This window comes from Seriola dumerili, unplaced genomic scaffold, assembly GCF_002260705.1.
Source record: "Seriola dumerili isolate Sdu_G_001 unplaced genomic scaffold, Sdu_1.0 BDQW01000110.1, whole genome shotgun sequence".
Classification (NCBI taxonomy): Eukaryota; Metazoa; Chordata; class Actinopteri; order Carangiformes; family Carangidae; genus Seriola; species Seriola dumerili.
In genome coordinates, this window is record NW_019174365.1 from 1701369 (window position 1) to 1929170 (window position 227802).

The 227802-nt window shown below is 41.1% G+C and overlaps 1 protein-coding gene across 1 annotated transcript; it reads right to left on the reverse strand.

The window, feature by feature from the left end:
* Positions 1–15130: 15130 nt before the first annotated feature.
* adgrb2 (adhesion G protein-coupled receptor B2) lies at positions 15131–224291 on the reverse strand. Its single transcript, XM_022746950.1, has 33 exons — positions 224239–224291; positions 159347–160250; positions 120376–120456; positions 118436–118624; positions 102966–103130; positions 102385–102549; positions 100797–100898; positions 98963–99069; positions 97657–97851; positions 97126–97194; positions 96572–96680; positions 96024–96170; positions 91246–91333; positions 90239–90341; positions 85451–85494; positions 70207–70333; positions 59653–59756; positions 59195–59297; positions 58528–58678; positions 55640–55709; positions 54031–54097; positions 50386–50471; positions 45393–45492; positions 43842–43913; positions 41395–41487; positions 39761–40039; positions 37553–37592; positions 37067–37081; positions 35646–35818; positions 34781–35494; positions 31805–31840; positions 29635–29748; positions 15131–16127 (listed from the first exon to the last, which is right to left on the reverse strand). The coding sequence occupies exons 2-33, from the start codon at positions 160233–160235 to the stop codon at positions 15951–15953; spliced, it is 4974 nt and encodes a 1657-aa protein (XP_022602671.1). The 5' UTR covers positions 160236–160250; positions 224239–224291; the 3' UTR covers positions 15131–15950.
* Between the last annotated feature and the right edge of the window lie 3511 nt (positions 224292–227802).

Below are 227802 nucleotides of genomic sequence, written 5' to 3' on the forward strand. Positions count from 1 at the left end.
ACTATGTCGTTTTTTTGACTTTTTATGCCTTACTATACTATGTCGTTTTTTAAAACTTTTTATGCCTTAGTATACTATGTCGTATTTTTTTGACTTTTTATGCCTTAGTATACTATTTCATTTTTTAAAACTTTTTATGCCTTACTATACTATGTTGTTTTTTAGAACTTTTTACACTTTATTACACTATGTCGTTTTTTTGACTTTTTATGCCTTACTATACTATGTCGTTTTTTAAAACTTTTTATGCCTTAGTATACTATGTCGTATTTTTTTGACTTTTTATGCCTTAGTATACTATTTCATTTTTTAAAACTTTTTATGCCTTACTATACTATGTCGTTTTTATGACTTTAATGCCTTACTATACTATGTTATCTTTTTGACTTTTTATGCCTTACTGTACTATGTTGTTTTTTAGAACTTATTACGCTTTCTTATACTATGTCATTTTTTTTACTTTTTATGCCTTACTATACTATGTTGTTTTTTTGACTTTTTATGCCTTACTATACAATGTCGTTTTTATGCCTTACTATACTATGTTGTTTTTTAAAACTTTTTATGCCTTACTATACTATGTCTTTTTTTTTACTTTTTATGCCTTTCTATACTATGTCGTTTTTATGTCTTACAATACTATGTCGTTTTTATGACTTTTCATGCCTTACTGTAAGATGTCTTTTTTTTTACTTTTCATGCCTTACTATACTATGGCGTTTTTATTCTTTAGTATACTATGTCGTTTTTATACCTTACTATCCTGTGTCGTATTTATGTGTTTTATGCCTTACGATACTAGGACGTTTTCATGACTTTTTATGCCTTACTATACTATGTCATTTTTTTTTTTTTTGACTTTTTATGCCTTACTATATATTATGTCGTTTTTTTTACTTTTTTTTCCTTACTATACTATGTAATTTTTTTTACTTTTTATGCCTTACTATATTATGTCGTTTTTTTTACTTTTTATACCTTACTATACTATGTCGTTTTTATGACTTTTTACGTCTTACTTTACTATGGCGTTTTTATGCCTTATTATACTATGTTGTTTTTTTGAATTTTTATGCCATACTATACTATGTTGTTTTTTAAAACTTTTTATACCTTACTATACTATGTCGTTTTTATTACTTTTTATGCCTTACTATACTATGTTGTTTTTTAAAACTTTTTATGTCTTACTATACTATGTCGTTTTTTTGACTTTTTATGCCTTACTATACTATGTCGTTTTTATGTCTTACAATACTATGTCGTTTTTATGACTTTTCATGCCTTACTGTACTATGTCTTTTTTTTTTACTTTTTATGCCTTACTATACTATGGCGTTTTTATGCTTTAGTATAATATGTCGTTTTTATGCCTGACTATCCTGTGTCGTCTTTATGTGTTTTATGCTTTACGATACTAGGATGTTTTCATGACTTTTTATGCCTTACTATACTATGTCGTTTTTATGCCTTACCATACTATGTCGCTTTTATGCTTCACTATACTATGTTTTTTTTATGACTTTTTATGCCTTACTATACTATGTCTTTTTTAAAAACTTTTTATGCTTTACTATACTACGATGTCTATATGCCTTACTATACAATGTCGGTTTCACGACATTTTACGCCTTACTATCCTACGATGTTCTTAAGAATTTTTATGCCTTACTTTACTCTGATGTTTTTATGCGTCATTTGTTCTGGTGTCCCTATTACCAAACAGGCTCAAATTGGAAACTGGAATGTATAAAAAGATGCCAGACAGGGATGCCAAATCAACAATAAGTTTATTTCAAACATAGCCAAAAATCTACTGTATTCAACAAAACTAAACTGAACTACTGGTGATCTCCGACCCTACAACTTAAATAAAAATTAAAACAACGAAAACCAGCACTCTAGCACATGCTGAACAACAAGGATCAGATTAGGAGAAGATTCCACTCCCAAGGACTTGACGGGTATGAGGCAACTGTGACCAAAGGGACCCCCTCTGCTCAACAGGTCCCTTTGTGATACGTTGTAATTGTATAAACAGGGGGGTGGACTCCTATTTGAGAGACAGGTAAAGAGAGAGAGAAAGAGAGAGCAAGAGCGCAAGTGAGAGAAATAAACAAAGAAAAAAAACTCAGCAAACAGTGTTCAACAGCGATCCGGAGCCATGCATAACATTATTATACTTACGTTACTATACTGTGACATTTTATGACATTTTCATGCCTACTTTCAGCTTCCTTATTGTTCCAGTAACCCTCTTAGATAACCATCTTTACATGAACAACTTGAGTAAGATGTAAAAGCTGATTCCAGTTTTGCTAGCATCTGCAGGTCAGAGAAAAAAAATCTTGTCTCTGGCAAACTATTTTAGGCAACTAATTGAAAGGGAGTTTAAATGCATATCAGCTAATTGCTTTATGAGATGCCTGGTATGTGAAATGCTGACATTTAGCCAATATAACAACTGACAATTGCAGACACTGACTGGTAACTTATCAACTTCTCCATAATACCATTAAAAGGCAAGTGTCCTTGTTTTGGAGTTATTTTTGCCCCCTTGTGACCAGTAAATTAATTAGCACAGCTTTAAGATTTTACAAGTTTGATGACAGCTATACTGAATATATAGTATATAGCATAGTATATCAGAAAATGAACAAATCTGGAGGGCCAGAATTCTGTTTCCCAGTCCTCTCTCTGCTTGAGGATAACAGTTTGAAGCTACATTGGCTGCTACCATAGACCAGTGTTCTTCAAACTTTGCATCCCCAAAACCAATGGGGATTACAAGGGGGGGCATTTTAATGCCTTTTTGCAATGGACAATAAAAAGGGACAGGAAACGTGGTGATGGTAGAGTAGGGGAATGGTGTGCAGCAAAGAGTCCGGCCGGCTGGGAATCATTTTTCAACCCCGGAGGTTGCTGCTCAGTTGCTACAGGCATAGAGCCATTGAGCCTTGCTGCCAATTTGCCCCGGTGGCCACTTGTGGCATTGCAACAAAAAAAAAAAAGACCACCATTATGCGAGAGACATTCATAAAACTGTCGATGGGACACCTCCAACTGTAAACAAAGTCAATTATTACTCTTTATAATATGATCTTTAATCCATGGAGGTTTATCTTTACAAAACCTTCCCTGTGTCTAAAAAAAGTGAATTTTATTTTCATCACTAATGTGCCTGTGCAGTGGGCCACACAACACAGAAGTAAACCTGGAAGCTAGACAACTTTTTTGGCTTATATGCCAGTAATTTTCAATGTAGTGTCATCTTTGAGTCCGTTATCTAGTTGCTATAATATATGAATATGCATAACACATCCAAATCTCAGATCCAAGTGTTGATGGTGGAGTTGCATTGTGGGTAATGTAGGCACAAGGTTTTGACAAGGAAGAGGAATGCATGGAATAAAAACATCTGGTTCTGCTGCATCATGAGTCGAACAATGTTATAGAAGTGCAATGCTATATTGACGGAGTGCTCCTGTAATACACTGTAGCTCCACTGTCATAGCTGAAAGGAAGACTACTCACATTCTGCTTTCATTATATTATATTGTAGTGGATGGATCACTCAATTATGCTCTTACCTCAGTACCTAAAGAATGTCCCTAGATTTATAGAGAAAAGATGTTTTGAAAAGGGTGCATTAGATTACTTAACTCAAGACATTACAGGACATTCAAACCTGTAACATGATCAGTGACAAATCATATGAAATGTGTCCTAAGTAATTCAACTGTGATGTGCAGTAATCTTCAGCACACAGTACTGAGAGTGACTGTGCAAGGGAAATCTTCCTTTTGTCTCCTTTCAGCACAGTTATTTGGACTTAAACCGTGTGCCTTCTTAACTCTTTAAAGATTAATGAGGTTGTTGGAATAAGTTTCCTTTGGCGAGGGAGCAGAATCTAATAAGAATAGATCCTGTGCATTAATCACAACATTAATCACTTCTGTACAAATGAATGTCAGCACAGGTGCTTTATTTCACATTTTACAGAGTCACCACATCTCCACGAAGTGCAGCAGTTAGATGAGTATGTGGGAAAAGATTTTTTTTTCTTACGTCTTTTTCATTTTAATAACATTTCATGCAATTACTAAGGAAGACAGCCTGCATGTTACTTTAGAGTTTTAAGACAATGTTCAGGGTCACTTTTAAAAGTAGAGACTTTGTTCAGATGGTGCTAATGCATGTTTTTCTTTGACAACTTGCGGTGATTCATCTGTAATACACAAGGGGTGAGGAAAGAGACACATAATTTAGGTGTTAATGGCGCCATGGAAATATTCTCTAGTGAGGCAAATGTGAAGACTGTCTATCCATCAAATCTGATACTTACTTTGAGTTGAATTTTATGGCACAGCATAGCATAGCAACTGTAAATGCCTTGTAGCTAATATATAGTATATTTTAACGTAAACGTAATGCCGAAAAATAGTAGTAGTCCTGAATAAGTCAAAACATAGATTTCAATCAAAAAAAAATGAGTAAGGTGTTTCGTCATACATCATATTTCCCACGCACGCATACAAAAATTTTACAGATAAGGCAATACAAATGTTCATGTTTGTGATGTAATGACTGTGATGCGCGTCTTAAAGGCACCGCGCAAAGACGTGTGCGCACTGCAAATCAAAACCAATTTTCCCAGCCGGGAATGGTTCTCGGAGAGGGCTGGCAGATAAGGAGACAGGGAAGGAAATGGAGGAATCTATTCATGTATTGCCGTGGGTTGGCTTGACTTGGCACATAGAGGCTTTCGAGTGGGATCAAATAATATTTCCACTCCCTCGGGGGTGAGACAGGGTCCCTCAACACATCCTGCTTTTATCTGAGGCCACTCTTCAAGGCTTCAAGCCCTATCTAGGAGAATAGAGGGATGAAAAGGAGGTGAAGTGAGATTGAGGCATCCAGCATATGTTGGCTGTATGTTGGTGATACTATTTATGTGGTATATTTGCTACCCAATAGCTTTGTTTGAAGGCTAGGAAGAAGGCTGTGTGTTCAGATATGTATGTGCATTAATGCAAAGAGAGAGGGAAGCACAGGTAGGTATCCTGAGCATGCATGATTGCAGCATGAAATTACACACACACTCACACTCACACTCACACACACACACACACACACACACACACACATACACACTGTAATATAAAAGGAAACCATTCACATACCTGAATACAGTGTTCAAAAATATCTGCTCCAAGTTCCAGGACAGAAGCAAATACAGGATGTCAAAGAAAATTGTATCTTTTTTCATTTTCTTTCACCTGAAAGCCTCAGAAAACACTTATTGCTGAACTTCTACATCATCAACTCAATCATCAAGAAACTATTGCTTCACTAACTCAAAAAAACTTGCTGTTGCTGCTGAACTTAAAGGTACCCTGTGGAGTTTAAGCCATTAGCAGCAGTATGGAGCTTTTCAGAAGTTGGTCCCTCTTTTGTCTGTCTGTTGTGACAGATACGAATGTGTGCGATTATATGGTAATTATTCGTATTATAGTATAATTTACACTATGAATTATATATGAAAATTCTGTGCATCTGTCTGAGGTTTTCAGTTACAGCAGAGAAAACACAGGACACAAATAGTTTTCGTGTGTGTGCGAAAAAACAAACGAAAAACAAAAAGAAATTCAAATAAAAAAATGTTTTTCTGCCATACAGCCATACAGTAAGACATCTGAGGCTCCATTAATAGGGAAAACACAAGTACAGAGCTCAGGACATTTGTTAGAAAATAGCTCTGAATCTTATAGCGAGACTAATAATTTTTCTGAAAAGTGTCAGCAGCGGCCTCTGCTGCCACAAGTGGTAATCACGGGACGCCCGGTGCGTTTAATTCTGTTTTTATCTGAGCGATGAAGGTTACTGTCCGAGTATAACGGGAGGGAAAGAACCATTTAACCAGACGTTGACATAATACTGGAGGATAAAGAAAACATGTCTTTGAGTGAGGTGAGAAAACCTTTTGTTTTACTGTTGTGACATGACTTGTCTGATCTGATTACTGTGACCAAAAACATCTGAACCTAAAAAATACTGATGGCTTGTACATATCTAGAGAGTGGCTGTGGGCAACAGGGATGCAGCTGGCAAGAATGTGCAGTTACTGTTAGAGGTGATACTAGACTGAGACATGGTTTGTGTAACAGTCACCCTCCTTACATTGCAGCAGTGAATCACAGACAAACATTATGAACAGAGAAATATAACCCCCACCCAAAACTGCCATTTCAACATTGTAACCAATGCATAGCAAACTCAATGATGAGCTGCCAAGGTTGAGTCTCTGCATCTTCTTTCCATTGTGTTATTGTTGGACCAAGATTTATTCTTGTCTTACACCTCCATTTCCTTTTTTCGGCGTGTTGACCCTCTGCTGATCTTACTCTTTTCTTATACGTAAAGCTCAGCGCTCTGGTGGATGTTGCATTTCCTTCAACATAATCGTTATTGTCACCTTCCCTCTTGTTCTTTTCACATGCTTCAGTCACAACACTCACATATAGTACACTGTTTACACACTACACTCATAGGCGTAGCGCTTGAATTCCGACAGGGTAGTAGTGTAGTAGTGTAGTGAAATGTCCAGCGTTACCACAATCAATTTTTGACTTTTGAATGCACTGTTCAGGTACTTATAGTGCACTGCATGTCGCAGTACTTGTCAGTGTGAATGCACTTACTGTATGCAAGTGTGAATATGGAAGTACACAAATTCAGACAAAAAGAATTAAATGCATGATTACCAAACACAGCCATACTGAACCACATTAGAAAACAGTGAATATAGCAGCTTGAACAAAAGTTACGGTAGGTTTTTCTTTATGAGAAAGAAGGTACTTTTTCTACATTTAAATGTAACATAATCTTGCTTTAACTCTGAAATCAGCAATTGCCTCTGTTTATGTATAGGTAAACAACAAGGTACACCATCAAAGTAAGACAGCATTTCAAGTTTTTATGCTAAGCTAGGCTAAATATACGGCACATAACTGCAGATATGTACAATCTGTCAACCTCACTCTCAGAATGAAAGCAAGTGTTTTGCAATGTATTTCCCAAATGCTATGCTTCTCCTTTAAGAACCACTCCTTGGCTCTCAGTCAAATGAATGTCAGGACACCTAGGCCCAGCAGAGCAACCAACTCCAACACACACACCAGCACACACAACTGAAAAAGATGACTAAAGTGCATGTGGGAGGCATGGAGGTGTGTGCCCTCATTTGGACTCCTCACTAGTGACCGCTATTGGACAGTCGGAGTTCGAGAGGCCGGCTTGGCTGTCTCATTACCCCTGCAAGCAGACGTGTGTGGGGGCACATCACGACTCCTCACCTCCCTGTCCCTGTCAGCGTATCTCCCACACCCTGTCCTCTGACAAACAGCCTGGAGGAATCCGCCTGCACAGTGTCCTTCTCTGTTCTTTTCTTGGTTTTTCTTGCCTTCCGGTAAGATTTGAGAGGGCTAAGTCGTTGTTAAACATCTACTTCTCATTGTATCTGCGGGTCTCTCTGCATGTGAGAGAGGCTGTGGTGGATTGCATTAGCCTAAGCCTACCAGTAAATTATGCCAGTGTTTCGAGAAGCCCTTGGCAGTGTGGAGAGGCAATTCATTCTGGCTAAATGTAGGCTGCCATGATATGTGAAGAGTGCTTTGTGGAGAGAGCTTGGTGGAGCCAAAAGAAGCTTCAATGAGTCTTTTACCTCAGCTCTGAATAAATCACCCTCAAAGTGTCAAAGACCACTTGTGTTTTATCCTGGCCTGTATGATGAGGACTGAGACACTCAATGGATTAGCAAGGCCAGAATTTGGATGAGGGACAGCAAGGGCATTTCACATGGACAGCCATCTAACACCTTTGTGGAAAGGCAGTCTCAAAGGAGCAGTCTGGCTGTGCCATCAGCGCCAAAGAACGGAGCCAAAACTGAAATATTGGCATCGCGAAGCATTCAGGGATCTGATCCATAACAGCACAGATGAGAGTAAGCTGTTCCGTCAAACATCAGAAAAAGAGATGTCTCATGGCGTTGTCCAAGAGGGTTGTGAATGGCTTTAACTTGGTTTAGAAGTTTAAAAGGACTCTGTTTAGATTGTGATCTTCTACTTTGCATTGTGTCCTCAAGAAAAACTTTCTTCAGCGCTCCAATCCACGACGGCCTTGTCCACTCCATCCTCCCTTCTCATCTGTCAGTCTGCTCTTCTCTCAGTGTCCACCCTGAGCAGCATGGCACCTGAGCCTGTGGGACAAAACCATCTGTCAGCCAGCGAGGAGGGACAGTGAGACATGCTACAACCGTTAGAGCAATGGATTTCTCCTCTGTCCTCGCACGCCCAGCGCACTTTCACCTCTCTGCGGCGTCAAAGTGAGACATGTAATTCCACTCACAGGTTGCTGCAATGCCGAATTCCCAAGCTAGCACACATTCCTCTATGTTCCAAGGGTGTTTTTCTTTTCTTCTCTCTACAATTTGTTTTGTTTGTTTTTTTGATTTTGCTTGTCAATCTCATTCGTTCTCACTCTCCCTCTCCCATTGGTCTCGCTTGACACATCTAACTTACTGCATACTTCAAATAGCCGGGGGCCTTGTCCATCAGTCACTATTTTTTTTTGCTGTTGTTTGTTTGTTTTCCACTGCTTTTGTTTCTAAATTGTATTAAAATAACAATAGGTGATCAAATTTTTCTTCTGACAGCAGAAACAATGTAATAGTAAAGCTATGCCTTGCTTAAGAAAGCTTTTTGGTGTTTCTCACCAAAATGCATCGGGTGATTCTTTGAGGCTTAACAAACAAAGCTTTTGAATACATTTCTGTCTCCGTAAAGCATTTGCAACGCTGAGGGTTTTGAATATTTAAAACCCTGCATTGTTTACTGTAAACTCTCATATAAAAGCTGGTATTCAACTAAAATCCGGGGGAGTGGCCCAGCTTGAATAAATACAGGCCAGTCACTAATAAAGGCTGGGTAAAAAAACAAAAACAATGAAGGAATTACTCGCAGCCTGCTACAATAGCTCACATGGTAAATTAAGTGTGATGTACTTTTCCACAGCACTAATTCCATCAGTACAACAACAGACTTGTGTTATACTCATTGCTCTGATGTTCTTATGTTTCATACTCTAATTAGTTACAGTTGTTTCTCCTTTGGCGTACACCTGATCGATGTTAAAATGGCGTCATTCAAATTCAACACTTCCTGATGTTCTTTGACATTAAAAGCCAGTAATTAGAGTGCTTCCTGTAGTGATGGAATTAGTGCTGTGGAAATTTTTACTGAAGTTATCAAGACAACAGGTAAACACAGAGGACATTTTGAGTTTGCATCAACTGGAGAACAGAAATAAAAAAGAAGAAATAAAGTCCTGTCCTTGTCTTTGTAATATAAATCTGACCCAAATAAAGGTCTGGTTTTCTACTGATGGTGGTAAATAAAGGCCCTGTCATTATTCGAGAATTTGCAGTACTTCCCTTTTTTGTGAACTAGCATGAAACAAGCTGCAGGAATGTGTGTGGCTTCACCTGGGGGGGTTCGCGTGTGAGGCAAAAAAAAAAAGTACTCTTGGACCCCACCAATACCTGCATGAATGTGTCCCTTTAAGTACACTGCACACAGCACTCTACATAATGCAGTTCTCTTTGTGTGCCTTATCTACCAGAATACACAATACAAACAACAATAAAGGTCTAAACAAATCATTAGGTAATGATGCAGGACATACCTGAGTTGTGCTTCACGGGAAGTTGAATTACCAAAAACAATTGACACAGTTAAACTGGAATTTTCCCACAGTTAGTAATCCATTATACAATCTGATACATTAATATCATATACATAATCCTGCTGTTTTGCAGGGCTCAGTAGTACAGCCCATGCTTGTTTGTTTAGGGGCGGATGTCACAGTACTGGTGATCCTTCTGTGCAGTGATCCCTGGGAATAACAAAACAAAACAACACAGCAATAACTGCTTGTTCCAGAAGCTGCAGCCAAAACACACACACACAAAAAAAATTGTTGAGTTGTGGATTATCAGTTTGACTATGCATGAAAAGCCTAATGCTTTTTGTTCCTGCTGCGTCACTATTCAAACCACACACTGGAACACTATTGCTCTATTGTGTAACTCATCTATATTAAACTCTCAGGACTTGCTGTTCTGAGCACTAAAACACGCTAATCTCCCAGGGCTGTCAGCAGCACACAGTAGCGTGTCCTGTCTATATTGTAAATATCAAGCGAAAGGCAGTGCTGACAAAAGGTTCCTGGTGGACACAGCCTCAGTCAAGTTGAAATTTGTTATATCTTCTTTCAGCTCATGTCTGTCCACTCTTTACTTTGTCTCCCTGTGTTATTTGTCAGCAGGGTCTCTCCTAGGGTCACTTGTGACACACCAGTACCGCAACTTAATTACCCGCAAACCTGAGGGAAAAATAACCAAGAGGCACTCTAATCACTGTGATGCTACTGCCAGAAGTAATGTGGAAGTCCCTTCCTTGCTTTTACTCTGTCACCATGCATTTCATCCTTGGGGCTGGCTTTTCTATTTTCTTCCTCCTCTGACCTCTCTCTCATCCCTCTCACTCCCTTGAGAAAGTTCCAGTTGGTGGCCTTTCTCCAGGGTGACTGATGGCAGCTCCATGGGCAGACTCATCCACACTTAATTACCCACAAGCCCCTTGGAGGGCAAATGTAGAATAACTGAGGCATGCGCACTGTGCAGCCCCCTTTTGTTCCTTCATCGCAGCACCACTGACTGGACTATTAAAACCCATCCACACCCATCCTATTTTCACCATATTACATAACAAAACCATTTTTGGGAAATTCCACTCTGGAAGAGGATTGTTATTAGCATAAATATCGCTCAAAGTTTATACATTTTTAATGAAATAATCACTTTGAGTTGACATTTCCCCCTTTGGTTATTCCAATGCAACATAACTTCAAACCCACAGAACTGTTCCTCTTACATTTTCAGACAGACCAGCGGGGCCTCTGATTGGTCACAGTTAAGCTTCAATGCCTCTGGGTAACAGAGTTTGTCATGCCCAATACCCAGAGTGATATTATGAAAACATGGGATTGTGAGTACACTGCAAATCAAGAGCCCAGTCGTTCTCATCCACAGATGCCCTTGAAGCTGCGCATATGCACATATGAGACACTGAGATCAATTTGAAAATTTATTTTCATATAAAAAGACACTATGAAAACATTAGAGGACTACTTTGTACAATCTTATGTATAAAAAGAACAAAAATGAGGGAGAAAAGGAAAGGGAGGGTTTGTCAGAAATAAATCAACTGGAATGTTGGATGGTTGTAGCAGTCGGTTAACACCTAAGCATCAAAGGCTGAAGGGGTGGAGGTGAAAGTTAACATAGAAGTTGGCTTCCACATGGAATAAACTTGCAGGTTTGCTTATCAGTGTTTCATATATTTTTTTCTGAGCTTGGCAGGCATCTAACAGAAGAAGAAAACATAGCTGAAATACCCTGACCAGCTGACCAGCATCATCTCATGTTAGTCACATCAGCGTTTCTCGTAGCAAACAAGATGCAAGATGATCCTTAGTAGTGGTGGCACCTTTGAATAATCAGTCAAACATCTCTATCTCAGTCAGTTGAGCAGCATCTCACTTACCGTTCTTGAGGATGAAAAGAAAAAATCCAGTCTCTTGTTGAGCCTGAAAACTCAATGAGGACTGAGAGAAAAATGACAAAATATGGAAAATCTCACTGATAAGACGTAACAAAATCTTAGAGTGGATTCTTTCTTTCTTACTTACTTTCTTTCTTTCTTTCTGCAAGTTACCATGGGAACAAGGCTTTATGGAGATTCATCTAGACATTTCTCTCTAAAATGTTCAGTTTTACAAATAAAAAAAATCTAATTTGTCTGTGTCAAGGTCAAATCTGTTTCATTTGTTTTTTTTCTGTGATAGAGTAACACCCATTTATTGAGATTGTGTAGCTGACGGAGTGCTGCTTTTTTTCTGTTTGGACACACTGTATGGTAGATTTGGATCCTGAGCTTCACAGAAGGTCAGGTGAATGTGACCTTAACTGGGCAACTTGAGGCCGAACCTGTCTCGCTCCCCTGGGGGGAGGCGAGCTGTACGTTTGCCTATCAGCTGATTAGCTTGAAAGGTTAGAAGGGCCCCACTCTTGTCTCGCCATCTGCGCTGCGCTGCACTACTACCACATTAGGGATCTTTAAACAGATGGTTTGAGGGCTGCATTGGAAAATGTCAGGACAAATCGCCATCCCTGGATAATTACTGTTTTGAGCACTCCCCCTTCTTAATCTGCACCTCTAGCTTTCTCTATATATATTTTTGGATCTTTTTCCTTGGAGACCATTTTCTCTCACACATGCTAAATTGTCTCTCATCTCTTTCTACAGAGAGCTGCTTTGACCATGGAAAGAAAAGTAATAGAACCATAAAAGTTACAATGTACATATGTTCTTACATACTTTTCAAAGGAAGTATTGGACACTGTTGGACCTTCAATTTCTCTAATCATAGATAACAGTCTTGCAAATCAAACTGTCCTGTCCTGTTTTAAAGAATGCAATCTTGTATTAAAAAGTCTAACCTTGACAAAGCAGAACTAAATCATTTCTGTCCAATCTCCAAACTCCAATTCCTATCCAAAGTTCTAGAGAAAGTTGTCTACACACAGCTTCTGTCTCATTTAGACTCCAATCAGGCCTCGGTTTCAGATGACCACTGCTGTCTTTAGATCAGATTAGATCTGGTCAATGTACTAAATGTGCTGTTTTAATTCTGTCACACTGCAGCACATGTGGACACGGTTGATCATTGTCTTAATTTTTTTTATTTTTTCGGGCTTTTTGTGCCTTTTTATTGATAGTGCAGTAGATACAGGAAATGGGGAAGGAGAGAGAGGGGGAATGACATGCAGCTAAGGGCTGTCCGATGCGGGACTCGAACCGGGGCCAACTGCAGCGAGGACTGTAGCCTCTACACATGGGGTGGATGCTCATCCAACTGAGCTACTCGACGCCCCTCTTTTAAACTGTCCTAAGGATCAGGTTGGCATCCAACTCAAGTTGTTGGCCTCCTACTTAACATACAGGTCCTCTGTTAAGATTTGAACCTTCTCGTTCACTACTGCCACAATCACATGTGGAGTACCTCAAGGTTCCATTTTAGGGCCCATTTTATTTGCTTGGTCTATGCTCTCTTTAGGCTCTATATTCCCTAAACACGTTTCCTTTCACTGGTATGCTGATGAAACAAAAATATACTTTCCATTGAATCTAGGGGATTCTGACTCTATCACATCCATCCTTATTTGCCACCAGGATGTGAACTTCTTCAGTTGAATGACAACCAGACAGAAGTGACAAGTGTTTTTGGTCCCCCCAACACCACAAGAAGTATAGCTATCCACTCAGGGCCAATGACATCAAACTTTCATGCCCATGCCAGGAATCTTGGTGTCATCTCTGACTTTGCATGGACATTTGACAAACAGATCAACTCTGTGGTAAAAGGCTACTATCTTCAGCACTGCTAAACTGAAGTCCATCCCCTCTCTCAACAATATGAGGACTGTTACCATTGCATTGATCTACTCAAGGCTGATTATTGCAACTCATTGTACCTGGGTATTTGTCAGTCCTCTTTGTCTTGCCTGCAGCTGAAGCAGAATGCTGCAGCGAGACTCCTAACTGGTACCAGATAAAGAGACTGCATTACACCAGTACTAGCATCCCTCCATTGGCTCTACCTGTCAAAAACAGGATTGGATTCAAGGTTATTTTATTTGTTTTTAAAGCCAAGGGGTGGCACCCCTGAGCATTTCAGTACTCCTCTGGCCATACTACAATTCTAGATCCTAAGGAGAATTGTTTTTAATTGTTCCCTGATTGGGGCTAGTGGGTGAGGGAGATCACACCTTTGCAGTGGCAGCTCCAGAGCTTTGGAATAGCCTTTTGTCTTCTTCAATCAAATGTTATGTGATCTTTTATTCTGTTTTCTATTTTACATTTTTGCACATATTTTGATATTGACTTGTATTTCATCATTGGCATTCATTGTTGTTATTCGTGCCTTTTCTATTACTTGTGCCTTTTTACTTTTGATGCCTAAAATTTGTACAGCACCTTGGTCAACTGGTTGTTTTAAACCTGCGATATAAATAAATTTGATTTGATTTGTATTTGTGGTGTGTGGAGGGCTGATTTGCTAATGTAGCAACAGCAGGAAACTGGTAGTCCTCTTGTAGTGACTGAAGTACGGATGTAGAATGTCAAGTAGAAAGCATCACTATTGGCTTTTTTTTTTTTTCCTCTTCAGTGTGTCAAGTCACCTTGTTGCCTTATGTGTGACTTTCTTTCTTTCTGTTTCGCTCTCTCTTTCTAACAGCTGCTGCGCTCACAAGTGCAGGATACAATCATACAGAGAGGGATCCATGTGAACGAGGAATTATACAACTGGCTTCACTGCTAAAATCAAGATTTCATGCCTCCTGGGAGGGTGGGCAGAACGAGCAGAACAGAGGAGGAGAGAAGTGAAGGAGGTGGTAGAAGAAAGCAGAGGAAGTCATGTGTGATTTTAAATTGTTGGTAAAAGAAGAAAAAGAGTTAGCCCGTTGAACTGATCAATAGTTCACTGTAAGCCATACATTTTTGACGCTGAGAGATGCTAAACAGAGCTAACGCGGATTCCATTTGGGCTGAAAATGACTGAGATATTATCTTTTTCTGGCATCACTATGATTGGTGATGGCTGAAATGGATTCAGATGCAGCAATCTTTAAAGGCCTTTTATCTCCAAGCAGTAGGGGAAAAAAAGAATCTGCATGACAATAACTATCCTTCTTTTCCCTCATGGGTAAATGACACGCAGAGCATATTACCTCAGAAAGCAAGCTCACATTTATGTGCTGTGTGTGTCCTAAATCATTTTTTTTTAAGTTCCACATGGGTTAATCCTGACAGGAAATGAAAAAAAGAGAAAAAACAATGAAGAAAAAAAACCAAACAAACCAGTCTGAAAATAAATCATTTCTTCTTCAACAGTTAAACCATAGAACACAACTCAGTTGGAAGTTATTTGTTTCAGTCGTATTATTTTTTCATTAAAAGTTTCAAACCATAGGGGAGGACATTCTTTAAACTAAAGCATAGAAAATACACACAAAAAAGGGGGGAATACGATGTTGACACAGAGGATGTGAGAGGAATGGATGGATGGGATTGTTGAACTGGAACCTGAAAAAAGCAGAGAGGATGGCACATATCAATGAGCAGCTCTTTCCCATCCCCTATCCATCCAAAATGATGAAAAGAAAAAGAAAAAGAAAAAGAAAAAAAAGGAAAGACTGAGAGATTGAATGCTGTCGTCATCCATTAGAAGGGAAAAGGAAATAAATGAAAGCAGGGTGCCTAGGGGGGAGCTACCAGTGTGAGAAACCTCAGTGAGATTTTTTTCCCCTTGCTATAAAAAGAACTGAACGGTGCAGAAATATTCTTCTTTTTCTTTTTTACCCCCCAAATCATCAAACAATTGACAGAGATTTTCTTTTTTCTCCAGAATAAAATCAAGACATTTTTCTCAGAAATAAGTTTTCATAGGTTTTTTTTTAAGTTCATTTAAAAATTTCTCTCAATCACAGACGTGTCAAGCCCCTGTTCTTTCTTTTCAATAGTCTTTGTGAAAATATAGAGTAGAACAGTCTTCTTTCCATGTCTGTCCACTGCAGAAGTAAACAAATACAGTATGGGATCCGACAGAGCACATTGCAGGAGACGGGGAGCAGTGTGTGTGAGATCTTTGCCAAAAATCATGTACTTATGTATAGCTTTTCAGAAGTTCAGTATCTCTGTGTGCATCTGTACTGTATCTCAGCATGAGAGTGTGTGTATTCAAGTGAGTGTGTGTACATCTGCGTGTCTTCACACTTCAGTCTGGAAGTCTCCCTCAGATGAGTCGGGTGTGTTAGCAGAGGAGGAGTCCCAGTTCTTATTGTGCAGCTCCATTCGATCCTTCTGCTCCCCAGGCACGATGGACAGCTCGGGAGTCATGGTCTTGAAGCTGTCCCAGGAGCTCTGGTCCTCCGGGGTTGACTTGTCCTGATGGAGAAGAAGGACAAGGAAAAGGGGCCATGTAAGGAAAGGTTAGCTGCAACCTGAGGCGCCACATGGAATTGGAAATCAGGGTCCAAAGTGCCTTTAGGGCGTGTCCATATCCACTTTAGCTAATTTAATGGTGGAAAAAACGATTGCTGTGCCAGGCGCATGGTTCAAAAGGGTTGTACTACCTTGATAATGCATTTTAAGCAACATGAGCTCTGGACTGGAAAATGACAATTGTGACTGTCTGAAAGACACTTGCGTAATGCTTGGTGCCGAATTGCGAAGTTTTGTGTAAGATAAAGCCCGAAGTCTCAGTTAAAGTTAAATTCTTGTTTCAAATAAGATGGGTGGTATTTTCATGGTTTTGGACATCATTTTAATCTGAATTGATGAGTGTAGCAACATTACACAACAGGTACACAAACAGTTATATTAGACAATCACACTGTGTTTAAATAAATCACCAGGTTAGCTAAATTTATTTGGAGGACAAAAGGAAGATTAGTTGCAGTATTACCTGAATTATCTGTTCTCAACATTCCTCCTATTTTACATACCAACTCCCAGATTAACAATTGGGCAAATCCGGACACTAACCAAGGGCAACAAAGGTCCTAGATTACCTGTGCAGCAAGTACTGTGGTAATTCAACTGACTGTAAACTTGTGTTTGAATATGCATTAAAGCACAAAACTAAACTAAAACTAAATTGGTAAGGGCATTTTTCCTTTACTTATTCCATCATTATTACCTTTATCATACAATTTTGCATGTTTTTGATGCAGATTTCAGTATCTTCAAGGAATAGCTCATGCTTGAGAAACACGCTTATTTGCTGTCTGGTGGAGTTACATGAAGAGATTCATAACTCTCTGTCCATTAAATATAAAGCTGGTTAGAAAACAACTAAAATTACCCTCCAGCACCTCTAAAACTCGATAATTACCACATTATATCTCTTATCTGAAGTGTAAAAATGACAATTTGCCATTTTATGAGCAGCTATATGTTGGACTCCTTCTTGGAAGGCAGGTAGTTCAGTTTTTCTATAGATTAAAGAAACAGCGGACTGACTCTCAAGAAAGCATGTTTGTTGTTATACTAAAATGCACAGGTGATATTCTTAAATAACTTTGCTTCCAATCAAAATTTTAACCAAACAAAATTGGGGAAGTGCGATGATGGGGAACCAGGGGCCCACAGTTAACACTTGCCCTGGGTCCCCGTGGTGGGTCAATACAACCCTGATTTCATGTTTCCAATTTGACCTATCATACTCACAGCAGTTATGTGCACACACACCCTTCCCGTGCGATGGATTATTACAAACATTTTGGCCTTGAAATAAATGGGTTGAGATAATCAGACTAAACTGTTGGCTTGTTTGCAACCTGTGTGATTATCTGGCTGCTCATGATTGTTGCCATGTCAGGCAAGATTGTTTCAGCAATCGAATTTGGAGAGCACAGTTTTATCATAATAGGTAGAAATCAATTCCAGCACTATGAAATAAGACTCAAGTTGTAATAATTAAAAAAAAAAAAAGCAGCACCTGGAAACCACAGTTTTGACCTGTGTGCAGATTTGGAGATGGATTCATCAAATATACACTCACAGAAGCTGAATTTGATCTTATGTCTCTAACCTTTGCAAATGTCAACATACACACAGAGAGGCTCACCACTCAGTGCCATTTCTTACAAGTTATTTAACCTCACAAATACTAAACAGCAACACCATACCTACCTGCCCTTCAAGACACCTCTCCATTTTTCTATCTTCTAAAAAATCTGTGCTATTATTTAGAGAAATGATACCTGCCCTCTTTCATCTCCCACCTCTCCCAATCAGTAACTTTTCAATTAAAAGCATGAACCCTGCTAGACCTGGGTCTGTGATTGCTGCATGTGGTCCGCAGTTGTGCCCACCATGCATGTAAAATACATGTTGGGGGATTAGCTTCAAAACAGAATCAGAGGTAGCATTATGCATCAGATAAGGGCCATTATTCAAATCAGACTCGTTATCTCGTGGAGATAATGATTTCACAGATACGAGCTGGGAAAAGACATGAGGGATTGCCAGCCCAGATGAGTCTTGGTGGAGCAAAACATAGAAAGACAAAAAAAAAAAAAGAAAAAGAAAAAAAGAAAAGACAGACTACTCGTGATGATTTCCACAGACATGATGGACCCAGCTGCAGCAGAGCTTTTGGACTTCGTGAAGCTTGAATATTCATGCTCCAAATGAACATTCAGAAGATGAATATTCGCAGAATTTTCAGCACCGTATCCTAAGATAAATGCTTTGTAAAGTGGATTTGAGAGCAAATTCTGTGATGTCCTTCACCCACATTCATCAATGTTCCTGTTTGTACATACTGCATGTAATCCATTAGAGGAGAGAGCGCTACTGTATATGCTCCTAAGATCTACCTCAGAACAACTCAGCTCTTTCATTCAGCTTCTGTCATTTTGTTTTCTCTACACTTTTGCCCCACAATCCCGCCTTCCTGTCTTTTTTTACCTCCTTGTCAATAGTACTCACGTGTAATTCACTTTGAGCCTTTCACACCCTCAAACCCTGTCTATCTGAGACGAACGCGCGCGCACACACACACACACACACACGGTTCATTCATTGATCTGCAGTAGCACAGCACTGCCTTCCCCTCTTGCAGTGTGATGGTCGTCGCCCAAGCGCTAGGGGGCAATATCTGCCTGATTATCATTCTCCCTGCGTCACAGCCTGACAGTTGGTAAAATGAATACAAAAGGCATAATCTGGGAGCCAATTTGCATGCTAAATGCTGGCGAAGGAACATTTTGTAATGCAGGAGTGTGGGTAATGCTGCAGTTAAGCCCAACTTTATCCCTGGGAGACTAGGCTAACGCGATTGTGCTGCTACTGCGTGTCTATCCATTCCCTTTCGCCATCTCTTGCCTGCCTCTATTCCCTCCTTGCCCCAAAGCCCCATCTCATCCCTCTCTCTCTCTCTCTTTGCCAGAAACCCCTCTACTTACACTCGACGAGTTCTTTTCACCTCCGGCAGACGAAATGCTCCATCGCTTTTCCCTCTGTGGTGATGAAATGGGAGGGAGAAGACAAGGAGGAGGGAGGGTAACGAGAGACAGAGAGAGAGATAGAGAGAGGGAAAGAAAGAAAGAGAAGAAGGGGGGGGGGTCACAGTCACTGACAACTCTGCCCTGAAACAACAGCATTGTTCCCACACCTTCAGCAGGTGAACAGGCAGTCGTTGCTTTGTGCTCACACTTTACCCTTTCTCTCTCTCTCTCTCTCTTTGTCTCCATCTCTCAATCCCCTCTCACCAGCTCTCTCATGAGAGAACATAACACGTGTACACACTGACAACACGCATACACGAACAGAAACAGTGCGGCATGGTTATACACACATTATCGAGCTATGTTGAAACAGGTGTTTTTTTTGTTTTGTTTTTAACATCCTGACCTGTGAAAGCTGAAGAGGAAAACTGAGGAAGCAAAGGCAAGGGCGGAGGAAAAAGATTTCTACATGCTAGGCACGACTAATAGCAACTACGTCTAATAAAAGGATAAAAGAAAAGGACAGCATGTGGGCGTAAAGTAAGCTGATTCTAAAAGCCGTAACAGTGACTCTACTGTGCAGTGCTGGAGGCTTTACAGCTCATGTTTTGTAAATAATGTTGAAAGAGGATAACTAATCTGGTTATAAGTGCATGGAGACGCTATCTACACTATCTCCATTATTGATTTTATACTGTTTTGTGTTAACACGTTAAATAGTGAACGCTAGGTAATAAAGTGGACATTGCTGACGCTGTACGTTCTGCCTCCGATTTAAACACATAATCCTAACTTCCCCTGCTGTACTTCTGCAGTGTTATCAGTCGTTCTTTTTATGTCCCTGTCTTCCTCACGATGGGTGGTCCGGAGTTTGTTTTTGTTCACAACATGCACTGCTGTTCAGAAGTAACAAGTATTTTCCTACTGGGCTGGTCAGCGTGGGAGCTGGTGATGAATCCAGCAACAGCAGTGCAAAAAAAAAAAGAAGAAAAGAAGTAAATACAAATCTCACAGTGTTTGGTATTGCAGTTCCTTTGGTAGTTATGTTGACTGGCCAGCAGCTCAATACATTTGTGTGTGTGTGTGTGCGCGCGCGCTCGTGGGTGTCATTAGGGGATTGGTGTGAGTGCTCATGTCATTTGTACTTTCTGAATCCCAGTCTACCTAAAGTCTGGGCCCAGCTTGATTCCCTACAGTGGCCCTTACAAGTCGGGTAATATTGACCAGTCAGTATGGCTTTTTTTTTTTATCTTGGCTTGAAGTTGTTGTTGTAAAGAAGTTCCTGCAACACACGAGTTTTATGCTCTTATTTCACTTCTTTCTCTCTGTTAAAAGAAGCAGACGAGACTGCACATCATTCTGTCTTGGAGAGCTGTTTATGAAAGTGTTTGGGAGTGTGTCTTTATATGTGTGCTCAGAGAGAGACAGAAAAACAAATCCTTCACTGTTGATATATAAGATTTAAGATTCAGATTCACCCACTCGGAGATTAAAACCATTTCTATGTCTTAGCAGATTGCCTCAGGGTGTCTTGATTTACTGTCATGTGTGATGTGCTCATTACTTAGCTTAGACTACATTTATTGACGATTTAAATACATTTGGCAGCTGCGTCAGTGGTGGGATGTAACTAGGTACATTTACTCAGTTACTATACTTAAACACACATTATTCAGAACTTTTTACTCCGCCACATTAATCTGTCAGGTTTAGTTTCTACTTTACATGTTAACATTCCCATTCTAAACATAAGATCAGTTTATGCACTATGATGCATACCTTATCGTACCGTATAAAGTAGTACCTCCATCTCCACCAGCTACAACAGTAAAATGTTACTAAAACATCAGTGCATCCATAATTACAATCCAATAACATTAGATATACAGTAATAACATAACAGTATTTAAAGTATTTAAGTGACATTTTCAAAGCAGGACTTGTAGTATTCTTATATTGCAATATTACTGCTTTTACTTAAATAAAAGATTTAATTATAGTTTCTCCAAAAGCTGCATAAACAAAACAAATAGATATCTGGAAATAAGGACTAATCTACTTTATTTATTAATAGTTTCTTTTGCTCTACTTTACTCGTTTCCTGATGGCAAATTATGTCTTCTATTTTTTCCTCTATCATATTTGCTCTTGACTGACTTTTATACCACATAAAAAAGTCAAATATATCAAGGTTGGGCGACAGGATGAGCGTTATCAACTACCTGCAATAGGCTGAACTTATGGCAATTTATGACACAGTTTTTTTTCTGGCCAGTTTAAATCACCATAATGAGTACCTTTATATTTCTGCCTCATCAACCTTCAAAGTGTCAAATGTGGTTAAATAATTCATCTCTAAAAGCACAGCTTGTACACCAACACTGGTTGTGTTGGAACCTGCAGTATGGATTATAATTGACTGATATCATACCTGATCAGTGTCAACCAGTTTAACAAGTTACCTACAGTACTCCACTGTGGCTTTTTAGGAGGCATCATAGGAGTACTATATTATATATATTATAATACCTTTGTAGGCATTGCAGGAGTAAATAGAGGAACAGTCGCCAATTGGAAATTTTTGCCTATAACTGCCCAGCAATACAAGTTGCAGGCAAGCTACTCTAGGTTCTGAGAGACGATGCTGCAAGCATGACAAAGCTAAATAAAGAAAAACAGTTTGTAGGGATTCAGTGGGAAGGTACACACTAGAAAAAAAAAGATGCTACTGCACAAACATCTAAAGCCTTCTCAGGATGCCTCTGCAACAGTGTTGGTGGATGTGGCCCACTCTCTGCCACTCAGAGCCCCACTCATTTGGACCGTGGAATGGAAATTGTGTCTGGATGTGGGTAAGTAATGTGGCAGGCTGTCTGTGAGAGATGATGGGGAGGACAGGTGGTTGCGGGTAAGTGGGTTAACTTTACCTTTGTTGACTTGGATGCCCATGGTTCTGTTGACTGTCTGGCTACATTCAAACTGGGACATGACAACAAGCATGCAACACAAGGCCCAGTCAGCCAACAAAGGACATAAAACAGGAAACACACAAACAAAACAACAACAACAACAAAAAAACAAATCAATAAAAAATGTAGCAGTAAGGCAAAGAAAAGACATACAGTGAGTGTGAGTGTGAGGCCCACATGAAACTTAAATCACATTTATACATGAAGAAAATGAAAGTAACATCAAACAATGCAGGAGTAGACTGAGTGGATACCAGAACATTTCTGTGACTTTACAGCTGTCAGTGAACCAGAACTGGAGTATTTCAAGGTTTCTGTGCGTTTGTTTATTTGTATGATTATATCATCAAGATAATGATAGAATCCAGATTGCCAAATCAACACCAGTGTCATTTATTAGGCGGCACAAAAATAGACTAACTGGCCATGGCAGTCTTTAGCACCATTTACCCTTTAGCTGGGAAGGAAACTGTGTCACAAGTAATAAGGCCCTTCAAAGGAGCCAAATCTGGAGAATGTAGGGCAAATAAATTCCATTAGTGCAACACATTGCAAACAAACGAGCAATCAGACACACAGGCTTGGTTCGCCGCTGTCTGGGCCGGCGCAGTGCAGCGCAATGCAATCCAAGGCCAGTGTTCCTATAGTGAAAACTGTTCCAGCTAGCGGATTCGGCCCTTTTCACCTCCCTTTAATTGGCCCAAGGACACTAAATGAGCTAAATTAGTATTGTGCCTGTTGGTGCACGAAGCCAGTGTTGGGCTTGTTCCGCCTGGGCTAACCGTCCCCTCATTAGGAGCCACTGATAGAGCCAGTGTGCTAAAGCTACACTTCGCCAGCCCTCAGTTTTCATGGGCAATTTATGTGGAAGGATGAAAACAGTTGATGAGTTTATACTTGGCTCGGAGATGGGGGCAAGGAAATAATTAAAAACAAGCTAATGAGAGGAATTAATTATTCAATTAATGCCTCAAACGTGCCACCGAGGGCTCAGTTTAGAGGGAGAAATGGGAAAAGGAGGGAGACAGCAAGAGAGAAAATGTCAAGCCGGGAGGATGAATAGAGGGGAGAATGAGATATGAAGAGGAAGAAGAGAGGAGGACTTGCTTTATTGCTGGAATGTGAAATTGAAGCCCCTTAGCTTAATGCCAGCAAATTGACTATCAAGACCTATGGGGTTTGCAAGTGCAGGCAAATTGCCCTCACTGAATCAACAAAAATTGGGTCTTTGTCATTTAAAATTATACATCTTCATTTTACATGAAACATCCTCAAAGCATACACATTACCTTTCCTAAACTTCCTGGCCTGAAAACATTGTGAGAATGTCAATAACAGACACTAATGTTAACTGAGGATGCATAAAGAGAGCACCCTAGGTCGCACCTCTCTTTTATGGGGCAGGCTAATGGAAGAATCCTCTTAGACTATGCCACAATATATTTCCATATGTGGCCTAGTAGACTAGGATTCCATTGTAGAACTTACACACATGCCTACAGCCATTTAGATTGAATTGCAAATACATCTTTCATAATCGGAAATTTGTTCGCTGTCCCCGCTCTGATCTAGCATGAGTGAAATCACAACAAAGTAGGGTACTTGTTTCCTTTGTCTTTTTCTCCATCCCACTGCGTTCAGCATAACTCCTCACTGTCTATCTGGAGAGGGAAGTCAAGCACGCTTCATTTAATCAAGAACACAGCAGACGATGGGATGGAAATATATCCCATTTGAGAGCTAAAAAATGCATCAGCCAGGCCATTATGCAGTGCAAACTCTCTCTCTCAAACATACACACACACACACACCGTCCATCCCACACACAGAGAGGCAAGACACTGCATCATTGGGCACCGCATGCAAATTTGTGTTATGACCTTCTGAACCCTGTGGAGAGGATAGAAAACGATGGGCTAGTTCCACTATGACAGAGGCCGAGAAGCTCAACATTAGTGCAGACACTAATGCTAAAACATACTGCATTGCATACACACTGCATCCACTCTGTCTTTCAGTAACCCCACTGACTCCATTTGTATCATGTCTCCATTATGGGAGACACAATGAAAATGGATTCCATTCCTCTGCTAGCCATATGGTCCCTGTCAGCGCATGCACTATACTTAAAACAGAAAAGGATTTGAATTGGTTTTTGTCATTAAAATTAATGTGAAGCCCACTTTCTATCCACTTATGTATATTGAGTAAAGTATATTATATATAATATAACACTACAAATATTATCCTCAACTATATGTGTGTATGTATATATATTAAAAGCATTTGATTCAAGGTCAGCCACTCTCAACAAAGCAAAACATTAGCTAAGAAGTTAACATTATTGCACCGTGACCTCTGTAGCTCTGGTATCTGGTTGCTATACATCTTTCTGCATTAAAAATACGAACAGAAGCAGGAGAGATATATGTTGTGTCACAGCCTGGAAGTGACCTTTCTTAGTCATAGTTTAGCAGTGTGGAGTAGAATTTAAAGGTCATACATATGTTAACAAAAACACAAAAATAACAACAGAGTATGTAACAGGGCAACATGTACATTTATTTATTTTCAGTCTGCATCCCCCTTCGTTTCCATCTATTCAGTGTAATATTGAGTTATTACTTAACAGCCACTAGCTATCAGTGTGGGAAATATTACCAGTTACCGGGCAACATAGAGTTAACAAGTGTGAGGGGCTGGTATGGAGAGGAGGAGGAAAGACAAGAAAAGCATGAAATTGAGAGATTGAGGTATGTGGATTCTATCTGTGTGGCACATGTAATGCCCAAGACCACTTTAAGCCTATTGCACTTACACAGAAAATTGGATAAGATGAACAGTTAAAAAAAAAGGTGTGGGACATTTTCTGATATCCACTCATCTCCTCAACATGGCCAACACAGAGATCCTACCTTTCCACAGAAGTAAAAGGGATCAGGTCTCTTCTGACCCCATAAGCCTTTGTCATATTTCTGAGAGTCTCTCATCAGCACCCATACAAAGTGGATAGTGTCTGGTCATTTTCAGTGCCAATGAGCTAGTTTATGAACAGAATATCATGGTTTATGAGGTGATTAGAAATCGGTTTGGATGGGTCATTGTCTTTATGAATTGATTTATCACTCGGTTAGGATGTTTACATCATAAGGTTTAACTCAGGCACTGAAATGGACATAGAGATTATGTGGATTGTCACAGCACACTGAGTGTGCGACAGTAATGAAAACACAAACCAAAACAGCAAAACAACAGCAAAAAAGTCCCCATGTTTTATCATTGAAGATAAATCGTTTCCTGCATCTGACCTCCTTACAAATCCACCTCTCTGGTTATAGTGAGTCCAGATTGTATATTTCAATATGAATTTGTACAGGAGTTGATGGAGGAGGCGGTGGCTAGCATTCATTATATGAATGCTGAAGAACATGGGGTATAAACTGTGATGCACCAAACTTTTACACCACTAGGGGATCATCTACCATTAAGGCTCATCAAATACAGTCACTTTACTACTACTTTACAGTGCTGACAGGAAGTAGATAAATAGCTACATGGAGTAAACGGATAGTTTGACACTGTTTGTGTATACTCTTAAAACAGTTGGCTTTTTGAGGTTGCATGTGTAGATAATGCTAAACTGAAGCACCATGCTCTGAACTGACTGTTCGCTAAGCTCCACCCCCGAGTTACCTTTCAAGCTTTTCACACTAATTCACACAGCACATACACAGTTCACAATAACAGCAGCAGATTTACCACCTAAATTCTTTTTTTTTTTTTTTTTTTTTGAAACAATGGCTCCTTGATTTCAAATAGAGGTAGACAAAAGCAGGTTTTTCATTTTCAGTTGGTAAACGTCAACTCAGCTAGCTAGGTAGCATTAAGGTTAGATAGATTTAAATCGCTTGGGCTAAATTTTTTATGTTTTTGCTAACTTGTTTTTAAAATGGTAATCTACAAAGAAGGGTCTTAAACTATGCACTTGATGTCTACATACATACATGATATGATGAAAGATTAAAGCTAAAAACTGCATGTCCCAGGCAAATTGTCAGGATCCTCAGCATCTGGTATGTACTGCTATTGTTAGCCTAAACCCTGATAGCATTCTGGACCAGGTTTCAGTACAAAGTAACACACAGTGAAAGTGGTAGTCATGAACAAGGCTCTTTTTTTAATCTAACTTCTACTCCGCAAACTAATGATATGCTCCTTGGCACAGTTATGCTCTGTTACTGTACACACTAAGCTAGCTAACTCTACATAACTAACGATAGCACCTTAAGTTTCACTCTTTTGTTTTTGGTTTTGGAAAAAACTTTACATACTGTAAACACAGAGCATAACTTACAACAGCCGCACACACCCTGCTTCAGTTTGTGGAGAAATCCAAAGCTTGACAGGCCTGCCATGGCTAGTTACACATGTTAAACTATGACTGCACAATCACTGTTTGCGGGAGGGGTTTAACCAACAGTCAATTACATATAAAGTGTACATTATTGCTGCATGAAAACACAGCTGAAGAACAAACAGTGGCAAACTATGGGATACACATACAGTGACATGTAGCACATCAACTCATCGGCCTGCGTTAGAGTGAGTTAGAGGGGCTCTACTGCACAAGGTTTATGTGGGGTTTAGTATGTCTTACGTTGACTTTCTTTGTAAACGAGGGACGTTCTGCGCACTAGCGACGGCTCAGTGTTGTGCCTCGGTGGAGGGGGAGGGGGAACCTGTGGTGGATGAACACCCGCCACGGTGGTTAGAAAGGTTTTCAGGGTGTTTAGGGTGTGGGTTAAAATACTGTTTAGGCATTTTAAAGGAGAGAGAGAGAGGCCTGAAAAAGTCAGGGGGGTAAATGAGGTTTTGCGGCATCATTGCTTGAGGTAGATGACTCATCATTAGGCAGGTAAGCGGGAGTGAAGGTTTTCCTTCTACTAGTATTGCTCGGACCAGGCCAACCTCTGTCATCATTTAAAGGTGAGGTGCTCAATAGTGCCTGTCCTTAAGTGACTAAGTCAATTGGCCATGTGAAGTTAAGGGTTATCAGCTTCCACAGTACTTTGGGTGTCCATCCATGAGAAGATATCCTTGTGAAATGCAATTAGGTTTGCTATTAAATCACAGCACTCATGTAATATATGTGAAAATCCGTGTCAGTGTCTGTCATATGGCATAGAAAGGAGGTTATTAAAGTTATTATGAAACGATTATATCATTACTCATGCAGTAATTGTCTCCTACACACGGTTTATGTGCTTCAAACACAGGCATTACAACACACTGATCTCAAACATAAAAATAAACACACAAACAAAAAGGAAAAAGTGGACACACACGCACAATCATATGCCTACACACAGGCCTTCAGCCACATGTAGGCACTCTAATATGTGAGTGTATGGAAGCGCACACCCACCCACACACACACGCACACACACACGTGCATGCACACACACACACACACACACACACACACACACACACACACACACACACACACACACACACACACACACACCCTTCTCATCTCCATAATTACTGTATAGTCAGCATGTCTGTGTCTGGGGGTGACTCTCAAAGTGAGATGTTGACAACAGCCGAGCTGAACTCAAGCTGGGTCCTGTCAAAGGCCCGACACTGATAGCATTATCCGTGTAATTATTCACAGTTAAGTGAACTGCCTACTTACTTTTAACATAATAGATTTGGATGAGTAAGCCATATCTATGCTGCCTTTTCATTTCATAACTTATGTGACGTCACTAGCCCAGAGGATATATGCATTCCAATTTGTCTTAATTGGTTTAAATACAGCCTATCCATTATTTGTGGCTGGCCTTTCATTTCTTTTACATTTGGGCATAATCTCAAAACACACCTGAGCTCCCTCTGAGGCACATTAGCATGCTGCAGCGCAACTGTTAAGAACCACAGACTTCTAATATATGGCTCATGCCTTTGCAAGCAGCCTGCCATTTTTCTTCTCTGCCATAAAATATTTGCTTGGCATTAATGAATGGGGAGTCAGCCAATGCTTCTGAAAATCTTGATCAAGACGTTGAGCAAATAAGGAGTGAAGGAAAAGGCCAGTCTGGCATTGGGAAATGGCAGAATGTTTGTGTGTGTGTGTGTGTGTGTGTGTCTGTCTGTGTGTCTGTGTGTGTGTGTGTGGCTACATGGCAAGGGGAATATGAGAGATGTCAGGCTGGCTTCTGTTCCTCTACTGGCGGTGTAAATTAGATGTGAACCAGCGTGCCGCCGATGCCAGGGGAAAGTACACCTATCAAGGCTGACTAACTCATCATGGCTCTTCGCACTGAAGCTCTGCAGATGAGGATGAGTGCGAGTGTGAGAGAGTGTGTGTGTGTGTGCGTTTAAAGTTTAATGAAACTGGCCCTCTGAAGGTCAGTGCAGAGCAAGCAGGGACTCTTTCGTCTGCTGCTAATGGTGTATTAATGATTCAAAGATGTGTCTGCGTCTCGTGTGCACAGGTGCCCACCCAAGCACCCCACTGACACACACACACACACACACACACACACACACACACACACACACACAGACCTACTATAACCACCAACACAGTCACACATACACATGAAAAACAGTCACATACAGTACATAAACAATGAATCCATTAAACAGACATATTAAGCAGTGTGACAGGCAAAGACAAAACACTTGTGGGTATAGACGTGGTGGGGTTTTTTTTCTTTTCAACAGCGCATTGAGGTGAGGTGAGAAATAGTTTCACAGGTATTAAATTGCTGAATTTGGATTTCATTAACAGGCTGAGATTGATTATCCTTCAGCTAACAGCTCATGTGATCAACTTTTTTGACAGGTATTTAATAAGGCACCAAACTGCGAGTAAGAATGAATTAAGCTTACGCCAATTACATCACACATAAAAAGGGGATTTACAGTAAATAAGCAGAAATAGAATGCGCCTCCAAAGCTGTATTTATGAGGTAGTTATTGTTCAGTTCTCCATGGACGAGATAATAAGTACAACAGTGAATTAATCAAATGGTAAAGAAAATATATAAAGTATTCGCATTACATTCAAGTTCCCTTGTTAGAGCAAACAATGTTTTCACATTTTGAAGGCAGCGCTTTGGCTGGAAAAAAAATACACCATAATGAATACAACCACTTTCAAAAGTACCTCATGTTTGTAAATGACTGGGAGCTATGCTCAGAATTTTTATGACTATAATTGTCTGAAAGCTGCATGTAAATATAAATGCAGTGTCGCTGATAATATTTACCCAGTGCTGACCACATTCTGTGAAGCATATTACTTTAGTTTTGGATCTGCGCAGAAGTCAATGTTTGCATTCTTTAGTCAATCCTTTTGTGTTAACGGGGTGGGGTTTTCAGGTTGTGACAAAGTGTGAAGGGGAGTGGAGGTGCACAGGTACAGTGGGTGCCCATCCCGCTTTTGGGCAATGGTCTTACCTTGAATGTGGACATGGCTGCGTCCCTGCTATACCTGTCTATGGTGTGGAACTTGGACGAGTGGTTGAGCTCATGGTACAGCTCAGAATGTCTTTTGCGAGTGTGCATCACTTTCTGGAAGGGAAGAAAGGAAGGGACAGCAAAAATGAACCAAATAGAAACAAAAAAAAAAAAAGCAAAAGGAAGGTGGGGCCAATATATGGGCAGGCAGGGGAATGGTAATGGGTAAAAGGCTGAGGGACTGCAGTGATGCCAGCCATGAAAGAGGTTAGAAAGGGACGCCGACAGATCAATAGATTGCTGGCTCATGCTAATACATCATCCACTTCTTCAGTCTTTGAGAATTTGGCAACTGGGAGTACTACAGAGGAGTCCTTTAAAGTGAAAATTTGGTGAAAATGACACAAATGCCATTGTTACAGACTGGTGCCTGCTAGCTGGTGGTCCTGTTAACTCAGGATTTTGTCTAACTCATTAAATGTCTAACAGATGGACTAGAATTTAACTCTGGCCCTAGTGAAAGGAAATTTGACAAAAATGCCTTCCCTGTGTTCTGAATATGTCTGTCTAGATGGCAGCTGTATTCCAGATCTTTAATTCTCTGACAGCAAACTGCATTTGTCAGTGCCACTGCTGTTGTCTCTCTGTGCTAATGGGCAGTGCTGGAGCTGTTCGACAGTAGCTAATCGTCAAAGCAGCTTGCAAAGCTGAAAGTGACACAGGGGCAAGATGCCAGCACTCACACCCACACACTTACCGGCCAGGACTGGCGCTTAGCACTGGCTCCTATGACTTCAGAGTGGGCACTCTCATCTCTGCTCAACTAGGCAGGTGCTACTTGTTCCTTGCTATGTGTCTTTTTGCTGCTGTGTGTTTTGCTTCCCCTTTTGTCTTTGGCATATCCTTGTTTGATACATACAATAATGTCAAATGTAACCCAAATAAACTATGACCTTCGGTAGTAAACTCGAAACGCTCAGTTAAAGGGGCACTCCACCAATTTTACACACTGAAAAACCCTGATGATGTCATCAGGGTTGTCTGGGCTTGGGCTGTAGAGTTCTAATGGACCAAATCTAAGGACTCAAACTCAGGATATCTGAACTTGTGCTGCACAGAGTTTGACTATTGTTTTTGAAATGTGTCTCTTGCAAGTCCCCTAACTTTAAGTGCAATACTAAATCACTGGAGCACCCCTTTAAATATTCAGAAAAGTTTTATTTCCTCTAAAAGACTATGTTCTTAATTAAGTTGTGAACTATTCAGAAACTTTAAAGTTAATTTCTGACGGTGGGCAGAAAAAACATGGTTGAAAATTGGTTTACCTTCCATTATCTCATGGAAGTATACCCTTCCCTATATTACTGTCAACATCTTTCTCAAAAGTCAATAGTCAATTCATGAGAAATGAGTTGATCTCCAGGAGAGCCAATCTCCTTGTTCATGCAGCAGCTACTATTGACTCTCCGTATGAGTTGCTAGATAAGTAAAAGGATCAGCCACAGTCACTGTTAGTAGCTTGTCATCACTCATACCCTCTATATGCAGTATACAGATATATCTCCATGGTGGAAGGTGAATGTCCAGTCTCTTACAACAGTCGAGATGACACTGAAATCGCACAAAAAGCAGCAGCAGTACAAAGGGAGGTACAGTAATTTGACTCATACTCGATAGAGACTGGAAATTCACAGGACACCCAGGTCATAACACAGACATACTACTCACACACTGCCGACCCACGTCGATCCAACAGATATAACCAGCCAATCAACTACGACCACAAACGTGTCGACCCAGAACTGAATTACTTGTATTCATTCAGACACAGAAAGCGCTCTACTTTGCTGTTTCTTCAGCCAGGACCCAGACCAGAGAATGACATGACAACACTGTACGTGTCAGCGTGTGGTGGTTTTGTTTCTATGATTAATTGACACAAAAATGACTTCAGTAAGACAGATAATAGTCAAGGCCAGGCTGCTGGAGAAACAGCATTCTTTGTAAGGTAGATCTGAAACAGTTCATTGTTCTAAATGCAAGGGAGACAGAGGTGCGAAGGGAGGGGTTTAGCAATGCTTTTTGCTCCTCTATGCATTACTCAAGTCCTGGCAGAAGCACAAGAAAGCAGAGACAGGCTAATGACAGGGAGTGAGGTCAGAGATCTTACCTCGAAGTCCAGCTCAGAGTACCGTACTCTTTTCCTCTGAAAGAGGAGGGGGGGCAGGGGGAGAGAAGAAAGCATCAATGACCACCCCTGGATCACTATTGAACTTTAGACCCTCTCTATCTCAGTCTCTTTGTGGATCTCTCAAAGCCATTGTTCAGTAACAAGGAGAGGGCTAATGTGCACTGGCTGCCCAACATGATACAGATATTCTTGCAAATGTCAAAGCAAAAAGCAAATTATTCAGTCTATTTCAATGTAATGAGATTAGTGAAGCGGAATAACCCAGAATTAGAATGAAATAATAATTTCTCGGCTCACATAGTCTCAAATACAATCACTACAACTCCAACATAAATCATCCTCTTTGCTATTTTTGGGTAATTTGTTGGAGACATTCCGATTAAAAGAGCTGCAACAAACATATGAGAAATGGTTTTCATCCTCTAATCTTGTTTGGACCCTACCGCTCTCCTCTTAAGTGCCTCCGTAGCTACAGAGAGTGGCACACAAGCCACCAATTTAACAGCTGCAGACATTTCCAGCTCATCTGGCCCTGACATTGCATTGCATTACATTCCATCTCTGACTTCCTCTCTGGCTCTCGCTGTCTGCCAGATTTGCATTTGGCAGGGAGAGGAGCTGCTCTCCACAGTTAGTTAAAAGCTGTATTCATTCTTTGTGAGGGCAGAGTTGCTGATCTGATGCTACGGCAGCCAAGGTTTTAAAAAAGTAAAAGGGATGCAAACAGATAGAGAGTTAAGTTTCTCTCTTAGATGTCCTCTGCACCTTGTGAATTCACCCATCACTGCTTATAAAATACAATTCAATTACCGTCCTCCCGCAGAGAAATCCTTACCTTAAACAGAGAAATTCCGTGATTGAGTTTGCTTTGTAATATGGACGATGTGCAACATGCATATACTGTACGTGTGCAGTATATTGCATGTTTTGATGGGGACACACATAAAGCAGTCATTAACTCACTCATTCAATATTCATAAGGAATCCCTTGCTGCTGTGAGTTGATGGCATGATGATCCTAAAGAAATACCCAACCACATACACACTAGTTTTCCATTAGTTTGCATACATTTATCAAATAGAGGAAATTGTATGATAATCTGATCTCTATATCCAACAGTTCGTTGTAATTCATATTTCAAAACTCCCTCCACTGGTTTCTACAGCACGATGATTGGATAATATGCCCTGTGAATGTATTTTTCACGCTTTGACTAGATCATTTAGAGTTAAAATTTACAAGGCTTTAACTAAAAACCAACAGTGAAATGAAACACTGAGTACATTTGCGTGATCCCTCCATTATGCGTCACCATGTTTGAATTGGGGAGTAAAACTCTGCTGTGATTTAATCTTGAGAGGCACGCTCTGATATCCATCTCCAAATCAAGCATATTCAAACAGGGTAAAATTATAGCAGTAAATTACATCCCGCAGGTTTCTCTGCAGATTTTTTTTTTTTTTTTGGTATTCATGAGTGCACTCGTAGCTCTTATGACAGTGATTTTTTATGAGTTTTAATGACTTGTCCTTAACGTCCTCAGCCCTAAATGAAGCATCTGCACTTTTCAGTGAAAGTGTTGTTTCCATCTCTTTAATCAACCTTGTGAGTCAGCAAGATGCCAAAGTGTGTGTGTGTGTTTGTATGTGTGTGTTTGTGTCCATGTTTTTGTAGCCTTGTTTTTGTGTGTATGTCAATGTGTGTGTCTGTGTGTGTGTGTGTGTGTGTGTGTGTGTGTGGGTGTGTGTGTGTGTGTGTGTGTGTGTGTGTGGGTGTGTGTGTGTGTGTGTGTGTGTGTGTGTGGGTGTGTGTGTGTGTGTGTGTGTGTGTGTGTGGGTGTGTGTGTGTGTGTGTGTGTGTGTGTGTGGGTGTGTGTGTGTGTGTGTGTGTGTGTGTGTGGGTGTGTGTGTGTGTGTGTGTGTGTGTGTGTGGGTGTGTGTGTGTGTGTGTGTGTGTGTGTGTGGGTGTGTGTGTGTGTGTGTGTGTGTGTGTGTGGGTGTGTGTGTGTGTGTGTGTGTGTGTGTGTGGGTGTGTGTGTGTGTGTGTGTGTGTGTGTGTGCGTGTGCAAAATTAAGGTGGGCTGAAAGACATTCACCAGGGGTATTTCCTCTGATCCTGTCTGTCTCAGTCCATCTGCTATGCCACCTTGTACTGTTAGGAGGGGGTATCACACACACATTACACACACACACACACACACACACACACACACACACACACACCTACACACACACACACAGTAAACTGAGAAGACGCTGTCTGTCATTATGAGAATAACTCATTTTAACACTCATTGTTTCAGTGAGCGGCCATAAATACTACTCAGCTGTAAATAATTGCCGTTCTTATATCAGACTTCTATGGGACACAACTGAGTTATTATCGTAGCATATCTCCTAGACATATTGTTAATGTGTATAAATGCTGGACTTGCTTGAAAGCCACACTCATGTCACTGTATGAATATAATCCATACAATACAAATTGACTTCTTCCCACATCTTTTTGTAGCCATAGATACATGACACAAGTTCATTTGTCTAGATGAGAATATTACAGCTAATTTTTCCCAGATTAAAAAGAAATGTTACTTGGATAAAGTAGTCTTACTGTTACAGAATGCAAATCAGCTTGTTTTAATAGCATTCTTTAACTAAGTGACATTAAATGCAAATGGTATTATTTCTGTTTTAAGTACTGGAAAGTGTTTAAAATCCCAGTCACATAGACAGAATGCCACAATAAGAACTGGACCTTTTTTGTCGAGCATTTCCTCCCTCTCGCTCACTTTCTCTCGTCTTCATCAATCCACCACTGTAACTTCACATATATAGCCACACCACCACCACATCCATAACTTCAACCAATGAGCTTAGGTGAAAGGTGGACATAGTGAGGAAGCTCCACCACCACAGGGAACCTTTCCTTCCCTCATCCTTCAACCCCTGACCCACCTCCAGGGATCCTGCTGAGAGGCTGGTGTTGGCGTTGGTGCTGCCCAGGTTGCGTGGCAGGGTCCTGGTTCTCTCCACTGTAGTTCCCCCCGTCAGAATCTGTCGGACCGATGGCCTCTGCCCGGGCTTCAGCTGGAGGGAATGCCCGTGGGTGTGCATGTGTCCTCCGTGGGAGTGTACAAGACTACCCTGAGCCATCATGTGGCCGTGCCCGTGGGGCATGGTTTTGATCGTCCCATAGGAGCGGTTGAGGTTCATGGTGATGTTCATGTCGCCCACACTGGACGGCACAAAATCTGCCGGGTAGGCTTCGCTCTCAGCTGGGTGGAGGGTCAGGGGAGAGGGAGGCGGAGGGAAGGGAGGATCCTCCACCGCAATGTTGAGAGGCTTGTCCTCGCCCCCCAGTCCCAGGCCTCCTTGGGAGGAGGGCGCTGGAGGTTTGAGACTGACCGTCCTACGAGGTAAGACCATGTAGTCTCCCTCCCCTCCTCCACCACTTCCTCCCCCTCCTCCTCCACTTCCTCCGCTTCCGGCACTTCCATCCTGGGAATTGTTGGAGGAAGCGGGCGGCCGCGCCCAGCCCAGGCCGCTCTCGGTGCACAGGTAGATTGGAGCGCCGCTACGCTGCTGCCCCTGCTGTCTCTGCTGGTCCACATTCACCTCCTTCTTTAGGGGCGTCTCACTCAGCTCATTGAGGCCTCCAAGGGGCGGAACCTTTGGGAGAAACAAGACATCAAATACATCAGCGTGACAGTGGAGGAAACATAACCTCTAATCTTATCTACATTTTTTTTGAAAGACAAATTGAGCGGAGCATGACTCGGATCACCCAGTTTGTCAGTCAGTGTAAACCTCAGTCTCGTACCTGTACAATGAGGTTGGGAGGAGGAATGTTCCCAGGGAGGGAGCTGAAGTTGACTCCGACTCCCCCCTCCTGATGGGCTGCCAGCTTGGGATCATCCTCGTCATCCAAGGAGATGCGGGAAAGGGTCCCAGTGATGGTGGCCGGGTTACACGTGTTGACCTCCTTGAAAATGACTGGAGGGAGAGAAGGGAAGCCGTGGAGCCAGCAGGAGAAAGTGAAAAAAGAAGCAGAGGTGAAGAGTTTATGGGTGGGGTAAAAGAAGGCGCAAAAGGAATATTTGGAGTGAAAAAGAGGAATGGATATTGAGAACGGTAGGCAAAACACTTTTATCGAAGTGTTTGCAGCTTTGATGCAGCTGTGAGACAGATGGCATCTACAAAGAAAAGTTTCACTCCTTATTTTGGGCCCGTATAGTTCACTGTAACTAAGATGAGCTTTGTCTCTGACACTGTGACCTTAAGTCTTGCTCCATCTCAAGATTTGCTGGTCAGCCAGGATTTTTATTAGCTTGGAGAAAGAGACCCTTGGTGCAAAATGCTGTGTGCTTCAAATGAAATGGAGCCAAATTCCCTCGCTACCGAATCCTGCCCCACATCTCGCTCACCAGTTTATTACTCCCATATCATTGGGAGGGTGTGTTTATGTGCTTTAATATGTGTGTATCAATGTATATTTCTGTATGAGGGCCCGTATTTTTTTCGTAATACCATAAATAAAACAGAACATTAAACTACACACAGTGGTTTTGGGTTAGCTTTCATGAATGTTGTTCAGAAAATAAAACAGACGCCGTACACTTCTAGAAAAGCTACTCCAAAATTAGCTATGACATGCTGATGAGACACGATGTTTGATCACAACTAACATCAATCTATCATCACAATCAAACACAAATCAAACCATCTGGAAGATCATGCTAGATATCATGCTCATTCTGTCACCATCAGAGGAAAGAATACTTACTCTGTGGCCCCCAAAATCCAACTCTAGACCAAAGCATGTAGCACAGACCATTTTCATGTCGGCCGCATTGATGTGACAAAATGTCAGGCTACACATTTGATCAAAAAAAAAATGAAGCTGGATCCTGCTGAGTCTGAGCATACGAGCAAGGACACTTGCTGAGTACAGAACTTAGCATTTTTCTCTGTTTCACTGTCCTGTTGGTGCAAAGTGATGTGAAAGGGACTGGACATGTTGTGGGGAAATGTGACCAGTCTGATCCCATCGCGTCTGCATCCAACAGTGGAGGCCCAGAGGATTACCTATAGACGAATCCGGCTTTATCTGTTTTATGTGTTGTTGTGGTCGAACTCATTCTGTAGTTTTACCTACAGCCCGGATTCGTCTATAGAAATGATTGAATTCTAGGGGAAAGACCAGGCAGTGTTAAGTAGGTCAGTTATAGGTGCAAGACTTACATGGGTGTCCTCTCTCTGCAAGGGTGGAGGGGGAAAGTGACGCTGTGTTAATATTTCAAAGCACAACATAAACCATATTGTGGTACATTTGTACACATTTTTAACACAGGCACAAACACACGCAAGACCCTTGTCACCAGTGAGTGAAGCAGGTCTGGACAACATTGAGGATTGTTATTATCAAGCGCAATTAAACACAGTCTAATCCAAACATATGTTCGCTGAACACTTACTGGGCAGAATCAGTGTGATTGATAAGGCATAATAATTTGCGCACAACTGTGTCGAGATGTAGCACATCATCTCCTGTCATTTCATCAACATGCACAGCAGCGAACTAAGAATGTAACACCTCCTCATTGCCTCTCTGCAATGCTAATCCTGTGTTAGATAATGGAAGAGGAAAAAAAAAAGAAAAGAAAAGACAAGAAAAAGAAAGCCAAATGGAGAGAGGGAAAAAGAAATTAGGGGGAAGGGAGCGCTCACCTGTTTGACATGCCAAGTCCACATCCTTCTCAAAATCCGTCTGAGAGAGGGAGGCAGGGTAGGAAGAGAGGAAATACAATGAGTGTGTGCAAGTACATTCACTCCATTAGTAGCAGAACAGACCCGATGAGTGATTGGATCTCGAATGGTTATGCTGTATCCAATGACTCTTATGCTCTAATTTGACTTTATAGAAGAGGATGGGATCTGTTGCCATGGTGACACTTTACAACTCAGTCAATTAGAAATGCCTTCTATGAACAAGTGCAAGAAAAAAAAAAAATGTTGCCTCAAGTCATACTAGAAATGTTCAGTTCTCATTTCTTCCTACTGCATTTGTCCTAAACCCAAAAGAACAGAGAAAATAGAGAGAATTGTGTCTGATGGCACACTCTACTGCCACTTTGTTCATGATGTGTATCGGTTCACAGCAGCAGATCCAAATTCAGACTTTGAGAGAGGCAAGCGGAGCGCTGTGTTTTTGCCAGGTACGTAATGCTACTGTATGCCTCATCAGTCACCTCGGTATCGTCTGAATGGAAACGGGGACAGAAATTTACACAGCAGCAAAACTATTATCTGCGGTGCCAGTTGAAGCAAAACTTTGCTGTCTTCTAGTCGACTCTTCTCTTAGACTGACAGAAAAAAAAATATAGCCTCATGTGAGAATACAAATGCTTTTACAGTTCATTCATTCCTAAACACAAACATTACTGAGTAACCTGCACCTAATATTCAGATTTTATGCAGACTAAGTATTTTGGGGAGGGTCAAATATGATTATTTTTGTTTGCTTTGACCTAGAATTCACTTGAGGAATGCAAGGTGGCACTACTCCTTGGGGTAATGAAACCCAGAAGGAGATGGATTAAATGAAGAAGTATTGTCTCCAAACGGCCACCACTCAAGTTTTTCCTAAACTTTAGTAAAAGTGAAGCTCATTGCTATGCAGTTGTGGTCCTCCCTTCTCTCACCACAGAGCCTCCTCCCGTCCTCGGCGGGATTCACTTACAAAAGCCTTTGTTTGGATAATAAACTACAGATTTTAGACAGTTTGGGCACGCCACAGAGGCAAAGAGAAGAGGACAGGGGGAAATGAAAAACTGAGAGAGAGAAGGAGAGAATATGTAAAGGTCTCAGAGGAGCGGAAAAGCTCTTAGTACGTAAATCACCCGCAGCACCATAGATGGGTCTCTACTAAATGAGCAAATGAGGATATAAGAAAAAACCTCTCTCTCTCTTTCTCTCAGTCTGTCTCGCCCATCCAAACTGAATAAAACAAATCATCTTTATTTTAACCATCACACACTCTCCCTGTAAAAGGTCACAGATTTACCAAACAGTTGTTGCTTATGGGAACACAGTCCTATTGACTGACTCCTACAGTGAAGACTGAGCAAACATACGGCAGCTACTTGCAGCATTGCAAGTGGTACTGTCTGTTTATACACCATATTATACTTAGATTTAAAGGTGCAATATGTAATCAAAACAAAACAAAAATTTTTATGCAGTGATGACTTTTTTGGTCATGGGAATAGTTTGACATTTTGTTTCACATGTTTATTTGCTCTCTTGCTGAGTTAAATGAGAAGATTGATACTACTCTCACATCTGTATGCTAAAAAATGAAGCTGCCATCAGCAGCGGAATAGCTTAGCTTAGCACAAAGACTGGAAGCAAGGGTAAACAGCTTGCTACGACTAGCAGTTTTAACCTCACTAATCAGCACATTATATCTTATTTGTGCAAAAATTGGTTATGTGCGGGACTATTTCTTGGTCACCGGCAGTGGCCTGAAGTCTCTGCTAGTTGCCTGGCAGTCCCACATTGAAGACAAGACTCCAAAAAGTCACTGTGCCTCACCAAGAAATAATCCAGCTCATAACCCTCTGTAAAACATGACATTTTTACACAAAGGTTTTTTTTTCTAGCTTAAAGAAACAACATATAACATGTTAATTAGCTGCTATTTAGAGTATAACATGAAACATGTTGATTAGCTGCTATTTAGAGTACAGACATGAGAGTGATATTGATCATCTCATCTAACTCTTGGTAAGAAAGTCAATATGTGCCTGTCTCAAAATGTCAAATTCTTTCCTTAATATTTGTTCATTTTTGTGGCAGGACATTTTTTTTACAGATTGCACCTTTCTCCTTCTATGGACTTGACTATTCATAATCACTCTTCTACAGGTGACATACTGGTTGGCTGCCGATGTGGTTGTGGGAGTGGTTATGGTTATGAGCGTGGTTGTGGGTGTTGTTCAGGATGGGGTTATGCTCATGTGCGTGGTTGAGGGCCTGGGTGTAGTCTAGCCCTTGGTTGTTGGTGCCGCGGAGCAGACTGTGGTAACAGCCTTGCTGGCATGCCGGGTGGCACGATGTTGGGAGTTGCTGAGGGTGGCAACCTGACAGGCACGGGGATGTGCCGTAACGCAGAGAACCACACTGCTGCCCACAGTAGCTCACATTTGGACATTTCTGATGGTATAAAAGAAATGAATGGAAAACATAAAGTTGGAATGTTAGAGGAAGAGCGTTGTAGAGGACAGCACTGAGATTTCATCGGAGATTAATTAATTTTTATAAAGACGGCTGTGATTCAGCTTTAACAAGAAGGGGTAGCTTCAGCTCTGCATCTTTATGATGTCTCTAAATGTCAGGGGTTTAACACTGTAATGAGATTTCCTCTGAGTATAGCAAGAACACCTGAGAGGATGGTGCTCACTGTAATTATGATGCTGATAATACTGGTGGCAGCCCAACCAAATTATACATCACAATTAATGCTCTTAAAGGTATTCATACAACAGTTGTCCATGCACATGTGCTGCTGCTAAAAAATGTCTTCACAGTCATTCATATTACACAAAACAAAACAAAAAAAAAAAATGGAGAAATCAAGACGGTTTATCAACTGTCTTCCTTAACTGTAACAGTTGGCATAGCAACCAGCCGACACTGTGAGCTGTGTGCATGATAACAATACATTTAACCAAAAATTAAATAAGCACAGTTTGACTGTAATGCTCCTCTCGGTTATGAAAACAGAGACAGAAATGTGACATAATGGGTTCCCTGTGCAAAATGATGGCTCCAAAGTTTAATCTTGATAACCTCAGAGGGGCGTTCAGAAGCCCATAATCGTTATGGCAAACAGGTCTGTGGGAGAAATAAAGGGGAATAGCGATGTGAGACTCGCTCATGCTCTACTAGTAGCATTGTGACCGTACTGACATTGGCAAGGCAGCTCAAGTCTATATGATTTATCACACTATTAGCCACATTTGGAACACATACAATAACCTTACAGGACCTCTGTGCTCTTCAAATAAAAATGAAGAAGTTTAGGTTAAAAGTAAATAAAAGTGCTGAAGCATCTGTTTTGGTAATACATGGAAGTCCAGTGGGCAATATTGAGCTATTGAGTTACTGAAGTAGAAACAACGAAAATGTGGAAAATGCATTAATATCAATTTCAGTGGGATATTGTTACAGAAGTGGTATTTGTTGACAACTTTTTATGTCCTGTTACAGCACCATGGGAAGTTAGTTTCAAGGTGGTGGTGAAATTGCATTTGTGTGGGGAGTGAAATCAAACATTTGGAAAGTAAAATGTGAAAATGCATAATGCATCAACAATAATGAATTTCTGTTAAGTTAAAAATGGTTAAGGAAAAAAAAAAAAGAGAGAGTCAGGTATGAGTTTGAGCACTTCAGTAAATGCAATCATGCTTCTTTCTACTGGGGCTGAAGCTTGCGGAAAGCTCCAGCCTGGTTAATGTTAGTGCGAGGCTAATGGATTGCAATGTGGGATGAAATGGAATGCTATTCACCATGATCTGCACCTGTCCATTCTTGCAGGAGTCTGGTGAGTTTTCGCTGTCGTCTTTACATCCCCCCATCCGACAGCGCACTGCATCCTGCACCTGAGGGGAGGGGAATAAGGGATGGGGGTGGGGTGGGGAGGGAGGGTGAATATAGAGCGGAAAAAGAGGGAGGGGTAAAGAATGATGAGGGAGAGGAAAGGATGATGCAAAGGAAAGAAGTTTGCGGAGGAACTTTTTCTTGAGTTAGTTTGGCAAATGTTGGAGCATAGGGAACTCACTCCTAAGACATTTTATATTCTTCATCTTTATCTTTGCAATGACAGATGTTCAGTGAATACTAAATTATATGAAAATGGCAAAGTAAATGGAAACGCCATATATCTCGCAGAGTGGCTCAGCTTGTTGCTTATATAACAGTCGGTGGAGTGGTATAGAAAACACACAGCAGTACTTCAAAGTGTCCTATTTGAGCCTTGTAAGATCAGTGGCGCACAGTCCCAATTAAAACCAGCAGCACGGTATATAGATGTTCTAACCTCTGGGCCTTTACAGTGTCATATTGTTTTTCTTTATCCTCCCACATACGGCATCTCAGCAAACACACACCAGCCCACTGTCAAAGGACCAGCTCTTGTAACACAGCTCAAATCAAATGGATCCCTGCGCATTATATTTCACAGCCAACTCTGAGAGATCCCCCCACCCCCCACCCCAATCTGGCTCTGTATTATAGATATCCTGGTTGCTTGCTGCAGAGCAACATCATTTCTCAATGTTGCCGCTGTCAAATCCCATAAGAATCTCATGCATGGAAACAAGAGTGCTCGTGTAGGAAGCGGTACGAGCGAGAACGAGAGCATCTTCACTCTCGCTGGGTGGTCTGTGTGTGTGTGTGCACGTGTGCCCAGCTACAAATGGAGTGGATTTGAGTAGCATCCATGTCTGATTAATACTGCATGTGCTCTTGTATTGCCTCCACTGTTTCCTTCTGCCCATTTCTTCCCTTTATGTCCATACTCATCCTCAGTGACATTTGTTCCCCTTGTTCTCTTTTAGAGTGAATGTGTGTGTGTGTGTGTGTGTGTGTGTATGTGTCTGTGTGTATTGGCAGTCAATGCAGCTCATTCTGTCTTCAAAGTGAAGAGCCCCTCTATGAGTCCATACCTCTCTCCACCTTCCTCTCTATTTCCTCCTCCCCTGCTATCATCCCCTGCTTTGCCTTTGAATCATGTTTCTTTTCCCCACAGATCCCTGCATGCAATTTGTCTTCCCTTTCTCCCCTCTTCACTTAACTATGTCTCATCCTCACCCGCTCTCACAACATACCTCCCCCTCCCTTGCCTCTCTCTCCTGCTGCCTCCTAATCGCAACACCTCAACACCTCTAACATCACATGTTCCTTCGCTCGCCTCTCCTCGACTGATCACAGCGGGCCGCCTGTGCCACCGCGGTACTTTCATTCCCCGCCGCACCTTACATGCAGCAGGTGCTATCGAGGAGCTCTATGCGCCGGCTTTGCTCACCGGCACGTTTTGTGTCTTTAGTTTACTTCACATAATATCACACTTTGTATTGCCTCCTCTCTTGTTTTGCTCTGTAATGCTTCCTCATTTTCCACCCTTGTTCTCCTCCTCCCCCCTCCCCCCCAGTGTGGCACTCCTCTCTTCCTGTTGTTCTACAGCTACCAAGGATTTACACTCACTCTCGTGCAAGGGATTTTCATACATTTACAATAAATAATTCCTGGATTTACTGTACCCTGATCCCTGCTGCTTTTGTGATATTGATTTAATGCAGCTAAGCATTTTGATCATTTAAAAATTCACTTACACTATGCAGTGGATTCAATATCGTTATGATCTCTTGGATATAGGCAAGGCGTGTGTGGTGCACATTTACAGTTATGGAAAACTGATGACATTGTAAATCCATTAATGTAGCTGCTGCAGTTGTGAGTAACTACATAACAAAATTAGTGTGTGTGTGCATGTGTCAGTGTGCGTGTAAAAGTCTGTCTCAAGGGCATGAATACATGTACTGTATGTGCATAATGAGTTTAAAATTCAGCATCCCTGGGGGCACAGCAAAGCCTGTGGCAAATAGACACTAGGGGGTATTAGTTAGGGACTTATCGTCTTATTCCATACAGCATCTTAGTAAGCTCCTTAAACCAGCCTTGGATCAGATGGACAATACTGCGCTGTCATACTGCATTATGAAGAAGAAGCGCCACAACATAGGACATAAATACTGTGCTAATCCTTCTCAAGTCTGATCCGCTCCATGTTCTGTCGTGACTTTAAACTGACCCGGAAACAAATGTGACATTTATGAACATGAATCGCACCTGTCGAGGTGGGAGAGTGTTGCTGGGGTCACTGTGCGTTGCAGAATTAGAGACGTGTGAGTTAAGCATGTGTGGGATTCACACTGGGTTTGGTTAACAGACTCACCTCTCTGCGCATTGCGCAGTGGACGGTGATGATGACAAAACCTTGGACAGAGTCAAAGACGGCAAAAAGGACCTGGAGGAGACCAGAAACATCCGTTGGTTATTGCAGTGGTTCAAAATGTTTTTGTAACCATGGCACTCCCTTGTTGTGAATTATGTTTTCTTTTCATCCCACACACCGCACACAACACACCTACACACATCATGTCGCACATGTCAAGTGAGAGTCAAAAAAAGAAGTAAGCAGTTTGATGTTATTGTGCTGAATATTTAAGTTAAAGTAAACAACTGCTAAAATTGCTAATTGATTAAATGTGTTTCTTTTGTTCTCCTCAGAAGTAAAAAAATTCACATTTAAGGTTTTCAAGGACAAAAAGATTCACACACGAGATCATGAATTGACTCCGATTTTCATTTAGCATTCTTCATGTATTCAGTACCTTTGCTGGCTAAAGAGTGCTGTTTCATCTCAACATGTTTATTGAAGTTACTTGGCATTGCCACATCTGACAGTGTTCTCCTTGCAGAAGAGGTATCCTATTGCGGGATAGCAAACCCCTCTTCCCCATGAAAAGCTGTACATTTACAGCTGTAACATTGCATTTTGATTTCAGTGCATTTTATTTGAGTTATTTTTGGTTTGGTCATCTGAAACTGTGTTGAGGGCTGAGATGCATCAGCATTTCTTTGAGCTCCGTTTACAGAGACACTCATTATTTCTGACTTCTGTGCATCTGGAGGGCTTGTGAACCAGAAAGCGCGTTGCGTTACCGTGACAACCAGCAACCATGAGCTGTCGTCGCCTTTGTTTAATGTCATTTTTGATGTTTATTGCCTTTGTTCCTGTTTTGTTACATTTGGAAATGTAAGAATTCATGTTTGTTATATCCTGTATCCTGTAATACTGTAGTGAAATGACTCAGTGATCATTAGAGAAACACTGATATGGGAATGAAATGAGTCAGCTGAATCATGTTTATTCATGTTAAACCATCGCAGTCATTCATACTTTCATTCATTCACTGTGTTTCTAGTTGTGATCTTGACACAGAGGGAAATATACAGCAGCTTGTTTTCTAGTTTTATGTTTATTCCATTTTGCCTTTGGCCTATTCTCTATTTAAACATTGTACTATTCAGGTTTAATGTGATAAAATATCAAGAATGGAGACTACCTGAAGTTTACAGACTCATTTTACATCAGCAGTTACACTTTTTAGATTCAGTGACCCATGACATTTTAAATAAAATAAGTGACTAAACAGAAAGGGAATCACACACTGGCAGTTTATGATGTATGTCAAAACACCTGCACTGATTGCTCTCCTATGTAAGCTCATATTTTGACAATGCTTTAGTACGCATCGGTGTCATATTTCTGAGCATCAATGAGCATGAACTCTCCAGAAATCTAGTGTACCATAACCACTTCTGTCTGTGTGACACCTCTGGTGTGTGCTGAACTTTCTGATGCCTCACAATGTAACATTTTAAAGCAGCTTTTTCATGGTGTATGAGTGTGAGTTACGGCTAGTGTTGTGAGACACCTCACCTGGAAGAGCGTGGAGCGCCGGTCGGTTATGGCCAACACTGCTGACATCCAGGTTAATGCTAACAGAGGAAGAACCACACAGGAACTCCACAGAGAGGCCCTGTCAGAGAAGAAGAAAAAGAAGAAGAAGAAGAAGAAGAAGGAGACAGAGAAGGGGGCGGGGGTTTAGGAGAGGAGAGAAGGAGAAGGAACAAGGGGTTCAGTCTCAAACCAGACAGGCCAGCTCGGATGAGTCACATAACTCCACTTCTCACACATACACACATACATACGCATCAGTCATAGGTTCAGTGGTGGGCAATCTGCAGCTGATTGACACACTGAGGTTTCAGACTTAATATTCTAACTGAGAAGTGGAAGATGATGTGTAATCATGTAGATAGTTACAAGACAATTGCTCACAATTACATGGTTGATGCACACTAAGTGTCATGCTGGCGGACTGTGAGACGATAGGCAGAGGCCCAAAAGAGAGGGGTTGGGGGGGTAGACAGGCCATTGACAAGTACTGACACAGGGGGCTTCTGAGGAGTAAATGTGTGTGGGTGTGTGTGTGCAACTGTGTCTGTGACTCTTCGGAGTCAGACACCAATTTAAAATGTTCATGCTGTTTGAGCACATATTCATGGTTTTATAACCTTCAGTGTGACAGACAGACAGCTCCATGTAGCTACCCTGAGAAGTGTGCACGTCCCTGTAGAGGTGCATGGCCACAGGCTATGAATAAAAGAGAATAAAGAGCAATAAAGCCAAAGCTGCACTGTCGTCTCATTAATTTGTAAAGTTTCCAGCTGTTGTGGACTGTGATGTTAACCACACAATATGGTTCAGTAATGTAACAGGAGCAACCTACTTTCTATCTCTAACACTACAAGTGCACCTTATCGTAAATAAAGTGTTTTTTAATGGTAGTTCTCTTTCAAACAGCGACAAAGTCATTTGGGAGTAAAAAAATGTGTGGAAAGCTTGGAATTAATAAATATATAAATTCCCAAGTAATAGTCTTTAAAGCTGTATCAGGATACTTAAGCAAAAAAAGACCAGGCTTTGTGTATAGTAATGCAACACAGAATGAAGGAATAAGTTGTTGTGGTCAAATGCTATTCCAGTAAATAAAATAGAAATGATACGGCACAGACTGTTTGATTACTGCTTAAGTGGATTATTTGAAGGACCTTTCAACTAAATGGTGTCCAGCAGGTAGTAAGAAAACGTGCAGTAATGTGAATAGAAATGATCATACCTAATAAAAGGCTCCATATGCACTCAGCAAATATATAGCCAGTTCTGAGTTCAGCAAAGTTTATGAAAAGAAAGTCAATAATACCCCAGCGTGTTCCCAGTGACAACAAAAAAGGGAAACAACATGTTACTTCAAAAAGGCAATCTCCTCCCATTACAGCAACAACTGACGCTAACGGAGCTTCTGCTTTAAACAGAGTGTTTTTCCAAAATAAACCGAGTCATAATGAGAGATTAGCACAAGGACAGAGTTCAATGTACACAGGATTTTTTGCAACAGTAAAATGGGAGGAAGATCTTTAAATCAGACTGGCCACAGTGACTGCACTGAATATGAAACCATGACAACGAACCTCTTACTAACAAAAAACAGTCTATAAAAAAAGTACAAATCTTCTCCTTGTTACACCACAGTGGTATCTTCTCAAACGTCTGAGAGATGGCGGTAGGGAGATTTTGAGATATTTTAAGTTCAGAGAGTAGTGTACTGTATAGCACTTCTAGAAATCGGGTATAGGAAATACATATAACTGCCTTACATCTACCTCTGCCTGCTCAGCGTGTTTTCGACAATAGTGTTCAGGATACCTAATGTGATTTTTACTTGTTGTTGTGAATCCTAAAAGACAACCAAACAGCATATTGTGTGTGTCACAAACCTTCGTTGCTGCACTGCTTGGAAAATGTGCACTTGAATGTCAAATGCATATTCGGCATTGCTTTATTTTACAGGTCCAATATTTTCCAGCTAATTTCCTCAGAATTTCCTAAAAGATAGCAGATATGTAGCCGTAAATTACTACGATATTTCCAAGAAAAGTGTACACAACTTGGTACTAATTATAAGGGAAATGGAGAAAGTGTTAGTGGTGCTACATTCACTAAGTAGCTGATTTTTATATTCAAATTTTTAAGAAAAAAAAACAGGACTTTTCTTAGACTTCACAAAGCTTCTCCAGAAGACATTATACAACTGTTTTCACAAGCTGTGTAGCACTCTTCTTGACTAGTAAATTGGTTTGATATGTAAAATTGGTGGAATGCTCCTTTACAAAACATGGCACCTAGACACATTCAGGCATTATGCAGCAAAATACTGAAAAATGCTCTATACAGAGAGACTTAAATAGCTGCAGCTACAGTATGTGACGTCGCTTTTTCAGTTTTACCTGTTAGATATTTGATGTGATACCGTGAGCACCTGTTTGAGGAGGTGAAGTTAATATGATGAGAGCCTGAAAGTTGAGACATTTACAGTAATGTGTTCCACCGTTTGCATAATTGAGAACCTTCCTGACATTGTGCTGCACTGATGTGATAAGCCTCTACAACACAGCGCTATGTACAAGTTAAAACAAACTCTAAAAATGATTCACAAATACTGTTTGACACAGGTCAGGTTTGCTCTGTGCGACCTGAGCAAAATCCTCTTTGGATCAAAACATGCTCTCATTAAACAGTGGCGGCTTGCAGTGCAGGTGTTTTTCCCTTCATTGGTTTGTTTTCTTTTTATCCAGACAAGTCTGAATGTCATCCTGCATCATTACCGACAGCCAGAGATTAAAAGGATGGAGGGAAGAGAGAGAGAGAGAGAGAAACAGAGAGAGGAAGATGGAGAGAGGATGACGCAGAGGGAGAGATAGGCAGAGAGGAATGGTGGAGATAGAGAGATGAAGATGGACTAACATGGCGCTGCTGGCAGTCGAGCTGGACAGAGCGGTGCTCGAGATCACGCCACACTTGGAGCATTTCAGGAGCAGTCGGCTACGCGCCTCCGCTGGGACACTTTAGGACATATGCGCGCGCATGCACACACACACACACACACACACACACACACACACACACACACACACACACACACACACACACACACACACACACACACACACACACACACACACACAAACACACACACAAAAAGACACACACACACAAAACCATGTGGAGAGGAGAAGAAGGGGAGTGGGGTGGGGGAATGTGTGGAAACACAAGTTCCAGTGATGACAACAGGTGAATGTGCAGGTGTCAAGAGTTGCAAAAGAATCAAAAGAAAAGCAAAAAAAAAAGAGAGAGAGAGAGAGAAAAAGTGGACACAACAAAGAGAGGGGAGGGGAAAAGAAAAAAGGGGGAGGGGGAGGGAGAAAAGAAAGACAGGCAAATTAAAACCAGATCATAAAAAAGTAGCAGCAATGAAAAAACAGTCAGAATACAAAGACTGATTCAGAGCAAGTAGAGAGAACGTGAGACGGACATTTGCAATGTTACAGCAGAGTCATGTGGATTAACAGATTTACAATGACACAGACAGGAAATACACACAAGCATCTTCTTCCACTGCCAGTGTGTATGCAGGTGTGTGTGTGTGTGTGTGTGTGTGTGTGAGCTACTTATCTGTACATGTGACTGTGCACAATGAAGCTTTACTGGGGTGTGTGAGGAGAAAAGGACTCCTTTGGTTGTTTACTTACAGTTGACTACTCAGATGGAGAGAAACAGCGTGCGTGTGTGTGTGTGTGTGTGTTTGTGTGCATATACTGTATATATATTGCGACTGAAGAATGATGGGGCCATGCAAAGCTATGCTACATTAGCGTCCCATCACAGCTCATTGCCTTAGTGCCAGCCACATCCCCACGGCTTCATAAAGAAATACGTTATGCTAATGACAGCCTGTCCTGTTAGCAACACGCTCAACTACTGCGTGTGGGAGCGCTTAGATATGTGTGAGTGTGTGTGTGTTTCCGCCAACGCACACACTTCTGAGAACCTGAGAGGAAATGTGCTTAATACTTGGATAATACCAAAGATCTTTCCTGTAACAAAGCAGGGCACGCCGGTTTGTGCATGTGTGTTTGTACACATTAGCTGTCTTAATCTCAGTTGCATCACTGGGTAACAAAAGCCAATCAACCCAGCACCAATCTGTACTGTTAACCCTTGCAGCTATACACAAATGATCGATTTCAATTTGTGCAAGAGACAGACTCTGGAAGAAATATAATGAGAGAGAGAGAAAATGTGTGAAAGATAGAGAGAGAAAACAAAGGAATCAATAGGTATGGAAATGAAAACATGGATTTGGCTGCGAGAGCTGAGGAAATCTCAACGTTTAGGATTAGTAAAGATGATGGACTGCCAACTGCTTTAATAGAGGTGATGCTGTAGGTGGGTGCATATGCATGCATCTCTTAAATGTATGCATATATCATATGTCCGCATGTGTCTGGAACGCATATGATTTCAATAGTGCATATGGTTTGATCCACATAATCCCTGTGTTTACTGTATATAATTAGGTTTCCATCTGCCATTGATTTTGTCATCCACAGTATTCATGTATGGCACATAACACTGAGAGAATTAGATGGGAAACCATATGTATGTGGAAGCGATAGCGAAATGCTGATAGATTTCACAGAGCAACAGAACAGAACAGATGTCTTGTCATTTCGTTGCCAAATTGGATCAATTTCTTCTTTTTTTGGGGTTATTTTTTTACTGGAGGCACAGGTGTACAAGTAGGTGTGTGTGCAGAGACCCTTGAAAGCAGTTTGAGTTAGTTGCCATGAAAATGTTGTGTGCCCCCCCCCCCCCCCGAGTTTGTGTCTGACAGAGGGTAAAATTTAACTAACGCAGCAAATTTGTAGTCAGTCGTGTGGGGTGTGTGTGTGTGTGTGTGTCTCTGTGTGTGTTTTGTGGGAGTGCGTCAATGCGTGCGAGGTGCAGAGGGTTTAAGAAGCAAACTTACCCCGCTCGTTGCTTTTTAGACTTGTCTGAGATGCCGTCTCGAGACATGAGCTTGTTAAACACCACAATTCCAATGAGCATATTCACCTGAGAGAGACAGAGAAGAGCGTTTGATAAGGATTGCTGTAATAGATGGGCTGCCAACAGGGATTTCGTGCATTGTAACAGCTTTTTTCTGTATTTCTCTCTCAATGTTTCAGTGCTTAGAGGATGACTTTTTAATTGTCCCACATAGTAGTGACTGAAAGTGACAGGGCATTTGCCGTCAGGGCTCCCAGGCTGACTTGTTTTTAACTCATCTCCACGAGGTTTTACACACAGCAAAGGGTACATATATTTCAGAACAGCATTGAAAAACTATAAAGTTTGTCGTAATGAACTAACTATTGGTTAAAATGTGTAAAGATGAAGTTGGACATAATTCTCAAACACCTCATTCGACAGCATCCACACACTGTAAACTCTGCTTTAACTAAACCAACTTTGTCAGGACTTATTAAACCAAATTTTTGTATTTAATTTTTTATTATTTATTTATTATTATTTTTTATAGAGATGATTCAATCTAACCAGATGATATTACCATGATTTATACCTCAGTTTGCCTTTTATAAACATTCATAGTCAGAACCGTGCAACTTTGTTACATAAATGATGCTGGTATTGAAGATGCATGCACAGGAACGGAGAAATAAACCTTTTATGGTGCAATAAAAAAACAAAAGCCAGATTAAGACACTAAATTACACTAACATGCAACTTTACGCTTGGCCAATTACTCATAATTTGTAGGATCAAGACATATTTTTCCTCTTTTGATTCATCAATAGTGATGTAAGAGCATAATCAGGACGATATAGATGGTTGCTGTATAACCTCTGACTGATCTGAGTGCAGTGCTGCTGTGCAGTCATCTATTCAGTGTGTGAGGAGGAAATACTGCACCAACTTTAACGGTACCCTCTGGAGTTTTCCTTGTGAAGAAAGTATAAAGTGAAGCATCATACTTTGTTTATTTTCTAACAGTCTTCGTCTTCACTGCCTTTTCTGGCGCATTGCTACATTTCTTGTTGCGTTATCACCACCTGCGGATCCGAAGAATAGCTCGGAGCGATTGCCAGGAGAGTGTATTGCCTTTACCATTCAAGCAAATTCAAACATCCAGCATCACTCCAATCACAACATTGGGTTTCCCTCTTGACAGCCGTCCATAACTGTGACACAAATGACTGTCAGACGGCAGTCCTGGATCAGGGCTATTACTTTCTATTAGTTGCTGGCTTTTAAGTATGTGCTGCACTTAATACAAAACAGTCTACACGCAGTAAATATCATCACTCAAAGCAGTGATATTTCCATTTATGGTAACTACCTTAAAAAACAAACAAAAAAAAAAACACTGGCTGTCTCTCATCCTGGCTTCTCTTACTAATGAGAAGCCCATAGCTAAGCTCACCAAACATCTGGCAATAGTGACCTAGTGATACAGATTCTAGTAGACACGCACACACAGATCTGAGCCAAGGTTTGCCACATGTAGACCTCCTCTGCTCTGAAATCTGGCCCATCTGGGAGATTTTCTATGCTGGCGACATTTTCCTTATAATCCTGATTTCCAACATTCCCTCCTACTATTTCTTTCTCCCTCTGCAGGTTTCTCTGCAGAGAGTCCGTTTAATCATTCATCTGCTTGTGTTCTTTCGATTTTCAGCGATGAGGTGCATAAGCAACGAATGACATTCACACTCCACTACATACCTATACTGTGTATGCATTGCTTTCCTCTCCTTATCAAGGTCCTAAACTGAATGTCTGCTTAGATTCCTTCCTTCATCTGTCACCAGCAGCAGCTTCTGGCTGGGCAGAAAAATCTTATTCTAGAAATCCTGAGGAAAGAGCTGAGTAGTTGAGCAGTTTGAGTCTGACTTTCATGTGGTCAGTTGAATTTCCAGTTTTTGCAGGTTCTGCAGAAGCCGGATTTTTACTTGAAGCCTATTTCTTTGCTGCATCTAGGGTATATGGTACATCTGGCAGCTTTTACAATTTGTGAAAAAAAACTCCCTCTCTGATCTCTTCCCCTCTCCTGTGTGTTGCCGCTGACAACCACCTATGATGTGCCAGATTGCGAGAGCGCTATTGTCATGCCAGTCATGTCTGGCCACAGCTCTGTGAGTCAGCATCATCCCGCTCTGCTATTTGCCCAAGGCCAGGTTCATTAATTAGAGAAGAGTCCAGTGGGAAGGTCTGTGTTTCTCTGCCCGACGTCCCACTCTCATTACAGCTGTTTGTTAGAGTGGGGCCACAGCAACAACACCAGGGGCCTGGGGACCATCACACAGCAGCTGGGGTGTAGAGTGTACATCGACATTGTGGAGGCAGAGATGAAGGAAAGTTGGAAACGTACCAAAAAACACCAGACACTGATAAACAACTTACAAGGATGACTGTCCTATGATTTTACATGATGGCTGCAACCTTTGACTTTTTCCAAATGAAGGTTCCAAATGCCTCACCTTTATTTTATTATCATTCATTCATTTTACCCTTGTAAATTTAAGCATATTGCATTTATTTAGGCAAAGCCTGTGTGTACTTTAACACGAAATTGTGAATCTAAACATGCAGGTTTCTATGCAGTGTTTTCTCACTTTGCACCCTATAAATAACAGTACCATGAGAACTCACTTCATTTTCATAATCAGCGCTATATAATCCTGTGTTCCCTTGTGTCTCAAACTGCATCTTACGGAAACTGTCAAACTGTTGTTCTCTTGTGAGGAATTTACTAAAAAACCTACAAACAACACACCTGTGACGCTGTGTGATCCACACCTTTCCTTTCTGACCATACAGCAAGTGTGCAAGCAACAACCAAAGAGAATCCTAACGCACGAACAGACACACAAACGCAACAACAGCAGTGGCAGCAATTACCAAACTGTAGCTTAGTACCCCATCCAGACTTATTAAGCTTAGTGGTGGAAATATCCACCCAGGGATTCATTGAGGAGAAATTAACTAATCCTAGAAAAAAACACACATACCCCAGCACACAACAGATGATTAAAACACCACTGAGATGCAATCAATACACTCAGTTCTGCTGTAGAACAATATATTTACTTGGTCATAAAAATGTGTTTCATAGCAATTGGCAGAAACAAAAGACACATTATTCTGAGTGTGGCGCCCACTGTTAGTCACATATTTATATCTGAAAAAAAAAAAGAAAAGATTTTGCCTTTAAAACATTGGGTACAGTGACTCATACTTTTAAAAGTACACATATGAGTGAGAAATTTAGCTGCTGGGCTAGAATTCAGTCCAGCCGTGTGCTGCTCTCGTCTGCTGGAATATATTTTTGTTTTTCTGGGCTGACATTTTCAAAACTCAAGGATCAAAGTGCTCGGGTCATCATTTTGTCGAGTACACCCTGGGTATGTATGCTTTCATGTTCAAGTGGGAGTGAAGGGAAAGGAATACAGTCAGAGGTCAATAGGAGACTGTTTTAAAGCTCCTAGCTCGAAAGGGTGTCTAAGTAAAATATTTGTAGGATTTCGCCAATGTAACCGGTGACAAAGGGAGGCATGGTTCATCTGAGAGTGAGGGAATCTTGTCGTGATGAGAGTACATTGGACAGACTCACCAATACAATGACAGCAGCAGGCCCAACAAAGGCATAAAGCAGACCGCCCTCCAAGGATAACCAGCAGCTAGGAGAAAAGAAAAGGAAAAAAAGAACAGAGAAGCGTTTCAGGGACAAAATACAGCAAAATCACAGAACTACTGGTGTGTGAAATATCACTTCACCATGTTCAGGTCTCACATTTCACTTGCTGTGAGTGCCTAGTGAGTCCTAATTAAATATCACATTTACTTGAATAGCCTTAGTGAGGGATAAAGTCATTTCTATGGGTAGGTAAGTTTTCTGTAAATATTGCCCTCAGTGTTGAGCAAATTTATTATGTTGGCTACATTACCTAAAACATATCCTCAAACTGTACATGGTCTTGTGAAATTTCATTTGGTCTGAAAGCCATTGAGACTTAATGAGTTTATATGTCCTCCAGTGATGTCATCAGAGCATATTGAAACCCCTCTGTTTTCTTAATTGCAGCTCAATAAAGAGGAAGCAAAAGATGAAAAACACACACGCGGCTCAAAGGCTGAAGTGCAGTCCTCATATTAATGAGATGTTACGTAAGAGGAAAGAAAGAAAGAAAGAAAGAAAGAAAGAAAGAAAGAAAGAAAGAAAGAAAGAAAGAAAGAGGGAACATGTCTGTAAGCATCTTTTATGATGTGCTTTCATTCAGTCAATTGCACCACCGACTAGTTATATGTCCTTTTCAGAACATGGAAAATAGATAATCTTGACACCCAAAAGAGACTGCTTTTATTCTAAAGGCCATAAAAGAAACCTATTTTCTCAGTCTCTTGATTGATGCAGTCCTCTGTAAACACATAATAGTAATATAATAGTTGGCAGTAGGTAATAGTTTTGGCTATTAGATGTGTAAGATTTCTGTTTTTGTTTTTATCCCTGCTTTTGGCACTGGATTCAAATGGGTGGGGCTTATTTGCAAAAAGGTCATATCACATATCCCAGTGCACCAATCAGAATTTAGCAACATTTAAATCAAGAAGTATAGACAATTCTGGGGTTGCTGCTTATGCTGCCAGACAAATTTGATCAAATCGCACCCATAGAGACCTGATGGAGCATATTTAGCTTGTTAGCCCTTAGAACTTTTGGCTCTAATAATTAATACATAATACTTATGGATGTTTTTTCCTACTTTAAACGACTACATATTTAAAGTTACAGAGAAAAGCTTGAAAACGATTTTAAACCTGGTTTTCAGAGACTTTAATGTTTCTCAAGAAGAATCTCTACAGCTCTCTACAGAATCTGTACAGAATGGAAATAAGTCGGTATAGAAATTGGATGGCTAGATGGATGGAGGAAAAAGTGACTTTTGTTGATGCGAATAATGTGCAATTAGGGGTTTATAGATTTAGTTTTATAGCAGAGATGGGCTGCCTGCACTGAATTAATGACCACCTAACTTATTTAATAAAATTGACCTCAGCCTGTAACCTAAAGGGAAGGAAAGGCAGATATATTATTTCAAACAGCAAAGGAAACCTCTGGTATGCTTTGAGGAGTCAGCAATAAGGGTAGTGGACGGTGCTGAGCCACTAGCCCATCCAAGCAGAACTCAGAGGTAAAATCTGGTATTAGAAGGGGTACTCACTAGCTGGCTGTGCCGTAACCTCTTGCTCTGGTGAAACCCACCGACACTGCTACAACGAGGGCTGGAAGACCTGCAGATGAACAGAGAGAAGAAGATCAAAAAGGGCGAGACAAAGGATAAAAGGGAGCCATAATGGGGACGGTGAAGTATGTCGGCCAAATAAGATTCTCCAGTGAGAACAACTCCATAAGGCTCTTTCCATTCAAATGCAAAGCAGCCATGCAATAGCGCGTAAGATGTGCATATGTGACTGAAACTGGCTGAGTGCTCTGCAGGTAAGCCCATGTGCTCTGCATGTGCTGCCTTACACCATCTACAAGTCCATCGCAGGGATGAAAGCTCTGCCGTAGCATGTCAGGACATTCTAGTTGCACTGACATCTTGTGTACACTGACACCGCCGTGGATGACCCATACATGCCCCACGCCTGTACGTGTGGGTGGGTGCGTATCGCTGTGAGTGTGTGAGCATGTGAGGCTGAGAGAGAGTTTTTAAAAAAGTGAGTTATAGCCTGGAGTGGTCAATAAGTCATGCATTAATTAGCTAAATCAAGCAATATGCATGTGACTGCATGAGGGTGTGTGTATGTGTGTGCGCGCACGTGTGTGTGCCTCCGTGTGTGTGTGTGTGTGTGTAAATGAGAGTGAAAGAGAGTGAAACTGAGTGTCACAGAGCGCGTGCCAGGAAAAGAAGGAAATATGCTGGGCCCGTAATGAGCTTGGCTCTGAAATATTCATGTAATTAACAAAGCTGTGATTATGGCTGCAAATGAAAAGCAATTAGAAAAAGTCACATTAACATTAACAAATAAGATGGTGGGGAGCCAGGCCGGTCCACTAACTAGCATGCGCAAAGTTTCAATTAGACAACAACAGCATCAATCTTGCATTTACAGATATATAGTACTGTACACACACATCTATATCAGGCACACACACAGACACACACACACACACACACACTTTACTGCTAATCCAACACAGGTCCAGTCACACCCCAAATCTCCTGTTTCCATGGCAACTGATTTCAATCACATAATTTGGGAAGAAAATTGCGAAATGGACGAGCGGAGGATAAGCTGTTTGATCCTCTCCACTCTGCTTGACTGCTTCATGCATGTCATGAGCATTTGTAAGTTTATCGGCTAATTCTATAGCTGCTGCTGCGCACACACACACACACACACACACACACACACACACACACACACACACACTGTGTCAGTATCTCTCTCTCTATCTGTGACTGTACAACATCTATACATTCTCCCTGCTCTGTATCAGGTAAGGGCATCAGTGACTTGGCAGATTAGGCTGGTGGGATCAATAGCAAGTGAAATGAACAGATGCTGTGTTGGTGTGTGTGTGTGTGTGTGTGTGTGTGTGTGTGGGTGTGTGTGTGTGTGTGTGTGTGTGTGTATGTGTGTGTGTGGTGGTGGGGGTTGCGATTGTAATTTCTAGGGCTATCTCGAAGCATCTTGCCGGTGCTGTGCAGATGTTATCATATGTTTTGATTACACCCTAACATCCCTGGTGCCTGTTGCATCATGTTGTAGTACACTGAGAGGACAGCATAATAGAGTGACATGGAGGCTGAATGGCACAGAGGAGAGAGATTACCTGTGCCATGAATGTATAGTGTGAAACTTCTGCTGTATTAGATAAAACAACATTAGAAACTATAATGAATGTCTATAAATTTAAATGGAAGCAGCAAATACAGTATAATAGTATACAGCAAAGAAAAAGGGGATATAAATGCAAATAGAGATTATGAAGAATAATGCAGCCAACAATTTCAACACTACAACATAACACTCTGTTGCATTTTCATGTAGAATATGGCTGTCTTGCTGCCGTCTGTCATCAATTCCTGTCACACAACAGTGGTTCAATCTGCACCCACTTCATGAAAGCGTCTTCATTTGCAATGCTGACAAATCCTCTGGCACACAGGGGCAGTTTATATTTCCAACAGGAGTAACAGCAGAAACTTATATTGGTAGCTAAGTGTTATGGCGGATGCCACTATAAATGCTGATAAGTCTCTTTCAAAATGCAGTAACTACAGAAATCTACCGGCCAAAATGCTTGACTCACATGTGGGCAAGTCACATCAGCAATACACCATACCAAGCACACAGCAGCAGATATTAATGCTTGTGATTAATGTTGACAAACAAAATGCTCATATGCATTTGTGCAGACACAGCATTGCATTGTGGTGGTGTTAAAGTGTACTACAATTTTCATTATCAAATGAAGACTAAACAATAATGTGAAATATGGATAAAAGTAACTAATTACTAATGATAATAGGATCCTAATCTGTAAAACAGTATCCTCACCTGCCCAAAACCGTTGTGCTATTAAGCTGCATTGCCTAGTGACGCCAATGTAAGCCAATATTACTGGTTAACTAGTTAATGAAGGAAAAGTAACATCATTTATATTTACTATCATTTATAAAAACTGAAACATATGATAGCATGATAACATGGGAGGGGAGGGAATGGTCAGTTGAGTCAAAAATGGAAGAAGCTACCATTAGTTGTGTTGTACAAATACACTTGTGTCTTTTTAATAAACTGCATGTCCTGTTAGTATGCCTCCGAGAGTTTTTTTCCCCTCCCTGTTGAATGAAATAATGCATCATCCTGAGAACAACATGCCAGGAGGGAGCAAAGGCACAGTACAGAGAAATAAGAAAGAAGCACAGGGAGCTTTGTATGTAAGTCGTCCCTAACCAAATGTTTCACAAAGACTCACAGATACATTTCACTTTGCCATTTCCCGGTCTCAAAAGGCCTTAACAGTAAAGCTGAATCCAAATCAGGTGCCAAACTTAACACTACAGTCATATTTGCGCAAGTGCTTGTAGATGCTCACCCCAGCCGAGGCACAGGAAACGCTTGCGAATCAGTCGCGACCTCATTTTGCCAATGACGGCCAGGTAGGACTGCCAGGCCTCTGTCAGCACCCAGCAGAAGGACGCCAAGAAGAAGAAATGCAGGAAGGCAGCAGTCACAGTACAGAGGCCCTAAAGAGAAAAGAAAAGTCAGGGGGAAAGAAAGAGATAAAACAGCTGGAGATGTTTAAAAAAAAAATAAAAAAAAAAAAAAAAAGAAAGTATTTTTGTGGGAAGTGTCATAGTGAATCATCTCTTAGGACTAGTCAGCAGGGGAAAATGAGAACTCTGCAAAATAAAGAGGATAAAGAGGAAAAGGGAAGTTTGATAAAGATCACACTGTGTAGAAGAATAGCAGTGGAACCTGGCCCTCCTGTGTTCCTGATTTTGATCGATACTGACCACCACGCACTACTTAGTCAGACAACTCAAGAGTGTTTTGTGCCAAAAATGTCAGCTTCCACTTTGAGGATTCCACTGAATGAACCTTGTCTACTGTTATTTTTGAACCTTGTCTACTGTTATTTTTGACGGTTTTGTCTCTAGGCATTGGAGAGGGCTAAGTCTCGAGCAGTATCACTGAAGTCGCAAAGGTGTTGATGAGGTGGAAAGTATGAAGTTTTCATTTTGTGCTTCAGTGCACCCTACCTTGCTAAGCGTTTGAGATTGTCCCACCAAAATCAATAAATTGGAGGCCAGGATGGAGAGGCAAAAATTCACCAAGATGATGGATCTCTCCGAACGGATATACCTACAGAGCAGAGGCCGAGAGAGAAAGAGAGAGAGCGAGAGAGAGGACAGACATGTGAGATAAGTATTAATGACAGATTGATGGACTGAACAGCAACTTTTTGGACATTGCAGAGTCATTAGCTTGATTTTGCCATCTGCCATGTGTGTTACCACAAAACTAATCACCACCCCCTGCTGTAGTTGAACCATTTGTTCCTTATTAGGCTTCACTGGAGTTTTGGCACAACGGAGGAAGCACATGTAGCCTGAACAGTGTTTAGGGACGTGTTTAGGGACTTGTGAATACAGACACATGCATGACTCCAACAAGTCTGTGTGTGTACGTGCATATATATGTGTGTGTGTGTTCTCACCTCCAGAAGGCAGCGTAGATGAGCAGCAGGATGAGCAGAGCGGTGCAGGAAACCCCGCAGCCCACCATGAGGGGCACAGAGGGCATGCTGGTAGGACCCATGTCCTGGAGAGAGTGAAAAGGAGGGAAAGAGGAGGGACAGAGAGAGGGGAAATAGATAGTTAATAATTATTGCGATGCATTTCCCCACAAATGTACCTTGCTTGACAAACCCAAATATTTTTCATATGTTATAATACAAAAAAACACAGTCAGAGTGTATTCACCTTCTGTCATGTGACATATTTTGAAGAGAAACAGAAAAACTAATAATAAGGCATATACCATAAAATAATATTTTTTTACGCTGTGTCTTTACGTCTCGTCTTCATAGGGCTTTATGCGGATCAGACGCTACTTGGCTTTGCTATGAGAGAGTTAACATGCATTTATACAGTATCTATGGGGTTACTACTGGTTTACAGCAAGCCCCACTACAGACCTCCAAGCCATCTTCTTCTCCAGAGATGCGTGAATATGACAGTCAAATGCAAGTCGGATTTTTAATTAGGTCACGGTCCATACTGTCCACCATGTTTAACTTCCTGTACAAAAACATGACCTACAACAAAATGACAGTAAAATGCAAACAACCCTGCGCGTCAGGAATGTGTTTGAAGCTGGTTTCTGACTCTTGTTTTCTAGTAAGGTGTAACAAGCTCGTATTTACCCATGAGCCAACAAATCCGAATGGCTGCCTGAAAATTTATGGTTCACTGTAATATTGAGTGTCATACACAGGTTCAGCTGTTAGTTAGATAGATGATGTGTGAGGGAGTGATAACTGAATTTGGAATAAATCTGATTACTTTGATGTTGCCTCTACACATTAAAGTAACGGCTTTGCACTTAACTCTTACACTCCCCCTTACTTGTAATCCCCCCGGAAGCCCCATGTGATGATAGCTTAATACTAATTATGAGCAATTATCTTTAATTACAATTACAAGAGTCTGTTAGATAGAGCTGGATAATAACACATAATTGCACTACAGTATTCTGAAAGTTGCTGTCTGTTAGAAGTTGTGCACCTAGCTTGACTATTATGATGTGACCTATGAACTTTCATAGCATTGTAGCTACAGACCTTATAATTCTAATTATAGCTTCAGTTTGCTGTTATTTATAATGACAGACACACGAAGACAACTGCAAAGGTAGACAATTCACACTTCTTCATGATGCAGGCTTTAGAAAAATTTCCTCTACACCTGCTGTGCACCTATTTGGACCCATTGTATGATTTCATGTGTACAAGGGTAAAAGCACTAGACCATAGCGCATAATTAAGCAATTTAGGTCATGATGTACAACGCACCTCTGCTTTGCTTCTCTCCCGAGGTGTGCCTTTGAAAGGATGAGGAACAGACAAATGAAGCAGCGTGGAGAGCATACACCCCGCCGCGTCCCAAATGGGCTTGATGTTTGGCCTGCTTTTAAGTTCTCAATCACACAATTTACCTCAATTTACCTCCTAGGGTGGTTAGCCTTCTCTTTCATCCCAAAGATTTATCACTGTACACACACACACACACACACACACACACACCGCACAAGGTGTCTTTCACTGCAAATAAAGTACATACTCACACAAAAAGACACGTCCAGGCAGATGTGCCAAGTAACTGAAAGTGAGTGTTTAAGCTGCATGTGTGCGCATGTCTCTGTGTGTCTATTCAAGACGAATAGAAGGCAGAGGAGGGAAAGCAAGAGAGAGGACTTCAGAGAAGGATAAAGAATACAAACTGAAAAGAAGGAGTAGGAGAGAGATTCAGAGAGAGATGGAGTGGGAAGAGTTAAGAACAAGTACGAGAAAGCAAAGAGTAGGAGGAGGAAGAAACAGACAGGGAGAAAGGAAACGAGAGTCAAAGCTTCCCTTTTAGTGGTTTTCCCTGGCCCATCAAAGCAAGCCAATTTCTCCAGAGGAAAGCGGGATAGGCTGGAATACCAATACAGCATATACCCAAACACACTGGAAGGAGAATGGAGGTGAAACATAATCAAAACCGCCTCGTAAGAAAGGAGACACCCACTAAAAAGAGAAATGGGGAATATGACAAGCATCTGCTTCAGGAGAAAGGGAAAGGCCTAGGAGGAGAGTGACGTACAACAGAGAATCACTGCGTTTGATCTCATGTAGAGTGGAAGGTCAAAGGATACACTGCATTTTAGGTCTGACAGATCAAACATGGAGGATGCATGGGGAATGGAAAGCACACACTCTCTCTCTCTCACACACACACACACACACACACACACACACACACACACACACACACACTCACTCACTCACACAAGCCTATTGAATTTCCTGCTCTTTCTCACTCTCTCTCTCCCTATTTTACTTTGTCTTAAATTAGCCTCTACCAGACAAGTAATGGAATAAATTATACTCTTATTTGTAATTTGCCCAATATACATCCACAAATTGTCCCTCAGCTTTTGATAGTGTCAATTTGTCAAACAGTGTTTTCTTAATTGATATGGTTAGGTTATGGGTGTATGATGAGATTAGGCATCTAATTTCATAATGTTAAAGGATGCTACAATGGAGGAAATGAAAAAGGAAAACACACTCACACAAACATAACACATCAAGACTAAGGCTACAGTGTCACACAAATGCCCTGCCCTAAATAGATATAGTGATATTATGCTGGAGTTGGAGGAAATATGTGCCTGTGTTCTGTGTGCACGTTCTATGTGTGTGAGAAGAGAGAAAAACACAGAGAGAGACACCAGATTAGTAAGAGTGTGCTGAGGCTCTGCTGTATATGGCCAGGCTCCCCTGGGCAGCTTGGCTACCATGTGATGGAGAAGATAGCTATTTTCAGCTCAGGAAGTTTAACCTACTTATCTCCTCTCACTGACACTCCTCCTCCCTCCACTCCTACCTATCCTGCTGCCTCCACCCCCCCCCCCCTCCCCGCCCCGCCCCTCCTCTCCTACCTTTACCCTATGTCTTACTCACTCTTTAGCAGTGGGTTTTTCCCAAGTCTCCTCTTGCTCCATGAACCTCACCACTACTCATTTTTCTATGTATTTCTTAAAATGTTTTACGTGTACAGCCCCTTGTAACCCTGGTTTCAAAAGGTGCTCTATAAATAAAGCTTTACCTACTCACTTACTCACATAGTGAGTAGAGTGTAATGTAAAATCCTGAAAAAGTCCACTTTACAAAGACTTATTCTAAATTTTTGAAAAAATGGCATTTTGGAAACTTATGTTTTTTTCCCCAAGTTCTAATACCAAAAACACAATATACTGTAGGTCTTTTGTCATTTGCTTATGAAACTATCCGCCTAACTACATAGTTAATATTAGGGATAGATCATGCTTATGTTGCTAGACTAAAGGTCTACTGTGCTAACATGTTAGCATGCTAACAATGATGATGATAACATGCTGATGTTAATGCAGGTATAATTCAACCTTTTTGTTTAGCAATTTACTATGCTAATATTTGCTAATAGATACAAAACCCCCAAAACAGTACAGCTGGGGCTGATGGAAATGATAAACTAAAGTACTGGACAATACTAAAAAGTAATTGATTAAGTACTTGCTTTGCTCTACGGAGTATCACCTACAGAGAAAAGGCCTAATTCAACACAAAGTTTTAACTTAAAGCCAGTAGCACCAAGATACAACTTTTCTTCAAGGCTATCAAACCATATTGGGCGCAGTGATAAATACACAATAACAGACCCTGTTGGTTCACACAAATATTATCAAATTTGAATTATGATGTTACCCAAAGGGCATCTCACCCTAAATGTTGTAAAAATAAAAATTGTATTTTACACAACACAAACTACCTGTTTACTCTGTCATCATTTCCCCTGTCACCAACTAACCTTCAATTAATGTGACAAAAGATTCAAAGATTCTTATGCAATTCCACGCAGAGTCCCTCATACATTTTTAGCAACCCTCATCTTTTAATTATAATTGACAAGTGCAAGATATTTGCATAACATAACCTTGTAGTCATCTAGGAAAGGCCATCTTCCTCTTAGTTTAGCATTTTATCATGCTAACATTTGCCAATAACAAAATACACAAAACAGTACAACTGAGAATGATGGAAATTGGTTATGAACTTAAGCATGGGACAAACTGGAAACTACTTGGTTAAAAATGCTATAATCACTATTTTTACATTAAACAATGAACCAAATGGCCATGTTTATGTGAAAGGATTTGCTCCAAGTTACAAACACACAAGCAATTACCACCTGACTCTGGAGTTCCACTCTGCTTTACAGAGCATTTCAGCATTGTTATTTTAGTTTCATAGCCCACACTACGCGAAAAAAAGTTTTTTTCTTAAAGCCCAATGCATGCTACCTGTCAAGCACCAAACAGACAGCTAAGCCAGCAACTAGCTAGTGGAGCATTTAACATCTGAACAGGTCTCCAGGAGTTGGTGGAGAGCAAAACAGAGCTAAAAGGAGAGCGATTATTGGACTTGGATTCAATAGATGGCCAGAAACGCATCCAAATGAATGCTAATGTTGCCCCATATCGGTTGGATATCAGCTAATCCTTCACCTATCACCTTATCAACTGAACAGATGATACATGTAATAAATCTGTTCACAGGCCTAAAAGTGACTAAACATCAGCTAATGTAGGTTTATGGTTGGGGAAAAAGATTGAGTGTTGGGCTGTGAACAGTATATCAAAGTTACATGCTTTTGACCCAACCTCTTTTCTAAGACGCTCTGCAGAGGTTTTAACTGCATCACGTTGCTCCGGCCTTTGCTTTTGAGAGAGAACAGTGATAACTTGCACAGCTGAAAGGTAAGGTAAACGCATTATCATTTTTCTGTTAAGGTCATTCTCAGTCTCTAAATAAGACAGCTGTTTATATTTAGTGCATACATTTGTAGGTATTCAACATCGCTCATGTAGTATGCTGTTTTTTGCGGTGTGTCTCACAGTCCCATGAAAGATGTGAAAATGCTATGCCCCTTGTGAAATGCTGAATAATTCTTGTAAAGATGGCATTTTCAAAATTCAAGGTATTTACCTTTGGCAGTCATTTTCTCCATTTGTCCCCACACAGGTACAGGCATACAAATACACCAGTACACACAAGCAGACTGCGCAAATGCAGAAATGTAACATTCTAGATCTTGCTAATCTAGTGTTCCTGCTATTCAGTTGCCATTTTAGCTGTCACAGCACTAGGTAAATATAAGGTGATATGCTTCAACTGAATCAGTTCAGCAGATCCTCGAGGGTTCAACTTGACAGGCTCTGACTTCAGTAGTCTCAAGACAAGCCATAAGTCTCCTGTCAGTGTGTGACAACCTGGAGAGCTGACATAGTGACTTAAAATGTAAAGTCATCATATCAACTGCTGGCCTTATCCCCAGGTACTTTTTACATACTATTGAGGTTTGTACTGCTTGTTGAGGCTAAATGTAGAGTATCACCTACAGAGCAAAGGACTAATCCAACATAAAGTTATAACTTAAAGCCAGTAGCACCAAGATACACCTTTTCTTCAGGGCTACAAACCATCTTGGTACTCAAATTGTTATTCTTGGACTGTGTGTGCATGTGTGTGTGAGTGTGTGTGTGTGTGTGTGTGTGCGTGTGTGTGTATGTGTATGTGTCGCCACATCCAAAACAACACTTTCTATTCAGTTTTCAAAAATCCAATTAGCCATTAAACCTGTTCTCGTCACATCCATGCTGAACTATTGTGCATCTTCACCCAGAGAAACATATCCAAATCATTTCACCTGTTTACTCTGTCATCATTTCCCTTGTCACCAACTAACCTTCAATTAATCTGACAAGGGAGTCAGAGATTTTAATGCAATTCCACGCAGAGTCCCTCATAAATTTTAGCAACCCTCATCTTTTAATTACAGTTGACAAGTGCAAGATATTTGCATATCGTAACCTTGTAGTCTTCGTTCATCTAGGGAAGGCCTTGTTTTCTTTCTAAGTGCTGTCTCCTGTTCAGTTATGATAAATTAAAAAATGAGCTGCCATCTTGTGGCGCCTCAATAATAATCCCTATCATCCCTCCCCAGTCAAATCAGTCACTTTGGCCATTAATAGTCTAAATAATAGACTCAGCTGTGAGATTTTCCATTCGGATTCGGTGCCGGTGAGCACTAATGACAGTAGAGGAAACAAGACACAATTCATCTCAAGTAGGCCCATTTATTTCATGAGAATGATTGGGCCAAAGGCAGTTAGTGTGGCAGGTGAAAGAAACTGTGAGAAATCCTTTACAGGAGAAACAGACATTAATTCATGTATTGTTCTTTTGAGAAAATTGCCTTGATACAGTAATTGGCTTGTAAGTAAGTTATGGAAGCACAAACACATCCCCACTTCTCCGCGCCTGCTGTGGTATTTCTCATCTCCTAGCCTGTGCATGTGTAGTTATTTGTGTGCTCATCTATGCTGACTGGATCAAGGTCTCAAATGCTGTTTGAACCACTGACCTTTTCACTTGCATTTCTGGTTACCTGCTTAGGCAAGCACAAGCTATGAATCCCACTGTAGCCTTGAAAACAAGTTGGAGAGAGGCACTTGAAAACTGTAATCAATTTGAACACAACTAGGACAGCGGCCTTATGTGCTGACAAAAAATGATGCGAGAGGTATAACTCACTTGATTAACTGGAGGCACAAAATGTTAAACTGACTTTTATAAAGCCAGTACCTCCTTCAACTCCAAATCCCATGATCCCTATGAGCACTGTGGAGGCAATGAGTGCAGACATATCCGTAGGGTCTCTGTTCCCACTGCAGTCATATTGGGAATTAAGTGGCTTGGTTTATTGTATGGCTTCATAACCTCACTCAATCAAGTCCTTTTTCTCTCTCTCTCTCTTCTCTCTCCTCTCTTTCTCTAAAGTAACAACCTCTGTCTTGTGTCTGATAGTGAAGGTCTCTCTATAGACGCACAGCAGAATACACACACACACACGCATACACATACACAGAAATCTCAGAGGCTATAGAAAGTAAACAGGATTAACTGGCTATCCCTCACTCCACTGTAAACGGCCTGTAATGGCAGCACTGCCTCTAAATCCCTCCATCTCTTTCTCTCCCCCCTTCCCTCCCTCACTTTTCTATTAAACATGGAGGTTAATCCTCAACCCCCCTTGTCCCTAGCGCCGTGGCCCAGGATAAGCTGTCAGAGCTGGGCTGCTGATACTCAGCTCTGCTCCAACAGCCACACAGCCTGGACACAGCATATGAGAGCGTGTGTGTGTGTGTGTGCGTGCGTGTGTGTGTGTGTGTGTGTGTGTGTGTGTGTGTGTGTTTGAGTGTCTGTGTGTGTGTGCAGATTTATATGCATGCATCCTTGGGTGTGTGTTTGTTTTTAAGTGCAAACATCCATACCTATAGTTGTCTGTGTTTGCATGTCTGGATGTGTCTGGGTTTTTTTTTTAATGTGTTGCCAAATTCAATCTGTCGTTCCCTTCCTCTTTTATAGAATCCAATCTCCGCTGGAATAAAAAGCTCACTCTGGAGCACCCTAAAGCAACAAAGTGCACTCAGCATTGGCCACAGCAGCTTCTGACTGAGAGCCATTGACACAAAAACTCTGACCCATACCTTCCGGTCCTCAGCACTGGATCTAATGGTGGTACCGGGGGCTGAATGATGAATCACTAATGACTAACACACTCTTCACAGATGTCACAAATGTCACAAAAGTCAATGCGTTTTCCCTCCTAGTCCTCTTTCACTCAACATGGCCGACCTGCTTACTGTGTGACGAGGGGAAAGTCAATATTGTTCAGTTAGAAGAGGAGTCATGGGAACCAGAAATAGCGGCTGGAATGACCTGTTCAGCTTATAGGTCACAGCCATTGGTGTTTTCCATATAATGGAAATTAATGTTTCTCCAGGTTCTGTAATAGGTTCCAGACCCCTGTGAAGTAATTCAGGCTTTGAGGGACAAAATAATGAATAACTGCACTTACTCACCTGAAGGCCATCACCTTATTTTGACCCTCTTTACACTTAATAAAAAAGAATGAAGGGGGTATCCAGGGGAAGAGGAGAAGGGAATAATCTCTCCTACAGTATGGTATAGAAATCTCTTACAAGCCAGCTGATTGTTAGAGGTTTACATTTTGTGAGGGATTATTTGACTATCTATTTCAGAGCCTTTGAAAGGGCAGGGCATCCAAAATTTAAAGGGCCAGTCAGTGTCACCTTCTCAGTTGTACCAACAGTGACACGAGCAAGGTGTGAAATTGGCTTATCCAAGTCTGGATGGATTAGATGGCTTAATCCAAGCAACAGTTCAAGATAACTGCCACTTGGCTCGATCCATCTAAACTTAGAAGTGACCAGTGGCAAAAGTGAGGATGATGGTAATTGTCTTTGAGCACAACGGGGAGCAACCTCAAACATTTTGGAACTTTAAACCTTCCGGTAATGTATATCCCTGCTGTGTGACCTATTTTCAAATAGAGTTGCAAAGTTGGAAGAGCTCTCTTTGGCACCCTTGGCTGTTGATGAGAAAGTCTTGTTCAAAAGACAAACGATTACATTAGAATCTAAATGGATCTTTGATTAAAAAAAATATATATATAAATATATATATCATATTTATAAATATCATACATACAACATATAAAGTAAGGTACGAGCCTGTGGATATAAAAACGGAAAGTGCAAAGTTAACATTGATTCCCACATTGCATCTTGGAAATGCAATGCAGGAATCCAATCACAGAGCTTAAAATTCCATTACTGTACCTGGACTTAAAAAAAAAAAAACTTGAAATGGGAATTTAGATTGGGGGAAAACTACCTCTAGAGCACTTCCTTCCAATTTGCAACTCTAACTCTATAACACTAATAGCTATGTGCAGTTTCAAACATAGACAAAGTCTCCCAATCCATGACGATTGAGACATTTTTAATAGTAATGTGTTTTGAAATGGCAAATGGTAAATACACAGCTCCAGTGAGGATATATATGGAGGCAATGTTTTATACTGAAAAGGTTACTGAGGTATAGATGTCTACAAAAGTGTACAGCTCTTTATCTCAGCAGCACTCAGGTTGTTATTGCATTACTACTTAGTGCATACATCTCCTCCTTTTCATCTCTCTCACTCTCTCTCTTTTTCTTGCTCTCCCTGCCAGCTGAGCCCAGACGACCTTTTCTGTTTGGTTGAACATTTCCTCCCCAAAAACCTCCATTCCTCACAATCACTTTCCATTTCTGTGACACCTGGAGTTACTCTCCAGTGCTTACTGGGGATCTGCTTTGCTGGCTCCCTTTTCTAATCTAACCATTAAGAGAAGAGAGTGGGGGGAGTGGGGGGGTGGGGACCTCCCATACATTCTAGTGTGTAACAACAAATTTAGCCAAACTCCATCTCCTTACACTCCCTGATTATTTAATGTAATCACTGTCCTCGTGGGTATAAGGTGCAAGCAAGCATGGAGAGACAAATTAACAGCTAAAGCTAAGGGGAACATTCTGTGACCACAGCAGTCAAGGAGCTGTGGCACAAAATGAGAACAACAACTGAAAGTGTTAATGAGGTGAAAAAAAAGGTGACAGGTTGACAAAAATAGGGTGATGAGGAAGAGGAGAGGAATGACTGATAAGACGACACATCAGTGGAAAAATGTGGTTAAGAAGAAAAAAAGGGAGCAAGACAGTGGCTATAAATAAGAAATTGGGCTAGGTAGGTATAGGTATAGATGGAAGGTGTGAAATAAATGGGGTGACGATGTGGGATGTTATACAGTGTAGTTAATGAATCAGGGTCTGTTGCACGAAGAGGGTGGGTCTGAGAGGAAGGTGAGCTAAGAGCTGTCAGGTCTTTGGATGTCCATTAGCGCAATAGAGGAGATTGGGTCAGTGTATTAGAACAGGCATTACCCCGAACTGCTAAAAAGCCTTCTTTAATCATGTCAAACACACACTGCAAGCCACAAGAACTATTTATAGAAGCGCAGGTTTGTGCTGCAGGCAAAATCACACACAGACACAACAAAATCTGTTTCTTTCTCTTGACGTCTCCTCCTCCCTCTCCCATCACATCGAAGTAGCTTGCCGAGCAATCTGACCTTTATCAAATTTTAGCTCAAAAAAAAAAAAAAGAAAAGAAAAAAAGTTCCATAACGTGGAGAGTGACAGCCAACCAACATATAATTTGTGTAGTGAAAGACACCGTGATCAAAACGGCATCTTATACTGTGACATGGTTGAACACTGACGGCTGTGTTCAGGCTGCACCCATTTTCTTCTAAGAAAAGATGCTTGTTATAAAAGTGAGACACCAGTCATCCCAGCACCACCTATAGATATCTCTCTATAAAGACAACAAATGACAGCTGTAGCAGCCTGTTGTATTTTTACAGAAAAATCCCAGTGACAGGGACGCCAGCTAAATTCATACTACAGCAACTCATCAGCTCACTGACCTGGCCCCTGGTAATAGTTGCCTTGTTAGCCCCCAAAGTCCCACAGAGTACATCAGAGTACATTGGTGTGACTCACCGGGTCTTTAGCTTGCTGCGCTAACACGGCGTAGGTGGATATCCTGCTGCACAGGCATTTGGTGTGGACAGTGGTTGATGCGAGCGTTTGGCAGCCTTCTGTGCCCCAGTTTTCTGCGCCAGCTTCCCTGGAGGTGGAGAGAAAAGGGGGGTGGAGGGTGGAGGGAGTTGTTGACACAGGGGACATAAACAGTGACTGTGAGACAAATACACACACACACAAAACATGACTACACACACCTTTAGGAAGTTCCAACTCAGAGGGAGGGAACGTTTCAGACGCTCTTCACCATCAAGTTCACCAAGTTCACCCATTCACTCTATAGGTTTAATATGCAGTGATCAGCACTCACACACACTGACAGGCTCTATTACACTGCTGCCATTAGAAGCCTATGCCACCCCACTTGTCCTCAAGTCCTCTATGTGTTTAGCAGCCCAAACACTTTCTCTCTCATCTTGTTCTTTTCTTTTCTTCTTTTTATCCCATCTCCCCTCTCTTGGACGAGCACCCTAACAGTCTCAAGCTGTTGAGGAAAAATGGCAGAGGTGGTGTCAGCTAACAGTTAACAAAAAACAGTGCGGCTTAAATGGTTGATGGGGGTTATTCAGCACTAAATGGTCGATCGCTTCCAAAAGGGGTAAGAGAGATCTCAGAATCTCATACAATGGAACCTTGTACACTTTATTACTCTACATCTTTCTCCTCTTCCCTTTATTTGCACGTCCCTTTATTTCCCTCTAAATGCTTTCAATGGAAGGTTGAGTGCAGAGGTCGATCAATACGCTTCTATCTGAACAAATTACCCTGGCAGCTCACACTGCACATTAACCTCATGTTTAACCTTGGGTATACTTCTTTTCCAGTCACCAGCGACAGGTAGAAACACCAGGGGAGATGTAAGAGCAGCTGCAGGTGTTCTGATGGGTTCAAGAAGGCCAGCTTCATGATTGACGGGTAAAGAGGCAACAAGCCTAAAACGCCCTGAAAACATCTTTTCAATCAACTTCTCACTACGAGTAATGAGATCCTACAAGAACACGCTGTTTTCTGCACAAGCTACAATATTTTTCGATATTATAAACAAGGCATTTCTGCTTTCTTTTCTGAGCTCCTCTCACTGGTTTGACATGAGAAAAACATGATGGTAGATAGAAATGTGCACCGATCAGGTCTGCGCAACAACTGCAAGAATCTGATGACATCTGTGGGTTGTTTGGTCACTGAACAAATCTAATCAAACCACATCACACCCACACAGTCCTGAAAAAGCAGATTACCTAAGGAAAATGATTGCTGCCTGCTACATCCTCCATTGACCAGCAATGATAAAGAATCTTTATGCTGGGGAATCACAATGACTACATTTTAAAGAAAATGTGGGAAACAAAAAAAGTATTTTTTTATGTTTTTTTTTAGAATAGGAATAAAAATTTTGTGTCTTCATTTTGTTCATCTTTTCACAAAGATTTGTAGAGCAGAAAAAGGTGAAATGTAATCACATTGCAGAGAGCACGGTGAACACTGTTCTTTCACAGCTAATGCTTTAGTGGAGAACTTAATTACCTCCTCTCAGGCTAATAGCAATGAGTACCCTCAACAGCGGATGGAGAGAAAATTGTGTTATCTGAATAAGGACTTTGTTTTATTAAGATTTGCATAAGATTTACAATCTTCAAATCACTCAATACAAGGAAAAAATATGTGGGCTTTGTCTGGCGACACTGTTTAGCGGAGCACTGTTTACATCTCGAGGGAGAGCTTTGGTGACAATTGCACTTTATGAGAAATGATAAGCTGGCTTGTTGTTTGTGGTATTTATGGTCTCTTCAGAAAGATTTTGGGTTTTAGCCTTTGGATAAATACCAGACAGAAAGTTTAACATTTTCCTCTAAGTATTACCTAAAAATAATACAAAATATGGAACAACTCTTCAGTTTCCCTATTGTCATGGTTACCCAACCGATAGCTGTGTCCTAATTCAGGGGCTGCATCCTTCAAAGGCTGCATTTGATTGCGGCAGTGCGACTATGCTGACCAATTTCGAAGGCTCCTTCAAATGCCATGAAATGCGTCCTTCTCTCCCGGGGCAACGAAGGCTCCAACAGGTGGATCCTTCGTGGCCCTACCTATCCCAAGACACCGACAGAGAGCCCGAGGATAACACTTTTAAATGTAAGTATTGGGCTTCAGCTCAGTTGAACAGCTAAAGGTCCAACGTTAGTTTTTGTGGAAAAAAAGTGACATTATGACAAGGTTGCTAGGCGTCAGGAGCAGGACTTTGTGACACAACGGTAAGCACGGGCAGAGCTGGTCACGCACAGCAGAAATCCTCAGTAGACCAGACCGTCTCATTTTGATTCGGCCTTCGCGGTCTACGGCGGCTACGAGGAGCCGCACCTTCATAAACCGCCCCCTCCTATGCGGCCCCTGAATTGGGACACAGCTTATGAGACCCAACAATATCAAATATTATGGTATTTTTCATTATCATTATTGCAGCAAATCTCAAACCACACACTCAACACATAAAAGTGAGTATTTTTCTTTACAAACATTTTTCCTGATTATATGTTCATCACAAGCACATCCTGCTCTGTGCTGCACACTGTGTGCTCGTTTTCATTTAGCACTTTATTTGTATGACAATAACACACAAACAAATTGGTTAGAATGTAGCTCAGATATTTGCATATATTGTACACTGAGTGAACAATGAATTATTTCTGGATCTTGGCTAAAGAAACAAAGAATGTAGTGATGTTGTCTTTTCTGCTGCTGTTTAAAAATGGACAATGGACAACCCGCCAAAGACAACATGTTAATCGCAGCACCATGCAAATACTTTACTCAAACATGATCAGCGTGACAACAAATGACAAGAATGTATCAACTGTAATTTTCAAAAGTATATCTGAGTATGAAGGAATGCACACATGCTCAAGAAACCCAGATGAACACACACAAGTGAAGCGACACTCAATTCATAATGTCAGTAATGAGATGTGAGTACAATTCCCCGATGATCATCATCTGCACAGTGACACTTCAAAGACTGAAGATCGGAAAACGAGTCACAGCAGTGAAGCTCAGAGACAGCTTGACAGTTAGCAACATGGTGCGCAAGCTTTGTGTGCTTGTGTGTTTGTGTGAGTGTGTGTGTGTGTGTGTGTGTGTGTGTGTGTGTGTGTGGGTCATGGAAGAGAGAGAGAGAGAGAGGATGGGGAGAAAGACAGGCATAGAGGGAATGAGAAAATATGTGTACTTGTTACTTTTCATGAGGAGATCCTCCAAAGTGTGTTCATTTTGTGAGGTATTTTTGATACGTTTTCCAGTCACATTTATATTTCTAATAATAAAAAAATTAAAAAAACACGTGGATTCCACCGTGCTTACACTGATTCGTCTGATGATGATGAATATAAAACATGTGAATGAGATGTGAACTCCAAAGAGATGTCAAGTAAAATATTTACAAATGGCTTCACTCACACGAGTAAAACATAGCCATGTGGACTGTTACTTTTCATGCATTAATGATTGTATGTTGCATGGACAGACAGTGGGAAGTGTTATACGCTGATTTATGCATGTTGCTTAACTTACAGATGCACATGTGAAAGCGTGTTTGCCTTTCATTTACTAACACAGACGGTTCAACGGCATGCAACAAAGTCGGACACATATATCAAGTACTTCGCAGCAGTCTGGCAGCAAAGAGGAAGTTGGGGTAATGAGAAACTGTCTGACAGCTCACTATAGGGGGTCGCTGAAGATTACACCGACACGCACAACGCACAAATGCACATCCTCTGTGACCTCTTTGCTTTGGCTGCTGAACTTCCAGTTTAATTTGACTGCTGCCCCTCATCTAGTTTATCTGGATTGGATTGTTGGTTTTGATGCCTTTCAGCAAAAAACAAAAAAACAAAAAAACAAAAAATCCAAAAAAAAAAGGGTCAGCTTTAAAATTGGTTTAATTTTTTTTTCACCCACAAAGTTAAAACAAACCACTCCAGCTGCTACAGGGCACACACTGCTGCCCTGCTGGGCTCATCGAAGCATTAGATTATCAGTTGGGCTTAGCTTGTGAGGAAAGATTAAAAGGACATGGCTCCTGTTTTACTTTTGTTATAGCATTTGAATGAGCCTGGAGCTGCTGCCGGCTCCTCTTATCATGGAAAACAGGTACCAGATGTACAAACAGGTGTACATATCAGTATGGTTGGTTTATAGGCTACGGATCCCAAATGTATACTGCAAAGATATCAACCTGGCATTATCCAAAATAAAAATAATGTTAAGATGTGTAAATATACATAGCGTCATCCAGTTTTCTAGCGTTGTGTTGATAATCAACACATCTGTTGTTTGGTCTTGAATTCAACAAAGAATAAAGTTTTATTTAATAGATGTTGGAGTTGGATTCTTTAGACAGGTGGTTATCTCTCAGTGCACATGGAGTTTATACAGTAAACTCTGAGTCTGTAGCCCTGCAAGAGGCACTGCGAGGCTGTACTGAGGCACGGCATTGCTTAGAGCTAGATCATCATGGTGACATGCTGATTTTTTAGAAGGTGTAATGTTCATCATTTTTAGCATGTTAGCATGTTAGAATCTGTTCAGCTGACGGTGACCATGAACATCTGTATAAAATTTCATGACACTCAGGTCAGTAGTTGTTGCTGAGGCGTTTCAGTGAAGAAATGCAGACGTTGACGTCTGTATTTCTTCACACACAACGTCACGGTGACACAAGTCTGCAAGATTCATCCTCTGGGGATCACAAACACACAATATTCAGGGCGATCTCTCCAGCGCTTGTTGAAATGGTGGACTAACAAACAAACCAACCAACTGATCGACTGACACTACCATCCCCAAAGGCAAACTGTTAGCACAGCTAAAAGAAAAATGCTGTCCAATTTGCTCCCTAAATGCTGGTTGAATGACGTAGCAGCTGTTAGGAAAAATAAGAAAAATACTTTCTGAACAACAGGGTAAATTGACCTTTTATGTCTGCTGAGAAGAAATTGGCACCAACTCTTGACTGAAAGGGCAGTGCTATGAAAGCCAATTGCCCCCCTGTTAAATAACAAAAAAAAGGTTAAACATGCTTTGAATACTGAAAACTGAAAAGCTTGATGTAGGGATTTCAAGCAAGTCACATCTGCCTGGCACACAAAGCAATCTTTTATCTTTTGCAGGCAAAAATGACACATCGGTAAAGGTAAAGGTAAAGGTACAAAGTATATTGAATAAATGCACATTAAGCCTCATGATACACTCTGCACTTTTACAGTAGATGTGAGCACATTTATCTGGCATTATTTCTTTATTTGAAGCAATCTAGTGCTTAGCATTTCAACCAGTTTTACATCAGAAATGTTGTTCTACATAGCTGTCACTGATGTAATAAAGATTAGCATTATCAGCTAATTTTAGCTGCTGGCAAACGCTGTCAAAACTGATGATCATGAGATGACTGTGGCCAAAAAATATAGTTTTGCCCATTTTCATTTGATATTAGCAAATCGCATGCCCTGTGTCCATTAGTCTGCTTCTTATTGATCGTCTGTGGCTAAGTGTGCCATCAAATATGTGCATAATATTTACCTTTGTGTCTTCAGTGGTCAGAAGTGCAAACACACAAAGAACTTAAAACAGGGAAGTGGAAAGGCAAACACGAATAAATGCAAGGAGGCAAAGAAAGCATTGAGGGATGACTAGTATTTCACACATCGATGAAAATCAATAGCATGTATATCACAGGAAGCTGTGTCTTCTCACAAAGAGAATTCTTTCAAGTTACTGTAAATTGCTATAATGTGTTTATAAGAGGAAGATAGCAGGAAGAGGTTTTATATTCAGTGCATGGTATGGTAAAGTACGGTGTATAACCAGTGTTTTAATGTGCTTCTTTTTTTGGAAAAGAGAACTTTGAGTATAGTCATTGTCTAATACAGAGTGACAGCTGGTGATACATATTGCAAAAAAAAAAAGAAAAAAAAAAAGACCACTAATTAGTCATAGATAGAAGGACTAGTGGGAAGGAGAGGGTTTGTTGTTGTAGAAAAAGGTTTTTATGGATCACAGAGGTTAAGTGGCCTCGAGAGGACACAGATGCACAGATACCAATGTGTTAAAGCTTGTCACTGTGCGTCAGCATCAATCACACACAGACACAACAATGACAACCTGTGTGTTGCATCAAGAAGAAACACATTTATCTCCATGTACTTGTTTTTTTTAAGTTCTTTTTCACACAGTGTACTGTATACCATCAGTACCTAATGCATGCTGGTTGTCATAGATGACAGTTGCTCAATGCAGCTTGGTTGGTGATGTACTATTTTGTGCTGTTCTTTGAAAACATTGACACAAATAAAGCATAAATAGGAACGTGAACATATACAAAAAATATAGAAATACCAAATGCTAAACATCCTACTGCAATATGCTTACACACATGCAATAGACACTAATTGTGGCCCCACACAGGTGTTTTCATTATGTTGTAGCAGTAAAACCACAGGTGTAAGCAATCAAATTAATGACGGCTGAGTTCCATTAAGTTGTGTCAGTTTCAGGGTCCTGGTGTTATGCATGCTGGCTCACTGTCATGGTTAACTGGGACACTTGAAGGGAACAGAGCCACTGTTAATGTTATTAGTAACACCTGTGGTTTTCCTAAAGGTCAGTATTGTCATCAAATCTCTGTCTACCTTTAAGCTTTGTCCTTTAACCTGAACAAAAGCCAAATGAGCCAAAATAACTGAAAACATTAAAAAAAAAAAAATTAAATAAATAAAAAAGTCACTAAACATCTATTTTCATCGTCTCCCAATAATAGTAAGACTTCTAGAGATGCTTCGGTTATTGCCACAAGTTTCTTAACATGCTGTAGAGTCAAGTAGATTAAAACTGATTCAAATTGTCTTAAATTGTAAATTTTTAATCATGTCATGATTCTCTGTCGGTACTCTACAGGAGGACACAGAGGTTAGGACATCCTGGGCTGGCGGCCCAGCTGTCTGTATCCATGTCAAATGCAACATCCTGGCTTTTAATCCGCCCATGGAATTGTCATTTCTTAATCTGTCTCTCCCTGTATTTCCTGAAGCTCAACAGTGATAAATGTGTAATAAACAAGATAAATCATCATCATAAAAACATATTAATCCTAATTTTACATTTTTCAAATGTAACTCTGAATTTATTGAGTGTTTATGACCAATTTTGCAATAATTTCCTCAATGTGAGAAGACTAAACTGAGAACACCCCTGTGTGTGTTGCATGTGTAGTGTGCCATTTGCCAAAGCGCTGAAGGGAAATCTTAAGGCCAACTAGAGTAAGTTTTGATCCAGTTTTTAAACATTTGAGTGTGAGATCCAACACATATTTTTTTTTCAGGTTATTACTGAGTCTGCCTCAAACATTTAAGTGTAAAGGCATCTTACCATCTTATGGAGGAGGTATTTTTAGTCTGAGACATACTGGATGTGTCTGATTATGTCAAATGCCAGATTTAAAGAAAGGAATCAATGGTCATGGGTTTCACATTCGACATAAGCAGTGCATATTGGCCTTTTGCTCTCAATACAGCTCGAAGGCAATGAAGCAAATCTTCATATGACACAAATCATCTGTACTCACTCAACCCTCCATACTAGCTATTATGCAGCACTGACCGGCACACATTTACACCACAGTATTCGCCACAATGTCGGCCCGATTTTGAATTTCAGTGTGTGTGTGCGTGTGTGTGTGTGTGTGTGTGTGTGTGTGTGTGTGTGTGTGTGTGTGTGTTTGTGTGTGTGTGTGTCTGCATGTATAAATGTATTTGACCCAGATATTTACTCTGTAGGAACTAAGCTTTCCTCTCCTCCACTGACTGATGTAAAGACGGGTCTGATAACATAAGACACACACTGTGAGATTATCTGAAGCTTGCTGTGATGTTTACATGCAAGACTGTACAGCTTATGTTTCTAAATGTTATTTCTGTTGCAGTAACCCCGAACACAAAATATTTTTTATTTGATCTGAGCCCCATGTATATGGAACGATTCAGGGAGAAAATAAACAATGAAATATCTGTGGCTGGATCAATATGAAATAAAAAAAAAATGAGGGAGGAAGCCATCACAAGGCCAGAGATATGTACATAGAAATTGTTTCTATAGGATGATAGACAACAAGTTTACAACACCATTATTCTTCTGGTAGATATTTATTGATTTTAATTTCACTTACTTTTATATGGACATTTGAATAGATCTGTAATATAGACAACTAGCCTGCCCTTGCTTATTTCTACTTGTCTTTCCCTTGGCTCATGTTATGTGAGGTTGTCAAACAAAACCCTCCTTCCCGCTTCTTCCCTCATTTTCGTGTGAGTAGGATGCTTTGTCATTGACCTCCACTGCTCCAATCTGCTCTCTGCCATGGCCACGGGCTAATTTATAAGCCTCTTTCCCGGGATTATCTTTCTTCCTGGTGTGCGAGCTAGTATGCAAACAGCAAAAGCAGAGATACAGGTTTCGGGCACAGCCATAAATAGCCTGCCGTTCTGACTGCCTGCATTCTGTGTTAACATGGACACGCCGCATGGCTCTGAAGAAAGTGGCTCCTGAAGAAAATGGATTATTAATTCTGATTCAGAGAAAAACTTCTTTTTTTCTTTTTTTTTTTGGGGGGGGGGGGTTTTTGCTAACAGGTTTTCAAATGCTGTATCTCGTAGAAAATGAAGAGGATTTATGAGAAAACTGGACATTTTCTAAGCATCTCACCAGGGGCTCAACCAGGACACTTAAGGGCAAATGGACAACTCTGAGTCTCATATAGCACTAACACGCTGCCTTCTCAGCCCACTTCCAGCAACACAAAAGCAAAGAGGATAGTGTGCAAGTCAACAAGATAATCATAAGGCAAATTCTCCACTTGACTTTAGGTTACATACCCTATATACGATCTTGTAAGAGTATTTCCAGTTCAGGAGATTTTAACACAGCAGCACAAATGACCTAAAATAGATTGTAAGGGGTTGTAGATGTTACTTACCAAGTGGCTCTTTAACGCTACAGGTCCAGGGGTGAAAACTCAGTCTATTCCAACCGTCAGCAGAAAACAAGTCTTCTTCTTCACGACTTCTATTCTAAACTTCAAATACTAGTCACGACAACTTCATCCCCATCTAACACTTGGCCCTGGGGAAACAACATCAGTTCTAAAGGCTGTCCCTGGCCATACAGTAAGACACAGTGCTCCATTCTACCCCCACTGGTCACATGATGATGCAATCAGTAAGAATAATGAATGAAGTAAAAATAAAAAATAAATACTAACCTCAAAATCAACAGTCCCAACTGGCTTTACATTACCCCGTCAGCCAAACTAAAAAGTAAAACTAAGTGCAAGTAGCCCACACTCATCCATGAAGTCCAGTAGGAGAAAGAAATCATAGCTGAAGTTCAGACTTTAAATGGTACATACTTCTGAGAACTGATTTCTGAGAACTGATGAACATGTTACAGCCACTTAAAGCCATCAGAGGCATCCTAAAGCCGACTGTCCTCAACCAGAAGCCATACGTAATGCACTGAGAATCGAAGCCTCCATGTTAACACGCTCTCTAAGGACTGTTGTAATAGCAGGGGAAATGAGCTAAGAGCCCGTCCACCGTTTGTAACGCCCAATGGAGACAGAGCCCACATAAGCCCTACTGGCCGACTCCCTCTTGCCGCGTTGACTCGCTCTTTGACACGGTCTTGATCCCTTCTGCTCTGTCAGATGGAAAAGTGGAGCAAGCCCTATCAGCCCTACATCCCCCCTCCTCCTGGTGGCCACGCTGTTAAGAGTGTTAGTGTGAGTGTGTGTGTTTCTGTGTTAAGTGGTATGCCTGGCGAAGACAAAGAAATATGCAAAAGTGATAAATTAATACAAGTCATTTCAGATGGACAGATAAAAAATGAGTAAACCTACTTTTTTTTCACAGTTTCACAACAAAAAAATGTCAAAATTTACATTTTAGCGCATCTGTTACTGTTGCTCAGTTTTAAAAGCACACTGCCTCGTGGATAGCTCGTATAATGTAATTTTGATGTGTGATGAGTATATGTATCTATATAATCAGATACATGCTGTGAAATGTTGGGCTATTAGCTGTAAACATATGGAAGGCTATTCTAAGTCTGAACTATCTGCTGTCTCCTCAAGGACAACACTGTTTATTTGGCAATAGTTTAATTCTATTATTACTATCCATCCATCCATTTTCTATACCTATTCATCCTGCTCAAGGTTGCGGTGGGCTGAAGCCTCCTAGACTGCACTCGGCAAGAGTCGGGTCACACTACAACACATGCAGACACAAACACATTTATTAATCGGTAAATTAGATTGACCCTCTTGCTGTGAGGTGACTGTGGTAACCTGAGCCACTGCGCCAGACTCTATTTATACTATAAATTAAAATGTGTACATGCTGAGCGCGGCCTGGCACTAGATATTAAAGCTCAAAAATCACTGCTGGTAATATTCAGTATATATATAAAAATAACCATCAAGACATTTATCTTTTTTTTACTTTAGATGCATTACCTGTTAATGGGAAACTGAATTTCACATTTCAAAGTCTACAGGCTTTGAAGAGCAACTGCATGTGTATATATGATTTAGGTGTTGGTTGGGTGTGAAGACTACAAGTATGAAAATGAAAAACATCTGCGGCTTTGGAGTTAGGAAGAAGTGAGTTTATCAGCCAGCTCCTCATCTCTGGTTGAGGCTAACAGCTCGAGGCTACATTAGTTGCAACTTGCATAACACACCAGACACTTCCACTGAACTGTCAGAGGTCGAGTTGCATTGTGGGTAATGTAGGTGCTAGGTTTTGACAAGAAAGAAGATTGCATGGAATAAAAAGAAAATACAATATCTCTTGTTCGGCTGCATCAGTTTTGATACTTGTCTGTCCATTGTAAGTCAGACAATGTTATAAAAGTGTGATGTTGAATCAGTGCAGCACTGTTTTACTACAAGACATCCTAAAACAAGGGAGTGGAGTGTTAGGTATCCAAGAGGGATAAACAACACACAAATTTATTTATCCATTCAGGAGATTAATAGATGGCGTATGAAGGGCCTTAACAGTGCCAATATGGAAATTAAAAAAGTGTCACACTTGGCTGAGGTCAGAACTTGCTGCTATGCCTTTTTGTAGAAAATAAATGTGATTACATTTTGGCCAGATTTGTGTCCAGCTAGTTTTTTGGCAGCGTGAGGATTATGCCTTTGACTTTTTACTTCATTTAAAGTTGAGACCTGTCTGTGCCAACGCTGATAGCGGTGCCAGATCAGTCTGAGCCCAAAGCAAGCCTCAATCTACCGTGTCAGATTGAGGATGTTAGAGCTACTTGTGCTGCACACCAGGCCATTATAACTCTTTGGGGGTGGGCAGGGTGTGGGGGCAGGGTGGGGTGCCTGGGTCTTTAACCGCTGATCCCCGATCAAGTGGAAGACCACTGGGGATTAGAAATAGGATTAAGTGACCCACAGCTCTTCACGAGTTGACTGTCATCCATCCATCTAAAGTGTATATTACATTTATCTCTAACTACTGGGTCATATTTTTAAGCACGCTTTAAAAGGAGATTGCTTAGTCCCCCATCTATGATGCATAGTTATTCCAGCTTTTTCATTTGTATGCGAGTATGTTACTTCTCTGCTTATTAGAAATGGAATGTGAAATGTATGAGTGATGCATAAATCCATGTTTGAGTAGTATAATGTATATTTTAGATGCCAGCAAAAAGGCAGATTGTTCTGATTGAAAAGCAGCCACTACACTATAGAATCTGTGCAGTACATCTGGGAGTGGCACATATACACTCTAATGGAGAAACAGTAATCTGTAATTCACCAGACATAAAATAAGTGCTTCACGGTTCAGTGCGTGTGTGTGTGTATATATGTCAGTGGTGGTTCAGGCAGATATCCCATACGGAGGCGTATTGAGGGTCAAAGCACAGAGATGCCAAAGGCAAGGTCAGCAACTATGTACTTTAGTAAAGAGAAGCTGAACACCCATCATCATCTCCCATGGAGGAGATGGAGAAAGAGAGAGAGACAGCTAGTGAAGGATGGCAGCAAATGAGAGAGAGAGATAGAGTTTGGTGAAAGAACCCAACAACAACATGAAAATTGTCTATTCATGTTTCATCTGGGTGCTCTGCATACCTCCGAACATAATTAGAAAAATTTGTCCATTTTAACCGTAAATAGCCTCCTTTGCTTCCACTAACCTGAGCACCCATTTTCGAACCCCCTTAAAACTTTTATGAGAGCTAAACATAACAGTATCTATTTGAGCCAGCGAGGCAAATGAAAACAGGTTGAGAGTAGGTTGAGGAGACAGGCACATGGGGGAAGACAGGGAGGGATAGCGAGCACTACGAATTGGGTGGGCAGATGGTGCCGACATATGGGCCTGTTAGGGGCAAAATAAATAAATAAACACTCACACATAAATACTGAGATGAACTGTGAGTGCCACAAACTGTTGGCCAACTTAGCCAGCTGAGAGAGAGCACAACTAGGAGAGAGATACCACTGAAATTGCTCGCAGATTTGTAAATAGACCACCACTGCTGAAAAGCATGCGCAGACACTATTGTGATGGGGATGATAATAGGCTTTAGAGATGTGAGTCTTACTCTTCAAGTCGTTATCCATGTGTGCATTCTAACAATTCAGAGGGAAAAGATACACATACAGTAAAATGATCTGTTTTTTTATACGGATGCATCTGTGTGCACTAAATATAGTCTCCATACAACGGTTAGAGAGCAGCAAAGTTATTTTCCCATCTCTGAGCTGAACATCTTTTCTTCTGCTGTCTGGTTCAGCGGCTGCCGTGTCTGCCCTCCCTCCGCATTGCTATCTATACATTCTCCACCTCTCGTCTGCCTTCCGCTCATCCTCAAAGCCCGTGGCTCAGTTAGAGAGACGGCCAGGTTTCGAGAGGTGATATCCTCCAGCAAACAAACGGCTGCTTTGTACAACATGTTCTCTGTCCGCATCACCTGCGCGCTCCCACCCAGCTCCAGTTCTCCAAGATCCAAATGGAGGAGAACTGAAGGACCAACACTGTACGGGCTGTGTACATATTCCTGTTATACTTGGTCCCCTGTGTAGGTGTCTGTCCTTGTATATGTGTATGTACTCTACATGACGCACAGATGTTTGTGTGCATGTACATAAATTCCACATGTGATCATCAGATTATGTATTTTTTTTTTTTAAACAGTTGGCTGGGCTTCACAGCCTCACACCTTTTCCTGACATCATCTGTGCACCAAAAAGAGCATGTTGTGATCACTCACAGCTGTTTACACTGAGAGCAGGAATAGTAATAGTGACAGTATTAAGAGAGACAAATCTTAAGGCAGCTCTGGGGATTAAAATTGGAGCATGCTTGTGTTGTTGGCGTTAGCCTGCTACATGAAATCAAAAGAATTCTGATTGCATGTTAAACTGAATGTGGTTATTTCTAAATTTGACATATGTTTTGGTCACTGTGTTGTGTGCGCCCATCTGTGTGTGTCTGCAAACATATTTCCTAATCCCTGGCGAACAGATTTGGATGTTTTCCACTTTCCTCCCAGTTTGAGTATATTTGGTTGATAGACAGTGCCGGCACCTTGCCACTTTATATTCTGTTTGGCTCCCTGCCCTTGTAATGTCTGTGAATTTAATTTGATTGCAGCTGTAATCTGCCGGCTACTTAATTGACTCTGCATAGCTTGTGTCCCTCCTACCTTGATGGAGAAGGGTAGTTTGATAAGTTACAATGGGTTATCTGTTCCCTGTGAACCCGCACTCCTACATTGTATGGTTTGGTCTCTGGAGGGTCCTCCTCAAGAACCGGGTGAACTAATGTGATCTCGAGGGGAAAGCTGAGCTAACCAGAGTTTTGCTGTCATCTGTCTTGTTGTCACAGCAGACAGGGAGGTATGCCATGATGGCCCCCCTGATAAATTCAATTCTTATTAAAGCCATTTGCTCTGACAAAGCATCATCTGTCAAATGTGTCTGCTAAAAGCTTTTTTGGAGCTTTTAATGGTATCACAGGGTCTTCATCACCAGATGAATTTGAGTCTGTTGTCATGGAACCGTGCATGACTGAACTGTCAAACACAACTTTACAGCCAATGTGAACATGAGGTCCTGAAAGTGTTTAGAAAGTTGGAACTTCACTGCTGATGGAGACCATGGGAAGAGGCAAATGGCAAGACCTTGAGTGGGGCTGGGCAATTAACCATAATAAACAAAAAAGTAATCATTCATTAATCGCAAGTTAAAAGTTTGAAATAATCATGATATTGATTTGAAGTCATATCGCCAAGCCCTAACCTTGAGTGGAGATTAGTCGTTTTAGTGTCTTAAACCTAAACATGGCAACCACCCACCCTGACTTCCTACCCATGAAGAGCTGTCACACTTATTCAGTTGCAATATATTTCCTCCAAAATAAATAGCATATAACAGTATTTTGTAGGAGATGGGTTGCATTTGTTCAGCTGGCATAGGCTGAAGATACAGGCCATTAAAAGTAGTTCACAGTAGTGAAAGTGCAATGAGACCATGACCTAGATCCGGTCCTTGATTTAATGGTTCTGAACGCGTTTGAGTTTGTTATTGACAAAAAAGAGTAATCACGATGTAGGTTAATGGTTATAATTGTGTGATCAATTGTGCTGGTTTACATTATGTAGTTCAGTAGGTGGTCCGCTATACAGAGCAAAGAACGTCAAAGAGCCAGTGGCCTATATAGACAAACAAGAGAAAACCCATTAACTATAAGGCTTCAGGTCATTGATGACACAAAAATGGATCATTCAGGTTTGAACATACAGTATGTCCACAGTGGAATACAGGAGTGAAGAAAGGAACAACCTGCACCACTGAGCTGAGTGACGTTACTTTTGAACGTTTAGAAACACAGAGAGAATGGTGATTGTTCTCATAGACTAATTTAATTAACACTAACAAAAGGAACTTCATTAGGCTGTTTTCAGTTCATTAATAAAATGAATCTGACTGGGCACGAGCACAAACAAGATCTGCATCTTTACACACACACACACACACAGACACACACAAACACACACACACACACACACACATTACTGCACATACACACTCACATGGACACAAGTATCAGAATTATTCAGAGAAACTTACGGGTTGCCATAGTCCCAGACAACGCACTGAGGATCTGATGTACCCTGCAAGATACGGGGGGAGGGGGGGAAAGAGAAGATAAGCTGTTATTGCCAGTCGAAAGGAGTGAGTGAGAGGGGGAGGCAGAAAGGAGACAGAATAGCTCATTGCCAGAGGAGAGAGAGTGATGCTGCATGGGCGATGGAGAGAGGTAAACAGACAATGAAAGAGAAGGATTGAGACAGACAGTGGGAGGGAGAGATGGAGAAAGAGTCATTGTCAGAGGATAGAGCAGCAAATAGATGCTGCTGCTGCAGAAAGAGAGAAAGTGTGTGAGACAAAAAAAAAAAAGAAAAAAAAAAAAAGAAAAAAAAAAAAAGAAAAAAAAGAAAAGCTATTTCATGGACAATAATACAGAGCAAGTTGGGGTCATAAACATCCTGTTCTTTACTTAAATCCAACCACAGTGGACAGTTGTAAAGTAAAAAGTAAACAACTATGAAGCACTAAAATGTATTTAAGTATAACAAGTACTCATTGGGAAGAACTAGCCCTTTCAAAGTGTGTAAAGTCTCACCAAAGTCACATAAAGAGCTTAATAAACTCAGCTACTTCCCTTATCTCTAAACATCCTCATACGTGTTCAAGGAATTGATTAAAAACATGTTAAAAACCACATTAAAAAAAGCCATGTAATCCCTCAAAAACAGCTAAACGCTGGTGATTTCAACTCAGTCTTAATTCATTGACCCGCTGAAGCCACAAGCCAGTCACTGGGGGTCGACTGGCAGGTGAATCATCTGGTAATCAAAGCTCAGCGATGCGTAGTGGCAAAGGAAGACTTGCCATGACTCAATTGGTGAATCAATTGCAGGATCGATATCTTTAACTGACTCATCACAACTTGTTCCAGTGGTGATCTTTAAGGATCTCGCCTGTGCCCCTTCACCCTGTATACGTCATTTGGCCAGAATTAGATTGGAATTGGTTTTAAGTTTTTTTCTTTTTGTGGGTTCCCGATCTGGGTCAAAGATTCTTTTCCTTACATTCATTTGTAGATCAAAAGAATTGAAAGACTCAAGCTGGTGCCTTTGAGCTCAGAATGACAAACCTACCAATACATGTTCTGAGTCTTCTAGAGTAAGTGTGATCAGGCTTTTTGTTATCTGCTCACATTCTTCTACTGGGCTGATGCAGAGGAGTCTTTTGGTCCTTCCTCACTCCTACATTAAGCACTTTGCCTTTGAGCTCCCCCTTATGGTAAAGGGGATTATAGCAGTAATTCCGCAGCCATGCTGCTGTGTCCAGTACAAAAAGGATGATGTCCACTATAAGAAGACTCTCTTCGGCCTGAGGAAGATTTAAAGGAATTACCTCCTCTTGACTGAAGAGCAAAGGGAATGTTTTCTGAATATCAACAGAGTTTTAAGTGAGCGAAAAGGGAGAGAAGGAGGAGATCCACATTCAAGTCTGCACTATGAGGATTTATTTCTCTCTAGGCAAGGTCACCTCATCCTTCCCTGAACAGTTCATAACTGATCTCCCATGAATCAATGAATCCAGGGTGTCTCTGCATGGCTGGAATCGAGAGGACGGGATGATGCAAGGTTTATACACACAGGATCAGAGGCTAGCTGACACAGATTGATGGATGACAGCGCTTTGTTCTGCCTCACATGCAGAACACTGTTACTGACATTAGCTGTCCCCGGGCATGCATTAGTGTGGTGTGCTCTGTTAGCATTCAGCTATCAATCAGCGGGCATCATGCCCAACTGTATGCTACAGCAGGAGTGACATCCGTGTATTCCCACAATGTCTGCCTCCTCTTTAGTGCCGATACGTTGCATAATGACAGCGTCTGCTCGACTGATGCCTCTCAAAGGGAGCAACGTGTGTCTTATTCTAACAGCTGCATTTATGGACGATAATAATGGCGTCTAGTGTAACAGCTCTGTCTTCTCTCTCTCTTAAATGGAACTGCCAGTTTCTACAAGGTATTCACAAGCACATGGAGTAGTGGCTGTGAATCATATGAAACGAGCTACTGTAACAGAAGAAGACTGCACTGGTTCAGGGAGTCTTAAAAGACCTACACTTCATATCACAAATTATAGATTTCGAAAATGAAATGGAGCAACCTGGATGATGCTTTTTGATTGATCAAAGTAAACGAGATTGCAGTGAAGCTACCAGAAAGGCTTATGGGTGATGTTTGTAAAAGCTAACCAGAGCTGCCTTTTATTATCAAAAGGGCTAGATGAAGGAGGGGGGGTGGGGGGGGTGGGTACTTGGCATTTGGTCTACTGATCTACACAGGCCCTCCTGCTTCTTACTCCCCATTGAAAGCACACACACATACACACATGCACACAATTTGACACCAGGGAAATACATGGGGGTCTGACTGGAGCAGATGTCTTCTCAGTGAAGACATGACCACGCGCAGAGAGCCCACTTTCTTGCCTCCTCTGGTGCTCGTCTGCCGCAGCAGCTCAGCATTTTCTAAAGACGTTCAAGCCAAGCGGGGCAATGACGAACATCTAGTAGTTTTAACACTTCATTTGAAGTGTGCATGTACCTTGTTGTCTGTCAGTACTGGTAATTACTTTCAAGAAACCTCATTAAACTAGTTTAACTTTCTTTTTTGCAGTACAAAATGAAAATTATTTTTAAAGGAATAGTTCTACATTTTTGGGAAATACAATAATATATATCTGTATATTGAATATTGAATATGAAACTGGTTAGCTGCTGGTTAGCTTAGTTCAGCATAGAGGTTGAAAGCAGGGGAAAAGGGTTACAGTAGCTAGCTGGCTCTGTTCAACGGTGGCCTTTATAGGTGCTGTGTAAGGTAAGGGGATTTTCTTACATTTTGACAGTCAGGCTGGACAGAGTGTTCTCCCCCTGTGTCCAGTCGCTATGCTTAGCTCAGCTAACCCGCTGCTGGCTATAATTTCATTCTTTAGGAACAGAGATTGACTGTCTTCTGGTTTAACTCTTGGCAAGGATGCTAATGTTGGCCTTTGAGTGCAATATTACAAACACAAAAGGCTTTGGTTATAAAATACATGTGTTTTGTTTTATTTTGCTCTTATGAGCTGCTTAAACCCATATTAATGTCAAGTAGCAATTATGTATATGTGTGTCTATGACTAAGATCATGAGTACCAGTTACCAGATTTCAAATGAAATGATTATGCTAATCACTTGTGCCTTCAGCAGGAATGCAATTTCTGGTGTATGACTAAGTGTAGTTCGAATTAATTTGCTACATCACTCAACTCAACAAAACCATATTCCTCTTGGTGGTAGATAGACTGCGGTTCAACTTTTTCCCTGGACCTGAGCCTGCATTATAAACTCAAGGAAAGGAATTTTAAGGAAAGACACCATTCAGTTGCTTTATGGGAAATGCTTGATCATTTCTTGGTCTCTGCTGCATTGATTTTCATTATCCTTATGTCTTGTGAAGCCCAAAATGTATAAAAATGAGTGTAACTGTAAGTAGTTGGAGTACCCCTATAAGCAAGAGAAGAATGGCCTCACCATCACTGGTCAAGGGAATGCATACAGTATGTGCATCTGCCCTCCACAGTCTGTCCTAGCCCTGTGCTGCACTGTGTGCCAGGGAAGCGTCTGTCCTCAGCGGGAGCCTCCGGTTAGTAGTACAGAGCAGCATGCTGGGATCAGCATTAAGACATCATCCTCTAAACAGAGGGTGTGCAACCTGCAGTACCTCTGCTTTGCCAAAAGCGTTAAAAAGCAGAATAATAGGAAGATAAAAGATAGAGGCATATAAAAGAAAAGCCATAATTATGTAATGAATCAAGGGTTTAAGGCAGAGAGATGGAGTGGTGGGGGACGGAGAATTGAATACAAAGTCTTTTTAATGAAACACTGTGCAATAATTTTGACCCTCAGGTCCTGGTTGACACAGCAAGAGACCGATTTTATCGGAAGATTTTAGTATAGGTGTGTGTGTGTATGTGTGTGTGTGTATGTGTATGTGTGTGTATGGGTTTGTGCTGTCTGGAGAGAACCATTAAATATTCAACATTATTTTCAAAACTGTGACCACCTTTACACAGAAGAATGGCTAATGAAACCCACATCTTATTGAGGTCGTGAAGAGTGCCTCTCATTAAACTTGCACATCGTCCTTTCCACTGAAGACACCCCACGAGTCGTTTATAATAACACACTCCTCTGTAATATAAACTGAATAGGCACCAGGAGACACTGCGATATAAGGAAGTCAAAAAGGTCTGCGTTTATTCAAGCAATTCACCAAACGCTATGGTGCTTTATAGCATGCAGCACTTTCTCTTTCATCTGAACTCAGAAAACATGGGTCAGCAGGGAGAGGAGGAATCCTTTAAAGCCTTAAACAAATTTATTTTCATGGCCACGGCTTGTTCAATATATGGGTGTATGATAAAAAATGCAAAGACTTGCATTGGAAAGTGCTTCATATGGAATTATTTAGATTTTTGTTGCATGTAAAACTTTAATATTAATGGGAAAATAAAATGATTTTTGTGATGGTTAGAAGTTACTTTGAATGAATCTCCACAGTGGTTGAGAAAGTTTAGATGATTAAAAATGAGAGAGTGATATTCCACATTCCCTAATACACTATGTTTGAAATGATCCAGACCTTGAAGTCTTGTAACATGTTCAGTGATCAATAGCAGATACCTAGCTGTATTGGACAGTTGCCAGTGTTTTGCATAAAAATCACACACACATGAAAACAGTGTGGTTCTCATAGCAGGGGGAAAGAAAAAAGATTTTTTTTTAACTTACATTCAAAAGCGGTGACAGCTCCACAACCACCATGGGCTCGCTGGGTTGCGGTTCTGGTCGTACTGTCACTGTCAAGATCTTGGAGTTGATCACTGCAGGGGGACTAGAAAGATACAAACACACACAAGAGAATGGTGTTTTCAGAGATTTGAACTGCACATTCAACCTTGGTTTAAATTGTCTGAGTTTGAAGAATTACAAAAAAAAAAAGGAAAAAATACACCCATACAAACTCAGAAACAGGCATACACACCCAGTTATCTCCCTTGCTTTTGAGGGTTTTTGAGTGTGTCTGCAGAAATAAATAAATACATAAATAAATAACCATATAAATAAAAAGCTGATGAGAGAGGGAGAAAGCTAAAGAGAGCGCCTGAGTAAAAACAGAACACTGGACCTATTAGCATTCAGCAGAGCTACAGGGAGAAAAGGGTTTTAACAGATCCAGCTCTTCCACAACCAAGAGCACTGACCTGAATAAAAGGGCCCAGGGCCAGCACACACACCATATCACAGTGGCCTTTTGACAACCTCCTGATTTCTCCTGTCTTCAATTTTTTTTTTTTCAAGTTCTGTGTAAGTTTCAGGACCCATTAAGCCCACACCCATCCCAGGTCCACTGTACACTTCCAAAAATACATTGATAATGAAAAACAAAGGGAGAAGCATCTAGGGAAATGTACTTTATAGGAAATGAAATACATTTGTCTGATAACTAAACAGAAGCAAGGGAAGGAGGGAGGCAAGAGAAACGTTATAAGAGAGAAGACAGATGGAGAATTTGAGGTTGGAATTAGATAGAGAGAGGAAGCGACAGAAGAAAGGGAACAGAAATAGAAAGGTAGTGAGAATGGAAACAAAAAAACAAACAAAATAAAAGTGATTACACGGGAGATGAAAGTTGTCTGAAAGAGTGTTTAAATAGAGATGCAGAAAGGTAGTGAAGAGAAAAGGATGATATACAAATAAAGAATAATTAGACACTGGATGACATGAGAGGTACTCACTTTGGCATAGGTAAGATGACGCCCAACGTCCGGTACAGGATGGCTCCAATGACATAGTACATTGTAGACTCTGAGTCTGTCTCTGTCTCTGAAACACAGACAAGTTTACAACTCATCAGCCCAAATAGATGACATGGTTTTCCTTCAAAATCACCTTTAAAATCAAATCTGTAACTTTGTCCATCTGTTTATTTTGTATATTTGCTTTATCCTGTGCATAGGTACGAGATGCTGGAAAAAAAAAAGTTTCCTCTACGTATGAAATACTAAGCCACCATTGCCATTTTTACCTAAAAGACAAAGAGTAGGTTTTATTAATTCCTGTGCAGGGTAGATAGGTCATACAGTAATTAGTATATACTGTGAGGAAGAAATCAATATTTTAAACACAGCTAAGTAAAGTCGTATGTAAGTGACTAGTAACTAGATACAAAACATCTATTAGTTGGTGAGGCAAACAAGCGCAGACTTCACCTGTCTCATCAACCTGCAATTCCAGCTCAATTTACATTTACTCTTAAGCTGTCGCTGACAAATGCTCCGCTCACTACATCAAAATGAGAGAAGTTAGTAAATTCCAGCGCATTCCTGAAGCGTATGACAGCTACATATTCCACACTCCAACTAATTATGCTTCTGAGTTGAAAATGTAGTACTAATTCAGGTGAAAGATCCTGGTGTCACACTTTGTGTGGGTGCAGACACTATTTGAGTCAATTTGTTTGCCTTTTAGTAGCTAGTAACTCAACTATTGCTCAGCTAGACCTAATACAGCAGCCTCCTTTCTAAAAGCATCACTCAAAGGGGTAATTAACTTGATGAAAATGGAGCCAAAGTCAAGTCAAAGTGTTCCAGTCCTCTTTACACAATGCCCGTCACTCTTTCCCCTTGTTTCAAATCCCCTTTCTTTCCTTCCTTCTCCTCAGTGCTCTCATCCTCCTCTGTTGTTGTTACTATTCTCCAACCCACTTTTCAACTTCTCCATCCTCTTTCAACACTTCTTTTTCTTTTACAAGCGCTTGCCTTCCATCTCTCCCTTCAGGGTTCTTTTGACAAGAAAAGCAGGGGCTCCCAAGGAGACATAGTGTCCCCCTGTAAATGTCACTTTGTCTCAAGTGAGGGAGGCGGAAGGAAGCAGAGAGGAAAAGTAAGAGGGAAAGAGTTCATGTTGAGAGATGCCACTCCCTCCTTTGCCCTTTTAGGCTGAGAGAAGCGATGGAAGAGCATTGGCAGAAAGAGTGGGGGAGGAAGAGACAGAGGGGGGTTGATGGTATCAGACGCACTGGGTGACTCATCCAAAATCTGTCTGCGCTGTTGCCTAAGAGGTAATACTCAGAAAGAGAGATAGCTATGCGAGACAGACGTGGCGAGAAAGAGGAACAGACAAAAAGATCTCGACAGTGGGGGAAGAAAAAGCAATTGTGAGACTGTGAGGAGGCAAAAAAACAGATCAAAGTCGTGAGTGTGATGGATCCTAATTGGACAGTGTCTGCAAAGGCATGCAAATGAGAAAGTCAGTGTATTGTGGGTAAACGGTAAATCAGTGTGTGTGAGGGGGCGGCACTCCTACGCTCCTGTATGATTAATACCATGAAAAACACTTAGTCACAAAACTCCAATTTCCCATGACTTTTCGTCACTCTCTCCCTGCTGAACATTGAAGTGATTGGTGGTCAGCTGCAATCCAGCAAAATGGCAACCCACCAGTCACCAGCTGTGAACTTTAATATGTCATTTGTCAGCAAAAGATATGCTTGGAGTTGCTGCTAAGCCGTAATTTATGGTTTTAATCAAAGATCAAAAGCTCCATCCAAACAGCTCCATGTGAGTTACTCTTGTCCTTCGTTCCAAGCTTCTTTCTTCTGCACTTCTGCTTTTACTTCACAACTTTTGAACACAGCACAGACAAGTCTAAGATGTAAAACTACTGTAGAATAGCATTTTCTTTGAGCTAAATGAACAGAAACACAGGATAAAATACTCAAGCTTACAAATATGAATTGATGGCAATGCTAAATACTTATACTGCATATACTTAAATACTATAACTCAACACTAAAACAATTCTGTTTCATCTAATTTGGCTAATTCTAAACCCTTCAAGCTGTTGAATAATTTGACAAATTGAGAAATATGAATATTTGCTCTCCAACAATATCTCCATCAATAGTGCTTGCAGATCTGTGCTTTAAGTGTGGAGCTAGAACTAGGAGGCAGTTAGCTTAGCTTAGCTAAACAGGAAGCAGGGGTAAATGGTTTTGTCAAAGGTTCATACACTTCCCAACATCCCTGAAGCTACTAATTGTATCTATTGTAGAAACGGAAATGTAAAAATGATGAGTTGTGGTTTTACAGGGACTGCTTTTGTACACATTAATGATTTGTTATATGTGCTAACGGCCGTATCTTCCAGGCTAGCTGGTCGGCTAGCTCCCCCGCCCTCCAGTTTTTATGCTAAGCTATGCTATCCGTCTCCTGGTTATAGCTCCGTACGTAACACACAGACATAAAGGTGGCATCAATTTTCTCATTACACTCTCCTCAAGAGAGCCAATAAATGTGCTATTTCCTAAAATGTCAAACTGTTCTTATTAAAGACAAATAACTTTTGTTTTAGCAATTATCAACCAAAGTTAGATTTGTGTTGACAAATTGAACCTCAACATAGTTAAACTTCAAATCAGGAAGCCAGTCTTTCACATATTACTAGACAGCAGAGCTCATGTGGTTTGTGTTCTTACTTGACTAATACTCTAAAGTTAATGATGCATAACCATGTGCATGTACAAGCAATGGTGTAGGTGAAATATGAAGTCATTGCTGGCTTGTAAGCTGTGTTTGGATCTAGGTGTGTGCATGGCTGTGAGACAGAGTATGCTGTCTGTGTGTGTGTGTGTGTGTGTGTGTGTGTGAGAGAGAAAGAGAGAGACAGCGGAGGGAGAGAGGGACTTTGTCAACTCGAAAATCGGTGAAGAACAGTCCCAGTCTCTGCCCAGTGAAGCGATTCATGAACCTATAAATTGGCTGTGTGTATGTGCGCCTGTGTGCACACATGCACACACAAAGGTGCCAATGGACCTTTATGAGCATGTTTAAGCTGTCCATCTGAGATAGGCTTTCATTACGGGGTAAATGAACCAAACAAACTGATAGCAATCAACTGAAGACCTCAACTCATGGACTGCCAATGGGAAGAGGCAGAGTTCCCACAGGGGCAAGGAGTACTAATAATGTCCTATCTCATATGGCTTGGATGAAACAGTTTGCCAAATAGCATATGCTAAAAATGGCAATGGCATGTCCTGAATATCATATGTGAAAACGGCTGTGTAAATGTGATGCAGACGGTCACTTTCATTTCACAGCAAGCACAGCCAGAGATAAAACATTCACCACTGCAATATATGAGGATAAAAAAATGGACATGGGTGGAAATGAGCATAAAAAGCAGTAAAATAAAAGAGAGAATAATGGAGAATAAGAAAAAGGAAAACATTGCTAGCATTAAATAAGCTAGCTAACACCCCCGTCTCTAGTTGCAGCCTAAAATTCATCCTTTGAGATATGTGAATGTTCTGTTCCATAAAATGTGGGAAAACAACTCAAAGGCAATTCATAAAGAGATTCTGTTACACAAAGGGAAGGTGAATGGTTAGATGGTAGAATAAGCAAATTACATTGCACATAATAAAGAGACAGAGTGAGTGAGTTGAGGTGAGGCGCCCTCAGGTTGATGTACAGGATGTCTTGAATGCCAGTCAGAGAGATTCAGTGTCATCCCTGCTAGTGAGAGGTCAGAGACAGCTCCGCTCCCTCGGCCTGCAGCCTCTCTGAACTTTAATTTGGGGAGGGTATGGGGTGCCAGACAGGAAGTCTGCCAGTGTAATTTCCTGCGAGATGTGACCTTTGGCTTCGTTGGTAGTGGATCGCATCTGCCACAGTAATTCCCTTATCTAATATAAACCACTTTTTCCCCCCTGTCTCTTTTAAGTTCCTTTGTTTCCCCTCTACAACTTTTGCTCCTGTGCTTCCTGATACCTTCTTTCTCTTTATATTCGCCTCCATGATTTCCTTTTGTTGCGCTTGGACAATCGCTTTGCTCATTTCTTGGCTTCACTTGAAACCACGTGGAAAGAAATCAAAGCAGTTAAGACTAACAGCAGTTAACTTTCTCGTGCTGTTAAAAGCAAAGAGACATCTTTCAAAATTGTATGAGGACTTCATGCTCTCAAGGGGATGTAACAGACTTCTTCACACATGAAAGACCTGCATCTTCTTGAGAAGCCCTCCAGGGCCTCTTTACAGTCCAAATCCTTCTCAGCATTATCCTCCGATGTCCTTGGGAAGCCTTCCATGAGACACATCTCTAAGTGCGTGAACTCACACTGGGATAACTCTTCATGGCCAGCCGTCCGACCTTGGCTGAAGTGTTGAGTGGGGTGATAACAGGTCGAACTATGTCTAAGAATAAGCTACAACAGATCTGAATCATGGTGATGAGCTCAGAGCTCAAAACTGACTGAAGACAGACTGCTAGTGCTACTGTTTACCACCCGTTTAAGTCTTTTTCAGTGATGACCTCAGTCTTTTGACACGGGAGTACCTGCTCCCAGGTCTAGTTGATGATCGTTTCTATAAAACCCCTGAAACAAATACAACTAATCTTATGTTTACTGTATGTACATGGGCTGGACCTGACCTTCCAATACAATAAGTAGTGCAGATTCATACAAACAAACAAACCCTGGGTGGGTGGATATCTGTCTTAGTTCTCCTACCTTCAGTGGGGACGGTGAAGACCTCTTTAGGGATGTACAGCTTGTCCTCAGCTGTTCTGGCCCAGTCCTTCATCCCTCTCCGGCCCTTCATGGGGAAGTTGATATCACTGGAAACTGCAGACACCGGCTCTCGTTGGATGGTTATCACTGGACAAGGAAGAGATACCAAAATCACTTGAAAGTCACTGCAGCACAAAATTGGGACCAGAACAAAGAACACCGGCTAAGGATAAGATAGATGAGGTGAGCCAAAGACAGTGAAAGTAGAAGTACAAAAATGCTCCCCTCTTAAAAAGTCTCTGAGTCATGCTTAGTGTTAAAAGTCATGAATGAGGAAAGACAACGATTGACAAAGTTACACTGGATAAATTGTTGTGTTTGGTTCAATTTGACTGAGGAGAGAAAAATATTTTAAAAAAGCACACCCAAACTCAGATTTTTAGTTTCTAAAATATCTAAGTAAGTGAATGTCTTTAAATATTGGTGTTGGCGTGAAATAATCTGCCTCCATCAGACCTTGTCACGTGGCAGCATTGCGTGACACTTACTGAGGTTGTTCGTAACCACTAGAAAACTCTGAAAAGGCTTCTGGGCTTCTCCGATGAGGTGAATGAAATCCTCTAATATCCTCATCAGCAAAGCAGCACCGGGAGCGACCTGTGGACAGGAGGAGGGGGATGAAAAGCAGAGATGAGCATTGATCTTGATGTCATCATAATTATAATCCATGGCCAACTTTTTCGATGAGACATGTCTCACCCATTGAAACATTTTTATTCATTTCATTATCTAGACCAGTGATTGTGTTCCAGGGCGGTAAATTGCTACCACGTGGGATATAATATCATACTCGGCTGCTTGTTTATTGTGTCCAGATGGCAGGTAGCACACCTCAGCTCAAGGGCATCAAGCCGGGTCACACACAAAAAAAACACACAAATGTGCAAAGACACATACACATACCTAGTATAATTAACAGGTAGGCAGCATGTTTAGTAAAAAGGTGTGTTTTTATGACTCTAATAATGAAAAGTTAATGTGGGATGAGCAGACACTCGCAGCGCTTAACCACACACACACACACACACAAAGAAGATTTTACCTGGTGAGCGTCCTCCCACTTCTCTAGATTTTCCATGTCCAACATGTGACTGACTATCTGGAAGAATTTCTAGACACAAAATGAAGTAGCAGTTAACAGCAGAACCATCACACGGCATCATTAGGTATTTGTCCCCTGTGGTGTGTCTACCCTGAACCCACCATATACTGCAGCAGCTCTGCAGTTCATTCTCTGTGAGGTCTAGTACAGTAGTATTCAGTACATAAGCATATTGTGGAACATTAAATCACGTCTGTCAACTGACTCTCTGAGACAGGAGCATTTTGCTGAGAAATACACTGCTAAAAAAAATCCCCTTTGAGCCTGTAGAAACTGTGCAGCTGTAGTTCATTGTTATGCACACTCTCTATGGTAGAAAGTGGAGCTTCTACATGGAATTCATTTGGAGGTCTATCTGTGTGTGTGTGTGTGTGTGTGTGTGTGTGTGTGTGTGTGAGGCTGTGTTTATGACAACATCACTTTGTGCTGTTTGTGACTTGAGAGGGCTCAGGGAGAAGACTTGGTGCCTACCTGCACGTCGTCGGGAGCTGGGATGTAGGTTGCTCTTTTGAAGGTGTCCGTCACATTTCGCAAGATCTCCGTGGAAAAGAGAAGGTCGCCACTGTAGTAGCTCCTCCTCTGCAAGAGCTCCAGGAGACTCCTTACGATCTGAGACATGCCCTCCCCAGCCAGGGTCCTCTGACCCTTCGCGAGATGCTCTCGTAACTGCAGCGCGTAGAGAGAGACAGAAAAATGAGGAAAGCTGAGGGTTTCACCACCACCCGGCACAAAAAAGAAGAAAGATTAAACGCACGTCCGTCTGTGCTTAATTCAAAATGTAGCCGGTAAAAAATGTCAGAAACAGCGAGACCAAACAAACCAAAAATCATGTCTTTTCCAAAATAATCATAGAAATGTTTTGGATGGGAGCTGAGGGGGATGTTCTAAGACAGTGGTATATATATACGTATGTACAGTACATGATTGGATTTTTTTTTTTTTTTTTGTGCTTGTGCTTAAAATAGGCGAGCAAAAAACGGGCCTAGCAGCACTCTCGGGCAGAAATTGGTTTCTCATCACTTCAGAGAAAGCGATACAGAGAGCAAGACTCTGTGTGTGTGTGTGTGTGTGTGTGTGTGTGTGTGTGTGTGCGTGTGTGTGTGTGTGTGAAATGCAGAGAGAGGGGGAAGAAAGAGGGAGAGAGAGAGAGAGAGAGAGAGAGAGAGAGAGAGAGAGCCTGGAAGAAGAGAAGATAACAGCAATCACAGAAAATTAATTATTGACTCCTGGTGTTAATGAAAGGTTGGAACAGAAGCTAACAGAGCAATCAGCTCTGTCACGCACAATCCCTGACCCCCATCTCCTTCCACCATCATCGAGGAGATGGAAAAGGTTGAAGTTCACAGAGCAGGAAAACAGTCTGGCTGATGAACACATTCATTAGCTATGTTCATTAATTGATAAGTGTGAGCGCAGAGCTCTGTAAAAGCTAATTAGAGATATCGGCAAGCTTTGAGTAAAGAGACTCCTCTATTTTGAGTAAACTTTTTTTTTTTTTTTAAAAGAGAGTTGAACAGAGGTGCATGATGGGTGAAAAAAGGGGAAAACTGAGGCAGGACTTCTTGAATACAGGTAGAACCTACACATTCTCATAAACTCACTAATGAGTCAGACAAGTTTGATGAAGGTGAGTCAGAGGGTGATGCTGCAGCTAACTGCCTCAAATGATGTAACCTGTTTTAAACCTGTTTAAATTTTCTTCTTGCTGGATGGAAAATGTAATTTGTGGGAAGAGTTTCTGGGTTTGGGAGCACTTGTCGGTTAAAAGGGAACTTACAGATAAATGTAAATATCTATATTCAAGTGAGACGCATCTGGCGAAGCTCGGAGGACCCCAGAAAGCAACTCCATTATTGTCCAGCATGCAACGACGACTAGCAGATCCTGGAGGAAATGAGAGAGAGAGAAAAAAAAACATAATATGGAATTAAGCAAATTCAGAAATGAAATCTGCCCAAGGACCCATCATTATCCACAGTAATACTGGTGTCTATTCTGATATACAGCACAACATTACATTCTACATGATGCAGAGACATGGATCAGGATCTGTGGAGAAAGATGTTCACACTTCCTAAAAATCTTGTTTGAATTCTGAATTCCATTTATCATAAAGTCTGGGTAAAACACAGGGAGTCTGCCCAATGAATTTTAATAGATACAGGGAAAACAATTTGCAAAAGTATAACAGTGGCACAAAGGTCAAGTTTGTTATTTTCTTGGAGTAAAATAGTGTATCATTGTTACAACCACCAAATATTTCATTTGTAGGAGTTGTATAGTGTTTAATGCCTGCTGGCAGGTAGGAGATAAACCACGGCCAAAGTACTTTCCGAAGACAAAACTGCATCCTCTACCCGAATAAATATGTACTTGCTAAAACTCTGACTCTGCCTTTTTAGGAGTAATAGATTAGCATAAATAAACTGTAAAGTTTACATGTTAATTCAATTTGATCCATTGACTTAGCTCAAATGTAATGTTCAAGAGACAGTGGTTCTAAAAGTGAGGTTCCCAAAAAGGGGAATAATTTATTTTTACTATAATAACATGGGTTTTGTAATAAAACAACTAAAAGTAAAGATCTTATCAGATGGGGGACCCTAGGAAAAAGATTATCAAATGGGGATCCGTGGTCTAATTTGTGTGAGTTTAGGGGTCCTTGGTGTGAAAAAGTTTGAGAACCACTGTTTTAAGATATAATGTTTTACTGGCAAGCTACCTAATTCAGACAGGCATATTTTGATGTCGGAGCCAATGCCATAGTTTGAAAGATGTAGGAACACACTTTAGCTCTGGGCTTAAATAATAAAGAAGACGTGTCTAGAAAAAAAAAAAAAAAAATCAAGGTTTGTTCTTTCTTCACCTTTTGGAAGTTAAAAGAAAAACTCTGGCAGCCCGCTGTTTGAGAAACTCTGCGGTTTAGATTAACGGCACTGCGAGAAGTGACACACAAATAAGGTTTGACTGCATTCAAAGGGGACATGTCTGCTGGGCTAATTAAGAGAGGATGCTGGGTAATACATGAGTTGAAATCTTATAATGACTGCCCCAAAGTTAAAAATAGGAATACTACTTAAAGTCCAGCCATTTTGATGAGCCTTATACATTAATATAATTTCAGCATTTAAGTCTGAGCACCTATTTGCTCCAGACATAGGAACACAATGGATTTTGAAACACAGGCGGGGAGTCATGTAGGATATCCTGGTTATAATTTGATGTATTTTACAATGTTTCCTGCATTACTAATGAGATGATTGCTGTCCTGTTGTTGCACTGTACTTTCCAGATGTCACTTGAAGTCTAATGTTTGTCTAATGATATTTTTGTGGATGTTTTTGGTTGATTAAGTATGAGTTTCTGTAGGTTCTATATTTCCTCTCACTGCAGCAAGCTGCTTATGCTACATACCAGGTGGTAATGCACATTCATGGGGCTAACAAACCTCACATATTTCATCCTTATGACTGCTTGTGTTGTGCCGAGTGACAAGGTCATCATTTATATAGAAACATTACTGGCCAATGGTAATCACAAATTAACACAATCTGTGAATAATATACACTAACACATAGCAATAATAGCTTAAGGCACGTAATGTGACTGACCAGTGGCGTTAGTTGGACACTTGTTGTAGACAGTCTCTCCAGCCGAGGCTCTCTTCCACGACATAGCGAGAAGGTGCTCATCTTTACATATCTCGTGAGGAGCTGTAGCAGTAGGTGAGAAAACACATAGAAAAAGTGAAATGATGCACAGTGTATAGAGGGTTCGCAGAAAAAGAAAAAATCACCACGAACACACTCCCACAGACACACACATAGCCAGAGAAAAGACAAAAAAAAAGAGGGAGACAGAAAAGCACAAAAACAAGATTCAAATCAATGTTCTCCTGCAGCAGCTCCCAATCTTATTCCCTTGTACATTGCTCAGTGCTCTCCGTCAGTGTCACTGCCTCAGTACAGTATCTCATTCCCTCTTCATCTTACCCCCTCTCTTTATTCATCTGTTTTCCCCCCCTCCCTCTCTTTCATAACCCTGATGAAAAAATGGGGGAGAGTGCTCTGAAGATATTCCGAGGGGGCAGACGAGTGTTGGCAGAGGCAGTGCAGAGAGATGAAGAGGGACGGAGAGCAAAGAGAGAGAGACATACAGAAAACGAGAAAATGTGATATGATGTTCCCCCTGCAACGCCAACAGACAAGATCCTCGTCTTGCGTGGAAGAGACTTGAGAGCCACTCAAAACAAAGGGGTCACGGTGGAGGCTGCACTCCAGCATTTATCATCTGTAGCCTGTCAGAGCTCGACGCAAGCACGCACATATGTGGCTTTCAGGCTCGTACAGAAAACACACTTGAATATTCACCATGCGCGGCACACACAAAGCTCAGTCAAGAGACATGCTTATTAAACCGCACTGTTTCCTGCGGTGGCTGACACTCTGACAAATCGCACCAAGTGGACCATTGAACATGTTTCCGTCAACCAGGCAGGGGAATACAGAGAGAAATAAAAGCAAGAGAGAGACAATGAGGAAGATGAAAGTGGAGAGATTGTGATATGTAACCGTTTGGGCACCTATGCTTTTGTTGATTTTTGAAGTGAAGAGCACAAAATACAACCCCAGCAGCAAACACCCCACTAAGTCAGCACTACAGACGTAACCTCTCCTTTAATGTTTGTTTGTTGCAGGGGTTGTAAATGTATATCCTTCTTCTCACTTAACAAAAAATCAATAAAATATGTAATTTGCCCTGTGGTGCCCAAATTTTTGTATATAACTGTAAAAGGACAAAAATGGAGTAACTCACAGGTACATAAAGGACAAAAGGAAAGCACCACAAGGCAAGGACATGCAATATCAATGAGGAGGTAAAGATGGATGGGTATACGAGTCGACAGAGAGACAGACAAGTGACAGATAAAGCAAAGAAGAGTGCCAGTCTAAAATTGTGATGGAAGCCTTTGGCGGTGGTGAAAATCACCTCCATTTTGCCTTACAAATACTGCACATGTGCAGATTGGGCACACACACACACACACACACACACACACACTCCTTTTTTCTGTCAGGTACCCAACTAGGAGAGGTGTGCAGAGAAACAGAACAGAACAAAAATAACGAAAGTGTTTACAGATTTTTCAAGCATGAATAATATATACACAAGCATATACTGTGGTTTTGAGTCACTGACCAGGGCATTTCTTCTCGTTACAGGACCGGACTTCCTCTCCTGAGCCATCGCAGGGGTAGCCCTGTACACCGGTGCCCTCACACATCCTGAAGCGACGCTGCCAACCGGAGTCACATGTCTTGCTGCAGAGACTCCAGTGGTTCCAGCTGCCCCAGTTACCTCCACCTAGAACAGCAGCAAAGCACCGCAAGTGAAAATCAGGGAAATAGAAGCAAGAGTGGAGTGTAAGGTGGGAAAGAAAAAAAATGAGGCCTGTTGATGGATAGTAAATTTAACTGACAACTCTAAGGCAGCGGCTTCTAAGCTTCCTCTATTTTTTACAGTGGAAGCCAAATTAAAGCTACACAAGCCAATTCTGAGACCCATGCTCATTAAAACACACTAGTATTTTTGTGCTCTGGGGCCCTGGACGAAACAGACTCACAAGCCAAATTGGGTCCCAACCCACAAATTGAAAATATGCGAGAGGCAAATCAGAAAAGACCACGCAGATGCCGTTAGATAATGCATGTTCCATGTTTGCATAATGGCGTTTGGGAGCATGTGAGTGTGAATACTAAGCATTAATTTGTACGCCTTACCGCCGCATGAAGGGTTGGTGCATTCTCTGCTCTCCTGATGGGGGCCCTTACATTCAGCCCAGCCGTGCACCGACGCACTGCAGCGTCTCTGCCTCTGCTGGGTCCCCGTGTTACAAGTCACGCTGCATCTCGACCACGGCCCCCACTCCAACCACTGGCCCTCAACTGGACACAGGCACAGAGAGAGAGAGAGAGATGGAGGTAGATAAAGAGAGACAGGGGTGGGGATGAAGTTGGAAGGAGGAAGATTTTGAGAGACATGTGGATAAATTGATCCAGATATTTGAAGAGAAGGAAGAAGAGGATGTAAGGGAGAAGGAAGGTGCAGAGGAAGAAAAGAGACAGGGCAGAGAAAGTGAGTTGGCTACAAGAAAACAGAATAAACAATGAGTTAAGACGGAGTACAAAGAAATTACAGAGGCTATTTGGTTTTCCAAAATTAGCAACAAACAAACATAACACACTTCATGGTTCTATGGACATTTTAAATATTTCAATCTGTTACGAAATAGCTGATTACAATTCCTTTCATGCTTTGTTTTAAACAGTTCATACAGAGTACAGCCAGTTGGATTTTTCATTCAGTGTTATTAGAAAAGAACCGCATTTCAACTCTTGACTGGTGTTTGTGGAGAAATAGATAAAAAGAAAAAAAAGATATTTTCAATATAATGCAATACCGCCTGTCAGACGGCGCACGAATACCAAACAGTTGAACGAAAGCCTGACGACATGCACCGGTGTAATCAAAGCCCCCACTGTCTCCTTTAATAAGGGAGTGTTGCTGGAGTAATTGAGTTGCCAAACAAAATACACAAGATGCACAAAAAAAAGGAAAAAAAAATCTATGATAATCAAAAACAGTCAGATGAATCATTTATAGTCTGTGTAATCAAATATTTCTGATATTTTAGTAGCGTCAAAGTTGGTGATAGTTTAGACAATTCTGAGGCTCTCTGCCTCAGAAAAGAACACAATGTTCTCGTGTGGAAATGCTTGACTGCAAGTGAAGGTCTGTGACAAATAAAATGTAAGTGAACACTTCACGCTTCCTGATACATATTCCTGATTGGAAATCTCTGTAACAAAAACTTTACTCCAGTTGAATGTGTTGAGGGGTTAACATCTAAAATTCTACCTGTAGCAACTGTAAACATGAGAAAGCCATTTTTTAAGAGGGTTTTTATTGTAATATTGTCACAACAATGTTGGTTTGGTTTACGCATTAATTACCTGCACTGAATAGTTTATTGTTATTCTCAAATAAATTATTTTTGCTTTCTCTGCCACTGTCGCAGAAACACATATTCCTGGAGGTAATCATTTAAAATGACAAACAGTCCTGTTGGCAGCAGTGTCACTTACGTAAATCCAACTCATGTGTTGCCTCCGGTTTTGTTACTGATGTGGATTTCAGCTATGCTTTGAATTGTTTCTGCTTGTCATATTTTACAACAGAACTCCAACAAATTGAAATTGGGAATGATTATTTGATGATGACATTTGCCCATGAAATATATTTTGATTGTGGGAATAAAACAAGCTGAAGACATCAAATTGACATACAATCACCTTAAAATGTTGATGAGGCCGACTACTGATAGTGGGCTTATCAGGGCTTTTTTTTTGCTGAATGACGTTGCCTGCTGCAGGTAACAAGAGACTGGGCGGGACTGAACCAAATCAGTAAAGCTGTGGGCTGTAAAAGAGCTAAAAGACACTAAAACACAGGTTGGTAAATACATTTGGTCTCAGGACAAATTTTTCCTAATCCATCAGATGACTGGCCAGAACATAATCAAAGGCTGATTTAAGAAATAGATTGATTAAAAATGCAACTGGAATTTGCTTTATTACTGTTCATGTGTGACGCTGTAGCCCCCAGCTGCATATTATATGTTTCAATTATTTACTGAACTGGTGTTATTTTTTGGCACATTACACTTCGTATGCCTGTTATGTCGGAGGTCTGTCAAGAAAGCAACAGAACCTTTGGAACCTCCCGTCAGAACTTTTCAGAATAAAGGGTCACAATAGCTTGAAAAAAAAAGCATTGCTGCAAAAAATAAACAAAAACAAAACAAAAATAAAGAACTTTCTTGTGCTTTTATTTTGTAGGCAAAATCGCTAAAGAGGAAGTGATTCTGTGGGTAACTGTTTCTGCCACAACAGAGATCTATTTTAGTCCCAGGCGCTGTGCACTGACTACAGTGCAGCCCGCAGCCTGATGTGTGTTTGTCTGTCATTCACTCTAAATATGGATAAAAGCATTCTTCTGTTGGGGCTAGATTCTCTATTTGGACATTATAGCTATGTGTTGGACAGTCACTTCAATATTGTAAGATTTAAAAAGATTGATTTGAATTTGAATTCAAAATAATATGGTGGGCCAGATATTAATACTGGCAGAACAGTTTTGGCCCGTGGGCTGCCAGTTTCCGACCACTGCACTAAAACATGTCATGTAAGACAAGCTAAGAGAAGCTGATGGAGGGAGAATTCTCTGTGTGGTCATCACTCCAAATGAAAACTTTCACTTCTTATTCAGTGTAAAGATAAAAATATTGAGTACTGCAGCTTTACATTTTGATTAGCACTAATTGAATAAACTGAGCAGAATTGTGTTTGCCTTTACTGACAACAAATTAGTTTTACATATACTACATGTGCTATTATTGAACATGAGTTCTAAGACTATACAGTAGCCTGTCTATATTACCAACAGCAGCAATTCAAAGTGAGAACCGTTCTTGTATCGGCTCAGAATGATATATTGATATACACATTCTACAGAAAGGGGCTTAAAGCAGCAGAGAAAGTGGAGTACAGTGCTGTAAATGTATTTGTCTGGTTCTCCCAAGCGGGAAGGCTTTGCCAACTCTCCTTGGTAATGTGGTCAATCACACTGTGTGTGACTCGTACAGCGTTCCAACTATCTGGGTCTAACACTATGTTGGAGATGACAGCTAGAATTGAAATGTGAACATGGCATTTCCCAGGATTAATCCTGTGTAATTAAAGTGCTAAATCTGAAAATGCCTTTTAAAAGACAAACAAACCAGAAGAATCCTTATTTTCCTATCATAGTGAAAACACTTGCTTCTCAAACACATGAACGTGCACAATCACACACGCACAAAAAATGTCATTAACACATAAATATTGTTTGTGCAGAAAAGAAAACGCATTTAGAGCAAAATCTGTAAGCTCAAAGTTGCACCAAAACTGTTTTCAATCACTGGCAGGAACGATATTGCTTCCATGCAAGACAAGCTACAGTACATTTATGGGAAGACGGTTCCCAGCAGGGCCAACAAGCACCGTGTCAACAAACAAAGGAGGGTAGCACGGCAGCTCTCTGGTAAGAAGCTTTTATCTTGCCAAAGCCACAAAATATCAATATGCCTGTAATTAAGACATCATCATTAATCCCTGCATATGCTTGGCTATGAACTGACAATTTATATTGTGAGAAAAAAATGTAGGTGTCAGGGAACTTAAAGGCAATTTCCAGCCAGCTCTCTGCCTACACACGAGTGCCTTCTTAGTTCTCGCTGTGAGCTCTAAAAGGTCTAATATGATCAAATTAATTATTCATGAATGACATTTCTCTTGATTTTACTCTTAGACTGTTGATTGTCTTTATGTGATGCTGCAGCTGTCACATTAACATCTGCAGCTCTGCCCACATATGCATGCATTTTTTTTGATGTGTTAGCTTAGCATGTGTCAACATAAGAGACGAGCCAGTGTGAAGAGGGGTGAGAAATTATTCTAAGAGTCCAATTTAATTAATGTAAATCTGCACTGGTGTACCATACTGTGCTATAGATTGGATAGAGTATGCTGTATGGCGCAGTTTACAATCTACAGAGTATCTGCAATGATATCAAGTCTCTGAGGCACAAACACAAGCATGCACCAAGACACGCAAGCGCGCAGACACACACACACACACACACACATATAGACAAGATGCATCAAAGCTCTATTCTCTGTGCATGGACGTTTTCTGGCAAAAGGCCTATGCTGGTATTCATCATTTCAAAGGACGATTGCCTTTGAACTCCCAAAAGCACGCTGAGTCTGTTGTGATGCACACACATACACAAACACATAAACCGTATGAAAACACACATACACAGATTTCCTTAAGGCCCTTGAAAGGAAGAGCCTACCCTTTCTCCCAAACCCTCTCTTTCCATCACTGTTCCCAAAACAGCATGGCAAAACATCCCGGAGGCCATACTTTAGATTACGACGTCTCCATATTCCTCCCTTTTGGAGACATAACTTTGCAGCCTCTTTGTCTGGCAATGGGGACAGTTTTGTTTTATTTAAATATTAACCTTATAAAAACCCCTGCTTTTAAAGACATAAGAAAAAGCAAAACAAAAATAAATAAATAAAAGACAGACTCCGCTACATTTACATAATGTAAAGGCAATATACATGCACAGACCAGAAGAAAATGATACAGGATTCTTTGCCATAGCAATAATAAGTAAGAAGCACTTACCCTATGATAATTACTTGAGCTGTGAGTGATTACATACTATACAAGCACACACACTCAGACTGAAATCAATTCAGGGAAAAAAACGGATATTATTCAGAAGGCAGCCACCAACACTGTTTCAAACCGTCCTACGTTTCAGTGTCTGTGTGTCCATTAATACCATTATTTCAATGTTGTGCCGAAACCATTTATATTTTGCCAACAGAGAAGGCTCTGAACAAATTAAATCACTGAAATGAATATTCCTTTATAAAGTCAATGCTTTCAAGGTAAGTGGTTTTCTAAAGGGACACTTGAAATACTAAATTAAAATTGCACAGAGTCAATGCATATGCCTAAAGTATACTTGAAGTCGTAAAATGCCAAAGGCATTTCCTTAATGCCAGAGTAAGTACATTTTGGTATTTACATATCAGGAGATAATATGAAGTTTCTATCTAGAAAGCTGCTCTATAATAAGCTACAGTCATTCTTGGTCAAACCTGCCTCTCAGAGTCTGATCCACTGAGACTCTATATCAATCACTGGTCAATCCTATTTGACTCCAATGGCAGGCTGATAAAGATGTTTCAAGCTGAGCCAGACTGGAATAAAATCCTGTGGTACCCTCGACACAAGAATAAGATGAGGCTGCACCAGGGAGTTATTGCTCTTGACAAGGTATAGGCCCATTAGGTAATCTCAGAGACAATAGCTGAAGAGCTGCACTGCAGGACTGCTCAGCAATCAATTGGAGTATGGAACTGATGAAGATGGAACTGAAAACTCTAGAAGCGAGGATACAGAAGTTAAGGCAATGAGCGAGAACAAGCAGGAAAGATGGCAGTTATGCTGCATTCACACCATGACAGCAGAACAGGAAGAACAGTAGAAAAGCTCCCATTATTCCGAATTGGAAGTGTTTATGCATCAGTCCAAGTGCGTTACTCCCACTACTACCCTTTAGCATCAAACTAGATAAACAGAAATTAAGCCTAAATTAGTTATTTGCATTATGTGTGTTTCATTTGTTGCAGTTCATTAACACTTGAAACCAGGTAAAAATAAACAGTGTTTAGCTCCTTTGTACATTATCAGACAGACAAGAGAAAAAGACAGAGTAAACAGCCATGCTAATGGCTAATGGCTAATGGCTAATGGTTAACAGCTTGGTGAGGCTGTACTTTGGGACAGTGCTACATTGAATTAAATGCTGATGTCAGCATGCTAACTACCTCACAATAACAACGCAGACATGCTGGTCTTCAGCAGAACAATTATTTATATTTACTATCTTTGTTTAGCATGTTAGCATACTAACATTTACTACTTAGCACTAAATACAAAGTACATCTGAGGCTAATGGGAATGTCATTAGTTTTCAGGTATTTGGATAATCAAAATTTAATTTTGAATTTTGAAGTAAATTATCACAACATGATGATGGAAAGGAAACAATTAACAGGGATCATAAATGTCATTCAATAGTTGTCAAAATAATTCACTTAGGGGAAAACATGACAAGTGAATAGTGTAAATCTTTGAACTAAAACCATGAAACCTCTCCTCTCTCTTGATCATTTACATCATGACATAATGTGTGCCAATTTGTATACATCTCTGGAAAAGAAACTTGAACACTGGATAAAGCCAGGTTCAAAACTCCTGACGTATTATAGTCAAAGGTTTTTACAGAGGGGCTCTTGGATATTTCTTTTTATCACCCCATTAATCAGAAAGTAGTGTTAACTGCCATAAAAAAATAATTTTTCAATCTTTTTAGGAATGAAATGTTATATAAAACAGCTATATGTGTGATTTAATTAGTCAAACTGATTCTATTAGTCGTGCTAAAATATGAACTTTTTTTTACGAGTATGTTGACACTTTTGTAGTTGTCAGAGCTGTCAGAAATGATAGACTTAGTATTGTGGAAGGCTGACATGAAGTTTCCCATTTAGATTCTTGGTAATTATGATCTGCACGATATGTTGTGGAAGCAGCATTGGCCACATTTGAACAGAAGAGAGAGATTTTGTTAGTACCAGAGCTATAATGGAAGAACACAAAATATGACTGCACATGCATGTAAATTCAAGAGCTATGACAGCAACCTGCTTGGCTTTAATCTATGTGACTTGTATGAAACAAGAAGAAGACAGAGTCGTGCTTGAATAGGCAGAGAGACTGAGAAAGCGAGAGTGGCTGTATCATGTAAATGGGGATGGTACTAACCAGGACACACTGCTATGTTGCAGAGTTTGGTCTGAATCTCAGGCCGTCCGCAAGCCACGGCCCCGCCGCCGTTCACACACTTCCTGGTTCGCGTCCTGGAGCCCCGCCCACAGGTCACAGAGCACAGACTCCATGATGACCACTCCTCCCACAGCCCATTCACTGCAAACACCCACGAACACGACGCGACAAAACACGCACAACATGGGGATGAGGAATGAGGAAGGGAGAGAGGGAGGGAGGGAGGGAAGGGGGAGGGGTGGAGCATCCCATCACAGGCAAGAGGGTTAGAGAATGAGAGAAACATGAGATATTAAATGAGTGTGAGCACATTCCTCGAAAAACACAAAGGAGGTGCCCTTCTGACCTCCAGAAAACATTCCATTTAGAAAGGAAAAGAAACACTGAGAATGAACTGGCACTTACATGTTATTACGTGAGAGAAAATGGAGGTTAGGAATGGACACTCTTACATTTGAAGTCATGCAGCTTGAGTTATGATAAGGAAATGAATGTGGTAAGTTTGCTTTGCTTGAAATTATTAGAGCTTTCAGTTATTATATACAGTGTACCAAAGGATCCCAGGACTCTAGTGACTTCAAACACCATTTAAAGCATTGAAAATGTGTTTTTACTCTCTTCTCGTTCCTGCTTTATTGCACATCGCGTCCCATTTTAGCAACAGATGAAGTTGAAAAAAATCAAAATAGCATAAACAAGTGGTGGAGTTGCACAAAAACTTTGCAGATAATGAACGCAACTTTGAGAACCCTGCTTTACTGAACGCTGGTTCTTTCGAAACTTTACCTTACTTTACCTGTGCATCAGCTATGTGACACTGGTAGATTGTGCCATGTAAGAGAAGACACAGGCACACGCACACACAAACACACACACACAAAGATAATTGCCAAAATTGTTTGGAGATGTCTGGTTTGGGATTACAGAGAAAAGAATGCAAAAGAAATGTTCAACAAGAGGCTCCAAAGATGGAGAAGATGAATGACAGGATTGGTTAATGAGTGTCAAGAAGCAACAGAATTAAAAACAGATGAAAATGATAAAAAAAAAAAAAAGGAGAATTCAAGCGTATTTGAAAGTACAGGAAAAGATTTCATAATGTTTGAGAAAATGTGGAATGAAAAACAAGAGCCAAGAAAAGGAGCAGGTTATTTTGAAAATCTGAGCGAGAGACCAGAGGAGATTAAGCTATGTTAAAAGAGATGGAAGAAAGAGAGAGAAGCAGATTTGGAGAGATTCTGGAAGAGGGATAGAAAGCAAGATCTATAGAGGGAGAGAGAGGGACAGAGGAAAGGAGAAAAAGTTAGAGACAGCAGGATGAAAATTGCTGGTCCTGTGTTGAGCAAAGCTAAATAAATCATGGCGATAAATAATTAAGTCTACTCTGTGAAGGAAGGCTCAGAGGAGCAGGAGTAGAAGGCTGAGAGAGAGGGAGATGACGACGATATTAAAAAGTACTAAGATATGGAGAGCTGGTAAATACCGAGATATCCTTAAATTCAGCAAAACATGCTACGTGCTGAACAAATCGGCTATATGTTGCAAAGATGGCAGAGAAAAAAAAGCATCAGTGCTGGATCCTGTGGTGAGCATTGGTGTTGCTTTTGCTTTTCTTTAATGAAATGCTTTTTCAAGTAAGCTCATTTGCGAGTCTGTTCTTAAGTTCAAATTTAGCCAAGTTATAACAAAAGTGGGTAGTGAATAGAGACTTACATTTCACTTAACTTCACTTTCATTTAAATGGTGTTGCAACATACAAACTATTTACATTCAAAAAACACACATGGCTGCAGCGTAGCTAACGGAACCAACTGACAAAGCTGATATTAGCTTGTTGGGCTAATACATTCAATAAGGATACTTAAAAGACCTATTTGTAAGCTTTGCTACTGCTGCTTAGCCAACATTAGAATTTGGCTAAGCAGCAGTAGCTGTGTTTACAATACAAGAGGTTATAATACATGCGTATGATAGCATGCTAACTTCGGTGGAAGAAAGTAAGTGATAGAAATAGAAGAAAAAGAAAAGGGTTGCTTTCCACCTCTGGAGACAGCCCTTGGCGAGTAAAGGAATGAAGTTTTCATCTAGATTCACAAGTAAACAGCTGTCAATGCTAATGCATGCTATGTAGCAATAACAAAATTTACAAATAGCTCCTGTAAATTATGATCTAAAATGACATCTCCAAAAAGTAAAATATGAATAAACACAATGCCCCTGAAGTTATAAAAATGAAACCAATAACATTAGACTAATTAACCAAATAGCATTGGTTAGGTTAGCATACTTGAATATTTTCCCTCATTCTGAATTGCTTGAATACTACTTACTCTAAAACAAATTGTTTCATGTATGCACATATAGGTGTAATAAAGTGGTACATACATTTGAAAATGATTGGCTGTTAAGTTCAAAATTTTATTTGGCCCCTAAAACTGCTATATTAGGAAGTTGTGTTATGGCTTTACACTATTTATTGCTTTTGACTGGATGTTGCTGCAGATGTTTCCCAACAGCAGAGTTACACATTTGTAAGACTTAACTAGCTAAAGACATTTCTTAAGGTTTAATTGTGCAACCTGATTTAGCAAATCATCAGCTAATAGTTACAGATAGTGGACTACAGTCCATGAGCTACAGGCTTAGTAGTGGATTACAGCATCAAGCTGCTGGTGCAACCCAGTCCAGAACTTTAAATATTATTGGGGTTGACATTCATCTAGGAATTTGTGAGTCATACTGTAGATAAAAATAACTGTTCCAAATTTAATTAAATTAATTAACTTTTAACTATTGAGTTTTGAAATCATAATTTACTGCAATGCACTGAGAAAGTTGTGGCTGTGAAGCAGTTGTTACTGATGTGAAAGGTGTTGTTTTAATGCAGCGTACGGCTGATGTAGTGAATGTTTTTGCATCAAACATGAAACAAGACTTATTTCCAAAATAATAAATTGAATAAATCATGGTAGTAATAAAATATAACTGGCATCTTCAAAGAGCAAACAGATTTCTTGGTGGTATCTCAATTCAAATTGTAAAAACCTTATCAGAAGGCTGAGTCAAACAGACTCCATAATACAATAAAAAGCAGAAAGAAGCTGAAAAAAGAAAAACATGCAAGTCAGTCAGAGTTTTGTTATTTAGTTGTTTTTTTTCTTTTACAATAATTGCTTGTAAGACATTACTTATTCATCCAAATCGAATCTTCAGCTCTCAAACTCTGTACAAGTGTATCTGAAGTCTGACTGCACAAAGCCAATCAATTAGCCTATAAAATCAAGCTTGAAGCAGCTCTGGTACTGAGACATTAAAAGCAGTAAATATCAGGTGGATATGGGAACAAGAGAAGAAAAATGTACATTAACATAATACAGCAAATCTCAGTTCAGCTGTGCACATTAAAAGGGAGTTCATTGCCATCGGGGGTTGCAGTCACAGAGGGAGGTGGAAAAGAGCATGTTTACAGCAGCAAGCACAGAAAAAAAAAACGATCAGTATTAATCAAACAACAAAGTGACAGATCTGTGTCTTGCAACACCCGGTCACAAGATCATGAAAAAAGTTCATGAACTCCAGATTCTCATCTTCACAAGAGAAAAAATATGCATAAGAGGAATCACACGGACTTACTTATAACCGGCCTTGGTTTCTGATGCAAATGCAAGTAAGCTCACACAAGTGAAGATAAAATGATCTTACTCTTTAATTGAACATATGCAAACACACACAGACTGACTGTAGCAAAGCATACACTCACAACACCAACGAGAATAAGTTTAAAGTATATGTAATGAGGATGAATGACTTCTAAACATGTTTCCTGTCTGTATTTCATAATAGGAAAAATGCCTCATAGTGATTCTAAGGATTATCATCATTACCAGCAATTTCATCTGAGCTCATAGCACAGCATGGCTGCATTATTTAAAACTGTATATGAATGTGCGTGTGTGTGTGTGTGTGTGTGTGTGTATGTGTGTGTGTATGTGTGTGTGTATGTGTGTGTGTATGTGTGTGTTGTTTGCGGGTGCACCATCTGTATCAGTGTGCCATGGGTTCATGAGTACTTCCTTGCATGCACCCTGTGTCTCTTGCTTGAATGAAAACTGGAAGTGCGGTGTTGAAGCGTTTGACTACGCAGTGACCTCAACATACTGTGTTCATAATGCACCATTGTTCCACTCCATGTTTTAAATGTCACTGAATCTATGGCAAATGAGCAGAAGCTAAATAGAACAGAAGTAGGGGTACTACGCTTTGGGGCATGAGAGCCATATACCCCAGCACATACTCCAGAAATAAAAATAAATAAATAAAAAAAAGTTAATTTGCTGGCCCAATTACCACCTTGTTTGCTTTGTCAAGAGCCAGACCATTACTTAAAATTGATTATCTGTATCACCTTAATTTAGGATTTTAACCATGGAAAAATTAGGAGAAAAAAATGTCCATTTTCACCTCATTGGCTTTCTGTCCAAGCTACTTTTCTTTGATGTTCCCTAGCTCATGCAGACACACATTCACACACACACACACACACACACACACACACACACACACACACACAACAGATCTCACACCACACACACACCACACACACACCACAACATACAACACCACACACACACACACACAGGCATACACAGAGAGACATATCCACCCACACTCACACTCATAACACACCCATACTTCTAAGTCTTAACTTATTCACAAACACAAATAAATGGTAAAAAAAAAACAGAATAAAAATTCTGCCAAACCCAACTACAGTACTAAATTCAGTATGCAGACTGCACTCTCCCCACCTCAGGACACTGCGAGAAATTGTGAGAGTGTTTGTGTGCATGTGTGTGTGCGCATGTGTGTGTGTTTGCTTGTGCCTTGTGTGCCTTGTATATTTGTGGTTGTGAGTAAAAGCATATGAAAGAGAATAGAGGATGTTGGTTAAAAACATTTCACTTGCAGATCTTTCAGAAAAATCAGTGAGTTGGCGCGACCGGCAGTCACACTCGAGTTTGTGTGTGTGTGTCTGTGTGTACCGACTATATGTTTGTTTATAACTTCCCATCAGACCAGTGGTAGTCAGGGCTTGAATCCAGCACTAAAGAGATTAACAAATCAAACAAGCATGTAGATTATACCCAAAATTAAGTCAAAGTTAAAAAGGAAGAAGAAGAAGAAAAATAATTTTTTAAAAAGTCAGTCACATTGAGTTCATTAAACACTTCCATGTCTCCATGCTACTGCCCCCACATCCCCAGACTACTTGAATTTGGTGAGATCCCATTTAGGCAGTCCCTGGAGTGCCCCTCCACCCCTCCAGAACCACGTCAGAAAACATCAGAGGAGTGGGGAAAAAATGAAATAATAAACGGAACATAACACAGCAACCAATATCCCATCAAAGGAGCGGCTGAGGATATTAATATCGACACAGAATAGAAAATGAGGCACTTAGACATACAAATCGCATTGGCACATTTGCATAAAAACAAGATTAGCATATGCACCGAGAGGGAAGGAAAATGTTCCTCTCGCTTCTCTTGTATTTTTCTTTTTCTTTTTTTTAAAGGTTGAGTTGAGATGCATCAGGAAACACTGACTGACTTCTAACTCAGATGCGAAAGCGTACCTGTGCCAAAATGCACACGTATACGTACGTACATATATACATATGAGCACCATAATTGTGTGACACAATTATTGTGCATACTGAAGCAACACCTGAAATGACTAATGACAATTAAACACCCACCAGATAACAAAGGACAAAGCCAAAGCAACACCTACACCTTATGCTGAGACACCACACACATACATGTGGAGACAAAGATACTCTGACTATACACATATACAAGCACACACAATATGTGGCATTCAGAAATGAATGTACACATTCACAACATGACATCACAAACAGAAAGGTTTAATCTCGTTCGAATGCATGTAGCCATTACTGCCAATAAAAGCTCTGTGGTAAGATGCGTGTGGATAGAGAGGACTTTAAGGATGAGGACTAACTGGCTGGTTTTGCAAATGTATGTCTGCACTTTTCTCAACTGACCTCTACGAGCTCCAGCTCTATGAATGTGATTTAGACCTTTTACGTTCATTCAAACAACAAAGAGAAACGACGGATACTAAATAGCATTAAGACGTATTGTAACTATAGTTGAATGGCACCTCTAGCCCTCTACTCAGAACGTAAAGGCACAATGTACAACTCAGGAAGAGCTACCTGTTTTGAAAGTTCCTTATCCACCAACCTTTAAACAGCTACTTGATGCCTGGTCCAATAACAGAGCCCTATAGGCTTACCAGCTGAAGCCCAGGTACTGCATCCTGTGCTGTAATACTGGCTCCCCACTTTTGCTGAGTGGAGTTATGGTCCCTGATTTTTCTTTTAACAGTATGTCTTCAAATACATGCGTTTATCATTCACTGGGATTATTAGAATGCTCTATATGGAGGACAGAGGTGCCATAGTCCTGTGATCCAATCTCTTACCTATTATTGGGTTCAGAGAGGTTAGCCCAGAGACTGCCCTACTGTCTGCCAGCCCAAATGAGGGACTGTACTTTACTTCTTATCCGGCAGTCAAGGTACAATGCACAGGTTTTTGGGTGTGCTCCTTAGACAGGACCACAGTCAGTCCCCATTTGCTACACAGTCAGGAGGAAGCCGCAACAGTATCACAAGTAATTCATTATGTATGCAGAAAGCTGGTGCCATAGTAAGACCATGGTATCTTAAATACACCAATTTTTAGCCTCGAGCAATTGGGTAATTCACTCAACTTGTCTGGGCATAATCAGGGCTTGTTTCATAACAAAGAAAACAAATGTGAGAGTTCTCTTCACTGTTTTTCACATCCTTGGTCTATTTCTCGCTAAAGGTGCCTTCTTGTCAACGGTGGATAAATTGTCTGGACTAGCCAAGTTATCTGTGTGTAGCATGCTTTCATCATCATTGGACAAAAGACCAGTTCGACCACTGACTGCAATGAAGGTAAGGAGGCTTTGCCATTTTCTCCCTTCTTCTTTTTCCCGTATTGTGAAATTCAATAAATTCATCCTTAATTAACAATAACAATAGCTTCAGAATTACTCGAGCTTGAATTTTAAAGTGACAAAATGACGTTTCACAATTTATATCGACACACTGAAGTAATGCAATTAATGTTAGCCACCTTCAAACGGTGGCCTCAGGTCTTTGAAGTAAAGTCAACTTGTCTGGTTTAACAGTGTAGCAGTGAATTAGGTGGAAGGACAGCGGCCAGGCAGGAGGGAGAGCCAGTGCCATACAGGATTTCACTTCCATTGCAATCAGGGCAATCAGAGCAGAGCAGGACAGGCAGCACGTCACAATTTCATCTAGCAAATACCTACACTGGCAATCAAATCAGAAGCAGAGCTGGCATTATTCAGGATGAGTTGCGCACAGGTTCCCCTCAGTGACTTAATCTGGCTCGACTGTGTTGAGGAAAAATAGATGAGATGCTCTTCTTTTTGCTGCTTACTTTTTTTGTGGCAAGCAGATATGGTTGAATACATCCACCCTGATTGATGGAGCATGTGTGCATGGGAAAAATCAAATATGACTGGTTAAATATATTTTGGAGCTGCCACTCCATCTTAAAAAAGAAAAAAAGATCATAAGTCCTCTTAGGCTGAAGCACAAGCCTGGCTGTAGTTATCGTTTTGATTTGATTTTCTATGCTCATCACTGTAATACAAACAGAGGTTTTATTGTAGAATAAAGCATCTTCAGAAGTGTGTGTGCTAATTGTGCTCTGTTAGATCAGTTTTTTTCCTCCATAATATCTGTATGGATGTACATACAGCAAACACTGATATACGTACAGTATAGACCAGATGGGGAAAATGAGAACAATGCTGAAAGGAAAGACGAAGGAGCAGAGGAGAGCTAAAGATAGAGAAGCCAGGAAGTATGAACTTCTGAGCTGTGGCAAATGTAATAGACTTGCTGACATCGAGCTCAGGTGTCATGTCTGACTGTGTCTCTCTGTTTCTCTCGCAGTTGGCCAGTAGTGTGAATTGAAATTGAATTTTTTTCTCATTCTGAAGGGTTTTTTTATTTTCTGCTGCACCATGGTTAGATTATTTTCTAACTGAGCAGATCCCAGTGATATGTGAATGTGAACTATGTGTGTGCGTGCGCGCACGCGTGCGTGTGTGTGTGTGTGTGTGTATGTCGTCTACTTTCCTCACATTTTCATTATTTCTTTCAGTCTTACAGCTTTCATAACACACTGTAAAAGGCCAAGTAAATGCTCCATGGGTGAGTGAGGGGCTGAACAGGAAACATGTGATTTTAAGCTGCTTTTAGTTAAATTTTATATTTCCAAAACAAAACTCATCATAGAAGTCTAAACTAGGCCATATTCAAGTGCTGAATATCTCTGCCCGTGTTATGAACATCACTGTTAAACCATTTATTTTCTCAGCATGGGAATCCCTACTTGGGGTCACATAGGCCAGGGACATATCCCTGCATGCACTGCAGGGAGGCAGGCACCCTGGAGAGGTAAAACAAATCACTCACAGTCACAGCAAGTTCCGCCTCCTTGCCTCTCTAAGTGCAAGTGGCATCACACAAACTGCACAAAGATGAAGGCTGAACCCTCATCATCACTCTTGCTGTGGGTAAACAGTACGAACCAATGGGTACCACCTGAACTGAGGCGACGTACCTGAGCCTGTGATCCCAGGTTCACCCGGACAGGACGCGGTGTTGTTGCACATGCGCGTTTCCCTCAGGGCGCCACTGCACAGTGTCCCATAGGGAGAGGAAACACACGATCGCGTCCTCACTTGCCAGCCTTGCCCACACGTGAGCGAACACACGCTCCACTGTGACCACTCCTCTGCTGCGGGGTCACCTGAAGAACGAGCAAGGTGCGGAAAGAGAAGATCATTCTTTATATTCTCAGTATTGTATTGTTGGTGTGTCTATGAACACAAAAAAGTCAAGAGGAAGGGCACTGTTGCTCTATGGCTCATGATTCATGGGAGAATGAGAGCTGTTTTGTACGATTTTTAGCTTCAAACTGGGTAATTGTTTTAAATATATTTCAGTCAGACAAGAGTCTGACAAAGTCACAAAAAAACAGGAGTATGTCTCTTGTATGACAACTCTTGTACCTTTTCAGCTCTCATTTTCACAGAACTGAACGCAACAAAACATGTTTGCTTTATTGATTCCTGTTAGCAATTCTGAGGGTATTTTTTTCTTCTGCTTTTTATTTACTGAAATAAAATAAAAAAATTTCTTCATATTGGCAGTGACACCACTGCAATATTACGACAATAAAGAAAGACAAAGAAACCCATAATCTATGCAATTGTCGGGAGAAAAGCCTGCAAGTGACAGATGATGAAAAGGATTTGTGCTTACAATAACCAAACAGACTTTCTGTAGTTAAAAAAACATTTTTTTCCCTTTGTTCCTCCTTGGAAGACACATATCAAGGACTAAATTAATCATTTTTAGGATATAAGAGAGCTTTGCCTGTGTAAATCTATGGTATTTTCTCATCGTGTGTCATATAGTCATAGTAGCCAAATATATGATATTCCTTCCTACCATATGAATATGGGTGATATGATTATTTAAGCCCCTTAATGTGAATAAACCTCAACTGAATATTCACGAGTTTGAGTATCACCTTAAAACACATTCCTCTAAGATATTAGTACTCATCGAATTATGGTAACACGTATGATCTCACTGCTAAAGGGCTTTAGCCCTAAAAGCCTGTGTGTGTGTGTGTGTGTGTGTGTGTGTGTGTGTGTGTGTGTGTGTGTGTGTGCCTTCTTTGAGTCTGTGTTTAAGCGTACTGTATGTAAGATGACTTGATTCTGGTGTTCAGACATGAGTGTGGGTGATCTTGCGTTCTTCAGGCAGCTTCGCCCCATTGTTCCCTCTGCGCTACGCCCTTCATAAGTGAAAATAACGAGTGAAATCATTCTGCTTCTCTCTTTCTAAATTGTTTATGAGCGCCGTGTCCTTTGATGGAGGCATCATCACATGGCAAAGAAGGAAATCAAATTAATTGCATGTCCGTTAATCGCATTACATCTTCATTAACATGCCGTGAGTCAGGGCTTAAGCTCATCACACAGTGCCTGGAGGAATGGAGAATAGGGAGAGATGAGGGGGGCTGGGGAGGCGGGGTGGGGGGGTGGGGGGGGCAGAGGAGAAGGACAAGATGGAGCCAGGGGTTTCCCTCGCGGTAGGGACTCCCTCCTCCACACGGTAGTAGCAGCGAGTATTGAAATGTGTGTGTCTACATATGTGAGGGAGCTGAAAATCAGTATACGACCTATTCTGGTGTGGCTGTAGCAGCCAACATGTAATACCATGTATCATCTCATGAATAATTCAGTCTCTCTTTTCCAATCCTATTAATTATGTAAGATTTTAAAAGTCTCACACACTTTCACATATTCGCACATGCCAATGGTCAACTACAGTTTGGCAGCTGGCCTTCTGCAGTGCTTCAAAAAAGTAAATGTATAATAATTATTTTTATGGAACTGCTTATTTGTAGTCAAACGTACAGCCTGTAAAGGTCAAGTTGGCTGCAAACACACACCCACATGCACACATACACACACTCACATTACTCACCTGTTTGTGCCTGAAACACACCTGGCTGGTCAGCTGATCGTGGTCTCTGGGTCTTCACCTTCAAATCGTCATCATATGGATCTGAAATAGACAAAAGAAACACCTTCGCTTGAAATTGTCTATTTTTTTTTTTTCATATAGATTGAGTTGTTCATTTCAATATATTTAATTTACAGAGAAGCTAAAGGTGGGAAGATGAAGTCATAAAGATGCCTGGTTTGTTTACACTACACATTAGCATACATAGCATAAAGAAACTTGGTTTTAAGGCCTCAGTAAATAAATGCTCAGCAGCATACACACCCACTTTGCACATTCACAGAAGTTTTTTAGTACATTCAAAACACGACTCTGGCAAAATAAAAATACAAACGCCTACATTTCCTTGGCTTGATCCTTGTAACAGAATATTTAAGGAACACACTGATACACTTCAGCACACAAATCGTGGAGAAGTAGATAACAGAATGTCAAGTCTGCAGTATAATCTCAGAAAATCAAGGGGAAGTCGGTTCAGACTGGCTCATTATCTAAGAGGGAAAACAGAAAATGTCAATAAAAATATACATATTGAAATTCAGTCAGATAGCATTCACACAGCAAAGTAAGTAACAAAAAACTTTTATGAAATTGTGAAAATATATATAAAAAAAATGCAACTCCATGTTCTGATACATCAGAGACCTGATTTGAACTCAAACACCTAATATAAATGGCGAGCATCTGTGGAAAACAGAGAGTGTAGAGAGAGAGTATGGCCAAAGTGAAATCATGCAACATATCTAAGTCGGTTTTTATCTCATTTGGTACAAACATACGGAGGCATGAGCACAGACTGTTATGTTCTGTGCAAATGGATTTGTAGGCTTAGTTTCAGCAACACAAGACTTAATCAACTCCCTCGGCAGGGGAAACAATCTTTGATTTAACAGATCTTTTTCACTTGGGTATTTCTTGCCCATGGGATTTTTTGTGGTGGCTGCATTTACTCAAAGAAGCTGAGACATACAGCGTATCTAACGTACATTATCCACGTTAGTAGAGTGTGATTGTGTGTGTGTGTGTGTGTGTGTGTGTGTGTTTATTAGATTACAGAGAGCAAAAGTGATTGACACTGAAATGAGCTCGCATTAGCCCGTATCAAGGAGTTGACCAAAGGAAGAACACATCCACATACACATGGGCACGCAGCACACACACACACACACACACACACACACACACACACACACACACACACACACACAAGTGTGCTGAGTTTCTGTCATGACTGCTCAAACGCCCATCGCAACCAGACCTCTAATTTGTCCTTTTCCAGAAACAACTCTTTGTCAGAAAAAAGAAGAGATTTTTTCTTTATATGCTCTCCCTCTCGCTCTTTAATTCATACTGTCTGTCTCTCCCTCCCAGTCCCTTGTTGTGCGTGTCCTTCTCAGCAGGAATACTACAATAATGAACAACGTAATAATTTGGTTTGCCTGCTGTCTAGATGATATCTGCAGCTGGCTAGAGTGGGACAAAGAAATATTGTGTGCATGTGTGTGGGTTGCTACTTTCACTTTGTTTCGAAATAAATGTTGCAAAAGTATTTTTTTTTAATGCTCTGAATTTTGGAAGACAAAAGTCAGATTTCGCTTTTACCTCATCACTTCATCTCCACACAAAAAAGAATACTGCTGCATGTAATATGACAGTCAAACCGAGAGTAGAGATGCACATGCAAAGAGCCCAAACTTTTCATTGCTTAGCACAGTATAAATGCGCACTTGCATCTCCAAATCATCACCAAAATAACATGACTCATTCTCCTAACCAGCTAGCATTCATTAGCTAAAAACACAACAGAGAATGGTACTTGGTTTGATTTATGCAAACAGGAGCTTTTTACTTGTTTCAACGGAGAAACAAATGGTACAAGTAAATGGAAAGAAGATGGACAGCTTTGAGAGTTGGACAGTTGAAGAATTAAACAGTTGCAGAAGAAAACTGTATCTGTTAGACAGTGATATTCCCATCACACACTGACAGAAAGACATTTTACCATCTCATTGTCAAGTAGATATACCGAATATCCTGAGAGCCTGAGCACCAATAAAATCCATCAAATTTCTAAATAAATGCCATTTTCAACAGAACAGTCTACAATCTCAGGTCAGTATGTCAGGTCAGCTCCGTCAGTATGTACCTTGTACAGTTTACAACAACTGTCTAAATATAATACAACAGTTAATTAATATATGATGTTTTTGTAATTAATTTATATTGATTTTGTAATAGTTTACAATATAGTTACAATATAATGGACCATTTTAAATTCTATTATTGTCATTTTTAAGTTATTAACATGTACAAAGGGTTCTGGTCATGCTATTTTTTTGGAAGTAAATACACTAAAAGGTCATACAGAAATTATTGTCATCTCTTTTAGATAACAGAAACCAACACTGATGTATATGTGAAATGTTTGCATAAGTCAGGCCCAAGCTATCCCACAATGAATCCTGCAACATACATCATTGGTTTGTTAGTATTTTTCTTTCCTGGCTTTCCTAGAACACAAGAAAATAGTAATAAATCAATTGAAAACTGTGTTTTTTGTGCTTTAATAGAGCTGCTAACATTAGCATGCCTGGCTAACTCACTTACCACCTGCAGTGGTAACCTAGTGTACCTATCGTAAAGCCAACTACATTAATTTGAGGTAATCTTAAATTTGGCCTAATGCTTTTACTGTTGTAAGAGTTAAAGATGCTGTTTGAAAATACAAACAATATACTGTAACATGAATTTGACCTCTGCGTTGCTTGTCCAAGTAAGTTTTTCTATATTCATGTAACTATATAGCTCATTATCTAGCTATTGCTTGCAAAGCTAAGACCCTTTTACAAAATTCTCATTTTAAATTGAATTCCACATTAAAAAGTCAGCTGGAGAGTAATTTTAATCATTTCATGCAGTTTGAGCGGTAAAGTTAGCCTTAACAAACGCTAGGTAGGTAGCTACAGCTAATGAAATCTGCTGCCAAAATACTGAGAGTCCTGTCTGAACTCAAGGACCCATTGTTTAAGGAATTACTATGTATTTCAAGTGGTAAATTTGCCACTTGTAGTTGTAAATTGAATGTACTACAGTAGAGTGGATTGGTTTAGAGGCATAGCAACAGTAACTGAGGGGGCGGGGCTTAGCGAACACTCAATTCCAAGTTCTCCTAATCCTCTTCAAATTCTTCCTGCTGGTCATGTCTGCTAACAGGTGCCACAAAGCTAGCAATGCTGCTCATGTTCTCATCAAAACCTGTGCTGCCAATACAGCATTACAACCCCACTGATCCACCATAGAGAGTTTGGCAGGTTTAAGGTCTGACTGGCTGCCTGCTGAAAGGATTCACGGGTAACATCAGTAGGAAATGATCCAATGAAACAACAAGACTTCGATGAGATAGGATAAAGTTTTTGAATTTAACTTTTAAAGATTTCAGGAAACGCATTGATTTATTTTGAGAGTGACAGCAGAGGAAGAGGTCGGTCCAGAGCTGGGAGTTTCTGAATCATTTTCTGGCAGAATCTGGCACAAATTAAGCCCTGTATGTGTATGTGTATGTGTGTGTGTGTGTGTGTGTGTGTGTGTGTGTGTGTGTGTGTGTGTGTGTGTGTGTGCGCATGCATGCGTGCGTGAGTTTGTGTGGATGTATATTCTCCACTTCTGTGCTTCTGAGAAATAGAGGTCAGTGAAGCAGGACATAGGAGTAATGCCTCACATAAAATGACCAGTGATCACTACTTTCCTTCTATCTCTTTATTTCCCCCTCTCTCTCTCTCTCTGTCTCTCTCTCTCTCCCGGCCTTTGTTTGTCCCTCTTTTTTCTCTCTCCATTAGGTCTACGGCACAAAAGAGGATTTAGATGGACACTGGTGTGGAGTCCGGTACAATCGAAAGTAAAGATCAATATGGATAAACCCCTGAGAGAACTGACCTTTACAAACCCCACTATATTGTTTAATGTTCTGGACTGCACTTTAATGGACACATCATCACACACTTCATCAAATCGTCTTGCCCTCTCTAATCTTTACTTTTTTCCACCTATTTCAGCTGTTTCTTCATCTCCAGGGGAATCTATTTTCCATCTTTAGCTGGCAGTATCACTTCCAATTGTGCGTAGGGTCAATAATCCCATGATTGGTTGGGAGCAGACTTACTTGTAGTAGCAGCACCTGGTGTTTGAGTGTCATTGAAGGTAAAATAGAATCTTCCCCTGACACATGAAGAGAAATAATCATGGGACGTCATCAGGCTGTTCTAAGGATGTGAGTCTGGTTGAATCTGCCTTCATACAGCTGATTTACTTTCATACACTTACGTACATGATGAAAGAACAGAACTTGAACTGAGGAACCTCTCATCCCTTGTTTTCAACCCATTTCATCTGTCTCGTGCTCTCCAGGTGAATACATTCTCCCTTTATAGGTGCATCTTGTAGTTAAGGTCAATAATCCTGTGATTGGCTGAATGAGAAGGTTGCGATGTGATATTTTGGGTTCACAGTTTCTAGTAAGGAACACATTGTAATGGACTGTGTAATATGTTTAGAGTTATTATGAGGTTATGGGTGTCACTGTGTTCATAGGTGTTTGTTTGGTTGGAGAGCAAAGGATAAAAAAGAACTGTATAGTGCAGCTACTTTTGTTTCCATGGTGAAAATATACTGTTAGCTTCGACTCGTGAAACCTGTGATTTCATGTACCTATGACAGTGATTTGTGTGAGGTAGGATAACAGCCAGTGTACTGTCCGATCATAAAATGTCAGCAAAGGCAGGTTAAGTGCACGTCAAGTCATAATCTGTGACATTTCCTTTTAAATTAATGTCTTTTATCCTATTTTCTGTTGCCAAATGACATTGACTGGAAAATGCAAGTACAAAGATACTGGTCCTACTTTTCTGTTTATTAAAGGTCGACCATTGTGTTTGCCTAGTTGGAACCAAACAGCTAAGAATAAAGCAACAGCATCTCATCTGTTTCTCTTCCCCACAAATAAACAGTTGATAAAGTAGCATGTAGGACAAAGTCCCATTCACAGCCTGCTGAGCAGTATCACTCAGCACGCAGAGGTTTTTGTCAGCCACCTCAACTCAATGCGAGGAGTGGTGGGATACCCTCAATGAACACACACGAGCATGGAGACATGCACACGGCACATTGAAGATCTAAATACACAAATGAGGAATGACACCAAAGCTCAAATATGCCTTGATGTGGCACATGCACACGCTGATGCGCACGTACACACCTACACAATAGGAAGTAAATATGGCTGATAAATAAACGTCATGCAGTAAAGCGGTTTTGAGCCCATACAAAGCACCAGGCTGGGGAAGGGGATTGGGGCAGAGCCAGTTAGAGCCACAGGCTCCTTTGTCAGACTGAGCCGGATTTAAGCCTGCTGGGAAGGCTATATGTGTGTGTTTGCGTGTGTGTGTGTGTGTGTGTGTGTGTGTGTGTGAGTGTGTGCATGTGTGGGTATGTGTGTGTGTGTGCGTGTGTTTGTGTGTGTGTGGCTGGGGAGCGTATTTGATAATATGCTAAAACAGCTGTGGTAAATAAATGGCATGCACAAAAACATAGTGGCACGGAAATGTTTGCTGTTGACTACTGTCAGCTCTTTCAGTGCAGCGCATATGATTGAATGCACGTTCTCCTGAACATGCACCACAATCTCTCTCTCTCTCTCTCTCTCTCACACACACACACACACACACACACACACACACACACACACACACACACATACAAACACACAGAGCCATTTCTCAGCCGTATATCAAATCTGAGCTTATAGCTCTCTGGTGCTGTCCATTTACTCCAGGGTCCATCTGGGAGAGTCCAAACTGATAGAAGTGCACCATAATGGACTTTTTATAAGCTACTGGACAGACAGACCCACTCCATCTCTCTCTCTCCCTCCTCTCTCACCTCTCTCTCTCTCCCTCTCAGCAGCAGATATGAAGAGAGAAGTTGAATCAGGTTGGTGCAGGACAGCGTTTTTCTGACTATGGGGGCCTCAAGGTCATTTGTGTGCCTTCAAAATGGGTTCAGAATCTAGTTTTCTCAGCCCCACAGGCTGACGTGTGTTTTCGTTTCACATCCACACACATACACACTCACATATATACACATTTCAACACAAGCCCTGGTATACTTCCAAACTGCCAAATTGGCTTTGTTTCATTGCACTTTCATTCTCAATCTCAAATTGCCCTTTTTTCCCCATTTTTCTTTCTCTTATTAGATATTTTCAAATCTCTTCCAACTCCCACACTGCACAGTCATTCGGTCTATCGTTCTGCCCTCCACCCCCTCACCCTCTGTCTTCCACCCCTTTCGCTCTCTCAGTACCGTAACAAGATGAGAATTTAGATGGATTTACAGTCCAACGGACGCAGAGCAAATCCACAGAGCTACAATCAAAGGGCAATCAATGCAGAGATGGCCAGAACAATTCAACAGCTCATTCAAAGTAGGGATTATTGCAGTGCATTGGCCTGATCAATTATAGACAATTACACCCATGGTTTAGCATGTTTGTGCTGCAACATCTGTACAGTGCATTAACAACAGGCCAGCATAGTAGTGTTCGCAATCATGGCTTTACAAACTGTTAAATGGATCAATGTGAGATAAGCTTGGGTCCTTGGTGCACTTGTTTGTATCTCAGCCTCAGTCTGACATGTTTCTCAGAGCTGCCAGGTGAAAACCTTGTGTCCAGACTGAGACATCTTATTATCGGTTTGTCCAGCAAGGAACTGTCTTCAACACGGACTAATTCAATAATTAAATTCCAGCAGATAAGAAAGCAGCACCAGGAGCAGATACCGTTAAACAAGAGTATGGGAGCAGTGCTTTGAGCTAAACGCTAACATCAGCATGCTAACATGGTCACAATGATAAAAGTAACATAAAATTTTTTAGCAGCATATAAATGTTAAAATAAGCATGAAACACAATTACAGCTGACGGTTATGAGGGCGTTATTAGTTGCGCAGGTATTTGGTCATAAACCAATATAGTCTATGCAACAAATGGCACTTTTGAGCTGCTGAAAAAATGAAAGAGAGTTATTTTAATTCATCCTGAGGGGAACATGATTGTCTGTACCAAATATCACAACAATCCATTTGAGAGTTGGCAAGATTTTCCAATCAAAATCATGGTGCTATAGGAAAGGTCAGGGGACCACCACAATCCTTAGGATATATCTTCTACCATATTTCATGGCATTCCGTCCAATAACTGTCGAGGCACTTCTGAATAAAAACCAAAAATGCTGGTGCAGCTAAAGGTGATCACCAAAGTCAGTAGGACATATAGTCTGAGGACCATGAATGTCTATAATGTCTGCATGCATACAGAATTTCATGACAGTCCAGTAGTTGTGGAGATATTTCGGTCTGAACCAAAACCCAAAATTGTGGACTGACCAACAGATCAGTCACACTGCTAGCATTGCTAATAACAACTAAGGTTCAACTAGTTTACTGTCCTTTTCATGCCCACAGTGTGAGATTTTGGAGAAGTAAAAGCAGGATTGGTTCTTATTCAGCTTGGCTTTTTTGTGGTTTATACGTAGTTTCTCAAAGGTTGGTTAAGCCCAATGCTGGAAGGATTTGTCACACACAGAGGAGCTTATAAGCCTCTACATGCATTTAAGACAAAAGAGCTGAATTGTGAACTCACCTGACAGAGCAGCCTACAATCTTTGTCACATGTCATCTCCCTCTCTCTACTTTCGTCTTTTTTCTTTTTTTTCCCCCACATCTCTCTCTTACTCTACTACATGTCTGCCAAAAATATCACCTGAAAACACCTACTGCACCCAACTTGGCATTTTCATATGACAGCAGTGATATGTATGTACATGATGCAGGCACACAGAAAGATCGATTACTGCTCACATTTGCCTCTGCAGTGGGATGCTGTTGCCACAGCAACACTGTCATGCTGACGCCGTAAAGGAACGGAGAGGACGCGGGTGGAGGTGGTGGTGTTGGGGTGTTGGGGGGGTGGAGGCTGGGGTGGGCGGGGGGCGGCGGCACTTGCAGGCGGATGGAGGGAGGGAGGTGGATTATAAATCAGTGTCCACACTCAGCTGCCGGTCCTGCATCAGATGAAGAGGTGAATGGAGTCTGTAGTGTAGACGGTTGTTCCCAACTATAGTTAAGGGCAGCTGCTGTGCTATTGCTATGACTCTGGTATTCTTTTTTTCCTGTTTTTTGCATTCAGTTATTTCTTGCTTTCATTTTTTTTATTGGTCTTTGTTTTTCAGTTGATATATTTCTTCTTTTTAAATGACTTTCCTTTTCATGTATTTATTCCCTACAATATCCGCATCTCGTGTAAAAGCACACGTTAATGTTGGTCATGTATGTTCATTCATGCATGGCATTGATTCCTCTCTGTGGTCTTCAACAATGAAAGCACTCTGTGCATCCTGCTAATAAGAAAACTGTGTGCCATCTATGGCTGCCGTGGAAAATGTGCCACATCTGCCCATACACTGAAATGCATTTGTGCAAGTGTTGCCTCATAAACACGAGCACACACACATATATATACACAAGCTGTATTTGCCTGGGCACTTAGCTCTAAGTAACCCAGAGCACACTCTGGCAGGTGTTTTTCATGTATCATAACAGAGTAGCATGAGAAGAGTCTCAAATAGCCAGACTTTTTTTGCCAGGTTTTTCACTTGGTAGAAAGGACCGAAACGAATGATACTCAGATGCTGCCTCTTGCCCCCAGCCTCTCTCCTGAGTATACGAATACTCACACACCACTTACCTCTACTCTGTCAATTACCTTTCATCAGAGGGAAGGGTCAGCTCAGCAGGACAGAGGGGCAATCTTTGGGACCACGAATGTTCAATGCACACAGACATGCACCCCAACACTTACAATACACTCCCACACAAACACACACACACACACACATACACACACAGACATGCTTAGTTTGACTTATCAGTTTCAAGGTATTGCTCCAGTCTACAGTCAGACAGGGAGCTGAATCAGTCGCACTTTCTGCTGCTTTATTTTTTTTCTTTTAGATGCAATGGAAGGATGAACCCATCTGAGAAGGAATGATAAGAAAACAGAAAATAGATGCGTAACCCAGAAAGAAGAAAGAAAAAACAAAAAACAGATCTGCTCAACAAGTCAGTGACACAGCCAGACACTGATAACCTCTTGAGAATTGTCAAAATAAGATGGTGTCCTATATTTCTACATGGTTACCCTGTCCTTTCAGCCGGGGCCTGGGAGATGAACTGAAAACGAGAAAATACAACGTATTTATTGCCATGGTATCACTGATTTTACTATGCTTTTATGAATGGATGTTCCTGTGGTGTGCTGTGTGTTCTCCTTTACTGTAAGTACTTTTGTGCGACTATTGTGCTTTGGTACAGTCTGTACAGTTCCTGATGCAATATGTGTTCTGTTTAGTTTGAATATCTGCTCGGGTTTATTTTAGACTATTCAGTTACAGTGTGTACTTTTTTGTTCCAGATAATTTTGTACTAATCTTTAGCTATAATAGCCGTTCACTTGAGCACTGTTGGCGTCCATAATATGACTGCTAGAGTGTGTTATTTCTCTATGTATCTGTAATTTTCAAGGCAAGGCTATTCCTTTACAACAATATGTCCCACAAACTAATATGCATCAATACGCTCTGTGTGCCCATTCAACAGACAGAGCTGTACTCACATAAAAAGCATACGATTGCTCATACATGCTGAACATCCACCCACATGTTCCTGTCTGTAGAGATTTGATGGCTTTTGCGGAGGAATCAAATAATATTGGTATAGTGGAAATGGAGACTTGAGTAACCAGCAGTTCAGCTCTTTAGACCAGCAGTAAGAATCACAAAGCCAAACGTCGATAAACTGCTAGGTGACATATTAAAAGGTCTCACAGTTTACGAGATGCATCTATGACAAATCGTACGGTGTTCTTTTGTATTAGTCAAAGTGCAGCACTGAAGTTGTGCTGATTGGCATCAGCTGATTCGTTCATGCGTCACAATCACTGGCTCATTTGACTGCTCAGCTACCAGCTGATATTTATGCTGATGGACGGTGCAGCCATTATAACCTGGTATTTCACTCTTGATTTGCTTGTGCCACCCCGGCAACCTCCGTACCCGCTACGTTTCTGGTATTATTGATTTACGTAAGCTTTAATGTTGATGTATGCATTTATCAAGGAGATGTGAATTCACTCCCACATTTGTGCTCACATTCTTTGGATGTTCAATACTAACAAACTACTAATTTGTTTTAATATAATTGCAGCCTGGTTCACCTTCCCTTGCAACACTTCTGAATTTCTGAAAGACCACAATCGCTCCTTTGTGTGTTTGTGTGTCATTTGAAATTTTGTGATCACTATCAATTTGGTGCCTTTGCAAATAAGTTAGGCAACAACATTTCATCATTATGTTACAGTAACAGAAGTCCTGGCAGTATCACGTTTCTTTCAGAATGTATACTTTTGCAAATTAGTGGTATATAGATGCAATGTCTGGGGTTGCCAAGTCTAACTGTACAACCACTTACTATAAATGGTCAAGTCCTTTATATGAGTGTTTCTCACTGAACTACCTTCAGACTGATGGCTGTCTCTGTTCAGGGGATCGCTGTCTGGAACTCCTAATGCTAGAGACTAAAATGGAACACAGCAAGGATCATTTTAAGATGAGATAGTCCTTTATGAGTCCCGCAGTGTGGGAAATTTGCAGTGTTGCAGCAGCAAAGTGGACAAGTTGAAACTGTTTTTGAAAATATCACTATCATGGAAGTAGGAAGAAGTTTTGATTGAAGACGTCACATTCCCTCATCAGTTCAAGTTGTTTCAGGTATCAAGGATGCAGTCATGCTTGGGTGGTCGAATGCCTTTCGTTTTGATTATATCCACCACAGTTTTTTGTCAAATGTTGGCCTGTTTATCTGTTTAAATTTTCACCTTGATGTAATTACATATTCTGAAAACATAGTCCTCTTGCTTTGGATGCGCTTTGGGCCTGTTGTGCATTATCATCTCTTAGGTGCCTGCTGGGTAAGGTCGAAGATGCACTGAGTTGTGACGCATCAATCAACGAGGTCCACATTCACAATAACTATCTTTTAGCAGACAGGATTATATCTGTCATTAACTAATGTGACTCTGGCTCTGTGGATTGCTGACTTTTTTTTCCCCCAGGTGTGATAGAAAGAACAATTGTGCAATAGGTCTGCACCTGCACAGAATAGCATTCTGTAAAACTGCAATCGTAACTTTGAGCTCCTATAAACTTTATGGTTGGTAAAAAAAGGGAGAAAAGAAAAAGGGATGGCACGAAATGTAGAGATAACAATAACCAGAGGGAAGTGAGAGGGAGAAATACAGAACAGAGATACAAGGACACAGATAGATAGATAGATAGATAGATAGATAGATAGATAGATAGATAGATAGATAGATAGATAGATAGATAGATAGATAGATAGAAAGATAGAGTCTCCCATATTATTAACTTCTCTCTCTGAATGCGTCTCCTGCGAAAGTAAAAAAATGCAGGGATAGGAGAATGGCCTTGACCTACACTAAAATACTTCTTCAGGCCTGCTCAGTGTGCAGTAGTCCACACACACCAAACACACACACACACACACACACACACACACACACACACACACACACACACACACACACACACACACACACACACACACACGCGTATATATCGCCAGCAGTGAGAACAATCTTCATCTTTACAGGGCTCAAGGACTGCCAGGGCCTCATCAGTTCTAGAGATGAGGCCTCGCAGCTTGTTCTTTCCTTCTCCTGCCCCGCTACAAAATGTTCCAGGCAATTTAGTCCAAGGAGAGAAAAAGTGTTGTGTGGAATGAGCACCTGGATAAATAGCTGAGAGCAGTCAGGCCACAAGGCTAATCGAGAGAGCAGTGCAGTCATGCAGCATGAGGGGAGCTCCATGCTAAAGACTTACAGGAGGCCTATCATGCTTTTCCTTATATTTATAATCTAACAATGTTGGGTGTCAAACGTCAGCTCGTCATGGAGTTCTTTTTACAGTCATCCACCCCAGGCACGGCTCTTTCTCCTAAAACGTCTTTTGGAGCACTATTATAGGCATTTAACTGGTGGTGCAGATTTACTATAGTCCTTGGCAACAGCAGAATAACATTTTACTAGCAATGTTAGCTTCTGTATTTCCTGAGAGCAGATTTTTTTTTTGAACAGTGAATCATACAAAGCTAAATATATAAGGCTGGAAATGAACATAATAGGTCCCTTTTGATTTGAGCCATGGAGGTCAACAGGGCTAATCAGAGTTGTGCATTTTTCCCAGGGAGGAATGCTGCATAATGTGTACCAACTACTAAGTTGCTGTGGGAATTTTAACTTCCCTAATTTTGCAAATACCATGCTTAACTAAATGATCCTGCCTTGAATCATCAAAATAAGACTCTGTCCTAGATTTCTGTATGGTTACTCGAGCCGAAGCACACTCAGTGTGTGGGTGTGGGCTCGTGTACGTGCATGTGATTTGAGTGTACAGCTGTGTGCTTGCACGTCGCTGTGAAAAATACCACTCAGCAAGACATGAGATGAAGCATTAATTCTCAGGGGAAATTTTAGTGAGATGTGATTAAAATAAAATACATGTTATAATAATATATAATTAAAAAAAAAAACCATCTGTGGCATCAATTTTTATGTGTTTTGCTTTCTCTATTACTACACTGGAGAGAACAAATGTGTTATTTTTTTATTTTTTTTAATTAGATATTCAGATATTTCACCATCTGCAACTGTGAAAGCTTTGCTTTGGCTATTTACTGGAAGAATAGTGCTGTCCTCAAGTTTTTTTGTCCTAAAGCAATATGTGTGATATTAACCGATATTAATCGAAGCACTCTGTAATGAGAAAATGTTGCTATACTGCCAATCCCACTGAGAATTGATATCATAAATCCGCAGCCATAGCTGGCTCTTTGGCAGTTTTCAACTTATTGTCTAGGTTAACTGGTTTATATAAGGTTGAGTGCCGACATCTCTCACCCATACTAAAGTGTGGGCAGATGCTTGGAGTTCACAAGCTCACACAGCTCTACATCCTCTCAGAGCTAATTGCGTGCTATCTGCCTCGTGGAGGTAGCAGAGATGTGTGGTAAATGTGCAGCTGCTGGAGAAAGTCAAACATCTAGCGAGACAAATAAACCCAAGAGTTGACAGAAAAATTTAGAGGCATTTGTACCATGGAGTAATTTAACAGATTCAGCAGACAGTGGATATAGAACTACACCTACATGGTACATTCAAAAGAGTTTTTGGCAGCTGTAATTGTTCCTCCTTATCCATGTTGTCACTTTTTAAGATGGGTTGGCAAAGACGACGGCCTTTAGTCTGTGTAAAAATGAGATATGCCCTTGGTTTGACCAACTCAGACTGCTGCAGGCTAATTTTAGATTCAACAGAAATTTAGAAGGCATTTTTACACGGAACAACTGTGAATGACTTCAAGGTCGGTATGGACAGCAGGAACAATTATAGCCAATAATAACTCTATCAATAAGTATTGTTTTGAGATAGGCTGGAAAGAATGTGAGCATATCCTTTCATGTTAAAAAGGGGCAGGAGGTACTGATATTAAAGAGCTACATATAGCCCTTTTACCTTTGACAGAGTATAATTTAACAACTGTACTGGAGCGGGTGAATTTATGTCTACAGTATACAGTACATTATGGTGGACACACAAAGTCCTTTGCCATACACAGCAACAAGACATACATTTTTAGAATAGTCCAGAATAGTCCAGTGGGAATGAGAAACAGACAGTATCACACAACTAGCATCCTACTGAAGTCCAGGATAAAAAAAATTATAATGTTTTCTTGTATTTCACAATGCCTTGTGGTATCATAAGACATTTTCAGCATGTCCCAGTGGGAGGCAAACCTCCAGCCCCTGCAGTGACGACTGCCATCCACAACTCACTGAGCCACATATGCTATATGGGATACATCCCGCATGATCTATTTCCCCCTGTAAATTCATTTTTTACATACATTTACATACATATTTTTATCAGGTACACTAAGTATTTCTATCTCTTGGAGTCTGTGTTTATTTTGGATTTCATTTGTCAGATGAATGTCAGATGAGGATTGAATATGACAAGGCTTAATGAATATAGAGGGCTACACTACAAATATATAATTATGCAGTAATTTCATTTATTTTATTTTTTTTCGTATGGCAGTACCTATGAATTGCAATGCAATGTTTCAAGCACAAAGAAACCTTTCCTCTCCCACTTTCTCCTTCCCAGCTTCTCTTAAAAAAATAGAAGAAGAACAAAACATCAGCCATCACTTTCCTGTCCCTACAAGGCATAAATGTGCCACCCCAACCACAGTGTCTCCCTGTCACCATCACTCACTCTTGCACCTGCTTGCTACACATCCAGTATCCGACTTTCTGTTGCCGGCATGGCTTTTTCTCGCTTTCATGACTCTCTTTGGCTCCTGACCCCCGTCAACCCCCTTGACTTACTCCTTGTCTTCTTTACCCCGTCACGTCTCAATCACTCTTTCTTCTCCTGCCACCCCTTCAGCAGTCATACCTTGGAATGAAAGTGAAAATGTTGGGTGCCACTGGGTGAAATTTTCACTTTCTCTGCCCTTTCCTCACCTCCTCCTCTCGCCTCCTTCATCTTTGCCTCCGCTTGCTACACCGTGTCCTACTTCCAACGCCTGGAACAATGAACTTTGCAAAAGACTGTCATGAGGCTGTAGATTAGACAAGTTCGGTACATGGTACAAATAAAGGCACAGACTTATGCCTTTTTTATTTGGCTAGATCAAAGTGGAGACTGCACTGAATAATATCACAGTGAATTGCAAAACTATCTAATTTTTTTAAAAGTTTTGAGACAAATCAAAGCGCATCGCTAGCTGCTTGACACCCTTTCAAGTTTGAACAGAAATACCTTCATGGTTTCAGTTAAATTTGAATGAAGAAAGTCTTGCCACTTTCTGGAAGACAAAAACTGTAGAATAACAGGGAATATAAAAAAACAGTAAATACAAGATACAGCAGGCAACACTGACTCATTACTCTGCTTCAAAGTACAGTTGGCCACAGAATGAACTTTGCCTCACAGTCCCCATTTTACACATTACCAAAGATAGTGCGTCTTTAGTGTAAATGATGTAGAAAACCCTGAGTATCACTCAGTTTTCAAAATAAAATGCATGAACATGATGTAGAGTAGTTTTATGGTAATCTGCTGATTATACAGTAGCATAACGAAAGTCTGAGTTAATATCTAACCTGTGCATTTTAATGTGTGTGTTTGAGGTTGTCATTCAATGCTACATGAATACTCTATCAAATATGTTATTTCTTTTAATGATGTATTGAAGATAGCTGGAAACAGGGAGATGAAATCTGTTGAGTTTTTCTACTTGCCCCTACTTCAACATCCATTTTTTGCCCATGATTGATAGAGTGTATATATGTGTGTGTGTGTGTGTGTGTGTGTGTGTGTGTGCGTTTTTCTCTTTGCAAAAGAGCTTCCAGTTCACCTACATTCCCACTTGTTTTCTGTCATGTGAGTCTACCACACCATTTCTCTCTGTATGTATATTCATCCTCTCAGTAACCTCGCTTTCCGTATCCATAAGTCTTTCTCCAGAATTCCCTGCATCAGCTGAATGTCGCGCTAATTAATCACTTGATTACTTCTAGCCAATAGTCGCATTGATTAACTTTGCCACATGATGGCTTTCGGGATGACTCCATAGAGAGTAAGGACTCCCTTTCTGCAGACTTTTCCGATGGAAAGCGAGTCGTGATCGGGAGGGACATCTGTGCGAGGCTCTGCCATGGAAGGTTCAGCCATGTCCATTATATCTTGGAGAGATCACACACCGCTGAGCGACAAAGAACTCTGAGCTCCCTTTTCCACAAAGAAAGAGAAAAGCCTTCTGTTCAGACAGCTGCAAAATCCCTTCAGGGGATGTTAAATTGTAGAGAAATAAAACATCTTAAAGTCATCTTGAAACTGACTATTCTTTAGTTGCCCTCTTTGAACCTGAACTGTTTCAAGTTATTGGTACCAGAAAAAAGAGAATGTGATGCAACATGTATACTATCAAGTTGTGTTTGGGTGCATCAAGAGAAGCATTTCAATCACTTTGAAAACCTCTGGGGCTGCAGTGTGCTACCACATCCAGAAACATTCAAGGACTTGCCTTGTATCAGTGTCTCACTGAACCCAGCCATCGCAACTTCACTTGAATGTTTCGCACGCACGCACATATACACACACACATATACACACACACACACACACACACACACACACACACGTCCAGGTAGGTAATATAATGCCAGGTCTATCTCCAGCTCTATAGGTGGTATCTGCTGGAGCAAGAGATCATTAGCGAAATGAAAACACAGAGACAAATGGGAGGGAAGATGAGAATGAAGATGAGATAACTCACGCTCTCAATGCCTTCCCTCTTCCCCAAAGGAAAAGCGTCTGCATGTGTGGCGGAGCGCGTGTGTTGATGGCTTATATGACTTAGATGAGGACCAATAGATTCCACAGAGCACACATTAGACAACATTGGGAGCGAGAAGGAAATGGAAGAACAGACAGGGAAAGAGAGTGGATGGAGGGGAGTGCATGCTTAACTGAGCTCACCTAAAGCAGTGATTAAACACTCTGGAGGTGGAGGGTGTAGAGAGCTCAAATAGCTGCACTTAAGTGCTTGAAATGCTGAATGTAAAAAAAACACACACAGGCAGCATATGAAATCATCGTGTGCAATTAACAGGGCTGACTAAGTGCATCTGAGAGTTTTTCATTTGTGCTTTTGTCAATGAAAATACAACATTATGTGATCAGCGTCAACTTTAAAAGGCTTTGTTTTGTGGATGAGTGTTGGTGTGTCAACCCTTAGGTGGTCCAAGCATCATTAGACCCATCACCGTGGTAACGACCCCTTAAGTCAAGAAGCTGATAAAGGACAGGACAGCCTGTCCAAGAAAAGTATCGTCCAGCTCTGTTACACTTCATCAACGCCAACAGCTGTGTGTGCGCAAGTGCTTCTGTTCTTGTGACTAGGAATGCTGCTACACATTCACGAAAGTGAATGTGTAGCATCTGTGTGTGCGTGTGATGGAGAGAGAGAGAGAGTGCCCAGGGAAAGGGTAATGAGGACCGCTGGGGCTCGTTTAAACAACCAGGGTTCACTAGCGGAGAAGCGAGCTAGAGCTCCATCGCTCCTTTGAGTGGGGGAAAAGCAGAGCAGCTCCAGTGCTTCCCAGTCTTCTAATCTCCAGCCCGCTCAGAACTCAGCCACGTGCTTCGAAACCCACACCCTAAACCCTCATCCTTGCAGGCCCACCACCCCTCAGAAATCAAAGAAGTGCAGTTTCACCCCCTGGGTGTGACTGGTGGAAAAAGTCCCTTAGCTCCTTATTGTCTACCCACCTTCACATCGTGACATCTAGGTGCAGTTCTTTTACTCCAGTATGCTACAACAGGCATTTATAAAGAATCTGGTTCAAGTAGAAGTACAAAGTAGTTGGACAGTAGAAAGCAAGAAGCTCTTATTTTGTAATTATCTACAAATTAATTTCTGTGCATTGTCCCTTCAAATTGAAACTGTTGAATGGAATCAATTTATTGTCGCCGCCTCAGTAGCAAGTTTTTCCTATTTGGGTATTTTTTTCTCAGTCTCAATGAAGGTTATGCACAAAGACACACAAGAGCACAGGTACACATACGAACAAAAACAGGCACATACACACACACACACACACACACACACACACACACACACACACACACACACAGGGAGCTATCCTGCAGCCTTTAGGGAACTCCCTGAAGCACTTATTGACCACAGAGAGAAAGTGGCTATTAATCTGACAAAGGCTTAAAAGCCTGCCACCGTCTGTTTGCGTGTGTGTGCGCTTGTTTGACATGCGAGTACATGCGTGTAGGTATTTGTCGTCTGCAGTTTTACGCATTTACAGATGGAATGCCTGCCTTTGCTTGAACATGTGCAAAAGTGTGTATTCCTGTTTGTTTGCCTGTTTAAATGAGTGTAATATTCCCGTGTAAACATCCAATTAAGACATAAATCCTGTTCGCAAAAAAAANNNCACACACACACACACACACACACACACACACACACACACACACAGAGTGAGGCCTCATCACCTTACATTGATTTCCCGCTGGCCAACCAACTGCTTAGCCATCTTTGTGGTGACAGGTTGACCCATGAGGCCTGTTAGATGCTCTCACACACACACACACACACACACACACACACACACACACACACACACACACAGGGAGCTATCCTGCAGCCTTTAGGGAACTCCCTGAAGCACTTATTGACCACAGAGAGAAAGTGGCTATTAATCTGACAAAGGCTTAAAAGCCTGCCACCGTCTGTTTGCGTGTGTGTGCGCTTGTTTGACATGCGAGTACATGCGTGTAGGTATTTGTCGTCTGCAGTTTTACGCATTTACAGATGGAATGCCTGCCTTTGCTTGAACATGTGCAAAAGTGTGTATTCCTGTTTGTTTGCCTGTTTAAATGAGTGTAATATTCCCGTGTAAACATCCAATTAAGACATAAATCCTGTTCGCAAAAAAAAAAGAAAAAAAAAAAAGGAAAATTCCTCTACATGTGTTACATAATTAACTGTAGTGTCTGGTGTTTGGCCCGCATGACACCTTTTAAAACGCAAGGTGAGCCTGTCCAACCTTCCATTCCAGCAAATTACCATCATACTGTTACTTCTGCCAGTTCAACACCCCAGAGGCAAACCTACTGGCCTGACAGAGCAACAAGATAATGAGAAGACTGAGAGAAAGAGAGTGAGAGAGACAGAGACAGAGAGGCTGAGGGAGGGAGAAAGAGAGGATGAAGGGCATAAAATGAATTGAAAATGCCTGTGTCTGTCTGTGCATCTGTGCGTGCACTTATGGCTCCATCCATCAATTAAAGCCTTAACTCTAAGATCACTCACTTTTCTTCTTGGCAACAAAGAAACAACTTATTTGTTGAGCATTAAAAATCCATGCTGCGGGAACACCGGGGTGCTGTGAGGTCAGCGATGGCGAGGAAGAGAGAAGATCTGTCTTATGTCGCTGTGTTTCTCTGCCAAGAACATCAACTTAGAGGAATTTGTCTCTGGAGCCTTGTTATTGTCGACTCAGTGTTAGAGACCATTGTGCTCTGAAGTGTCACACCAAGAGAAAGGCGCGCACACACAAACACACAAACACACACAAACTGGTGTGCATGGATTTAAAAAAGCTCAAATAGGAATTAGCATTGTTTTCAGCTATTACTATACTGGCATAAAAAGTGGTTTGGCATGTTGTACGGGTGTTGTGCAAGTTACTACTACCCTCTTTCTGTGTGTGAGTGCGTGTGTGTGTGTGTGTGTGTGTGTGTGTGTGTGTGTGTGTGTGTGTTCATAGAGTGTGCGTGCCTATGGCGTATCCTTTGTGAATGATGGCTTTGCTAAAGTGCTGCGAATAGAAACATTGGTTTGCTACGCCTTTGATTCATTGCTGGTGTGAGAGAAATTTGCATAGCAGGCAGACTCAGGGCAGATCTGGGCTCTCGTTAGCCGGGTGGCTAGATGCTTCATCATTATCATCACACTCGCGCTTCGGTTCCAGCCACTCTGGCCTTGCTCATAATCTTCAAGCCAGCTTTGCAGAGGGGAAAAAAAAAAAAAAAAAATTAGGAATGATGGGTAAAAATTAGGTAGAGAGACTGGCTCATAAACATTTGTTGGTTGGTCAGTGGTCACTCACGCACCTGTCAGCCTGTTGTTCTGTCTGCACAGGCACTCCCTGCTCTCGCTCTCACTCTCTCTCACCCACTATTTCTCAGTGTCTCTCACCCTGACAGCCTTGCTGCAGTGCTTTCGGGGACAGTGCTTGTTATAGAGGACATGCTGACGAGTGTCGATCGATGCAGACTCCCAAACCGCAGCATCCGTCTGTGTGTGTGTGTGTGTGTGTGTGTGTGTGTGTGTGTGTGTGTGTGTGTGTATGGGCATCAGTGCATGCATATCTGTTGGTGTATGAGCGAGATGTTAGGCACTCAGGTTAGACACATCCGGGTGCCGCTGTCATTCACTTCATTGTGCCCTTGAGGGTGTCAGCTCTCATCGCGCAGGCATGCAGGTGTGTTTGTGTGTGCACATGTGTGTGATGGATTTAGATGTCAGTTTATGGGGGATTATATGGACAGCCTCCACAGCTATTTTTCTCTATGAATATTTTACCATCATATAAACAAAACGCAATTCCAAGGCAGCTGTGCACATGGGGCAGACAGAGAGGCAGAGAGGAGCTGTGGCTCTGTGCCAAGTGTGTTGTCATCAACAGAAACGATAGGTTGGGATTAGAGGGGTTGGCACAGATGCTGATTCTCCCACTGAAGAACTGTAACACAATTTGCCTCCGAAATACCTATCCAGTTCCACTCGACCACATTTGAGTGAGAATTGGCTGCAGTGGCATAAAAGTACTTGCAGCAGGGTGCGAAAGAAAAGGGAAACGAGACTGAGATGGAGACTAAGAGTGTTTCTTCTTCCCTGAGTCTTAAATCCGCCATGGGTAACTGCTGGAGTGTGACAGTAGGCTTATAAGAGCCAGTGTGTCGATAAATCCCAGGCGCATTTATTTCCTGCAAGACCAAGGGAGCATACAGCAGCATACCTCCCCTGCAGAACAAAAAGGCAAGGTGATTTTTTTTCTATCCACTTATTTATCCTGTTATTTATATATTAATGTGTTCACACGCATAATAAAATTTTATAGTATTTCTAGCCAGTGCCTGGATGGAGTTTGAGCATGATATATAAATAGTTTGTTGCCTCCTTAAGTTTTCATCATCTTTGCGAGTATCTCTTTGTTGTGTGAAAGGTTCTCTTCACTTGCATGATAGCTTGCACGCTGGCTCACTGAAACATTAGGCAGAGCTGTTGGTGATTACACTCACTCCTCCAAGCATCACATTAGATATGCAGATCATTGTATTGTCCACAGAGAGCAATAAAACACTAATGGTCGACTCACAATTATTTAAAAAAAAGTCTAATGGGTTTATTGGGTAATTATTCAAAGTTGCTCAGATAATTAAGCATAACATGTTTATTTTAATTGCAAAAAGAATCAGAGAAACCTCTGAATCAAATCGACCTCTCTAATGGAAAAGTCTGTAATTGGAGGCAAACCAGTGACTGTGGAGACCTTTTCATCTCTTTTTTTTGTTCTTTTGTGTCTTTTCTTCTTTCTCATTATTATGCTGAGGCTAATTATGACACATTCTATCAAATCAAAGAATATATATATATATATATATATATTCTTCTTCTATCAAATATATATATATATGTATAAATATATATTTTATACAAGATTCTAACACATAGCATGCTTCACAGAGAAATGATAAAAAGATCAATAAGAGTAGATAGTAGAAACAGGAGGAAACTGCTTTGAAAATAACCATGTCTGCATGCGAGAGGTCACTAATCCCACTAATCCCAAACCTTTCAGAGTCACACACACACACACACACACACACACATACACACACACATATACACACACACAGACAGCACTCAGTCAAGAACTGAGTAAGGGGAATATGAACCTAACCTGCCACACCCTGACATCCATTTTTCAGCACAACACACACACGCACACACGCACACACACACACACTGTGTATAAGTATGCAGTTGACCATGGAGTCTCCCCACTGCTCCGTTAGACTCCCATGCAGATGATATCATCTCTAGTCGGCATCCAGGGGAGGAGGGAGGGATGAGAGGAGAGGGGGTGAAGGGGGGCAGGGTTTACAGCACTGTTGGAGACTGTCTGAGGGGGGAGAGTTATCTTGGAAGCAAAGAGCCATGGATGAGTGGATCAGAATGACGGATGTTGAAGGTAAGGAACACACACAAGCACCTACCAACACACACACACACACACACACACACACACACACACACACACACACACACACACACACACCACACACACACAAACACGCACACACGCAGTTTCCCATGTGTTTTTGCTAAACTCGTGGGGCAAGAATTCCTTGTCTTGTAATGATTTCTAAATAGGGCCTCATTGCCCAGGGATATATTTAATTGCCACACACCGGCTGGTGATGCTAATATGCGCTGACAAAAAGAGAGCGGGAGGCAGAAAGAGGGAGAGGGATAGACAGAGAGAGAGAAGCGAGTTGCACTTGTTTTGAAGTTACTTTGACTTAGCAAGGGCACGAGTGACTGTCACTCAGTGGTCAAGCTTTACACGTCCACTTCTTCTCTGTGACGATTTGGAGGGATTTTAATACAGCTACTGGAAGCTGGCTGCTGTCACATGTCTGCTCACTCACCCACACCACCCTCTCAAACACACACCGACACACACACACACATGCATATGAACACACACGTGTCCACCCCCATGCCAGCCTATTGTGTTCTCCCTGCACTGCGCTGCCAGATTCCCTCGCAGTAACCATTATGTCTCTCTCTCTCTGCTCTGCTCTGTGTGTGTGTGTGTGTGTGTGTATTTATACTCTAAGTGTTCATTTATGTGTGTGTTCTTATGTGTGTGCATGACCTTCATGTGTTTGTGTATGCATGTATGATAATCTTGTATTTCGGTGGGTGTCATCACTACCCACTGAGACCCAGCCCCAAGAGGAAGACCACAGTTCTCTTACACCGTCTTACTGTCACTTTACACAATGGAGGCATTGTTCACACACACACACACACACACACACAGACACACACACACAGACACACAGACAGACAGACAGACACACACACACACACACACACACACACACACACACACACACACACACACACACACTCACACTCACACTCACACTCACACTCACACTCGCATAATTCAAAGGCATGAAGGAGATGTGTGCACACACAGACACACATGATGGTGCTCTGCTGCGGCATGTGTGTCTGTGTGTGTGTGGGTGTATTGCGTACAGCTGCTTTTAGAATGAATGTGGGAGCACCCCAGAGACCAGCTACAAACAAACAAACAGGAGAGAACAAAACATTTTCATACTTCATGACTGCGGGTGCTTTCGTACTAAACCTGTCTGTGACAGTACGTGAAACACACACACACATACACACAGCGAGCAAGTCTCTGAATGTGTGACTATGTGTGCATGTGTACATTGGATTGTATCTGTATCTATGTGTGTGTGTGTGTGTGTGTGTGTGTGTGTGTGTGTGTGTTTAGGAAGCTTCCCTTCCCTGTATTAGGATAAATAGCCCTGTCTATCATGAAGGGCTGTGTCTGGCAAACAGATTCCCCTCACGTCAAGCCGGATGAACACAAATGAGTTCCCCAGAGGAGACATTTCAGGGGGGAAGAGTGTCCCTGTGACACTTATCGTGAAGGACATCTTACGGGTAAAGAGGAGGTTGTGTGTACCAGCCAGAAAGTAAGCATGGCTGTGCAATGCATCAAGCTCCTATTCAAACATGGAAAGGCCGCGGATCTACATAAACATACAGGCCTGTGCATTGAACTTAAACACACTGCAGCAACAGCATGGACATGAATCTTGTCATGATACTGTGATGTAAAAAATGCATTTACATAATGGCAGGCAATCTGTCATACCCCTTGCTGCTTGGTATCAATAACCCCCCCGTCTGTCCCACTATGTCTCTCTTGGTGACAATACCATCAGCTCACTTCTACAAATGGATGGAAGCTGCACCTATAGCACCTTCAGAAAAGCATTAAATAACTGGTTGTCAAATGCTATGGGGCTTTCAGTATCATTCCACCTCAGAGGTAACAGGTCCTGCATACACTCAATCATTGTACAGTAGCAAGAGGTAATTATACTGCTGCTGTAAATCTTCTTGATGGCCCAGCAAGTTAGATCATCTTCTCACAAGCCTGCATGCGCGCATACGGTCAGGGATGCACACATGCTTTATGGTGTGGATGCTCACACAGGAGCACGTATGCACCACGGAGTAACCGATGTGGGCTCAGGTGGCCAGTTGTTTACCACATGGGTCCCAGCGTCGCACTTTCCATGCGTGATTGCATCATAAGTGGACCACACACGCTCAAAGCCATCATCTATAGCAGCTTGCATGCTATTGTGCTGTGCTACCATGTTTAGAAATTATGTAGAAAACTTATTATATGACTATTTACTCTATATCTAAATTGTATTGGTTTCCTCACAGCATAAATGGCTGAGCTCATCTAAGCTAATCTAGACCATCACAGTGCCTAAGCTACCAAAGCTGTTCTGAATAACCTTAGCCTTAGCGTCTCATCAAAGGACATCAAAAGACATTCACATGGAGTCATTTACTTAACAGTGATTCAGTGGATGTTTGCATCAAAACTGTTATCTGTGGATAAGAGCTCCACAGATGTAAATAAAAGATCAATAAAGATGTTACGAGCTCTACTACAGTGAAACAGGAAGTGGGCCCTTTCAAATACCTGGTTTTCTGCATTACTTGGAAATAAAATGTGATCTGATCTTCATCTAAGTAACAAGTTCAGACCAACACAATGTACTTAAGCTAATATCACACAAACAATTATAATCTTTCATGTCTTTATGGAGCAAATCCATTAAAGGTTCTCAGTGCTGGTGGAAAAAAGTAAATGAACCCTTGGATTTAATAACTGTCGACCCTCCTTTGGCAGCAATAACCTCAAACAAGCTCTCCCATTAGCTGCTGATCAGACCTGAATAATGTTCAGGAGGAATTCTTCCTGCATATTCTTAGGATGTCTGGTGTGAGCATCTCTCTTCAGGTCATTACACAACATCTCTGTTGGGTTAAAATGTGGGATCTGACTGGGCCAAGACAGATTTTCTTTGTGTTAATGTCATTCTGTGGTAGATTTTCTTTCACCCATTATCACCAAACTTCTACCGAGCTTCAGCTGATGGACAGACACCCTGACATTTTCCTGTAAGATACCTTGATAAAGTTGGGAATTCATTTGCCGTGATGATGAGCTGCCCAGGCCCGGATGCAGCAAAGCCCCAAGTTCATGAAGCTCCCTTCACTGTACTGTTTATAATTTGTCATTAGACAGTTAAAGACTGTCTATAAATGACAATTTATTGGCAGTTTGTCTGATGAATCTCTACACTCATTGAGATGGCTTTGGCTTTATGCAAATCAACAATTCTTGATCATAAGATTTCTGAGATTTCCTGTATGTGATCACATCACCAGATGTTTCATGTAAACAGCAAACTGAAAATGTCTTTTTTTATAAGTCAAAGGAGGTATAACACACACACATCCAGTCTGGTTTCATTGACTGGAGTCTAGGTTTGATAACTCTCGAATCCAGTTACCTTTTTTTGATGCCATTAGCCGTGAAGGGTTCACATATCTTTTCCAGGCTACACTGAATGTTTAAAGGATGTTGTCAATATAGAAAAGAGCAACACAACAATTCATGTTTCTAGTTAAAATAAATTGTGTTCAGGGCGTCGTGTGGCGTAGTGGTCTAAGCAGGCGTCCCATGTGTAGAGGCTACAGTCCTCGCTGCAGTCGGCCCCGGTTCGAGTCCCGCATCAGACGGCCTTTGCTGCATGTCATTCCCCCTCTCTCTGCCTCCCCATTTCCTGGCTCGCTCTACTGCACTATCAAAAAAGGCATAAAAAGCCCAAAAAATATACTTAAAAAAAAAAAAAATTGTGTTCATAACTGTTACTTAGATGAAGATCTGACCAGATCTTTTAAGACAAATTTATACATAAACCCAGGTAATTCCCAAGGCTCACTTACTCTTTCTTTCCAACCTTACAGAGCACAGTGAGTGAAAATAGCACCGGCATTTTTTAGCTCCAGGCGCAAATAACTCGAATTCTCAAATGAAAAATAACTAAGGATGTCAGTACAACTACTGAACTACCGAATTATTATATGAGCCACAATAATGATGACATGAAGCAACATCAGTGAAATAATTTTTCGAGTTTGAGTATTTAACCAGTAGTGGAGCTATGAAGGATTCATCTGTGGCATCTGATTAGTGAGTACCGTAGAATGTAGGGATGAAGCAATGCACCAACAAAATGTAGGGAAACAGAAGAAATCAGCACGCCCTTTCCCATTGTCACTACTCCAGCAATGAGGCTAGTTGCTACAGGGTTTGGTTGGGAGGGAACATACTATAGCTACATTCTTGTGAGCTCCACATGCTCTACTGTGTCACATCTTCAAAACAAATGTACAACAAAAGCATTTAAATTGAACTCAGAGCCACACGGTGTCTCTTTAAAAGCTACATTGTAGTGATTTTCATGCCTTCATTGCTAATTAGTCTGAAATATAAAGGCACCTGTGTCACAAAACTCCATTGTCCATAGATTCAGCCTCTTATTGACTTCTTGCTAGTGGGCTGTTTTGCAGTCATAGCTGGGAGCTGGGATTACACTGCAACAACACAGCTGATTGCCTGTGCAAAGCAGAGAAATAAAAGAATCTTTTCATTTCATTTTCATTCAGGTGAATCACTCAGTTCCCACAAATAATTTCCTGAATCAAACGCTTTGCTCCAAACTGCATGTTAATTCTTTGTTCAGGCAAAATGCTATTGTTACAAAAACAACAATTTGGGGGTTTGTGCTTGAAAATCAGTTTGCAGTATCTCACAAACATTTTTTTTCTATAAAACCGGAGAGACCGATATTCACATGAAATGTCAAACCTGTCATAGAGATTTGCACGGTTGGAGATGAATTTTGGAACATTTTTATATGATCACAAAACCGGAACTTTAGCAAACAGATGCACACACAAACACACACACAAAAACGCCTCTGGGGACTGTATCACATGACTGTGGGCACAGGTGCACTATGGGATGCCCGTCTATTTTCTGCAGTTAATCGATCACATGAAGCCACTGGAGCTTGACCAGAAGTCAGTGGGCCAGAGAGTGATATAGACTTTTGCGCGTGTGTGTGTGTGTGTGTGTGTGTGTGTGTGTGTGTGTGTGTGTGTGTGTGTGTGTGGTGCAGCAAAACATCTCTATACTCCATTATCATCGAATTGCTCTACAACCACTCAAGAGCAGCATGAGCCTGATGAAACACACTGTAGCTCTGAGGCTTTTTTGTCATCCACTCATTCACACACACAGCATATGCATTCAACACACACTCTCTCTCTCACACACATACACACGCCACGCACGCGCGCACACACTCTCCCATGGTGGGTAGGCACAAGGCGGGGGGGTCTCTAGAGGTTAGCTAATTTGGCCCACTGGTGCCTTAACCACATCATATCCCTTGCTTCACTTCATCTCCTCGTGCTCACATGTCGCTCCAAACTTCCACTCTCCTTCTAAGATATCCTGCTCACAAATCTAATCTGCCTTCGCTGCTGCTCCCTTCTTAACATCATACAACTTTCATTAGGTGCAGACAGAGTGATAGACCTAATTCGGGGCCAACCTTTGGTCCTCATCCTATTCCCTCAACCAGTTAAATCCCCTGAGATCTGAAAGGGGTTTGGTGAAGGGGAATGGATACTATTCTCTGCTCTACTGTAGTTTCTCTCTATATATATATTTGTGCATGTGTGCTTTCATGCTATATTTCTTCAGTCTTTCTCTCTTGTTCTCAGTAACATAGTGTGTATTCACCTTCAATTTCTGAAAAGTGTTTCGTTGTGTAAAATGACTGAATAACAAACTTGTTCACGATTAAACTCAAACAGCTTTTTCAATGCTTTCTTTTTGCCACCATGAGGTTATATGTGGCTGTTTCCAATGTCTTTGTAGACACTCCATAAATTTTTGCAGGAATAACATGAATTTGAGTTCAAGGAGAGATGTATTGAAGTCCACTGTCAATTCAGCTACCTATTAAGTATTAAGAGATAGAGGAGTTGAAATACGAGGTTCAGACTTTTGGGGCTGGAACTATTTTTCATTTGACTAAGTAATTAATTCATCATTTTGTGTATAAAATGTCAGAAGATGTGAAAAATTCCTGTCATAATTTCCCAACCAAAGTGACTTCTTCAAATGTCTTGTTTTGTCTGACTAACACGCCAAAAGCCCAAATGTTTATTATCAGTAAGAATAATTGACTGTCAAAATTATTCCAGATTAATCTTATGTCAATTGATTAAACTAGAATTGACTAATTCCCGTACAATGTTTGCATTTGCTTGTTTTATAATGTCTTTTATCACTGCAGCTCTTCATTTAAAGTGACGTCCTATTTTCTTACCTGATTTTATGCAATCTTGATATGACCTATTTATATATTTTCATTTATTCAAATTAGTTTTTTATTGTTTTTAAATGCTATTTTTTATGTTGTCATAATGTTCTATTTTTAATGTATTTCCATGCCTCTGTGAAGCACTTTGAACTGCCTTGTGTCTGAATGGTGCTATATAAATAAACTTGCCTTGCCTAATTGTTGTAGCTCCATAGACTTTTCATATTTGGCACTAGAAAGTATAGGATCAGCTATATTACCCATTTATATTGTTTTTGTATAGAATTTCAGAGAAAATGTTATAAAATATTTGAAATAGTTGAAATGTTGCACATCTTCTCTTAGTCACATAACGGACGGATTGATGAGCTGTATATAAAGGAAATGGAAACAACATCAGACACCACTGACAAGGGAAAGATGCATTTACAAAACAAGAAAATGAAATTAAGTTGTGACACACTTGTTGATCACTTCCTCCCATGTCTTTCTATAGAACAGAGTAGACTTTAACCAGAAAATATATATAACCCTGTCTCAAATTTGGGGAAATGATGTAAATGTTTCAAGCTATTTTGTGTTGGATCTACAGCATCTGACTTCTGACTGAACTCCATTTGAACTGTATTTGTTCGCAAGTCTGTCTTAAAAAAAACTGAAGGTATACAGCATGTTGAGTCCTGGTGCAGATGGTTGCTGTGGGAGCTAAAATACCACAGTAGGAGATGTATGTGGGACAGTGGAACATGTAGGAGTCAAGCAAGCATGCCTAAAGTGCAAATGTGTTCTGCATTGGTAAGAAAAAAAAAAAAGATTTTCCTCGTGAGATGTAGCCAATACACAATGCAGCTGGACAGAGAGATCTATTTATTAGAAGGTACGCAATATATCTTCCCTTTATTTTGATTTATGACGTTTTTAATAGCATCAACAGGAAGTTGGCCCATGCTGCATAGCCTCTGAAATCCAGCCAAGGCAGGACAGAGTACTGTATACAAATCCATACTGATCCACAGAGATCTGTTGAGAAAACTGAAACGATTATAAATGACAAGGTGTGTATGTGTGTGAATGTGTGTGTGTGTGTAGGGGCTTTTGCTGGAGTATAAAGGGGCTCAGTGCTGAGCCCGTTCAGAGAGAGAGCCATAGCTCACGAGCACAGAATACTAATCCAGTCGCCACAGTCACCCTGAGCAGGCAGTCCCACACTAACTCATGAGTGCACACTGATTCACTTCCGACCACATCATCGAAGTTCTCCGATGACACAACGGTGGTGGGTCTCAACACGAACAATGACGAATACACACTATAGAGGGGCGGTGGAGCAATGACAACAACCTCTCCTTAAACGTGGAAACTAAGGAGATGCTTAATGACTCTAAAAGAGGCCACAGTGAGCACCCCCCACTGACTATCCATGGAACTGCCACTGAGAGAGTCAGCAACACCAAGTTCCAGAGAGCAGCACATTCTGACCACCTTCTATCACCGCCTGCAGCTGGAAATACAAAGTCTTACACCTCAGGTCCCCACAGAGAATAGAGAACACCTCAGAAAGGATCATAGGTGTCTCTCTCTTTTGCCATTGCTCACTTCTACAAAGCCCAGTGTGTCTGAAAGGCCTCCAACATAGTAGCTGACCCCTCGCATCCCTTCCACCATCTCTTTGTGTCAAGATCTTCAACTTGAACTGAGCAAACAGTCCTAAACAGAGAGGACACGTGCAGGTTTACTTCATCCATTTTAGGAAAAAAAATCATATTGCACGGCATGCAATTACTCTCTGTCATCAGCTGTGGCATGTGTACATTTTGCACTGTGTGTGCATGTGTTTGGGTAGAGTTAAGGGTTATTAAAACACCTGCATGTACTGCATGCCTGCACAGTGGGAAAATAAACACCTCTCTCACCCATGCTGCTAAAGAGACACACACCAAAAAAAAAAAGAACACACACACTTCTCTCTGCTCTAATTACCAGGAAGCAGATAGTATTCCATGAGGAGGGGATGAGCTGTCTGTGTGTGTGTGTGTGTGTGTGTGTGTGTGTGTGTGTGTGTGTGTGTGTGTGTGTGTGTGTGTGTGTGTGTGTGTGACTGAGTGTTTGTAAGTGACAGACCACTTGCTCCTGCTCCATGCAAGGGTGATTTGGTCCCAAGAGTCCCAGCCAAATCCCAGTCCTCTCTCTAGGTTTCGCTCTCTCTATTCCCCCTTTTTGCCTCTCTCTCTCTCCCTTTCCCTCTCTATCTCTCCCTCCTGATTTCACACATAAACCACAATCCACACCCTCTGTCTGGGCTAATGAGAGCTACCACTGATTGCTGTAGAAGTGATGTGTGTGTGTGTGTGTGTGTGTGTGTATGTGTATGTGTGTGTGTGTGTTCAGGGAGTATGCCACGGGGGAGGTGTGAATGTCAAGAGACTGAGGCAGGTGTCCAGCAACAAGACCTCCTTGGATATTGGACTGTGTACCTACATCAAGACAAGGCACTACTTTGAATATGCAGATTTGCCATTAAGTGAACTTTTACCTCTGCCAAGGAGGTTACGTTTTAACCCATGTCTGACTGTTTATTTGTTTTTTCGTCAGCAGGATTACGCAAAACATACTGAACTGATTTGCACCAAACTTGACAGAGGGGTGGGGCAGGGGCCAGGGTGGATCCATGAATTTTGTTTCACTTTCCTAAACATTGTGCGATAGGGTGTTTTTCAACATTTTCATCAATTTCTCAAGAAATAATGCATGAACCTTGATGTAAAGACTCAAACATAAATATGGTGTTGAGATCTCAACAGATAATAATCTGGATCTGACAGACATGTGTAGGATTGTTTGCCTTGGCGGACATATGTGCTCTACTTATTGCCATTCCGGTTTACGATAAAAATGAAAACAATTCAAGCTGATGAATGGCTCTGTCACTTACAATAAGAAAAACACTGAAAAACATTGCATTAAAACACAAGTGTGTCTGATTGTTGCACTGCTGCATCTTGTAAACACTGCAAGTGGACATTACAGCTGTGACCTGAATGCGTCGCGACTGCACAGACCCAGACTGCACATGCACTGGGCGCAGGGAAGCTACTTTCAGCCACTTAACTCCTGACTCTCTACATTGCACCTCTCTTGTGGTAACACACTTGCTTGCCTCGCTATAACCAAACATAGAAGAATAAAGAAGGATATCATCAAGTCCATTGTTTTCCAAGGCCACCTGAGAATGTGTTATAATTATACACTAGGCAGCTGTATAGCTGTATAGAATAATAATTGAACTTCTGCTCAACACTGAGTGGTGGTTACGCTATTGACAAGGACTATAGATTTTTTTAATTGTCCTGATGTAAACGTAATAGACATTTTTTGGAGGCTGTGGTTTGGAGAATGTCACCAGAATCTGTTCATTCAGTGATGCCTCAGTGCCTCAGCTTGAATTAGCTTCACCGGGAGGAATTTAGTTTTAACATTCTCTCAGTGTGTTAAGTGACAAATCTGTTCAACATTGTGATATTTAAAAATGAATACTAAAAATCAAATTTTGATTTGCAGAAACTTGAAGTCGCTTTAATTAGCTCTGACAAACGTTAGAGGGAGGCTTTCACCTCCAACCACAAGTTAATGTAGGCAAGACAGCTAATTCAATTAAAGGACAGCCATGGTGGCTATTGCAAAAATGATGGATGAGCCAACACATGCAGGATGGTGTACCTTCCCTGTGAATGATTGATGAATGACTGAGAACAATGGAGTTAACTCCATATTCTATGTAAAGACACACAAATGAGATATCTACAGCATATGTCTTTACAACAACCCATAACAGCTCATAACATTAAGAAGAATATACTAACAAAGTATGATGAATCTGATGCCTAAATGCAAATTTCAAATTAGGTAAGAAGCTACAGACAGCATATCTGAGGGATCACAGAAAATGAGTGTGTTCACCTGATCAGACACTGCAGACCATTAGTGTGAAGATAAACTCTTTCAAAACAACACGTGGCTGCTTTAGTAGTTTAGAAATTGAACCATGTTTTGGTCATATTTCTTCTTATAAGGATCGACACAGTTCACTTACTGTCACTGTTACGTCACTGTCACTCTCAGGACAGTGATGAAAGTACGAATGAGAGGAATATGGATTTTTCTGTTTCAGGAACCCCATTAGCCAATTTTCTGAAAGAGGCCTATAATCGTTTTCAGATCGACTCATGTCTAAAGGAGCATGTAAAAGCTGTTCCAGTCATTTATACTAGCTGCATGTGTTAAAACAATGGGGCAATTTCTACCTGTAAAACACAAACAGTCAGTCAGTCGTTTTTTTAGACAGCCAGAGGGAAAATTAAAATGTTACCATGGTGAGGAGAAGAAAATGTGAAAATGTGAGGGTGATACACAGCGGTATGTTTGTTTTTGCTCCGAACACATCAGTTATGGCAAAAACTGAACATGTCTCCCGAGTGTGAACGCTTGTGTGATTATATTTGATTTGCACCACAAGCAGGGAGGAAACAAACCTAAAAGGAATTTGCCCATGATGCTCTAGTGCATGAACGTGCTGCGTGTCGGCCTTCGTGTTGATCTATGTATTTATGCATTGCAGGTCATGTGCAAGTGCAGCGTTTCAGAATTAACAACACTGCACTCGATCGCGGTGGCTGAGTAAAAGTCTAAAATTAAACGTGTAGTGAGAGTGCTTCTTCTCAACAACAGTGTGTCATGTACCTGTCGCGCCACAGATGGTGTTTGATCTTGTTTCTGTGTATCGTGTGTAATAAACTTGTAAGGGTGTGAGATTGGTAGTGTGCGCAGTACAACAGAGCTCTGCTTTAGAACTTGTTTAATGCTTCAGACTAAATGTGTTTAATGCTAAAGACAGACGTACACACGCAAACAGATACATGCCCGTATTTTCAGGCCTTTCCGTGCTAAATAAAATCAGTGATATATACCTGCGCTAAGTAAATAAGCAAAAAAGACACAGCAAACTTGTTTTATATAGCATAATTCAGCTCGCTTTGCTCCTTAATACCCAACTTATATGGAAATGAGACAATATTTGCTTACCTGTGTTTTACATAGATATATGGCTCAAAACTGTTCAGTGTCCTAAAGTAATACATTCACAGATTTGATGGACAAAGACCTAGGACCTCTGTGGGTCATATGGATTGCAAATATAATGTCACAGTACAGACTCTGCCGCAAAATTCTTCACTAGGATGTGCACTCTTTTAAAATAATTTCTATCTCTTCTTACTGTGATGATGAAGGACACATAGGCTTGTGTGGTAAATACCCTCTATTACAGACAGCTTCCACTGGTGCAGTGAAAGGATGTCCCCACAGGTCACCTAATACCATGCGAAGTATAATGCGGACATTGTGTCTGTTATACCCCTAATAAAGATACAATATGCTCATGAAGCCCCTTTCCTCAGCTTCAGGCAGAGAAGACCTGCTGAGGGTTTTGCTGAATCTGAAATGATACGATGAGTTTAGAGAAGGTCAGTCAGTATAATAGACTATTGTCCATCGGAGCTACAGTCGCAATAAGAAGTTAAAAATACGATCATTTTTTTTTACAGTCTATCCAGGTTTCAGGCAAAACGATCTTCCTGACTTGATCTAGGTTAACCATTTGGTAATTGCTATTTGTATAAACTAATTATGTATCATTAACATCTTCCGAAAGCAAAAGACTATCTTAGTGCAATGATCTAAATATTGATATTTCAGGGAAAGAAATATTGGGATCATAGTAAGCCTTAATGCTTAGTGTCAGGCAATTCATTTACATTTGGTGCAGTGTGAGTTCTTGCATCAGTTGCATCATAACGCACAGAACAAACTGGATGAGATTTCGACAAGTACTTCCGGATTCAGATTTTGTCCAAGTCTTTTCAGCTTCTGTCCTTTTCCTGCTCATATAAAATGATGAAGATGAAGTGTAAAATATGGTTAGCCTCCGTATCGAGCAAAAAGCTGTATTTCCACTCAAGGAAAAGAGACTGAGGTGCCGTCTGTAAATCAATGAGCCTTTCAAGCTGCTCAGATTCAGAAAAGGTAAATGTATTCTGTTTACCGCCTGGACATAATTTCATATTCTTACCAATTCTGAGCTTATTCATTTATTAAGTTTTAAGTTATATTTAATATGATTCAGAGGCACCATCTGTTTCTTTCTGGTGTAGAGTAAAGTCACCCTCATGTTGGTGCTTGGGTTTTATTGAATAATAATTTTTTTTCAATGTGAAAAGTTACATTTAGGTTTTGCTCCGAGTGAAGTTTTCTGCAAATCCACCTTTTCGTCAGTGAGTTACAGCTCAGTGACTTCTCGATTATGACACTAGAAGGATTTAGCTCCTTCTCGGCCACTGCGTTCCTCCAAGGAATGTTGCCTGGCACTGCCATGCCCTGCACACAGGGCAATAGCTGTCCAGACATTTTGCTACTGTTGCCATTTTAGTGGGTACAAGAGGTCACTGAAATGTAGGGGTCAGTACATGTGTCATTATTTAATGTCAAAAAGTGGCAAAATCTCCACATCATTAATAAAAAGAAAAACATGCCAACATAAATCACTTTCAGCTATTATACAGGAAGGGGTGCAAAGGCAAAGGGATAGAGAGATAGATAGATTTTAAAAGGGAGCCAAGAAGAAAAAGAGAGATGAGTGAGGAGATAGCAAACATTTAAGCCTTGTTTTTGAGTGTTGTGAAGGGAAAGGAGAAGAAACAGGATAGTGGCAAGATTCTGGCTCTGGCAGCGCAATGTTGGATTTACAGTAATACTGATATTTCACAGTAATTAGGACATATGGGAATTGTTTTGGAAGCCCACCCTTTTTCAGACTATCTTCTCATCAAGATCTCTCGTAGGGTGACCAGCCGCTAACTAATAAGCATGCAACATCAGTGTCTTTGGTGTGAGATGAAGAAAAGCAGACAGAGCTTCTCGGCCACTGCGTTCCTCCAAGGAATGTTGCCTGGCACTGCCATCCCTGCACACAGAGCAATAGCTATCCAGACTGTTGTCGTCTGTGGTTCCCTGATGGTGGAACAAGCTACTGAATCCTATCACAGCGGGGCCGTCCCGCGCTATCTTCAAGAATCTCTTGAAGACTTATCTCTTCACAGAGCACCTCCTCTCCTAACACCTCTACCAGCCTAACATACCTAACTAGCACTTACTTAGCACTTTCAGTGCACTTCTTTAACTGTTATCCTTGCACTTACTGAATAGATGCAGTACTTAGTACTTACACCAAGGTCTCCAACTGCACTGAAGCTTTAGTGTTGTCCCTCACTTGTAAGTGGCTTTGAATAAAAGCATCTGCCAAATGAGTAAATGTAAATGTAATATATTCACAGTAAACTAACTGCAAAAAAAATTACAATTGGTCAAATATATGTGAGTGAGTGGGAATTTCCACTCCAGTGAGCCAGCAAGATTCTATTCCCATATCATGTGATTGCACACACCATTAATCTGCCCTGACTGTTGTTAAGGCACCATTCTAGTTGCCTCAGAAAGCTGAGAATCGCACGGGACAGACACAATTTCAAGCTCGTCTCTATAACAAAGGTTTCAAAAGTTATTTAATGTTGTGTAGAACATGTGTGTGTATAGCATTGATGCTATGCTCTGTTCAGGTGGGGAGATCATTCAAAAACATTAAGACACGATTCATTTTGTGCTTAAGTTACCAAAATCAATATAACAAGCATGTAAGAAGACAACTTTTTTCTTGTTGTGCAATGGTGGTGGTATCTTCGGTCCTGCTTTTACATTTCTGTCATTCTATCGATCAAGTTCTTTTTTAAATAGAAAAATAAAAATCATATTCACCCATTCACACACACACACTCACACACTGATGGCAGCAAGCTACTATGCAAGTTGCTGATCTGACCATTGGGAGTAATTTATGGGTCAGTGTCTTGGCCAGAGATTCTTCGATATGTGGACAGGCAGACACGGGGATCGAACTGCCAACCCTGTGACCAGTGGATGAGCCTGTCTACCTTCTGAGTCACTAGCCCCATTTTCATCCAATTATAACACAAGTTTTAACCGCATTTCAAGAAAAATTTGCAAAACAAAACATGAATTTATGCTGATTACCGTCCACTACTGGTATGTGAAAATTAGGAATTGGTTCATTGAGTCAAACTGCTGAAGGCGCTTAGTTCCAGTCGGGTGCCATTAAAACATCGCAGAAGAAAAGGGCGCAACAAGATTATGTAATCAGCATCAAAGGTTGAAAAACAAAGTAGAAAACATATAAATATGGCATTTATGTTTGTCTCATAATTTGGGGAACATTACAGTGCTCCACAAAGATCTGATGTTTTCCTCTTCCGCAATTTCTCATCTCCACAGTGGAACAGAAGATTCAGTGGACATGTAAGTCACATGCGTCATGCACATCATGATTTATTCACTATTGTTTCCACTGCACTTGCTTTTATCAATACACCAACTTTTTCACCCCAACCAAGCGTAAAAAATGTTTTTCAATATTTCTGTTTTTTTGTTTTGAATTTTCTCACTCAGGAATTACACTCAGGTTTTTATTCTATGGCAAACTGGAAATGTGTATAAAAGAAGACGAATCAAATTCTATTTGGCATCGAAAATCGATGAAATAGGCTTCTTAAGTTGTCACTAACAATCCAAACACTGGAAACAAGGGTATATTAAAATAAAGCCATTTTGCTATTGTTGCCATTTTAGTGGGTCCCTGAAATGTAGGGGTCAGTACATGTGTCATTATTTAATGTCAAAAAGTGGCAAAATCTCCACATCATTAATAAAAAGAAAAACATGCCAACATAAATCACTTTCAGCTATTATACAGGCAGGGGTGCAAAGGCAAAGGGATAGAGAGATAGATAGATTTTAAAAGGGAGCCAAGAAGAAAAAGAGAGATGAGTGAGGAGATAGCAAACATTCAAGCCTTGTTTTTGAGTGTTGTGAAGGGAAAGGAGAAGAAACAGGATAGTGGCAAGATTCTGGCTCTGGCAGCGCAATGTTGGATTTACAGTAATACTGATATTTCACAGTAATTAGGACATACGGGAATTGTTTTGGAAGCCCACACTTTTTCAGGCTATCCTCTCATCAAGATCTCTCATAGGGTGACCAGCCGCTAACTAATATGCATGCAACATCAGTGTCTTTGAGGTGAGATGCAGAAAAAGCAAACAGAGCTTCCAGGCAACTGACAGAACTTTAATATCACTACGACCCATGGCATCATTTTGCAGAGCTGCACTATCTGTTTGGCTTTTGTCTCAAGCAGCGCTACATCAGTCCAAGTCTAAGTGCTAAAATACTCTGTCCTCCTACGCCACGTCTCTTCTTCTGTCCCTTCCTGTCTCCCTCTATGAGCATATTAGATGATAAACCCCATCCCCCCAACCCCGCTGATTGAATCCAGAGAATGATAACCTTCCCATCAGCAAGGTAAGACTCTCCCTAGAGCTCTCAGTATGTGTGTTAGTGTGTTCTTGAAGGCAGGCCAAGTCTTGAAACGAGAATAACTGGGTTCTAATTAGTACTATTCACTCTGCAAACATGCGTTTAAGACACCTCAAGGAATATTATTATGTAATTCTGTGAACTACAAGACAAACTACAATGTCTCTCTGTATGTCTACATTCGCTTCTACATTCATCTAATTTAATCACATCATGGTAACTCATGATGAACTGAAATGATTAAGAGAGCTTTAGTACAAGCAATTGTCCATTTCTGTTTGGATAAAGCACTTCCATTTACCACTTCCACAGATTTACACACACAGATTTATACAGATGCACACATGCATACATATTCCCATGTGTTACATGTGCAAAGGGATTGTATGCTTTCTGCTCAGTTCACTGATGTATGAATGACAATGTGCATATGTGTGTGCATGGGTGTCAAATCTGATCTTGTCCTAACATTATGAGAAGATGGTTTCGCACACACATACACATCAACCCATATAACCGTATACACATGCACAATAATGTGTGGTGTGTAAACGGAAGCCATAGGAGCCACACCTCTTGGCCACACGGGGAAATCTCTAAAATATAGATCAGAAGCTTGGATTTCTGACAGGCATTTACAAATCTTTTGATGGAAGGTTTAAAGGGCTTACTTTGAACTGCTTCATTTTTTAATTAAAGGCCAACACGCCAAAGACAAAATTCAAATAATAAATTCTCTGTCAAGCTGAGGCATACCACCTCGCTGAGATGGTATCAAAGGCCAGGATAACAAGACAAACTTTTCTTCTGTCTATTTGCCACTGTGAGCTGGGTACACAAGTAAACAACGACTTATATTTAATAAAATTCCTTTGTGATTTTAAAAATATGTAGGCTACCAAGTGCCTTGGAAGTTTGTGATGTTCCATGTTGTTTTAAAGGGCATAAATAATATTTTCTTGCAGAGACGTGTGCTCATGTGTAATGCACTGAAAATGGCGAAAGCAGCACTGAAACACCAGCTCATAATCTGACAGAAAAATAATCCTACCTTGTCGAACATCTCTGGGTGCTATGGCGATTGCATCATTGGAATGCAGCTCGGTGACACAGCAGTCATCAGGAACCAGTGAACCATTGCTGAAGCTGTGGGGTGTCTCCGGGAGCAGCGGAATAGGTGGCGCCATGATGTTGTGGTTTGGACAGATACATCCTGTCTGGGTCATCCCGCAACCGTCGCCATCGGAAACCTCCTGATCTCCATTGTGTCCTGTGCGTAAACACTCCTCAAACCATCGGCAGAGCACGCCACAGGTAAACTGACTGGAGTTCTCGTTATTGATGAGTAACACCTCTACCAGTCTCAGCTCCAGCACTTCCTTGGTTACCTGAGGCTCATCAGCAGCTGGATGTCTCGTTAGACATAGTTGGACAAAGTTCTTATCAAACTGTAGGAAGGAGTAAGGTCCATCTGAGTTGGATTGGCTGCCACAGAGATCAATGACTTCCTGATCCTGATTCCTGGCCGACTTTAAATGAAGGGGACAGCTTTGATTGGCTAGGTGGTGGTCAAGAGAGAGGAGCATGGGGGAGTGTGTCCGGCATATGACAGGATGGCGGGTGAAGCGGAGGTAGAGGGAGTACTTGGTAGGATCTGGGTTTTCCAGGGACCAAGAACAGCCTGGCACCCTGGAGGGGAACAGCTCCCTTAGGGAGAAAGACCCATAGAGCACCCCAGCTACAAGGCTGGAGCATGGCGCGGAGATGGGTGAGGGGGCCCCCTCTGCCCCGGTCCTGGGGATGCCATCGGCAGCCCCATGAGCAGCCTCAGCCAGGGCAGAGAGAGGAGCTAGAGCGAGGGCAGACACAGCAGCCAGGGCCCCAGCCACGGCCAGGAGAGAGGACAGCACAGACAGACACACCCCACCAGCAGTGTTCATCCTATGACATTCGTCCTGCAGCGGGAGAGAGAGAAAAGAGGATGGGGGAGAGAGGGTTGTACATTAGACACGTGGGGTAATATCTCCAAATGCAACATTAGGCAACATATATTACAGTACAATATCTGTAAAAGTCTAGACCAAACAATCAAGTCTGATTGGGGATATTTCTGGACATGTCTGCTTCACCTCAGAGTATATCATAACCAGCTTTATGGCAGAAGGTCTACACACACATGCACTGTTGACAACACAAACACATCCCTGCTGGGCTGGATTAAAAGGGTTGATGACTTGGCTGTTGAGACATGTATTGTTGGGTATGCTCTACCCTTTCCTGCTGATAGGTGCACACAAACACACTGGCACATGCACGCAAGCGCACACACAAATATACACACACACAACATTGCCTGCTGAGCAGGTCCCCCAAGGCTCTGGCAAACTATTACCATCACCGCCACAGTGAGGGTCTGCCAGCAGTCTGACTTTGACTCGTACAAAACACACACACACTGCTGACACAAGAACCCATATATAGCACATAGTGTTTTAGTATTTTGTTTGAAACTACTTCAGTACCCACTACATTTGTGCGAGCCCTGTGTGTCTGCTCCATCACCTGAGACTCTCAAGTGGCTCTGCATAAATGCATTTTGAAGAGAATGTGTGGGTATGGGAAATGTTTGCACCACTTTACCAGTAACCTTGTAACATGATGCCCAAGTTTTTCTAAAACATCACTATGCTATGAAATTGAACATATGCTCTACTGTAACATAAGAAACATTTAGCAATATGTTACTAGACTAGTACACACTGCCACAAAACAAGAAGACAATGGATGGAAATACAGCAAATGCAAAAGAAATAATCTGCTCACTTATCTCCAAAAAACACATACCGGTAATTTGTCATCGAAGCTTACAGCCACAAATACCTTTTTTAAAAGCATAATTTGAGTCGCAGGGTGATATAGAGTGCTATGATTTCAAGTGATGTGATATGATAAGAACAGAAAGACAAGGACACAGACAGAATATAACACCAGTTCATGAACGCTACTCATGGTCACCCATTGATTGTTTTTCCATTTCAAGGTGTCACAGAGTGTGCTTTTCCAAATGTGAACCATTTGGCTAAAACTGATAAATATGATTCATTTCCTTGGTGTTTTTGACTTGCAAAAAATGTACTTTATTATAAGTGAGCTATGTAGGCTACACAGTGTTTGTTTGTATCTGGTTTAACTGCATAGAAACTAGAATTGAGAGCGAATGATATTTTACCATCAGCTCCCTTGCTAAATTATCATTGTAGCTAGTTAGCTAAAAATGCTATAAAGAGGCCCTGGTCTTGTGAACATACCTTTCTCACACCAATGTACTTCTTTGGAGTGTTAAACCACACAGTTTCTTAATATATGGTTTAACTTTTCTTTTTTTTTTCTCGTTAAACATTTGCACTGTGCTACTTATTCATTTTCAACCACACAGAAACTAACATTAGCAGTGGCTGGTATTTTATCATTAGTTCCCTTGCTAAATTAATGTACCAGCTAGTTAGCTAACAATGCTAAAAAATAAACAGTTATTTTATTCTTACACTAACACACTCTTCTGCTTTGGAGTAGACTACAAGACTTTTGGGTTTAAGACAAGACATGCAGTTTTCTGTTACATTAACAGAAATTTGGAAGCAATTATAACAGAAAATCCACTCATGCTATTGCTAACCTGACCTGCACCACGCCTCATCACACCAATATATCCATTTCTTGCCTGGTTGTCTGAAATTGGTCTCCCCATTAGCTTCAATCAAAGTTACTTAATGTGTGATGCAACTACAAAAAGCCTCTATATAAAACACGTGTGCCTGAGCCTGTACTTCACAGGATTTATATGAGTCTGTTAAGCCTCTCCAGCGTTGGACACATATTCCACAGGGCCTGGAGAAGAAGCCAGGAACTGTGCTTACCTCATGTGTCAAGAGGTGTCCCAATAGGGCTCTTGGACTTATAGGGGGTAGTTGTTAATGAGAGCTAGGGGGATGGAGCAGGAGGTGTAGGAGGGAGCAGAACATTAGAATTGTTGCAATTAAACAAGAATTATGAAAATATGTGCAAAACTTGCATAATTCCTCTCTCAAAAAAAAAAATCTCCTTTAGGTTTTAGGCATTCTGCTGATGCTAAGTCAGAGTGATGTACAAGGCATAAAATGGTTTACTGTCATGCTCAAGGACGATTCACCTACACACATTTTTTTGATGGACATAGACTGGTTTTTGAAGACATTAAATCTGCTACCCCAAGGTCATAGGAAGGTCTCTAAGCAGTAGTTCACTTTGCTGAGCAGAATAAATAGTGGAGTGCTACTAAACCAGTAAACCAGTAGTAAAAGAAAAAAGGCACAGGCGCACACTAATATACAGTAGAATACTACTGTATATTAGTCCACAGCAGACAACACTACATATAGGCATTGTTCCTCATCAGGCACTATTTACTCTAGGAGGAGCTGGCAGTAGTGTGAGACAAGTAGCCATAGCAACACCCTATCTCTTGACCTGGAAATGCATTTTTTTTTTAGCTTTTATCAAAGCTAAAGCTGTTTGCCTTTATCTACCCCTTTTGTCACTAGGTTTTTTCTACATAGGATTCTCACCTGAAATTTGTCACTCAGAACTCATGACATAAAAGCTTTTTAAAGAGCACTAGCTCTGGCTGCGGTGACACTTTGACAAATGCATGGCACAGTTGGGCTGGGGGAAGGCTAATGTAGCATGTTGTGAAATATGCTCAAGGACATCATGCGCTCTGGCATATGATGGGGTTATAGACTCTGCCACCTGAACACACTCACATACTTTCAAACAAATACAGCATGAGGTAACATCCATGCAGACTGCACCGCAGCCGGTGACGCTTGTCCTGCTAACAATGTGTCACTGAACAATTAGATCCAGAAATCCAGAGTGGGACTGTGATGCAATTTTCTATATGGCAAATAGAGTTTATGGTTTCCCACTGGCACTTAACAGAATTGGGGGATGCAGAGATAGCATGTCGATGCTTTCAGAACAAATACAATACTTTCTATTTTCGTTTTATTGCACAGGATAAAAATCTTCTTCTTGTCACTGATTTATCCAAAGTAAAGATAGATAGCATTATAGGCCAAGCCATGCATAGGTAAAATCTTATGCATATTTTACGCATGAAAAGAAGTCAAAAGCGTTAAGCAAATTGTTTTTGGGACAATGAACAATGAATATTCATAGACCCACAGTCTGTGCAAGAGTAGGCCCTAAAGTGATGTCTTCATGAGGCCATTCTGTCCCACTTCAATCCAAAACAGCACTTTACTGTGGGCAACCATAAATATTCATTAGCTTTGATGTCTTCCTTCCCACTCCCACCTTGACATTAATGTTATCACCAAGGATGGCAAAATATGTATATCCCTCACTCCCTGTCTCACTTTCTGCTCCCTGTCCTCTCGGCTCCCTCTTCATTCTTTAATGCAGTGAAGTGACAGTGTGACTCATCTGATATTTGTCCTCACTGTAAAACTCATGCAAAACAGAGCAGCACTAGGACACCATACTTTTAAAAATAACACAACAGCCCTGAAAGCATCATCATCGCCAAATAAGATAAGATTGTGTCACTAAGTATTCATGATACATTTAAAGTTCTAATGTCTGCTCAAAAGTTTTGTATTGTGTCTTAAATGCTATACTTCCACATGTAGTGAAGAAATTCTGCAAAACGTCACAAAACACAGATTTTAAGGCAAAGATTTCTTGCCATAAAACTTTTTTTTTTTTAACGTGACATTTTGCTCTGCTCTACATTTATTCAGCATTCAAACAGACTCATAAAAAAATTTTTTTATATCTATTTATTACTGTACTTTCTTCTTCATTGTACAGACAAACGGGAACTATCACCTGTTAAATTCTTCTCCATTTGCCTGTCTCTGGAAGCCTCACAATCTTTACACAGAATCTTAAAAAGCTTCAGTTCTAGTTGCACTGAAATCCAACTGCATTGAATTATAAAATACCCACAGACTTTGTTTAAGGATCCCGTCACTGAGAGAAAGTAAATGCACTGCTGAACTTAATATTCACGGTGTGCAGTTGAGTCCACATTAACCGCCCAATACTTGTGTGCAACTCATTTATTATGATCATAATTCATCGCTGGTGGATGATTCTTGCGATAAACTAAAAGTGATTTCCTGTGTTTTCTTTGTGCTGGCAATTAAGGAGTTCTTATCACTCCAGTCAATAAGGCCAGAAAACATCTTTTGTGCTACAAATAGGTCTCTCAAACTGAAAAAATTAAAACCTAGAAATAGAAAAATAGTTATATTGACTGACCACTTATAAGAGAAGAACACAATTAAAAGAAAAACTTCAGTATGTAGAATGATTAGAAATCAGACTTTTACCATGAACCATACAGACTGCGTCATTAAAAGGTGCTATATTGAGATATTCAATTTTAAAAGTTCAGTCCTGCTAACCAGCCCAGTGTTTAAACAGCTAGCCCGCTAGATCGCCAAGGTTGAGTAGCACCAAATGTTCCATTTCCCCACCTGAACAGAACAAGAACTACTGTCAATAGCTGCAAGACAGTGGAGTTCTAGTTCGTCCACGAGACAAGAGCCCTGCCCGCAGGCAGGAAAACACAAAGCGTGTCTAGCTGGTTAGCAGCAACTGAACTTTCAAATTCAAATACATATACGTACATATAGCACCTGATGAATAGATAACAGCACTGTCCAAATGAATACTCAATGTGACACAATTTGTAACCAAAGGACAGCATTATGAGCAAACACCAACATCCCAAAGAAGTGTTGAAGTGTTAAAAGATATGAATCACAACTTCTGGGCAGGACTTTCACAATAAAATCAGACCAGAAACAGGATGCAGGGATATGTGAGTCACACCTTTGAGCTGAGGTGACAGTCATGTGATCATGAATTCAACTAAATCTGTCAGAAGACTTATAATTCTTCTATTTCAAACCACTGTTCAGTGTTTCGGTATCTGCTAAGACCCCAGACTCCCAATTTCTTAACATTGCCCGTGGCAAAGAGAACATAAGCGAGTATTGTGTATTTCATCCATGATATAATTACATTCATTAAATGAAAGTGTGTAAGATGCTCCGTTATCAAGAGTGGTCACTATTTCAAAATGGACATTAGCTCCAAAAGACTATTTGAATAGATATTCATGTACTGAACCACAAGTATCTTCCAGTAAACTTTCTTGTTCTGGTGGAATAATAGAGTAAAATAGCTTGTGGGCACTACACTTAACAATATCCCTGGGTAGGGTTCCTCTGTTTTGGGAAATGCATTTCAAGAGAGATTCGATACAGAATCCTGACACCACTTCTTATCTCCCTCTCCCCCCTCCCCTTTCTGTTTCTCTGCCTCCACCCTAATCTCTCATTCTTTGTACAGACATCTAAGTGCACTGTGGCAGAGAATGGTATTGCCTAATTTATTGATGTGGAGTATTTCTCTCATTTGCAGATCTCAGAGGAGATCAGCATGTCACCCTTGTATGAGCTAACACACACACACACACACACAGCCATGCTCACTAATTAATCCATGTGCATCCATACACAGCCACACCCGTTTGAATGCTAACTCGTCATCAAAAATTCAACACTATATATCCTGATACCAAGTGTTTGGAGTTTCTCTCTGCTGCTGATTAACAAGTGATGACAGCGTTCCTCCTCCTTTCTCTCTGCCTTGCAGCGTAAAGTCCTAAACTCTCATACCCCTCTCATCTTTGGTCCCCACCCCCTAAGAAGCCTTCCTCAAAGGCAAACTTAATTTATTTACACATATCTACTCACAACCAAGCTCTGTTTTAAGTGTTTTATCTGGATTAGATCATTTGGGTGTAAACCAATACAAGGGACCAACATTGTTCAGCCGATTTAGCCCGGCTGACATTTCAGAAGTCAGTATTTTGTTTGTCCTTTTATCAAGCTCACTCCGGCACACCATCAAGTCAATGTGTTTCACTTTGCCTTATCAGTTATTCACAAATGGCAGGCAAGCTGAGAGGATCTCATGCTGTGAAAAGAGACAGCACAGTACTAAATCCCTCCATCACTGCAAAGGGCATTTTGTCTTCCAGCTATGGCATACGCCACATGCACGCACACGCACACGCACACACAAACACACTCTTACACCATTGCATATTCACACATTCACCTCAGCTTGACATGTGACATGTGTGCGGATTGAAGAACAAGGTATAAATGTGTGTGATGAAACTGTGTAAGGGATTAACTATGCATGCTTAAATCAGGTAAAGAGGAGTGGATCAACAGATGATATGCATGGGTATTGAAGATCAGTATGATGTATGTCAGTGTAGCTAAGATGCAGCGGGGTGCGGTGACTTTTACAGATAGGGAAGCAGAGCTAAGCAAAAAATTTACCATTACCTGAGAATGACACACTCCAGTGACAATGCAGAATCCTGCATTTTCCTGCCTCAGTGTTTCAACATTTCCTGGCTCATTTCGTCAAGACTGCATTCGGGAAGCACAGGGGAGACGTGGGAACTTTGGTCTTGAGGAGTCATAGCATTTATTATGACTGACGAACAGCCTGAAGTGCGCATACGTTTACTGCTACGGTCACAGCTTCAGTGCTAACAGCTAACTAAGTAGCTAACTCTCTGCTCTTGTCGCAAGCCTCATCGCTCTCTCTCTTGGCCACTGTGCGCACACAACCTACGTACAGAGATATTCCTGAAAGGAGCTGCGCTATTTGTGCAACAATATTCCGTCTCAAACTCCTCAAACTTACAGCAGACTTTGCACAGAGATGATAAATCAGTGTATTTTGCTCATTTACTTGCTAATGCTGCCTCTTGACACTAAGTTTCCACACACGTCTGCGCATGTATGTAATGCTTGCACAATCATAACTGATCTCAGAACGGTAGAAGCTACCCACGAAATCACAAAAACAATAGGTCCAACGGCTGGAGGTCAAGCTAACACCCTGCTGCTGCCACAAGTGAGCAGTAAATGACATGATGAATGTAAACCGGCATCAGATCCTTTATGGGACAGAATGCTGTTGTGAGATCAGATGTAAGGAAGAGATATCGCCTCTTCTTCAGTATTGTTCCAATTGATGTGTATTGTTAGCTTTATGGGCAAGCACTGCTGGCCTTGCTTGCTTTGACAGCACACCACTGCTAAGATGACACGATCAACATCACAATACAGAGAGGCAGGAACTTGAGCAGCATTAGCAGCCACAATAGACCTAAATACAATGAAATTACCTTGATCACCTGGATGATTCTGTTTGTTCTTACACTTACTTTTCTTCCTCTTTAATTATTTTTCTGTATCGTTAATAACATTAGGTCATCAAAACAAAAAAGGTCGGCTCAAGCACATGGGCACAGGAGGATGGAGGGTGTACATTTTATGTTATTTTGTATTCTATCTTCAAAGAAGCACTTGGGCTCATTTTTTTTGAAAAACTCACCAGTTAGCACTGCAAGTTGAAAGTGAAGTATTTTGTCAATACATCATACGGCATCAGCCAGAGACTGATGTTAGCGGAGTGGAGCGCTGAACTCAAGCATCCACTGCATCACATTTTAATATTAGGCCAACTCTGATCAGACGAAGGAAACCGACCTATAGTTTCATTTCAAATGACCTGTGTGCATGTGGCGTTGTAGATAATAATGAGATGGCTATAATGACTCTTAGCAGAGACAGTGTTCACTGCTGGAGACAGCACAGTAGAACACTGCTCATTCTTTTCTTTCTTTCCCCTTTTATGCCTGCACGTAGAACAAAATAACATTTAGGCAGGAATGTTGGTCAGGAAATTACACATTCATTTCATTTCTCATTGCCAGTTATTTCTGGACACAAGAAACTGGTTTAATGGAGTGAGAAACTGAAGCTATAGTGCCTCTTTTTTTAAAATTAGCATCATCAAAAATTGGTTTTGAATCGAAAAATCGATTCTGAATCGAACCGTAACACCAAGAATCTGATTTGAAGCCAATCACAAAACTATCAAAGTTCACCACCCCTACTGCTTTCAAGACGAAAGCATGCACAGTGGACTACAGGTGCCTCCATTGTCTGAGGATGGTCAAAATCACTCTTGTTAATATAGTTGAAATGCAAAAAGAGCAAGAAGAGGGTTAAAGGTAGGACAACATAAAAAAAAGTACATTACACACTTCATTATAAAATTGCCCTTGGAGTGCATTAGAACATGAAGAAGTTATATAAATGTGTACCTAACTGCTTGAGCGAGGACACGGCTGACCAGCAGGAGAATGAAAGAGCCCTCAAGAAAGTGGCCTTCAAGAAAGTACAACATGGAGGAAGCAGAGAGAGAAAATGTTCTTCTCTATGGTGTCAATGGAGACTGACTTCTGCTGATAAGTAACTTCATAACTGCAGTTTCCCTACGAGAGCCATAACATCTGTAATCAGCAGCAAAACAGAAGCAGACAGCGTGAGCTATGAATATGAACACAGCGCTGAAATGACCACCACCGCTGCCAACACTATCAGGAAGCTATTTTCTGGGAGATTATAAAACCCAGTGGCAACTGTTAACGTCAGTATCAGCTCCGCGTTTCACTCTGCTGTTTGTGCCATTATCCATACTAAATAAACAAACAGAAGAAATGACAACGCCATTAGTAATGTGATATTGTGGTAGAAATTCATTGACATGTCATCTCACAGTGCTTTGTGAAAATTACATCTCATTTATCAGCCTGTACACTAATATATTTACACTTAGAGCAGAAGGATTTTTTTCAATATACTCAATGGAAAAAACATTTAAGCTAATTATTAGATTACTCAATATGTTCCAAACCCGAATTTCAGTATTGATTGGCGTTGCATTCACAAGGAGATATTGATAATGAGCCCCATTAATTTCACATGAGTGAGTAAACAATTGCTGGAGATGAGGATAAGGAAATGGAAGTAATGGAAAGTGGCTTACAGGGTGGCTTCAAGTTAAGTGTTTTCTTCTTTCTTTCTTTTTTTTGCACTAAATAGAACAAATGATAATTGCAATGTGTCCCATGTGAACATGTCCCCCAAGTGCAGCACTACTGTACAAAATTGTATTTGTACTAAATGTTCACTAAAAGGCCGTTGCTGAAAGCCTCAGTGACAGAAAACATTTTCAGAATAGAATTTCATAATATAATACCAGAGGTGGAAAGTAATGAAATACATTTACTCACGTTACTGTATTGAATACTTTTTTTGTGTATTTTGTATTTTTTAAGTACAATTTAAAATCGGTATTTTGTATTTTACTTGAGTAAGTTTTGACTCAAGTATTGTACTTAGTTACTTTATAAATCCTATCCGTTACTGAGTAAAAATAACAATTCAACCTACAGGGGAAAAATACGCACCAGACCCATAGACAGTAAAACAATGGCCAGAACCAACAGTGACAAATGATGAGGGTGAGAGAGAAAACGTGAGAGTAAGCATGTTTAATGTTGTACCACTAAATGGATGAGCTCAACTAACTTTAAGCTGCTACTTAAACTGAACAAGAAGTTCAGTTGTTGTGAAGTTGTTGTTATTGCACTTACATTTGTTACACTTGTTCTTTAATTAAAAACAAAATAGTTTTGGATTTCTGACCCCTTGTCCTATTTTTACTACCCTCACACCCCACACAAAGAAAGTAACTAAGTAACTTTTACTTAAAGTACATTTCAAATGAACTACTTTTTACTTTTACTTGAGTACATTTTCAGATGAGTACTTTTACTTCTACTTGAGTAATATTTCATCAAAGTATTGGTACTTTTACTTGAGTACAATATTTTTGTACTTTTTCCACCTCTGTATAATACTGACATATGACTTTGCAATTTTACAGTAAGTTCACACCATGGCTCATCAATCCAATGCAAACAGAACAAAAAAATTGCACTGCTGTAAGGTGGAGACTTTTCTTACAGCACAGGAATACCTTTGTCAGGAGCCAAATTCAGTTTAAACTCATTATCCTCACGAGTGCTTAAGTAGGCTGTTACTTGGCAAGGTCAAACTATATGCAACAAGTACTGTAAAAGGATTTTTGTCACTATTGTAATAAAAACTAGACTGAGCTACCACTGCAGTTTTTCTATATCAGGATCAAATTAATACAACAATTACAGTGCTACTGTAAGTGGAGTTCGTACTCAGACTGTTTATACCCTTTGCATTTAGAAGACGTGTGCGAGACGTCTACTGTACACACTTTAATTCCATGTTGACCCTGCGCATATGTATAGCATAGAATTACAAAGAATTACATGATAGAAAATTAAGATAAGTTTCAGCTGGTTCTTTCCATCTGTTTGTACTACACCAGCAAATACTTATCTTATGACTAGGCTAAGTTAGCAGGTTACAGTGGTGAACGTCAGGTAGCTAACTGGCTAATATGACTGTAATCCTAATTTCTCTGTTGGCTGTGATCTCGATGGGCTACAATTTCTCTTAGTGTCATCTTCTCTCATCAGCACCACCACAACAAAACAATAAAACACATTTACTCACTCCCTTGGGCCTTTTTCCTATCATCTTTTGTGGTAATAATGCATTCAAAACTAAATTTTGTCTCCCTTTATTTGCCTTAATTAAGCCACAAAGTGTTTTCACAGGACAAAGATTTGCAGATGCAGAAGCATGTGTTAAGCCTGACCCTGCAAACCCCAACACGCCCACTCAGGCGTCTTCACACCCTTAACCTTGTTGTCATGGTGGGGAAAGAAGAAAAAAAAAGAAAAACTAAATGTCACCATCTGTTGAGTCTTTGGACAGGATCTGATGTGACACACATGCGCACAGTTATATTCCACTGAACTGAAAGCAGAGCACACCATCCCTTTGTGCATAAAACGCACTGGCATGTGTATGCATGTATACATCTGCATAAATCTGTGTCTTAGTGTGTGTGTGTGAGGTGGGGGGTCGTCCAATAAGGAGTTGGAAAAAGGCCGTGTAGTATTGTGCTGGGCCTGAAGGGAATTTGAGTTTCATTGTGAAATAGAGAATCACAGACTGAGGAAGAGGGTGATCGGCTTTCCTCTGCAGCATGTCCCTGCCAACAGATCAGCTTACACCAGCTTTTTTCTTTTTTTTTCTCTCCTCAAGATAACACAGATGTATGGTATGGAGGCAGAGACACAGACAGAATACTTGGATGGAAACTCAGTAAGTATTCTTCTGTGAATTGTACTACACAAAGTTTAAAAAGCTTAATGTAAAAGGGGAAAAAAATCCCCCCCCCCAAAAAAAAATAAATAAAATGCAGCATACTTGAAGTGGAAAGTCTTTTTTAGACCAAAATTTGAGATGAGATGCGTTTGTCACATTAATAACGATGATATGAAATCACTGACTCAGAAAATAGTTTTACCTCATTAAAAAAATATGACTATTAATTACAGGATTAAAGAAAAAATAAATGAAACATTTAAAAGTAATTTCATTATTTAAAATTTTTTTTAATTTATTTTTGAGACACTCAACAAACCTGTTAATGAACTTGTTAGACGTAAAAGCATCTATGATATGATGCATAAACTTGTGTTCTTTATTTCAGATGCAGCAGCTACAGTATGCAGGTTAAAACAATAAGAAAACATATTGATCAAACAAGCAAGTGCATGCAAAAAGCCAACCAAATGAGATTTCCGTTTCCTCTGCGACAGCATTACAGGGAAATCTTGCAAACAAATTATATATATATATATATATGTGCAGCAATTGATCCCCGCTGGTATAAATAGGGACGGCTGCACATCACCACCCAGATACCCCCCTGCTGCAAAACCTGATCCTGAATTTGATTTGAGACTAAAATATTGAAGATCACCAAACACCGCTTCATGTGAAAAGCTAAGTCATCTGAATGGGATCTAGAGGGCATTAAAGAAGCTTTTAAGTTCCAAAACGCATTGATTGAGCAGCGATTTGGCTTCGTGGAGAGACATTCATTAAAAAAGACAATATGTCACACAAAGCAATAGTGTACTTAATGTAATTGTAGCCATGGGACGAGGGATAAAACAAAAAAAAAAAAAACTACGAAAGCAAAATTTATTGTCAGTCTCACCAGGAATGTTACAGCTAAAGGAAAAATGGAGTGAAAAGGGCAAGATTATGTATCTGTGAGTCTCTGTGCATGTTTGACAGCTGATGTATACTGTGCCGTTCCACATACATTAGTCAGTGTGTGTTCGTGTGTTCGTGTGCATGTGCATGGAAAAAACCATCCATCAGGCAGACTTTTGCTACAAACATCTATGAATAAAGGACAACTGTTTATACAAACATACAGTATGCATTGAATTTGTTTGTGCGCGAGTGTGCGTGTGTGTACGATTGTGTGTGTAAATCATAACAACAGAGGGGAGGACAGTGTTTCAGACAACTGTATTCACATGCAATAATACACACAGGCACGACACACACACACACACGCATGTACACGCATACCCATGCACACACACACAGTCCTGAGGACATGGGAGAATATTTTAAAATGGGCATATCCTCCGTCCGCCTGCATGCGCCAATTACACGAATATATGAATAATAAATGTAGTGACATGTGAGCATGATGTGAGTAGAAGCCTATGCTTGTGCAACACCAGATATAAACGTGAATCGTGGGTTTGCTCAGCTCTGACAGATTTTTTTCATCCGCACTACGTGGCTGAAGTGGTGGAATAACTTGTTTGTGTTCAGACTAATAAGAAACCCATGAAATAAAACTAACTAATTCTGATCAGTGATTCAAAACACAAAATATGATTCTTAACTATCCAGCTAAGAAGCAGTCAAACTTTGTTAATGTTTCCTCCCTGTGTGAATCTATTTGTGCGTGTGTGTGTGTGTGTGTGTGTGTGTGTGTGTGTGTGTGTGTGCCTGTGGAGGAGGTGGTGGTTGCTGTTATCTCCCAATCTTTTCTCTTTATGTAACATCTCTTCCCTCTCTAGCTGCAGTAGACCAGGAGCTCCCTCTCTCTTTGAAGTGTTTCCAGGCAGGGTATTTATTTCATTATCTCCTCTCTCTCTTTATTTCCTCTCCTTGTTTTTCAGGCTTGGTATCAAGGGGAAGACAGGAGTCAAGGCAGGGAAAGCTGACGCTGCAGGTACAGGCCTACAATTTTTATACATCTTTATGTGGACAGTATATATGCTCACAGGGATGGAAAGATAGGGAATCTTGAGCAGGACGTCATTCTGGAGACTCTCAAGTAAAAAAAAAAAACAAAAAAAAACCTATAGCTCAGAAGTGCAAGTAGCTAATTATGAGCCACAGTTATGTTTAATTGTTAGGCGACCTCTAGGGGTTGTAGCAATCATGACGGGAGCAAAGGAGAAAGTCAGGTGACGTAGTACATAGAGAAAGAACGGCAGGTGGAGATTAGGGTGGTTGGATGGGTTGACAAAACACAGGACTTTGATACAGGTGACCAATAATCAGCTTTGCTTCTTATATCCGTGACCTTTCCTCATCCTTAACATATCTATTATTGTAACCATGACGACGAAGGTCCTCTAACTTTAAGGAAGAAACCAAACCACTGTTTTTTCCTGAACCTAATCCGCCGCCTTAACTGCATGTCTATGATGGTTACCATGACGATAAAGTACCAGCGCGTCTGCAGCCAGTTCGCTCCTATATGGGTTGTATCACAAGTTGTTTAGGTTGGAGGAGTCATTGACATACTAGGCAGCCCTTTCCTCTACAGTAGACTTTTTCATCACAGGGTTGCAGGTTTCACAGCTCATCATTTATTTATTCTTTAATTTCAAGTGAAAACACACCACACACACCTGTGGGTCTCACTGAAAGTCTGGGATGATGGTATAGGTGGGGGAAAAATTGAATCGGCAAGTTCAGCGACTGAGCATGCCCCACTCATGGATCATCCATCATGTCACCAAGAAACACACGGAGACCTTGAAAGGGAACATGAATTCATGTGTGCGTGTGCACGTGTGTGTGTGTGTGTGTGTGTGTGTGTGTGTGTGGGTGGGGGTTTGTGTGACCTTTCTCCCTGTGTCTGTTTGACACATGTCACACCTCAGCTGGGGTTCAGGGGTTAAAGTTGACCGTGTCCGCGGTGAAGCTGTACCACCCGCGGGGTCACAGAGAAGAGCTGACCTTTCACACACAGCTATTGACCAGGAGCAAGCTGTGTCTGGATGATGCAGTGCTGCAGTTTGACTTTAGCGTCTGGGAAACAAACCCGTTTCAGCCACATTACCATGTAAGTTCACTGTAGCAGACATGATGCTCAATCAAAATGATGTAAAACATGATTATGTAAGTGTGACTGATTTTTGTTGGCAGTTGTTCGCCTTATGTTGGGTTGAGTTTATTGTGTATTTACAGTTTAAAGTCTCTCACAGCGTCAGTTTCAGTATTACATTCAAACACATAATGATCTTTAGCTTATGCAGTGTTTTTCCCCTAAATTTATCAATTCAAATATAAAAGGAGCTACAATTTTAATTGCAGGCACGTAGGCTCAAATACACCATCAGCATTCCAATGTGGAACATATAGATCTGAGCCAGTGAGTGGCTGATCACACACACACACACACACACACACACACACACACACACACACACACCGTACGCTGATCACAGATTGGGCTTTAAAGGCTCAGCCTGGATAGAGTCAGGAGCTGCTCTTGAGAAAACAGAAGAAATACAGTAGAAGAGAAGGCGTGTGTGTGTGTGTGTGTGTGTGTGTGTGTGTGTGTGTGTCTGTGTGTGTATGCGTGCATGTGTGTGTGCAGCCATTTCACAGCTGATTTAAAATACATAAATGCTAATTATTTTAGATGCTCCACTGAATAAAAAAATTTCAAAGTGAGGATTGCTCTTCCACTTTGTCCACGATGACACAAAAAGCAGAAAACAGTGACCACTGAAGTAAATTAGAAAATGTTTCATTCACACTGGAATGTACCAGATTGGCAATTATAAGTAAAATGTCAAGGTAATTGTTCAGTCACAGTTAGTTTAATTGCTGTTTAAATGTTATTGTCCTGAGAAGGTGTTTTTTTTTTCTAAAGTAAAACCAGTGAACCTTGGTTTTCAACCTTGGCTGTGTAATGAAGAGTAGCTTTGCTGTTTTGCTTGGAAAATTGGAAAAGCTCTGCAGTTTTTCAGGGGATTAATAAGTGCACCACGCCACAAACACATGCTCTATTGGACATTGCCCACTAAACACTCCTCCACACTGTAATTTAGCAAAGTACTGACATTAAAGCCCCAGTTATTACACACAAACATTACAGTAGGTCCCTCAACATCAGCAGCTACATTCAAATGAACGCATCTATCTAGAGTTCTTGGAAGCTGATGCGTTGCACCGCTGCAGAACCATAGATGTGTGTAAAAATGAATATTAGAATAAGGCAAGTAATGCAATACACAACGGTGTTGGCAATGAACATTTTCGTCTCTCAGCTGAAATCCTTTAATAAACCAGAAAAAGAGACTGCACTGGTAATCCCATAGTAGAGGAAGCTGGATTTGTCTAAAACACTGAGTTTTCCAAGTAGATTCTCATTCAAAGATAATTATGAACAAATAAGGATGACAGCCAATGTTCTTGTTACAAATACAAATGGCCAAGTTGAAAGCTTAAACTGTTTTTTTTTTTGTTTTTTTTGTAAAGCAGATTAACCACACAAACAGCAGTTTGTAAGCATTATTGTGAATTTATTCTGAGCTCTACTTCATAGATACATTGGTGCAACTGATTCCAACAAATTAGAAATACTGCATAACTGTCAGGTATAGATAATAGACATGCATTTAGGAGTATAGAGGCATGATTTTAGCTTTAATCTTCATGCAAGAACGGATTGAAACACTGTCTCTTTTGGGAGGAAGTCATATAAAAAGCTTTAATTTTAGTCTCCTCGCTGCTTTCTGTTGCTGTAAATAAAACTGCGGTGTTTGATTGGCCGGATCAGTACAGATATGAGGGCATGAGCTGTCATGCTGGTCTAAAGGAGTTAACTCAAATAAAGTCAGATCAAGACAAATACTTTTAGGCACACCAGTATGCCCAAATTTAATTCCCTATCTTCAAGGTTTCAATTTTGAGTGCAGTTGGGACTAAAATAGATCCACTTAAGAGGCCTGACAGTGTGATGTAAATGAGGGCCTATTAAAATATATGGGAATTTGACATATCATGGCTGTCAGGCGAAAACCTTGTTATTGCAATTTTGGTTTTCATGTCTTGACTTTTACTGAGCGATTCAGAGCTCCTCCGCAGGTTGAGGAAATAGCCGTTGGGTTTAACACACCTTTTCAAAACTAATTAATAAAATGAAGGCTTTATTTCTTAGCTCCTGAAAAGCTGGCATTTTGGGGTTATGAGGTTTTTACCCAGCGAGAATGATATGCAAAACCTCTCTAAATAAGGAAAAATCTGGCGGTGATGCACATGTCTAGAGCCATATATAGAATTGGAGTTACACTGTCATGTAGGCTATATTACCGTTGCAATTTAGCTATCATGTTTTAGTCAGTGCATGTGACTGCGCTCAGTGACTCTACTTATGTTTGTACACATGTCCATCCTCATCTCCCTCACCAAAACTGACTACATCCCTCTCATGCTGTCACCCATACAACCCACCTCTCCCCTCACCTCAACTTTTACTCATTTTTACCTTCTCTCTCCCCTGTTCATCCTCCTCTCAAAATTTGACAGCTGCCTTAAGGAAAAGGGGAGAAAAAAATCCCTCCCTTGTCTCCCTCCAGCTTTCCCTCTTGGGTAGGGCTGAGTACACCTCTTCTTTATTTATCCAGACCTGTCTTTCACACTGTGATATATTTCTTGTCTGCTTCACTTCTTCCCCTTGCCTCATGCACTGACAGATATATATAGAGAGCAATGGAAAAGAGATGTGGGGCTAAGTAAACGGAAATAATAAAGGGTCAAATTTGATAATGACGGTCGCATACAATGACACCTGAAGGAAACACAGCAGTCACAGTGCCGTGTAACTGGAGGGGCTTTAAGGAGAGGCACAACAGACGAACATCAGCCATACTGATGTCACACACACCTCCCCTTTCAAACACACTCTCACCACTCCGTAACAAACCCCGGAGAATGAAATCTGCCCTGACATCAGTTCCTTATTGTCACTGTGTGGTCAGAAAGCACGACCTCTGGTAGGAGACGTGTGTGCTTGTGGAGGGTGGAAAGATGAAACATGTGACCTTTTGTCAAAGCTGACACCATTTTGTGTTTGTGCAAAAGCGCATTAGTGTATAGACTGTAAGTCCTCGAGTCATTTCCAAAAGGTGTAACCTCATCACACATCAGTATGACATGAAAAGAAACAACTGGAGTGGAAAGAGAAACTGAAGCTGTGGTAAACAAGACTAAGAATCTACTTCGGCAGAGCAGCCCTTGGAGTGGAACGCTAACAGTAGCACGCTGATGCTGATGTTCAGCAGGTAAAATGTTTACTACATTCACCATCTTAGTTTAGGGTATTAGCATGCATACATCCTCTGGGAACCATGAATGTCAGTATCAAATTTTGTGCCAATCCATCTGGAAGACTGAGATATTTCACTGGATAACTGACAGCTTTGGGCTGCCGTAGGAACTGCGGGAAAAGTCGAGGGGATCACAAAAAATATTGTGATTCATCCTCTGGGGACCATGAATTTCAGTATCAAATTTATGCCAATCCATCTGAAGGACTGAGGTATTTTGGTGGATAACAGACAGCTTTGGGCTGCTGCAGGAAAAATTGAGGGATCACCAAAATCATAGGGACTCATCCTCTGGGGATCAAGAACGTCTGTACAAAATTTCATGGCAATGCATCCAATAGTGTTTGGAAAAATTTCAATCTGGACCAAAGTGCTGAACCAACCAACTGATTGCATCTCTAGAGCTGATACTGTGGTATTAAAAAAGCAAGCATGACCTAAAGGAAAGCTATGATATTGAAAACAAAATGCAGACGCAATATTTTCCAGCAGACAAAATGAAAGCAACAGAGAATATGTCAGTCTTCAGTCTGATGAATAGAAACATCAGTAAGTATGAATGTTTGTTTTGAAGCAAAAAGGAAATTGCCCTTGCCAAACCACTTATGCTGCTGTTGGTGTTCAATCAAGCAAGGACTATTGAAATGCAAATGTTAATGACAGTGGCAGAGGACAATCATTCTCACATAGACAGAATCCGTGTCTGGATATTTGGGCACAAAGAGACACAATGAATTTGGCTCACAAATTAAAGTAAACAATCCCACTAGATCTGACATTGTATCCCTCTCTGGATCCATTTATCTCTAATATGTTCTGGATTGGCACAAAAACTGTCCAGATAGTTCATGATTTGCACCGGCACGAGGAAAGCAGTGTGCAAGCGAAGGGAATACTGTCCTTAAAGACTTCATTTTTTTGGAAAAACCTACATATTTTAAGCATGGCTTGGGGTGTGTTATCATCTGAGATTCATTCCAACTCTAGAGACTGCCAATAGTCAAAGAGCTGAGTTCATAGAGAAGTCAGAAAGAAGCGTTGATGTCAGTGAAGCCAACGATAAATACAAAAAAGTGACTACACAACTAAAGTCCTTGAAGTTAAATGATTTCAAGTCCACTCACCACTGCTTTCGTATGTTTCTATATCTCTCCACTGAAAAATACAGACACTTATCATTGCTTTATTGAGTAGTAAAGTAATAGCGCACAAACTCTTCTCCTGTGGTACAATTAAGGGTAGGCACAGGCTACAGGAGTTTTAAAATCTTAACTGATTTTGAAATCGATTTGCATAACACACGTAAAGAAAAAACCTGACAGATCTTCTTCTCTCTAATCTAACATGCTACAAGAAATCATCAACATTTCAAGATGTTATCAAGATTATCGTAACAAAGGGAGCAGTGCACCACCTCATGTGATCTCACGTCACATGAGCTCACGGGAAAGCAGATGTAAACTAAATGGCGACTGTGGTGCAAGAAGTTGTTGTATAAGCATGCATATCTTGCAAATGTCAAACAAGAACATTGCATGCATGGGCACTGGGAAAAGGATAAAGTGACAGCTCCTTGCATTAAAAAGATGGCAGTTTGACATATGCCTCTCAAAGTTCAGATTTCTGAGTTTCTTTGAATGTACCATCATGGAAAAAAAATTCAAAAAATACCCCTGCAACACCAAAAAAAAAAAGAAAAAAAAAAGAAAGAAAGAAAACTAAATGTGAAGAATTACCTCAGGTGTCTGAGAGTGGATTTTCATAGTGGTGAATAAATAAGAAGTATTGGCAGTCTGAAAGGTAGAAAATGGATCTAACCACTAATGGAATGGCGTGGAAAACGGTGAACTTTTCTTAACAGGCAATAGCACAACCTATTTTTCTAATTATCAATGCAATAAATGCATTTCTAAATGTCTCTGATAGTGGAAATGTCCCTGCTTGCTTTTAACATTGCTTTTAACTTAGAAAAAAAACACTGTCTTATCTACAGGCTTGTAGAAAAAAAAAAAAAATGAATGTCACATCAAGTCAAGTCTTCACTTATCCAATATACCACAAAGGTAGTTGCCATTAACCTTCCAAATGGCGTTGTATTCAACACAGACTACTAAGCAATAAAATATGAATGTTTTGTGATTGGATGCCTTGTATTCGAATACAAACCCACACAAAACATCTATTCTTTTCTCAGTGTGAGCTCCCACTTCCCCTGTTTGACTGGAACATTTTGACATATTGAAGGCTTTGAATGTTTCAGGTCTTGAGTTAAAAATATTACAAATATACAATACACCTCAAGCAATATGACAAATATCTCTAAAACATTTTTTTGTTGGGTTATGTTAAATATATTTGTTTTTCTCCTTTTTATTTATAGTTTTTATTTTAGTTTTCAGTTCAGTGTAAAAGAGCATATGCAAATTTCGGGTATTTTCAGAGACCTTAGCAACAGTGAAGAGACAACATTAACAAAAAACACAACCACAGAAAAAATGGAGGGAAAGTGAGACAGAGAGATGAAGAAGAGGGGGAGAAAGAGAGGCTGATGTTGAATTGGTCTGGCAGGGCAGATGGAGAGAGAAATAAAAATAAAATGTAAGAAGACGGGGCAGAAGGAGGGAGCAGCAGGAGAAAAGCAGGGGGGAGGGGGGAGAAACGATGAGACAGAGTGTGGTGTATTGAAGGACACAGGTCTGAGAGGTGGTAAGCATGGGGGGGAGATAGTGAGATGGAGAGAGGGAACAAGGGAGGGGATGAGAGGGAGAGAGGGCGGATTAAGTAGACAGAGGGTGGATGTGGCCTGCCTTCTCTCCTTTAGGCCAGAACTTTATCTGCAGCTCCAGACTGGCAGCAGCGCGCCAGAGAGGCCTGACGACCCGGCGTGATTCCGGGAGCCAGGCAGAGCCCATAAACACACACCGCTGATCGCAAGGAGCTGATAGCGTGAACACAAACACACACACACACACACACACATACACACACACAGATTCACACACACACACACAGACACACAAGGGAGCACACACTCAACGTATCGTGCGAACCAGACTCAGAAAGAAAAGCCCACAAACATGTAGAGTGTGTGCACACAAAGGATGAACGCGATTAAAAATAGCAGCGATGAAGGCAAATGAACACAAACATTAGTATGCCAACCCGCACACTAACCCACACAAGTGCACACTGAGAAATGTTCTTTCTCACATTCTCCACTGCATTCTTGGCTGCAAGAATTTGAATATCACTTCTGTTTTTATTTACTCTAGCTAAGAATAAAATAAAAATAAACTCAATAGTAAATAAAATCCCACTGCTATCTGTTTATTTGTGTTTTTCATAATCAGGGCAAAATAGTAGCCTAACTAGAATTGAACTTTTCAACCAACAGGATGAGAAGAAGATGAACTACTTCTAATAATACAGTGGAATCTTGTAAACCTGTATGTAAAGGATTGATAAAGTTTTCTGGACTTCAGTTTACATTTAAATGCCATGTATTTTTTGTAGAAAGCATGCTGGAAGCAGCATCACAAAGCATTAATGTATTTATTTATTTATTTTATTCCTTTACAATTTGTATTTTCTGCACTGTTACCTTTTTGCACTGTTTCACCCCCTGTATGCACCTCTGACCAAATGAACTTCCTCCTTTGGATAATAAAGTTAAATTTGATTTGATTTGATTCCAGACAGGGGAGCGCCATAATCCTGGTACGCTGCACTTGAACACATCATTTCCGGCTGCAGGGATTTCTAGGAGATGTGCGTCCAACCTCTCAAAAGCCTTCGCTGCCTTGACCTTGAGCAACCGTTAGTGCCACTCTGCCTCTGCTCCATGAGGTCATTGTCATCTCAGTTCACGTGTCATGCTTTTATATAAAAAAAAAAATGCTGTACTTCCTGATTATGATGCAGGGAATCACGGATTTCAATTTGTGATTTATAATCATAAACTAGCAAATTCCAACGAGTATAGTGACGAAATTAAGGCCTTCAACTTAATTAATTTTATGCCCCGAAGCGGATGTCATACCCAATATCACACAAGTGTTTTGAGGCTGAATAACAACCGTTTTCACAAGGACTCCCTATCCATCATCTGCCAACCGGATCCATCCGAACATCCGTGCTGACGTGGCATTCAGATTCACTGTGGAACAGTTTGAAGCTTGAGCGCAACAGATAAATCAGCTGGAAGATGGGTCAAAGTGGACATTAAATTTGTTTGGATTCCCTGATCATTAACATACACACACACACACACACACACAGGTGAAACCACTGAATTATCCTCATTTCTGAAGGTCACGCAGGATGCAATTGGCAATTTTGAGGGTGTAACACAGAGGTGGTTCACAGAGTGGTGTGATGAATGCACTCCTCGCGGGAAGTAATAACTTAAACAGAATTAATTTTGAAATGAGTAATGAGCCATGTGTCACAGTTTTAAAGTAATAAAGCACATACATCGTGACTTACACACTCAAATGATAAGAGCCCTGAGAATGACGTCCTGTGGCACCAGCCAAAAGACTCATCTGAGGTTCACGGGTTTCCTGGTCGGCATCGATACCCCCCCCCCTCGCCCGGAGTCTATTGTGTCCTGTTCATTGGCTTCGAGGGTTCTTTGATTGTGACAGGCAGCCTGTCAATACCATGCGCTGGTCAGAGCGGGTGGCTAATCCAGCAACCAATCAATGATGAGATAAGGGAGCACTGACTGCTGGGGTCGCTGGCATAAAAGCAAACGGCCTCTTCTCCCGTTTTATTTCATCTCACTCGAACAATAACGGCAACACACAGCTAAAGGAAGACAAGATAGAGGAGATGCTGCATGTGAATGACAGGAGGAAGGGCAGAGGGGTTATGTCTTTTGTTGTTGTTGATGAATACAGGAGGAGGGAAATGTCAAAATGAAAACGCCTCATGGAGTGTTCATAAGCGCCACGGCCGCTGAGCTGTAAATTTTGTCAACCGGTGCAGCCCTTTCTCCACGAGCCAAACGACCTGGTGTTGTCAGCTCTTTGTCTGTTCTTTCGGTCGCCATATATCCTGACTCAGCATTGGCCAGAGGGACAGAACAGAGAGAATGAGTGTGTGTGTGTGTGTGTGTGTGTGTGTGTGTGTGTGTGTGTGTGTGTGTGTGTGTAGAAGGGAGTGTGTGTGTGTGAGGATCGGAAGAGAATGAGTGGATATTACAGTAGTGCTGAGCGGAGCAGTCTATGACAGGCTGGCTATGGAAGAGTTGGGGGGCTAAAGTCTAGACACACACACATGCACGCACACAAACAGAGAGAGAGAGAGAGAGAGAGAGAGAGAGAGAGAGAGAGAGAGAGAGAGAGCCTCACAAAGGAAAAAAAGTGCAAACAATCTCTTGTATTCTCACTAGTTTCCAACACCTTTAAATTCTTCCAGGTGTTGAAAATCTAGGGGAATAGGAAAATTCTCATCAGGTAACAAGTTCTGCATGGTTTCCTATGCGTGTGAGTGTGAGTGTGTTGGTGTGTGTGTGTTAGTATATCGTGGTGGCTGCCTCAGTCTCACTGGAGAGAAACTCATTGCTTTTTTATAAAACATCTTGAATCTCTTTTTTTTTTTCTCAGATCTTTTTGATCTGAAAAAAGGGATAGCTTTGAGGAAAATTACTTTCATTACTCTTCCGTGTCACAGTGTCCTGTCGATCTGAAAGCTAATCAAACTCAATCAACAGAAGAGAACTGACCTGAATACCAATTCAGTGGCAAAAGCTGCTGCATTATTCTAGCGACGCCGATACTAAGATGCTACCTGAGTCGAAACATTTTATGCTCATACTGGAGAGAGTGACCATCTTTGTCAGAATGACCTTGGACAGCTGAGCTGGTCAGAGTCTGTCCTGCCTCAGGCCTGGCACATCATCTAGAACCGCTCCCTGAAAAAATTCTCTTCACTCCAATAACCTGCAAATACTCTGTAGTTTTTCTCTGCCATTTAAATTGTACAATCATCACTCAATTTCCTTAACAGCCCTTTACGTGACTCCATGGCAATTTAGTCTGTGCGTCTCCAAGACAGACACTCACTTTCATTCATTATGTCATGTCTTTTCAGACAACATGAACTTTCAGAATTGCAATGAAAATTACTGTGTTTACGCTCGAATCTCAAATTGCACCCTAGAGACAAAAAAAATAAAATAAATAAATAAATCAATCTCACTCCTCTGACGGTTTTTCAAGGAGTCAAGGACTTGGAATGGACTCATCTCTGTGGCCTTCCGCCCACAGCCCACATGCAACCGTAACAACAGATTCAGGGAGAGCCAAGGACGTGACAGTTGCTGAAATGGCTGGAGACGTGACGAGGAAACTTGTGCACGTACATGAAAGGCGGCTGCACGGTACAGCTTGAGCAGCCTCCATCTCTCTCTGCTGCTTATGCATATATATAGTGAGAGTCTGCTGCCTGAGGCTCATATAGCTACAAACGCAGCACAAAATCAAGATGTGAAATAAAAAGCCTCAAGCAACTGCAGTGTGATTATTCTACCGAAATATACAGCAGAGCCTCCCTCTCTTTCTCTCTCTCTCTCGCTCTCTCTCTCTCCCCTTCCCACTCCACCAAAGAGCATACAATTGAATGCTCTGTGGTCTGCCAGCGCTGATGGTTGCCTAGCTTAAATAATTATCTTGTTCAGATGGTCATTCAGTGGCAGACTTAGATTACAGTGTAATGCTGTGGGCAAACCACTGCCACTCACGTTGTGAGGGTTACAGTAGGAGGGCAGAGGGATGTCGGAATGACGGCAGGCGGAAAACAACGAGGCAGTTTTGAATTATGTTTTGTGCAGAGATAAAAAAAAACAAACAAACAAAAAAAAAACAGTGGCGCTGCTAACTCAAGCTTTGCTCAGGGCAATGTGCGTGGGATTGGACAATCATGTGGGGTGGATGGGGGTGGGGGGTGGGGGTTTGAATAAGTTGGAATCAGTTCCCAAATTTGATCCATGACAGTGAAGGCAGCGAGCGAGTGTTGCCGTATAGCTTGAGGCCACAGCTGCGCAGTCAGGAGGGAAGCCGCTTAGTAAATTTTGGAAGCCACGTAGCTTGACTGATTGTATGATGCTCAAAACGCTGCGAGTGTTGATCTGCACAATTGTCCCATAAATAATTGTTTGCAGCTCTTTACTATCAGTTAATGCAATGAAATTTAACCTCTCGCCGGTTAATGAAGCTTTAACATATGACGCTCCAAACTCCGAGTTTCAGGTAACGCACAGGAAAAAAAAGAAAAAAAGAATGAAAGCATGAGAGGGATTTTGGGGGGCGTTTACCAACGATTTGCGGCCCCTTTTTTATGGTACAAAATCATCATCATGTTTGTCCTTATTTAATTGTTCAATTAACTTTTTCACACAGTTTTACCTTTTTCTTCCCTCGTGGCCTTGTGCTTGAATATGTAATTTCCTGACTTCTAGCAGATCAAATCTGGGGTTTTATTATTGAGTCCTATACTTGAATACTGATTAAATAATTTTGCTAAATTAGTTTACAGCAAGTTTCAAAGTTTGACCACAAATCCGCCACATTCATATTTCATAACTTAGTTTTGTGTTGAGTTGATGACATTTCAACTTATTTAAAATCTACTTCCTCAAATATAACCTTCGCTTCGATGGATGAATACATGCTTACAGAATGTAGTGTCTCTACAACAAACATTTCAAAATCAGCAGCGGAGAGCTCTTTCTTTCAGACATGTCAAACCAGCCCAAGCATGCAGGTCTTTTAAGTGGGACTTAATGGAATCAGATGAACTGCGGCTGGGCTTACTTAACATCTTTTGCCCTAATAAATGTCCAGCTTAATTGATGCTTAAATTTTACGCTTTTGACGAAGATTTGCAGATGGTTTAGTAAGTGCTTTGTGGCAACATAAAAGTAGGTTGTTTAGCGTGGGACACGGGATGAACTAATTCAGATTCTCTCCCTTTAACTGGAGACTGTCACTTTAACAGGAAACATAACTGAGTAATACGATTCTCAAAAAGCAGACTTTACTGTGCCGCTTTAACACAAATTTCCTACTAGAAATTGAACACTTTCTCACCTTACCAGGCCGTTTCTGTTTCCTCGCCGGTTACATACTGAAAGGGTAAAGTGAAAACCATTATCTGAGCCCTTTTCTCTTTCTCTCTCACCAATCCTCTGTCCCATCCGCTCCTTTAGATAAAATATGGCGGCATACAAAGATCTTGACCTTCAATGTACCATTGGGGGTTTGGGAGTGTTGTTAGCCACATCTCCCGCTATCTCTTTCCCCCTTTCTCCCTGCCTCAGCCACCAGCAAAGGGGGGTTTGGGGGTGGGGTGAAAAGGTCGGTCCCAATGGGCTTGGCCGCTGCCACCGCAGCTGCCTGTCATCAGTCCATGAAGGCACCACGCTAATAGACTTCCCCCACTCTTTTCCTGTCAAACAAATGGTCTGACCATGGTTCCCCCTGAGAGGAAGGCCATGTAATAATCGATGCAGCTACTCACGTATATCACTCCCTCCCCTTCCCTCCCTTGGTCTCGCTGTGGAACTGATACGCACACATGCACACGAGGTGAAAACGCTGGTCTCAAATATAGTCACTTAAAGCTTGTATACAACTGCTTCCATCCCCCTCGAGTAGGACTCAAACTAATTGTAAACTGACAAATACCCATATATACTAATTAACTTTGCCCACTTTTCCCAAATCACTAATCACCATGCAACCTCAGTTTGGGCTCTGTGTCAGTCCTTGCCTCTTCCGGTCTATGTTGCTTTCCTTTGCACTCACTCACGGTCCTCTGTGGCACAGTCCCCTAATTAAACATAGGGAAAAAGTGGAGAACGCTAAATCAAATCCAATTACAGGCGTGATGAACCACATGTGTCCCCCTGGCGACGAGCCTGGCCAGGTTCCCCAAAAGACAACAACAGCTGAACAACAAGCCTGATTGAAATGGCAGGCCTTCAAACAACATCCACTCCCATTGGAGCAGAGCTAAACAAACTCCGCTCCCATTGGGCTCACAGTAATGTGCAAAGCAGAGTGTAATTTAGAAAGTTGAGGAGATGGCTGTTTCACATACTAATGCAGACCCTCTAATTCACTGTTGGGCCTGTGAAAAGAAAGATGAGATCATTATTGTCACTTTTGTATGTGAACTTCCACTTTTTCTTTAATTACAAACATTCCAGTGATGGAAAGTAACTAAATACAGTTTACCCAAGACACTGTGTGTTTTCATTTTATCTAAACTCTCCTTAGGGCTCTTTGTCATGTTTCAGATGTCAATGAGTTGTTGGCATTTCCACCTGATTGTGGTACTTTTACTTTGTTAAAAAATCATAGTACTTCTTCCATCACTGGAAACATAAAGCAATGCTTCATGCACCACCTCTTCTTCCATGCACAAAATGAACTGAATGAGATGTTTTTGTCATCGAGCTATCAGAACGTTTTCATGCATCATACTCAATCACTAAGAAAAATAGGCTTTGGCTCATGATCAAGTGCTTATGGTGAAAAATGTGTTTTCTGACAGTGAGGGCCTGACAGTGACAGAGAGAAATCTGCTCATTCCACATTTAGGTTATCTCATAACAGTTTTGGAACCTTATTACTTCAGGGAGTCTGTTCGTCGAGTATTGAGTGCATGTGTGCAGAGCACTTCAGGAGACAGTGTGCAAACTCACCGGGGGGTGTGTGGAAAGCTTGCTTCCTTAATTTAATTGCCAATTATATTAGTGCCTTGGCTCTTCAGAGAACAACACAGCTACCAAGTCAAAATAATCACAGGCTCAAACTTAATGTGTAAATACTCCCAGAGGGACAGGACACACTTGCATACACACTGAGACCGCATGCAATAACACTGGCACGCACACACACACACAAACATGCAAACATCAGACCCGGGGTGGGGGGGTGGGGGGGGGATCAGAAAGTGAGATCATAGCTCTTGCTGAATTAATCACTCAGAGAAAAAAGGGAAAAATGGGGATACAGGTGACAGCAGGTCATACATTCTTTATGGAAAAGTTGGTGTCACCAGTCCCAAACTTTTCACCTCTATGTCACTCTTTGGTGTGATGCCAAACAGAGGGGCAAAAAACAGAGAGAGCATGACAAGGGAGAGGGCAACAGAGGAGTGAGAGAACAAAGGAAATGCAAATAAGCTATGGATCAAGTGCTTCTATGTGCACTATATGAATAACCCAAAAGGGATGCAGAGTCTATGTGTGTCAGAGAGTGTGTGTGTGTGTGTGTGTGTGTATGTGTGTGTGTATGTGTGTGCGCGTGTATGTGCGTGTGTACCTATGCATATAACGCTCAGCTCCCTCCATGCCCCGGGAAGGATAAAGGGAGTGAAATTCTGGATTTATAATTCATAGCCAAACTTGTGAAAAGGGAGGACAAGCGAATGACAGGTACGCTCGACTCTCGCCTGCCCTTCGGGAATTTAAAAAAGGGGCCTCCTCTAAGTTTAGGGACTGAAGAAGTTTCTTCCTTTTTAAAAAGCGAGGGAAGCGACAGGGAGTCGTGAAAAGTTAAAAAAAATAATAAAATAAAATAAAATAAATGCCCTTCAAGGTCAGAAAAGACACAGAGATGAAAAACGGAGCACGATTGTTAAATCTAAACTCTGCGAGAGTCTTGCCAACCTTTAGGTTGCTGTGCACTAACTCCTTCAAAAGGGGACAGTCAGAGAGGCAGGCAGGTATGGCTGGCAGGCAGACTTATTAAATACACACCAAGCGAGTCAGACATTAAAAAAATGTTCAAACCCACTTTTCCCTAGGGAATGCCAAAAAAAAAGACGGAATAAAAGGAAGAAAGAAAATACTGGGGTCTTTTGTGAGAGAGGGCAGGCACACAAGAATGGCACCTGAAGCAAACAGATTAGACGTAAGGCTGCATAAAAGGGAGTTAGAAATAAAAAGAAGAAAAAAAACAAAAGGAACTTGATGTGGGGGAGATATATTTTCAGATGGAAAATGACATCAGGCTTTTTGTCATTGTCATTTCTTCCCCCGACAATGCTCTTCAAGCAGAGAAAAGAGAGAAGGCTAGGGGAGAGGTCACTAGCTTTCATGCCAATTTGGCTTTATTAGCAGGGGAAAGGAGAGAGAAGAAGGGGGCTAGATAGAGAGAGAGAAAAGAGGAAAGGGGGGGGTTCTCAGAATTAAAAGGAAGCTATTGATGTCTCTTGCTCCAAGGCCTTCTCTTTACCCGACTTCTAATTTAGCATTTCACACACAGCACATAGAGAAAAATAAATTAGAGGGGCAGGGAGTAGGAGAGAGCTAGAAAGCGAGAGAGCGTGAGGATGTACTGTACACACAGAGAGGAAGGTAGAAAGTGAAGGTGAAGCAACAGAAGAAGAGAAATTAAGAGATGTCGCAGATAAAGCATAAGGAATAACGCGTGTAAGAAATGTGAGAAGGGAAGACGGAGCACAGAGAAAAGAGGGGGAATTATCTTTTATCAAGGAGTCCTTATCAGTGAAAGGATTGGGGAGCAACCCAATTAAATCAGCTTTTTCACTAAAGAGAATTCATCAACCGGAGGGCTCTTTTAACTAGTGTCTCTGTGCAGGCTAATCCGCACTCGCAAACGAGCGCAAACACACACGGATGCTCCCGCAGAGATGCATGAACGCAAAGACACCCACACTTAATTGTTGTCTTAAATGTTGTTTTACTATTAGTGAGCAAGAGGAAAAAGCGGGGGCTGCTTTTGGTGTTTAGCTGACCACGGCATCGCACACTCACACATGAATCAGGTGTGAGAGGTCATTCCTCATGCGGCAGATTCCCTTCCACACATTTTATCCTCGTCCTCAAAGTCCTTTTCATCTTAACAACAGGACATAACAGGACAAACAAACACCCACCTGCTTTTCACACGTGTCGCCTCACACGCACATACACGGACACGCACACGGATTTATGACCACCGCAAATCCCCAGCCCGGGCAGATAGCAGTGACCGCAGACAGAGCGAGACAGAGAAGGGTAATTTCTTCCACTGTAGGATGAGTGAATGCTGATAACGCTTGGCTCTCTTCTCTTCTCATCTTCTCTTGTCTTCTTTCCTCATTTCCTACCCCCCTTCCTTCTTTCTCGTTTCCTCTCCTTGCCTCGACCCCTTTAATCTCCTCCCTCCCTCCCTTGTGTAAATGCTGGGAAAAAAGCCATTATCCAACCACCTATCTGCACCATTCACTTGGACTCTGTGTCACTCAGTCTGTAATGTACATATGTAATACCCCCCCCCCCATGTAACAGGTGAGATAACCACTAACAGGTGACGCAGTCTTCAAACAGAAAGGCAGTATATGTGTGTGTGAACACTGAAGATATGGGATCCAAGGAAGGACGGCGATGGGGAGAAAGAGACGCGGGGAGAATGAAGAAGCTTATAAGAGCAGAAATGTCAACTGATCCACTAGCTGTGGATTGAATAAATGTATTATTGTGAGAGAGGATTACATTTCAGTGCTGCTGCACCTCCCCCACCGAATAGAAAATGTATTGTGACGGGACCGCGTGATATCAGTTTGCACAAAAATGAAAAACCACCAGCTTAGAGTGATAAGATCAGGCTGAGTTACTATTATTATTTCTATTTATTTTATTTATTTATTTTTTTGGTGCTTGTTCTTAAGCAAAATGAAGACTTTATTCCACAATGAGAGATAAAGGTGTGACACACACAACTTTCATGTCCTCTCCCCCCAATTTTTTTTTTTTTTTCCTCCTTCTTCATCATGTTCCAATCCCCGATATCCAGTCCTTTTTCTGTCCTCCTTTTCATCTCACTTCCTGCCTTTGACCCGGGCTAGGTGGGACCTGTCGGGAGAAAACGCTCTCCGAACGCCAACTGTCAAGTTCACTCTTCCCTCGCCTCTCTTCTTGCTCTCTCTCTCTCTCTCCCTCTCTCTCTCTCTCTCTGTCTTTCTCTCTGAGCCGTTCCCTCGCTCAGATCACCTCTGAGAGGCAGCAGAAGGTTTCTGTACTTCACCTTCATGTCGGCTTGGCTTTTAATAAGCAGAAAGCTAGTCTGACTGTGCCGCCGGGAGAAGGCCTCTGCAAGTGTAATGTGGTGTGATGCTCCCACTTTTCCCTTTTCCAGTGCGCTTCTGTGTTGTTCAAAAACAGCTTAACCACTTTAGCGAGAGTCACCATTATGGCTTGGTGATATGGCGATACTGCAATGTATGTTTGCAATATTTATGACAACATAGTCCACAGGTGTCCAGATAGTAAATGGACTGCACTTACTGTATAAAGCACTTTTTTAGTCTTATCGACCACTCAAAGCGCTTTGCAATAGAAGCTATGTTCAACCATTCACACACACATTCACAGATCGCTTTTCTACCATACACACGCATTTATACAATGATGATACATCAGGGGCAATTTTGGGGTTCAGTATCTTGCCCATGAAGACTTCAAAATGCAGACTGGAGGAGCCGGGAATCGAATCGCGCCGCATCTTCTGTCTGTGTGAGAGATGGCGGAAACAGGATGTTTTGGAGAAGCGGAGCTGTGGCTTCTTGAAAGTAACTCTCTGATCTGAGTCACTGATGCACACAGACCTTCTGTACTGACCTTGGTCAGGTGAGTCCAGCTGATCAATACCAAACCTCAAACTACATCCAGCTCAGGGTGGACTGCATTGGGTGATACGTGGGTCCAGCTGTTGGACACCAAACTAACTTCATCCTGCTGTTTGACTGACAGAACCTTTGCTCTCTTCTTGCTCGTGTCGAGAATTTTGCCTCCCACATTTCCACCAGACTGTGACCGACTGCCAGTTCTTCACTCTTCCCAACTCGTAAAAACTTGACAAGGGTTTTTCTTTTTGCTCACCATGTTGCGACACACTGCCCTGATGAATCGCCTCAATGCGGACGTACGATGCCGTAACCGATCAAGAATTGTCACCTGAATCAGCTGAAGCAGATGCTCGCAACGACTTGTCTTGTGGACAGATGAGGGAGTGCCTCGCTTTGGTTGTCTGATGTAGCAGCTCAGCTCTTTTTCTCTGCAGGTTTATGACCTCAAACCTTTTCTATGCTTTGTCATTTCTAATCCTCCACTACTCACTCACTTACATTTTCCTTCAGCCGTATGAGTTGCAAATATACATAGTCACAATGTATATATTTTAATACATCACAAAATTAATACATTATTACTATTATTATTATTATTATATTCATACGATATGACATGACCAACCTCTAAAAAACTGTTTTGGAGGAACCTTTTCTTTGGTATATATTTAAGTTATTTCAATGAAGTTAAGGCCAATTGACTTTTGTCTGTCAAATAGTGTTAAATGTACAACATTGATTGATTGAGGCACTTCACAGAAACAGTTGTGATTGGTTTCAGAGATAACACTCAACACCGTACCTTTTATCACCTTCACACTGGGTTCTAATAGATCTTGAACTATCTTGAACCTGAGTGGAACTGTCTGTAAAAGCCACAGAGGTCGGTGCGTGCATAGGCTATCACACGAACACAGAGACTCACATCACACACACACAGACCAATGAACGACCACATTAAGAGGAAGACAAGCACATTAGGGTCATCTTATTTCAGGTCAAATGAGAAGCGGAGGGGAGTGTGCGTCTACCAAGGAAACATAACAGCTGGACTGTGTCCTTAAATGTGTGTGTGTGTGTGTGTGTGTGTGTGCAAATCCCATTTCTCTCATCCATGTTCCCTTAGTGAAAGCCTTCACAGACTGACCTATTTACTATTTATTTCACTTTCTTCTGACGTGTTGCCTTGTAAACTGTGACAATCATCACACTGCACTGGAGTCAGTCTCGAGATGGAAGCAGTGATTCTGACGTATCCTATTTATTAAGCGTGTGTGTTGTATAATCTGCGTGGGGTGGTCAGTGATCAAGTATTTATAATAAGACCATGATGTTCCCAGGTGGAAAAGACTTGGGCTTCTGGCATGAAGGCCAACCAGATTTCCCATCAGCCTTCACTCCCACGCTCCACCCACTCAGAGCTGATTGGATGCCCAGCAGGTATTTTAGGGCTTAAAATGGAAAAGGATGTGCCAGATCAAAACCTCTTACTTCCCATGGGGTGTGACATTTCACATCGCCCCAACTCATACCCACCACGCACACACACATAAAAACAAATGCTTGCATGCACATGAAAGTATACAAATTCCATTTCCCACACTAATGCTTCCCCCCAGCTGTGACATTAATAGCTACGTTAACGCCCCATAAATGTGCCTGTTCGGAGACACATAAATAAACACACACGCACAACCATATACATATACTAATCTACCCTCCAAGCCCCCCTGAAGTCAATTAAAATCTCTCACAGCTGCGGTCTACCCCCAGGATTAGTTGTGACATGGACACACTATAGCACACACAGCCACATGCAGGTTTAATACATTTACAGCAGTGACAGACTCGCTGCTAATGGGAGACTGGAGGAAATGCAGGTGTACCTGCAAAAACCAATGAGCCACTCACTTAAGGCAATAAAGTTAGAACACCTGAAGAAAGTGTGGCTCAGAAAATAAAAACACATATAGTATTACCCAGACTGTACACCCCATTGTTTACCCTGCACCACCACGGCTCCATAGAAGAGGGAAGGCAGTGAATTAGTCCCAATAATGTGTTTGTACCAGAGTGAAAAACATTTTTGTATTTGGTTCATTTAGCTTTCTAATGACCAAGTACAGAACTAGTAAAAAGTCACAATGAGTTACACAGTCACAGAAGCTCTATTGGACAGCACTTTGGTTCCCTGCCAAGTTAGTTAGAAATTTCAGAAGCAAAGGGTTTTGAGAAAACATCTGAACCCAATGCTTGTAAATGCAAATCAAGTCTTTGCTGTACTTTCACTGAGTGTTCACTCCAATGGCAACAAAAAGTAAGTGAACACTTTGAAATGACCTGGTTTTCTGCATCAATTGGTCATAAAATGTGATCTGGTCTTCATTTAAGTCACAGGTATAGACACGCACAAAATGCTTAAGCTAATATCAGGAGGGAAGAAAATTTGGAACATTCTTCCTACAGAACTGCTTCAGCTCAGTCATATCCTTGGGATGTCTGGTGTGAGTTCATTCCACAGTGTCTCTCCAGGGCTAATGTCTGGGTTCTGACTGGGCCACTCCAAAAGGCACATTTTCATTTTCCCCTCGATGAAGGTGAGAGGCCCAGAGGCAGCAAATGTCATGTTGGTATGCAGTGCCCTTTTTACACCGTACATAGTGCTGCGTGTTCCTCAACAACTCAACCTTAGCTCCATCAGTCCACAAAACGTTTTTTCTTGGAGAGTCAAACTGTTCTTTGGCAAACTTCAGTCATGTATGTGATTTTTTTTTTTTGGGAGAGCAGCGGCTTCCTCCTCGCTGTCCTGCCATGGTCACCGTGCACTATGATTTGTGAATGGACGACTCATGAACAGAGATGTTAAACAACTCCAAGGATTCCTTTAAGCCTTTATCTGTTGCTCTAAAGTTTTTTGTGATGTTACTGATCATTCTGAAGTCATCTTAGCTTGGCGCAAACCCCAGAACTGAATCATCTCTATTTATAGACAGATTGTCCGACTGTGGACTGATGAATATCCTAACTCTTTGAAATGGTTTTGTAACCCTTTCCAGCTTCATGGAAATCAACAGTTCTTGATCTTCAGTCTGTCTTCTCTGATGTCTCTTTTGCGAGGCATGCTTCATATCAGCAGATGTTTCTTGTGAATAGCGAAATCAAAATGTTTAAATGTATCTTATAAGTCAAAGTACCTCTAACCCACACGTCTAATCTTGTTTCATTGACTGGACTGACAACTCCTGACTCCTTTTCCAGCCTAAACTGTGAATGTTTAAATGATGTTTTCAATACAACATGAGGACAACGCAATAATTTTCGAGTTATTAGCTAAAATAGATTGCAATTGTTCATAATTGTAAATTAGATGAAGCTCTGACCATATTTGAAGACGAAATTTATACATGAATGCAGGAAATTTCAAAGGGCTCTGTATGAGCCATCACTCACTGCCTCATGAGGAAAGTGAGAATATGTAAATTTCAAAAGAAGAAATAAGACAATCTTCCTCTTAGAAATGAGAAGCTGAATCATTAGCAATTAAATTCACAGTTGCTCTATTCAATATCCTCAGGCGTTTTGCTGCTATATCCTTACTTGGTCTGGTAAGACCAGCAGCTAATGTTAGCTAACTTTAGTTGGATATTGCTGTCTAACCTACATTTCTGAGCCAATCTTATTTTTACTTCTCTACTTGTGCTTCTGTTTCATTATATTTTAGCATTTACCATTATGCTATAAGTTATGACTTGTGGCCACACTTAAAAGTTACATAGTCTTTATAGACTTTAATAAACTACATTACATTTTGATTTAGAAAGCACACAATGACCGCTTCCCTTTTTGAAAATCTGAGATCAGGTGACATTGTGAATCTGCGGAACAACACCCTAGATTCAAATAACACTTTCAAGTTGAAGTAAACTTTGCTTATCTTCCTCTTAAAGAGCAGAATGGAAATCTTCAGATCCCTTTTTAGAGTTAAATACCTTGTCTTTGGCCTTCATTTCAAAGACAGACAAAAAATGATATATATCTCTCTCAAAGATGAATGCGATGAACTTTCATTCATTCCCGAGACGATGTTGGGTAATGAAAAGCAGATATGGTATACCATATAGACCAACCGGATTTTGCTATCTGCTGCAGTTAAATGTGAGTAAACAAACTGCATATGAGTCAATTCAAATGAAGCCCGAGGCAGTGAAAGCTGAACCATATACATTGTGCTGTCACAGGCTTTTCTATGGCAGAAAGCCGCCTTTCCACTCAGACTCCCCATTCATAGACAGCATCAGTCTTCCAGCATATAGAGGCAATGAGGCTCCACAACAAAAATAAACTCAAACACACCACAACAGACTTATTATATGTGTTTCAGGGCGCGCGTGTGCGTGTGTGTGTGTGTGTGTGTGTGTGTTTTCACAAGAGACACATACACACACATTCACTGTTAAACAGCAATAAACCATTGAACCAGTTGAAAGGCAGCTTGGCGAGGTTTCATGCTATAGCTGAAAAGAGTAGCAGGGGAAATGCCAGCCACTTCCCCCATTCATCAATCCACTGAGCCCTGTCCTAACCCAGACTAATCGAGGACGGATGGGACAGAAAAGACAGACATGCTGTGATTCATACAGTTCCAATGAATTCCCAGCCCAGTGTGAGCTCTCTACAACGAACGATACCAAGGATCAGGAATGTGCAGCCACACCGATGGCAAGGGATGAGAATATTTGACTCTAGGATGGCTGGTAGGAAAGAGAGCTAAGTCTGTGCTGCAGCATAATGAGTGGCTTTGGTCTTTACTTTCATCTTTTTTAGAAGATGTTATTTTTTTTTTTTTTTTTTGACTGTGGGCCTTCAAGTCAAAGTGGGCTGTGATTGGCTGCTCTACTAAATCCACTGTCAGAGCAAATTACGCTGATGATGATTATTCATCAAACAGATGGGGGGGATTATAAATATTCATCTGTGATTTTACATAGTAACGACCCGGTGTGTGTTGTCATGCATTTCTGAACGACAAATGTTCCCAAGGCCTGTAATTCCTGTCGACTTGCTTAATGTAAGCAAGTAGAGTATAAATATTCCAATGTTTCATACAAATGGAAAATAACTTAACACACGAGGGAAGTGAGGTTACATGGAAAACAAAGTATTGAAAAAAATGTTTTAACACAATGCTGTTGGTGCAAATGGGCCAACTGGTTCAAGGAGAGTCTAAAAAACGGAGAGAATGTGATAAAAGGAAGGGGGGCATGTTGAATAAATGAAAGGCCTGGAACTGATGAATAGGATGTGACAGGGCCGATTTGTAAACGCAGAGTAAGGGATAAATGGAAAAATTAGCCGAGCTATTCACAGGATCTGACTCAGAACAAAATACTGCAGTCATAGCATGCACACAAAAGTGCGTACATGTGCACTGCATTCATGCCCTTCTACCAAACTTTACAAGTCCTCCAAAAAATGATGGGGCAAAAAAAACAAAACAAAACAAAAAAAAACAGGGACAGAAGTACTTTATTGTGAAAAACAACCATTCCAATAATAAACTGGACCACAGGGACTAAAGAACATCATTAGGTTGCCTATTAACAACACCAACAAAAGGCACAACTGCGACACAGTCAGGTAAATTCTTGATGGTGATTTACCATTCTAACATAATGATTACGAGTCAATTGCATTGATTTGAAGTCAGTAATTCATGTGAGTAATCCACACAATTGATCATGAGTCAGTGGAGCCAGTATGAGCTATTGCTCCTAAAAGCCCAGATGACTGGGATAATGTAAAATGAATCAATACACTATTCAAGCTCAGCAGATAATCAAAGGTGAAAATTAAAGAAAAGTGCATGTATCACATGAATGCACAGTGCAAAACATATAAGACCCCCCCACCCCTCCTACAACCACCGAATCAATCAGTTGTGATTCACTGAAACCTTGGCAAGTTAGAAAGCGTGTGCCTTTGTCTCATCTTCAAAGTCTAGGAGTCCTGCGGAGGAACTAGGGTCGGTTCAGATAAAAGCCGGAGGAAGGCCAGATCAATACTTATATTCCTGTGTTCCTCTTTGAAAAGCGCAGACTGTCTGTGTCTCCTGCAGCTCATTGTTACCTGTGGGCATGCAGACAAACGTGCAGAGAGAAGCAAAGGCAATCAATGAACAGCTGAATCTTCATATCAATGCGCATCAGGGTAATATGTGGGATTAGATCATAAAACTCGAGTGAGAGGAGAGGTGCGTGTGGACTGGCACATGTTCCGGGTGGCACAACGTGAACACTCATGCATGCCTGTGTTTATTCCTATCTTCCTGAAAATAAAAACAAAAGTACAATCTGTTGCCGTGAAAAAAAGTGAATGCAGAATAAGCCATTAAAATTATCAGCCATGCAAAGTGGGAGGAAAGTTGTATTCCTGCTGCTTTCATGTGTGTTTGTATTTTGGTGTCCTTCACTGGAACGACTGCAGACATATATTACCTCGCACTAAAACTCACTCTGCTTTGCTCCCCCCACCCCCCCCCACCCCATCCCCCACCCCCACCCCACCTTCCCCAATAGCTCACAGCAGTATCCCAACATGAATGCTTTACAAAGTGAGATTAAACCACAATTTGGGGCATAAACATCCAATGACATCCCGCTGGGTTGTGTCGCTTGCATGTTTGCAGGGAAGCATATGGTTATACCACACATCTCAGTCACATTTTTTTTTTTTTTTTTTTGCCTCACAGCCTTTAAAACCAGGTAGAAAGACGCCAATTGCAATGAACAGTCAGATGATTGATCCACCAGATGCTGAAATCACTGAGAGTGGGAGGGATGGATATGGAGCAATGATGGTTTGAAAAGATGTGAGCAGAATGGAAAATAGTGTGTGTGAGCATATGAGTGTGTGTGTGTATGTTTTATGTTAATTCCCTTTCAGGTGAATAGAAAGCCATACAGACTACCAAATCTCATTATGCTGGGCTGTCATAGACTCTTCCTGTCTCCTCTCTTCCAGATGGGTTGGTTTCATCCTCCCTTTTCCCTCTCTCCATCTCTGTTTTTGTATTTCTCTCTCCTCAACCTCCCTCTAACACCCCCCCCCCCTCCGCGTCCGCCCTCCATATCCAATTTCTGGCTTTAAATAACTTGTTTCTGCAAGGATGGACTGAAATCATATCCAGGATGACACATCGCAGATTTGTCTTCCGGAATTAATTTCCATGACAGAACATAGAATGCTTTAATGAGTTTTTATTGCATATTGATCACACATTGATATCACTGTCAAAGCATTTGGTATACATTATGCAGCAACTGGTCCTCTATGACAGCTGCTGTCTGCGTTGAGGTTTTCTATAGCTACTAGAGCATGCTATCTGGAGCCCGGATATTCATTTGGCTAAATTGAATTGCACAGAACAAGATATGCTCTGGCATGTTAGCTTATAATGGGTACAGGCAGCTGAAACTCAGAATTCAGGATAAAGCTACAAGCTGAGGTTTCAAATTCCAATGGTGCTCGGGGAATTACAATTAGCTTTAGCAGCCAGTCTTTTCTTTTTGCTTTTTTTCCCATTTGCTACATGGTATAGGCTGAAGTACATCTAAGTAACATCTATTACTTTTATGACCTTGTTCTATAATTGCAGCTGTAAAAAGTTTTCAAAAAGAAAATAGTGATTGAGGCATGAGAATGGGAAATGTACTGGAGGGCAAATGTCTAAAACCACAGTTCTATGAATGAATATTCATCTTTTAATGCTGAAGACATTCATAATGCATTCATATCATGGCACTCAATAAACCACACACCTCCGCCAAGGCCAAACAATACTACACACGTCTGTGAGATTCAGATCATTAACTGGATCTGCACCAGTCACAGATCTCAACACCATTCATTAACAAATAAACAAACACGGGTGAAAACACAACCTCCTTGGCAGATGCAATGAGAGGCTGAGGCTCATGGGAATGCCATTCGTTTTGCAGGTATTTGGTCATACACAAAAGTTTTGGACAAACTAAAATTTCGACCTGATGATGTAACTAGATGAAATTACAATTCATCCTGAAGGGAACAATTCACTCTACACCACGAATCACCAAAGTCTTGGCATCTGAAGGAATCTCTGTACCAACTTTTGTGCCTCTAGATATTGAAGATGGTGAGATATTAAACAGGATAAGTGAAAACTTTGAACTGCCGGTAGTATTACAGAAAAAGTCATCAGAAATCAATCAGGCAGCTTGGATATCCGTAAAAAATTTCATGGCAAACCTTATAATAGCTGTAAAGGAGTGTCACGAAAAACTAAAAAAATCACCCTAGGAATCATCAAAGTCTTCAAATAGCTATTTTAGTCTGGACCAAAGTGATTGACTTACCAACTGAAGCTAAAAATATATAATTTTTACTGTAGTTTGTGGTCCTTGGCCTTGTATTGATAACAGAATGGAGGCCATAGTTTACCATCATCATTGGCAAACTTGCCACTTTATAGTGAACATGAAATATAACTGGTTCATGTGATAGCACAAAAAAAGAAGACAGTGTGCAGAATGAACAAATTAATGTGTGACCGCTGGCTCCACACTCAGGACTTAACAACACTTTTCGCCCCCAGGCAGTGAGGACCCTCCAAGAGGAGAGGGATTAGTTAGAGGGGGGATTACAGGCATATCCCTCACTTCAGAGGCTAATCAAACATGTACTCTCTCATGTCCCTCATCCAGGCTCTTAGCTGACATTGACTGACATTGGTTGAAGGCTCCTCCATTGGTTTGTGTCCACTTGCATTCTAACTAGCACACTAATTCCTCATCAGCATAAAGGTTACTGGTTAATGTGGTGGTGCACAGGCTCGGACCACTCGGGCAATCTGGCAAATCTGGCAAATGCCAGATGGGCCCACCAGTATACTGTAAGGCCACCAGCAATGTGGGAAAAAATCAACCTGCTGGCTGCTTAATGTTGGAATAGCCCATCTTATTGGGGTGGGGGGGGGGGGAAAAATAGCCAACCTATACAGCAAGTCAGGTGCAGGACCGTCATCACCTCCCCAACCCTTCAAGTAGTTGCGTCCATCAGTGTAATATCAGAAGTCAGGAGGGAAATAATCAAAAGCAGACAGACAGAAGCTAAGATAAATCAAGAAATACAAATGAAACACATGAAAGTCCCATAAAAAGAAAGGGTCAGAGAAAAAACCTTCAGGTTGATGCGGCAAAGTTAAAGTTAACTAAGTTATTCAAAAATAATATTCATGTCACCGATGCCAGCGCCAACCTTTAACATTAGCTGCAGCAACATTAATTGTCCAGTGGCCCCAAACAGCGTGATATTGCAGTGTGTATGTTACAAATTTTGTTCCCACTCCAACCCTGTTGGTGTAGCAAAGATTTCAGCAATGCACTATAATGCAATTAACTGTATAGGGATCTGCTAATCTGGGAGCCAGTTAATTTGTGCACTAAAACACTTCAGCATTTTGCAAAGACCGTCTTCTCTGCAAAACTCCCTGAGCATAATATATTACAGGAAGCCTCTGCAGCTCAAAGCTCATTTCAGTTCTCTGCCGTTTGTGTAATGGCTTTCTCTTGCTAAGCAGGAGCTGTCGTACTGTACATTAAATATGTATGTTTAAAGAGAAACCGAGAACAATTCATTAGTTAACAATTAGCAATAAACAGGGGTGGAAATGAGATGGAACGCACCCCAATTGAGTATAATTTGAGGGGAAACTGTGTCTGGTTAGAAGACTTTCTTGTCCTGAATAAGACAAAAAAAAGGACTGCTCTCTTCTTAATGCTCTGGAGCAAATTTGTCAAGTTGAGGTAGTTTTTGTTTGGTGTTTCACTAGAACTGACCAAGAGTTAACCTGTTAAAACCCTTTATTATAAAACGTCAACTTGCCAACACAGAGAAGTAGAACAAACGTCAATGTAGAAGTCACAGATAATTACTTTCAACATTTATATACAGTTAAAGCTGTTCCCGTAATATTTTTTGGCCATCTGGGGGCAGACAAAACATCACAACACATTAACGCATAGACAACCGCTAACATTTCTTTAGCTTATGAAGTTGTTCCGGCTAACCTGTTAGAAAGAAATCACCTTCTTACACATCTAGCAAACATAGAAGAGTTTGGGTTCTTGCCAAATTAGCATCTTTAGCTTGCTATATTCTCTACAATGTTCACTAGCTAGTTTCTAACTTTGCCTGTTATTCAGTACTGGGTGTGCAGCATCAGTGTTTCAGAGCTTTATTGCTAGGAGCTGCTAGAGTTGATGATGCTCAGAGTCGATTACAGAGTAAATGTGAAGGCTGTGAAACCAGAACAGTTAGCTAAAAGAGGCATAAAAGCTATGTAGAGCTGCAAAGTTGGATGTTAATACTCTGTGTATTATTGTAAGCATGACTAGCGACCCCTTTCCCATTACACAGTCATTTGACTCCATATTATCAAAAACACTCATTAATGCAGGTTTGAGGCTTAGAGCTCCTCCACCCTTCAAAGACAATTTCCCAACAACTGCATTCAAGTCTAAATATTACAATGGCTGCTTTGCTCAATGAATCTACAGTATATCCATTTAAGTAATGGGGGCCTAAATGGTCCATATATCCTGGTGATAAGCCCACCCTCATCACTGAGCTATTACACACTCATCTTACTCGCAGCACAGGAGACTGTGTACTAGTATCCGGATCCAAGCATATGTGTATTGAAGCTAAGAGGACACGAATTACAGTGAGAATCACTGACATTTAACTCCTGTCTGATGAACAAAGGTAATTGGATCATATATGAAAAGAAAAAAAAAATACCTTTGATAGTCTGGCCTTAAAGAGGGGCTGAAATATTGTTTGAATGTGGAGCCTAATAGTTCTAAATGGGGAGACGGTGATATGTTCTGCATGGTAAATAACCATCTCTCCATAACCACATTCTCATCCCATTCACATGTGACTGGGCAATGCAATTCCTTGGGGCAATGAAGATGGAGAGTGCAGCTGCCTTGCCACACTGAAGGTGGGACAATCTATCAGTGTGAGCTGCTGGAGAATTTTCATGTGCAACTACTGAGTATTCTGAATATTCTGCATTATATTCAGTGTAAGGAGCACTTATAGACGGATGCATAGAACAAAGAGCTTGAAGACTATTGCACAGTAACAATGAAAAGGAAAAGCTACGCAGAAATGGAAGCTTCTTTCCATTTATTTATTAAAAAAATGCAGTCATTCAGCTTAAAACTGTCAAAATCACCAAACAGCAGAATCATCTGGTTAGCCATTGATGCTTCTTATCTTTATCCCAAAGCAGGTGTGGCAGAAAGAGGATCCATTTATGTTCGGGCCAACATGCTAATCAGGGGACAATTGTGCTAATCAAATGTGAAAGAGACATAAATAGAGGTAGCTTTAGCTTCTTATGAACACTATCAGGCTGCAGCGTGACAGAATCATGCCTTTTTTCTTTTATTTCTGCCCCTACTGCTAAAACCCATGGCTGTGATTTGCTATTTTGGCACTGTGATGAGGTGGTATTATTAGTGCCATGATATTAAGTCGTCTCATTTTAAGGAGGCGGGAGCGAGTGACAGCTCTGAAACAAGCGTTTGACACTAAAACCGTCACTAATGCTAATTCCTCCGGTGCTCGTGAAAACATTAATCTTTAATAATGACACAAAGGCCTCCTGTCGAGGGGAGGGGTTTACTTCCTGTCCCCTCAAAACCTTTGACAGTCACACTACCAGAGTGACTCACTTTTTTCAATTTGGTCTGCATAGAAAAAAAAAAATCTGCTAATTTTAGAGTGAATAGGATAAGAGAGGAGGGAACAGGCAATGTGACAAATATGAAAATTGTGTGTGCATGTGTGTGTGTGTGTGTGTGCCTGTGTGTATTGCGGGTATCAATTGAGGGTGTCCTTCTTCCTCTCACCATGAAAAGCATTATGTTCCGAAACAAGAAAACATTTAACGCACGCTGAAAGAAAACAAAAAAAACTCCGTAATGGAGGTCATGGGTGGCTAGCATCCACGCACTTATAATTAAACACAAAATCACAAAATGGATGCGTGGTGTGTACTTGTGCCTCTGCTCATGCCTGTGTGCGAACATTTGGCTAAAGATATTTCTCACAGTGCAATTTACCGGTCCAGCGAGACATTTCCATTTGAACTGAAGGGTTTTGTTATTCAGAGTCTCTCGCATATATATGTGTGTGTGTGTGTGTGTGTGTGTGTCTGTGTGTCTGTGCGTGCGTGTGTGTGTGCATGCTTGCGTTTGTGTGTGTGTGTCTGTGCAGACGCACAGCAGCGAATGAACAAGAGATTTAAAGAGAGAGCTTCAAACTGCGGTGAAATGAGTCAGAAGGGGGGATTAGCGAGGGGTTATAAGCCTGTTGTAGGAGTTAGGGCCTTTTTAGCTGAAGATCAGACAGAAGGCAGCTCTACAGCCAAATCAGACGCTGTGTTCTTCCCACACTATGCTCTCTGCTTCTCCTTATCATTGTTGCAGTACAATGACTGCTGCGCATGCCCTTGGATATAGCGCCAGACTCTCGATGCAGAAAGGGAAAAATCTGTGCTATAATTGTTGAGCAGCAACTTTAATGCAAAAGCCAAAAAAGGGAGGGAAGCTTGGGGGTCAGACAGTGATTATTGTGAGCACATAAACAAAACTGATGTGGTGACAATATCAAAGTGAAAGGTATAATTTCACTAAAGAAAGCAAATATCACAGCAACAAAACCCAGTGGACTCTTTCTGCGTGTTGTACGTACACATGAATGCCACTCAGTCATAATCATTAACCCTGCAGACATGTGTCTAACACATAATTGACAGGATAAATGACACTGTTGTCAGTGTTTATTCATGTTTAAAGCCCTGCGTAGAATATCTATGAGGAAAACATAATGAATCTGTCTTGTTCTCCCATTAGCTCAAACAAGCAAGATCCAGTTGGTTGCATTTCCCACACAAAAATGTGCATACATACACACACACACACACACACACACACACACACATGCATGCTTTCATGCATGTATTCCCACATGAAAACATGCATAAATGCATCTCACACCTCCTGTTTGAGTTAGTAAATGAAATGATGTGTGTGTGACACATGAATGCAGGGCGCATTATAGCCCTCTGTAGCCAAACAGCTCTGCATTTCTTCAGGTCTAGAGCCGAATGACTTAAGTACCCACTGTGGGATTGGCCTTTTCTGTCCAATTAGGCTTAGTTATATTAGACATCTGCCAAAAAGAGCAGCAACCCAGCGCATATTTCACATTGTATAAGAGCCGGCCTGGTTGCCAAGATAATTTGCTTTCGGAGTATCTGGGTTTATGGTGGTTATAAAGAATTAAAGTCAGCTGAAGGAGTCAGGGCCTTGTCACAAAGGGGATACTTACATTGGTTGAGACACTGCAAGATTATAATCTTAGGCAATTTTATTTCTTTGTGATCGTGAGATGAACCCAGTCAGGTGTGAAAGCCATATTTATCAAATTGTTATCTGTCACTTTAACTTAAATGTGGGGACGGTTTAAAGACATTCACCTTTATCCTCTGAGATGGATCAGGTTACAATTTGGGAAGGGTTATTATCATGGCAGTGCAAATGACAGGAACATGACGGTGCATTTTATATTGAAATGTGCATGCATAAGATGGAACATCCTGCCGGGAAGGAGACAGGGATGGTGATGACAGATCATTCCACTTAAACAGCAAACACACAAATACACACACACACACACACACACACACACACACACACACACACACACACACACACACACACACACACGTTTAAAAAGTGTATGGAGATGAGACTTGGCTGTCAGCCAGTGGAAGATATTACAGCCATACTTCATTACTCACTACCCTGGGCTGAACCCAGATTTGACTGGAGGAATGAACAGTGAAAAATAAACAAAGACATTTTTATTTTTATTAAGCAAAGGGACTACAGTAAAACTACAGTTTGGGATACTCTCCAAACATTGTACAATAATCCAAATACACACTTGAACTTAAGAGCCTGAAGGAGGAAACTCAAGGAAAATCGAGTGTAAAAAAAAAAATAGGACTGAATACTTTGAGTTATAAGGTGAATAAAAAGATTAAACTGAAACTTCTCGTCTGTCTCTGTCTCCACACTGCCTGTGTCCTCGATTCACAGGGCAAGTGCTGGGTGAATGCTTTTCAAATGAGCTCAGGAAGAGATTTTCAGACATGTCTTTTTTCCCCCAGTTCCTTTCATTAGATGGATTTATCCCACTATTAGCCAACAATGCTGAAGGTCTACTTCAGGCACACACATACACATGCATGTTACCAAAATACAGAAACATTTCTTGAACAGTAAATGCACGCAAACACACACAGACACAGATACACACACACACACACACACACAACTACAAATTTGGCTAGGCTAATGGTAAGCTGCTGTATGCCTTGATTAGCTTGAGTCTGTGTTTACGCTTCAGTCTTTAATAAAAGGGATTATGTTCTCATTCAACACTGTTTAAGTCTAAAGGTTTACAGTTTTGTTTTTAACGATTTTGATTTTGAGACTTATTCCTACTGATAGGCTTATGATAACAGCTACTAATGCCAACAGCTCATTCTTCTAACCATAATTCTTACTCTACCTCATTTCCATAAGCAGGGCTCATAGACCCCACATCGACACAAGTAATACCAATTACACATTGTTCACACACAGTTGTCTTTACCATTACCAAAATGTTACCGCTTATATGGGTCCTGACAGACAGGGGTCCTTTAAGAGTAAGTGGCCATATTGAATCGGATCTCCAGCACCCGAGCATGCCAAGAAGAACCAAAAAAAAAAAGAGTGTCATTAATTGACAACAGACAAAAAGGATCCATCACAACCATTTTGTTCATAACCATAACTGACATTTATGATTCATTATGTATGGGGAAAGAGAGCAACAATCTGTTCCTGTGAAAGAAAGCTACAAATCCATTTAATGCGGGCTTGTTTCAAACACAGTGTGTGATAGGGTGTCAATCAAAGTTCTGATCAAGCAAAGGGAATGTATTAGTCAGCCTATCAGAGCTCAGCTTTGATTGAGTTCATGCTTCAGTTGCATCATTAGTTCCCTTAGAGGACCTTTAGATGAATGTAAGTTGGAGGGAAATGAGACAGGGAGGATGACTGCCAACAAAGATAAAAACCACAGAAAGGATGAGTGGGATAAAAAACAAAAAGAAAATCTCTTTCAGCACCACGCTTCCAGAAATGGAGTGCATTTAAGGACTTCTCATAAATACGTGATGATTGAATCCACAAAGCCAGTGCTGAGTCACTAGGCAAAATAAAAAGCTGGAGGAGGAGAGAGAGTGACAAACATTTGCACTTTATCTGAACAATGGCTAATATAGTCAGTTGTTGAATGGTTATCTAAGTGGTTCCAAAGCTATTTTTGCCTGATGTACTCCCAGACGAGTGCCTTTAAAATCATTTAAATTTTTTATAACACACTATTATGTAGTTGTAAGCAGATATAAGTGTTAATGTAGTTGTTAACAACTTTAACTTCAGTTAGCAACCATAAGTGGAACAGGTAATGGATGACAATATACTAAAACACAGTTATAATAATATAAAATATGTATTTACAGGATAAGTTAAAAGTTGTTTGCAAATACGCCACATTAATGAAGAATTGAAAAATGTCCATATACCTGCATACAACTACATTACAGTGTGCTATAAACCCTTCACTAAACAAACTGCTTATAAATTGCAAATAGGGAGACTTAAATGTTACCAATGTAGATATAGTTACAATGCTGTTCTCATTCAGTTGAACTACCTATTTCAACTAGCCATAACTTAACCTTTTCAACTGTTTATCAGTTACTTTTAGCTACTTATTTCAACTGTTAATTCATTACTTTTAGCTAGCTATCTATTACTTTTAGCTAAATGTTTCAACATTTTATTGAATACTTTTAGCTATTTTTGCTATCTCCTGCAAATCTATAAATCTATAAATATAAACTAATTATTTCAACTGTTTATCCCATACTTTTAGCTTACTTGTTTTGCTATCTACTTTTAGCTAACTATTTTAACTATCCATTACTTTTAGCTAACTATTTCAAATATTTATTACTTTTCGCTGTTTCATTTTCTCCTCTTTCTTGCTAACTAGTTTTCACACATTCTCAAAATGTGGGTACATTTTTAATATTTTTTTTAATCAAATCCTTATTTCTGTTTTTTGGTTGAGTTCAGCTGAATTAATTATATGAGTTTTCCTACTACTTTGCTTTGGTAACTGCAGAATCACCATATACCCTGGGGTACAAGTGAAATTTTTACTTCATTGCACTTGGAAGTGAAGCAGTTTGAAGACATGGAGAAACAGAAAGAAAGACAAAAAAATGAGTATGTTCTCAGGCTCACAAGAGAGTTTCAAAACTCACACAAAAAGCAGTATTTTCAAAGGCTGCCAGCTCGTAACCATAGTAGCAGGTTGGCAAAATAAAAATACAAAACATGAAAAATATAATATGCCGGGTAAGACTAAAAAAAAAGAAAAAAAAAAAAGAGGGAAAACAAACCACTAATATAAGATGGTTTCAGAAAGAGAACACAGCTTTTAAGTCTGTCTACACTGTGGGATGAGATCTAGGCGGGGACCGACACAGGTAAGACTGATAGAAATGGACAGCTATACACGGAGGTACGTGTGTGAAGACAAAGTACGAGCAGAATCTTTAGATGTTGATAAAAGCGACAAAAAACAAAGGCAGCACACATCCCCACATACGCTAACACCGTGTTGGCCTGCTGGCTGGGCCATGAATAAATGGCTGAGATGAGTGTGTGTGTTTGTGTGTGTGTGTTTAGTCTACTGTGATGGGACCCGCTGCACTAATGAAATAGTATGGCTGCTTGCATTTTCCTAAAACTAACAAGACCTGAGCCAGCACATGGAGGCATGAAAACACAGCTGAAGAAAGCAGCCAGCAAGATGGTAGAAAAGTAGGGGAAAACAAACAAATCTGAGAAGAGATGCAGCGGACTGACCCCCCTCTGGTCTCAAAAAACAAACAACCAAAAAAAAAAACTAAGAAAATCATTCTGTATCCCTCACACTCTGCATCCAGATAATAATAAACCTTCCTCCACACCGAGAGAGGAAGATATCATCATCTAGGGAAATGGGATGGTGGAAGATTCAATGAATAGAGCAAAAAAAAAAAAGAAAAAAGAAAAGATTAAGCTCTCACAAAAGATGCAAGTAAATCTGCACACTACAGCTTCAAGTGTGGCAGAGGAAAGAATGTGAAACAAAAAAAGGGACAACAACACGGATAGGAAAGAACAGAGAAGCGAGAATAGACACGTGAGAAATATGAACGTCTGACAGACAAAACTGGTGGAAGCGAATATTGGAAAATGGCTGCCATGTTGCTGATTGTTTGGGGGGTACCACTAGACATCTCAATCTCTTTCCTTATTGGCCCCATGAGGTGTTAATGGGGGACGTGAAGGGAAAGCGAGATGGGGGAGTTACATCGTATCACGAGTGAGTCCAGTAAGCTCAGGTTGGCTTCCTCTAAGTGCGCTACACTGATGGATCTGCTAACACCTTATTGCGTTGCAGCATGGCAAAGCCCTCTCACTGATCTTACCCCTCCCCGCTAATCTATCCATCTCACAAAGACAAGACAGACCCGGTGGATGTATCGCCTTCCAATCATCCCATCATGCCTAACCGCAATCAGAAACGAGGGTAAAGAATAGAAAAAGTGCGAGAGAGAGAAATGGGTATCGATTTGATCAGATATACTGCTGTGAGCAGGTTTGGCCGTGCCCAGCAGCTTAACACGCTGAAATAGAACGCGAGAAGGGGAGAGTTGATGTGGGTGGAGTGTTTATACGACAATAACAGCAATGAAAAGGGGCTGCTGCAAAAAGGGGGAAGATGTTGCAGAAAAGACAGATGTTTTGTAGACAGAAAACCTTTTTAGAAGTGTGTGTGTGCGTGTATGTGTGTGTGTGTGTGTGTGTGTGTGTGTGTTTGTATACAGGGGTGGAATGTAACCAAAAACACTTACTCCAGCTATGTTACTTACTTAAGGAGAAATAGTGTTTATTTCTCAGCTGTAGTTACTGGATACCTTGTAGGTGATCAATTAAGTAAGACTTTGATTGCAGGATTTTTACCTGTAATGGAGTATTTTACATTGTTGTACTGTGTTTACTGTATAAGTCTCGGAGGTCTTCATGGTAGAGAGGGGTTATGTAGCTCAGGTCCAGGTTTCTTAAGGTCTTCCCAGGTCAATATTATTCTAATATTGTACATTTGCAATCCGTCATTCTGTATGTCCAAATTGTAATTTTACTATTCTGTCTACTCTTTGCAAACAATGCCTATCGCCGTCTGTCTGTGCTGAAAGAGGGATCCCTCCTCTGTTGGCAAATTCATGAATTTGGGCCATTTAAATAAAATTGACTCGACTATTGCTACATTTACTGAAAGGATAATTTGTGCTAGTGCAACCTCAATCTCTCTTTTTTTTTCTGTCATAGTTGTTGTCATCGTTTCTACTGGTTATGTTAACATCGTTCTCACCAAGTAATTGCTTCGATCCAGTGGTGCAAGTGAGATGAGGGATGAGACGATTAGTCAGGTTGTAAACAAACCAACACTTCGACCATAAAATACTCCAACTGGAGGTAAAATGGAAAATGAGTGCACCTGAGTGACTTACTGGCTAACGCGGCGGTTTGTTGAAATCTGTCTGATTGTCTGCTCAAGTTCCTTCCCTGTTTGACTCCTTTTGTCACTCAGATACCAGCTGTTAACTTGGTGATTACAATGTTATCATCACCAGTAAGGGTGATGGCACAATGTTATCCTTTAAGTAAAGGATCTGATACTATTTGTGTATGTGTGTGAGGGGATGTGTGTGTATATATATGTTTGTGTGTGTGTGTGTGTGTGTGTGTGTTAAAGCTGTCTCCCTCTGGCAGTGTGACAGCCATATGACTGGTCGTAATTGCCTGTTCCACTCAACCCAGTGAGGGGTTAATAATGCCAGCAGCCTCTTATTCCTGCCGTTACCCTTTGCTGTCCAGCTCTGACAGTGGCTCTCACTCAGGATGGCCTTCAGCATGCACGGTACACCCACATCTGTACATGCACACACACACACATGCACGCACACACACACACGCATTTTGTTAAATATAATCCTGTAACTGTGTAAAGCAGTGTAGATACAGGACACAGGCGAGAAAGAGGCAGATAGAGTCCTATCACCGCACTGCCAGACACTTCCCTACACGCTCACATAGGTGAATCCACAATGACAGACAACTGAAACACACACACACACACACACACACTCCCATACACACTTACACAATGATTCATGTTGTCAGAAATGCACTCCCATTTGCTCAGTAATTATTTACAGCCATTTAACCTTGTCTTAAGGGAGAATGAAGACCACATATTGAGTACAAAGCCAGTGCACTGCAGTCAGTCTTTAGCAGATTCTACAACATGTGTCCTCAGCACCTATACATTAGCAGTGTGTGTCTGCGCACTTCATCCAATGCCTCCCACGTCTCTACAGCATGAGGATATCTATTAGGTTTTTTAGCGCTTTACAGGTTAATCTTCCAGTGGTAGATCCTTAACAGCATTTCATATTTAGTATATTCTCCATATCATAAATACCCTGAAAAGCATTAATGGCAGCGCTATGCATCCAAATGACTTCTAAAATAGATTTAGTAGAGGCAAGAGTCCCATAAGCTTTCTCATCATAGCTTAAGCTCTATAGGATTTAAACCACACTCGTATCAGGGTTTAACACACCATCAGCTACTATACGGTACTGATAAACCTTACCGGCCATCAGATCTGTCGAGAGAGTACATGGTGATTCAGTTGCAGCTGATATTCTTATGTTATCATCACTTAAGTGTGATTTTTATTCACAAATGTTGTAAAACAGGTACGCGGATAAGCTATGAGATATTTAACGATCTAATCCATCTTCAATATTCCCAGCAGATGAACACTTTTGTTGAAAAGCAAACAAATAACATTGCCTAGCTGCATTGTTCAAGACGTACAGGCTTATAATAGGCATCATTTAGTAAATGAGATCAGATCCAACAGGGGACAATCATAACAATGGGCGTTTTTAACTGGATACTTTGATGTTTAATACACTGGTTTGAAAGTGAGCTCTGCTCTGCTCTGCTTCTGAAGGACACGGGTCTGCATGCATAAACCACCTCCATTCAGACACCCGCTAGACCCCCGCCTATCCTGAGCAAACGCGAGAGATTGGCAGCATCTAATTACATTCCGAGGCGGTCTATTCCTTTAAGGTGCTAGGGTGCTATTCCACAAAGAGCGCTGTTCTGAATCTCACAGGTCTCGAGCATTCTAGATTTAGGATCGCCAGCTAAATTGGGTCCGGGAGAAAGGTGCTGATGGTGTGGCGAGAAGAGATTGGGCTGCTATGATACTGGAACCGCAAGGGGAATTAAAATGCTGTCAAGGCCGTGAGCAATAAAACCTATCTAAGCATCACCGGGGATTTTCTTCTTCACTAGAGCAAATATAGAGAAAGTCATACGGTATTAATGGGTGATTTTAATGTTCATGTGTAGTGACCGCTTGCAAGTGTGCTAAAAAAGCTCCAGATGTATCAAAGAAGAGATTATATTTGTGCCAGTAGATGTTTCTGTGTACACAAATAAGGTTAAAATGTCTTAAATAATTCATTTAAAACGAGATTACTAAGCACTTAACAACTTGGAAGGAATCACCCCGTTTACTCTATATTTCTTGTGCTTTCATGCGTCTGTACAATGTAAAAAATCAGAGGGCTACACAATATGCCGGTGCGCCTCCCAACCAGAGAGAAGAAAAGAACCCAGTAACAGGGAGCACCTCTAGAGGAAGAGTACAGCTCAGGAAATAAGCTTGGATGATAGCACTTGCTGAGCTGTAATTTTAATATGACAAGATTTGGTGTGTCACAATGTGTGCGTAGCATGTGTGCGGCTCTCACTGCTCGGTGTGTGACGATGCAGACAACACAGGGCTCAGGAGGAAAGTGGTAATTCACCAAAGAAAGAATAGAGAGGATGCGGGGGAATACGCATGCAGTTCCGTTCCTGCAGAGGCGAAGATCCCACTGTGGGAATGTTATCTGTTCAGTTTGTAAAGACACGCTCCGACATAACTAAGAAGATGTGGTGTAAAATGGCGATGACAGCTGTGATACACATCTGGCTATGTATGGTACAGTTTCTATATACTGCGCAAAGGGGATACATACATAAGAAATGGAGAAATATGTCTGTGCACTAAAATTAAAATGATTATAAAACTAAGTGTGACACTCGCATGAGGGATGATTGCATACAAGCAACAAAGCTGTGCAACCTTCTGAAAGAAAGATGACTGGAGATAAAAAAAACATGAAAGTATTACTGATTAAATTTTAGTTATTTGATGAGACATCCATTGAGCTATGTTCCAGGGTTGAGTTCTTAAATGGATTACCATCCTCCACATACATGGAAACCCTTTAACTCTAATTGTGCCATCTGCTCCTTAAGATGTTTTATTATCCTGCATTGAAAATCATACATTAAAAAAGATCAGGGCTCGGACAGTTGCCCTGTACGTTCATGAATTCCAGAAAGGGTTAGTCTTTGGATATATAAGGTTTCTGCAAGACCCGGGGGGCATCTCATTATAATTCAGAAGGGAAACACCAACTGATTAATATCTCAAATTGCATATGGCCATGTTAGTTTCCAGTAAGCAGTAGCAAAATATGGCCGAGCAGTATGTCACAAAGCTTTAGAATTCCGCTTGGCCGACAAACAAGTCAATTAGATCTTTTTACAGCCTCTATTTACTGCAAAGCAAACCACCACCATGTCAGCGGAGCACTCTCATGGGAGTGGTTTCAGCACAGACCAGATAATGTGAGACAAATCAGAGCTCCAACTATCATTTTTGGTGCTTCTACTGTCTATAAACCACGTAACCCGTCAATGGGGGGTGTTATTAGTCGCTCCGTTTGACCAGTTTGTGAGAACACAACATGCTTTAATCTGGTCACAGAAAACATCCTTGCAGCACAATGATTTTTTTCAACTCCTACATACAGTATGTGATTTGTACTATATCTCTACATTTGACATGTTGTCTTTCTAAACATTTGCACTATACTGTAACTACACATTCTGAACATACAGTAGCGACATGATTTGTACCCATGAAACAAAAAGAAAGATGAAAAAATTACTTAAAATTCAATCAGTAACGGAACTGGAGCTGTGGGAACTTTTTTTCTTTTTCTTGAATGATTCAGAAAAGGTTGAGTGAAGGAGAACACAGTTGAATTAATCTAAAAGTTATGTTTCTACAAAAAGAGCAAAGCACTTGAACTTCTTAGACGTGATGCCAATGAAAAGTAAACCTGTAAAAGGGGCATGAAGGTAACCACATAGTTTATCTAGGCTACTGTTTGCTACTTATCCTGCTGAAACCAGTCTCAGCTCCAAGGTGCACCCCCCCACCCCCCACCCCCCACTGAAATCAGTCATTAGTACATTTCTATTATGTTCACACAAACAAGATAGCTTATGTCTTCATGCTAAGTCTGGCTACACTACAGCTCTGTTCTTAACGCAAGAAGTAAGATTCTTCTTTGCTTGCAGAATATCACAATATATGTGTAAGGTATGAATATAGTACAGTACATGGAGTATGTGTTAAAATGTGTGGGCGCCTTTTTGAGGTATCCATACGGATGGTACAGATGATGATTAGCTGCAGATATTAAAGGTGTTAATGAGTAAGTGTGTTATGTCGGCTTTGTCTGTTGAACGCAGGTTTTGTGTGTTTGCGTGAATGTGCTTCTGTGTACACTTCTACCTGCCAGCAGGATACACACACACACACACACACACACACACACAGTATGTGTACAGAACCTAAAAAACATATAGATGAAGAGCACACACACACACACACACACACACACACACAGTATGTGTACAGAACCGATAAAACATATTGATGAAGAGCACACACACACACACACACACACACACACACACAAAGACGGGCCACTGTGGCAATGCCTGTACACAGTGTGTGGTCGAGCGGGGGAGGGGTATCACTTCACAGGAGCCCGGTGGCCTCTCACTCCATGTTTAATTACACTGCTGGCCTCTGCAACTCTCTCATTTCATCTACCTGTCTAATTGCTGTGAAGGTAGCGGGAGGGCCACATGATGACACAGCCTGTGGTCACGACGTTCAGCGGGGAGACGGTAAATTACACAACACATCTGTGGAGGGACCCCGGTCCTGCTCCGAAAGACCAGCACCTCTCTGTGGTACTCCATGAAAATCAGAGTCAAGTTATTAACTTCAGTAACTCATTTTTAGACATTTAAAACTGCAAGGCTTGTTTTTTAGAGGCTGTTTCCTCATTGTTGACCATGTTAATACATTTGTGTAATTTCCCCTGAGATGATAGACTGTAAACACAGGAACCAGAGTGGACCTTTCTCAACAATGATGTCAGCAGCCATGTGGGGGTGCTAATATTAAAATTTAAAGAAGTCGTTCTTTTTAAGTTTTAAATACCATGCAACTGAGCCAGCATATTTCATGAAAAAAACTATGCAACCTATGAACCAAATCCAACTCCTAAATAAAAAAAAGTTCTCTGTAAAACTTAATTACAAATTGCATTAAAAACAAACTCCACATTCTCTCCACAGCAGATGTGGATATGAACTCTGCCCCTCGGTTGCATTGTTCAAACCTAATTGAAATTTAATGGTGGCATGACTGCATGCAACGTCAATCCATAGAGGCATAAAGATCCAGATTTACTGTGGATCGCAAAAAAAAACCCAGACGAAGACATGCCAACTCAGGATGACAATGTTTCAAATAGAGTAAGATTTTGCTGTTACAGCGAGCTGTAGTGTATAACTCCACTTGATGAATGTACACAGACAGCAACAAAAGATGGTGGTCTGAAGGGAAATAACTGGAGCTCCTTATAAAGTTTGAAATCAGTCAGTCTGAACTGTCACACACGCGCACGCACGCACACACACACACACACAATCCACAAACACAGCCGCTTTGTGTTGTTAAAGCAAACATCTGTATTGCCATTTAGGGACACATACACTTGATGTTAGCGGGCAAAAGACACAGACAACAGAAGCACAAGAGCAATCAAATGCACTTTGGAGACATGAGAGAGAACCAAAACCGCGACTTTTGAAAAAAGAAAAAAGAAAAAAAAACCTACTCCACACAAAATCACATCGCTCCACTCACTGCCACTCTGCACCACTCGCACACCCAGTGAGGTCCAGGCCTCTATATAAGTTGAAAATTGAAGTTGCGGTGAAGTAGATAGAAGTTGGCATGTGCTATTACATAGATTTTCTGCATTATTTTGCCCCTGACGTCACCCTCGGAGCAGTTATTCCAGGTGGCGTTGGGCTGTAATAAGTTTAGGTTGAGGTTAAAGATGTAGTCGGAATCTGCCAGTTGTAGTATCGGTGACATAGGTGCACATAGCCTAAGAGCTATGGGAGTGTTTTAGGGACAAAAATGCAGGATTTTCTATGTCTAACAGTCAGATATGCTTCTTTGTCCAGTAGATATTCATCCTTTTCAAAAAATACTCACACACATTACTAAAAATGGCCCTGTTCCCTTTAACATGTTGTTACTTGCACTTTTCTTTTCTTTACTAACCTGCTCTCTGTAAATGAGCCTGACTTCACTAACATCAGCAGACTTTTAACCACTGTGCAGAGCCACATTTGCATGCTGCTTCATATATGCACATCCTAAAGCTATGATAGAACTGGTGAAAATTCCTCTCCCTTCCTGCCTCTGTCTTCTGTCTCCCGCTGTAGCTCTTGCATGGAACCATTCAAAAGAAATCAGGATTTAGATCCTGAGGGATGTGTGTAATGAAAGCAGGGTACAAAAAATGCATGGACTCTCATTCAGTCTCCATGAATCTCCATTCCAAGATTTTAACATGTGCAGGAAACATGACAATACGGCTATGTACCAATGGGATTCGGCTAATATCGTTTCCATGGCAACTCTCTACTGTCAAATGTCCACACCTGCCATGCTGTGAGTCCACCCAGCATGCCTTTGGGCTGGAATTCCACCTGTCCACTTAGTTTCCTCACAAAACCACACAAGCTGCAGCTCTGACAGGCCACTGGACCTGGGGAGGTTCTACACACACACGCACGCACGCACGCACGCACACATACACAAACACAGATCATTGCACATGCATTAAGGTACACACAGACACATAAAGCACACAGACCTATTTAACATAAAAACTGGCAGCACATACAGTAAAATCACAGCAGGTTACTACTGAATGTCTGGCTCCGTCTGTCTTCATTCAGGCAAGCTGAGCACATTTCACAACACACTTCATTTACAGCAACAGCACCGGGGAGACGTAGAAGCCCTTGTTCAAGATAATTCCCAGCTCAGTTATACATATTCCCTCTTCTTTACCAAAGGTAAATATAAAGATCAGTCGCGAGCTGTCAGGAGTCAAACTCCTTTTACCCAAAGTGTTGGATAAGATGAATATGACTAGGAAAGTCAGGGCTTTTCATTATCATAAATGTGAGTTACAGAGAGGTAGGAGACATTTTCCTGTATATTCCTAAAATGGAGACACAATATAGTTGTGACACAAAAGCACAATGTTAACCTAATAAAACTGTAGAAATGACTCACTACTTTAACCTCCTCTGAATTTTGCTGCTGTTGTTCTACCACTTTAAAAAGCCTGCAGCATGTTCCACTTAAGTTACATTACATTGTCTCGGAGTAAAAGCACTCAGATGCATGAGATGCTGTATTCACTGAGTCCGAACTTGCAGCAGTGGACACACAAATGCACATACACACATCAGATCCCATCAGATCACACGGCAAAGCAGTCTGGGCTCCTTCCATCTGCTTCAGCAGAGCACGGCATTCCACTTGTTGGCCTGCAAACACAGAGCACCCCACTCTATATGGAGTTGTAATAGAGGCCGACGGGTGTCACAGCAGGGCGCTCTGCTGATGACGAGGGCAATGTGCTAAGGCAGATGAGTCTCCGCCCTCTGAACGCTGAGTTAAGCACTAGCCGCCTGCTTGTGCGTGAGCTGCAAAGGAGAGCAACTTTATGTTTGTGTGTGTGTGTGTGTGTTTCTGTGGATGTGGGGACTCTGCATTACATAACAGAAATCAGCAAAAAGCAAAGCAAAATTTTGGAGTGGTGTGCATGATCGTGTCATGGCAAACAGAAGAAGAGATAGAGACAAACAAGAAGGAGAGAAAGACATAGAGATGGGATGAGAATGAAAAGGCTGAGGAGCAACCCATGAAAAAGCAATCATGAAAACATGTTAGCTTAGGCTATCCTCATGGGCCCTCCTGTACTGCACCATAAAGTCACAGCTTTAGATGCTCTGAATCAATACAATCTGCCAGCTCTTGCTCTTTCTCCATCCCCCAGAGGCCACACATTATAAAAAACATTACATAAAAGGCAAATATTACTGCTGGGACACAGTCAGTCAACAAACAAGAGCACATACACACACACACATACACACACACACACGCATAAACACAAAATCACAGATCAAAGCACACCAAGTAACAACCTCAAATTGCGCAGTCATTGCCCAGCAAAGACTCCTTGTTCATCTTTGCACAAAGAGCGTTATTAACATAAAACTCATTGAATTAACTGTTCTCTATGGTTGTATTGTGGCAGTTTCTTATCCCTCGTGCGATCAATATTAATCAGAGATGTGAATTATCTCCGCGATTCAAGGCAATTAATTTGTTTTGTTTTCTCTCTCCCCCACCCCTCATCCTTCCTCAAACCCCAACCTATCTGTTCCCAAGGAGGCCCATCCTTTCACTTTTCTTGCCAAAAGGCTTAATTAATTGTAGAGAGCGAGTCTATAGGGCTGGGACATTTGTTTCCTGTTGCCTTTCCTTTAGCCCGAGCCTCGCCCAGGCCCAGTCATGCTTACAGAGCACCCCAAACCAAAATGGCACCGAGTGCAAATATTGACACAGTCACCCGGGGCCGCGCCAAATGAATGCCGCCCTAGTGACAGAGGCATCTGTGACTCCAAATGGAGCATGGCAGAGCATATGAAGTAAGAAGGCACAATATTGTGTATGAAGCTGAGGAGAGGAGAGGAGATAAGTAGATCCTTACCCTGACAAAATCTTTAACTTTTTCTCCTTTCAGCCTGTCTGGATTTAAAAAAAATCTCAACTAAGCAACTTCAGCATGCAAGTGTATTCATCCCTCTGACCCACGCTTGAACCTAAACATGCTCATATCTTACGATCATTTTTTAAGTATTTTCCTCCTCGGCACTCTCTCCCTTGCTAAGCAGTGGCCTGGGCTGGTGATGTGCAAGGAGCTGACAGCAGAGTTTCGAGATGTGATGATGTGAAGTCTTAAGACTTGTTGTCGGTGCGTGTTACTTAAAAAGGCTCAACCGGCCACACTGATAGAAGAAGATAGCCAAGACCAGCTTAAAATAATACATCCACCTAGGACTTACCAGTGCAGACCACTCATGGGAGCGGTTCATCAAAAATAGTCACTGATTTGACGATTTCAAAACAACAAGGCCAAGATGGGAAATCACAGGAAATTAGAAGAGCTCCAATATAATAGGAGAGCAATCGGGTAGCTGGACGGGTAAAGAACAGAAGGAAAAGAGATGGAGGAGGAATAGAGAGCAGGAAGCCTGTTAGGGAAAGGCCGGCAAAGGGTAGCAAGTGTGTGTTTGTGTGTGTAAGAGGGAAGGGGAGGGGGATGTCGGAGGAACAATGGTCCAGCCAGGGTGCAGTGATCCAGGCAAGACCAAGCTGTCGCCTGGCCCCTGGTCCATATGCATTATTTAAACAGAATGCATGCGCACATACACACACACACACACACACACACACACACACACACACACACACACACACACACACACACACACACACACACACAAATGAACACATGAACACACACAGAGCTTGATGTGCCACCATCACTTTGTGTGTTGTATTTTCTTCCTCCCGCTGCGTGTGTGTTGGTGCACACTCCCTCACACATTTGCCCATCAGAGTTGCTTGAGTGAAAGTGAGATGTGAGATAGAAAGAGAGTGAGAGAGAGAGGTGTGTGTGTGCAGTGTATATGTGTGTGTGTGTGTCTGTGTGTGTGTGTGTCTGTGTGTGTGTGTGTCTGTGTGTGTGTGTGTCTGTGTGTGTGTGTGTCTGTGTGTGTGTGTGTCTGTGTGTGTGTGTGTCTGTGTGTGTGTGTGTCTGTGTGTGTGTGTGTGTGTGTGTGTGACAGAGGGAGAGGGAGAAAGATTCAGCAATGCCAGCATTAGTGCATGACACGTGAGCGGATATTGAAGATGTTATTAGTATCACATTTACAGGCCTTATAAAACTGCCACAGAGCTGGGTGGTTTTCATTCATCTTCAGCTGATATGTGTCCCACTTTCATTTGAGTTGCATTTCCAGCAGCTGCTCAGACAATCATTCGAAAGGTAGCGCAGTCATTACTCGCAGTCTCATTTCTCTGTCCCGTTTAACCTTCCTGTAGTGCTTTGGTCAAAATGGACCAATTTCATATCTTCATTCTGTAATGATTTTTTTTTTCTGCATATGATTTCCTTAAGGTATCCAGCTGTGCATCCAGCCTTGCAGCGAGTCCTTTCTGTGACTCATAGCACCCAATAATTACACCTGAAAAAACAAAAACACTGTGACCACGTATGACATCAGCTCTTGTACTGTAGCTTTGGGCGATATGTTGTATAAGGCCTCTCCATCTTGCCAACACGTCACTCTGTGGTAGCCCCACAAACTGTATCTGTGACTGATGCACTTGCATCACTCCGCCTGGAAGAAGCTCTTGCAAGAAGTGCTAGAGAGATCTCTGGAGATCTTTGTGGACACTGACCTTGGCCAGTTTGGTGAGGGACACACAAACCCAGAGCGGAGGCTTTTGCTTCTGGCACACAAAATAAATGAAAATACGAACAAAACAGATGCCAGCTCTGAACTCTAAGAGATCATGTACCACAAATGCAGTATGTTCTTTTGCAAAGAACATTATTATTAATAAAATCCACTTGGTTGGTTTTAAATTAAAATGAGAAACTATAAACTTTATAAACAGTCTTACACCAATACCTGAAACCCTTTTCTTAGGTCCAGTTCAATCAATAAATACAAACATATTTTCTCACTTACTTCTCTACAGTAGTGATATTTGGCCTAGTAGAGATCAATAGTTATGTTTTTATTTGACCAGGTTGACTGTCATACTGTATACAGTGCATTTGCTCTGGGTTACCCACAGAAGACACTGTCACAAGTATTTTGAGTGCAGTGTGTTTTTCTTTAGAAAATACCTCCCATTGAAACCTGTGTAAAGTGGTCTGTGCATAAACCAGAGGATCCCATGATTGCTGTCCATGGTGCTGAATGTGAGGTTGTCGCTCCCTTGGCATTCACAGCAGTTGACAGGAATCCCATTGGTGGGGACTGATCAGCCTCCTCCTTTGCCTCACTTGCCAAGCTCACTGCACTGTAAAAGCCCTGTTGTTACAGATTCTGGTTGCTGGGTTTCGGAGTCACCAGCGCCATGCTCCCTCCACTTCAGTCAGTTCTGCCCCCTAGTTTACTGCTTTTGCCTGCAGCCAGTTGAGCTGCCCATTCTGGCTCTCAATTTTCAGGTTTCATGTTGACTTGAGAAATAAAAGAGATTACATATGTGGTGTGTTCTGTATTTGGATCCACTTAAACGTGCAGGGCCCCTTAACAAAAATCTGGTCAAATGAAACAAAAACTATCAGGCTATGAGTGAGAAAATGCATTTTTGTTTCATGAAAGCAACTATGAACAAAATTAAATTCTAATTTATGTGCCCTTATGCTTTATAAACAGTTATATTAGGCCTTTTCGGGAAAACAAATGTAAAAAAATATGTATCACACACCACAGGGAGGTTAACATGAGTATGGTTTCTGTGGGTAATTATTGGGTGACACTCACTTTAAATCAAAAAAAGTTAGCCCAGATTTGACCTTTTACTTTTCTTAGTCATAACCAAGAGAAACAAATCCTCACAACTTTACATGGAAGCCCCATTAAAGAAATCAAAGCCGTGCAGCATCAAGAACCAGTGTTCTATAAGCTCATTAGTCTCTGCTTCACATGTTCTCAGGATGAACAGAACACAGATCCACTGAGTGGATATAAGCAGGCTTGGAAGTTTTTTTTTTGTTTTTTGTTTTTGCTGCAGATGATATTAAGGCTGTGAAGGGACTTTTCCACAGCTTTAGTGAACCGCTGCCCCCTGACCACCTTTTGTCCTCCACCCGGCAGGGTTAAAAAGGAGCCTCCTCTCACATCCAACTCATGAGCCATCACCCGTGGGTCTCTCATCTCTGCTAAAAGGGGACACGGCCCCGCCGGTTCCATTAGTTCCGACAGCAGCCCCGAGACATAAAACAAACGAGGTTCTTCACTGCATTTAAAAGAAAAAAAAAAGGAGAGATGAGGTGAGGTTATGGTTATTCAATGCTCAGGGTGGAGGTACAGAGAACAGAGAGATCTCGAAATGGAAAGTCAGTATCATATTTCTTTAATATTGTTCTGTGGTCATACTGTATGGTTTTCTTTAAAAATCTATTACATGATTGATGAACTTCCTCTGAGAATATGAGTAATATGGCTAACTCTGACCTGCTAATCCAAATCCTGAATGGTGCCAAGAACCAAAAGAGACAGTCACTGCTCATGAATCAGTGTCCCTGTTAAATAGCCTCCACCTGTTCACCCACAGGCTGCTCTAGTGGAGTTTGGCTCTACTCAGTGGTGGAATAAGTGGTAATATTGTAAGGAAATTGTTCAACATGCCACAGATGGCTACTTGGGGAGTAAAAATGATGGAGGTCGCTGCTGCCATGTGTGTTACAACCCGTCATTATTTAAGGGGATTTGATCGTAGCGATGGGGAGTTTGTTTTCAGGTGCGCGAGCACACTGCATGCTCAACAGATGGGTATAGAGAGTCAGACAGACACACACACGCACACAAGCAGAGAGGATGCTCGGAGGCTCCTTTGCACTCCTGTTGTCGCGTCCCGGTTGTCATTCCCGCTCAGCGTCACCGGAGCCACCTGCTCGCTACCCTGTGGGGGTGGAGGTGGTGGTGTTGGTGGGAGGGGGACGTCTGAGGAGCTCCATAAAAACCCCACCGCATACTTATCGTTTAACTGAAGATAACAGGGAATAGACTGGGAGGAGGTATGGTAACGAGAAGCGGCACTGCGGCAGACGCACGCCACAGCGAGAGGCGCCCCGCACAAATAAATCGGACCTCAGTGCGTGATCAGGTAGCTTTCAAAGGGCTTTCTGTTGCGTGGTGAGATGCCAGTACGGATGTAAGTCAAGCAGCCCCCTTTCAATCCCCAGTGCACGCTCACTGGCGTCTTTGGTACATCCTGGCTCTTTAGCATTCACCGGGAGAAGGCACTCACTCACCCAGGCGCACAGTGCGCACAGGGGGGGGGGGGGGGGGGGGGGGGGGGGGGCATCGGCATCAGCCCTCTAACCTAATGCTGTACGTGAACAGGGCCACGGAGGAGACGTCCTCGTGCCAGCAATCATCTCCAGCCATTAGGAGCTCAGTTAAAGAAGCTTCGGTGCGGCTCTGATTTATACATGTTATTCTAAACTCAAAATGGCATCGTGGAAAACCCCCCTGTTCTAGGCAGGAGAACACCATCCTTGTGCGCGCGCGCGCGCCCTTGTGTGTGTGTGTGTGTGTGTGTGTGTGTGTGTGAGTGTGTGAGTGCGTGCGTGCGTGTGTTGAGGGGTAGAGGTGCGGACGTGAGCATGTGAATGCGTTGAGAAAGGCGAGTCAGTGTATGGAAGGTGGAAATTAAAGTGTCTGTGCAGGCTGTTTGCGCACGATGCGCTGTGTGTGTGTGCGTGAGTGAGTGTGTGAGTGTGTTTCTTTTGGCCACTGCGCAAAGTTACAGGTCTTCCAGCGGCTTTAGAGGCAACCATACAGCTCTCTGTGTCTCCCACTGAGGGATTCAGCACTCAGGAGGCTGACGCCGTCCACCTGTGCTCAACTAACGGGCTGAAATTCAACTGCTGAGATGTATTTGGGCATTGTTTTTTTTTGTTTTTTTTTTCTGTGGCCGGTACTTCCGTTCAGGTTCACAGATCACACATCCCCGATATCTATAGTTCAGTGTCGGTGAAAACAGCCCGGACTGAAGAAAAATGACTGTCCAGCGTCTCTTGTCAATCTGAGAATCTATGCGCCAGTAGAAACTGGACTACACTTACACACACTATGATCTTTACACAAGGATGAGAAGAATGAAATAAATAAATAAATAAGCCGACAGACTGCAAAGCAATCTGGAGTAGCCTACATGGCGCAAAGAAACAGTCCAACGATTTTTTTTTTTTTTTTTTTTTTTTTTTTTTTTACATGTTCTTAATGTGGAGGTTAATGGACAGAACACGTTACCTGATCGCTGTCAGCGGTAGCCTAGTTATTTGATGCGACGGCTATTCCCCGATCGGTTCCGTGGAAACAAATTAAGTTTCCCATCCATGGCACGTCTCAGATGGAGAGGGAGACTATCATTCATTCAGCCTCCTCGCTGCTGCTGCGCGGATTCTTCTCCCCACAAATGTTCTCTGCGAGGCATCCCACTTCTGCGCCTCCGAAACGGACCAAAAAAAATAAGAAGTGTACAAAATAAATAAATAAATAAATAGATAAATAAATAAATAAAAACAAGGAAGAACCGCTAAGGACATGAAATCATAAAGTAGCCATGTAGATCAAAGGAAAGAACAGAAGAGAGGAACGCCAAAAGGCAATGCAAAAAAACAAAAATGGAAAAAAAAAGAGAAGGGACGTCGTTACTGTAGATGTCCAGTTTTGTTCAAAAAATAAATCCACGTCATATAATCTCCATGGTTTTGCGCATATAGGCAAAGCTGTATATTCCCAAGCAGCGAGAGGACGCGCTCACAGGCAGCAGCGCCGCAGCAGCAGGGGCAGAGCTGTGGGATAACGGGGTTTTTTTCTACTGATGCCCGGTACTCCAAGTCCAAGGAAGCTCCTCATCTGAAGCAGAGGTTGAAACAGAGAGAGCGAGGCAAGCTGGAGGGGAGAGGGAAGAGGAGGAGGAGGAGGAGGAGGAGGAGGAGGAGGAAAACATAAAAAACAATTCTTACTCCGCTCACTGCCAGAGGGTGAAATGTGTCTGTGGTTCTCGCCTGCTCTGGCATTTGGGATAGGTATCCACAGGCAGCGGCTCGCAGTCGGGCATCTGGCTCCCCTGCAGTCGCTTCACAAGCGGAGGACAGAGATGCGCGCCCTCGCTGCCCCTCCGCCGGGGATCCGTCAGGCGCGTTCACAAACGGAACACCCCCCCCGCACCCACCCCCACACCCCCAACCCCACCACAACCTCCTCCCCTCCCTCCCTCCCGCTCTTTCTACCTCCACTGCCATCGCCTATCGTGACGTCAGCACGCGCAGTTTCCAAATACAGCAAGTGCACATGCACAGCTGTATTCAAATTTCCCCCTTTTTAAAGGATAATTCTGCATGTTTGTAACATGGGTTAGTTTGGCATCATCTCACACTGACTATGGACTAGTTCACTGATATTCCTCTCAGCTGATAGCAATAAACTGTCAATCACATTATACCCGTAATGCCATCAAAACATACTGTAGCACATTAGCACTGCATTTACACGTTTTTAAATAGTTGCAACAGAATAAAGATCATCCCACATCTCCCTGCTAGTAGAAGTCCTTCTTAGCTCTTGCGGCCTTCTGCCAGAAATATTCTAAAAGCAAAAAAGCTCATATCCATGCAAACATGCAATTATCATGCCTTAATGTTTTCACAGCTTTGGTATCACATTTCATACTTATATCACAAGCATCCCCTATACAGGAGATAATGTGATTAGATTTTGGAGCACCTTGCTGCATACATTTGCATATGGATGAGCACAAGTGGTGGGACATTAGTCAGCTCAAGTGCTTCTTTTGAAGGCGTGGAGGTGGAGGAGGAGCGGTAGCGCTGCAGCCCCTTCCACCAGCCGTCCATACATTCATCCGTCCCCCATTTATCAGTTTTCTTACAGGTCCGAAACTAGTCATCCACTTATTAAATTAGTCTTATTCTTTGGTTGTTATAGATCTTATCACTAGTGTGGCTAAGTCAGAGAGGGTGAAAGCTTTTGTAACACATTGAAGTGTGTTGTTTTTTTGTTTTTTGTTTTTCCTTCAGTCAGCGACTTGGTGCCACATTTGCATCCAAATGCAGAGAAAGACAAGAAGAGCACAGTGTGAGAATGAAGTCTGTATCTCTGAAGACAAAAGTGGACAGTATTACTCTCGCAACCCAGATTTGAAAATTGCTCACCATTGGGCTCGTTGAACACAGCGGCAGATGATGCAGAGAAAATAGAAGCTATCATGGAACTGTGTCTGGCAGATTACATGATGTCAAAGCCCGGATATTAATCACAAAACCTGCAGGTGCTGCAAGTCCAGGAATTTGCCTGAAAAAGTGAGGCAACTTTTTTTTCTCTCTATCCCTACACTTTGACATCAATCAGCGGGATTGCTAGGTTTCCTTTGCATCTACAAATGTTTATTTACATGTAAATAGATCCTGTCTTGTTTTTTTTAGGACTTTTTTTGTGACTATTTTTTGTTTAGAAATATGCCACTTACTTTGCTGCGAGGCTTAGGGAGACTGTGTCAGCTCACTGACTTGAGAGGCTTGTGTTGCATTACAGACAAATCCCATTTATAATTGGAAAATGATAATTTTCTACATTTGATTAACACTAACAGTGTTGCATGTAAATTGAATGGCTCTACACTGTCTGAAATGCCTGCATGTGTTGTGGCCACTTATCCCTGTTGACATTTTTTTCCAAGGAAATGTAGGATTTTTCCTGGATGGTGAAAAGTTCTGCCACTGATCATTTTTCCTCCTCTCTACAGCTCCTCTGAGTGACTTTCTATGAACATTTTGCGATTTGCCTCAGAGGATTCTGCCGAGAATCAAATTTGTGGCCTCCCAAATTGGCCCAAATGGAAGCACAAAGCAGATGAAAAGGGAGACTGTCTGCGACTGTGATAATCACGCTCATTTATTAGCATTAGAACATGCCATCGCAACTAATTCTGCAGTTACATATATTGATGAAAAATTCTTCACTCACCTTCTTTAATTCACTTACTGCCTGATACAAATCTCTCTTTAGAATTTGATCATTTCCCATGTATAATTGGAAACGGGATTCCGTTAAGGTTGACTATTCTAACACAAGGCACATAATGCTAAGACTTTCTCTCCATACCAAGCGTTCAGGATGGTATGCAAATATCACTCAAACATGACGTCCCAACATTCTCACACATCAACCAGCTGGCAGGACAGAACCTTGGAATAACAGAATCACTTCCCTTCATCGACTACAACGGCCTATTTTGCAAGATTCTTGGCAGAGACAGAATAATCACTGTCAGGACTATAAATGTTTCCCTGCGCTTTACAGTGGGGATGGGTTGGCAGGTGCTTCAAGCATGTGCGCTGTAGACTGCAGTGTTGTAAACCAAATAGATGCTGGATGCGGTGTGGTGGTATCCTGCCCGATTATGCCAGCTAATGCTGACCTTGAGACTGAAAAATAAACAGCGAAAGGGAAGATCGAATAGTGACATGAGGAAAGTGAGATGATGGTATGGCATGCAGAGTATGCTACGTTTGTTGAGACCTCATTGAGGCTCAGAGACCATGCTTTTGGTGGCACACACACACACACACACACACACACACACACACACACACACACACACACAGACAGTGTAGCTGATTTAGTCAGGTATATGCCAGCACAGAGATTGAAAGCTGCTTTAAAAATAACATTTATGTGATTCCGTTCTATTAAACTATAGGGAAATTCATAAAACATAAACACTGCAATATATATATATATATATATATATATATATATATATATATATTTTCTCTAAAAAACAGAGTCTAA

What these genes read in the sequence shown, in the direction of transcription:
- adgrb2 (XM_022746950.1), bottom strand. Translation starts at nt 160,235, where the DNA reads ATGAACACTGCTGGTGGGGTGTGTCTGTCTGTGCTGTCCTCTCTCCTG. An exon ending in CACCAACCCTTCATGCGGCG is followed by an intron (nt 102,550 to 102,965) that starts GTAAGGCGTACA and finishes CTGCTGTTCTAG; the next exon opens with GTGGAGGTAACTGGGGCAGC. An exon ending in ACTGCGCAATGCGCAGAGAG is followed by an intron (nt 41,488 to 43,841) that starts GTGAGTCTGTTA and finishes CCCTCCCCTCAG; the next exon opens with GTGCAGGATGCAGTGCGCTG.